We start from the raw sequence: 288,358 nt of genomic DNA, 5'->3' as shown, positions 1-288,358 counted from the left end.
ACCCACTAAACCAACCTTAGCCACTGGGGACAGACACCAAAAACAACGGGAACTACGAACCTGCAGCCTGCAAAAAGGAGACCCCAAACACAGTAACATAAGCAAAATGAGAAGACAGAGAAACACACAGCAGGAGAAGGAGCAAGATAAAAACCCACCAGACCTAACAAATGAAGAGATAATAGGCAGTCTACCTGAAAAAGAATTCAGAATAATGATGGTAAAGATGATCCAAGATTCTATTTCCCAGATCCAAAATCTTGGAAATAGAATAGACAAAATGCAAGAAACAGTTAACAAGGACCTAGAAGAACTAAAGATGAATCAAGCATTGATTAAAAACACAATAAATGAAATGAAAAATACTCTAGATGGAATCAATAGCAGAATAACTGAGGCAGAAGAACGGATAAGTGAGGTGGAAGATAAAATAGTGGAAATAACTGCTGCAGAGCAAAATAAAGAAAAAAGAATGAAAAGAACAGAGGACAGTCTCAGAGACCTCTGGGACAACATTAAACGCACCAACATTCGAATTGTAGGGCTTCCAGAAGAAGAAGAGAAAAAGAAAGGGACTGAGAAAATATTTGAAGAGATTATAGTTGAAAACTTCCCTAATATGGGAAAGGAAATAGTTAATCAAGTCCAGGAGTCACAGAGAGTCCCATACAGAATAAATCCAAGGAGAAATACGCCAAGACACATATTAATCAAACTGTCAAAAATTAAACACAAAGAAATCATATTAAAAGCAGCAAGGCAAAAACAACAAATAACACACAAGGGAATCCCCATCAGGATAACAGCTGATCTCTCAGCAGAAACTCTACAAGCCAGAAGGGAGTGGCAGGACATACTTAAAGTGATGAAAGAGAAAAACCTGCAACCAAGATTACTCTACCCAGCAAGGATCTCATTCAGAATTGATGGAGAAATTAAAAGGTTTACAGACAAACAAAAGCTGAGAGAGTTCAGCACCACCAAACCAGCTTTACAACAAATGCTAAAGGAACTTCTCTAGGCAAGAAACACAACAGAAGGAAAAGACCTACAATAACGAACCCAAAACAATTAAGAAAATGGGAATAGGAACATACATATCGATAATTACCTTAAATGTAAATGGACTAAATGCTCCCACCAAAAGACACAGATTGGCTGAATGGATACAAAAACAAGACCCAGATATATGCTGTCTACAAGAGACCCACTTCAGACCTAGAGACACATACAGACTGAAAGTAAGGGGATGGAAAAAGATATTCCATGCAAATGGAAACCAAAAGAAAGCTGGAGTAGCAATTCTCATATCAGACAAAATAGACTTTAAAATAAAGACTACTAGAAGAGACAAAGAAGGACACTACATAATGATCAAGGGATCGATCCAAGAAGAAGATATAACAATTGTAAATATTTATGCACCAAACATAGGAGCACCTCAATACGTAAGGCAAATACTAACAGCCATAAAAGGAGAAATCGACAGTAACACAATCATAGTAGGGGACTTTAACACCCCACTTTCACCAATGGACAGATCTTCCAAAATGAAAATAAATAAGGAAACACAAGCTTTAAATGATACATTAAACAAGATGGACTTAATTGATATTTATAGGACATTCCATCCAAAAACAACAGAATACACATTTTTCTCAAGTGCTCATGGAACGTTCTCCAGGATAGATCACATCTTGGGTCACAAATCAAGCCTTGGTAAATTTAAGAAAATTGAAATTGTATCAAGTATCTTTTCTGACCACAATGCTATGAGAGTAGATATAAATTACAGGAAAAGAGCTGTAAAAAATACAAACACATGGAGGCTAAACAATACACTACTTAATAACGAAGTGATAACTGAAGAAATCAAAGAGGAAATTAAAAAATACCTAGAAACAAATGACAATGGAGACACGACAACCCAAATCCTATGGGATGCGACAAAAGCAGTTCTAAGAGGGAAGTTTATAGCAATACAATCGCACCTTAAGAAACAGGAAACATCTCGAATAAACAACCTAACCTTGCACCTAAAGCACTTAGAGAAAGAAGAACAAAAACATCCCAAAGTTAGCAGAAGGAAAGAAATCATAAAAATCAGATCAGAAATAAATGAAAAAGAAATGAAGGAAACGATAGCAAAGATCAATAAAACTAAAAGCTGGTTCTTTGAGAAGAAAAACAAAATTGATAAACCATTAGCCAGACTCATCAAGGAAAGAAGGGAGAAGACTCAAATCAATAGAATTAGAAATGAAAAAGGAGAAGTAACAACTGACACTGCAGAAATACAAAAGATCATGAGAGATTACTATAAGCAACTCTATGCCCATAAAATGGACAACCTGGAAGAGATGGACAAATTCTTAGAAATGCACAACCTGCCAAGACTGACTGAGGAAGAAATAGAAAATATGAATAGACCAATCACAAGCACTGAAATTGAAACTGTGATTAAAAATCTTCCAACAAACAAAAGCCCAGGACCAGATGGCTTCACAGGCGAATTTTATCAAACATTTAGAGAAGAGCTAACACCCATCCTTCTCAAACTCTTCCAAACAATATCAGAGGAAGGAACACTCCCAAACTCATTCAACGAGGCCACCATCACCTTGATACCAAAACCAGGCAAGGATGTCACAAAGAAAGAAAACTACAGGCCAATATCACTGATGAACATAGATGCAAAAATCCTCAACAAAATACTAGCAAACAGAATCCAACAGCACATTAAAAGGATCATACACCATGATCAAGTGGGGTGTATTCCAGGAATGCAAGGATTCTTCAATATACGCAAATCAATCAGTGTGATACACCATATTAACAAGTTGAAGGAGAAAAACCATATGATCATCTCAATAGATGCAGAGAAAGCTTTCGACAAAATTCAACACCCATTTATGATAAAAACCCTGCAGAAAGTAGGCATAGAGGGAACTTTCCTCAACATAATAAAGGCCATATATGACAAACCCACAGCCAACATTGTCCTCAATGGTGAAAAACTGAAACCATTTCCACTAAGATCAGGAACAAGACAAGGCTGCCCACTCTCACCACTCTTATTCAACATAGTTTTGGAAGTTTTAGCCACAGCAATCAGAGAAAAAAAGGAAATAAAAGGAATCCAAATTGGAAAAGAAGAAGTAAAGCTGTCACTGTTTGCAGATGACATGATACTATACATAGAGAATCCTAAAGATGCTACCAAAAAACTACTAGAGCTAATCAATGAATTTGGTAAAGTAGCAGGATACAAAATTAATGTACAGTAATCTCTGGCATTCCTGTACACTAATGATGAAAAATCTGAAAATGAAATCAAGAAAACACTCCCATTTACCATTGCAACAAAAAGAATAAAATATCTAGGAATAAACCTACCTAAGGAGACAAAAGACCTGTTTGCAGAAAATTATAAGACACTGATGAAAGAAATTAAAGATGATACAAATAGATGGAGAGATATACCATGCTCCTGGATTGGAAGAATCAATATTGTGAAAATGACTCTACTACCCAAAGCAATCTACAGATTCAATGCAATCCCTATCAAACTACCACTGGCATTTTTCACAGAACTAGAACAAAAAATTTCAAAATTTGTTTGGAAAAACAAAAGACCCCGAATAGCCAAAGCAATCTTGAGAACGAAAAACGGGGCTGGAGGAATCAGGCTCCCTGACTTCAGACTATACTACAAAGCTACAGTAATCAAGACAGCGTGGTACTGGCATAAAAACAGAAAGATAGATCAGTGGATCAGGATAGAAAGCCCAGAGATAAACCCACGCACATATGGCCAACTTATCTTTGATAAAGGAGGCAGGAATGTACAGTGGAGAAAGGACAGCCTCTTCAATAAGTGGTGCTGGGAAAACTGGACAGGGACATGTAAAAGTTTGAGATTAGATCATTCCCTAACACCATACACAAAAATAAGCTCAAAATGGATTAAAGACCTAAATGTAAGGCCAGAAACTATCAAACTCTTAGAGGAAAACATAGGTAGAACACTCTATGACATAAATCACAGCAAGATCCTTTTGGACCCACCTCCTAGAGAAATGGAAATAAAAACAAAGATAAACACATGGGACCTAATGAAACTTCAAAGCTTTTGCACAGCAAAGGAAACCATAAACAAGACCAAAAGACAATCCTCAGAATGGGAGAAAATATTTGCAAATGAAGCAACTGACAAAGGATTAATCTCCAAAATTTATAAACAGCTCATGCAGCTCAATAGCAAAAAAACAAACAACCCAATCCAAAAATGGGCAGAAGACTTAAATAGGCATTTCTCCAAAGAAGATATACAGACTGCCAACAAACACATGAAAGAATGCTCAACATCATTAATCATTAGAGAAATGCAAATCAAAACTACAATGAGATATCATCTCACACCAGTCAGAATGGCCATCATCAAGAAATCTAGAAACAATAAATGCTGGAGAGGGTGTGGAGAAAAGGGAACACTCTTGCACTGCTGGTGGGAATGTGAATTGGTACAGCCACTATGGAGAACAGTATGGAGGTTCCTTAAAAAACTACAAATAGAACTACCATATGACCCAGCAATCCCACTACTAGGCATATACCCTGAGAAAACCATAATTCCAAAAGAGACATGTACCAAAATGTTCATTGCAGCTCTATTCACAATAGCCCGGAGCTGGAAACAACCTAAGTGTCCATCATCGGATGAATGGATAAAGAAGATGTGGCACATATATACAATGGAATATTACTCAGCCATAAAAAGAAACGAAACTGAGCTATTTGTAATGAGGTGGATAGACCTAGAGTCTGTCATACAGAGTGAAGTAAGTCAGAAAGAGAAAGACAAATACCGTATGCTAACACATATATACGGAATTTAAAAAAAAAAAAAGTCATGAAGGACCTAGGGGTAAAACGGGAATAAAGACACAGACCTACTTGAGAATGGACTTGTGGATATGGGGAGGGGGAAGGGTAAGCTGTGACAAAGCGAAAGAGAGGCATGGACATATATACACTACCAAACGTAAGGTAGATAGATAGTGGGAAGCAGCCGCAGAGCAAAGGGAGATCAGCTCGGTGCTTTGTGACCGCCTGGAGGGGTGGGATGGGGAGGGTGGGAGGGAGGGAGATGCATGAGGGAAGGGATGTGGGAACAGATGTATATGTATGACTGATTCACTTTGTTATAAAGCAGAAACTAATAAAAAGAAAAAAAAAAGAACCTAGGGGTAAGACAGGAATAAAGACACAGACCTACTAGAGAATGGACTTGATGATGTGGGGAGGGGGAAGGGTAAGCTGTGACAAAGTGAGAGAGCGACATGGACATATATACACTACGAAACTTAAAATAGATAGTTAGTGGGAAGCAGCCACATAGCACAGGGAGATCAGCTCGGTGATTTGTGACCACATATAGGGGTGTGATATGGAGGGTGGGAGGGAGGGAGATGTAAGAGTGAAGGGATATGGGAACATATGTATATGTATAACTGATTCACTTTGTTATAAAGCAGAAACTAACACACCATTGTAAAGCAATTATACTCCAATAAAGATGTTAAAAAATTGTAGAAAACAGTCTTATGGTTAACAAGGGGGAAAGGGGGGAGGGATAAATGGGAGATTGAGATCAACATATACATACTACTGTATATAAAATATATAACTAATAAGGACCTACTGTAGAGCACAGGGAACTCTACCCAATGCTCTGTAATGACCTATATAGGGAAATAATATAAAAAGGAATGGATATATTTATAGGTATAACTGAGTTACTTTGCTGTTCAGCAGAAAGTAACACAATATTTTAAATCAATTATACTCCAATAAAAATTTAAAAATAATGCTGCTGTAATGTAATATTTGATAAATGTTAAGAGAGTAATTTCTTAGAGTTCTCACAAGAAAATATTTTTTTCTATTTCTTTAATTTTGTACCTATAGGAAATAATGGATGTTCACTAAAATTATTGTGATAATCAAAAAACATTGAATAAAAAATAAAAAATAAAACCTATACAGATTAGCAAAAGCTAAGAGAATTCATGACCAGAAAACCAGCTTTACAACAAATGCTAAAGGAACTGCTCTAGACAGGCAACACAAGAGAAGGAAAAGACCTACAATAACAAAACCAAAACAATTAAGAAAATGGTAATAGGAACAGATAGATTGATGATTACCTTAAATGTAAATGGATTAAATGTTCCAACCAAAAGATATAGACGGGCTGAATGGATACAACAATGAGACCTGTATATATTCTGTCTACAAGAGACCCACTTCAGGCCTAGGGACACATACAGACTGAACATGAGTTGATGGAAAAACATATCCTATGCAAATGGAAATCAAAAGAAAGCTGGAGCAGCAATACTCAAGTCAGATAAAATAGACTTTAAAATAAAGAACGTTACAAGAGACAAGGAAGGACTCTACATAATGATCAAGGGATCAATCAAAGAAGAAGATATAACAATTAGAAATATATATGCACCCAACACAGGAGCACCTCAATACATAAGGTGACAGCTAACAGCTCTAAAACAGGAAATCGACAGTAACACAATAATATTGGGGCACTTATCACCTCACATACACCAAAGGACATATCATCCAAAATGAAAATAAATAAGGAAACAGAAGCTTTAAATGACACAATAGACCAAATAGGTTTAATTGATATTTATAGGACATTCAATCCAAAGACAACAGAATAAATTTTCTTCTCAAGTGCTCATAGTACATTCTCAAGGGTAGATCATATCTTGGGTCACAAATCAAGCCTTGGTAAATTTAAGAAAAATGAAATCATATCAAGTATATTTTCTGATCACAACTCTATGAGACTAGAAATCAATTACAGGAAAATAACTGTAAAAAATAAAAACAGGGTGGGAGGGAGGGTGACGCAAGAGGGAAGAGATATGGGAACATATGCATACATATAACTGATTCACTTTGTCATAAAGCAGAAGCTAACACACCATTGTAAAGCAATTGTACTCCAATAAAGATGTTAAAAAAGGAAACAAGACAAACAAAAAATATAAAAAGACATGGAGGCTAAACAGTACTCTAGTAAATAGACAAGAGATCACTGAAGACATCAAAGAGGTAATCAAAAAATACCTAGAAAAATGCAATGAAAACATGACGACCCAAAATCTATGGGATGCAGCAAAAATCAGTTCTATGAGGGAAGTTTATAGTAATAAAATCTTACCTCAAGAAACAAGAAAAATCTCAAATAAAATAACCTCACCTTACACCTCAACAATGAGAGAAAGGAGAACAAAAAAAACCCCAAATTTAGCAGAAGGAAAGAAGTCATATTGATCAAATCAGAAATAAATGAAAATGAAATGAAGAAAATGATAGCAAAGATCAATAAAACTAAAAGCTGGTTATTTAAGAAGATAAACAAAATTGATAAACCATTAGCCAGACTCTTCAAGAAAAAAAGGGAGAAGATTCAAGTCAATAGAATTATAAATGAGAAAGGAGAAGAAACAACTGTCACTGCAAAAATACAAAGTATCATGAGAGATTACTACAAGCACCCATATGGCAATAAAATTGAAATCCTGTAAGAAATGGACAAATTCTTAGAAAGGCACAATGTTCTGAGTCTGAACCAGGAAGAAGTACAAAATATAAACAGACCAATCATAAGCACTGAAATTGAAACTGTGATTAAAAATCTTCCAAATAACAAAAGCCCTGGATCATATGGCTTCACAGGGGAATTCTATCAAACATTTAGAGAAGAGCTAACTCCTATACTTTTCAAACTCTTCCAACATATAGCAGAGGGAAAACATTACCAAACTCATTCAACAAGGCCACCATCACCCTGACACCAAAACCAGACAAAGATGTCACAAGAAAAGAAACTACAGGCCAATATCCATGTTAAACATAGATGCAAAAATCCTCAACAAAATACTAGCAAGCAGAATCCAACAGCACAGTAAAAGGATCATACAACACAATCAAGTGAGATTTAGCCCAGGAATGCAAGGATTCTTCAATGTATGCAAATCAGTCAGAGTGATACACCATATTAACAAACTGAAGGGTAAAAATACTGTGATAATCTCAATAGATGCCAAAAAACTTTTGACAGAATTCAACACCCAATTGTGGTAAAAATTATCCAGAAAGTAGGCATAGAGGGAACTTACCTCAATATAATAAAGGCCATATATGACAAACTCTCAGCCAGCATCGTTCTCAGTGGTGAAAACCTGAAACCATTTCCACTAAGATCAGGAACAAGACAAGGTTGCTCACTCTCACCACTGATTTTCAACATAGTTTTGGAAATTTTAGCCACAGCAAACAGAGATGAAATAGAAATGAAAGGAATCAAAACTGGAAAAGAAGAAGTAAAACTGTCACTGTTAGGATATGGCATGACACTACACACAGAGAATTCTAAAGATGTTACCAGATAACTACTGGAGCTAATCAGTGAATTGGGTAAAGTAGCAGGATACAAAATAAAGCGCAGAAATCTCTTGTATTCCTATACAATAATGATGAAAAATATGAAACAGAAATCAAGGAACTATTCCCATTTACCATTGCAACAAAAAGAATAAAATACCTAGGAATAAACCTACCTAAGGAGACAAAATAACTGTATGCCTAAAACTATAAGACACTGATGAAAGAAATTAAAGATGACATAAACAGGTGGAGAGATACACCATGTTCTTGGACTGGAAGAATCAACATTGTGAAAATGACTATACTACCCAAAGCAATCTACAGATTCAATGCAATCCCTGTCAATCTACCAGCAGTATTTTTCACAGAACTAGAAGAAAAAATTAAAAACTTTTATGGAACCTCAAATGATCCCGTATAGCCATAGTGATCTTGAGAAAGAAAACGGAGCTGGAGGAAATAGGCTCCCTGACTTTAAAATATACTCTAAAGCTCCAGTAATCAAGACAGTATGATACTGGTACAAAAACAGAAATATAGATCAATAGAACAGGAGAGAAAGCCCAGAGAGAAACTGACGCACCTATAGTCACCTTATCTTTGATTAAGGAGGCAAGAATATAGAATGGAGAAAAGACAGCCTCTTCAATAAGTGGTGCTCGGAAAACTGGACAGTACAGGTAAAAGATTGAAATTAGAACACTCCCTAACACCATACACACACACACACACACACACACACACACACACACACAAAAAAAAACTCAAAATGGATTAAAGACCTAAATGTAAGGCCAGACACTATCAAACTCTTAGAGGAAAACATAGGCAGAACACTCTATGACATAAATCACAGCAAGATCCTTTTTGGCCCACGTCCTAGAGAAATGGAAATAAAAAAAAATAAACAAATGAGACCTAATGAAACTTAAAAGCTTTTGCACAACAAAGGCAACCACAAACAAGACAAAATGACAACCCTCAGAATGGGAGAAAATATTTGCAAACGAGGCAACTGACAAAGGATTAATCTCCAAAATATACCAACAGCTCATGAAGCTCAACATCCAAAAAAACAAAGAAACCAATCCAAAAATGGGCAGAACACTTACTTAAACAGACATTTCTCCAAAGAAGATATACAGATTGCCAACAAACACATGAAAGGGTGCTGAACATCACTAATCATTAGAGAAATGCAAATCAAAACCACAATGAGATATCACCTCACTGCAGTCAGAATGGCCATCATCAAAAAAATCTACCAATAATAAATGCTAGAGAGGGTGTGGGGAAAAGGGAACCCTCTTGCACTGTTGGTGGGAATGTAAATTGATACAGTCACTATAGAGGACAGTATGGATGTTCCTTTGAAATCTAAAAATAGAACTACCATATGACCCAGCAATCCCACTACTGGGCATATACCCTGAGAAAAGCATAATTCAAGAAGAGTCATGTACCACAATATTCATTGCAACACTATTTTAATTAGCCAGGACATGGAAGCAATCGAAGTGTGTATTGACAGATGAATGGATAAAGAAGATGTGGCATATATATGCAATGGAATATTACTCAGCCATAAAAAGGAACAAAACTGAGTTATTTGTAGTGAGGTGGGTGGACATAGAGTCTGCCATACAGAGTGAAGTAAGTCAGAAAGAGAAAATTATATACCTTATGCTAACACATATATATGGAATCTAAGAAAAATAAAAGTTCTGATGAACCTAGGGGCAGGACAGGATAATGATGCAGACCTAGAGAATGGACTTGAGGACATGGCAAGGGGGAAGGGTAAGTTGGGGTGAAGTGAGAGTGTGGCATGGAGATATATACACTACCAAATGTAAAATAGATAGCTAGTGGCAAGTAGCCACATAGCACAGGGAGACCAGCTTGGTGCTCTGTGACCACTTTGAGGGGTGGGATAGGGAGGGTGTGAGAGAGATGTAAGAGGTAGGTGATATAGTGATATATATATACATGTAGCTGATTCAGTTTTTTATACAGTACAAACCTACACAATCATGTGAAGCAATTACACTCAAAGATGTTTAAAAAGTAAAGAAAAAATAGTAAAAAATAATTTAAAAAATCACATCTCAAAAATTGCATGAGAAACATTAGACAAGTTTCAACACCCATTAATGATAAAAACTCTGTAAACTAAAAAAAATAAACTTCTTTAATATGATCAACATCCAGAAAATTCTTTAGATTGATACATTATGTTAAGAATAAATTCTTCTTACTTAAGATCTGGAACAAGCAAAAATGTCTGTTTTTATAATTTTTATTCAACTTCATACTGAACATTCTAGGTAGTTCAATAAGGCAAGTGTTATGGACTAAATATCAGTGTCCCCAAATTCATATGTTGAAGTCCTAGACTCCAGTGTGCCTATATTTGGAGAGGGGACCTATAAGGAAGTAATAAAATGTGGTCATAAAATAATGTTTTTAAGGGCATTTTGGTGGATAGAAATAAGAGTTCTGCAAGCTAGAGAGGGCTCTTTGGAAGCTCTGCCCACCCTGGTTTTGCCTGGTTACTCTAGGATTGAGTGTGTCAATATATTGGCACACCTGTAACTTATTAAGGACATACAAACATGCTAGAACATATCACTTTGAAAATTAAACTATATACCCTTGGAATTTATGCTCATCAATACTTGCTGAGCTCAATTTCCATATAGGAACACCTTGATTGTTAATATGGGTAGGAATTACAGATCGACCTGTCTTTTTTTTCCATATTGGATCATAAATACCATGAATGAAATTCCATGGATGAAATCTCAAGAATGCAGAACTTATCTTAACCCCTAGCCTTTGGCTATCTAATAGGGAAAAAAGGTTACTCTTCTCTCATACTGTGATTACCTAGGATCAGAAGGTCCCTAAGTTCCCCTGATCCAAACTTTTTTTATATCTTGATTTCCTACATCTGTCTCCCACACTACTGCTTAAGGATGGATATCCCTGCTCAAACACTTCGGGAGAGGTGTATCTTCCCTCCTGTGTATTTCTTATCACCATAAATTTCCAGTGTGATTTTCATGTTCCTCCTGATTTCAAGCCTGCTTGTCTCAACTTAGGTTCTCCTGGATCTGGGATGCTCTGCTGAACCTACTGGATCACAGTATTATAGACATATATGGTTAGGTGACTGAAAAAAGTACACAATGTAAAAGTTGATAATTATGTTTTATTTGGCAGACACACTGAGGAGTTAAGCTCAGGAGACAGCCTTTTCAGATAGCTCTGAGTGACTGTTCCAAAGAGGTAAAGGAGGAGCCAGGATGTATAGGAGCTTTTGCAACTAAAAACAGGTAGTCGGAACATCAAAAAATTTCTGTTAATTAAAGAAAAAATAGACATCACAAGTTAATGCACTTAGCACTTTTCTGTGTATGGGAAGATGCAAGAGTCTGGGCTCATTGAAATCATTCCTTTGATATGCATCTTAACTATCTAGGGCCAGTAACCTGTTTCTATCCATCCTGAATCCCCTCAGGATGCACAGTTGGGAATGACTGCAATGGCTGATAGCTTTCTGGCTGAAATATACTTTGTTTACTGACAAGGCAGATGACATTCTTTGTCCACAGGTTTCATTTGAGGCTTTCAGAAGTCTACTTAGATTTTCCCAGTCCTCTTATGGGATTATTTGCTTTGTTTCTCTAGTCCCTTAAATTGTCATAAACTGGAAGGTATTTCTAAAGCTGTGATGGATTCAAAGTAAATACTTTTGTCTGGAATACATCATAGGAAATGTAACTTTATATTACATCACATTAGTAGTAGATTTTCCAGTATGGTTTCTCTTTTAAAAGGTATTTAGATTTTCCAGTCCTCTGTGAAGCTTTTGCTTACCACCCTTAGGCAGCTCTAACCTCTCTGTTCTCTATCTTCTCATAGATCTCATTACCAAGGCATTTAAATGCAGGAACCAAATAGAGGGCACCATTCTTTGTTTACTTACATATCTTTAATTAGTCTATGAATGAACCCATGGAGGAAATGGTTCATCTTTGCAACCTCAGAATCTAACACAGAACCTCACACAGAACAGATGATTAGGAAAGTGTTTGATGAGTTAGTGGAAGAAAGAAAGAAAGAGAGAAAAAGAGAGAGAAAGAAAGAAAATATGAAAGAAAGAAAGAAAAAGAAAGAAAGAAAGAAAGGGAGGGAGAGAGGAAGGAAGAGAGGGAGAGTGGAAGGAAGGAGAGAGAGAAAAAAACAGTTTCAAAGAGGATTGATATTAGGTAGCAAAAGTATAATAAAGAAGTCATTCAACGTATGAGTAAGTGGTTATGGATATCTTCATTGCATGCTGCAACCTATTACTAAAATAAGACACAATCACCAACATCTATTTTTACCCAAAACATCTCCATGAAAACAAAGCATGGACCCTGTGACCTAAAAGACTAACACCACTGACAACTTATCTTTTTGTTTTATGATCCAAAGACAGCTTCTCCTTAATCCTGGTTGCATGTAGACTTCCCTGGGGGAGCTTTAAAATAATGATTCTGGAGCACAGTCTAGAGTAATTAAAACACAGTCTCTGATGGTGGACTTTAAAAAACTAGTGTTTTTTACCAAAGCAGTGAATTGACAATACAGGAAGTTAGAAAGTACAGATATTTTTTTAAACCAAAATAAAATCACATTGAATATTCTACCTTGTAATTCACATTGTTTTCAATTAACAATTTCCTTTCCTTTTTATATCATTTTTTTGTTTTATCTAATATCAAACTCCCCTATTTGTCCTAAAGATATCCTTTGTGATTGGTTTTAAAGTTTGTCCCAGCAGTTTACTCTGATTGCTTTCTTATGCTATCATTTGGTTTATTTCTCTAGCTCCTTAAATTCCCATAAACTAGAAGATATTTCTAAAGGCCTGATCTATTCAAAGTAAGTACTTTTGACAGAAATGCATCACAGGAAATGTAACCTTATTACATCACATTAGTAGACACTTAGATGGATGATGAAATGGACATTGTTTAGAAGTACTTAGGTGTTTCTAATGTGAAGCCAAGATTATGGACCACTGCTTTCATTCTAACTAAGGTGCACAAATGAACACAGTCACATGCCAGTTCAAACAAGTGTAACCCAAACAAAAGATTTACTGTCGTTTTGCATTGAGCTGCACTCATGTTACTACCAGAGAAATGAAAAAGTGGTCTCCTTTAAACATGGTCTTCTTTTTTTTTAAGTTTGTTCTATTTTTATTTCTCCTTAAGACTTTACCTAGAGTGAGTCATCATGTCATTATGGTCTTAATGAGCTATGCACAAAACAAAATATTCTTTATTGCAAAAAGTATAAGTTCTATAAATCTTAGAACTATGAAAGTCTGTGGTTTGGCTCAGATTAACAGCCGTGTCTGGATTCTCTACTTATTCACATATTCTATTTAATAATTTACACACTCCTTCATTCACTCATGTATACATTCAACAGTACTTGAACATTTACATGTGCCTTGGATTATGCTAAATTTGGGACAATCCTAGTCCTCTGGTCTTAGAAAATATATAGTAACTTCCTTCCAGCTTTTCCATCCTCTGAAATTGCTAAATTTCTTGTGAATGGATCATAGACCTAAACATAAAACCCAGAACCATAAAGGTCCTAGAAAATGAAAACAACCCAATAAAATTTCAGATAAATGAGGAACTCAATCAAAGAAGAAAAGGTGAGACAGGGACAAGATCAAAGGAACAAATGAAGAAGAATAGGAAATGAGGGAAAGAAAGAAGGAAAAAGAGGCTAGGAAAGGTCAGAGAATGAGAAAGCTTTCAATTTATCTTGGGTTGTAGTTCTACTGGTTTAGGGCAAAGGTCCTTATCTATCTGGAAAGAAAAACACTGAGTGGTGGACTCATGAAAGTTAAAGGTGTACAAACATGAAGGACATGGATAGTGCAAGGGCAACTGTGAGACCCACTTGATAAATTATGTTACACTAAAAATAACTAACTTCTCTACACCATACTTACATAAGTGGACACTTTTGAGGCACAACACCTTAATAAAGCAACTACAATTGTTGAATCCATACTGTGTATGTGTCTGGCACTATGGTAATGTTTCATATGCATTATCTCAGTTAATTCTCCCCCAAACTCTCTGAAGTAGGTACCATCATCATTCCCATATTACAAATGGTGAAACTGAATTGAGGCTTAGAGAGGTTATGTAAGTTGCCCATGGTCACATAGCTGGTAAGTGGCTAAACAAAAATTATATTTCAGGCCTGTCTCACTCTAAATTTCATGCTTTTTTGTTCTACAAGGACAGACTATACATTATACCCATGACTCAATTATAGAAAGCATAAGTGTCCAAAACAATCTTAATTCCAGATGTAAAAGCAATTTGTAACCTTTAAAACAATTATAATAAATGGCATATGGGAGAAGGGTGGGAGGACTGACATTTATTAATCACATACTGTGTCTATCCCTATGCTAGGGAATTTGCATAAGTCTTCTCATTTAATCTTTACAGCAAATATATAAGATAAAATTATTATATTAATTTAATAGATGACCTAGCTGAGGCTCAGAATTATTAAGTACCTTCCTCAGGATTAAGCAGAATTTTTGCCTGACTCCTAATACCATGTGCTTTGCACTGTACCATACGTGTGCATTCGTTTTTCTATGTTCATATTAAACTATTAAATTATATAGCTTGATAATTTAAATCACTTTTAAGTTTACATATAGTAAAAAAAATACACTTTTGGTGTTCAGTAACATGAATTTGGACAAATACATAATTATAAGTCACAACCAGGATCAAAATAGGGAATATTTCCATCACCCAAAAGAATGCAGTCTTCTGTAATAAAATCCCCACCTGACCACTAACCCCAGGAAACAACTGACCTACCTGTTTTCTTTCCTATAATTTCTCATGTTCCAGAACGGAACTGTATCACTTTTTTGTCTGTCTCCTTTCATTTAACATATTTCACTTGAACTTCATCCATGTTGTTACATGTATCAGTAGTTTTCCCCTTTTTATTGCTGAGTACCATTCCACTATATAGGTATACTACAATTTGTGTAACCATTCATTTATTTATGGACATTGAAGTTGTTTCCAATTTTTTTAATATTACAAATGAAACTGTGTTCATTCTTTTACCAGTCTTTGTATGGACATAGAGTTTCTTTTCTCTTTAGTATTTCTCTAGAAGTGGAATGACTGGATGACATGGTAAGTGTATATTTAACTTTATAAAAAACTGCCAAACTGAATTTAAAGTGGCTACACCATTTTACATTCCCATCAGTAATGTACAATACAATTTCAGTTGCTTCACATAGTCTTTAGCACTAGGTATTGTCAGCTTTGTTTTGCTTTTTAATTTTAGTAATTCTAAAAGGTGTTTATTGGCAATTTATTGTACTTTTAATTTGAATTTACCTAATCAATAATGATATTGAGCATTTTTCTATGGTGCTACATTGCCATATATACTTGCTTTAGTGAAATCTCTGTCCATATCTTTTGTCCACTTTTGTTGATATACTTTTTATTGTTGAGTTTTATAAATTTAAATTTTTATTGAGGTATAGTTGATTTACAATGTTATGTTAATTTCTGCTGTACAGCAAAGTGACTCAATTATACACATATATACATTCTTGTTTATATTCTTTTCCTTTATGGTTGTCCCAGGATATTGAATATAGCTCCCTGTGCTATACATTAGGACCTTCTTGTTTACCCATCGTATATGTAATAGTTTTCATCTACTAACCCCAAACTCCCAGTCCATCCCTCTGCACTTCCCCTCCCCCTTGGCAACCACAAGTCTGTTTTCTATGTCTATGAATCTGTTCCTGTTTCATAGATAGGCTCATTTGCACCATATTTTAGATTCCACATGTAAGTAGTATCATATGGTATTTGTCTTTCTCTTTCTGAGTTACTTCACATAGTACGATAATCTCTAATTTTATCCATGTGGCTGCAAATGGCATTGTTTTGTTCATTTTTATGGCTGAGAAGTATTCCATTGTATATATGTACCATATCTTCTTTATCCATTCATCTGTCAATGGACATTTAAGCTGTTTCCATGTCATGGCTATTGTGTATAGTGTTGCTATGAATATAGGAATGCATTTATCTTTTTGAATTATAGTTTTGTCTGGATATATGCCCAGGAGTGGGATTGCTGGATCAAATGCGAATTCTATTTTTAGTTTTCTGAGGAACCTCTGTACTGTTTTCCATAGTGGTTACACCAAATAACATTCCCACCAACGTTTATGAGGGTTCCCTTTTCTCCACACCCCCTCCATCATTTGTTATTTGTAGACCTTTTAATGATGGCCATTCTGACCAGTGTGAGGTGGTACCTCATTTCAGTTTTGATTTGCGTTTCTCTAATAATTAGCGATGTTGAGCATCTTTTCATGTGCCTCTTTGCCATCTGTGGGTCTTCTCAGGAGAAACGTCTATTTAGGTCTTCTGACCATTTTTCCATTGTGTAGTTTGTTTTTTTGTTGCTGAGTTGTATGAGGTCCTTATATATTTTGGAGATTAATCCTTGTCAGTTGTATCATTTGCAAGTATTTTCTCCCATTCTGTAGGTTATCTTTTCATTTTGTTTATGGTTTCCTTTGCTGTGCAAAAGCTTGTAAGTTTGATTAGGTCCCATTTGTTTATTTCTGTTTTTATTTCTATTGCCTTGGGAGACTGACCTAAGACAACATTGGTATGATTTATGTCAGAGAATGTTTTGCTTATGATCTCTTCTAGGAGTTTTATGGTGTCTTGTCTTAAATTTAAATCTTTAAGCCATTTTGAGTCTATTTTGTTCATGATGTGAGGGTGTGTTCTAATTTTATTGATTTACATGTGGCTGTCCAACTTTCCCAGAACCACTTGCTAAAGAGACTGTCGTTTCCTCATTTTGTATTCTTGCCTCCTTTATCAAAGATTAATTGGCTGTAAATGTGTAGGTTTATTTCTGGGTTCTCTATTCTGTTCCATTGATCCATATGTCTGTTTTTGTGCCAATACCACACTGTTTTGATTACTGTAGCTTTGTAGTATTGTCTGAAGTCTGGGAGAGTTATGCCTACAGCTTTGTACTTTTTCCTCAGGATTGCTTGGACAATTCTGGGTCTTTTATGGTTCCATATAAATTTTAAGATTACTTGTTCCAGTTCTCTGAAAAATATTATGGGTTATTTAATAGGGATCACATTAAATCTGTAAATTGCTTTGGGTAGTATTGCCTTTTTTTTTTTTTTTTTTTTTTTTTTTTTTTTTGCAGTACACGGGTCTCTCACTGCTGTGGCCTCTCCCATTGCAGAGCACAGACTCCGGACACGCTGGCTCAGTGGCCATGGCTCACAAGCCTGGCTGCTCTGTGGCATGTGAGATCCTCCTGGACCAGGACGAGAACCTGTGTCCCCTGCATCAGCAGGCGGACTCTAAACCACTGTGCCACCAGGGAAGCCCAGTATTGCCATATTAACAATATTAATTTTTCCAATCAAAGTGCATGGGATATATTTCTATTTCTTTGAATAATCTTTAATTTCCTTTATTAATGTTTTATAGTTCTCAGTACATAAGTCTTGCAACTTTGGTTAGCTTGAATTTTGAGAGATTAAAAAATAATAATATTCTGGATACAGGTTATTTGTCATTTAATTTGTAAGTATTTTCTCTCATTCTGTGGTTTGTCTTTTTATTGTCCTAATAGTTCCCCCAGCCACTGAACAAAAGCTCTTCATTTTAATGATGTACAGTTTATCAGAGTTTTCTTTTTTTTCTTTCTTTTTTTTTTTTTTTTTGTGGTACACGGACCTCTCACTGTTGTCATCTTTCACGTTGTGGAGCACAGGCTCTGGACGCACAGGCTCAGCAGCCATGGCTCATGGGCCCAGCTGCTCCACGGCATGTGGGATCTTCCCAGATCGGGGCATGAACCCGTGTCCCCTGCATCGGCAGGTGGACTCTCAACCACTGCACCACCAGGTAAGCCCTATCAGAGTTTTCTTCAATGGATCTCACTTGCATTTATTTTAATGAATCTTTGCGTAAATTAAGGTCACAAATATTTTTCTATATTTTTCTAGACATTTTACAGTTTGCTTTTTACAAATAACTTTATGACTGCCTTATCTTTCAATTATTTTTAGATGCAAAACTTGGGTCAAATTTTGTTTGTTTGTTTGTTTTTCCTTACATATGCATATCTAATTGTTCCAACACCATTTGTTGAAAAGGCTACTTTTTCTCCATAGAACTGTCTTTGAACCTTTATCAAAATCAATTTACATATATGCACAAGTTTATTTCTATGCCCTTCAAACTGTTCTATTGATTTATGTATTTATCCTTTCACTAACACCATACAGTCTTGATTGCTGTAATGTGTCTTTCTTATTTCTTTTTATTTTTCAAAAGCATTTGGGTGATTCTAGTTCCTTTGCCTCTCCACTTGAAATTTAGAAAGCCTGTATTAGGTATAAAATTTCTGCTGGACTTTTGAATAGAATAACAGTGATTCTATAGTTTGAGAAGAATTTGCATCTTAACAATTTTGATATCTTGATTGATTTAGGTCTTTGACATTTTTATCACTATTTTGTAGTTTTCAGAATATGGGCATCATATATTCTGTTAGATGTATATATATATATATAATTTATTTTTTTATTTTCATTATTTTGCTGTATGCATTTTCTCCTTTTTTTAAAAAACATCTTTATTGGAGTATAATTGTTTTACAATGGTGTGTTAGTTTCTGCTTTATAACAAAGTGAATCAGTTTCACATATACATATATCCCCATATCTCTTCTCTCTTGTGTCTCCCTCCCTCCCACCCTCCCTATCCCACCCCTCTAGGTGGTCACAAAGCAGCGAGCTGACCTCCCTGTCCTATGCAGCTGCTTCCCACTAGCTATCTCTTTTATATTTGGTAATGTATATATGTCCATGCCACTCTCTCACTTTGTCCCAGCTTACCCTTCCCCCTCCCTGTATCCTCAAGTCTAGACCTATTAGAGAATGGACTTTATATATATTTAAATATTTTATGTTTTAAGTGTTATTAAAAGTGATATTGTTTTAAATTTATTTTTCCAACTTTTCATTGTTAGTATATCAAAATAAAATTGATTTTTGCATATTGACCTTGTATTCTGTGAACTTGCTAAACTAACTTTTTAATTTTAGAAACGTTTTGTAAATTCCTTGAGGGGTATAAGTAGACAATCATGATGTCTACAAATACAGAAAATATATTTCTTTATTTCCTAATTTTTGCTTTTGATTTTTTTCTTGTCTTATGGCACTGGATAGGACCTACAGTGTGATGTTGAAAAGGACTGGTGAGATCAGACATCCTCGCCTTTTCTACCCTAAGGAAAAAATGCATTCAAATTTTACCATTAAGTTTAATATTAGTTATAGCTGTTTTTTGTGATGTCTTTTGCTGGTTTTGGCATCATGGTACTGCTGGTCACATTAAATGAGTTATGAAGTGTTCTTCAATCTTCTGGATGAGATTGTGTAAGCCAGTATTATTTTTTCCTTAATTTTTGGTGGAATTTACTATATAAGACAACTGGACCTGGGTTTAAGGTTTTAATCACAAATTCTTCTTCTTTAATATATTTAGGACTATTTCAGGTTAACTAATTATTGTTGAGTGAGTTTTGGTAGCTTGTGTGTTACAATGAGTTCATCCATTTTGTCTAAATTGTCAACTTAATGTTCCTTTTTCTCTGCCTCCTTGTCAACACTTGTCACTTGTCTTTTGGATCATAGTCATTCTAACAAGTGTGAGGTAATATGTCATTGTGGTTTTGATTTACAGTTCCTTGACAACTAGTGATGTTGAGTATGTTTTCATGTACCTATTGGTCTTTTGTATGTGTTCTTTGGGGAAAAAAATCTATTCATGTCTTTTGCCCATTTAAAATTGGATTATTATTAAAAAAACGTTTTAGTTAGTTTTCTCTATTTCTTTTCTATTTTCCATTTCATTGATTTCTGCTATCTTTACTGTTTGCTTCTTTCTGCTTACCTTGGGTTTAATTTGCTCTCCTTTTCTTAGTTTCTAAAGATGGAAGATTTGAATCATTGATTTGCGACTTTCTTTAGTAATATAACCAATCAGTGCTATAAATTTTCTTCTAAGCAATGTTTTAGATGCATCTCACTTAGGGATGATTTTGAGGACCTAGACAAGGCTGTATTGAGTATTTAGAACCAACATAGATTCACTATTATAGACACAGCAGACTAACCTCATTACATACAAGCACTATTTTCAGCCCCAAGTCCTGGGTTTAGGATAGCATGTCATGGGAGGCTACAGAAGTTTATAATAAGTTGAAGTATAATCAATTCCTAACTGTGGTTTGACCACTTAGTGATTTCTAGATTCTCTCTCACCTCTTCTTCTACAGTGAGTTTATTGGTTCCCAGCCTTCACCACTTACTGGCTAATAGTTTGAGCAACCTTTCCAAGAATGAAAACATATGGTATAATACACATATTAACTGATGTCAATTAATATGGAGCATGTCCACTATAGCCTATCTCTCCCACTGACTACAACTTATAACTCTGGATGAAATACAAAAACTACTACTACCTGGAGTGCAATACTTTGGAGAAGGTACTAATACAGGTATAAGTTTCCCATATTTTACCTTTTTGCTCAGGTGGCTTTTATTGGAGCATGGACTCCAATCATGGAATTTTGCATTAGTGGCAGAGCCACAGCTAAAATTCTGATATAAATTCCATCTTTTTGTCCAGAGAAAAGGGGGCTGGTAAAGAGAGTTCCTGTTCCTAAGAATTCAGGGAAATCAGGAATGGAAAGTACCTAGCACAGTGTCCATAACATAGTAAGTATTCACAACATGTGTATTCTTTCCCACAATTTCCTTCAGTACCCTATAGCCTGCCTCAGACAGCCCATATTTTGAGTGTTTACATATTGTATTATCTAACACAGGCTTTCATCTGTCCCAAGTAGGAAGTCTACATCCTTCATGTCAGTCTTACTTGGAACCACCCTAAAGAGTACTTAACATTTTTGTCAACCTCAGCTCAATACAGAAGTCAGTTTCTGTAGGCTGTTCCAACATCTCTGTATTCCCTCTTACATTCAACCCTGCTTACACACTCCTCTCTTTACAACTTTTGTTCACATCTTTGAAAACCTAGGCTTAGTAAAGAGCTTACAGTGAAGCTTCCTTAATCCCTGGTTCTTTTATGTACCCCCTTTCTTTTCTTTTTGCTCAGAGCCATTTGCAATTATATGGACAGAATTGCTATTTCTGACAGCATCCCAATCCCTTGAAGTCATCTTACTATATTCTAACTTTGATTTTCTCTTTTAACTTTTCTATTACTTAAAATACATAACATTGTTTCCTGAATTTATTTTAAAAGAAGAATATCATTAATCCCACCAGTCTAAGACAATTCTTTTAACAGGAACTATTTCTGATTGTTCCCTATAGCCATAGTCCCTGGTACACTATGTGGCACAAAGAAAGCAGAAAACAAAATGTTTGTGAAATTAAGGAATGAGATATTTACTGAGCATCTACCAGGGACAACTAAGGTCATCCCTAAACTTTACCTTTTATTATTTGCCTTATATGACTCTTCCTACAGAACAGTAATAACACTCTACAGACAATTTTGTTTTCTGCTTTTTCACTTAATTTAACACAAGCTTTTTCTACATTTCTACAAATTTCATAGTCATATTTACTGGCTGCCTAGTATTTCATTGAGTGAAAGTAGCATAATTTATTTAACTATTCTCCAATTGTTGATCATTTAGACTATACCCACATTTTCTCAGTTATTCACAACGGTACAGTGAACATTTTATTGCTCATACCTTTTCATTTTCATTTGATGAATTCATCATGATGAATTCCTAAGAGTAGGATTTCTGAATCAAAGGGTTTCAACATTTTTATGAGTTTTTATATCTATATTTCTTTGTCCATGTTGATATTTTATCTGAATTAAGAAAAAATTCTTATCCAAAGACTCTAGCAGATGTTTGACTACCTAACCATCATCATTCAGGCTATAAGCAGTGGTGTGATGGTAAATGTTTAAGAACCAATTCTCTGGAAAATTTGTAGTATATATCATTTTACACAGTGAAAGTACTCCCACTGAAATTGAAATGGCCAATTTCAAGCTATCAATGTAAAATCATTGAATACAGTGTTAGAAAGAGATGTATACAATTAACAGCTCATGAGTCAGCACAAGTAGCTTCAGCATGCCAGTGTTATAAGGCACTCTTAATAGAATATGTTTCTTTTACTCTCAAGAGAGGTAGCTATTCCACACTAGAAAAATCTTGATATGGCTGTGCAGAGAGCAAGGGGCCAGTTTTCTGGGACCAATATTAATGGAAACATCACCTGGAATTTTCTAGGCCCCTACACCCAGGGGAAAGTAAGACTTGAAGGGTAAAGTCCCATGCTTAGATCAGCTCCAGGACCTCTCCAGTCTGTAAAGTTAAGCTAACTACCCTGACCTCTCCCTCAAAGCTTAAAGTATTTCTGAGTTCCTCTTTAAAATCCTTTACACAAATGACAGCCAGGAGTTAATCTAAACCCGAATTTGTTTTTCTTCTCAGCTTTTGCCATCAGTGAAAGTTTAAAAAGTTTAATAAACCAGAACCTCAGTTAAATATAGTTGAGAGATCAGAAGGGGGAACCACATACCCTACAACCATAGCAGAGCCCAAGAAGAAGAAAATCTCCTTTCCTGACAAGGACTCAGCTAATGAAAAGCCAAGGACTCTTTGTTTACTATAGTCCTCCCAACTTCTTTTTCCTCTCTGTAAAAGTCTTCTACTTTCCTTTCTGTGTGGGGACTTGCATGTGGCTTGCCATGGTTGCAGACACCAAATTGCAATTCTCTGCTGATCCCCAATAAGATCAATTGTGCTGGAGACATATCTGGCAGTCTATTTGTTTCAGATCAACATTTTTAGTGACCCACATAGGGACCAGAGGACACTCCCTCCTGACAACTCCAATGCTGGTGAGCAAACAGGTGTGGTACCCATAATTGAGCTCATTTTCTGGCTGTCACTGCTTTTCTTGCTGACCCTTGAGTTTGAAAGTACATCTTTCTCCTGGCTCCAGTTGGTACCCTCTTTACATTTGAAGCTCTTCAGGCTTTATCTGGGATCTATTTAAAGGTTTTGTCTTTCTCGTTAAAACCTTATTCTGTATGCGAATACTTGTTTAACACATTGATCTGATTTCAAGATCAGACTGCTTCACTGAAACTGGCCAGCCTTCATACTCTTCCCTTTAAAACAGGGACAGCTTTTCCTGAAGTTGGCTAGCTTTTGACCCATTCCTTTGGGAACAGGGACTGTTTCTCTGAAACAGTGCTGGCATTTTCATCCTTTGGCCTACTCCTTTGGAAGGGTTATCTTTTTTAAAAGAAAAACACAGGCTTTCATCTGGCCCAAGTAGGAAGACCTGGCTCCTCTGGGACCAAGCATCCTTCTTAAGATTGGCTGTTATTGGCTTGAAAGATGTTTGTATTGAGCCCTTTGTGCTATAAGCTGTTTAAGCTGTTTGAAAATGTTCTTTAGAGGGAACACCTCTAATGAATGGGATCCCAGTTTTCCAAGTATTTTGAGGGCTTCCCCTAAAGGGATTCCAGCTGATTTTATGTGTTAAAAATTACAGTCTTTTCTCATGCACACTTCTAAGTAAATGGACCTACATGACCAAAGGCAATTTATATAGAATATAAATGGTCATAATGGAGAACTTTTGAAATTTCCAAACTTAATTTCCTTAAAACTAAATTGGATGACAATACCTTGGATAATTCCAGAACTGAGTGGAATGCTTATTTCAATTGGTATTTTGAGGTATCTCAATGTTATGAGGAGTCTAAAATTGGTTCTCTGCCTAATAAGTTCTAAGATTAGTGGAGGCAAACAAATAATTAAAGAAAGATTACATGGCTCCCAAAACCTCAGGCTGTTCTTCCTGGCTTATTTATCTCAGGCTCAGCTTCTGGTGCCATCTTGTCTGTCTCCCTTGGCTCCTCATGGCCAGCCTCCACCTCAAGCCCCATTGTCCTCCTTCACTTCTACATCACCTATGCCTCCCGTATGCCTTCAAAATCTCCATACTAATTATCTCACCAAACTTACCATTTTCTCTGAAACTCTTCCCATTCCCTTTTCCTCTTTAATTGTCAGAAACTGTCCCTTTAAAATGAACGCTTCTGAGGATCCAGATGCTAAACCCTCAATTTCTTATACTCCCTGGACTAAAGCTGAACTGCAAGCCATTGTCAAAGATTTTCCCAAAGTAACCAGAAATCCTCACAGACTTGCTGAAGAATTTAAGGTAGTAATTTAAACTTATCAACCTGATTTCTCTGATTTTTGTCAGCTAGTTCAGTTCATGTGCTTGTCGGTGAAGATCAGACCCAACATTGGATGAAAACCACTAACTGGAAAAACCCATAAAATGTCTCTAGAATTAAAAATGGTAGACCAACTCACTAACTTATTATATGATCAGGCTCGGGCCACTGCTAGACAACTTTATTGAGAAATTCCTAGGGCTTTTCCAAAGCCTGTTGACTAGAACAAAATTCAGGCTTACACACAAAGATACGACAAACCTGCTCATGAATATTACAATCAACTTAATATTGTTTTAAAATAAAATTCTGATCTTCCTTCAGAAGTGAATTTCACCTGAGTAGCTTTTAACTCTATGTTTCTTAATGGGCTGAACTGGGACATTTCCCTTCCAGTAAAAAAGACCAGGATGGAATGGAAAACTATGTCCATTCCAGATTTAGTTAATCTAGCAAACAAGCTCTCTCACACTCTAGATAAGCCACCTCCAAGGAAGACCACCAAGAATCTTAATCTTCAATTCGAGCAAATGAAAGCTCCTAAATGAAATCAAAACACTCGTAGTTTCTGCTATAATTGCAAAGAGCCAGGACACTGGAACAAAGATTGTTACAAGTTGAAGGGCTTCAGAAATCTTCATATTCTAACCACCCTTTCCAAATTTCTCCAATTCTCAGTGACAGGGCTCTGTGGAAGGAACTACAGGGGCTCTTCCCAATACTCCCTCTTAATCAACTTGGAGAAACATTTCTCCAGATTAAGGACTCTTCCAGTCTTAATTGACACCAGAGCTACACTCTTGGTGCTCAACTACTCTTTTACTCTAAAGCAGTCCCTGCCTCAGAGTACTAAAACAGTGCAAATAGTGGAGATCTATAATGAACCTTAAGAGGTTCCTATTTCTGAACTTATCCCATTTTGTTTAGACCCTTTGAGAGATACATATCCTTTTCTCTTCTGCTCCACTACATCCTGTCCATTTATTAGGCTGAGACTTCTTAGAGGAGTATCATTCCAGAATTTATTTCCCCATCAGGGGGAATTAATTCTAGAATTCGACAACAGTCATCACAGTAGCTCACCAGGTGAATTAAAGGACCCTCTGACATCTTTTATTTGTTCCATCTCTGGCAGTACTAGAGCAGATTCTGGAATCACAGCATTTGTCCCTATTGAATTAGCTATCACTTTTCTTAGGGGCAAAATTTCCAACTGATGTTGGCAAAATTCACAGTGCATTTCCTGTTGAAATTCAACTATACCCCTGAAAACCTCTTCCCAGAATTAATTAATACCCTATATGTAAAGAAACCCTTCCAGGCATAAAATCATAGTAGAACATTGCAAGAGTCAATGCATCATTACCCTTTGTACTAGTCCCTGTAACACTTCCATTTTACAGGTGAGAAAACCTAAGGGCTGAGGGTGGAAGTTTGTCCAGGATCTCTGAGCAATAAACAACATTGCTATATCTCAACACTCTGTAGTTCCTAACCCTGATACATATGTCACTAACACCCACTCTCACTGGAAGTAAATTCTGTACTCTAATTGATTTATTCAGTGCATTCTTTAATATTCTAGCCGTGAAGATAGCCAATACATTTTTGATTTTCACTTGGGAAGAAAAACAATTCATCTGTACAGTAATGCCACAGAGTTTTGCTGAGATTCTTATTTCTCACAAATCCTGAAGGGTGATCTGGATGACATAAAGTTCCCTAGTATTTCTACTTTGTTGCAATATGTAAATTATTTCCTTCTATTTTCTATGTCTCTAGTCTCCTCACAGAAAGACATCATCCACTTACTAAAACTTTTAGCTTTAAAAGGTCTCCAAGGAGAAATTGCAGTTTGCCCGAATCCTGGTTTGATATTTAGGGCATCTGATAAGAGAATAAGGGATAATCTAGATCCAGATAGACTTCATGGTGTCCTAAGCTTCACAAAACCCCAAATTAAGAGCCAACTGTGAGTCTTTCTTGGGCTATTTGATTACTGACAAAATCTTATTCTAAATTTCTCTATTATGGTCAAACCTCTGTATGTTTTACTAAATAATAGCAAATCTTACCCCATTTTATGGGAAGAACATGATGAAATAGTCATTTTATTTATTTATTTATTTATTTATTTATTTATTTATTTATTTTCCACACACTCACACACACACACACACACTGTATTTTATTTTTACAAGAGATAAATAAACTGACACCAAGCATTGTAAACGGATGACCACAACAAAAGCAACAATGATTGCAATTACCAAACACAAAACACACTCATAGTATGTCATAATATTGACATTCAGTCCTGTAATCCTCCACTGTAACAGCTCCTTTACTTTGCAGTGAAAATTGATTTGTATATTTTTTGCCTCTGAGTCCTTCTGGGATTTTTTTCTTTTTTAATCAAACAGAAAGTCACAAAAATTATAATCATCCTCATCAGTTCACTCAGTCCCATGTAATTAATTTTTTTATCTTGATCTTTTGTTAGCACTTTTACGAGTTCATCAGTTTTCCACTAGAGTTCTGAAAATGCTTATTCATTCAGTTCAGCAGTATAGTCAGTTAACAGAGACCTGTACTTGTCAGAGTCTTTTCCATGAATTCCTTGAAGATGAAACCCTTTTACAGGCACATTTTTGCAAAAGCACCAGAGTACACCCAGAACTGTCTGTAAATGACAAAAGACTTAAAAATGACCACAGTTAAAGATTTGATGAAAGTTCATAATAATGCAATTGACAAGGGAATTTAGTTATTTCTGAGATATACATTTTAAAGTAATAACTAGAATTATAACTTATAACATTATACCAGAACATATAAAATTTTTAGATATTTCATGTAATGTCTGAAACATTTATATTAACATATTTCCATACAAATAACCCAAAGAAATTTTAGTATTAGTTGTTTGTTTGTTTGTTTGTTTATACTCCAGGTTCTTATTAGTCATCAATTTTATACACATCTGTGTATACATGTCAATCCCAATCGCCCAATTCAGCACACCACCACACCCACACCACCACGGTTTTCCCATCTTGGTGTTCATACGTTTCTTCTCTACATCTGTGTCTCACCTTCTGCCCTGAAAACCTGTTCATCTGTACCATTTTTCTAGATTCCACGTATATGCGTTAATATATGATATATGTTTTTCTCTTTCTGACTTACTTCACTCTGTATGACAGTCTCTAGATCCATCCACATCTCAACAAATGACTCAGTTTCATTCCTTTTTATGGCTGAGTAATATTCCATTGTATATATGTACCACAACTTCTTTATCCATTCATCATTCGATGGGCATTTGGTTGCTTCCATGACCTGGCTATTGTAAACAGTGCTGCAATGAAATTTGGGGTTCATGTGTCTTTTTGAATTATGCTTTTTGGGGGGAGTATATGCCCAGTAGTGGGATTGCTGGATCATATGGTAATTCTATTTTTAGTTTTTTAAGGAACCTCCATACTGTTCTCCATAGTGGCTGTATCAATTTACACTCCCACCAACTGTGCAACAGTGTTTCCTTTTCTCTACACCCTCTCCAGCATTGTTGCTTGTAGATTTTCTGATGATGCCAATTTTAACTGCTGTGAGGTTGCAGTTTTTGTAGTCATTGTAGTTTTTGATTAGCAATTCTCTGATAATTAGTGACGTTGAGCAGCTTTTCATGTGCTCTTTGGCCATCTGTATGTCTTCTTTGGAGAAATGTTTATTTAGGTCTTCTACCCATTTTTGGATTGGGTTGTTTGTTTCCTTAATATTGAGCTGCTTGAGCTGTTTATACATTTTGGAGATTAATCCTTTGTCCATAGATTTGTTTGTAAATATCTTCTCCCATTCAAGGGTTGTCCTTTCATCTTCTTTATGGTTTCCTTTGCTGTGCAAAAGTTTTGAACTTTCATTAGGTCCCATTTGTTTATTTTTGCTTTTATTTCCATTACTCTAGGAGGTGGATCAAAAAAGATCTGGCTGTGATTTATGTCAAACAGTGTTCTTCCTATGTTTTCATCTAAGAGTTTTATAGGATCCAGTCTTACATTTAGGTCTCAAATCCATTTTGAGTTTATTTTTGTGTATGGTGTTAGGGAGTTTTCTAATTTCATTCTTTTACATGTAGCTCTCCAGTTTCCCCAGCACAACTTATTGAACAGATTACCTTTTCTCCATTGTATATATTTGCCTCTTTTGTCATAGATTAGTTGACCATAGGTGCATGGGTTTATCTCTGGGTTTTCTATCTTGTTCCATAGATCTATGTTTCTGTTTTTTTGTGCCATTACCATATTATCTTGATTACTGTAGCTTTGTAGTATACTCTGAAGTCAGGGAGTGTGATTCCTGCAGCTCCGTTTTTTTTTCTCACAGGACTGGTTTGACTATTCTGGGTCTTTTGTTTCTCCATACAAATTTTAAGATGATTTGTTCTATTTCCGTGAAAAATGTCATTGTTAATTGGATAGGGATTGCATTGAATCTGAAGATTGCTTTGGGTAGTATAGTCATTTTCACAATATTGATTCTTCCAAAAAAAAAAAACAACATGGTATATCTCTCCATCTGTTGGTATCATCTTTAATTTTTTTCATCAGTATCTTATAGTTTTCTGCATACAGGTCTTTTGTCTCCTTAGGTATGTTTATTCCTAGGTATTTTATTCTTTATGTTGCAGTGGTAAATGAGAGTGTTTCCATAATTTCTCTTTCAGGTTTTTCATCATTAGTGTACAGGAATGCAAGAGATTTCTGTGCATTAACTTTGTATCCTGAAACTATACCAAATTCATTGATTAGCTCTAGTAATTTTCTGGTGGCATTTTTAGGATTCTCTATGTATAGTATCATGTCATGTGCAAACAGTGACAGTTTTACTTCTTCTTTTCCATCGTGTATTTCTTTTATTTCTTTTTCTTCTCTGATTGTCGTGGCTAGGACTTCCAAAACTATGTTGAATAATAGTGGTGAGAGTGGATATCCTTGTCTCATTCCTGATCTTAGAGGAAATGCTTTCAGTTTTTCACCATTGAGAATGACGTTTGCTGGTGGGTTTGTCATATATGGCCTTTATTATGTTGAGGTAGGTTCCCTCTATGCCCACTTACTGGAGATTTTTTATTATAAATTGGTGTTGAATTTTTTCAAAAGAGTTTTCTGCATCTATTGACATGATCATATGGTTTTTATTCTTCAATTTGTTAATATGGTGTATCACATTGATTCATCAGCATATATTGAAGAATCCTTGCATCCCTGGTATAAATCCCACTTGATCATGGTGTATGATCCTTTTAATGTGTTGTTGGATTCTGTTTGCTAGTATTTTGTTGAGTATTTTTGCATCTGTATTCATCAGTGATACTGGTCTGTAATTTTCTTTTTTTGTAGTATCTTTGTCTGGTTTTGGCATCAGGGTGATGGTGGCCTCAAAGGATGAGTTTGGGACTGTTCCTTACTCTGCAAATTTTTGGCAGATTTTTATAAGGATGGGTGTTAGCTCTTCTCTAAATGTTTGATAGAATTCACCTGTGAAGCCATCTGGTCCTGGACTTTTTTTTGTTGGAAGATTTTTAATCACAGTTTCAATTTCATTACTGCTATTGGTCTGTTCATATTATCTGTATCTTCCTGGTTTAGTCTTGGAAGGTTAGACCTGTCTAAGAATTTGTCCATTGCTTCCAGGTTGTCCATTTTAATGGCATAGAGTTGCTTGTAGTAGTCTCTTATGATGCTTTGTATTTCTGCACGGTCTGTTGTAACGTCTCCTTTTTCCCATCTAATTTTATTGATTTGAGTCCTCTCCTCTTTTTCTTGATGAGTGTGTCTAACGGTTGATCAATTTTGCTTATCTTCTCAAAGAACTAGCTTTCAGTTTTATTGATCATTGCTATTGTTTTCATTGTTTCTATTTCATTTATTTCTGTGCTGATCTTTACGATTTCTTTCCTTCTTCTAACTTTGGGTTTTGTTTGTTCTTCTTTCTCTTGTTCCTTTAGGTGTAAGGTTAGATTATTTACTTGAGATTTTTCTTTTTACTTGAGGTAGGCTTGTATAACTATAAACTTCCCTCTTAGAACTGCTTTTGCTGCATCCCAAACGCTTTGGATCATCGTGTTTTCATTGTCATTTGTCTCTAGGTATTTTTTGATTTCCTCTTTGATTTCTTCAGTGATCCCTTGGTTATTTAGTTACATATTGTTTAGCATCCATGTGTTTGTGTTTTTTACGTTTTTTTTCCCTGTAATTCATTTCTCATCTCATAGCATTGTGGTAAGAAAAGATGCTTGCTATGATTTCAATTTTCTTAAATTTACTGAGGCTTGATTTGTGACCCAAGATGTGATCTATCCTGGAGAATGTTCCATGCCCACTTGAGAAGAAAGTGGAATCTGCTGTTTTTGGATGGAATGTCCTATAAATAGCAATTAAATCTATCTGGTCTATTGTGTCATTTAAAGCTTCTGTTTCCTTATTTATTTTCATTTTGGATGATCTGTCCATTGGTATAAGTGAGGTGTTCAAGTTCCCCACAATTATTGTGTTACAGTCCATTTCCTCTTTTATAGCTGTTAGCAGTTGCCTTATGTATTGAGGTTCTCCTATGTTGGGTGCATATATATTTATAATTGTTATATCTTCTTCTTGGATTGATCCCTTCATCATTATGTAGTGTCCTTCCTTGTATCTTATAGCATTCTTTATTTTAAAGTCTATTTTATCTGATATGTGTATAGCTACTCCAGCTTTCTTTTGATTTCCATTTTCATGGAATATCTTTTTCCATCCCCTCACTTTCAGTCTGTATGTATCCCAGGTCTGAAGTAGGTCTCTTGTAGACAGCATATATATGTGTCTTGTTTTTGTATCCATTCAGCAAGCTTGTGTCTTTTGTTTGGAGCATTTAATCCATTCACGTTTAAGGTAATTATTGATATGTATGTTCCTATGACCATTTTCTTAACTGTTTTGTGTTTGGTTTTTGTAGGTCTTTTCCTTCTCTTGAGTTTCCGACTTAGAGAAGTTCCTTTAGCATTTGTTGTAGAGCTGGTTTGGTCGTGATGAATTCTCTTAGCTTTTGCTTGTCTGTAAAGCTTTTGATGTTTCCATCGAATATGAATGAGATCCTTGCCAGGTAGAGTAATCTTGGTTGTAGGTTCTTCCCTTTCATCACTAAGTATATCATGCCACTACCTTCTGGCTTGTATAGTTTCTGCTGAGAAATCAGCTGTTAACCTTATGGGAGTTCCCTTGTATGTTATTTGTCATTTTTCCCTTGCTGCTTCAATATTTTTTCTTTGTCGTTAATTTTTGCCAATTTCATTACTATGTGTCTCGGCATGTTTCTCCTTGGGTTTATCCTGTATGGGACTCGCTGCACTTCCTGGACTTGGGTGGCTATTTCCTTTCCCATGTTAGGAATGTTTTCAACTATAATTTCTTCAAATATTTTCTCTGGTTCTTTCTCTCTCTCTTCTCCTTCTGTGACCCCTATAATGTGAATGTTGTTGTGTTTAATGTTGTCCCAGTGGTCTTTAAGCTGTGTTCATTTCTTTTCATTATTTTTTTCTTTAGTTTGTTCTGCAGCAGTGAATTCGACCATTCTGTCTTCCAAGTCACTTATCCGTTCTTCTGCCTCAGTTTTTCTGCTATTGATTCCTTCTAGTGTAGTTTTCATTTCAGTTATTGTATTGTTTATCTCTGTTTGTTAAATCGTGTAGGTCTTTGTTGAACATTTCTTGCACTTTCTCGATCTTTGCCTCCATTATTTTTCCGAGGTCCTGGATCATCTTCACTATCATTATTCTGAATTCTTTTTCTGGAAGGTTGCCTATCTCCACCTCATTTAGTTGTTTTCCTGGGGTTTTATCTTATTCCTTCATCTGGTACATAGCCCTCTGCCTTTTCATCTTGTCTGACTTTCTGTGAATGTGGTTTTTGTTCCACAAGCTACAGGATTGTAGTTCTTCATACTTCTGCTGTCTACACTCTGGTGGATGAGGCTATCTAAGTGGCTTAATGGGAGGGACTGGTGGTGGGTAGATCTGACATAGCCTTTAAGTCCTTAAAAGAGAGTTTGATGAATCCACCTGCCCACTGTAATCCTAATGATCAGATTTTCTTTTTTTTTTTTTTGTATATGAAATGGAAGGGAATCCTTGAAGTACTCTCAAAAACATGGGGACCACCATCATTCCATAGTGTATTATAGCCAGCAAATGGACTCTGTGTCACAGGGATACCCCCCTTGCCTTAGAATCATTATAGCCACTCCCTTTTTAGTTAAGGACACTGAGAAAATCATTGTTGTATCCCTTTAACCATTTTTTATACCTCATACAGCAGAAGCGTTCCTGAATTCCCATCACACTCAACATTTCTCAGCCAGCTGCCTAACCTCCCTTGAAGTCCTTTGGTTAACTTCTCGTCATGTAACTCTTTTCATTGTAATAATCTCAACCTAGCTACTCTTCTAGTTTTGTCACCTATGAAGTTCTTCACGGCTGCTTAACACTGATGGACCACATCCTGACTCCATGTAATAATCTATAGTTAATTCCATTTGGTGCTTTGATAAGTCTGTGCTGTTTGGCTTGGTTTTCAACACTTCCACAGTTCTTTCCACACTCAATCTTCTGGTTTAGTCAAATGCACTAATGGCATTATTAAGACTCCATTGGCAACATTTGTAGACGTCTTCAAAATAACTTGGCCAAAAGCATTGCCTTTCGTTCTTCTAAATCTCAGATCCATAACTCATAAAACTCTCACTCTTTGAGATAGTCACAGGATACCCAATACACTTGGTTCCTGCTTATTTTGACTCACAAATGCTGAAAGGGGAGATACTCCAATACTTCAAAGGCTTAATTTCTTCTATTAAAAATAACTATTTTTGATAGAGCAATTTTTATAGTGTGCCATTGGGAGATGAAGGCCCTAGGCAACATACCTTACAACCTGGAGATTTGATCCATTATAAAAGACACCTCCAGAAGAACTATCATAAACCTCACAGAAAAGGGCCCTACCAAGTACTGCTAACCAATCCTTGTGCCACCAAACTCCAAGGAATAGACTTGGGAATTCACATCACACACCTAAATAAAGTGCTGAACTCTGACTAGACCTGCCCATTGTCTGACTACCTGAAAGCAAACATTTCCTGGAATTGAAGCAGACAACATGATGAGGGAGCTTCCCCAAGACATTTGTACCAGGCCTGTTGGAAGTTTGTTGCCAAACCTTTGATGCTGACATAACACTTCAGACGATCTCCAGTATTTATAATCTTAATAACATACGGACTTTAGATAAAAAGTGCCTGAGAGTTCTTCCTCTTATCCTTTTTTATTACTCAAATGTGACCTCAATAGGTTTCCAATCTCTGCACTTTACCTACAATGTGAGGCACAGTACCCAGTAACATTCCTTCCTCACATTAAGATACAAAAACCAACTGAAACTAGTAAACCTTATTCTTGATCAGTGATGATTTCAGAGAAAACCTGTGATCAAAAGGGGGAAATGTAAAAAATAAATTAATAAATAGAAACCTCAATTAAATAGAGTTGGAAGATCAGAATAGGGAGTTCTGACACCCTGTGATGAAAGCAGAGACCAACAGGAAGAAGAAAGTCTTGTCATTTATCTTGGCAAGGACTCAGCCAATAAAAAGCCATGGACTCTTTTTTTGCTATAGCCCTCCAAACTTCCTTTTCCTCTCTATAAAAGCATTCTACTTCCCTTGCCATGCAGAATCCTGCACATGGCTCACCAAGGTTGCACACCCAAAATTGAGATTCTCTGCTTAACCCAAATAAGTCCATCTTTGCTAGATACATTTCTGGCAGTCTATTTGTTTCAGGTCAACAGAGTCATTCTGATTTTTCTCTGTATCTTGTGTTCCGGTCTGGGTGAGGTGAGGCTTTTCACTGATCCACAATCTATGTTTCTTAACCTCTAGGAGCCTCTCTTTAGAGTAACATAATAAAAATAAATAAATAAATCTATGGCTCTACTTCTATGTTATTCATCAGATATAGTTGATCCCCATTCTCTATCTACTCTCACTTTCTTGACCCACACCAATTCAGCCTTCCTCTTTCCTGACAAAGTAGAGCCCATCTCTCCCCTGTTAAAGCAGAATTAGATCCCAGGATCATCTGAGATTTTTTTGTGTGTGCTACTCTGTCTCAACCCTACTAGGCTGCCTAGCTAACATGACAAACAACTCTGGGGTCTGGTTTGGGGAAATTGAGCATTTCTGAATAAGAGCATGAAGCCCATCCCTTCTCAAGAAGGCCCAGATCCATGTTTGTCTTTATGAATTTAGCAGCATATTAGGCTAGGAATCAATCAAGCATTTATTTATTAACCCATTTATTTATTTATTCAGAAGTCATTTCTTGAGCACCTGTGCTCAATTCCTCCCTCCCAAGGGCTCCCACGCTAGTCAAGAAGCTAACCAAGTATGCGAACAGCCAAGTTGCAATACTTCTGGATAAGTGATATAATCAATATATAAGCACAGCATGGAGAACAACTGTCTCTGCCTGGGGAAGGTACAGAAGGTTTCATAGAGTAGAAAATGATCATGTTCAGTTATAAAGAATTAATAGAAAGTTTCCATTATAAAATGGGATCAGGGCTTCCCTGGTGGCACAGAGGTTAAGAATCCACCTGCCAATGCAGGGGACATGGGTTCGAGCCCTGGTCTGGGAAGATCTCACATACCACGGAACAACTAAGGCCAGGCCCCACAAATACTGAGCCTGTTCTCTAGAGGTCATGAGCCACAACTACTGAAGCCCTCATGCCTAGAGCCCATCCTCTGCAACAAGAGAAGCCACTGCATTGAGAAGCCTGCACACCACAACAAAGAGTAGCCCCCGCTCTCCACTACTAGAGAAAGCCCATGCTCAGCAACAAAGATCCAACACAGCCAAAAATAAATAAATAATATAAATAAATAAATTTATAAAAATGAGTATATAAATAAAATAAAATGGGATCAAAGCACAGTCCATGTAAAAGAAAAAGCATGTGCAAAATCAAAGAGGTAAAATAATGGGGTTTGTGTGAGAAATCATGAAATAAAGATGTCAATAGTGGGCTCTGGAAACAGATGGACCTTAATCTGATTTACATATAATTTTCTTGAATAGATCACTTCATTACACTGAGCTCTAGTTCCTCATCTATACAATGAAGGGAATAAATAACATCTTCCTCATAAGTTGTTGGGAGGGTTAAATCACATAATGCAGGCCAAGTGCTTAGAAGAGTACTGAGTGAATAGTGAGCAATCAAAATGCTGGCCTTTATTAAAAGAGTGCATCTGTGGAGCACCAAGAAGGCTTATGGAGTAGAGGACCACAGGCTGTATGGGGACAGGAACAGCAGATGCAGCTGTAGAAGCAGGTTGGGACCACTTGAGAGTACTTCAAGGTCCAGAACTCAGCTTTTCTATATGGAGTTAAATGGAAGTTTACATAATACATTGCTTAATGTCTTTCTACCTCTTGCTCAATGAAAATATATGGCAAAGGAATCCATGATGCCCTAGTCTGATCTCAGAACAGCTGGATGTAGTATGTGGATGCTGTTTTTCCTTTAAATGAAGGAAAATAGATGCATCCCCTCTATATTATTTTGTTTTTCCTCACTCATTGGGCTTCCATCTGTGCCTCTTATACAATGTCACGATGGAAAGCAGGGATGCAAATAACTTTTCATGTTACAAAGAGTCACTCATTATTTTGTCTTCTGAGTTTATATATATATATTAAGTGTCAGGTTTGTCTCCAGGTCTTTTGGACATTTGCTGAGTAATCTTTGGAATAGCTTTCCATCTCCTAGGTGTAGAGGTGTAGATGGGATAAGAAGGTAGTTGTATCACAGTTCCAAGTTTGAGTTTGTAGTTACTACCTGAAGTCCAATACTCAGGGCCTGGCAATATTTTCCTACATTTATGTAGGATGAAAGAAACAGGAAAGGATTGAGTTTCAGACTATTTTCTACCTTATAGTCTATCTTAGTATGATAAAGATCTAAGAAGAAGGTGGGTAAAATAGACAGTCCTGGAAGCTGGAAGTATGGAAGGAAGAAAAAAAAGAGAGGGGGAGAGAATGAATGAAGGAAGGAAAGATATATAAGAAGCCAGCTTAGGACTGAGAAGTGAGCTTGAGGCTTGTGTGGTCAAAGGGCATGCTACCCTATCACCACCACTACCACCACCACCACTATTCTGTTCCCCAGGTTTCATGAACTAAGACAGTCAAATTTTCCCTTTTTTTCTGCCTTTTACAGACCACGAGTCAGTCCCTCCATCTTGTTCAGATTAAACCTAGAGCAGAAAGTTCCTTCATTGCTCAAGTAAGAATCATTAGCATTATCTTTTCTTTACAGCTACACATCCAATCCAGAAGCACGTTTTGTGGATTTTGCTTTCAAAACATATTCTGAATCAATTCCCTTCTCTCCTCCACAGATACCACCATAATCTTTCACCTGAACCACTACAGTAACCAACTTGCTGGAACTTTGTCTCCACCTTTGCTTCCCTAACATCCAATTTCCAAACATAAGTCAGAGTGAGCTCTTAAAAACATAATGCTGACAATCTATCTTCCCTATTCAGAGCATTTTAATGGCTTCTCATTTTACTAAGAATAAAATACAAAGACCTACATAATCTGGACACTGGTTTCTTTTTGAACCTAATCAGTAATCACTCTTTTTCCTTATGCATACTATTGGCTTTTTTTCCTTTTGAGGAAAATTACTAGTGTCTCTTCTCCTCCCTCCCCCCTTCCTCCCTCTCTCTCTTTCTCCTTTGTAATTTGGCCTAAATATCTCCTTAGAGACACTGATACCACACTCATATATATCTCTCTCCCACCCTCCATAATTTTCTATTCCTTTACCCTGCTCTATTTTCCTTTAGAGCACTTATCACAATCCAAAATTATATGACTCATGTATTTATTTTTTTACTGTTTCTCTTCTTTCTTTAGAATATAATCCATGAGGACAATGTCAGAACTCTATTTTGTTCACCATTGTAGCCCTAATGCCAAGTGCATATAATGTTCAATTACTATTTCTTAAATAAATGAATGAATGAATCATTTATTTTACTTTCTAGGCAATAAAATTGTCAGCATGGTAAGGATGTATCTGTTGCACCCTCTACTTTTAGCTAAGACTCCCAGCATATATCTGGATGGCAGAAGAAGCCCTTCATTATTACACTTTGTTTGTGTACCTGTCAGGTTCTCCTACTAGACTCAGAGATCCTTGAGGAGAGGGACTGTCTCTGACTCAGCTCTATATCCCCAGTACCCAGCATAGAGCTAGGCACACAATAAGTGCCCAGAAGACTAAATTCCAACTCATTGGAGAATTCATTATGTCACATTTATTTCTTAAAATATTTTTCTTCTGTAATTAATCTCTTCACTCTGCTATATTTCCATTGAATATAATACATCAAGAAAGCATCACCCACTCCCTCTGTCTAGCCTATAGACTCTCACATACACCCAAATAACCATACGTTGTCACACTCTCCCTCTGTTCTCATCCTTATATTAGCAGATCTCTATGCCAGGCACATGTCTCTGGTGCTGCAGATAATGCCTACCCTTCCACTAAATCTATTTAGAGGCTTACGTACCTACATATCTTTCCTATTCCCTCCTGGCTCTCCCTGCCAGGAGTCTCAGCTTGTCAAGCCTAAGTGTTGTGTCTGAGCTGAGTCTACTTCCTGAATTTTCTAGGTCACTTTTGTGCTCTGGTTGATGGTGATCACACACCTGTGTACGCAGGAATCATTTCTGAGTTTCTTCTTGTTGATATGCTCTTGAAAATTGCTAACCCTCTCATTGATATTCTCTCAGTGTACATTCCTAAGTTTGGTACAGGTGGTTTTGTCCTTTATGTTTTCAATTTAGAATCCTCCTGAATATTTCAGTGAGTCTCCAGTCAACTTTCATCTCCACAGCTCTTTTAGGGATGTGAACTCTCTCTTGCCTGGAGCACATCCTGCTTGTACCCACACTACAGGCTTAAAAACTAACACCTACCCTTTAAAATCTTCCATTAGACCAACTCTTCTTTTCTCAGAGACTGCTTATTTCCACAGTTACCATAAATTAAACAAAAATGAAAATGCTACTTGTTCTCCTAGGTCGTTCAGTTCCCTGCTCAAGACTTCAAGTCCAAAGGGGTGCTCTTGGTGATGTTACTTTTAATTTCCACATGAAGCAGTTAGGTTAGAAAAGCTTCAGCAAAAAGAAACCCACAATACTTTGAATAGGAGATCCAGGAAATCAGGCCACCCACTCATGAACCATATCAGCAATCTTTAGGTATAATGGCTTCATATCCTCATTACCTGATAAACTACCAAGACATATCTAATCTTCCAAAAACCTACAAAATATTTCTTCTCATACCCTAACACTTGTGTTCCATTAGATTTTCCTGCTTAAACTTAATCCATTCCTTCTCACTGCCTTCAGGGAAAATATCATATACCATAACATGAATTTCCAAAACCCTTGAGTGGACACTGAGACCTTACCTCATTTTCCCAAAGGTACCACCTAAAGCTACAGCTAAAGTGGATCATCTGTAGATTTTTTTTTGGGGGGGGGAAATTTTGATGATTTATTATGGGCCAGAATATAGTCCATCTTGATAAATTTCCATAGGCACTTTAAGAAAAGATATAATCTACTATTATTTGGGTAGAATGTTCTGCTAATTGTCCTATTAGGTGCTGAGACTGATTTGGTGAAGTCGCAACTATGATTGTGAGGTTTATTTTTTTTTCTTCTTTCATGCTTGTCAGTTTTTTCTTTTTTCTTTTTGAATTTTATTTTTTATACAGCAGGTTCATATTAGTTATCTATTTTATACATCTTACTGTATTACATCAATCCCAATCTACCAATGCATCCCACCACCATCACCCCCCAACTTTCACACCTTCATTTCCATACGATCATTTTCTACATCTGTGTCTCAATTTCAGCCTTGCAAACGGGTTCATTTGTAACATTTTTCTAGATTCCACATATATGCGTTAATATACAATATTTGTTTTTCCCTTGCTGACTTACTTCACTCTGTAGGACAGTCTCTAGGTCCATCCAGGTCTCTACAAATGACCCAATTTCATTCTTTTTTATGGCTGAGTAATATTCCATTCTATATATGTACCACATCTTCTTTACTTGTTTGTCTATCAATGAGCATTTAGGTTGCTTCCATGACCTGACTACTGTAAACAGTCTTACAATGAATAGCGGGATGCATGTGTCTTTTTTATCTTACCTCTTTATTGGAGTATAATTGCTTTACAATAGTGTGTTATTTTCTGCTTTAAAACAAAGTGAATCAGCTATACATATAAATATATCACCATATCTTCTCGTTCTTGCATGTCCCTCCCACCCTCCCTATCCTACACCTCTAGGTGGTCAAAAAGCACTGAGCTGATCTCCCTGTGCTATTTAGTTGCTTCTCATTATCTATCTATTTTATATTTGGTAGTATATGTAAGTCATGTTAGCCACTCTCTCACTTTATACCAGCTTACCCTTCCCCCCTCCATGTCCTCAGGTCCATTAACTGTCTGTGTCTTTATTCCTGTCCTGCTCTTAGGTTCTTCAGAACCTTTTGTATTTATTTAGATTCCATATATATGTGTTAGCCTACAGTATTTCTTTTTCTCTTTCTGACTTACTTCACTCTGTATGACAGACTCTAAGTCCATCCACCTCACTACAAAGAGTTCAATTTCATCACTTTTTATGGCTGAGTAATATTCCATTGTATATATGTGCCACATCTTCTTTATCCATTCATCAGTCAATGGACACATAGGTTGCTTCCATATCCTGGCTATTGTAAATAGTGCTGAAATCAACATTATGGTACATGACTCTTTTTGAATTATGGTTTCCTCAGGGTATATGCCCAGTAGTCGGATTGTTGGGTCATATGGTAGTCCTATTTGTACATTTTTTAAGCAACCTCCATACTGATATCCATAGTGTCTGTATCAATTTACATTCCCACCAACAGTGCAAGAGGATTTCCTTTTCTCCACACCCTCTCCAGCATTTGCTGTTTGTAGATATTTTGATGATGGCCATTCTGACCAGTGTGAGGTGATACCTCATTGTAGTTTTGATTTGCATTTCTCTAAAGAATAGTGATGTTGAGCATCCTTTCATGTGTTTGTTAGCAATGTATATATCTTCTTTGGAGAAAAGTCTACTTAGGTCTTCTGTCCGTTTTTTTTTGTTTGTTTGTTTTTTGTTGTTTTTTTTTTTTTTGATATGGAGCTGCATGAACTGCTTGTGTATTTTGGAGACATCCTTTTTTTTTGAGTTTCTGCTTTATAACAAAGTGAATCAGTTATACATATACATCTGTTCCCATATCCCTTCCCTCTTGTGTCTCCCTCCCTCCCACCCTCCCTATCCCACCCCTCCAGGCAGTCACAAAGCACCGAGATGATCTCCTGGTGCTATGCAGCTGCTTGAGAGAGAGGCATGGACATATATACACTATCAAAGGTAAGGTAGATAGATAGTGGGAGACTAATCCTTTTTCAGTTGTTTCATTTGCAAATATTTTCTCCCATTCAGAGGGTTGTCTTTCTATCTTGTTTATGGTTTCTCTTGCTGTGCAAAAGCTTTTAAGTTACATTAGATCCCATTTGTTTATTTTTGTTTTTATTTCCATTTCTCTAGGAGGTGGGTCAAAAAGGATCTTGCTGTGGTTTATATCATAGAGTGTTCTGCCTATGTTTTCCTCTAAGAGTTTGATCGTCTCTGGCCTTACAAGTACGTCTTTAATCCATTCTGAGCTTATTTTTGTATATGGTATTAGAGAGTGATCTAATCTCATTGTTTTACATGTACCTGTCCAGTTTGCCCAGCACCACTTATTGAAGAGGCTGTCCTTTCTCCACTGAATATTCCACCCTCCTTTATCAAATATAAGGTGACCATATGGGCATGGGTTTATCTCTGGGCTTTCTATCCTGTTCCATTGGTCTATCTTTCTGTTTTTGTGCCAGTACCATATTGTCTTCATTACTGTAGCTTTGTAGTATAGGCTGAAGTCAGGGAGCCGGATTCCTCCAGCTCCACTTTTCATTCTCAAGACTGCTTTGGCTATTCGCGGTCTTTTCTGTTTCCATACAAATTGTAAAATTTTTTGTTCTACTTCTGTGAAAATTTCCAGTGGTAGTTTGATAGGGATTGCATTGAATCTTTAGATTGCTTTGGGTAGTAGAGTCATTTTCATAATGTTGATTCTTCCAATCCAAGAACATCATATATCTCTCCATCTATTTGTATCATCTTTAATTTCTTTCATCAGTGTCTTATAATTTTCTGCATAGAGGTCTTTCATCTCCTTAGGTAGGTTTATTCCTAGATATTTTATTCTTCTTGTTGCAATGATAATGGGTGTGATTTCTCGATTTCACTTTCAGATTTTTCATCATTAGTGTAGAGGAATGCAATAGATATCTGTTCATTAACTTTGTATCTGGCAATTTTACCAAATTCACTGATTAGCTCTAGTTCTTTTCTGGTAGCATCTTTAGTATTCTCTATCTATAGTACCATGTCATCTGTAAACAGCGACAGCTTTACTTATTGTTTTCCATTCGGATTCATTTTATTTCCTATTCTTCTCTCATTGCTTGGGCTAAAACTTCCAAAACTATGTTGAGTAAGATTGGTGAGAGTGGGCAACCTTGTCTTGTTCCTTACTTTAGTGGAAATGCTTTCAGTTTTTCACCATTGAAGATGATGTTGGCTGTGGGTTTCTCATATATGGCCTTTATTATGTTGAGGAAATTTCCCTCTATGCCTACTTTCTGGGGGGGGTATCATAAAAGGGGGTTGAATTTTGTCAAAAGTTTTCTCTGCATCCATTCAGATGACCATATGGTTTTTCTCCTTCATTTTGTTAATGTTTTGTATCACATTGATTGATTTGCACATATTGAAGAATCCTTACATTCCTGGAATAAACCCCAATTGATCATGGTGTATGATCCTTTTAATGTGCTGCTGGATTCTGTTTGCTAGTGTTTTGTTGAGGATTTTTCCATCTATATTCATCAGTGATATTGGCCTGTAGTTTTCTTTCTTTGTGACATCCTTGTCTGGTTTTGGTATCAGGGTTATGATGGCCTCATAGAATGAGTTTGGGAGTGTTCCTCCCTCTGCTATATTTTCAAAGAGTTTGAGAAGGATAGGTTTTAGCTCTTCTCTAAATGTGTGATAGAATTCACCTGATAAGCCATCTGGTCCTGGGCTTTTGTTTGTTGGAAGATTTTTAATCACAGTTTCAATTTCAGTGCTTGTGATTGATCTGTTCACATTTTATATTTCTTCCTGATTCAGTCTTGGCAGGTTGTGCATTTCTAAGAATTTGCCCATTGCCTCCAGGTTGTCCTTTTTATTGGCATAGAGTTGCTTGTAGTAATCTCTCATGATCTTTTGTATTTCTGCAGTGTCAGTTGTTCCTTCTCCTTTTTCATTTCTAATTCTATTGATTTGAGTCTTCTCCCTTTTATTCTTGATGAGTGTGGCTAATGGTTTATCAGTTTTGTATATCTTCTTAAAGAACCACCTTTAAGACTTATTGATCTTTCCTATCATTTCCTTCATTTCTGTTTCATTTATTTCTGATCAGATCTTTATGTTTTTTTTCCTTCTGCTAACTTTGGGTTTTTGTTGTTCTTCTTTCTCTAATTGCTTTTGGTACAAGGTTACCTTGTTTATTCGAAATGTTTCTATTTTTAAGGTAGGATTGTATTGCTATAAACTTCCCTTTTAGACCTGCTTTTGCTGCACCCTATAGGTTTTGGGTCATCGTGTCTCCATTGTCATTTGTTTCTAGGTATTTTTTTTTTATTTCCTCTTTGAGTTCTTCAGTGATCACTTGGTTATTAAGTAGTGTATTCTTTAGCCTCCATGCGTTTTTATTTTTTACAGATCTTTTCCTGTAATTGATATCTAGTCTCATATCATTGTGGTCAGAAAAGATACTTGATACCATTTCAGTTTTCTTAAATTTACCAAGGCTTGATTTGTTACCCAAGATATGATCTGTCTTGGAATATGTTGCATGAGCACTTGAGAAAAATGTGTAATCTGTTGTTTTTGGATGGAGTGTCCAATAAATATCAATTAAGTCCGTCTTGTTTAATGTATTATTTAAAGCTTGTGTTTCCTTATTTATTTTCATTCTGAATGATATGTCCACTGGTGAAAGTGGGGTTTAAAAGTCCCCTACTATGAATGTGTTACTGTTGATTTCCCCTTTTATGGCTGTTAGTATTTGCCTTACATATTGATGTGCTCCTATGTTGGGTCCATAAATATTTACAATTGTTATATCTTCTTCTTGGATCGATCCCTTTATCATTATGTAGTGTCCTTCTGTGTCTCTTGTAATAGTCTTTATTTTAAAGTCTATTTTGTCGGATATGAGAATTGCTACTCCAGCTTTCTTTTGATTTCCTCTTGCTTGGAATATCTTTTTTGATCCCCTCACTTCCAGTCTGTATGTGTCTCTAGGTCTGAAGTGTGTCTCTTGTAAACAGCATATATATGGGTCTTGTTTTTGTATCCATTCAGCCAGTCTGTGTCTTTTGTTGGGAGCATTTAATCCATTTACATTTAAGGTTATTATTGATATGTATATTCCTATTCCCATTTTCTTAATTGTTTTGAGTTTGTTATTGTAAGTCTCTTCCTCCTCTTGTGTTTCTTGCCTACAGAAGATCCTTTAGCATTTTTTGTAAAGCTGGTTTTGTGCTGCTGAACACTCTCAGGTGTTGCTTGTCTTTAAAGATTTTAATTTCTCCATCACATCTGAATGAATTCCTTGCTGTGTAGCGTAATCTTGGTTGTCGGTTTTTCTTCTTCATCACTTTAAATATGTCCTGCCAGTCCCTTCTGGCTTCCAGGGTTTCTGCTGAAAGATCAGCTGTTAACCATATGGGGATTCCCTTGTTTGTTTTTTGTTGTTTTTCCCTTGCTACTTTTAATATGTTTTCTCTGTATTTAATTTTTGACAGTTCGATTAATATGTATCTTGGTGTGGCTCTCCTTGGATTTGTCCTGTATAGGACTCTCTGCTTCCTGGACTTGATTAACTATTTTATTTCCCATAATAGGGAAATTTTCAGCTATAATCTCTTCAAATATTTTCTAAGTCCCTTTCTTTACTTTTTTTCTTCTGGACCCCATATAATTCGAATTTTGGTGTGTTGCATGTTGTCTCCGAGATCTCTGAGACTGTCCTTATTTCTTTTCTTTCTTTTTTCTTTATTCTGCTCTGCAGCAGTTATTTCCACTATTTTATCTTCCACATCACTTATCCGTTCTTCTGCCTCAGTTTTCCTAATATTGATCCCATCTAGAGTATTTTTCATTTCATTTATTGTGTTTTTAATCGATGCTTGATTCATCTTTAGTTCTTCTAGGTCCTTGTTAACTGTTTCTTGCATTTTGTCTATTCTATTTCCAAAATTTTGGATCTTCTTTACTATCATTATTCTGAATTATTTTTCAGGTAGACTGCCTATTTCCTCTTCATTTGCTAGGTCTGGTGGGTTTTTACCTTGCTCCTTCATCTGCTGTGTGATTTTCTGTCTTCTTATTTTGCTTATCTTACTGTGTTTGCAGTCTCCTTTTTGCAGGTTGCCAGTTCATAATTCCCATTGTTTTTGGTGTCTGTTCCCAGTGGCTAAAGTTGGTTCAGTGGGTTGTGTATGCTTCCTAGTAGAGGGGAATAGTGCCTGTGTTCTGGTGGATGAGGCTGGATCTTGTCTTTCTGGTGGGCATGTCCATGTCTGTTGGTGTGTTTTGATGTGTCTGTGGACATATAATGATTTTAGGCAGGCACTCTGCTAATGGTGGGTTTGTGTTCCTGTCTTGCTAGTTGTTTGGCATAAGGTTGTCCAGCACTGTAGCTTGTTGGTCATTGAGTGAAGCTGGGTGTTTGTGTTGAGATGGAGATCTCTGTGAGATTTTCACCATTTGATATTACATGGAGCTGGGAGGTCTCTTGTGGACCAGTGTCCTGTAGTTGGGTCTCCTACCTCAGAGGCACAGCACCGACTCCTCGCTACAGCACCAAGTGCCATTCATCTACACAGCTCAGAATAAAAGGGAGAAAAAGTAGAGAGAAAGAAAGAGAGAAAGAAAGAAGGAAAGAAAGAAGGAAAGAAAGAAAGAGGATAAAATAAAACAAAATAAGATAAAATAATGTTATTAAAAAATAATTATTAAGAAAAAATTGTTTTTAAGTATAGAAAAAGAAAAAAGAAACAACAAAAAAAGTATGGACCGTCAGAACCCTAGGACAAATGGTGAAACAAAGCTATACAGACAAAATCTCACACAGAAGCATACACATAAACACTCACAAAAAGAGGAAAAGGGGAAAAATAATAAATCTTGCTCTCAAAGTCCACCTCCTCAATTTGGGATGATTCGTTGTCTATTCAGGTATTCCACCGATGCAGGGTACATCAAGTTGATTGTGGAGGTTTAATCCGCTGCTCCTGAGCCTGCTGGAAGAGATTTCCCTTCCTCTTCTTTGTTCACACAGCTCCCAGGGCTCACTTTTGGATCTGGCCCCGCCTCTGCCTGTAGGTCGCCAGAGGACACCTGTTCTTTGCTCAGACTGGATGGGGCCAAAGGAGCCACTGTCTTGGGGGCTCTGGCTCATTCAAGTCAGGGGAGAGAAGGGCACGATGCGGGGCGAGCCTGTGGCGGCAGAGGCTGTCGTAACATTGCACCAGCCTGAGGTTGGCCGTGCATTCTCCCAGGGAAGTTGTCCCTAGATCCTGGGACCCTGGCAGTGGTGTGCTGCACATGCTCCCGGGAGGGAAGGTGTGGACAATGACCCGTGTTCGCACACAGGCTTCTTGGTGGCAGCAGCAGCCTTAGCGTTTCATGCTCGTTTCTGTGGTCCACACTTTTAGCCGTAGCTCGCACCTGTCTCAGGTGCTCCTTCAAGCAGAACTCTTAATCCCCTCCTCTTATTTCTTGAGGTAGGATTTTATTGGTATAAACTTCCCTCTTATAACTGCTTTTGCTTCATCCCATAGTTTTGGGGTCATCGTGTTTTCATTGCCATTTGTTTTTAGGTATTTTGTGATTTCCTCTGATTTCTTCAGTGATCACTTGGTTTTTAAATTAGTGTATTTTTCAGCCTCCATCTGTTTATTTTTCCACTTTTTTTCCCTAAAATTGATATATAGTTTCATGAGGTGTTTATCAGAAAAGATACTCGATAGGATTTCAATTTTCTTAAATTAGCCAAGGCTTGATTGTGACCCAATATATGATCTATCTTGGAGAATGTTCCATGAGCACGTGAGAAGAAAGTGTATTCTGTTGTTTTCGGATGGAATGACCTCTAAATATCAATTAAGTCCATCTTGTTTAATGTATCATTTAAAGCTTGTGTTTCCTTATTTATTTTCATTTTAGATGATCTGTCCATTGGTGAAAGTGAGGTGTTGAAATCCCCTCTATGATTCTGTTATTGTCGATTTCCCCTTCTATGGCTGTTAGCATGTGCCTTATGCATTGAGGTGCTCCTGTGTTTGGGTGTGTCAGTATTTACAATTGTTTTATCTTCTTGGATTGATCCCTTGAACATTATGTAGTGTCTTTCTTCATCTCTTGTAATAGTCTTTATTTTAAAGTATATTTTTTCTGATATGAGTATTCTAATTCCAGCTTACTTTTGATTTTCATTTGCGTGGAATATCTTTATCCATGCTCTCACTTTCAATCTGCATGTGTCCCTTAGTCTGAAATTGTTCTTTTGTACACACGATATATATGGATCTTGTTTTTGTATACATTCATCCAGTCTAAGTCTTTTGGTGGGAGCATTTAATCAATTTACACTTAAGGTAATTATCAATATGTCTGCCTATTACCATTTTCTTAATTGTGTTTGGTTTGTTACTGTAGATCTTTTCCTGCTCTTGTGTTTCCTGCCTAGAAAAGTTCCTTTAACATTTGTTGTAAAGCTGGTTTGGTGGTGCTGAATTTTCTTAGCTTTTGTTTGTCTGTAAAGGTTTTAGTTTCTCTGTTGAATCTGAATAAGCTACTTTCTGGTTAGAGTATTCCTGGTTGTAGGTTTTTCCCTTTCATCACTTTGAATATGTCCTGCCACTCCCACTGGCTTGCAGAGTCTCTGCTGAAAGATCAGCTGTTAACCTTATGGGGATTCCCCTGTATGTTTTTTGTTGTTTTTCCCTTGTTGCTTTTAATATTTTTTCTTTGTTTTTAATTTTTGATACTTTGATTGATATGTGTCTTGGTGTGTTTCCCCTTGGATTTATCCTGTATGGTTCTCTCTGTGCTTCCTGGACTTGACTGACTATTGCCTTGCCCTTATTAGGTAAGTTTTTATCTATAATCTTTTCATATATTTTATCAGACCCTTTCATTTTGTCTTCTTCTTCTGGGACATCTATAATTCGAATGTTTTGCGTTTAATGTTGCCCCAGAAGTCTCCGAGACTGTCCTAAATTCTTTTCATTTCTTCTTTATTCTGCACTGCCATCGTTGTTTCCATTATTTTGTCTTTCAAGTCACCTATCTGTTCTTCTGCCTCTGTTATTTTGCTATTGATTCATTCTACAGAATTTTTAATGTCATTTATTGTGTTGTTCATCATTGTTTGTTTGCTCTTTAGTTCTTTTACATACTTGTTAAATGTTTCTTGTATTTTCTGCATTCTATTTCCAAGGTTTTCAGTCATCCTAACTATCATTACTCTGAATTCTTTGTCAGGTAGACTGTCTATTTCCTATTCATTTGTTAGGTCTGGTGGGTTTTATCCTTGCTGTTTCACCTGCTGTGTTTTTCTCTGTCTTCTCATTTTGCTTCACTTACTGTGTTTGGTGTCTCATTTTTGCAGGCTGCTGTTTCATAGTTCCCATTATTTTTCATCAACTTTCATCAAGTTGTTAAGCTTGGTTTAGTGTGCTTTGTAGGTTTCCTGGTGGTGGGGACTAGTGCCTATGTTCTGGAGGATGAGGCTTGGTCTTGTCTTTCTGGTGGGCAGGACCGCATCCAGTGGTGTGTTTTGGGGTGTCTGTGACCTTATTTTGCTTTTCAGAAGCCTCTCTGCTAATGGATGAAGTTGTGTTCCTGTGTTGCTAGTTGTTTGGCATAGGGTTTCCAGCACTGTATCTTGCTGGTCATTGAGTTGAGCTCCGTCTTAACGTTGAGATGGAGATATCTGGGTAAACTTTCACCGTTTGATATTACATGGGCCCGGGATATGTCTGGTGGTGCAATGTACTGAACTTGACTCTCCATCTCAGAAGCACAGTCCTGACACCCGGTCAGAGCACAAAGGCCCTGTCAACCACATGGCTCAGAAGAAAAGGGAGAAAAAAAGAAAGAAAGAAAAATAAAATAAAATAAAGATAGTAAAATTAAAAAAATGATTATTAAAAGTTAGGTTCCTTAAAAAACTACAAATAGGGCTTCCCTGGTGGCACAGTGGTTGAGAGTCTGCCTGCCAATGCAGGGGACATGGGTTCGTGCCCCAATCCTGGAGGATCCAACATGCCACGGAGTGGCTAGGCCCGTGAGCCATGGCCGCTGAACCTGCGCGTCCGGAGCCTGTGCTCCACAATGGGAGAGGCCACAACAGTGATAGGTCTGCATACCACAAAAACAAACAAACAAACAAACAAAAACTACAAATAGAACTACCATATGACCGAGCAATCCCACTACTGGGCATATACCCTGAGAAAACAATAATGCAAAAATAGTCATGTACCAAAATGTTCATTGCAGCTCTATTTACAAGAGCCCAGAGATGGAAACAACCTAAGTGTCCATCATTGGATGAATGGATAAGGAAGATGTGGCACATATATACAATGCAATATTACTCAGCCATAAAAAGAAACGAAATTGAGCTATTTGTAATGAGCTGGATAGACCTAGACTCTGTCATACAGAGTGAAGTAAGTCAGAAAGAGAAAGACAAATACCGTATGCTAACACATATATATATATGGAATATAAGAAAAAAAATGTCATGAAGAACCTAGGGGTAAGACAGGAATAAAGACACAGACCTACTTGAGAATGGACTTGAGGATACGGGGAGGGGTAAGGGTAAGCTGTGACAAAGTGAGAGAGAGGCCTGGACATATATACACTACCAAACGTAGGGTAGATAGCTAGTGGGAAGCAGCCACATAGCACAGGAAGATCAGCTCGGTGCTTTGTGACCACCTGGAGGGGTGGGATAGGGAGGGTGTGATGGAGGGAGATGCAAGAGGGAAGAGATATGGGAACATATGTATATGTATAACTGATTCAGTTTCTTATAAAGCAGAAACTAAGACACCATTGTAAACCAATTATACTCCAATAAAAATGTAAAAAAATTTAAAAAGTAATAAAAAAGAAAGAAAAAAGAGAGTAATCAAATGAAAAAAACAAATCTACCAATGATAACAAGCATTAAAAACTATACTGGAAAGAGCAAGCAAAAAAAAAAAAAAAAGCGGACTGACAGAACCCTATGTCAAATGGTAAATGCAAAGCTATACAGACAAAGTCACACAAAGAAGCAGACACATACACCTTCACAAAAAGAGAAAAAGAAAAAAATATATATAAATCATTGCTCCCAAAGTCCACCCACTCAATTTTGTTATGACTTCTTGTCGATACAGGTATTCCCCAGATACAGGGTACATCCAGTTGTTTGTGGAGATTTAATTCGCTGCTCTTGAGGTTGCTGTGAGGGATTTCTCTTTCTCTTTGTTTGCACAGGTCCTGGGCTTCAGCTTTGGATTTCACCCCCACCCACAAAGCGTGTAGGTTGCCTGAGGGCATCACTTCTTTGCTCAGACTGGACAATGTTAAAGTAGCAGCTTATTAGGGGGCTCTGGCTCACTCAGGCTGGGGGGCGGGGGAGGGCATGGTACAGAATGTGGGTCGAGCCTGAAGTGGCAGAGGCCGGCATGATGTTTCAACAGCCTGAGATGCACTGGTTTTTCTCCCCAGGAAGTTGTCCCTGGATCATGGGATCCTGGCACTGGTAGGCTGCACAGGCTCCTGGGAGGTGAGGTGTGGATAGTGACCTGTGCTTGCACATAGTTTTCTTGGTAGCTGCAGCAGCAGCCTTAGCATTTCATGCCCATCTCTTTTGTCCACGCTGATAGCTGCGGCTTGTACCCATCTCTGGAGCTCGTTTAGGTGGTGCTCTGAATTCCCTCTCCTCATGCACCCCGAAACAATGGTCTCTTGCCTCTTAGGCAGGTCCAAACATTTTCCTGGATTCCCTCCAAGCTAGCTGTGGCCCACTAGCCCCCTTCAGGCTTTGTTCACACAGCCAACCCTAGTCCCCTCCCTGGGATCTAACCTGCTAAACTCAAGCCTCAGCTCCCAATTCCCCACCCCAATGGGTAAGCACACACACCTCTCAGGCTAGTGAGTGCTGGTCTGCACTGATCCTCTCTGTGGAAATCTATCAACTTTGTCCTCTGCACCTCTGTTGCTGTGGTTTCCTCCATGGTTCCGAAGCTTCACACCCTCCACTCCACATCTCCACCAGTGGAGGGGCTTCCTAGTGTGTTGAAACTATTCCTCCTTCACAGCTCCCTCGCAGTGGTGCAGGTCCCATACCTATACTTTTGTTTCTGATTTTTCTTTTTTTTTTCCTGCCTTACCCAGATACGTAGATAATTTCTTGCTTTTTTGGGAAGTCTGAGGTCTTCTGGCAGCGTTCATTAGGTCTTCTGTGGGAGTTGTTCCACATGTAGATATATTTCTGATGTATTTGTGAGGAGGAAGGTAATCTCCACGTGTTCACACTCCTGCCATCTTGAAGGTCCCCTTGCATGTGTCTTTTTGAATTGCGGTTTTCACTGGGGAAATGACCAGTAGTGTGATTGCTGGGTTATGTGGTAATTCTATTTTTCGTTTTTTAAGGAACCTCCTTACTGTTCTCCATAGTGGCTGTATCTATTCACATTCCCATCAACAGTGCAAGAAGTTTTCCTTTTCTCCACACCCTCTTCAACAATTGTTGTTTGTAGATTTTCTGATGATGCCCATTCTAACCTGTGTGAGGTTGTACCTCATTGTAGTTTTGATTTACATTTCTCTAATGATTAGTGATGTTGATTAGCTTTCATGAGTCTGTTGGCCATCTGTATGTCTTCTTTGGAGAAATGTCTATTTAGGTGTTCTATCCATTTTTTCATTCGGTTGTTTGTTTTTTTTTTTTTTTTAATTTTGGACTGCATGAGCTATTAATGTAATTTCGAGATTAATCCTTTCTCCATTTACTCATTTGCAAATATTTTCTCCCATTCAGAGGGTTGTCTTTTCATCTTGTCTATGGTTTCCTTTGCTGTGCAAAAGCTTTGAAGTTTCATTAGGCCCCATGTATTTATTTTTGTTTTTAATTCCCTTACTCTAGGAGGTGGGTCAGAAAAGACCTTGATGTAATTTATTTCAAAGTGTGTTATTCCTGTTTTCCTCTAAGAGTTTTATAGTGTCCAGTCTTACATTTAGGTCTTTAATTCATTTTGAGTTTATTTTTGTGTATGGTGTCAGGGAGTGTTCTATTTTCATTCTTCTACATGTAGCTGTCCAGTTTTCCCAGCAGCACTTCATAAAGAGACAGTCTTTTCTCCATTGTAGATTTAGATCCTTGCCTACTTTGTCATGGATTAGTTGACCATAGATGAATGGGTTTATCTCTGGGCTTTCTATCCTGTTCCATTGATCTATATTTCTGTTTTTGTGCCAATACCATAGTGCCTTGATTACTGTAGCTTTGTAGTATAGTCTGAAGTCAGGGAGTCGGATTGCTCCTGTTCCATTTTTTACCGTGAGATTATTTTGGCTATTCAGGGTCGTTTGTGTCTCTATACAAATTTTAAGATTTCTTTGTTCTGGTTCTTTAAAAAAATGCCACTGGTAATTTTATAGGGATTGCACTGAATCTGTAGATGGCTTTGGGTAGTTTAGTCATTTTCACAATATGGATTCTTTCAATCCAAGAACACGGTATGCCTCTCTGTCTGTTTGTATCATCTTTGATTTCTTTCATAAGTGTCTTATAGTTTTCTAAGTACAGGTATTTTACCTCCTTAGGTAGGTTTATTCCTGGGTTTTTTATTTTTTATTTTTTTTGCAATGGTGAATGAGATAGTTTCCTTTATTTCAATTTCTGATCTTTTGTTGTTATTGTATAGGAATTCAGGTGAATTCTCTGTATTAATTTTGTATCCTGTAACTTTACCAAATTCATTGACTAGCTTTAGCAGTTTTCTGGTGGCATCTTTATGATTTTCTATGTATAGTATCATGCCATTTGCAAACAGTGACATGTTTACTACTCCTTTCCCAGTTTGTATGCCTTTTATTTGTTTTTATTCTATTATTGCCATGTCTAGGACTTCAAAAACCATGTTGAATAATAGTGGCAAGAGTGGACATCCTTCTTTTGCTCCGGATCTTAGAGGATATTCTCTGTTTTTAACCATTAGGAATGATGTAGGCTGTGGGTTTTTCATATACAGCCTTTATTATTGTGAGGTAGGTTTCCTCTATGCCCACTTTCTGGAGAGTTTTTATCATAAATAGGTGTTGAATTTTATCCAAGGTTTTTCTGCATTTATTGAGATTTTCATATGGTTTTTATTCTTCAATTTGTTAATATTGTGTATCAAATTGATTGATTTGCATATATTGAAGACTCCCTGCATCCCTGGGATAAATCCCAGTTGCTCATGGTGTATGATCCTTTTAATGTATTGGTGGATCCTGTTTGCTAGTAGTTTGTTCAGGATTTTTGCACATGTATTCATCAGTGATAATGGTCTGTAATTTTATTCTTTTGTAGTATCTTTGTCTGATTTCGGTATCAGGGTGATGGTCATCTCATAGAATGAGATTGGGAGTGTTCCTCCAGCTGCAGTTTTTTTGAAGAGTTTGAGAATGATGGGTGTTAACTCCTCTCTAAATGTAAAATTTTGTTAATTTCTTCCAGGTTGTCCATTTTATTGGCATAGTGTTGCTTGTAGTAGTCTCTTACGATGCTTTGTTTTTCTGCATTGTCAGTTGTAATATGTCCTTTTCCATTTCTAATTATATTGATTTGAGTCCTCTCCCTCTTTTTCTTGATGAGTCTGGCTAATGGTTTATCAATTTTGTTTATCTTCTCAAAGAATCAGCTTAGTTTTATTGATGTTTGCTAGTGTTTTCTTTGTTTCTATTTCATTTATTTCTGTTTTGATCTGAGTTCTTTCCTCTACTAACTTTGGGTTTTGTTTATTCTTCTTTCTCTAGTTCCTTTAGGTGTAAGTTTAGATTTTTTTGGGGGGGGATTTTTTCTTGTTTCTTGAGGTAGGATTGTAGTGCTTTAAACTTCCCTCTTAGAACTGCTTTTGCTGCATCCCATAGGTTTTGAGTCATTGTGTTTTTGTTGCCATTTGTCTCTAGGTATTTTTTGATTTCCTCTTTGATTTCTTCAGTGATCTCTTGGTTATTTAGTAATGTATTGTTTAGTCTCCATGTGTTTGTGGAAGCACAGGTCACTATCCACACATACCCCACACCCAGGAGCCTGTGCAGCCCACCACTGCCAGGGTCCTCTGATCCAGGGACAACTTCCCCAGGAGAACTCACGGTGGGCCTCAGGCTGTTGCAACATCACGCCAGCATCTGCCACCACAGGCTCACCCTGAATTCCATTATAAATACTGTAACCCTCCCTCCTCCTGGCATGAGTGAGCCAGAGTGTCCCAAACAACTGCAGCTTTAAACCCGTCCTGTCTGGATGGCAACAGAAGCCTGAGGGTGACCTACATGCAGAGGTGGTGCCAAAAACAAAGCTGAACCACAGGAGCTGTGCGAACAAAGAAGAGAAAGGGAAATTTCTCCGTGCACCCTCAAGAACAGTGAATTAAATTCCCTCAGTCAACTTGAGACACTCTGCATCTATGGAATACCTGAATACACAATGAGTCAACCCAAATTTGAGTCAGTGTACTTTGGGAGCAACTGTAGTCTTGGCATTTGCTGTCTGTGACTGACTTGTTTCTGATTTCTATGTTTATCTTTGTATAGTATTTAGTGCTTGTTTTCACTAGTGGATTTGTTTATTGGTTTGGGTACTCTCTTTTTTAAATTAATTTTTATTAACTCATTTTAATATATTTTTATTCTTTATTTTAATTATTTTATATTATTTTATTTAATTTTCTTAACTTACTTAAATTTTCTTTCTTTTTTACTCACTTTTCTTCTGAGCCATGTGGCTGACAGGGTCTTGGTGCTCCAGCCTGGTGGCAGACTTGAGCCCCTGAGGTGGGAGAGCCGAGTTCAGGACATTGGCTCACCAGAGAACTCCTGGTCCCACATAATATCAATCAGTGGGAGCTCCCCAAGAGATTTCTGTCTCAATGCTAAGACGCAGCTCCATCTAATGGCTGGCAAGTTCCAGTTCTGGATGCCCCATGCCAAACAACTAGCAAGACAGGAACAAAACCACACCCATTAGCTGAGAGGCTGCCTAAAATCATATTAAGTTCACAGACACCCCAAAACACAACACTGGGTGCAGCCCTTCCCACCAAAAGACAAGATCCAGCCCCATCCACGAGAGCACAGGCACCAGTCCCCGCTAGCAGGAAGCCTACAAAACCCACTGAACCAACTTTACCCATGGAGGCCAAACACCAAAAACAATGGGAACTACAAAACTGCAGCCTGTGAAAAGGAGACCCCAAACACAGTAAGTTAAGCAAAATGAGAAGACAGAGAACCACACAGCAATGAAGGAGCAAGGTAAAAACGCACAAGACCAAACCAATGAAGAGGAAATAAGCAGTCTACCTGAAAAAGAATTAAGAGTAATGATAGTAAAGATGATCCAAAACTGTGGTAATAGAATTGAGAAAATAAAAGAAACGTTTAACAAGGGCCTAGAAGAACTAAACAGCAAACAAACAATGATGAACAACACAAATAAATGAAACTAAAAATTATCTAGAAGGAATCAATAGCAGAATAACTGAGGCAGAAGAACGGATAAATGACCTGGAAGATAAAATAGTGGTAATAACTACCACAGAGCAGAATTTAAAAAAAAAAAATGAATGAAAAGAACTGAGGACTGTGTCAGAGACCTCTGGGACAACATTAAAGGCACCAGCATTCGAATTATAGGAGTCCCAGAAGAAGAAGAGAAAAACAAAGGGTCTGAGAAAATATTTGAAAAGAATATAGTTGGAAATTTCCCTAACATGGGAAAGGAAAGAGTAAATCAACTCCAGGAAGCAAAGAGAATCCCACACAGGAAATATCCAAGGAGAAAGAAGTGCAGACACATATTAATCAAAATATCGAAAATTAAATAAGAAGAAAAAATATTAAAAGCAGCAAGGGAAAAGCAACAAATAACATACAAGAGAATCCCCATGAGGTTAACAGCTGATGATTCAGCAGAAACTCTGCAAGCCAGAAGGCAGCAGCAGCACATATTCAAAGTGATGAAAGGGAAAAACCTACAACCAAGATTACTTACCCAGCCCTGATCTCGTTCAGATTTGCCAGAGAAATGTAAACTTTTACAGACAAGGAAAATTTAGGATAAGTTAGCACCACTAAACCAGCTTTACAACAAATGCTAAGGGAACTTCTCTAGGCAGGAAACACAAGAGGAGGAAAAGATCTACAAAAGCAAACCCAAAACAATTAAGAAAATGATAATAGGAACAGACATATTGAGAATTACCTTAAAAGTAAATGGATTAAATGCTCCATCCAAAAGATATTTAGCCATTGCTAAATGGAAACAAAAACAAGATCCGTATATATGCTGTAAAAAAAGAGACCTAGTTTGGACATAGGGACACACAAAGACTGAAAGGGAGGGGATGGAAAAAGATATTCCATGCAAATGGAAATCAAAGAGAGCTGGAGTATCAATTCTCATATCAGAAAATATAGATTTTAAAATAAAGACTATTACAAGAGACAAAGAAGGACACTATATAATGATCAAGGTATCAATCCAAGAAGAAGTTATAACAATTGTAAATATTGATGAACCCAACATAGGAGCACCTCAATACATAAGGGAAATGTCAGCAGCCATGAAAAGGAAAATGGACAGTAACACAATCATAGTAGGGGAATTTAACACCCCACTTTCACCACTGGACAGATCATCCAACATGAAAATAAATAAGGAAACACAAGCTTTAAATGATACATTAAAAAAGATGTACTTAATTGATATTTAAAGGACAGTCCATCCAAAAACAACAGAACACACTTTCTTCTCAAGTGCTCATGGAACATTCTCCAGGATAGATCATATCTTGGGTCACAAATCAAGCCTTGGTAAATTTAAGAAAATTGAAATTGTATGAAGTATCTTTTCTGACGACAATGCTATGAAACTAGATATCAATTACAAGAAAGAATTTGTAAAAAAAAATACAAATACATGGATGCTAAATAATACTCTACTTAATGATGAAGAGAGCACTGAAGAAATCAAAGAGGAAATAAAAAAATACCTATAAAAAATGACAGTGAAAACACAACGGCCCAAAACCTATGGGATGGGGCAAAGGCAGTTCTAAGAGGGAACTTTATAGCAATACAATCCTACCTCAAGAAACAAGAAAAATCTCAAATAAACAAACTAAGCTTACACCTAAAGCAATTAGAGAAAGAAGAACAAAAATCTCCCCCAAAAAAGCAGAAGGAACAAATCATAAAATTCAGATCAAAAATAAATGAAAAAGAAAGAAACAGTAGCTAAAATCAATAAAACAAAGCTCATTATTAGAGAAGATGAACAAAATTGATAAACCATTAGCCACACTCATCAAGAAAAAAAGGGAGAAGACTCAAATCAGTAGAATTAGAAAGGAAAAAGGAGAAGCAACAACTGACACTGCAGAAATACAAAGGATCATGAGAGATTACTACAAGCAACTATATGCCCATAGAATGGACAACCTTGAAGAAATTGACAAATTCTTAGAAAAGCACAACCTTCCGAGACTCAACCAGGAAGAAATAGAAAATATAAACAGACCAATCAGAAGCACTGAAATTGAAACTGTGATTAAAAATCTTCCAACAAAAATAGCTCAGGATCAGATGGTTTCACAGGCGATTTCTAAAATCATTTAGAGAAGAGCTATCACGTATCTTTCTCAAAGTCTTCCAAGCTATAGCAGAGCGAGGAACACTTCCAAACTCATTCTATGAGGCCACCATCACCCTCACACCAAACCAAAGATGTCACAAAAAAAGGAAAACTACAGGCCAACATCACTGATGAACATTGATGCAAAAATCCTCAACAAAATACTAGCAAACAGAATCCAACAGCACATTAAAAGGATCATACACCATGATCAAGTGAGGTTTGTTTCAGGAATGCAAGGATTCTTTAATATATGCAAATCAATCAATGTGATGCACCATATTAACAAATTGAAGGAAATAAACCATATGATCATCTCAATAGATACAGAAAAAGCTTTCAACAAAATTCAACACCCATTTATGACAAAAATTTTACAGAAAGTAGGCAGAGGGAACTTACCTCAACATAATAAAGTCCATATATGACAAATGCGCAGCCAACATCATTTTCAGTGGTGATACACTGGAACCATTTCCTCTAAGACCAGGAACAAGACAAGGTTGCCCACTCTCACCAATATTATTCAACATAGTTTGGGAAGTTTTAGCCACAGCAATCAGACAAGGAAAAGAAATAAAACAAATCCAAATCAGAAAAGAAGAAATAAAGCTGTCACTGTTTGCAGATGACATGATACTATACATAGAGTATCCTAAAGATGCTACCAGAAAACTACTAGAGCTAATCATTGAATTTTGTAAAGTAGCAGGATACAAAATTAATGTACAGAATTCTATTGCATTCCTATACACTAATGATGAAAAATCTGAAAGAGAAATTAAGGAAACACTCCCATTTACCATTGCAACAGAAGAATAAAATACCTAGGAATAAACCTACATAGGGAGACAAAGACCTGTATGCAGAAAACTATAAGACAATGATGAAAGAAATTATATATGATACAAATAGATGAAGAGATATACAGTGTTCTTGGACTGGAAGAATGAACATTGTGAAAATGACTCTACTACCCAAAGCAATCTACAGATTCAATGCAATCCCTGTCAAACTACCAATGGCATTTTTTACAAAAAAATTCACAATTTGCATGGAAACACAAAATACCCCAAATAGCCAAAGCAGTCTTGAGAAAGAAAAATGGAGCTGGAAGAATCAGCTTCCCTGATTTCAGACTATACTACAAAGCTACAGTAATCAAGACAGTATGGTACTGGCACAAAAACAGACATGTAGATTAGTGGAACAGGATAGAAATCCCAGAGGTAAACCCACACACATATGGTTACCTTATTTTTGATAAAGGTGGCAAGAACATACAATGGAGAAAGAGAGCCTGTTCAATAAATGGTGCTGAGAAAACTGGACAGGTACATGCAGAACAGTATGGTGGTTCCTTAAACACTAAAAATAGAACTACCATATGACCCAGCAATGCCACTGCTGGGCGTATACCCTGAGAAAACCATAATTCAAAAAGTGTCATGTACCACAATGTTCAATGCAACACCATTTATCATAACCAAGACATGGAAGCAACCTAAATGTCCATCAACAGATGAATGGAGACTGATGGTGTATATATATACAATGGAATACTTTTCAGCCATAAAAAAGAATTAAATGATACCATTTTACAGCAATGATGGACCCAGAGATTATCATACTAACTGAAGTAAATCAGAAAGAGAAAGACAAATACCTTATGATATCACTTACATGTGATATCTATAATATGATATAAATGAACTTATTTATATACAGAAATAGACACACAGACTTAGAAATTTTTAGTTTCCAAAGGGGGAAGGGGTGGAGGAAGGATAAATTAGGAGTTTGAGATTAGCAAATACAAACTACCCTATATAAAATAGATAAGCAATGTCCTACTGTAGAGTACATGGAATTATATTCAATATCCTGTAATAAACTATAGTGGGTAAGAAAAAAAATAATGGTAAAGAAGTTGAATGGCCATTTCTCCAAAACATATATAGAAATGGCCAATAAAAAGAAAAAAAGATGCTCAACATCACTAATAATTCTAGGAAAATGTAAACAAAATCCACAATGAGATACAACACAGATATTAGGATAGCAACTGTAAAAAAAAAAAGAAGAAAGAAAAGAAAAGAAAAGAAAATAACCTGTTGGCAAGGAGTTTTCTCACATGGAGAGATACGAATCCACATTGAGTACTGAAGGGAATGTGCAATTGTGTAGCCAATATGGAAAGCAGTATAGAAGTTCCTCAAAAATTAAAAATAGAATTATCATATGATTCAGAAATTCCACTTCTAGATATATACCCAGAGGAACTGAAAATAAGCACTTGAACTGATACTTGTATGTCAATGTTAATTTCAGCCTTATACTCAATAGTCAAATTGTGTAAAACACTCAAGCGTCCATCAACATGTGAATGGATAACAAAATGTGGTCTATACTTACAGTGGAATAGTATTCAGTCCTATAAAGGAGGGAAATTCTGACACATGCTACCACATGGATGATCCTTGAGGACATTATGATACGTAAAATAAATTAGTCATAAAATATAAATATATGATTCATTTATATGAGGTACTTAGAGTAGTCCAGTTCATAGAGACAGGGCTGGGGAGAGAGACTAATTGAGAAACCATTACTTAGTGATCATAGCATTTCCATTTTACAAGATAAAAGACATTCTGTAGATGAATGATAAATTCACAACTATGTTAACCTACTTAAAGTCACTAAATGTACACATTTTAGGCTAAGATGGTAAACTTTAAGGAATGTGTATTTTACCACAATTTAAAAGTCTCTTTTTTTAATAAAAAAGAGCTATTGAGAGAACTTGAAGGACAATGATTCCCCAAGTGGTGGAAAGGGCAAATTATCGTGTTGTGCACATTAAATATATACAATTTTATTTTGTCACTTATACCTCAATAACACTGGGGAAAATACTACTCATGTTTTGTTTTGTTTTGTTTTTTTCAAAATAAAAGTGAATTTTATTTATTTATTTATTTTTAAATTTAGTTTTTATTGAGGTAACATTGCTTTATAACATTATATAAGTTTTATGTGTACAACATTATATTTCTCCTTCTATACATCCTCCTCACTACCAAAAATTTAATTTCCATCCATCACCATACAATTCATCCCCTTTACACATTTTGCTCTCCACCCACTTTCTCTCTGCTCTGACAACCACTACTCTGTTCTCTGTATCTAGGTATTTGTTTTGTTTTGTTTTGTTTTTTGCCATATGCGGGCCTCTCACTGCTGTGGCCTCTCCCGTTGTGGAGCACAGGCTCTGGATGCTCAGTCTCAGCGGCCATGGCTCACAGGCCCAGCCTCTCCGCGGCATGTGGGATCTTCCCAGACCGGGGCACGAACCCGTGTCTTCTGCATCGGCAGGCGGACTCTCAACCACTGCGCCACCAGGGAAGCCCTAGGTATTTGTTTTTATTTGGTTTGGTTGGGTTTGGTCATTTATTTGGTTTGTTTGTTTGTTTGTTTACTTATTCGTTTTTAACATCTTTATTGGAGTATAATTGTTTTATGTTTGTTTTTATATTCCACATATGAGTGAAATCATACACTATTTGTCTTTCTCTGCCTAACTTATTTCATTTAGCATAATACTCTCAAGGTCCATCCATGTGTCATAAATGGCAGGAATTCATCTTTTTCTAATGTACTGCCCATTGTTTTGATTACATTAAACACATGATCCTATGTATTATGCCATATTTAAATTCACAACAAATAAGACCACCAAGAGAAACACTGTGACTTTTGCTGGGTTATGCACCTACACTGGACTCAACCCAATTTCCAGTTTTCACAGACTTGAGATCCATGATATTGTCACAAAAAAGAATATCCACTTGGTTTCATATGCTAAACCTGCTATCATGCATATCAGTGTTCCCCTATAAATAATGTCTCATTTATCTCTGACTGCTTTCAAGATTTTGTTTTGTTTTGTTTTTAGTTTTCATAAGTTTAATTCTGTGCTTTGTCATGGATTTCTTTGGGTTTATCCTACTTGGAGTTTACTAAGCTTCTTGAATCTGTAGGTTAATGAATTTCAACAAATTTAGGAAGTTTCTGCTATTATTTCTTCTAATACCTTTTCAGCATTTCTCCTTTCTGCTCTCCTTCCAGGACTCTGATGACACAAATCTTAGTTATTTTTGTTATAGTACCACAGGTCCCTAAGTCTCTCTTTGTGTTTCTCCCTTATTTTCTAACAGGTGTTTAAAATGTGTATTTTTCTTATTCTATTTTTTAGTTCACTGAATTTATCTTCCTTCATCTCCAGTCTGATATTAAGCCCATCCATTGAGGGTTTTATTGTTATTATTATTTGTTATTTTATTTTTCAGTTATTTATTTGCCATGTGGACATTTTTAATAATAATTATTTATTTGCCATATTTTCTATTTTGAAAATTTGATTCAGATATTTTGAAGTGGTTTGTTGAAGCATTTTTGTGATGGCTGCTGTAAAATATGTGTCAGACAATCCCAGTTCTGATTCTCCTCAGTATTAGCATCTGTTGTCTTTTCTCATTCATGTTGTGATTTTCCTGGTTCCTGGTATGATGAGTGATTTTCTGTTGTATCCTGCATATTTTGGATATTGTATTATTACACTTAGAAACCTATTTCAATCGGTTTTTTAGTAATACATCCTTTTTTTGAGGTAGCATGAGATCTGGGTTGGTTTGTATGGTTAGCTTCCTGCTTGACCTTACTGACACCAACCCAGAAAACGTGGGGTGCTGATTTACACTACGTCTTAGCAGATGGGTAGAGTGGATGCTCAGTTACTCCTGTAAATTTGATGACATCTTCTTGCTGAAAGTGGGGCAACAATTAACAATTTCTCATTGCCTCCATGTGGAGGTGTAAGATCAGCTCCTTGTTAGGCAACACTGCCAGCAGGGAAGAGGGAAGTTGAGGACTGATTCATACTGCTTTGTTGCTACAGGACAGATGTGGAAACTCAGCTCCTTACTGGACTCTGATGATATAAGACTAGGCAAGAATGCCTCACCATGCACCTCCAGGTTTAGTCATATAGCTTTCAGCTGGGCTCCATACTCAGCTCCCCACTGGGCCCCACTGACATGGAGATGGGCATGAAGTCTAGTGGTAATTAGCTTTGTCTCATATTACCTCATTAATTCATATTACTGTTGGATGGGGATACAGATCCAGGTTTCTGCTGGATCCAACTGACTCTACCTTGGCAAGGGAAACAGAACATCACCTTATTTTGCTGGGTGAGGGTAGATCAGCTCCCCACTCAGCTTCACTGACACTACCTTGGTTCAAGAATCGGAGCACTGTCTAATTCTGGTGGGCAGGGGATAGAAAATCAATTGCCTGCTCCATCCCCAAAACCATCCAATGAGGGACTCAGTGTACTACTGACTTCTGCAGGTGAGGGGTTGAGAAGATCAATTTCTCACTTGTCTCTACTGAAACGTGGAGGTTGTGGGCATGTAATTTTCCATAGGTGTTTGGCTCAAGTAGGATGAGTATTGCCCAAAACAGTTTCTGTTGTTAGGCCACCTTTTCCCCTGTCCTTTCTAGGAGAAATAATCTCTTCTTGGAGTTTTCTGTCTGTGACTGCTAGCAATTCCAGGTTGGATTTTTCTGCAGAACCATGTCTGGCATATATAAGAGACAACAAGGTAACCCAGGGAACTCACTAACATGTTGTTCTTCAAATCTCAAATTCTCTAGGCAGCCAGTCTTTATCTTTCCACCTCTAAGAGATTTTCTATGCTTGATTTTTGGATTACATCCATGGTATTTTACTTGTAAGGGGTAAACCTGATGGGAATGAGGCTCTTGCATCATGGCAGAACTAGAAATCTCTGTAGTTATTTTTAATTCATGTATTAATTTACTAATTCAAAAACATTTATTATTTACTTTCTACTACACAAACTGTTAGATACTGGGGACTGTTATAGTTTCTGCTTTCATGAGTAAAACATCTTAATGGGGAAGAGAAGAATAAATATATAAACAAGTACATAAAAATAGTATTTCAGATAGTTTTATGTGCTATGAATAAATTAAGAGAAGGTATAGGGATAGTAATTTCATTGGGGATGAGTGAATACATAGGTGGCCTTGCTAGACAATACTTCTCTGAGAATAAAACATTTTAGTTTGAGTTTGAGTAACAGGAAATTATGCCAGCTATGCCAATATCTGGAAAAAGGGTGTTTCAGGCAGAGCAAACATCACCTACAAAGACTTTTAGAAGAAACTAAGCTTACCAAGTGTAAAGAATGGAAAGAAGGTCCGTGGGGTTGTAGGACTGTTGGGAAATAAGTCAATGTGATAGGCAGGAGCCAGTTGATATAGAGTCTTAGAGGACAGTGTAAGAAGCTTCAATTTTATTATAATTATGATAAGGAGTTTTAAGAATGGGAGTGATATTACCCAATCTGTCTATCTATCTATCATCTATCTATCTATCTATCTATCTATCTATCTATCTATCTATCTATCTATATCTATATATATTTTAACATCATTATTGGAGTATAATTGCTTGAAAAATGGTGTGTTAGTTTCTGTTTATAACAAAGTGAATCAGTTATACATATACATATGTCTCCATATCTCTTCCCTCTTGCATCTCCCTCCTTCCCACCCTCCTTTTCCCACCACTCTAGGCGGCCGCAAAGCACCGAGCTGATCACCCTGTGCCGTGCGGCTGCTCCCCGCTAGCTATTTTATGTTTGGTAGTGTATATATGTACATGCCACTCTCTCACTTTGTCCCAGCTTACACTTAGCCTCCCCCGTATCATCAAGTCCATTCTCTAGTAGGTCTGAGTTTTTTTTCCCATCTTGCCCCTAGGCTCTTCATGACGTTTTGTTTTGTTTTGTTTTGTTTGTATTTTTTTGTCGATTCCATATATATGTGTTAGCATACAGTATTTGTTTTTCTCTTTCTGACTTACTTCACTCTGTATGACAGATTCTAGGTCCATCCACCTCATTACAAATAACTCAAATTCATTTCTTTTTTTTAAACATCTTTATTGGAGTATAATTGCTTTACAATGGTGTGTTAGTTTCTGCTTTATAACAAAGTGAATCAGTTATACATATACATATGTTCCCATATCTCTTCCCTCATGTGTCTCCCTCCCTCCCACCCTCCCTATCCCACCCCTCTAGGTGGTCACAAAGCACCAAGCTGATCTCCCAGTGCTACGTGGCTGCTTCCCACTAGCTATCTATTTTCCGTTTGGTAGTGTATATATGTCCATGCCACTCTCTCACTTTGTCACAGCTTACCCTTCCCCCTCCCCATATCCTCAAGTCCATTCTCTAGTAGGTCTGTGTCTTTATTCTCGCCTTGTCCCTTGGTTCTTCATGACGTTTTCTTGTTTTCTGGGGTGGCTTGTTTTGTTTTTTTTCCCTTAGATTCCATACATATGTGTTAGCATACGGTATTTCTTTTTATATTTCTGACTTACCTCACTCTGTATGACACACTCTAGGTCCATCCACCTCACTACAAATAACTCAATTTTATTTATTTTTATGGCTGAGTAATATTCCATTGTATATATGTGCCTCATTTTCTTTATCCATTCATCAGTCAATGGACACTTAGGTTGCTTCCATGTCCTGGCTATTGTAAATAGAGCTGCAATGAACATTGTGATACATGACTGTTTTTGAATTATGCTTTTCTCAGGGTATATGTCCAGTAGTGGGATTGATGGGTGGTATGGTAGTTCTATTTTTAGCTATTTAAGGAAACTACATGCTGTTCTTCATAGTGGCTGTATGAGTTCACATTCCCACCAACAGTGCAAGAGGTTTCCCTTTTCCCCACACCCTCTCCAGCATTTATTTTTTGTAGATTTTTTGATGATGACCATACTGACAGGTGTGAGAAGATATCTCATTGTAGTTTTGATTTGCATTTCTCTAATGATTAATGATGTTAAGGATTCTTTCATGTGTTTGTTGGCAATCTGTATATCTTCTTTGGAGAATGTCTATTTAGATCTTCTGCCAATTTTTGGATTGGGTTGTTTGTTTTTTGTTATTGAGCTGCATGAGCTGATTGTAAATTTAAGAGATTAATCCTTTGTCAGTTGCTTCATTGGCAAATAATTTCTCCCATTCTGAGTGCTGTCTTTTTGTCTTGTTCATGGTTTCCTTTGGTGTGCAAAGGCTTTTATGTTTCATTAGGTCCCATTTGTTTACTTTGTCTTTATTTCCATTTCCCTAGGGGCTGGGTCAAAAAGGATCTTCCTGTGATTTATGTCATAGAGTGTTCTGTCTATGTTTTCCTCTAAGAGTTTGATAGTGTCTTCCCTTACATTTAGGTATATAATACATTTTCAGTTTATTTTTGTGTATGGTGTTAGGGAGTGTTCTAATTGTATGATTTTACATGTAGCTGTCCAGTTTTACCAGCACCACTAATTGAAGAGGCTGTTTTTTCTCTACTGTATATTCATGCCTCCTTTACCAGAGATAACATGACTATATTTGCGTGGGTTATCTCTGGGTTTTCTATTCTGTTCCATTGATCTATATTTCTGTTTTTGTGCCAGTACCATACTGTCTTGATTACTGTAGCTTTGTAGTATTGTCTGAAGTCAGGAACCTGATTCCTCCAGCTCCGTTTTTCTTTATCAACATTGCTTTGACTATTCAGGGTCTTTTGTTTTTCCATACAAATTGTGAAATTTTTTGTTTTAATTCTGTGAAAAATGCCAGTGGTAGTTTGATAGGGATTGCATTGAATCTGTAGATTGCTTTGGGTCGTAGAGTCATTTTCACAATATTGATTCTTCCAATCCTACAACACAGTATATCTCTCCATCTGTTGTTATCATCTTATATTTCTTTCATCAGTGTCTTATCTGCATACAGGTCTTTTGTGTCCCTCAATAGGTTTATTCCTAGGTATTTTATTATTTTTGTTGCAATGGTAAATGAGAGTGTTTATTTAATTTCACTTTCAAATTTTCATCATTAGCGTATAAGAATGCAAGGTATTTCTGTGCATTAATTTTGTATCCTGCTACTTTACCAGATTCATTGATTAGCTCTAGTAGTTTTCTTGTAGCATCTTTAGGACTCTCTATGTATAATGTCATGTCATCTGCAAACAGTGACAGCTTTATTTTTCTTTTCTGATTTGGATTGCTTTTATTTGCTTTTCTTCTCTGGTTGCTGTGCCTAAAACTTTGAAAACTATGCTGAATAATAGTGGTGAGAGTGGGCAATCTTATCTTGTTCCTGATCTTGGTGGAAATGGTTTCAGTTTTTCACCACTGAGGATGATGTTGGTTGTAGATTTGTCATATATGGCCTTTACAATGTTGTGGAAATTTCCCTGTATGCCAATTTTCTGGAGGGTTTTTATCATAAATTGGTGTTGAATTTAGTCAAAAGCTTTCTCTGCATCTGTTGAGATGATCGTATGGTTTTTCTCCTTCAATTTGTTATTATGGGGTATCACATTGATTGATTTGCATATATTGAAGAATCCTTGCATTCCTGGGATAAACCCCACTTGATTATGGTGTGTGATCCTTTTAATGGGCTGTTGGATTCTGTTTGCTAGCATTTTGTGGAGGATTTTTGCATCTATGTTCATCAGTGATACTGGCCTGTAGGTTTCTTTCTTTGTGACATCTTTGTCTGATTTTGGTGTCAGGGTGATGGTGACCTCATTGAATAAGGTTAGGTGTATTTCTCCCTCTGCTATATTTTGGAAAATGTTCAGAAGGATAGGTGTTATCTTTTCTCTAAATGTTTGATAGAATTCACCTGCGAAGCCATCTGGTCCTTGGCTTTTGTTTGTTGGAAAATTTTTAATCACAGTTTCAATTTCAGTGCTTGTGATTGGTCTGTTCATATTTTTTACTTCTTCCTGGTTCAGTCTTGGAAGGTGTGCATTTCTAAGAATTTGTCCATTTCTTCCAGGTTGTCCATTTTATTGGCATAGAGTTGCTTGTAGTAATCTCTCATGATCCTTTGTATTTTTGCAGTGTCAGTTGTTACTTCTCCTTTTTCATTTCTAATTCTATTGATTTGAGTCTTCTCCCTTTTATTCCCTTTTTTTCTTGATAAGTCTTGCTAATGTTTTAACAATTTTTTTTATATCTTCTCAAAGAACCAGCTTTTAGTTTTGTCGATCTTTGCTATTGTTCCTTCATTTCTGATCTGATCTTTATGATTTCTTTCCTTCTCTTAACTTTGGGTTTTTTTTGTTCCTTTTGTGTAACTGCTTTAGGTGTAAGGTTAGTTTGTTTATTTGAGATATTTCTCGCTTCTTATGGTAGGATTGTATTTCTACAAACTTCCCTCTTAGAACGGCTTTTGCTACATTTTATAGGTTTTAGGTCATCGTGTTATTATTGTCATTCATTTCTAGGCATTATTTTTTATTTCCTCTTTGATTTATTCGGTGTTCTCTTGGTTATTAAGTTGTCTCTTGTTTAGTCTCCATTTGTTTGTATTTTTTCAGGTATTTTCCTGTAATTGCTATCTAGTCTCATAGCCTTGTGGTTCAAAAAGATACTTGATACCATTTCAGTTTTCTTAAATTTACCAAGTCTGATTTAAGACGCAAGATATGATCTGTCCTGGAGAATGTTCCATGAGTTCTTAAGAAGAATGTGTATTCTGTTGATTTTGGATGGAATGTCCTATAAGTATCAATTATGTCCATATTTCTTAATGTATCATTTAAAGCTTATGTTTCCTTGTTTATTTTCATTTTGGATGATCTGTCCAGCGGTGTAAGTCGGGTATTAAAGTCCCCTACTATGATTGTTTTACTGTCAATTTCCCGTTTTATGTCTGTTAGTATTTGCCTTATGTATTGAGGTGCTCCTATGTTGGGTGCACAAATACATACAATTGTTATATCTTCTTCTTGGATTGATCCCTTGATCATTATGTAGTGTCCTTCTTTGCCTCTTGTAATTGTTTTTGTTTTAAAGTCTATTTTTTCTGATATGAGAATTGGAACTCCAGCTTTCTTTTGATTTCCACTTACATGGAATATTTTTTTCCATCTCCTCACTTTCAGTCTGTATGTGTCCCTACGTTTGAAGTGGTCTCTTGTATACAGCACATATACTGGTCTCCTTTTTGTATCCATTCACCCAGTTTATGTCTTTTGGTTGGAGCATTTAATCCATTTACATTTAAGGTAATTATTGATATGCATGTTCCTATTACCATTTTCTTAATTGTTCTGTGTTTGTTATTGTAGGTCTTTTCCTTCTCTTGTGTTTCCAGCCTGGAGAAGTTCCTTTGGTTTGGTGGTGCTGAATTCTCTTAGCTTTTGCTTGTCTGTAAAGTCTGTAATTTCTCCATTGAATCTGAATGAAATCCTTGCTGGGTAGAGTAATCTTCGTTGTAGGTTTTTCCCTTTCATCACTTTAAATATGTCCTGCACCTTCCTTCTGGCTTGCCGAGTTTCTGCTGAAAGATCAGCTCTTAAACTTATGGGGATTCCCTTGTATGTTATTTATTGTTTTCCTCTTCTGATTTTAATATTTGTTCTTTATATTTAATTTTTGAGAGTTTGAGTAAAACGTGTCTTGGCATTTTTCTCATTGTATTTATCTTGTATGGGACTGTCTGTGTTTCCTGGACTTTATTACCTATTTCCTTTCCCATATTAGGGAAGTTTTCAACTATAATCTCTTCAAATATTTCTCAGTCCCTTTCTTTTTCTCTTCTTCTTCTGGGACCCTTATAGTTCAAATGTTGGTGCATTTAATGTTGTCCCAGAAGCCTCTGAGACTGTCCTCAATTCTCTTTTTTTTTTTTTTTTTTTTTTGCTGTACGCTGGCCTCTCATTGCTGTGGCCTCTCCTGTTGTGGAACCCAGGCTCCGGACGTGCAGGCTCAGTGGCCATGGCTCATGGGCCCAGCTGCTCTGTGGCATGTGGGATCCCCCAGACCAGGGCACGAACCCGTGTCCCCCGCATCGGCAGGCGGACCCCCAACCACTGCGCCACCAGGGAAGCCCTGTCCTCAATTCTTTTCATTCTTTTTTTCTTTATTGTGCCCTGCAGTAGTTATTTCCACTATTTTATCTTCCACATCACTTTTCTGTTCTTCTGCCTTAGTTATTCTACTATTTACCCTTTCTTTGTAGAGAATTTTTAATTTCATTTATTGTGCTGTTCATCACTGTTTGTTTGCTCTTTATTTCTTCTAGGTCCATGTTAAACGTTTCTTGTATTTTCTCCATTCTATTTCTGAGATTATGGTCATCTTTACTATCATTCTGAATTCCTTTTCAGGTAGACTGCCTACTTCCTCTTCATTTGTTAGGTCTGGAGGGTTTTTAACTTACTCCTTCAACTGCTCTGTGTTTCTCTCTCTTCTCATTTTGCTTAACCTACTGTGTTTGGGGTCTCCTTTTCACAGGCTGCTGGTTCGTAGTTCCCGTTGTTTTTGATGTCTGTTCCCAGTGGCTAATGTTGGTTCAGTGGATTCTGCAAGATCCCTGGTGGAGGGGACTAGTGCCTGTTTTCTGGTGGTTGAGCCTGCATCTTGTCTTTCTTTTGGGCAGGTCCACATCTGCTGGTGTGTTTTGTGGTGTCTGTTGCCTTATTATTATTTTAGGCATTCTCTCTTCTAATGGATGGTGTTGTTTTCCTGTCTTGACAGTTGTTTGGCCTAGGGTGTCCAGCACTGTAGCTTGCTGTTCTTTGAGTTGAACTGAGTCTTGAGATGGAGATCTCTGGGAGATTTTTGCCATTTGAAAATCCGTGCGGCTTGGACGTCTCTTGTGGACCAGTGTCCTGAACTTGGCTCTCCCACCTCAGAGGCACAGTCCTGATGCCTGGTTTGGGCACCAAGAGCCTGTCATCCACACAGCTCAGAATAAATGGGACAAGAAGAAGAAAGAAAGGAAGAAGATGATAAAACAATATGAAATAATGTTATTAAAATAAAAATTAACAATTATATTTTAAGTAATAAAAAAAACAAAGAAAGAAGAGAGCAACAAAACCAAAAAAAAACATATTCAGCGATGATAACAAATGCAATAAACTATACAAAAAAAAAAAAAACCGGAGAGACAGAACCCTATGACAAATGGTAAAATCAAAGCTATACAGACAAATTCACACACAGAAGGATACACATACACACTCACAAAAAGAGAAAAGGGGGAAAAAAAGCAAAAAATATATATATAGTTGCTCTCATAGTCCACCCTCTCAATTTGGGATGATTTGTTGTCTATTCAGGTATTCCACAGATACAGGATACATCAAGTTGATTGTGGAGATTTTATCCGCTGCTCCTGAGGTTGCTGGGAGGGATTTCCCTTTCTCTTCTTTGTTTGCACAGCTCCTGGTGTTCAGCATTGGATTTCACCCCTCCTCTGCATGTAGGTCCCCTGAGGGCATCTTTTCTTCACTCAGACAGGACGGGGTTAACGAATCAGCTGATTCAGGGGCTCTTGCTCACTCAGGCTGGGGGTGAGGGAGTTGCACAGAATGCAGGGCGAGCCTGCGGTGGCAGATGCCCGTGTGACGTTGCACCAGCCTGAGGCATGCCGTGTGTTCTCCCTGGGAATTTGTCCCTAGATAACGGGACCCTGGCTCTGGGGGGCTGTACAGGCTCTTGGGAGCGGAGGTGTGGATAGTGACCTGTGCTTTCACACAGGCTTCTTGGTAGCTGCAGCAGCAGCCTTAGCATCTCGTTCCCGTCTCTGGGGTCCACGCTGATAGCTGTGGCTCACATCCATCCCTGGACCTGCTTTAAGTGGCGCTCTTAATCCCCTCCCTTCATGCACCAGGAAACAAAGATGCAAGAAAAAGTCTCTTGCCTCTTTGGCAGCTCCAGACTTTTGCCTGGACTCCCTCCCAGCTAGCCATGGCACACTAGCCCCCTTCAGGCTGTGTTCAGGCAGCCAACCCCAGTCATCTCCCTGGGATCCAACCTCCAAAGCCCGAGCCTGAGCTCCCAGCCCCCGCCCACCCTGGCGGGTGAGCAAACAAGCCTCTAAGGCTGGTGAGTGCTGTATGCACTGATGCTCTGTGCAGGAATCTCTCCGCTTTGCCCTCCACACCCCTGTTGCTGCACTCTCCTCCATGGCTCTGAAGCTTTCTCCCTCCACCAACCACAGTCTGCGCTCACAAAGGGGCTTCTCATGTGTGGAAACCTTTCCTCTTTCACAGCTCCCTCCCACTGGTGCAGGTCCTTTCCCTATTCCTTTGTCTCTCTTTTTTTTCTTTTTTCTCTTTTGCCCTACCCAGGTACATGGGAGTTTCTTGCCTTTTGGGAGGTCTGAGGTCTTCTGCCAGCGTTCAGTATGTATTCTGTAAGAGTTGTTCCACATGTAGATGTATTTCTGATGTATTTTTGGGGAGGAAGGTGATCTCCACGTCTTACTATTCTGCCGTCTTGAAGCTCCTCTCCCAATCTATGTTTTTTAAAGTTCTCACAATTTGCAGTGGAAAGAATGGGTAGTGGGAAGGCAAGGGTAAAAGTATGAACAGAGAGGAGGTTATTGCTTTTGTTGAGTTGAAAGTTGATAGTGGCCTGGATTTAGCTGGGGTTGTAGAAATGTTAAAAATAGATTGATTTTGGATACATTTTGTATATATTACTGGTAGAAATTATGGTTATATTGGAAGTTAGGGGTGAGGGAAAGGGAGGGCTGAAGGATGACTCTTACATTTCCATCTTGAATAGCTTAAGAGATGGTGATGCCATTTACTGAAATGGGACAGAATGGAGGAGGAGCACATATAGTGGGAAAAAGTAATATTTCTCCATTAGACATTAAAATATGAATTTCCTTTTCTACATCCTAAAGACACAATACAATCTTAAGCTTCCTGCTGTCATATGTGTTGTTAGCCTGGCATAGAATGCTTTTTCACCTATCTACCAAGTTTCTCCTCATCCTTCAAGGTTCAACTGAAGTATACTCTCTTTGCTATTCCTCCTGATCCCTCCCAGTTATCTGGTTCTTCCATCTACTTTCAGAGCGCTTTACTTATAACTGTCTTCTGTACTGGAAAATGAGCTTGAACAGTTTATCCCTGTATCCTTTAGTGTCTAACATAGTGTCTGATTTTTTGTTTAATTGTAACATGAGACTGGATGGAGGTATGGACAAGATGGCTGACTAGGTAGACGCTGAACTCACCTCCTCCCATGGACACAATGAAACTGCAACTATTTAAAGAGCAACTATCCATGAGAGCAACCTGAAGACTAGCAGAAAAGATATGCTACAGCTAAAGATATAAATAAGGAATCACAAGATGAGTAGGAGAGACAGAGCTTCCGTATAGTTGAGACCCATATTCCCTGGTATATAACCACGAAAGGAGAATAATCCCAATTGCACTCATTCTTCCCACATTGGGCTCTCCAACCATGCGGTCCTGCCCCAGTAAGATGAGCCCCCAGAACATTTGACTTTGAAGGCCAGTGGAGCTTTTTGGAGAGACAGAAGACTGTGGGAAACAGAGACTCCACCCTTAAAAGGCACACACAAAATTTCACATTCTCTGAGACTCAGAGCAGAATCAGTAATTTTAAAGAAGCCTGGGTCAGATCTGCTTACTGATTTTGGAGAGGCAAGAGGCAATTGAAACTCACCCTGGTGACACAGACACTGGCAGTAGCCATTTGTGGGAGCTCATCCCACCAAGAGTACACTGGTGTTGGTAAGCACCATTGTTGCTTATTAGTGTTAGAACCTGGCCCCACCCATCAGCCATTTGGCACCAGTTCTGGGATGCTCCATGTCAGGCAGCTAGCAGAGCAGGAATATAGCCATACTCACCAGCAGGCCAGCTTCTGTAGGATCCCCACCCCAAGACCCAAGCCCTCCTGGGATTGGACCCGCCCACCAGAGGGCCCAGGAACCAACCCCACAAACTAGTGGACCGTTACTAACCCTGGAACCCAGCATCACCCACCAGGGCATGGGCAACAGCCCCAGCATCCCCTGAGCCTTGTTCCTACCCACCCTTGTACTGACAACATCTCTGAGACCACCAGGGTCATGCAGCCAGCGATGCTGGGACCAAGCTCCACCCATCAGTGTGCTGTCATTAGCCCTAGGACTTCCTGGGCCCTGGCACCACCCAGAAGTAGGACAACTTCAGCTCCAGAAACTCTGGGTCCCATAGCCAGAGACCCTAGGACCTGGCTTTGCCATCCTGTGAGCTGGCACTAGCCCTGGCACCAGCCCTCACCCACCAGCAGCCTGGCACCAGCCCCAGAATCACCAAGGCCCTGTAGGCAGCTGTGTCAACACACAGTGCAAACACCAGCAGCCTGGCACCAGCCCCAGGATTCCCTTGTCCCTTGCCCTATCCACCTAACTATACCAACTCTAGGGTATCCAGGGTCCTGCAGAGACCCACCAGTGTGTTGGCATTAGCCCTGGGTCATCCTGGGCCCTGGAGCTCGACACCAGTGGGCCAACACCAGCTCTGGGAACCCCTGCCCCACAGCTAGGGACCCCGGGACCTATCTCTGCAAGTCAGTTGACACCCAGGACCGAGCTTCAGCTGCTTGTGTGCGAGCACCAGCCCTTTGACCACGGCAGCCTTGCATCCAGCTGTGGAAAGAACCAGCCCATCCTCTAGCAGGCCAACACTACCGCAGGATGTCCTGGGGCCCCACCCAACAGCAGGTCGACACTTGATCTGAGATCCCTGGCACCAGAGCCAGCCACCATGGGACCTGGCTATACGCACTGGTGGGCCAGCACTAGCCCTGAGATCCTTCTGAGCTCAGTAGCCAGTCAACCTATGACATGGCCACAACCATCTGCGGCTTGACAACAGGATCTGGAGTCCCCTGACTGTGAAAGCAGCCGTACCAGGACATGGCCTTGATCACCTGTGGCTCACAGCCTCTGCAAAAGGCAGTGTCTGGCAACCAACTGGATGGGGGAACAGTCCCACCTACCAGTGTCCCCACAGTAATCAGCCCACCACAACAGAAGTACCCACACAGCCCACATAGAGGGCACCCAGAAAGTATACTGTCTTTTCTCATTCAAGTTGTGATTTTACTGATTCTTGGTATGATGGAACTCTGAATCATATTAAAACGATCTATTTTAGGAGGCAGTAACCCTGTTTATGTTTAGCATAAGTCCTGGCATAATTTTGTGTTCCAATGGCAATGTAACTTTCAGAGACTTTGCTGTGCTTTTCAGTTTTGCTTGGTTTCTCTGGTGTCACTGAGGTTCCTGCTGACCTCTTCCAGAACCATTATTGTCTCTGGGTAGGAAAAGGGATTCTCCAGCTTACAGGCACAAAGAGTGCTTCCTGGGCTGCAGCTTGCTATGTTGGGATTCTCCTTGCAGTTGCTTCCTAATGTCTAACTGGGGGAGGAGAGTCTCTAGTCAGCAGGGATGAAGAGCATCTTCCATGGTTACTTGATGTAAGCAAGGCTCCTCCCCAGTCCCTCGTTCCAGAGACCCAGGCCCACCTGGGGTTGTCACTAGGACTCCTTTTTGACTTTGGGCTGCATTCTTCTAGGTTAGGTGTTAGCAAGATGCTTTGTTGCTATGTTTCTCTTTCTTTTTCAGGCTGCCTTCCTCTTCTCTATCTTTTTGAGCCCTTCTATTGTTGTCTTTTTAAAAAAATTATTTCCAAGGTTTATTTATCTCCAGAGAGAGGTGAACATATGGCAGCTCATCTAAACTGTAAGTCCAATTTATGTTTTTCAAACATCACTTTTCTGCATGGAGAATCAATTGTAGGAGGCTGGAGTGAATGTAAGGATATAAGCAGGAGGCTTCCACACAAATCCTGGTAACAGATGGTTATGTTTTTGTCTGGGGTGGTAGCAATGAAGATAGAAACAGCTGAATAAATTAAAGATATTTTGGAGAAAAAACAAACAAGGCTTACTTTGGGGATTTCTGACTTGAGCAATTGAATGGATGGAAGTGCCAATTAATTGTCAAAAATACCTCCTACATCCCCACAGGGAGAACACCCACTACAAAAATGCATACTTTTCTGTAATACATGGGCTTGAGCTTACATTCCCCAATCAGGAGCAGGGTTACACATTCAGAAGAAACTTATCTCCATCCCACCTACTTCTCCTTGTCTCAGATTCGTGACTGAGACCACCTTCCATTTACATACAAATTACAATAATTGAGTAGAGTCCCCAGAGTGCACTGAGTTTTCAATAACCTTCACGTTAACAATACACCAACAGAGTTCTGCTGTTAAGTGCATTGATTATGCAATGGTTTAAATACTCTCATTTGATTTTATCACTAACAATCCAAATCTTCTCCCTACTCCACGCCCTGATATGTTTCTGAGACTTCCAGTAAAGCTCTCCACAGAGCCATTGACCACAGTAAACCAAGATGAATGATGGGCTCTGGCCTGTGTTTTACCCTCTAACTTTCAACATTATTTAACACCTGAACATCAGCTTTGTGGGTTTCTACAGTTAATCTGCAAAGTGTCGCTAACTAGGCAGACAGTTTGGAAAGACAGGAAAAGGGAAGTTGGATTCAATATGGGTAACAAATGATGGAGATTAGTGGAGTTTCCCTGATATAGAAGGATGAGGCAGGTATTTGGAGTCGAACAGATGAAGGCTTGAATCCCCACTCAATTTTTATCTGAATGGCCTGGGGTAAAATCACTTACTCTCTATAATCATTTGTTTACTAAAAGGTAAAACAAAGTATCACCCTGATAGAACTAAGGGAAGTAAAATGCAATCAGGTATTAGATGCTTTGTAAAGTGTAAAGCACTATGCATTTCAGCTATTATTTTAACTGTCCCTGATGCCTCTTCCATTCTCCACTTGCCATGTAAAATGGTATTATGGATACTATAGTAAGAATGGGCCATCTTATCCCATCCCTACTCTGTGTCTTGTCTGTGCTCTCTGACCAAGGTTTTAGAGAGGATTGAACTTGTAAGTGACAAAGGAATATTGCTTTAAATTACCAGAGGAAGGATTCTACCCTATAAAGAGGCCCCCAAAATTGCAAGTAGACCTCTCATACCCCCAACTACCAAAAGAGCCCATTAGATCTGTGCCCACCTCTCCTTGCCCAGTGTAAAGGTTTGAGCCTAGTTTCAGCCCTCTATTTCCCTCTGGCAACTTTTCTTTGCATTCAGAATACTTTTGGCACTTATGGGTCAAAAGATGGTACCTATCACTCTGATTCTGAGGCTTCCTCTTGGGCAGCTTCTTCACTTCCAAAACACAAACCTGCAGGGTCCACAAAGGATAGGCAGACCCATTCTATGCCCAAAACTAGTCACCCCCACCAGTCTCGCTCAGTGCTTTCTTTTTCAATAACAGTCACAACCTCCCAGAGACCACAGAGACAATCAAATTCACCAAGTTCACTCTTACGGTGTTCTAACAAGCATTTTAATGTGTAGGATTTTATGACTAAAACATGAAGAGGACACTCAACATTCCCTTCAGTGCAACTGTGCCAAGAACTTGGAGTACTGGCTTCCTGAGGAGCTTTTGCCTCCAAAGGCTGTAGTTGCTCATGACAACAATATTCCATCTACCCACTTAACCAAAATAGTCCACTGCCAAGAAGAATCAAAATACAATTTGGATCTTAAAATCCCAACCCACCCATTCCCCATCATGCCTATGTTCTTAGTCCTTAGTTTAGGTTTAGATTATCATCACAGCTCACTTAGCCTCAGTTCAAACTGAACTTGCCTAGGTGCTGGAAAGCAGTAGAAACCTAATCAGTGACCTTTACTCTTGGTATCTACTTTGTGAGAAGAGTCTGTTTTTAGAAATTTCCAGATCTTCCAAGTGTCAGTGGGTGATATAATATAGCTGTTGAAATTTGTGATATTAGATACTAGGGGACTCACTTAGCCCCAGGTGCCCAAGTGGAGTAAAGAAACTAAAGAAAAAGAAAGCATATCATTTCCATGTAAATAAATTAGTGAAGAAATACTCTCTTGATTTTGATTCCCTCCTCTGTCTCTCTAAAACCCATGCCCCTTTGAGAGTGACAGTGAGGTCAGCTGCTAGCCCATGGCCTGCTGGGAGTGTGTCCCAGATGTGCAGTTCCAGGATCCAGCTGTTATTGCTTGAGAGACAGAAGCTTGAAGCTGTCATCCAGGATGGATCTCCTGTTGCGCCGTAGCTTTCTCTGCCGATGCTGGTACCACACCACACCACCAAGAGCCAGAGCAATGAGCAGGAGGGTGACACCCATGGCCATCAAGACAGAAGTCAGTATCTTGATATCCTTTACAGGGATTTGCATGCCCAGCATCCTCACATTGCTTTCTCCAATGTCTCTTGGGATTGCTACTGAAATGGAACAAGAGGCAAGTGGGAATCCTGGGATGGAGAATACTCTAAAATATCTTCTTTTAGAGTCAACTCTGGGAGAGGAGAAATAAGGTCATCCAAATAGGACAGAGGAACTATCCTAATCCCTCAAAAGATCAGCCAGTGATGACAGATTCGGAGGTTACAGAGAACCAGCATAACAAAAGGCCATAGCTTAGAAAATTATTAGGAAGCATTGAGGCACCAATAACCCCATGGAAAGAGCTAACACTAAGAGTGAGAAGGGCCTTGACATATTTCTTTAAATATATAAAAGCCTGTGATGTAGAAAAAAAAAAGAATTGAATTTGGTTTGCGTGGTTCCAGAGGGTAGAACTGGGAACAGTAAGTAGAAACTCCTGAGAAGCAGTTTGACTCAATTATCTAGCTTATCAATACTCACTTTGACCATTGGACCATGACAACAGCCTGCCTCTGTGCTGTCTGGTCTCTCACATCTTTGGGTCATTATAACATTGATGTCACATTGATCTTTCTAGGTGAAATATCTAATTTTCTTAGTTCCTGGCATACAAACTTTTTATGATCTCCAATTAGCCTATGGAATAAAGCTCAGACTCAAGTCAGACATTGCAACTCTCACTATCAGTTTCTAACTTAGCCTACACTTATTTACTATCTTCAGGGATAGCAACTCATTCTTTGTTCTGCAGAATGGGTGAGCCTCTTTCAGATCTCCAAGACTTTCTCATGCTGCTCCCGTTGCCTGAACACCCTTCTTCTTCCTCACCATTCTATCCCTAGCTTAAACATAGGTCTAAGCAAAGCTTTCTTAATTCAGCTGTATAACTAACAATGGTCTTTCTTTTGTGTGCCCAAAGTACCTGTACTGTTTGTACTCCCACAATTTACTTGCTTGGGCCAAGTGACCTAATTCACCCTCACCTCTGGATTTCAGTCTCCTCTTTTATAAAATGGGGAGAATAACCATACTTAATTCAGTGGTTTATTGTGAGACTTGAGTGAGTTGATATTCATAAAATATTTAACATAGCTCCTGGAAGACAGCAAATGCACAATAATTGATCAGTTATTATTATTTTTTCCCCACTTAAAAAAAATAACATATAGTATCCAGCACTGCAATTATTGTCTCTGTGTCTCATTCCACTTTTAGACATGAATCTCTTGGAAAATAGTGATGATGTCTTACTTTTGTGGTGTCTCTGGCAGTTAGTATGTGTTTGATGAATGTATAACTGGATGAATCAATATTCTTACAGAACTGAGAGAAGATGGAATATAATGAGTTCAAATGGGAGCTGGGAAACATTCTGGTTTTGAGTTTACATTCTACCACTTACTTCTCTTGTGACCTTGGAAAAATCACTTTCCATCTCTCAGTTTCTCATGCAGAAAATATTGGGCTTTAGTAGACCACCAGTTTTGAGGGGTTTTCCCCACTGTTGAATTATTTTAACAAACAAGAGCTTATGAGGATGTATGTATGTATGTACACACTGATATGTACAAATTCATATACAAATGTATGCACAAAATATGTATATATAAAAATATATGTGTGTATATATATACAAATACATATACATATATGTATGTCACTGCTCTCTCTGCTTCACCTTACCTCTCCCTAACCCTCCAGGACATAACCTAGTCCCCTGGTTGACTGTTTATAAGATACTTAGATCATTAGGACCTTTCCAAACAGAGCTGAAAAACCTCCAGACTAAACTGAAGATCTCTAACATCCATTCTAGCTTCTCACAACTTTCTGAATCTTTCTCAGTTCAGGTACAAATGAGGTAGAGAGTGAAAGCATTATTTGAACCCAGCCTGGATAGAACAAGAATCTCTATTTTCTGGAAGGACAGAAATGGATGGTTCTAAAGCATCAACTATTTAGTATTCTATAGTATTCTATACCTGGTGCGGACTGAATGGCATTTGTCCTAGTTTCACACTGTCCTTGTGGGGAATTCATGTCTGTTCTATAGCACCTTCATTCACAACTCAGCATGACCTTGCATTTTATTTCCCCTCACACATTAGTAAGAGGATAAGATAGCAGCCTTCAACTGAGCATGAGGTAATTTTCCTCAACTCAGGATGTTGGGCATGGGGGTCAGAGAGAATAAACCTGCTGAGGGAAGCTTAACTGGAAGCTTAACCTTAGATTCCTGACTTCTGAAGTCTTAAATAAATCTCAGGATGTTTTCTGCTAGTATTGATGTCACCTTTCAGCCATGTGAAACCCATCTTCTAGAGGCACTGAACTTTTCCCCAAATGCACAACATATATAACTACCCAATCTGTGTATCATTCTCCCTACCTTTTCCAGTCTCTTCAGAGATGATGGTAGTAGTGCTTAAGTGTTCTGGAGGAAAAAGAGAAAAGAAGTTAATGCTATTCTTGTTTCCTACCTATCCACAGGCTTGTTGTAGGAGGTTAGCATTGGTTGGAGGAAACTCTCTGTGATATAGTAAGCAAAACGGAGGTGACTGAAATTAACTGTCTTGTGATCAAAGTCAGTATTGGTATATGGATTTGATTTTGAGCAGTGACACAAATTATAAGCAAGAGCATAGGCTTAGGAGTCCAAAAGGTAAGTCACCCCTCTGCCAAAATTTACATATTTATTGGCACTTTATCCTCATTATTGCTATTTTTGCCACCTTTCCCCATCCTTCTTTCAGGAAGCCCCTGCTCTTTGTCAAAGCTGCATCCCTACATATTCAACCTTTTTAGAATACTTCTTCCTCTTCTTGCTTTAATGAGGCTGAGCTCTTTTCTGAGAACTATACTTCCTTTTTATCTTCTCAATACTGCTTTGAGATTATTTATTATTCCTCCCCTTTTTGCAAAGATCCATCTCTTTTGAGGCTTATATTATTTGGCTGAAAAATCACAACCACTTATTGTCACTGTTACCTAACAGTTCTCTTCATTCATGGAAGTCTTTGGTACGTGGCTCAGTCTTTCTTGTCTTCAATTCCCATCATGAGTGTTGACCTATCCAACACTTAAGCTGCACAGTTTTTAAACCTCTTAACTCTAACAAATTTCAAATATACTCCAATTCTATCAACCACCCTTATGGTCACATTGGACTAATTATGCAGAATTGCTCCATCTCATAAGTCTAAAATCTAACAACATCCTCCTATTCTCTCCATGTTCTAATGCTATTTATTCTATTTCACCTGTTATTTTCTCCTCTCATGAAGACCTCTAGCTCCTGGACACTTCCATTTTTCTAACCTCACCAGCTTCATCCTGTTTTTTTCTTCCATTCCTGGCCAGGCTGGACTCCATTTTCTATCACTTCAACTACTAACTTACCAGGAAAGTTATAATCATTTGCTGAAACCCCAGTAACTATACTTTCATTGCATTTTTTTCTGGTATGATGAATGCTGGTGGAGAAATGTCACACAATTATAAAGATCAGTATTCTTTGGGTCCAACTTCAACTAAGTCCTCAGTGCTGCTTGGCAATACTTAATTTATTTTCCATCACTCAGAGTAACTTTTTCCCCACCACCCAGAGTGGTTATTTCATAACCACTTTACCCACTCTTCTCAAGCCCCTTACACTATCATCTATCTTTCATTCTCAGTAGATGACTCTGTCTCTCCATCACAGATGGAACACAGACCATCAGACAGAAATATCTACCTTTTTGTCAAGCTGCTCACCCAAACCTACACATTGGTCTTTTTCTGTTTTCTCTCTTCTTTTAGTAGAAAAAGATGACCTTACCCCACTCTAATATTTTTTGTAACTCTGGCTTTCATCCCCTGCTTCTTCACCGGGAAGCCCTTTCCAACAATTAGTCTTTTATTCCCTATCTGTCTTCAACTCTTCCCTCTGGTTGGCCTGTTAGCTTATATGTGACTGGAACAATAACAAATTAGACCATAGTCTGTCAAACAAACAAAAGGTAAATAGGTAAAATTTATGGACTGGCTCATTATTATAGAGAGAGGTAAGCTATTATTATTCATGGAAGTTCCTTGATGATATGTATTGATGCAGTCTCTTATCTATTAGATGGTCCATATTTGACATGACCCGTTACTACACATGGAGACAATCTATTGCTTTGGATCTATAACATCTTGATGATACATCAATTCACCACTTGACTTTGATTCTAAGGACTGACAGGATACAACAAAGAATTAATGTGTGCCTGTCTGGGTGGTAGGGAATAGTACTACAGTAGTAACTGGAAGACACATTCTAGAAGTATGTGTTACCAGAGAACAAAGTTTTCCAAAGATATAAGAAATCATAATGTATAATTATTCGTCTCCCTCCCTGGGGGTAAATAGCAGAGTTGTATTTTCTACCCTGGTTTGCTAGCCCTGTTTAAATGTCTAAAGACATATTCCCACTTTCTATTCCTGCTGACAGAATGTCAATGGCTGGGAATCCCAGAATACCTACCTCAATATAACCAGTTTTCAAAACAGCATGACTTAAAAAAAAAAAAAAAAAAAAAAAGAACAGGAGAAAAAATAACCTCTCTTGATTCATGTGGGTCCCAGGAGTTTCTATTGAACCTCTTGCAAGGGGGACAATGATGAGTACTGGATTCAGGTTAAGAGGCTTAAGAAGTGAGACTCAACCCTTTAATGGCCCAAAGACACAAAATTCAACACAGCCTATTCTTCTATGTTATTGGTGGTGAACAAAGATTTATTGGTAAAGAAAATACCCTGGCTATTACTTCTCCATATAACAAATACAAGGAAAAAGTTTTTTCCATCCTTGTTAGCATCTGTCTGGGATTAGTTGTAATTGAAGGCTAATATCTCTTTCCAGCCTTAGACAATCCCCACAAAACAAACCAATTAAGGGGTGACTGTTAGAATTATATTTTTCCTTTACATAAAAATAACATTAATAAGATTCCTTTGAAATAATTAATACCTCTAATAAACTCTAAAATAATAAATTTACATACAAATTAAATGTATTCAAAGGAAGCAAATCTACACTAAACATCAATGCATACAGCCCAGCCAGGCTGAGTCAATTCATGTGAGCTCAACAAGTATCAAAGAAATTAGGAGGGGGCATGGGCAGGGGAGCAACAGGGAATGAGAAATATTGGTTGGGAGAACATGAGAAGGGGTCTGTTCTGTCTTCTTGGGATCAGAAGATGGATGTAAGTCACTTCTTGGATTATCTGGTTCTTACAGGCTAGATACAGTGCTAGAAGATAGCTTAATTAGGCTTTACCTCTTTGGGACAAAACCATAAAGACAGTCTCCATGCCAGCATGGACATGGTCTGTAACATGACAGTGAAGCAGCCATGTCCCAGGGTTGCTGGTCACCATCTCCACAACCTCAAAAGTCCCTGGGAACAGATCCACCACGTCTGCCCGGTAGCTCTCTCCACTCTGCAAGAGAGATTGTGGGTGAGAGAGAGAAAGTGAAGGGTAGAGATAGTCTCAGAACTTATAGGACTTAAAAGGCTTGGGTATCCACACCAGGGACATAGAACTTTAAGATTCACAGACCAGAGAACAGCTTAAAGATTCCATCTTATCCATCTCCTCTGTGAACCCACCCATACAAACTGACTCAACAGAGGAGACTCTCTCCTCCTAATTTTTCTTAAAGTCTCCCAAAGTAAAGTTCATTTAGTCTTTCATTAGGGGGCTAAAAACTAGTATATCCATAATTTTTAGCAGGCTTAAGCCTTGACCCCTAGGAAGGATCCACATATTTACTTTAGAAATGAAACTCAATTTAGTTTCTCCTCTATGCCACCACCTTTATCAGGACTTCCAAGTCTTTAAGTCCACATTAATGCCTACAACTCTGACCCCTTTTCCTAAGGCAAAATCTTCTTCTTCAAAACCCACATGTAGTCCCATATAGGTCCTAAATTGAAGTTCTGGAATGGATTAAGGACTTTCAGAGATTGTGAGACACTACTCTGAAATTTCTTACTCAGTCTGACTGCTTACTGGACCTCAAGTCCCTGACTGAGACCCAATTACATTTATTCCTTCAATCTCTGTATCCCATAAATGAGCCATTCATTTCCTCTATATCATAGGAGAAAACTAAGGCCTGGAGGGCAATGACTGACCTTGGGATACAAAGCCAAACTAGAATTCCCTGATCAATACTCCACGTACAAGACCTTTCTTCTTTTAACTGATTATTATCATGTTTCTTTTTATTCTCTTCTTTCTTAATGGATATCAAAGCACTATGAGGGACTCAGCCTTCTTTCCAGCTCACCCGATAGAGAAAGCTTTCTGCATGGAAATGGACAGTGTGTAGGTCGATATCTTGTCCCATGGCCAGCATGTACCAAGCCACTCGTTCTCCTTTGTACATGGTAAGACCCCTGAGATTGGCATAGAGCTTTCCATTAATGGCTGTAAGAGAAGAAAAACTATTTTATATTTCTCATTTTGACTTACCACTGCCACTATCCTAGAGCTAATCCCTATCATCTCTGATGATAGCAATACCCTCCTAGATTCTCTCATTTTTATTCCATTTGTCCCTCTCCAGTCTATCTTCCACATTGGTGTTATAAGACTGGTCTTTCTGAATAACTAATATGATCATGCTATTCTGCTGCTTAAAATACTTTAATAGCTCCCTCCTGCCAAAAATATCAAGTCCATGCCTCCTTAGCTCAGCCAACAAGGTCCTTCAAAATAGAGCCCCAAACTACCTTCCAAAACTCATCTACCACTATCTAACATATTTATTTCAATTAAGGTGATTTTTTCACCATCCCCCCATATGGCCCCATATTCATGTTCTCTGTGTTCTTGCTCATGTTTCTGATCTTCCCTCCCAGAAATTTTCCCTCCTTTTATCCATCTTTTCAAAGTCCAGTCATACCTTCACCTCTTCTAATAATACTTCCCTGATCTAGCACCTCTCAGCACCTCTCATTGCCTGCATTACTTTCCACATCTGAACTCCTCTAGTACTGTCTATACTACCCTTTGGAACTCACTAGAAACTGCCTTCTACATTTACCTATCTTTTAATTTGTGGAATTTTATATCCCCAACTAGGTTGCAGGTTTCTATTAGGCAGGGAATAAGTGTATATACTATATTCTTTGTATTCTTCAGAACACCTAGCAGACACCTGAGCCTACAATAAATGTAAAAAAAAAACCTGTCATATTCTTGGAAGTTATAATGACATTAACACATGGGACTCATCACCTGCCTCTTCCCAGGCCACATCCTATGCTTTAAAAACAACAAACCACTCATCACCATGTTAATTCACACTGTCAAGACTATGCCCAGGATACACTCCCCCACTTTTCATGTTATCACAGAGGGAAGATGATTTATACCCTACATCCCAAGAGAGGAAATAATGGAAGGAACATTTATAGCCTATTTACTCTGGCCAAATTTTGTATTTGAGAGAAGGGACTAAATATGCTCAACTCAGTCTGACCATAGAAAGTGGTGCAGATGGATTTGTTATTCCATCATGGAGAAGATTTTGTCCCTGTGAAGGAGGAGGGTATTGTTGTCCCTCTACGTCAATGACAGGATGAAAAATCTATCCATTGTTGGGGGAGTATTAGTAAGCCTATTTTGTTGCAGAACTAAATTCAGTTTGCCAATTAGCTTTCTCAGTAAGTTCACATTTTATCTTAAGCGTCTCTGCCTCTTTCTCAATTGGTTCAGGAATCTGGAAGTGAGGGAAAGGGTATTATTTGTTAGCCCTCAGACACCAACATTATTTTTTTTTTCTCTAGTGCCAGCACTCAGAGAGTTTTCAACAAATGCTTGATAGGTAGATAGATTGATAGCTGAAGAGTTTGGATGAATAAACATAAACAAACAAATGGAAATGAGCATTAGCTAAACCCCTGTACTAGCAAGATCTGTGTCCTCTTTCCATTTTTGTTTTGGGCAATTTATTTCTCTGATTTGAAAGGAGCTAAAAAATTCATTTTGTAAAGTTTATGAATCACTGGATTCCATGTGAATCACTCATATTTCCATCAAGGGGAAATAGCTAGAAACTGTGTGACAATGAGATACTACTTTTGAGTTCCAGTAGAGTCACCATCAAAACTGCAACTTACCCTCAAATCAAAGAAATACTATACTAGAAGAGATAGTGAGAAATCACTTCATACTTAAATTCTCCCTCTTCTTTGAGATTTTCTCTATTTTTTTAAAGATACACAAATCTCTAGAACGAAGGCAGGCTTGAGTGCACAATTTACCTCCAAAATCCATTTGAGCATCAAGAAGCTCTTATTTGTATGTAATATAACCCAGTATACTGCTCTCTGAGGCTCTCTCTCCAATCCTTCCATCTGTAAATTGAACCTTTGTTTTAAAAATAGATTAAAAGATAAGCTGTCCTTCATTTGTCTATATTAGAATATATTGAGAAAACAGATCTCAGATCCAGAGTGGTAAGGAAATAAGATAATATTGAGAAACTAAACTCAGAATTTTTAAGTAGAGAGGCCCTAATCAGCCAGTGCACCAGTTACATTGAGGGTCATAAATGTCCATCTTGCCTTCTCTAATATGTTAAAATGTGCTAGTGTCACCAGAGCAACTTTACAGAGTCAGCTTCCTGCTTTCTGGGCACTTGAACTAACGTAGACCACATTACCTATTTTATGTATGAAATATATAATACTGTAGTAGGAGACATTTCTTCTAATTTGTCCCCATTCCACTTTCCTATCCTTTCAGAAATTATGCTCCCTTGGGTTGTGATGGGCCTATCAGATACCCCCATGCAGCCAGTAGGGACTTCTTTGGAAGAGGGTTAGGTTCTTTTCTACAGACCATGCATTTTATTGCTCTCCAAGAAAGTCTCATCCTGTAGGTTAATATGGCCTGGATCCTGGGGCCCATAAGTTTCCACATTCTCTTCCAGATACCAAGACTGGTTCTCATCAAAAATCAAGAATAACAAGGCAAATTCTCGGTCCATGTCACGTCGTCCTCCATTGGGCTCTAGGATGCCCTTTCGGCAGATGGCCAAGGGTCCCACCAGGCCACTGTACATGTCCTAAGGATAGGAGGAAGAGGGAGAGAGTGAATTATATGGAGTTGTTTCTGGGTGGTAGTGCTCTGCAGAGAGACAGGCTAACATCCAAGCCCACTGTGCCCTCAGCAATTCATCATAATGTCTTGTATTTATAAACACCTCAACTATATTATCTGAATTCATCTTCACTACCATCTTGGGACACAGGTAAGATATGCTATCTCACTAATGATTTATCTCTGCTGGACTATTCGTTGATCTCCAAACTCACCAATCATTTTCACAACACAATGCCTTTTCTCAGGCTGTTTCTTCTTCCTGTAATGCCCACCCCCCCACCATATCCCTATCTTTTATCATAATACTATTCAGCTTTCAAGGCTCAATGTTTATCTACCTACCATTATGTTGCCTTCTCCAGTTTCCCCCTCGTTCATCCTCTCCTCCAAGCAAAAGTAATCATTCTCTCATGGACCCCCACAGCAGTTTCTATTAAATGGTTTTAAAGATCTGCTTATACTATGCTATATTTAAAATTTATTATATATATATATATGTATATGTATATATATAATATATATATTTAATGTTAACATTATGTTTATATTCATCTGTCTCCCACAACTAGATCACACTCTTTGAAAATGGGAACTGTATCTTACATTTGTATCATCCAAAGCACCAGGTAAAATGTAGTAGGCTCTCAATAAATGATAGCTGACATCTGCCTGTGGATGGGTGGCTACATAAATAAGCCCATTTTCCAGGAAACAGAGGCAAAATGACTTGCCTAAAGTCACTTCAAAAGCAAGACAGAACAAAATTTGGGTTAGAAACCCAATCTCTTGACAACCAATCCTAGGTTTCTTAAATGATAACATACTGCCTTATATTATCCAAGAAGAAGAAACAAAGAAGAAAATCCTCAGAACTAACATGTGGTGTTACCTATTCCCTTCATCCCTCCTCCTACCTACTAGAATAAGCCCAGCATTTGAGGAATTTCACCTGAACCCTGGACTTTAGTGCTGGGCTTCTTATTACATCTGTTTAATAACTTATTTTTGCTAGGCAGCCTGCCCACTTCTGAGACAACTCCAGGAAGCCAATATTGTCTTTACCTTAATGGGATCCACTGCAGAATAATAGATCCAGGAAACACAAGTAGAATCATTGGGCCCAGGGCCAGATCTCTCTGGAATGTTCCATTGGTAAGTGAGAACTTCACCTAGAAGTGGTAACAGGAGTCTCCAGTTGGACCAGATTAGAAATTTCTCCCAGTTCCCGGTTATCCCTAAGAGGTTGTGGCAGGTGAGTCCCAGGACCTTTAAGATATTTCTCCATCATTTCCATATCAGTCTTCATTTTATTTTTGTGACTTTATTCTTCTCCCTCCTGGAACACCCTCAACATCTCTTCTACTGTCCCTATCTTTAAATATTCAGGTCCAATACTCTAGTAAGGTAGTTCTGCTACTATTCTCCCTGCTTATAATGACCTTCCTTCTTTGGCTCTGTTTTGGTCTCCTTATCCTGCTGCTGCCTCCTAAATGCAGATGTTTCTTCAAGGCTCTGGCTCTAATCCTCTTCTCCTCTTTTTCCATACTGTCTCCATGGAAGCTTTCAGCCATCTTTCTGACGTCAATTATGATCTGCGTGTATTGATGTCTCAAATACTTAGACAGACTTTCCTTGTCATTAAGCTCCAATCAAAAATGGGCATAGAGAGAACGTACCTCAACATAATAAAGGCTATATATGACAAATCCACAGCAGGCATCATACTCAATGGTGAAAAACTAAAGCATTTCCTCTAAGATCAGGAACAAGACAAAGATGTCCACTCTCACCACTATTATTCATCATAGTTTTGGAAGTCCTAGCCACGGCAATCAGAGAAGAAAAATAAATAAAAGGAATACAAATTGGAAAAGAAGTAAAACTGTCACTGTTTGCCGATCACACGATACTGTACATAGAGAATCCTAAAAATGCCAACAGAAAACTATTAGAGCTAATCAATGCATTTGGTAAAGTTGCAGGATACAAACTTAATGCACAGAAATCTCTTGTATTCCTATACACTAATGATGAAAAATCTGAAAGAGAAATCAAGGAAACACTCCCATTTACCATTGCAACAAAAATAATAAAATACCTAGGAATAAACCTACCTAGGGACACAAAAGACCTGTATTCAGAAAACTATAAGACACTGATGAAAGAAATTTAAGATGATAACAACAGATGGAGAGATATACCATGTTGGTTTTTTTGAAGAATCAATATTGTGAAAATGACTCTACTACACAAAGCAATCTACAAATTCAATGCAATCCCTATCAAATTACCAATGGCATTTTTTACAGAACTAGAACAAACAATCTTAAAATTTGTATTGAGGCACAAAAGACCTCGAATAGCCAAAGCAGTCTTGAGGGAAAAATAAGGAGCTGGAGGAATCAGACTCCCTGTCTTCAGACTATTTATTTATTTATTTGTTTGTTTGTTTGTTTGATGGGATTAACAGAAACAAACTACTATATATAAAATAGATATGCAAAGAGGATACACTGTATAGTACAGGGAATTATAGCAATTATCTTAAAATATCTTATAATGGAGTATAATCTGCAAAAATATTGAATCACGATGTTGTATAACTAAAATTAACGTAATATTGTAAATCAAAGACTGAACATTGGGGACAGAGTCAAGATGGCAGAATAGGAGGATGTGGAGTTTGCATCTCCTCACAAATACATCAAGAATACATTGGAACAATTCTCAGAGAGCACCTACTGAACACTAGTGGAGGACCTCGGACACCTAAGGGGACAAAAAAATCCCTGAGCAAGCAGGTAGGATGAAGGAAAGAAGGAAAGGGGGAAGAAAAGTGGAAACAGGATGGGACCAGTGCCCCTGAGGAGGAGCTAAAGGAGAGCAGAGGTTCCCACACTCAGAAAAGCTCACTTACAACAAGGGGAAGAGTGGTGACAGAGAGGGACTTTCAGGGGATTGGGAGATTGGAGGGGAGTGCAGCAACCAGTCTGTGGAAGGCAGGACAGAGTAATACCTATTCACATAGTCTGTGCCACAGCCCTGCACACCCCAGCCTGAGTTGTGTATAGGAGGGCTGGGTGCTGGAGAGTGAGGTTTGGAGAGTGAACCCAGAGAAGGGGTAGCTGTTGGTTGTGAGGAGACAGCCTGAGGCAGCAGGAGGGAAGGGCTCCACAGCCAGAAAGGTTTGCAGAGGAAGCCCAGGCCACCATGGAGGTGAGATGAAATTGTTGAGTGGTGTGCAAAGGGCAGGGCTGCCATTGGAATGCCCTTTCCCACTCGTTGGGCTGGCCTCCTTGGGTAACGTCAGTTGTGCATGCCTAAGCAGGCTTGCCCACCCTGAAAACCAGGGTTCCCCTCACCTGCTCAGGCCTTGGCAAACCTGCTAGGGCCCCAGGCCTGAGCCACATCCCTGCCAAAGCCTCCTCCGGCCACATGGGTCCAGGTGGACCTGAGCAAAACTCCCCCAAAGCATCCATGGGCTCTGTGGGTCTTGGCAGTCTGCTACCACCCCTGACAAATCTTCTTTTGTCCATGCAGGTCCTGGCAGGCTGAGCACCACCCTTCTCCAAAGCCTCCTCCATCTGTGCCAGCCCCTGAAGCCATGCCCATGGAAGTCTGCACTCCAGCTGGCCTATGCAAGCATGTGTGCTCCAGGCCAGCTTCAGGAGCAGATGCTGGTGAGAGGAACACAAACAGAGATGGGGATGACACAGCTGGTCCAGAGACCTACCAAGAGGTCTTGGAGGAACTCCTGGGTAGGTGGGGGTTGGCTGTAGCTCACCATGGGTGCAGGGACATTGATAGTGGAGGCATCACAGAATTTTCCATTTTTTTAATTTTTTTATATTTTTATCTTTAACTTTATTTTTTAAACTTTTAAAATTATTTTATTTTATCTTTTTGCTGTTGTTCTATTTTGTTTTGTTATTTCATTTTTATTTTTTCTAATATATTTTTTATCTTTCTAATTTTATTTTTCTTTTTATTCTTTGTTATTGTCCTGCTCTTTGTTATTTGTTGTCCTTTTCTTCCTATTGGATTGCTATTTTGATATTTTTGTTTAGTTTTGTTTTGCTTTATTATTTTCTTTTGTTTTTATCCTTTTTTTTCTAGTTTTGATTTTTTGTGTGTGTCATTTTTGTGTGTTTGTCTTTTCTTCACTTAGCTTTTCTTTTAGTTTGTTTTTTGATTTTGTTTTCAGTTTTCTGTTTGGGTTAGTTTTGTTTATATTATTGGTTTTGGTTTTGGGGCTCTCTTGTTCATTTTGGTGTCTTCTTGTTTTTTGCTTTCCTTGGGGTTTTTGTTGTTGTAGTTGTTTGTTTGTTGTTTTGTTTTTTGTTTATTTGAATTTGTTTTATTGTCTTTGGTTTTATTTGTCTGTTTGTTTTCTTTTGTTTGTGCGATTGTTACTTCTTATTTTGTTGGTTCGGTTTTGATTTTATTATTTGCCTTGGAATTTGTTTGTCTGTTTTTTGTTTGTTTGTTTGCTTTTGTCACATCACACAGCTTGCAGGGTCTTGGTTCCCAGGCCAGGGGTTAGGCCTGAGCCCCTGTGGTGGGAGCACCAAATTCAAACAGCTGGACTATCAGAGAACTACAGGTCTCACGAAATATTAATCACTGTGAGGTCTCGAAGAAGTCCTCCTCTCAGCACCAAGATCTGGCTCCACCCAACTGCCTGCAAGCTCCAGTGCTGGACTCCTTAAGCCAAACAACCAGCAAGAGAGGAAAACAGCTCCACACATCAACAAAAATGATATGACAGAGAAATATGTTACAGATGAAGGAGCAAGGTAAAAACCTACAAGACTAAATAAATGAAGAGGAAATAGGCAACCTACCTGAAAAAGAATTCAGAGTAATGATAGTAAAGATGATCCAAAATCTCAGAAATAGAATGGAGGCACAGAACAAGACAAGGATAGCAAATTTTGCTATCTTCCAAATTCTTTTTTTTAAGTGAAAAGAATCTAGAAGTCAAAGGCTAAACTGTATGATTCAATTTTTATGACATTGTACATTGGAAAACCATAGGGATGTAGAACATAAGGAAAGTGGTTGACAAAAGTGGCAGGATTGGGGGAAAGGTTTGACTACAAAGAGGCAGCCTGAAGAAGTTTTTTGGGGGTAATGTAACTGTTCTGTATCTTGGTTATGGTGGTGAATACACAATTACATGCATATTCAAAATCCATGAAATTCTACAGTATGAGTGAATTTTACTAAATATAAAGTTATTTTTAATTTAAAAAATTCTAAAACAGAAGTACTAGTCCTTCCCTCTGTTAGAACCTTGGGTCTTGACTAGGCCATGATCTGTGTGGTCAGGTCTTAAACTCTGCTGGGTAACATATTTTTCTTTGGCTGGGAGCCATGCAAGTCATCAGATGATGAAGTACAACACATGTATGGCTGAACAATTAAAATATCTGGGGCCCCTAAAATATTTATATTTGAAATGATTGTCACTTATACACAGAATTCTGATCCAAGTATGGACAAGATCCTTAGTTATTTAAAAACATGGATCAATGACCCTCATCCACAATCATGATTGCTGAATTCTGAAAGTCAGGATTTTGGTGCATAATGGAAATTTGAAAAATGCCTTGATTTCCATTTTAGACTTTTTAAAAGAGCCTGATTTCAATTTAATTTTACTGTAAAATATATTCATTAATGTATAATATATACTTCCTTGAAAAAGGCTAAAAAAATTCTTATAGCAGGAACACAGATCACTTCAGTCACTGTTGAAGAACCAATTATTTCCCTGAGCTACTGAAGCTTTTTTAATGCTGATGGGAGTGACAGTGAAGGATACAGAAGTAGCCTAAGAGTTGAACATTAGCCAAAAGAAAATGGATTGCCCAAAAAGAATTCTCAACAACCAGATCACTTATATCTGCTGTTGGAAAGCTGCTTGCAAGCATCTGGCTATTAAAGCAGACACAAAAAGCAACCCTCTTTACCAGAGGGTAAAGAAGTCTCATCATCACAGGGTTCTCAGGAGGCAGTCTAAGACACAATGTAGGAATATTGTGAACACACTTCCTTTCAGGAAAACATCAAATCTAAAGCTACTTATGGGAGAATTTCCTCTGAAAACGTCCTGAAAACTAGCTGAGTGGTTCCTTCACATTGGCAAATGAGAAAAAGATCATATCGAGGCAGTAGGAGAGGCTGAGATATGGTCTTACCATAAATGCCACCCCAGTTCAACAATCCAGAATTAGGAGGGAACTCACAAAACCGAAGCTTCTCCCTGAGGAGCAAAGTGTTCATACCTCATATCAGCGCCCTCCCCCTTTAATACCTGAACCTGAAATATGAAGCTGTAAAATACCTGGCTTTTTAAACCAATGGGGCTCATGTTCATGAGATCCAAAGCAACGTAGTGAACTAAGAAATACCTTCTAAATGGCTCACATGCAGACTCACTTGCCCCAGGGCCCAGCATAGAGGTAACCATTTGAAAAGCACTCAGACTTTATGTCAAAGAAATTCATTGCTAATCTTAAAGCACTGACCTAAGGAGCAGGGACATGTTTGGATAATCTCCATGGATGAAGATGCTGGTGGACACCATTTTCACACTCTCCCTCTAAAATGCTAAAGCTGACAAGAGCTATTTTTTCTCAATGGGTGCCATCTTTACCCACCAATTGGTGGGCACCATCTCTGTGCTCTGTCTCTCTCTCGCTCTCTGCCTTGATAAAGCTGGCAGGCACTAAGTCTTTTTTCCCTCAGTAAGTGCCACCTTCACTGTTGCCCTCTGCTACTGTCCAGAATGCCAGTATCTCCCAGAAGGAAGCTTTTATACATGTCTGGTGCCCCAGTTTTTATATCTGGTGCCCTGGTTTATGTGGCTGCAGCCCAGGAGATTCCCCTTAAATGCCTGGCTCTGGTGGCCAGGGGGGCTTGTGTTCCTGGGTAACATGGGATTGTCACAATCAGAGAGACAGGTCCTAGAAGGCTACCATCCCTGGGGTACTGCAGCAGACTGAAACAAACCCCCTGTCTTTCCTTGAAAGAGGCCCGTTTGTCCTGGAGTTTTGGCTTTGTGTGTGGGGGACGAGGGCTGTCTTCAGGTAAGATAAAGAGTTTTCCAGACAAGCAAAAATCTTAAGAAGTTCATCAGTACTAAACAAGAAAACTAGCATGGTGGATAAAAGACAAAAATAGTTAAAATAACTATAAATACAATAATTAGTTAAGGGATATACAAAATAAAAAGATATAAAATGTGACATCAAAAACATACAATTTGGGGGGGAAGAGTAAAAATGTAGAGTTTGAGAATACATTCAAACATAAGTTGTTATCAACTTAAAATAGATGGTTATAAATAGAGGTTGTTATATGTGTCGTAGTAACTACAAAGGAAGACCTATAGTAAATACACAAAAGATAATGAGAAAGGAGTCCAAGCATATCACTAAAGAAAGTCACCAAACCACAAAAGTGAGCATGAGAAGAAACAGAGGAACTACAAAACAGCTAGAAAATAATTAACAAAATGGTAATAAGTACATGATAAACATAGGATTATCATGAACATAGATGCAAAAATCCTCAACAAAATATTAGCAAACCAACATCAACAATACATTAAAAGGATCATACACCATGATAAAGTGAGATTTATTCCAGGGATGCAAGAATGGTTCAGTATCCACAAATCAATCAACATAATTATACACCACATTAACACAATGAAAGATAAAAGACATATAATCATCTCAATAAATGCAGAAAAAGCGTTTGCAAAATTCAACATCCATTCCTGAAAAAAACACTCAACAAACTGAGAAGAGATGGAATGTACATCAACATAATAAAGGCCATATATGACAAGCCCACATATAACATCATATTCAATAATGAAAAGCTGAAAGTTGTTCCTTTATGATCAGGAACAAAACAAGGATGCCCACTCTCACAATTTTTATTCAACATAGCATTGGAAGTCCTACCCAGGGCAATTAGGCAAGAAGAAAAAATAAAAGGTACTCAAATTAGAAAGGAAAAAGTAAAACGGTCACTATTTGAGGATGACATGATCTTATATATAGAATACTCAAAATACTCCACCAAAAAACTTTTAGAACTGATAAACAAACTCAGTAAAGTTGCAGGATACAAAATCAACATACAGAGACACATTGTGTTTCCATACACTAATAAAAAACTGTCAGAAATAAAAATTAATAAAATAATTCCCAGTTATAATTCCATCAATAAGAATAAAATACTTAGGAATAAAATTAACCAAGGAGGTGAACTACCTGAAAAATAACTATAAGACAGTGAGGAAAGAAATTGAAGAATACACAAATAAATGGAAAGCTATTCATGGATTGGGAAGAATTAATATTGTTATAATGTTCATACTACCCAAAGTAATATGCAGATTTAATGCAATTGCTATCAAAATTTCAATGGCATTTTTCACAGAAATAGAACAATTCTAAAATTTGTTCAGAATCACAAAAGAATCTGAATGGCCAAAGCAATTTTAAGAAAGAAAACCAAAGCTGAAGGCATCATGCTCCCTGGTTTCAAATTATATTACACAGCTACAGTAATCAAAGCATTATGGCACTGGCATAAAAACAGATACATAGATCAATGAAATAGCATAGACAGCCCAGGAATTAACCCACACTTATATGGGCAACTGATCTACAACAAAGGAGACAAGAATATACAATGGTGAAAAGACAACCTCTTCAATAAATGGTGTTGGGAGAACTGGACAGCTACATGTAAAATAATCTAACTAAACTACTTTTCACACCATATACAAAAATAAACTCAAAATTGATATAGATTTAAATATAAGACCCGAAACTGTAAAAATCCTAGAATAAAACATAGGCACTACACTCTTTGATGTTGGTCTTAACAACATTTCTTTGGATCCGTTTCGTCAGGCAAAAGCAATAACAAAAAATAAGCAAATGGGACTACATAAAACTAAAAAAGCTTTTGAATAAAAAAAATTTTTTTCAAAGAAACGAAAAGGCCACCTACTGAGTAGGAGAATATATTTGCAAACAGTATATCCAATAAGGGGTTAATATACAACATATACAAAGAACTCATACAATTCAACATTCAGAAAAATAAACAACCTGATTAAAAAATGGGCAGAGGATCTGAATAGACATTTTTCCAAAGAAGACATCAAAATGGCCAACAGGTACATAAAAAGATGTTCAACATCATTAATTATTAGGGAAACGCAAATCAAAAACCATGATAGCAACTCATATCCATTAGAATGGCTATTATCAAAAAGGCAAGAAATAAGTGTTGGCAAGGATGTGGGAAAAAGGGAACCCTTGTGCATTGTTGATGGGAATGTAAATTGGTGCAGCCACTATGGAAAATAGTATGGCAGTTCCTCAAAAAATTAAAAATAGAACTACCATATGATCAAGTAATTCCACTTCTGGGTGTTTATCCAAAGAAAACAAAACCCCTAATTTAAAAAGATATATGCACTCCCACATTTATTTCAGCATTATTTACAATATCCAAGACATGGGAACAACCTGAGTGTCCTTCAGTGAATAAAGTTGATGTGATATATATGTGTGTGTGTGTACACACACACACACATACACACACACACAGTGGAATTCTATTCAACCATAAAAAAATAAAATCCTTCCATTTGTGACAAATGAATGGATCTTTAGTACATTATTATGCTAAGTGAAATAAGTCAGAAAAAGTCCAATACCATATGTTCTCACTTATATCTTAAATTAGAAAAAAATAAACAAACAAAATAAACAACAAAAAACCCAAGGTCATAGATACAGAAAGCAGATTGGTAGTTGCCAGAGGCATGGGTTAGGAGTTGGGCAAAATGGGTAAAGGCAGTCAAAAGGTACAAACTTCCAGTTGTAAAATAAATGTCATGGGGATGCAATGTAAAACATGGTGACTATAGTTTATAATACTGTATTGCATATTTGAAAGTTGTTATGAGAGTAGATGTTCAAAGTTCTCATCACATAAAAAAAAAGTATCTATGCATGGTGACAGATGTTAACTACACTTATTACAGTGATCGTTTCATAATGTATACAATTATTGAATTATTATATTGTACATCTGAAACTAATATAATGTCAAATGGCAATTATACTTCAATAAAAGAGAAACCTCCTCATACAGATCCAAGATTGCTGTTGTCATTACCATAGATGAACAGTGTCTCTGGGAAATCTGTTGTCTGGGGCTTCAAAACAGACTTGAGGTTCTTTAATGCAATGATGGGTACCTTTCAGGAGTCTGGTGAAGCAGACCTGATGGTTGTTTTTTTCTCAAAATCCTAACTTGTGTGCATCTTCAATAAGAAGTCTTTATCATATCCAGATATATCCAGTTGACCAATCTGTTACATAGTTTTACTGAAGACAGTTTTTATGATGTCTTGTGATCAACTGTGTAAAGTGTTCCAGTTTTAACTTGTGATATTTTTGTAATGAATTGTTTATAATATGTTGTAGCTGTACTTAACTTAGCCCATCTTTCACTTAGGGTAATTGTTTACAGACATAATTATGTGAGCACTGTTGATTTGGAGTTGACCACCTGTTAATATGCAGAAGAGATAGATGATAGTTCTTGATTCTTGTGATGAATGTCTCTATATGTTAATGATTTGTTGGTTAGCACTTAAGGTACTAGAATTGATATACACGTAATATAGCATGCTTCTGAAATACAATTTATTATTTAATCTAGATGTTTAACAACACTATTAAAATATAAACTTTTCCAAGGGTGTAATTTTTCCATGTATAATTTACAGTCTCTTTAGAAAAATAAATATGGTGTCTATAGAATGTGCTATGTGCATTTATAACAGCTATTTATATATTATGGTGTCAGTATTTTTAAATTACATGTTTTACATAGATATGTGGGAAAACATTTTTAAGGTGGGTGTACAGTTACGACTCTAACTACATGATACTTTTTTTTTGTTTTTTTTGGTTTTTTGGTTTTTTGGTTTTTTGCGGTATGTGGGCCTCTCACTGTTGTGGCCTCTCCCGTTGTGGAGCACAGCCTCCAGACGCACAGGCTCAGTGGCCGTGGCTCACGGGCCCAGCCTCTCTGTGGCATGTGGGATCTTCCCGGACTGGGGCACAAACCCGTGTCGCGTGCATTGACAGGTGGACTCTCAACAACTGCACCACCAGGGAAGCCCGATACTTGTTTTTATAGTAGTAAAATATTATGCTGCATTATTACTTGCATAATCCTCATTTCACCACAAGTTAACCAACACTCTAACTGATAATACAGACACTAAACTAGGATTTAATAAAGATTTTAGGTTAAAATACAAGTTGCTCATGCCAATATTCTGAATTAGTAAGTACAGTTTTTCAACAGTGGTGTGATTGGCCTCATAATTGGGTTGGGTTTTTCCTCTTTACTAAGAAGAAATTTATTGAATACAGGAAAATTTGTATGCCATATGGGAGTATGTATTATAAAACCTTTAAATTTCTTTGGGGAAGAGGGGGAGGTATACAAATCCCAAGCTTACCAGAACCTATACCATTTAAGATGGTTTGGAGATTAGGGCATGTCTGGTATAACCATCTTGGAAAAATCACTATACAGAGGTAGGCTTCAAAGTAGTTTTAAAATGATCCTTCTATTAAAGGTTTTAGTCATTTACATTGACTAAAATTTAAATAAAGTTATCATCTTCCTTCAAAAAAGATCCATAGCATAGAGTGAGAAAAGTTAGCTGTATCCCCCTTGAGATTAGGAAAAAGCTAAGGGTTACCACCACTATCAATATTAGAGATCCTGGCAAACACATATGTCAAAAAGGAAATAATAAGTAGAAGGATAAAACACTCGTTTTTTGCAGAATCAACAAACTACAGACTTAATAAGGAAATTCAGGAATCCTACCAGATAAAAGATTAAATTATAAAAATCAATAGCATTTAACTATATTAGCAATAATCAATTAGAAATATAATGTAAAATTATCAACAAAAGCAATAAAACATCCACATATTAACTTAATTAGGCATATGTAAAACCTTAATGGGGAAATTTTCATAACACTATGAAAAAAGTGTTATGTGTCTTCACAAAGAAGACTATCTGAAAAATGGAAAGTTATTCCAACAAGTGAATAATATAAAAGTGTCAATTTTCTCTAAAATAATCTATAAATTCAACACAATGCAAATCAAAATCGTAGTTGGATTTTGTTGTTGAACTTGATAAACTTACTCTAAAATTTATATGAAAAAATAACACATACTTCAGTCAATCCTGAACAAAGGAGACGTATCCTCCAAATATTAAGACAAATTTCAAACTTATATTAATAAAAATAGTATAATATTGTTGCAATAACATAATAACATACAAATACAACAGATCTATTTATTTAAAGAAAGTAAACACTGAATGTCCACCAACAGAGGAATGGATAAAGATGTGGTACCTATATACAATGGAATATTACTAAGCCATAGAAAGGAATGAAATTGGGTCATTTGTAAAGATGTGGATGGACCTAGAGAGTGCCATACAGAGTGAAGTAAGTCATAAAGAGGAAAGCAAATATCATATAATAATATGTGATATATGCTTGCATATATGTGGAAAGCAAGTATCATGTAATAATATGTGATATATGCTTGAATATATGTGGAATCTAGAAAAATGGTATAGATGATCTTATTTGCAAAGAAGAAATAGAGACAGAGACATAGAGAACAAATGTATGGATACCGATGGGGAAAGGGGTGGGTTGGGAGGAATTGGGAGACTGGGACTGACACATATACATTATTGATATTATGTATAAAAAAGACAACTGATGGAAACATACAATATAGCACAGGGGACTCTATCTAATGCACTGTAGTAACCTAAATGGGAGGGAAGGCTAAAAGGGAGGGGATATCTGTATGTGTATGGCTGATTCATTTTGTTGTGCAGTGGAGGCTAACACAACGTTGTAAAGCAACCATACTCCAATAAAAATTCATTAAAAAAGAAAGTAAACTATAAATGTGGCAAAAACAAGTAAAATGGGGAAGAGCTGAATTGTTTAAGACATGGTATTGAGAAAACTTGCTCACTATATGGAGAAAAAAATTAAATGGATACCAGCTAATGGAACATAGAAAGGTAGATTCTGGCATTATTAAAGATCTGAATGTGACAAACTTATAAATAGAAGATAACATAGCCCAATATCTTTGTGACCAGAGGTGGAAAGGACTTTATAAACAAAACTTATAAAGCACAAATCATGAGGCCAAAATTTGATTACAAATGATGTTCTGTTCAACAAACAACACCATGAACAAAATGAACAGATGAATGACAAATTGGGAAAGAATACCTGCAATGTATAAAACAGATAAGGGACTAATAACTAAAATATAGAAACTCTTGAAAATCAAAAAGAAAAATCTATCTAGAAAACCCAGTCTATCTAGAAACCCCAGAATCAGAACACTTCTCACTCCTTTCACTGTATTTGGCTGGCCTGAGCTGCCATTATTTCATACCTGGATTAATCTAATTATCTTGGTCACTCTTTATTGTCTAACTCACTCCCTAAGTGATCTCATGCATATTATATCTTTAAATATCATCTACATGATGATGACTCTTAAATTTCTATCGAGTTCACACCTCTTCTCTAATTTGGCTACACGTGTAGCCAAATACCTACTTGATATTTCCACATCTTAAACTTTATTTCAAACTTCTCCATTTCATTAAATGACAACTATTTCCGTTGGTCCAGACCAAAAACCTTGAAATTATCTTTTTCTGCTCTTTCCCCCTCCCATCTCACATCTAGACCATCAAAATATCTCATTGGATCTACCTTAAAAACCCATCCTAAATATGACCACTGCTCATCACTTCCAAGCTACCGTCATCTCATCATCTCTAAACAGAATTACTGCATTGCTTCCTAGATCATCTCCCTAATTCCTTCCTTGCCTACTTATAATCTCTCCTCAACACAGCAATCAGATTGATCGTGTTAAAATATAAGTCAGATCATGTCACTCCTCTGCTTAAAATCTTCCAATGGCCTCCCAATCCACTCAAAGTTCCTATTATGGCCTGTAAAACCCAACATAATCTGCTTCCTGCTCTTCTTCCACTTTTAACTTTCTGACCTTTTCACCTACACTTCTCCCTGTGGCCTACTCAATTCCAGAATACTAGCAGTCTTTCTCTTCTTGATCAGAACGAATACACTCTTGCTTCAGGGTCCTTACCCTTGCTGTTCATTTTTCTTGGAATTTTCTCCCCTTCCTCGAATACACTTCTCATAGTTGTCTCCCTAGCTCCTTATATCCATCAGGTCTCAAATTAAATGTCACTGCCTCAGGAAGATTTATACACCTCTCCCTCCACCCTGTCACACTATCTTCTTCTGCTTCCTTCATAGAGCTTACCTAATTTTGTAAATATGTATGTATCTATTAGTTTCTCACTTATTACCTGCTTTCTCGCCTAGACTGTAAAATTTATGAGGGCAGAGGTCACATTGGTTTTACTAAACAATTTGCACTACAATATTTATTAGTGAACACCCAATTTTTTTTATTAGACATTTGTATTTCTTCCTTCATAAATTTCCTGTCTATATACTCATTTTTCTTTTGCTACTCTTTAAAAAAAATAAGTATCCTATATGTAGTAACAATATCTTACGTGTTAAACATCTTTTTAGGGTCTCAAACTTAGAAAAATCTATCTCCACCCAGAATTCAGATAAATTTTCACCTATATTTTCTTTTAATTCTTTTATTTTTAAGCTATTTTGCCTTTAATATGTTTGTAATTTATTTTAGCATATGGTAATAAACAGAGATCTAATTTTGTTTTTGGCAAGAGACAACTTGTCCTAAAGCCATATATAGTCCTCTCTCGGTATCCATGGGGGATTGGTTCCAGGAACCACCATAGATACAAAAATCCATGCTTAAGTCTCATATAAATGGTACAGTATTTGCATATAACCTACACACATCCTCTCATATACTTTAAATCATCTCTAGATTACTTATAATAGCTAATATAATATAAATACTATGTAAATAGTTGTAAATAAAATGTAAATGCTATGTAAATAGTTCCTGGCCCATGGCAAATTAAAGTTTTAGTATTTGAAGCTTTCTGTAATTTTTTTCTGAATACAGTTGACCCATGAACAACACAGGGTTAAGGATGCCAACCTTCCACACAACTGAAAATCCACATATAAGGACTTCCCTGGTGGTGCAGTGGTTAAGACTCCGTGCTCCCAATGCAGGGGACCGGGGTTTGATCCCTTGTCAAGGAACTAGGTCCCACATGCATGCTGCAACTAATAGTATGCATGCCACACATAAGGAGCCTGCAATCAACAACTAAGGATCCCGCCTGCTGCAGCTAAGACCTGGTGCAACCAAATAAATAAATAAATATGTTTTAAAAATGATATAAAAAATGAAAATCCACATATAACTTTATGGTTGGCTCTCCATATTCGTGTTTCCTCATCTGTGGATTCAACCAATCACGGATTGGGTAGTACTTTAGTACATATTTATTGGAAAAAATCTGCATATAAGAGGACCTGTGCAGTTCAAATCCATGTTGTTCAAGGATCAACTATATTTTCAGTCTGTAGTTGGTTGAATCCATGGATGTAGTTGGTTGAACCAGTGGATATGGAGGGCTGACTGTATTGATCAATTTTTCTTTCCTGCCATTGAAATGCTAGATTTTTCTAATATTAAACTTGTATATACACTCAGCATTAGAGGCAAGAGGAAAGATTTCTATGCTATTGTGATGATATTAATACAGGACCACAAGAATGTCTGACTTTTATTAGTTACTCCTCTCCTTGAGGCTTTTGAAAAACTTTGACTTAAAGTCCTAAACAAAGCTTCCTCATTCTAGCCCCTTGAAACTAAGATAGCTCGATCTGCAGTTCAGGCATAACACAGAAAACCAGTTATATGAGTCTTAACTCATATAACCAGTTTACCCATTTGCAGGCACTGATCAACTTACCACATGGAAATAGGCAGTGAAATAGAGAGTGCTGAGATGAGAGAAACAGTAACACTGCCCACTAGTAAGGCATTGCCCAACAAATATCCTGGGTTCTGACTAATCAGTTTAATAACATTTCCTTAGTGAGGAGACCTAAGGAGGGAGGTAGAAAGAAGAAATGTGGGCTAGTAGTGGAATAGTTGTATTCCCACAGCTGTTGACAAAGATAGAACTTTGAGTCGGTTTCAGGGATTTTATTTTTGTCCTATTAATTATTTTTTAACAGTACCATGCTGCTTTAATTATTGTACCTTTATAATACACTGTAATATTGGGTTGTGTTAGTCTACTCTCATTAATCTTTTTTATTAAAGAGTAGTTGATTTACAATATTATGTTAGTTTCAGGCATACAGCATAATGATTCAGGTTTTTTCTGATTATATTCCATTATAGGTTATCACAAGATATTGAATATAAATCCCTGTGTTATGCAGTACATCTTTGTTGTTTATCTATTTTATGTATAGTAGTTTGTATCTGTTAATTCCATACTCGTAATTTGTCCCTTCCTCCTTTCCTCTCCTCTTTGGTAACCATAAGTTTGTTTTCTATGTCTGTGAGTCTGATTCTGCTTTGTATATAGACTCATTTTATATTATTGTATTATTCTTTAGTTTCCACATATAAGTGTTATCATATAGTATTTGTCTTTCTCTGTCTGACTGACTTCACTATGTATTATATTCTCTAGGTCCATTCATCTCATTCATCTTTTAAAATACTTCTTGGATCTTCTTGTCCAGGCATTCCTTATTCTTCCAAATGAACTTTACATACAATCATTTCATTTAAGTATAAAAATGTCCAATTGTGATTTTGATTAGAACTGCTTCAAATCTATAAATTATTTAAGGTAAATCACCTCCTATTAAATAATGGTATTTTTCAAAGTTCCATTCTCAGCTCAATGTTATTGTCACTTTACACACTATCTCACTAGGTGATCTCACATATGATCATGATTTCAACTATCATTTATTGTAGTTACTGGTGACTGTTAAAGCTCAACATTTTTACAGATATTTCTTCCAAATTACAAACCCATACTCAAATTGAGTACAGCCTCCTATTCTTTTTTTTTTTTTTCAGTACGTGGTCCTCTCACTGTTGTGACCTCTTCCGTTGAGGAGCACAGGCTCTAGACACGCAGGCTCAGCGGTCATGGCTCACGGGCCCAGCCACTCTGCGGCATGTGGGATCTTCCCAGACTGGGGCACGAACCCATGTCCCCTGCATCGGCAGGTGGTCTCTCAACCACTGCACCACCAGGGAAGCCCAACCTCCTATTCTTATCAGTGTTCTCTTTTCCACCTTGATGTCTTACAGGTACCTTATATTCAAGACAATCAAAAATAAACTTAATATCTTCCCCCTCTAAATAAACAAACAAACCAACAAACAAAAACACCCCATATTTCATGCTTTTTTATCTTCTTTTGTGAGTGGTACCACCATCTAGGTGTTTAATCCAAAAAATCAGTTTGTAATCCTTAACTCTCTCTTACCCTCTAACACCTGTACAATCATCATGTCCTATTGATTATCCATTAACATCCCTCAAACCCAACTAATTCTCTCAATCCTCGTTTCCTACCACTTTTGTTAAAGTCATTATCAGCACTTGTATGTACTACTACAACAAACTTCTAAATGTTTTCCCTGCTTCCAATGTATCCCCTTTCTCCTTTTACTCATTTATTGATGATTTTAGTACCTGGATCACCATCTTCCTTTCTAACCCAATCTCTACCACTCTTCTAAGTAATTTTAAAGTCTATATGGATGACTCATCCAACACTCTAGCCTTTCAGTCCCTTGATCTCAATTCCAGTAACTTTCACTTCTACTTTACTTTAGCCCCTGGTCAAACCTCAGACCATCTTGTCACCTGAAATTGCTCTTCTTAAGTCTTAAAATTAAGCCACACTCACTGTTTCCACTCCCAAATCTCACAATTGCTCTTTATTCCATTATAATCTGGCTTCTTTTCCCACCAATTTATGAAAAGCACCAGCCATTCCTATGTTGCTATATCCAATGGGAAATTTTATGTTATCTTATTTAATCTCTCTGTGGAAGCTGAAACTGTTGACCTCTTCATCTTTGAAATGATCCTTTAAACATTTTTGATACAATCTTATCCTGGTTTTTCGTCTAACATCTTGCTCACTTTTTCTCACGCTTACCTTTCAATTAGTATCTCCCTCAAAAGTTGGTTTTCCTCAGGGTATCATTCTGGGATTCCTACTGTCCCATTAAATATACTCTTCCAGGGTGACTGTGTTTATTTCTTTGCCTTCAATTACTACTTAAATGTTGATGTCTTTCACATTTATTCCCTCAGATCCTACCTTTCTTTTGAGCTTTGGACCTTTATGTCTATTAGATATCTCTATTCGGTTGTCTTACACACATCACAAATTCAAGAAATTCAAATGTGAACTCACCATCATCCATTCTTCCCCACCCAAATCAGTTTCTGCCCATGTTCCCTATATTGGTGAATCACATTACCATATATCTGGTTGTCCAGGCCAAAAATGTGGGAATCATTCCAGGATTTTTCTCCAAATATCTGGCTGTCATTCAAGAATCCTTCTCCTTCTCACCTTCCATATCCAATTAATCAAATCTTGTTGATTCTACATACTTGATCTTTTTAGAACCCTTTCCTCAACGTTAAATTTCATCTCTCTTACTACTGAATCTTTACATATTGCATTCCCCACATATGGAACTCTATTTTCCCTACTTTTCTTCCACACTATCATTTACCTGTATACGTACTTCTCATTCTTTAGATTAGTGGTTCATAAGGTGTAGTTCCATATCCAGCAACATCAGAATCACCTAGGAACTTGTTTGAATAAGAAAATTCTTGAACCCTATCCCAGACCTACTGAATCAGAGGCTCTGGGGTTATTCCCAGAAATCTATGATTTAACAAACTTTCCAGGTGACTCTGAAGCATGCTAAAGTTTGAGAACTACTGATTTAGATCTCAGCTATCACCTACTCTGGGAAACAATCCTTGACCATTCAAACTTTAGATTAGGTACCCTATTCTACACTTCCATGGCACATTTTTAAAGCCCCTATTTAACAGTTAAAACATGGGATTATAATTACTGGTTTACTTATCTATCATAATAGCCCAAGTTTTTTTTAGGGTATGAAAAAGTATTATTCCCCACTCTTTCCATAATTTCTAATATTTCTCCTGCACCCAGTAAGCCTCCAGTAAGTGTTTATTCAATGAATGAATGCATGGAAGATAATGTGGTCAAGATTATGGTAACCCTACATTTAGTATTAGAAGTTTAGTATATGACTGGAGTTAGGATTTAGTCTGTACTAAGAGGACAAGAACTTTATCTATGGCTGACTTTACGAAACAGTTTGTGGTCTGGGACAGGCCACTCTCTGGTCATGATTAGGAGCTCAGACAATAACAAAGTTCAACTTCAGATCTAGAGAGGGTTAGAAGCTCAATCTGTATTCAGTGCTAAAGACAATATAAGGCTCCATGTGTGGCAAGTGTTGAGTATGTCTTTGATTAAACAAAAGACCTAAGGTGGTGGAATATTTTGGAAGAGGAAGATGCGGAGATCACCTTCCTCCCCACAGATATATCAGAAATACATCTACACGTGGAACTGCTCCTATAGAACACCCACTGAACACTGGCAAAACACGTCAGACCTCCCTAAAGGCAAGAAACTCCCCACGTACCTGGGTAGAGAAAAAGAAAAAAAAAACAGAGACAAAAGAATAGGGATGGGACCTGCACCAGAGGGAGGGAACTGTGAAGGAGGAAAGGTTTCCACACACTAGGAATCCCCTTCATGGCCAGAGACTTTGGGTGGCAGAGGGTGAAAGCTTCGGATACATGGAGGAGAGTGCAGCAACAGGGTTGCAGAGGGCAAAGTGGAGAGATTCCCGCACAGAGTATCGGTGCCAACCAGCACTTACCAGCCCGAGAGGCTTGTCTGCTCACCCACTGGGGTGAGTGGGGGCTGGGAGCTGAGGCTCGGGCTTTGGTAGCATCATAGGGAGAGGATGGGGGTTGGTGGCATGAACACAGCCTAAAGAAGTTAGTGTGCCACAGCTAGCTGAGAGGGAGTCCAGGAAAAATTCTGGACCTGCCAAAGAGGCAAGAGACATTTTCTTCCCTCTTTGTTTCCCAGTACGTGAGGAGAGGGGATTAAGTGCACTGCTTAAAGGAGCTCCAGAGATGGTTGCGAGCCACGGCTAACAGTGTGGACCCCAGAGACGGGCATGAGACGCTAAGGCTGCTGCTGTCACCACCAAGAAACCTGTGAGCGAGCATAGGTCACTATCCACACTGCCCCTCCCGGGAGCCAGGGCAGCCCGCTACTGCCAGGGTCCTGTGATCCAGGGACAACTTCCACGAGAGAAAACACGGCATGCCTCAGGCTGTGGCAACATCATGCCAGCCTCTGCCATCAAAGGCTCGCCCCGCATCAGTACCCCTCCCTCCCACCAGCCTGAGTGAGCCAGAGCCCCCGAATCAGCTGCTCGTTTAACACTGTCCTGTCTGAGCAAAGAACAGACACTCTCAGGTGACCAACATGCAGAGGCAGGGCCAAATCCAAAGCTGAATCCCGAGAGCTGTGCAAACAAAGAAGAGGAAGGAAAATTTCTCCCAGCAGCTCAGGATGTGGATTAAATCTCCACAATCAACTTGAAGTACCCTGCATCTGTGGAAAACCTGAATAGACAACGAATCATCCCAAATTGAGGAGGTGGACTTTGAGAACAAGATATGTTAATTTTTCCCCTTTTCCTCTTTTTGTAAGGGTGTATGTGTATGCTTCTCTGTGAGATTTTGCCTGTAAAACTTTGCTTTCACCATTTGTCCTAGGGTTCTCTCTGTCCGTTTTATTTTTATCATTTTCTTTGCATTAAAAAAAATCTTACTAATTATTTTTTATTTTAATAACTTTATTTTATTCTATTTTAAACTCTTCCTTCCTTCTTTTCTTTCTTTCTTTCTTTCTTTCTTTCTTTCTTTCTTTCTTTCTTTCTTTCTTTCTTTCTTTCTTATTTTCTCCCTTTTCTTCTGAGCCATGTCGATGAAAGGCTCTTGGTGCTCCAGCCAGGAGTCAGTGCTGTATCTTTGAGGTGGGAGAGCCAACTTCAGGACACTGGTCCACAAGAGACCTTCAAGCTCCACGTAATATTAAAAGGTGAAAATCTCCCAGAGATCTCAGTCTCAACACCAAGATGCAGCTTCACTCAACGACCAGCAAGCTACAGTGCTGGACACCCTATGCCAAACAACTAACAAGACAGGAACACAACACCAGCCATTAGCAGAGAGGCTGCCTAAAATCATAATAAAGCCACAGATACCCCAAAATATACCACCAGATGTGGAACTGCCCACCAGAAAGACAAGATCCAACCTCATACACCAGAACACAGGCACTAGTCCCCTCCACCAGGAAGCCTACAAAACCTATTGAACCAACCTTAGCTACTGGGGACAGACACCAAAAACAACGGGAACTACGAATCTGCAGCCTGAAAAGAGGAGACCCCAAACACAGTAAGATAAGCAAAATGAGAAGACAGAAAAATACACAGCAGTTGAAGGATTAAGTTAAAACCCCACCAGATCTAACAAATGAACAGGAAGTAGGCACTCTACCTGAAAAAGAATTCAGAATAATGATAGTAAAGATGATCCAAAATCTCGGAAACAGAATAGAGAAAATGTAAGAAATATTTAACAAGGCCCTAGAAGAACTAAAGAGGAAACAGGCAGTGATGAACAACAGAGTAAATGAAATTAAAAATACTCTTGATGGGATCAGTAGCAGAATAACTGAGGCAGAAGAATGGTAAGTGACCTGGAAGATAAAATAGTAGAAATAAATACTGCAGAGGAGAATAAAGAAAAATGAATGAAAAGAACTGAGGACAGTCTCAGAGACACCTGGGAAAACATTAAATGCACCAACATTCGAAAAGGGGTCCCAGAAGAAAAAGAGAAAAAAAAAGATTGAGAAAATATTTGAAGAGATTATAGTTGAAACTTCCCTAATATGGGAAAGGAAATATTTAATCAAGTCCAGGAAGCACAGACAGTCCCATAAAGGATAAATTTAAGAAGAAACACACCAAGACACATATTAATCCAACTATCAAAAATTAAATACAAATAAAACATATTAAAAGCAGCAAGGGGAAACAACAAATAACACACAAGGGAATCCCGTAAGTGTAAAAGCTGATGTTACAACAGAAACTCTGCAAGCCAGAAGGGAGTGGCAGGACATATTTAAAGTGATGAAGGAGAAAAACGTGCAACCAACATTACTCTACCCAGCAAGGATCTCATTCTGATTTGACAGAGAAACTAAACCTTTACAGACAAGCAAAAGCTGAGAGAGTTCAGCACCACCAAATCAGCTTTACAACAAATGCTAAAGGAACTTCTCTAGGCAAGAAACACAAGAGAAGGAAAAGACCTACAATAACAAACACAACACAATTAATAAAATGGGAATGGCAACATACATATCAATAATTACCTTAAATGTAAATGGATTAAATGCTCCCACCAAAAATCAAAGACTGGCTGAATGGATACAAAAACAAGACCCATATATATTCTGTCTACAAAACACCCACTTCAGACCTAGGGACACATTCAGACAGAAAGTGAGGGGATAGAAAAAAAGATATTCCATGCAAATGGAAATCAAAGGAAAGCTGGAGTAGCAATTCTCATATCAGACAAAATAGACTTTAAAATAAAGTCTATTGCAAGAGATAAAGAAGGACACTACATAATGATTAACGGATCAATCCAAGAAGAAGATATAACAATTGTAAATATTTATGCCCCCAACATAGGAGCACCTCAATACATAAGGCAAATACTAACAGCTATAAAAAGGGAAATCGACAGTAACACAATCATAGTAGGGGATTTTAACACCCCACTTTCACCAATGGACAGATCATCCAAAATGAAAATAAATAAGGAAACAGAAGCTTTAAATGATACATTAAGAAATATGGACATAATTGATATTTAAAGTACATTCCATCCAAAAACAACAGAATACACATTTCTCGCAAGTGCTCATGAAACATTCTCCAGGATAGATCATATCTTGGGTCACAAATCAAGCCTTGGTAAATTTAAGAAAATTGAAATTGTATCAAGTATCTTTTCTGACCACAACACTACAAGACTAGATATCAATTACAGGAAAAGATCCGTAAAAAATACAAACACATGGAGGCTAAACAATACACTACTTAATAACCAAGTGATCACTGAAGAAATCAAAGAGACAATCAAAAAATACCTAGAAGCAAATTACAATTGAGAGACGATGGGAAGATGGAGGAAGAGTAAGACACGGAGATCACCTTCCTCCCAACAGATGCACCAGAAATGCATCTACATGTGGAACAACTCCTACAGAACACCTACTGAATGGTGGCAGAAGACTTCAGACCTCGCAAAAGGCAAGAAAGGACCCACGTGCTTGGGTAGGGCAAAAGAAAAAAGAATAAACAGAGACAAAAGGATAGGGACAGGACCTGCACCAGTAGGAGGGACTGGTGAAGGAGGAACTGTTTCCACAAACTTGGAAGCCCCTTCGCAGGCGGTGACAGCCAGTGGCGGAGGGGGAAAGCTTCAGGGCCGAGGAGGAGAGCAGAGCAACAGGGGTGCAGAGGGCAAAGTGGAGAGATTCCCCCACAGAAGATCATTGCCAACTGGCACTCACCAGCCCGAGAGGTTTGTCTGTCCACCCGACGGGGTGGGCGGGGCTGGGAGCTGAGGCTCGGCCTTTGGTTGGAGTGAAGGGAGAGGACTTGTGTAGGCAGCGTGGTCACAGCCAGCAGGGGGTTAGTGTACCACGGATATCTGGGAGGGAGTCCGGGGAAATGTCTGGAGCTGCCAAAGAGGCAAGAGACATTTTCTTCCCTCTTTGTTTCCTGGTGCGCAAGGAGAGGGGATTAAGAGTGCTGCTTAAAGGAGCTCCAGAAAGAGGCACCAGCTGCAGCTAAAAGAGTGGACCACAGAGACGGGCATGAGATGCTAAGGATGCTGCTGCAGCCACCAAGAAGCCTGTGTGTGAACACAGGTCACTATCCACAACCCCCTTCAGGGGAGCCTGTGCAGCCCACAACTGCCAGAGTCCCGGGATCCAGGAACAACTTCCTTGGGAGAACACACGGCACAACTCAGGCTGGTGCAACGTCACCCCAGCCTCTGCCAACACAGGCTTGCCCCACACTCCGTACACCTCCCTCCCCCCGGCCTGAGTGAGCCAGAGTCCCAGAAGAGGCTGCTCCTTTAACCCCGTCCTGTCTGAGAGAAGAGTAGAAGCCCTCTGGCGACGTACATGCAGAGGCGGGGCCAAATCCAAAGCTGAGCCCCGGGAGCTGTGAGAACAAAGAAGAGAAAGGGAAATCTCTCCCGGCAGCCTCAGAAGCAGCGGATTTAAGCTCCACAATCAACTTGATGCACCCTGCCCCTGTGGAATACATGAATGGACAAGAATCATGCCAAATTGAGGAGGTGGTCTTTGAGAGCAAGATTTGTTATTTTTCCCCTTTTCCTATTTTTGAGATTGTCTATGTGTATGTTTCTGTGTGAGATTTTGTCTGTATAGCTTTGATTCCACCATTTGTCCTAGGGTTCTATCTGTACCCTTTTTTTTTTTTTTGGTTTGATTTTGTTTTTTTTTTCTTTAAAAAATATTTTTTCTTAATAATTATTTTTTTATTTTAATAACTTTATTCTATCTTATTTTATTTTATTTTATCTTATTTCTTTCATTGCTTCCTTCCCTCCTTTCTTTCTTCTTTCTTTCTTTCTTTCTTTCTTTCCCTCTCTCTCTCTCTTTCTCCTTTCTTTCTTTCTTTCTTTCTTTCTTTCTTTCTTTCTTTCTTTCTTTCTACTTGTTCTCACTTTAATCCTGAGCTGTGTGGATGAAAGGCTCTTGGTGTTCCAGCCAGGAGTCACTGCTGTGCCTCTGAGGTAGGAGAGCCAACTTCAGGACACTGGTGCACAAGAGACCTCCTAGCTCCACATAATATCAAATGGTGAAAATCTCGCAAGATCTCCATCTCAAAAACAGCACCCAGCTTCACTCAACGAGCAGCAAGCTACAGTGCTGGACACCCTATGCCAAACAACTAGCAAGACAGGAGCACAACCCCACCCATTAACAGAGAGGCTGCCTAAAATCATAATAAGTCCACAGACACCCCAAAACACACCACAAGAAGGGGACCTGCCCACCAGAAAGACAAGATCCAGCCTCATCCACCGGAACACAGGCACTAGTCCTCTCCACCAGGAAGCCTGCACAACCACTGAACAAGCTTTAGCCACTGGAGACAGACACCAAAAACAACGGGAACTACGAACTCATAGCCTGCAAAAAGGAGACCCCAAACACAGTAAGATAAGCAAAATGAGAAGACAGAAAAACACATAGCAGATGAAGAAGCGAGATAAAAACCCACCAGACCTAACAAATGAAGAGGAAATAGGCAGTCTACCAGAAAAAGAATTCAGAAAAATAATAGTAAAGATGATTAAAAATTTTGGAAATAGATTAGAAAAAATGCAAGAAACTTTTAACAAAGATCTAGAAGAACTACAGCTGAAATAAGCAACAATGAACAACACAATAAATGAAATTTAAAATACTCTAGATAGGATCAGTAGCAGAATAACTGAGGCAGAAGAACGGATAAGTGACCTGGAAGATAAAATAGTGGAAATAACTACTGCAGAGCAGAATAAAGAAAAAAGAAAGAAAAGAACTGAGGACAGGCTCAGAGACATCTGAGAAAACATTAAACACACCAACATTTGAATTATATGGGTTCCAGAAGAAGAAGAGAAAAAGAAAGGGATTGAGAAAATATTTGAAGAGATTATAGTTGAAAACTTCCCTAATATGGGAAAGGAAATAGTTAACCAAGTCCAGGAAGCACAGAGAGTCCCATACAGGATAAAACCAAGGAGAAATACACCAAGGCACATATTAATCAAACTGTCAAAAATTAAACACCAAGAAAACATATTAAAAGCAGCAAGGGAAAGACAACAAACAACACACAAGGGAATCCCCATAAAGTTATCCGCTGATTTTTAAGCAGAAACTCTGCAAGCCAGAAGGGACTGGCAGGACATATTTAAAGTGATGAAGGAGAAAAACTTGCAGCCAAGATTACTCTAGCCAGCAATGATCTCATTCAGATTTGATGGAGAAATTAAAAACTTTAAACACAAGCAAAAGCTGAGAGAGTTCAACACCACCAAACCAGCTTTTACAACAAATGTTAAAGGAACTTCTCTAGGCAAGAAACACAAGAGAAGGAAAAGACCTACAATAACAAACACAAAACAGTTAAGAAAATGAGAATACGAGCATACATATCAAAAACTACCTTAATTGTAAATGGGTTAAATGCTCCAACCATAAGACACAGATTGGCTGAATGGATACAAAAACAAGACCCATATATATTCTGTCTACAAGAGACGAACTTCAGACCTAGAGACATATACAGTCAGAAAGTGGGGGATGGAAAAAGATATTCCATGCAAATGGAAACCAAAAGAAAGCTGGAGTAGCAATTCTCATATCAGACAAAATAGACTTTAAAATAAAGACTATTAAAAGAGACAAAGAAGGACACTACATAATGATCAAGGGATCAATCCAAGAAGAAGATATAACAATTGTAAATATTTAGGAACCCAACATAGCAGTCCCACAATACATAAGGCAAATAGTAACAACCATAAAAAGGAAAAATGCAGTAACACATTCATAGTAGGGGACTTTAACACACCACTTTACCCAAAGGACAGATCATCCAAAATGAAAATAAATAAGGAAACACAAGCTTTAAATGATACATTAAAAAGATGGAGTTAATTCATATTTATAGGACATTCCATTCAAAAGCAACAGAATACACATTTTTCTCAAGTGCTCATGGAACATTCTCCAGGATAGATCATATCTTGGGTCACAACTAAAGCCTTGGTAAATTTAAGAAAATTGAAATTGTATCAAGTATCATTTGCAACTACAACACTATGAGACTAGGTATCAATTACAGTAAAAGATCTTTAAAAATACAAACACATGGAGGCTAAACAATACACTACGTAATAACCAAGTGATTGATGAAGAAATCAAAGAGGAAATAAAAAAATACCTGGAAACAAGTGACAATGGAAACATGATGACCCAAAACCTATGGGATACAGCAAAAGCAGTTCTAAGAGGGAAGTTTAGGGCAATACAATCGTACCTTAAGAAATAGGAAACATCTCAAATAAACAAACTAACCTTGCACTTAAAGCAATTAGAGAAAGAAGAACAAAACCCCCAAAGTTAGCAGAAGGAAAGAAGTCATAAAAATCAGATCAGAAATAAATGAAAAAGAAATGTAGGAAACGATAGCAAAGATCAAAAAAGCTAAAAGCTAGTTCTTTGAGAAGACAAACAAAATTGATAGACCATTAGCCTGACTCATCAAGAAAAAAAGGGAGAAGACTTAAATCAATAAAATTAGAAATGAAAAAGGAGAAGTAACAACTGACACTGCAGAAATACAAAAGTTCATGAGAGATTACTACAAGCAACTCTATGCCAATACAAAGGACAACATGGAAGAAGTGGACACATTCTTAGAAATGCACAACCTGTCAAGATTGTATCAGGAAAAAATAGAAAATGGAACAGACCAATCACAATCACTGAAGTTGAAACCATGATTAAACATCTTCCAACAAACAAAAGCACAAGACAAGATGACTTCAGAGGCGAATCCTATCAAACATTTAAACAAGAGCTAACACCAAACCTTCCCAAACTGTTCCAAAATATAGCAGCGGAAGGAACCCTCCCAAACTCAATCTACGAGGCCACCACGGCCTTGATACCAAAACCAGACAAGGAAGTCACAAATAAGAAAATTAGAGGCCAATATCACTGATGAATATAGATGCAAAAATCCTCAACAAAATACTAGCAAACAGAATCTAAAAGCACATTAAAAGGATCATACACCATGATCAAGTAGGGTTTATGCCAGGAATGCAAGGATTCTTCAATATATGCAAATCAATCAATGTGATACACCATATTAACAAATTGAAGGAGAAAAACAATAGGATCATCCCAATTGATGCAGAGAAAGATTTTGACAAAATTAAACACACATGTATGATAAAAACCCTGCAGAAAGTAGGCATAGAGGGAACTTTCCTCAACATAAGAGAAGCCATATATGACAAACTCACAGCCAACATCGTCCTCAATGGTGAAAAACTGAAAGCATTTCCACTACTATCAGGAACAAGACAAGGTTGCCCACTCTCACCACTCTTATTCAACATAGATTTGGAAGTTTAACCTCAGCAATCAGAGAAGAAAAGGAAATAAAAGGAATCCAAATTGGAAAAGAAGAAGTAAAGTTGTCACTGTTTGCAGATTACATGATAGTATACATAGAGAATCCTAAAGATGCTATGAGAAAACTACTAGAGCTAATGAATGAATTTGGTAAAGTAGCAGGATACAAAATTTATGAACAGAAATCTCTTGCATTCCTAATGATGAAAAATCTGAAAGTGAAATTAAAAAAGCAATCCCATTTACCATTGCAACAACAAGAATAAAATACCTAGGAATATACCTACCTATGGAGACAAAACACTTGTATGCAGAAAATGATAACACACTGATGAAAGAAATTAAAGATGATAGAAACAGATGGAGAGATATACCATGTGCTCAGATTGGAAGAATCAACATTTTGAAAATGACTCTACTACCCAAAGCAATCTACAGATTCAGTGAAATCCCTATCAAACTACCACTGGCATTTTTCACAGAAGTAGAAGAAAAAATTTCACAATTTGTATGGAAATGCAAAAGACCCTGAATAGCCAAAGCAATCTTGAGAACGAAAAACGGAGCTGGAGGAATCAGGCTCCCTCACTTCAGACTATACTACAAAGCTAGAGTAATCAAGACAGTATTGTACTGGCACAAAAACAGAAAGATAGATCAATGGAACAGGATAGAAAGCACAGAGATAGACCCATGCATATGTTGTCAACTTATCTTTGATAAAGGAGGCAGGAATGTACAGTGGAGAAAGGACAGCTTCTTAAATAAGTGGTGCTGGGGAAACTGGACAGGTACATATAAAACTATGAGGTTAGATCACTCCCTCACACCATAAACAAAAATAAGCTTAAAATGGATTAAATAACTAAGTGTAAGGCCAGAAACTATCAAATGCTTAGAGGAAACCACAGGCAGAATGCTCCATGATATAAATCACAGCAATATCCTTTTTGACACACCTCCTAGAGAAATGGAAATAAAAAGATAAATAAACAAATGAGACCTAATAAAGTTAAAAGCTTTTGCACAGCAATGGAAACCATAAACAAGACCAAAAGACACCCCTCAGAATGGGAGAAAATATTTGCAAGTGAAGCAACTGACAAAGGATTAATCTCCAAAATTTATAAGCAGTTTATACAGCTCAAAAAGAAAAAAACAAACAAAAAAAAACCCCAATCCAAAAATGGACAGAAGACCTAAATAGACATTTCTCCAAAGAAGATATACAGACTGCCAACAAACACAGGAAAGAAGGCTCAACATCATTAATCATTAGAGAAAAGCAAATCAGAATAAACTGAGATATCATCTCACACCAGTCAGAAAGGCCATCATCAAAAAATCTAGAAAAAATAAATACTGGAGAGGGTGTGGAGAAAAGGGAACACTCTTGCACTGCTGTTGGGAATGTGAATTGGTACAGCCACTCTGGAGAACAGTATGTAGGTTCCTTAAAAAACTACAAATATAACTACCTTATGACCCAGCAAACCCAGTACTGGGCATATACCCTGAGAAAACCATAATTCAAATAGAGTCATGTACCAAAATGTTCATTGCAGCTCTATTTAAAATAGCCTGGAGATGGAAACAACCTAAGTGTCCATCATTGGATCAATCGATAAAGAAGATGTGGCACATATATACAATGGAATATTACTCAGCCATAAAAAGAAATGAAATTGAGCTATTTGTAATGAGGTGGATGGACCTAGAGTCTGTCATACAGAGTGTAGTCAGTCAGAAAGAGAAAGAAAAATACCATATGCTAACACATCTATATGGAATTTAGGAAAAAATATGTCATGAAGAACCTAGTGGTAAGACAGGAATAAAGATTCAGACTTACTAGAGAATGGACTTGAGGATATGGGAAGGGGGAGGGGTAAGCTGTGGCAACGCGAGAGAATGGCATAGACATATATACACTACCAAACGTAAAATAGATAGCTAGTGGGAAGCAGCTACATAGCACATGGAGATCAGTTTGGTGCTTTGTGACCACATGGAGGGGTGGGATAGGGAGAGTACGAGGGAGGGAAACACAGGAGGGAACAAATATGGGAACATATGTATAAGTAAAACTGATTCACTTTGTTATAAAGTAGAAACTAACACACAATTGTAAAGCAATTATACTCCAATAAAGATGTAAAAATATATAAATACATAACAGTGGAAACACGATGACCCAAAATCTGTGGGATGCAGCAAAAGCAGTTCTAAGAGTGAAGATTTTAGCAATACAATCCTACCTTAATAAACAGCAAACATCTCAAATAAACAACCTAACCTTGCACCTAAAGCAATTAGAGAAAGAAGAAGAACAACAACAACAACAAAAAAACCCCAAAGTTAGCAGAAGGAAAGAAATCATAAAGATCAGATCAGAAATAAATGAAAAAGAAATGGAGGGAACAATAGCAATGATCAGTAAAACTAAAAGCTGGTTCTTTGAGAAGATTAACAAAAGTGATAAACCATTGGTCAGACTCATCAAGAAAAACAGGGAGAAGACTCAAATCAATAGAATTAGAAATGAAAAAGGAGAAGTAAGAACTGACACTGTAGAAATACAAAGGATCATGAGGGATTACTTCAAGCAACTCTATGCCAATAAAATGGGCAACCTGGAAGAAATGGACAAATTCTTAGAAATGCACAACCTGCCGAGACTGAACCAGGAAGAAATAGAAAATACAGCAGAACAATCACAAGCACTGAAATTGAAACTGTGATTAAAAATCTTCCAACAAACAAAAGCTCAGGACCAGATGGCTTTACAGGCGAATTCTATCAAACATTTAGACAAGAGCTAACACCTATCCTTCTCAAAATCTTCCAAAATATAGCAGAGAGAGCAAACACTCTCAAACTCATTCAACGAAGCCACAATCACCCTGATACCAAAACCAGACAAAGATGTCACAAAGAAAGAAAAGTACAGGCCAATATCACTGATGAACATGGATGCAAAAATCCTCAACAAAATACTAGCCAACAGAATCCAACAGAACTTTCCAAGTATCATACACCATGATCAAGTACGGTTCATTCCAGGAATGCAAGGATTCTTCTATATAGGCAAATCAATCAATGTGATACACCATATTAACTAAAAGAAGTAGAAAAACCATATGATCATCTCAATAGATGCAGAGAAAGCTTTTGACAAAATTCAACACCCATTTATGTTAAAAACCCTGCCGAAAGTAGGCATAGACAGAACTTTCCTCAACATAATAAAGGCCATATATGACAAACCCACAGCCAACTTCATCCTCAATGGTGAAAAATTGAAACTATTTCCACTAAGTTCAGGAAGAAGAGACGTTTGCCCACTCTCACCACTATAATTCAACATAGTTTTGGAAGTTTTAGCCACAGCAATCAGAGAACAAAAAGAAATAAAAAGAATCCAAGTCAGAAAAGAAGAAGTAAAGCTGTCACTGTTTGCAGATAACATGATTCTATACATAGAGAATCCTAAAGATGCTATGAGAAAACTACTAGAGCTAATGAATGAATTTGGTAAAGTAGCAGGATACAAAATTTATGAACAGAAATCTCTTGCATTCCTAATGATGAAAAATCTGAAAGTGAAATTAAAAAAGCAATCCCATTTATCATTGCAACAACAAGAATAAAATACCTAGGAATATACCTACCTATGGAGACAAAACACCTGTATGCAGAAAATGATAACACACTGATGAAAGAAATTAAAGATGATAGAAACAGATGGAGAGATATACCATGTGCTCAGATCGGAAGAATCAACATTTTGAAAATGACTCTACTACCCAAAGCATTCTACAGATTCAATGAAATCCCTATCAAAATACCACTGGCATTTTTCACAAAACTAGAACAATAATTTCACAATTTGTATGGAAACACAAAAGAACCTGAATAGCCAAAGCAATCTTGAGAAAGAAATATAAGCTGGAGCAAGCAGGCTCCCTGACTTCAGACTATACTACAAAGCTACAGTAATAAAGACAGTATGGTACTGGCACCAAAACAGAAATATACATCAATGGAATAGGATAGAAAGCCCTGAGATAAGCCCACACACATTTGGTCACCTTATCTTTGATAAAGGAGGCAAGAATATACAGTGGAGAAAAGACAGCTCCTTCAATAAATGGTGCTGGGAAAACTGGACAGGTACATGTAAAGGTCTGAAGTTAGAACACTCCCTAACACCATACACAAAAATAAACTCAAAATGGATTAAAGACCTAAATGTAAGGCAGACACTATCAAACTCTTAGAGGACAACATAGGCAGAATGCTCTATGACATAAATCACAGGAAGATCCTTTTTGACCCACCTCCTAGAGAAATGGAAAGAAAAACAAATTAAACAAATGGGACCTAATGAAAGTTAAAAGCTTTTGCACAGCAAAGGAAATGATAAGCAAGACCAAAATACAACCTTCAGAATGGGAGACCATATTTGCAAATGAAGCAACTAACAAGGGATTGATCTCCAAAATTTACAAGCAGCTCATACAGCTCAATAACAAAACAACAACAACCCAATCCCAAAAGGGCAGAAGACCTAAATAGACATTACTCCAAAGAAGATATACAGATTGCAACAAACACATGAAAGAATGCTCAACATCATTAATCATTAGAGAAATGCAAAGCAAAACTACAATGAGATATCATCTCACACCAGTCAGATTGGCCATCATCAAAAAATCTAGAAACAATGAATTCTGGAGAGGGTGTGGAGAAAAGGGAATAATTTTGCACTGTTATTGGGAATGTAAATTGATACAGCCACTATGGTGAACAGTATGGAGGTTCCTTAAAAAACTAAAAATAGAATTACCATACGACCCAGCAATCCCACTGCTGGGCATATACCCTGAGAAGACCATAATTCAAAAAGAGTCATGTACCAAAATATTAATTGCAGCTCTATTTACAATAGCCAGGACATGGAATCAACCTAAGTGTCCATCAACAGATGAATGGATAAAGAAGTTTTGGCACATATATACAATGGAATATTACTCAGCCATAAAAAGAAGTGAAATTGAGTTTTTTGTAATGAGGTGGATGGACCTAGAGTCTGTCATACAGAGTGAAGTAACTCAGAAAGAGAAAAACAAATAACATATGCTAACACATATATATGCAATGTAAGGAAAAATAAATAAATAAAAAGGCCATGAAGTACCTAAGGGTAAGACAGGAATAAAAGTACAGACCTACTACAGCACGGACTTGAGGATATGGGAAGGTGGAGGGTAAGTTGTGACAAAGTGAGAGAGTGGCATGGACTTATATACACTACCAAACGTAAAATAGATAGCCAGTGGGAAGCAGCTGCATAGCACAGGGAGATCAGCTCAGTGGTTTGTGACCACCTAGAGTTGTGGGATAGGGAGGGTGGGAGGGAGCGACATGCAAGAAGGTAGAGATATGGAACATATGTATATGTATAACTGATTCACTTTGTTATAAAGCAGAAACTAACACACCATTGTAAAGTAATTATACTCCAATAAAGATGTTAAAAGAAAAAGAATAAAGGGCTTCTGTGGTGGCGCAGTGGTTGAGAGTCCGCCTGCCGATGCAGAGGACGCGGGTTCGTGCCCCAGTCCAGGAAGATCCCACATGCCACGGAGCGGCTAGGCCCGTGAGCCATGGCTCCTGAGCCTGCATGTCCGGAGCCTGTGCTCCGCAACGGGAGAGGCCACAACAGTGAGAGGCCCGCATACCACAAAAAAAAAAAAAAAAAAGAATAAAAAAATAAAATAAAATTTATGTACCTTAAAAAAATTGGGGATATATATATATATATATATATATATATATATATATATATATATAATGTAACATTATTCAGTCTTAAAAAGGAAGGAAACCCTGTCACACATTACAACATGGATGAACCATGAGGACATGATGCCAAGTGAAATAATCTAGTCACAAAAGGTCAAGTACTGTATGAGTTTACTTACATGAGATACCTAGGTCAAATCCATAGAGACAAGAAAGTAGAATGGTGGTTACCAGGGGCTGGGGAAGGGTGAATGGCAAGTTACTATTTAAGGGGTATAGAGTTTTAGCTTTGCAAGATGAAAACAGTTCTATGGCTGGATGACAGTGATGGCTGTACAACAATGTGAATGTACTTAATGCCACTGAACTGTACACTTAAAATGGTTATGATGGCAAATTTTATGTGTGTTTTGCCACAAATTTTTTAAATGGAAAAAGCAGGCATAAAATCAGTGTTATAGTGACACAATGTGAAAAGGATTCAACCCACTGTTGCTGGCTTTGAAGCTGGGGGCATCGGGTGTGAGCCAAGGAATGTAGGTGGCCTCTAGAAGCTGGAAAGGACAAGGAAATTTATTGTCCCCTAGATCCTCTAGAAAAGAACACAGGCCCTGCCAAAACCTTTATTCTAGTCCAGAAAGACCCATGTCAGACCTCTGACCTACAGAACCAGAAGATAATAAATTTGTATTGTTTTAAGCCACACATACACACACACACAAAAAGACCTAAGGTGAGCAGTCTGTTTTGAGATTGAAAAAAATGAGTATTTCATAGGGACAAATTCAGACTGAGGCTTCATTCTGGTTAATATTCCTGTTTATGTTTGCTAAGGGCATATATATATATATATATATATATATATATATATATATATATATATATATATTTAAAGGAACAAGCCATAAGGGTGAAACAGAGATGCTTCACATGTTCCTTCACTAAGTGTTCCCACTCACCAGGCTCAGCAGCCAGTGGCCAGCCGGTGTTAGATTCTAGCACTCCATGGGCATGCATAGAGTAGGGCCGGCTGGCATTGTTCTTGAACACCACAGTTAGAATATCACCAACCTCTCCTCTGATAAGTGGGCCTAGTATACACAAAAGAAGAAAAAGTCTCATTAGTAGAATAGTGGAACAGGGACATTAAAGACATTTAAAAAGGGATATACATAGGAGTTCCCTAGAATTAGGGGTTTGCCGGGAGAAAGGGTCCCAAAACTGAAAGTCATGACTGACTCCATTTTAAAATTCAGAAGTCCTTGAGCTGATACTGCTACCCACAGGATAAAGGTACTTCAACAAGATTATGCCTCCAATTATCCCTACTTTTCCCACCCCAACTCTCTTTGTATAATAGCCCAAGTTTCTAGATATTCAGGGCTCTGTGGAATCATTGTTGGTAAGGAGTGAGAGTTTGACACAGAGTACAGAATTGCTGTGTTCCCTTCAAGGACCAGTGGGTCCCTTCCGTGTGAAGATAAGAATGATGAAACTCATTGGCTCCTATGAAAGTGAAGAAACTACAGCAATAATTGCAAAGGTGTAAGGGTAATATGCTTCTCTGTACCATTTTTCCTACTCTTCAATGTTCCTAAGTTCCCTTGCTTTTAGCATTGAAAAAAAAATCATCACCTTTACAGATCCCTAGATATAGAGGCCTGGAAATAACTGGTTTAGGTTGCAGCAGAATTCATAAATTACCCCCATATGATTGCTTATTTTCATGGTTGATTTATAAAATATGACCATAGCTCCACTATAAGGAAAACTGATAATGAGGGATGGAGAGGCCTTTCTGATATGACATGACCTTCCTAGGAGCATCACAGGTTTCTAGACACTAGGAGGGAAGTGGAATTCCCTTACCTAAGATTCCCAAGTGTTCCTCTGATCCAGTCCTTGGCCGTCGGACCCTGAATGTACCATCAGTGTATTCCCTGAATACAGCTTTCTTGTATCTGGAACCCAGGAGTCCATCTTTGTTGCTCAGGAAGATGTGACCATAACTAGAGGAATCCAAAGAGTGGCATCAGCACCTTGTCCTTAACCCCTCATTTTCAAGTATGGGAAAGCTATGTCAGACCCAACCTCATGTCACAGGTATAAGAAGGTGAGGCCTATTCCTTCTAATATCAGATTACACATTTTGGCTGCATATCTACAGTTAAAGATGGCATATTTCAATATTTATTCATATTTCCTTGTTTTCTATCATCCAGTTAGGAATTTATAGTAAAATTAATCTGGTAAGAATCAGAAGCCGTGAACTCTAGCTCCAGCCTTAATGATGTCTTAGATGGAATTAGTCTGACAAAGAACAAGGTACAGGTGGTAAGAGAATACTAACTGCTTCTGTTGCTGGTGGATAAGGGGTAGGGAGAGGTAGGAAGAAAATTAAATCTTACAGATTTCTCATTATGGGATGTTTTCCTGTTTGCAGAGAGCTTTATTATTCATTTTATCATTTGATCGTCCCAATAGGCTGATGAGGTATGTATGTCCTAGAGGTGGAATCCAGTGATCTAGAGGTGACAGGGCTTAGCTTCATTGATACTATCAGCCAGAAAGGGAGCCAGGGCTTGGATTAAAGGCTGGTCAAGTTCTTTCAACTATACCACATCACTTTAAAGATGAGTAAACCAGAGTCCAGAAAAGGGAATTAATTTTTTCTAGCTTGCAGAACAAGTTAGCAAAAAGGCTTCAACCTTCAAAAACCAACATAAAGATTGGCAAAGGGTAATGAGAACACCAAAAATAAACTATAGTGGAAATTGCTAAACTGTACCATAATTTCCAGTCTCCCCTCCTTCCTTCTTAGTAATAGAATCACCTAGGTTTTAGCTGAGCATATGGCTGCCTAACCAGAGATTACGCTACCTGGACTTTCTTGCAGCTAGGTATGGCCATATGAATAAGTTCAGGATAACGGGGTTTCAGATAAAGTAATGTAATACAACTTCATGTCCTTGCCTCACAGACAATGCTGCTTGCCATGGATTTAGTTCCCATTTCTTGATAGCTGGAATGACTACAACTGGAAGAGATGTCTTAGTTCCAGAGATGAAGGCAAGTGTTATGGGTGACTGGTTAACCTATTGGCCCTGAACTGCTCATATTTGTACTTAAGCAAGAAATAAAATTCTAACATATTTAAGCCACTCTATTTTGGGCTTTTTCTTCTATACAGCTTAGCCTCTATCTTAATGATATTTTGTCAAGGGACATCTGAGCTTGGGGACATTCAGTCCCTTGAGTAAATTCCCTATAAATTTTAAGTCCCAATATCAGTGCTTCTGGCTAACAAGAGGAAAGGATGTCAAGACTGAGAGCATGAGGATGTGGGCAAGGTTTTATTTCAACTCTACAGTATAACAACATAGACAAAGCACTGAGTGCCAGCTTACCTGTGTTCTAGTCCTTCCTCTAGATTTGTTGGTATCTTATTAGTTGACTTTAGATAAGTGCCTCCTCAGCTCAGAATTTCAGTATCCTCCTCCATTTCAGTAAAATGGTCCAGAGCCTTTGAAAGTGTGATCGCTTATTTTCTGAAGCCTTACCTGTCCTTCTCAGACTGGTTGTGCCATTCTAGTTCCCAGCTCCTGTCAGGGCAATAGTCCCACTCCATCTCTTCTGCCATGATGTAGTAGATCCTTGAAGCTTGGTAACGTTGACGAGGGTTAGCTTGGCGGCCAGGACACTGGGAGACATTATAGATTGCCCTCATCCCTGCTTCTCTATGGCTGCCTGCCTGGCAGTAAATTTCAAATGTCCCTGAGGTAAGAACAGAGAGAAAACCTGAATCAAAATACCCCTGTATTGTGCCTGAGGGAGTTCCTACTTCTCTCTAGGCATATTGCAGAGAGTGGGTAGTTTTAGATAAGGTTTTTCTATGCATTAGATAAAAGATTATTACAAGTTTATTGAGAGCAATGAGCACAGAGTTTAAGAGCTCTGGTGCCAAAGCTACATAATCTGGGTTTAAAACTAAACCTGCCACTAGGATGACCAGCTCCTCCCTGTTTACCAAGGGCTTCTCTAGCTTTAGCACTGAAAGTCCCACATCCCTGGAAACCCCTCAGTTCTGAGCAAACCGTGATGGTCAGTCACCCTATCTGACACTTATTATCTATATAACCTTCAGGAAAATTTTAAGCCTCTGTATGTTTCAGTTTCCTCATGGTAAAGTGGGGGGCATTTTACTTAATAGGATTTTTTAGAATTAAACACAATAATATGTAGATATTGCTAGGCACATTATAGAGTAAATGTTCAAGTGAAACTATAAGTAAGTAAATAAAGCTGTAATTATTATTTGAAGGAAGGAATTGACCAATTTTCTCCTTTCCTACCAAGTCTCAAAGAAATAAATGTGGGCTTAATATATATATATATATATATATATATATATATATATATATATATATATATATATATATGAATTTCTTGATCACAAGAATTCTTACATCAGAGAGCTTTGGAATGGCTTTCCCTAGGTTTTTTACAATGAAATGTTTGGATATCAGTCTTAAATATCTGAGTTGTAGAGCTGCCTGGATCTAATCTCAAGATTCAGGTTTCTATGCCAAGGACACATAGGCTCATAGACTACTGATCAGGAGAAACTACCTTTTTTACATTTTCCCCAGTATTCCTTCCTTTACTGCTGACTGCCTATACCACCACTACAAATTCCTCCTAGCTTTTCTGTTTTTGTTTTCTTTCTTTTTTTTTTTGTGGTATGCAGGCCTCTCACTGTTGTGGCCTCTCCCGTTGCAGAGCACAGGCTCCGGATGCGCAGGTTTAGCAGCCATGGCTCACGGGCCTAGCCGCTCCGTGGCATGTGGGATCTTCCCGGACCTGGGCACAAACCCGCGTTCCCTGCATCAGCAGGCTGACTCTCAACCACTGCGCCAACAGGGAAGCCCCCTCCTAGCTTTAAAAAGCCTCTATGAGCTAGCTCCAAACTATTGATGCAATCCCACTTAGCACTCTGTCCCAAACTCAACCAGTGCTTTAACTAAATCTGTCCCTGATTGCCCCTCTCACATGTCTCATTCTTATCTTGGAATTTTCACTCATGTTATTTTTACTTTTCTGGAATAGACCTGCCCATCCCCTTCCCCATAAATATCTATAAGAGTTCACTCATTCTCCAAGACCCAATTCATGCTTCATCTCTTCCAGAAAGTCCTCGCTGACTACTCTGGCCCACATTGGACTCTATGTTCTTGGCCTCTCTACTCTTAAAACACTTTACATCTAAATCACATGGTTAAGGACTAAGTTCTCCTCTCTTTAAAAAACAGTCCTTTCCACTAGTTTATAGACTTCTTGAAAAATATCTAGTATTTTCTTTCCATATCTACTTTCTGACTTTTCTATTTCCCTTATACCCCAAATCTATTCCATCAGTAAATCTTATCATCTCTTCCCTCACAGTCATCCTTCTGTTTCCACTCTCACTTCCTTAGTCAAAGCCACTATCATCTCTCACCTGGAAAACTTCAATGGTCTCACAACTGTCTCCTCTGCTTCTCCCTCCCACCTCAAACATTCTCCAAACAAGATACAGGGTCCTCTTTAACAAATATGATCCAGAGCACATTGCTCCCTTGTTTAAATGCTCCATTCATACTCAGAATACAATTCAAGTTCCTGACTGTGGTCTATAAGGCCCTATATAATATGACTCTTGCCAACCTCTATGATTTCATACGATGTCAGGCTTCTCCTTGCTCACTACACTCCAACCATATTGGCCTTCTTTCTGACCCTTGAACAAACCACGTTTATTCCCACCTTGAGACATTTACACTTGCTTGTCCCTCTGCTCAGAATATTCTGCTCAGAGATCTTCATATAGCTCCTTCCTCCCCATTACTTAGATCTTAAATGTCACAATCTCAGAGTGGTCTTCCCTACATACCTTCTCTAAAGCTCCAATCAGTTTATCACACCATTGTATTTTATTTCCTTCATGACATATATCATGATCTGAAATTATCTTATTATTTTATGTGTGTGTGTTTGTTGTAGATCTCCCCTGGGAGTAAGTATCATGTCTATCTTTTCACCTCTTTATCCCAGTCTTAGCACATGGAAGGTGTGCAATAAATATGTGTTGAGTGAATGAATTCTGTGCAAATGAATGACTGTATACACTGGCCAAACGTCATAGCTTAGGGGTTGGTATGGAGAAGAAAGTCTGATGATCACTGGAGGGAATGGGAAAAAATAGAAGCCTTTTTGAGAGAACCATGTGACCTGGGACTATCACATCATCTTTTATGGACATTGTTGTCCAAGGTGATTCTTTTTAAAAAATAATATATTTATTTATTAATTTGGCTTCACCAGGTCTTAGTTGTAGCACACGGGATCTTTAGTTGTACCATGTGGGTTCTAGTTCCCTGACCAGGGATTGAACCCGGGCCCCTTGTATTGAGAGTGTGGAGTCTTAGTCACTGGACCACCAGGGAAGTCCCCAAGTTTCTTCTTTTTCAACGCTTTTCTGCCTTTGGCATCTGAGTCTCCTCCTACCTCTGTGACCAATCTTTTTCCTTTCTCCTTAACCTAGTTTATCTTCTCCCTTCTACCACTTAAATGTTGATTTTTGCTTTAAGTTTTATTTCCTATAACTTTACATGCTAAAGGACTTCAACTATGAAAATACCCAAATTTCTCTCTCTAGGCTGGACTTTTCCTCCAATGTTTAGATTTCTACCCACAGCTATCTACTGTAAAGTCCACACAACTTGGACTTCACAAGAAATTTAAAATTCAACATGCCCCCAAATGAGTGCTTCTACCCAAACCTTACTATCCTTTCCTTGCTTCTGTGTTTGCTCATTTGGTTAATGACACCACCATCCATCTAGTGCACAAGCCAAACGAAAACCTCAGACATCCTTTCTTCTTGCTCAGCCCCTCAGCAAAGTCCTGTCATTTCTCTCTCAAATATCCCTTAACTCTGCCCCTTCTCTCCATCCCTATTGCTCCCACTCACTGTCAGGCTCTCATCACCTCTTTCAAGGGCCTCCTGCTCTACCTCCTCTTAAACCTTTTTTCTTGGTGTTCCTCAACAAGTCTGGTATTAGCAGTTTGTGTGGGATTATTTTTCATTGTTTAAGACTGTCTTACATATTGCAGAAAGCTTGAGAATCTCTGACTCCCACTCTCTAAATGACAGTATCACACTCCCATATATCCAGTCATTGTGACAACTAAAATTATCTCCACACATTTCCAAACACCTTTTAGCATATTGCCTTATTTGAGAACCATTGAATAAAATCAATCTACGCAACTTTCTCTAAGCATATGCTGCTTTCAAGTCACTGCCCATGTGGTTCCTACTGTCTATAAGACCCTCTTCACCACCTATCCACTTTATTTGCCTGGTGACAGTTTACTCTTCTTTAAACGCTCAGTTTGAATGTCTGCTTTTCTAGGAAAGATTCACTCCACAAGTCAGACAGAATTTGTTATAGCTTCCCATGTGTCACTATAGCCCTTGGCTGATAACATTATCATAACATTGTGAATATTGTTTACATGCATTTCTCCTTTTCACACTAACTGTGAACTGCCTCATTCATCCTCACATCCCTAGCATCTAGACCAAAAAGTGGAAGAAAAGAGATATTTACTATGTCTGGGGAAAATCTAATTGTAAAAGAAAGGTAAAATAAAAAGTGAGGTAGAAAAAAGGAGAAACATGAAGACAAGAAGAGGGAAAAGATACAGATTAAAGGAAAAGGAAAAAGAAGAAAATAAACAAGAAGAAGGGAAAAGGAAAAGAAATAAAGATAAAAGAAAAAGGAGAAAAGAAGATTAAAAACAAAAATACAAAAAAAGAAACAAAAAAGGTAGGAAAAATCAAAGGAAGAAAAATAAAAGAAGTGAAAAAAGAGAGAGAAGGGAAGGAAAAGAAGGAAAGGAAGAAATAGAGATAAAAAGAATACAAGGAGAAAATGAAAAGAAGGGAAGATAAAAGGTAAGATAGGAGAAAAATAGATGAAAAAAGGGAAGAATGAAGGAAGGAAGAGGGAAAAGAGAAGAGAGATATAAAAAGGAGAGAAGCAAAACAAAAAGAAAGGATGAAAGAGGAAGAGGAAAAAATGGGAGAAGGGAGAAAAAGTAATGGGGAAAGAAAAGAGTGGGGAAAGGGGGAAAAATAAATGAATAAAGAATGAGTTTTAATGGTGAAAGAGAGAAAAGAAACTCTGAAGGACCAGAGCAGTAATAAATCTTCTCTTTGCTGCTGAGAAATCTAACATGAAGTTGGTGGAATATAGCACATTACAAGCTCTAGCTTCTTTTTCTGCCACTTTCCCTGGCTATCAAAGCTCTAGTGTCAGTGGTTCTTTTGGAAAAGCTGAGGTGTATTATTCAGGACATTTTTAAGTGCAAAATCATCATTTCTATTAAATATAATTAATATTTGAAATTAAAATATTATTAGAATTTAAAGCAAAGCAAAAACAGTCACCAATAAACCCACAACACTCGCACTCTTAGCATTTTGCTGCATTTTTTCTGGGAATTTATTCTTCTGTTTTGTTAAACATATTGTAAACATCCAGCAAGCAACATGTTGAATCTCCATGGTGATGCTTTAAGTCATCTGCAAAGCTGCTTAATTGCATATTTATATTTACCGATCTTCATTGCTACCCCTTTTTTTTTAGTATTCCAAAGCCAGATTCTGGTTCTGGCTTTTCCATTAACTTGGTAATTTTGTCCTGTCTTTGGGGAGCTACTCACAATGGTCTCTCTCAGTCTTAATCAGAGACTAAACTCTAAAGGTAGAATGAAGGAGACTTCAGATTAAAGAGATTACCTAGGAATAAGAATTGACAGGGGTTGATGGAGAAGGGGCAAGAGGGAAAAAAATAGAGCTGACATTCCTAACATGAGAAAATCATTCCCCCCCCCGAGATCTCTGTCTCTTCCACCCATTAGCAAAATAAGTGAAAGATGATCTCGAAGGGGCTGTACCAGTTCCAACATTCTATGACTCGAGGATTGTTCACAAAGAGGAGAGTTTGAAAGGACTGGAAAATGCAAAGGTAAAGAGTTTGGGCTATTTCTAATAAGAAAACTCAGGAGTCTTGACCAAGATTAACCTTTTAAGCCTCTACTGTTATAAACCCATTCACTGCCTCTCCTCCCATGTCTTTAAGCCTTCTACAGTCACTCTCCTTGGGCCTTAGTGTGGCACAAAAATAATTTCACTCATCCGGAGTAAGAATGAGTCCCACAGACCTGGCTGGGGAGCCTGGCTAATTTCATAGGAAGGATATTAAACCTAGGGTTTGACTTTGGGACCAAGGCTAGAGAGATGGGTCTCTTTTTTCAGAAGTTCCCCACCTTAGCACTCACTACAAGAACTTAATTCTATTGTCCCTTTCAGCCCCATTAATGGTTATTTCTAATTTGCTAACAACAACTCTTCTTGACCAAGAAAATATCCTATGTAGATGGAGAGAAATGAGGACCCAAATGACCTGTTTATGTCAAGTTTTTGTCAAATCCAGTGCCAGGCTGAAATTATTAACTTGTCAAGGAAACTTGCTTTGTTTAAGGATTTTTTTTCTCAAATATGAATGCAATTTACAGAACTAAAATAAAACTTTAGTGGGAACTGCATTTAACTGACAAATTTTTCTTACAAACACTATTGTCACCTACTGCCTGGAGAAAAGAATACACCCTAGGCACTGCAAAGAGATATTAACATATTTCTGTTTTAGTATAGATCAATGGAACAGGATATAAAGCCCAGAGGTAAACCCACACACATATGGTCACCTTATCTTTGATAATGGAGGCAAGAATATACAATGGAGAAAAGAGAACCTCTTCAATAAGTGGTGCTGGGAAAACTGGACAGCTACATGTAAAATAGTGAAATTAGAACACTTCCTAACACCATACACAAAAATAAACTCAAAATGGGTTAAAGACCTAAATGTAAGGCCAGACACTATAAAACTCTTAGAAGAAAACAGGCAGAACACTCTATGACATAAATCACAGCAAGATCCTTTTTGACCCACCTCCTAGAGAAATGGAAATAAAAACAAAACAAAACAAAAAAAATGGGACCTAATGAAACTTCAAAGCTTTTTCAAAGCAAAGGAAACCATAAACAAGATGAAAAGACAACCCTCAGAATGGGAGAAAATATTTGGAAATGAAGCAACTGACAAGGATTAATCTCCAAAATATACAAGCAGCTCAATAGCAAAAGAACAACAACCCAATCCAAAAATGAGCAGAAGACCTAAATAGACATTTCTCCAAAGATATACAGATTGCCAAGAAACACAAGAAAAGATGCTCAACATCACTAATTATTAGAGAAATGCAAATCAAAGCTACAATGAGGTATCACCTCACACTGGTCAGAATGGCCATCATCAAAAAATCTACAAACAGGGCTCCCCTGGTGGCGCAGTGGTTGAGAGTCCACCTGCCGATGCAGGGGACATGGGTTCGTGCCCCAGTCCGGGAGGATCCCACATGCTGCGGAGCGACTGGGCCCGTGAGCCATGGCCGCTGAGCCTGCATGTCCAGAGCCTGTGCTCCTCAACGGGAGAGGCCACAGCAGTGAGAGGCCCATGTAACGCCAAAAAAAAAAAATCTACAAACAATAAATGCTGGAGAGGGTATGCAGTAAAGGGAACACTCCTGCACTGTTGGTGGGAATGTAAATTGATACTACCACTATGGAGAACAGTATGGAGGTTCCTTAAAAAACTAAAAATAGAATTACCATACGACCCAGCAATCCCACTACTGGGTATATACCGTGTGAAAACTGTAATTCAAAAATAATCGTGTACCACAATGTTCACTGCAGCACTACTTACAATAGCCAGGACATGGAAGCAACCTAAGTGTCCATCGACAGGTGAATGGATAAAGAATATGTGGCACATATATACAATGGAATATTACTCAGCCATAAAATGAAACGAATTTGGGTTATTTGTAGTGAGGTGGATGGACCTAGATTTTGTCATACAGAATGAAATAAGTCATAAAGAGAAAGAAAAATACCACATGCTAACGCATATATATGGAATCTAAAAATAAAAAAAAAAGGTTCTGATTATCCTAGGGACAGGACAGGAATAAAGACGTAGACATAGAGAATCGATTGAGGACATGGGGAGGGGGAAGTTTAAGCTGGGACGAAGTGAGAGAGTAGCATTGACATATCTACACTACCGAATGTAAAACAGATAGCTAGTGGGAAGCAGCTGCATAGTACGGGGAGATCAGCTCGGTGTTTTGTGACCACGTAGAGCCGTGGGAGAGAGGATCAAGAGGGAGGGGTTTGGGGGATACATGTATCCATATAGCTGACTCACTTTGTTATACAGAAGAAACTAACAGAATATTGTAACACAATTATACTCCAATAAAGATGCTAAAAACATAATCAAAATACACAAAAAAGAGAAATTACTGCCACATTATGAAATATCAGACACAGATGGAATCTGAAGAAACATTCTAGTCAAATTTCATCATGAAAGAAGGATAGGGAGAGGGAAAGGGAAGAGGAGAGGGAAGGAAGGTGGGACAGAGGAAGAAAGAGAAGAAAGGAAGAGAGGGAGAGAGGGGGAAGAATGAACAAAAAAGAAGGAAGAAATCTAGCCACAGGGAGGGGAAGTAATTAGACAAAAATTGGACAGCAAGTTAATGAAAGAGCTTGGACTAGAAGTTCCTGTGTTCTGATTCCTAGGCTGCAACTGTTACAGCACACTTCGCCCCCCACTCCCACCAGAAGTTTACAAAACTCCTCACAGAATATCAGAGTTGGAAGCACTTATAGGTACATCTCATGGACCTCTTTTCCAATGCAAGGGTTAAATCTATAGAATATCTACATGGCCAAGGGGCTATGCAACCAAGTCTACCCTCTATCTATACAAGAATTGCCCTGATACTGGGCAGCATCTCTACTTCTCTCTTGTTGCTTCAGAAAAGAGCTTCCTCAGCTCTTTATTCTGCCTGCAACTGAGAAGAGAATCCAAATAACCAAAACATGGAGTACACATTGAGGAAGGAGAAGACATAACTGTTTTGAAAAGTTCACAAGTACCCTCAACATGACTTTTCTTTTCTCTTCACCAGCCCCCCACCTCACCCAGCCCAATGCCCAATAAAGTTTCTCAGCCTAGGGCCAGCTGCTAAAGCACTTACCAGGGTTGTCAGGCTGCATGATGGCCATAACAAAGGTGTGAGGAAAGAGCATGGCTGCACTCTTTCTCATGCCCTGAAGCTGCACAGTGTTGCCCTGGAACGTGACCCCATGCACATCAGTCTCTGTGCCCAGGCCAACCAGATGCCAGGCCACTGTGTCACCCTTGCACATGTCCAGCCTGGGCAAGTTAGAGAACAGAAACCCGTTAATGGCTGGAAAACAAAAACACAAGACAAGATAGGGAGGTGAGACCAGACTACTTGGGCACCAGCCAGCAGAATGGCATCAGCTCTGTACTAAGTTTTCCCACAACTTGAAACTTCGGAGTCATTCTCCACTCCTCTGCCTTCTCACCTAAGCCACTTTAGTTCTACTTATGAAGAGCTGCCTCTTTGGGACGAGGGCCTTATTGTCCTTTCTGGCCTTACCTGCTGCCCCTCCTCCACCATACTTCACATCCTGGCAAAACTGAACTACTCTCCACTCCCACAACTCTTTCACACACTCTCTCTCTCTCTCTCTCTCTCACACACACACACACACACACACGAGTATTAATCTTTCCTATTTCCACTTTCTTGAAACTCTTCTCCCTTGGCTTCTGTAGCACCATGTGTCCTTGGTTCTCTTATAACTTTTCTGAATGTTCCTCCTCCATCTTGTACTCATTCTCCACGCCTCTGTAAAGTGTTGGAGAGAACCTTGGAGTTCCCCAAGGTTCCTTCCTCAGCTTTCAATCCGTTTCCTCCTTTTCATCTTCACTCCCACTGCCTTATTTCTGGCTCTCATCATCTCTGGCCTGAACTCCCACACAAAAGCCTCCTCCCTGTTACTCCTACCTATAACCTATCCTCCCACTCTCTTTCACACACACATACACACCATTATCCTGTGAGCTCTATTTGCCTCTGTATCCACAAGGCCTTAAACATGGTAGGCACGTAGAAAATACTTGTTGATTTTTCACATGCTGTTCTCTTTGCCTGGAATAAACTTTCCCTCTGGTTTCTCTCTACAGCAAATTACTACATATCCATAATGCACTAGCTCAAATATCATCTACCCTGTAAAGCAGTTTTTACACTCTTTCTGGCTTCCTTGAATCTTTTCTCCCTACAAAATTCTGAAATGTCACTTACCACAGCTTCCAGTGGTTTACTTACAAATTTATCTCCCACACTAGATTGACCTAGCATGAATCACATCATTTTTTGCAAGCACCTCGCATGTTACCTAGTACTTATCAGTTGTCAAATAAATTCAGACTGGAATAAACTTGGTTTGTAGACTGTATTACTTTTTCCAACTGATGTAACTGACTGGTAATGAGAACCAAGAGATAGAGCCAAAAGACAACACACTCGTTCTTGACTCTCTCCCACCCTGCATACTCCGCTCAAAAATACAGGGACACCTGCTTGAAGCTGATCCCTTTTCAATGTTCCTACATCCACTGGAACCAGCTTTAATGAGTAACTTTATTTGGTCATCCCCTGGGATGCTGATGGAAACATCGCTAACTGCTTGATTCTGCTTCCCCTACCTATAATGTTTGATTGCAAAGTTATTCAGACTTCAAGGCTCAGTCAAGCACTTCCTTCTTCCAGAAATCCTTTAACTGGATTGTTCCTCATTAATGTTCTCTTTTTCTGAACACTATGCCACTTAAAAGCTGTTCCACACAATTTAGCACTTAATTATAATCTGTCTTGGATATTCTATAATTGTTTCATGGGCATTAGTTTCAATTCATTGCAAAATGCTGAGAGTTCCTTACAAACTTGGACCATGACTCCCCATTAATTCACTCACCCACCCACCTATTCATTAATTTAGTAGTTCACTAGTTCAATAACTACTTACTCTATATTAGACCATGTAAAGGATACACAGATAAACAACAAACAATACTCACCTTTAAGGAGACTACACTCTAGCAGAAGTCAAAAGGCACGTAACAAATAACTACAATATTTTGGAGTGTATGGAACTTGCTATTGAAAGAGTCTGATAAAAATACAATAGTAGTTAGTAAGAGGGTGTCATCATCCTGGGACTTGGTAATAAGAAATGAGGAGGAGGTAGCTTTTGAGTAGGGCCTTAGAAAATGAGAAGAATTTCCACTGGCTAAGAGCAAAAATGTAAGGAGTGGTATTTCAAGCGGAGGACAAAGCATTACAAAAGCATGGACTCAGAAGAGTACAGGGCATGTCTATACAGAGAAAATATCCCTCTCTGGCTGGAGTATGGGGTTGGGAAGCAAGGATAGTGGGTGATAAGAAAGAAGGAGATAAGACTGGAAAGGTATCATCCCAGCTTACTCTCCTCATTCTCTAGCGGATTCTTTGTGTGCAATCCTCATTTTACAGTATCTTTTGCCAGTGTCTCCCATACTGTGTAACACAGAACAAAGCACAGGAAGGTGCTGAGTATAAGATATGTTGTTTTATGTTTAATACCTTGATGTAGCTTGTCTCTTGGGAAGAGCTGACTGATAGGATCAATGTTTTCAGGAATGGATCATGATTAAATCTAGGCTAGATTTTACTTATAATCTCTCAGTTGTAGCTTAGGGTAAAAGCACTCCCCATACCATGCATCCGATTAGAGTCTTGAAAACCCTTGACATCCTCTGAGATCAGTCGGGAATCCAACATAGCAGCTGCTTGATTGGCATTGCTGTACCAGCTCTTGTTCTCATCCAACACAGTGAAAAGGAGAAAGAATTCTTTATCCACTCCTTTCTGTAGCCCCAGTGGAAGAAAACAGAGTGGGGAATAACCACAGTTTCAGCAGTTGTGGACTGTGCAGCTTCAGAACCCAATGATCCCTGATTATTTTCCATTTCCTTTTCCAAACACAGATCCAAGCCCGTATCTCCTGCCTAGAGCTGCAGTTGTTGCTGTAAAGTTTTTCCTCAGGTAACTTCAAATTGCAAGTGGGTGAAGGGGGTTAGAATAAAGTGATAAGACTGGAGGGGAGGGATGTATGAAAGAGGGTAGGGAAGAGGCACAAGATTGTGCACAAGACTGATGAAGAGGTACAGAGGGTGATAGAAGAGAGCCTGGAATCAATTAAGGGGAAGAGTGGGGAAAGACGGCTGGGAGATCAGAGAGGGGGTGGTGGAGGATTCTATGGGGAGGGAGAAGCTAGAAAATAAAAGAAAAAATAATTATACTAATTACGAACTTACTATTATTTTATTATTAATTTTAGTAATATTATTATTATTACTGCTAACATTTACTGAGTGTTTACTAGGTATCAGACACTGTGCCAAGCACTTTATATGGATTGTTTCAATTAGTGTTCACAGAAACCCAAGATACATTCTTCCATTGTTAACCCTTTACTGTAGATGAGGAAACTGAGGCAAAGAGAGTTTAAGTAATTTGCTCAAGGTTAAACAGCTAAGATTTATGGGCTGGTTATGAAAGAAGGCAAGAAAATAGTAAGGCAGAGTTAGGAATTAGGAGCAAGTTTTAAGGGCCACTGAGGTTAAAACAATGAGGAGATGTTGGGAGAATATAAAATAGAAAGGAATAGAGACTAAGGAAGATATGTGTTTGTGAACAAAAGAATAGCATGCAAGATAGCATGAAGTCACCAACTATTAATTTCTGATTCAATAACTTGTTTTTTTATTCCTTCACTTCTAGAACCCAGTTCCATGCTTAACTCCTATTCAGCAACCCAACCTCATCCTCTTCCCAGCAAGCTTTCCAGCCAGAAACCATGGCAATACCTGCTTGCCATCTGCACCCAAGGCACCGGCCTTGCACACAAGCAGAGGGCCCACCAGACCAGAATTTGTATCTCTTATGGGATCAGCAGCAGAGAAGTACATCCAGGTGAGACAGGCAGGATCCTGAGCAGTGGGGCCAGCATTGGGAGGGACTATCCAGCGGTATGTTACTTTCTCAAAGGGCTTAGCCACCAAGCCAGGGTGGGATGAGCCTATAGGAAATGACATAGAATTCATTACTCACATTGGCTAGAGTGAGTATCATCATCTCCAAACAGTGAAGTAAAGATCATAATCTACAAAGCATTTTGGAGTAGCAGTAGGAGAAGCAGCAACACAGAATATAGAATATTAAAAAAAGATTCTGAGTAGGAGTCAAGAGACTGGAGTTTGGTTTCTGGTTCTGCCACTACTTGTGATATGAATTGGGGAGATTTAAATCTCCCTAGGTTTCAGTTTTCAAAACTCATAGAACCCAAGGATTGAAAGGACTTTTAAAATTTATTTGGAATATCCCTCACTTAAAAACATACATTCATCTCCTCTTGTAGTCCTACCTCTGCTTAAAAATATCCAGAGATAGAAGATTCACTACCTACCATCATAGCCTGTTTCATCTTTGAATGGCTCTAATTGTTGAACATATTTTCCTCTCTATGTGTATTCATGTATGTGTGGATGTGTATATGTTATGTATGTATGTGTGTGCATGTGTGTGTATATATGATACTAAAGATGTAATTCCTTAAATAGACACAAGTCATGGTCAGGCAATGCACAGAAATTTTATTTTATATGTTCAAACCTATTAGTAATCAAATTAGTACAAGTGAAAACATAAATTTTTTTGCCTGTCAAATTAACAAAATTTTACAAATTATAATAATCAGTTCTGGTGATAAGTGGTTCAAATGGCACTTACTCCTCTCACTCACCTATAAAAAGGGTAAGTGTAAATGAAAATAACCATTTTAGAAAAAATGTTGACCGAATGTATCAAAAACCTTAAAACGTTTATGTCCACAGAAAAAAAGTAAGATACAAAATAAATACTGAAAAGAATGTTCAACATAATGCAAATAGAAGTAACAGTGAGTTTTGATGTTGTTTGCTTACAAGACTGACATTTTGACAATGATTAAAATGGCTGCCCTCTGCTGGTGAGGTTGTAAGAAAATGTGTCCTCCCTCTTGGTAGCTGTTGTTGGAACTCCAAATTGATGTGACTGCAAACTTTTCCAGAGAGCAATTTGGACATAGGTACCAGAAATTTTCATGTGTGTATCCTCTGATATAATTCTACATCTTAAATATATATTCTGATGAAATAATCATAAAAGTAGGCAAAGAAGCATACATAAGGATATTTGTAGTATAACTAATCATATGGTGGTATAATTTAGAATGGTTTTAACTTATTTTTTCTTATTCATTCATTGTTCCTAACTCTTTAAATTTTCAAACATACAAAAAACGTTAAAGGATAGTGCAATAATTACCCTACTACTTGGAGTTGATTGTTAACATTTGGCCACCTTTTTTCTCTTTTTGTACTTTTTAAATTTTATTTATTTATTTATTTATTTATTTATTATTTATTTATTTTTACAGTAGGTCCTTGTTGGTTATCTATTTTATCACAGACTTGGCCATCTTTAATTTATCTAAATCTATGTGTATGCTTACTTTTTCTAAATCATTTGGAAGTGAAATGCAAGCATAATGACAGTTTACTTCTAAATACATCAGTAAGCATCTTCTATAATACCATAATAACATTAGCACACCTAAGAAAATACCCTAATATCATCTAACATCCAGACAAGTTTTGCACGTTGCCCTTGGTGTTGTCTCTAATTCTTTTCCCTATGGTATTGATTTCTTGAAGAGACTAGACCAGTTGCATTGTAGAATGTTCTTTTATTCCAGATTTGTCTGTAAGTTTGCCCTTTATGCTTTCAGTATTTTTTGGTATTTTTGGCTTGAGGTTAGCAGGTGTTAATATTATTCTCGGGGAAAACAAGAAATTAACTACCCAATAATCCCACTTCTAGGATTTTTTCCTAAGGTAGTAGTCCAAACCAAATATATATATTCATTCATTGCAACATGATTTACAAATATTAAAAAAATAATGAAAGCAACCTACATGTCCAAATAATAGAGGATAAGGTAAAATCTATGTGTTAGAGTATTATATAGTCATTAAAATGTTTGTAAGATTATAATGACATAGAAAATGGACACAATATAATGGTAAGTGAAAATAGTATGATACCAAACTATACAAAATATATCATCACAAATCTATAAATATATAAATTTGTATAAACACAGAAAAATGTTAAAATGTATATAAAATATATTGGCAATTTACTTATGAATGAAGTTTATTTATTTTATAATTTTCCATGTTTATCAAAATTCCATAATACATGTGTTATTTTTATAATCAGAATATATTTAAATATATTTAAAAGTAGTTGTCTCTTATTGATCCCAGCTCTGTCTCACTAAAGTATCATACATTCATTCAACAACATCCATCCATGGCAGTTAATTCTGCCTTCTTTTCTCTCTTTCACTCCTTTATTTATTTGTCCTCTAGAGGTACGTGTTATTATCTGCAGCCCACATTACTTGAAACCCTGGCTGCTCACCATCATTGTACACAGTTCCCTCGGAGTCTTTCTCATAAAAGACCCCATGAGGCTGTATGCTGAATGGCTGGGAGGCACGGTTGTAGAAGATCACCTGGATGGTGTCACCCACCTCAGCCCGGATCACTGGCCCTGGAAAATGGGAAGGAGAGAGAATGGTAATGAAAACAGGATGATCAGGTAGGATGGAAGTAGGAGAGGGAAGAAAAGAAAAAAATAAGTGAAAAATATAGAGAACTTTTTCCTCTGCAATAATAAGAATAATCTTTTTCAAGTATATTGCAATTTACAGTTATAAAAAGCACTTTAAAGTCCACCATCTCATTTTGATCTTCAATCACCATTCTAAGGTATAAAAAGCAGACGATATCTTCATTTTTCAGATGCAGCTCAGAGAGTTGGAATTGATCTGCCCAAATTCAAATGACTGATTAGGAAGAGAACCACGTCCTGAAGCCAGGGTTTTCTCCTACTCCACTGTCAGGTCCAATCCCATTTCCCCAGTTCCCACAACTGCATTTCCTGCTAGAACTCAACTAAAAATCTGAGCTTGCCTCAATCCTAAACTGAATTGAAACAGATGAAATTATTATAACTTCTAGTCAGTTCCTGGACTAGGTAATCTAGCCATGACTTCTACACTTACCTTTCTTCCACTACCTACCACATCTAACCTAGCCTGGAACACCTTTGAGATCAAGAAGAAATACCAAGACAATACCTTGAGTACTTGGGTGGCTCTAACCCTAGTTCAGGGTTTCTGGTGTAGTTTTTACTCAATTGCTACTCCTAGTGCTGCACCTCTGTTCAAAGAATAGGAACCAATACCCCACTTACAATAATGGAAAAAAACAACTATACAAAAGATAAACAAAGAAATGAAGACAAACCACACAATAGACCAACTAGATATAATATATACAGAACAATCTACCCAACAAGAACAGAATACACATTCTTCTCAAGTGCACAGAGAACACATTCCAAGATAAACCATAAGTAAGGCCACAGATTAATCTCAATAGACTTAAAAATATATCATACAAAGTACTGTCTCCATCCACAATGGGATAAAGTAAGAAAATAATAACAGAAGGAAAACTGGAAAATTCACAAAATTGTGGAAATTAAGCAACACACTTTTAAACAACCAGTATATCAGAAAAGAGATCATAAGGGAAATTACAAAATATGTAGAGGAAAATGAAAATGAAAATGACCACACAACATACCAAAAGATGAGAGGTAGTAAAAGCAGTGCTAAGGGGGAAACTTATACCTATAAACACACTTAAAAAACAAGAAAGTTCACAAACCAACAGCCCAACTTTACAACTTAAGGAATTAGGAAAATAAAAGGTAACAAAAGCCAAAGCTAGCAGAAGAAAGGAAATTATAAAGATTAGAGCAGAAATAAAATATAGAATAGAAAAACAATTTTAAAAATCAATGAAAATGAATATCAAGAACCTTCAAGATGGTGGAGGAGTAAAACGTGGAGATCACATTCCTTCCCACAAAACATCAAAAATACATCTACATGTGGAACAACTCCTGCAGAACACTTACTGAATGCTGGCAGAAGACCTCAGACTTCCCAAAAGGCAAGATGTGCCTGGGTAGGGCAAAAGAGAAAAGTGAAAAAAAAAAGACAAAAGAATAGGGATGGGACATGCACCTCTGGGAGGGAGCCGTGAAGGAGGAAAAGTTTCCACACATTAGGGAGCCCCTTCACTGGCAGAGACGGTGGGTGGACAGTGGGGAAGATTTCGAGCCATGGAGGAGAGCACAGCAACAGGGACACAGAGGGCAAAGCAGAGAAATTCCCACACAAGGATAAGTGCTGACCAGCACTCACCAGCCAGAGAGGCTTGTCTGCTCACCCACTGGAGCAGGAGGGGGCTGGGATCTGAGGCTCTGGCTTCGGAGATCAGATCCCAGGGAGAGGACTGGGGTTGGCTGCATGAACACAGCCTGAAGGAGGCTAGTGCACCACAGCTAGCCAGAAAGGAGTTGGGAAAATCTCTGGAACTGCCTAAGAGGCAACAGACCATTGATTCGGGGTGTGAGAGGAGAGGAGATTCAGAGCACTGCCTAGATGAGCTCTATAGATGGGCGTGAGCAGGGTGTGAGAGGAGAGGAGATTCAGAGCACTGCCTAGATGAACTCCATAGATGGGCGTGAGCTGCAGCTATCAGCGTGGACAGCAGAAGCAGGCATGAAACACTAAGGTTGCTGCTGCAGCCATCAAGAAGCCTGTGAGCAAGCACAGGTCACTATCCACACACACACACACCTCCGCCACCCCAGGAGCCTGTGCAGCCCGCCACTACCAGGGTCCCGAGATCCAGGGACAACTTCCCTGGGAGAACAAATGGTGTGGCTCAGGCTGTTGCAACATCACGCCAACCTCTGCCACCTCAGGCTCACCCTGCATTCTGGACCCCTCCCTCCCCCTGGCCTGAGTGAGCCAGAGCCCCCTAATCAACCACTCCTTTAACCCCATTCTGTCTGGGTGGGGAACAGACAGCCACAGGAGACCTACATACAGAGGCGAGGCCAAAACGAAAGCTGAACACCAGGAGCTGTGTGAACAAATAAGAGAAAGGATAATCTCTCCCAGCAGCCTCATGAGCAGCGTATTAAATCTCCATAATCACCTTAATGTACCCTGCATCAGTGGAATACCTGAATAGGCAATGAGTCATGCTAAAACTGAGGTGGTGGACTTTGGGAGCAACTGTAGATGTGGGGATTGCTTTCTGCATCTAATTTGTTTCTGGTTTTATGTTTATTTTACTTTAGTATTTAGAGCTTATTATCATTGGTAGATTTGTTTATTGATTTGGTTGCTCTCTTCCTTTTTTATAACATATATATTTTTTCCTTTTTCTCTTTTTGTGAGTGTGTATGTGTACGCTTTTTTGTGTGCGTTTCTGTATAGCTTTGTTTTTACCATTTGTCCTAGGGTTCTTCTCTCTGTCCGTTTTTTTTTTGTTTTTCTTTTTCTTTTTGTATAGTTTTTAGCGGTTGTTATCATTGGTGGATTCGTTTTTGGGTTTGGTTGCTCTCTTCTTTCCCTCTTTTTAAAATTATTTTTTACTTTTTATTTTTAATATTTTTTTCTTTTAAATATTTTATTTTATTTTTCTTTCTTTTATTCCCCCCCCCTTTTTTTGAGCTGAATGACTGAGAGGGTCTTGGAGCTCCAGTATGAGCCTCTGACGTGGAAGAGCTGAGTTCAGGATATGAGTCTACCAGAGACTTCCTGGCCCCACCTAATATCAAAAGGTGAAAGCTCTCACATAGATCTCCATCTCAATGTTAAGACCCAGCTCCACTCAACAAACAGCAAGCTGTAGTGCTGGACACCCTAGACCAAATAATTAACAGGACAGAAACACAACCCCACCCATTAGCAGAGAGGTCACCTAAAATCATAATAAGTTCACAGACACCCCAAAACACACCGCTGGATGTGTTCCTGCCCAGCAAAAAGACAAGATCCTGTCTCATTCACCAGAACATAGGCACCAGTGTCCTCCACCAGAATTCCTACACAACCCACTGAAACAACCTTACCCACTGAAGGCAGACAACTAAAACAATGGGAACTACAAACCTGCAGCCAGTGAAATGGAGACTCCAAACATAGTAAGTTAAGCAAAATGAGAAGACAGAGAAATAAAGAGCACATGAAAGAGCAAGGTAAAAACCCACCAGACCAAACAAATGAAGAGGAAATAGGCACTCTGCCTGAAAACAACTCACAGTAATGATAGTAGATGATCCAAAATCTTGGAAATACAATGGATAAAATACAACAAATGTTTAAAAAGGACCTAGAATACTAAAGAGCAAACAAACAATGATGAACAGCACAATAAATGAAACTAAAAATTCTGTAGAAGTAATAAATAGCAGAATAACTGAGACAGAAGAATAGATAAGTGGCTTGCAAGATAAAATAGTGGAAATAACTACACAGAGAAGAATAAAGAAAAAAGAACAAAAATAATTAAGGACAGTCTCAGAGACCTCTGGGACAACATTAAATGCATCAACATTCAAATTATAGGGGTCCCAGAAGAACAAGAGAAAAAGAAAGGTACTGAGAAAATATTTGAAGAATTATAGTTGAAAACTTCACTAATATGGGAAAGGAAAGAGTCAATAAAGTCCAGGAAGTACAGAGAGCCCATACAGGATAAATCCAAGAAGAAACACGCCAAGACACATATTAATCAAACTATCGAAAATTAAATACACAGAAAAAATATTAAGAGCAGCAAGGGAAAAGCAACAAATAACATACAATAAAATTCCCATAAGGTTAACAACTGATTTTTCAGCAGCACCTCTGCAGGCCTGAAGGGAGTGACAGGATATATTTAAAGTGATGAAAGGGAAAATAACTACAACCAAGATTCCTCTACCCAGCAAGGATCTCATTCAGGTTCGATGGAGAAATTAAAAGCTTTACAGGCAATCAAAAGTTAAGAGAATTCAGCACAACCAACCAGCTTTACAACAAATGCTAAAGAAACTTCTCTATGCTGGAAACACAGGAAAAGGAAAAATAACGTACAAAAACAAACCCAAAACAATTTAGAAAATGGTAATACAGACATACATATCAATAATTACCTTAAATATAGATGGATTAAATGCTCCCACCAAAAGACATAGACTGGCTACATGAATACAAAAACAAGACCCATATACATGCTGTCTACAAGAAACCCACTTCAGACCTAGGGACACATACAGACTAAAAGCGAGGGGATGGAAAAAGTTATTACATGAAAATTGAAATCAAAAGAAAGTTGGAGTAGCGATAGTCATATCAGACAAAATACACTCTAAAATAAAGACTACTACAAGAGACAAGGAAGGATGCTATATAATGATCAAGGGATCAGTCCAAGAAGAAGATATAACAATTGGAAATATTTATACACCCATCATAGGAGCAGCTCAATATATAAGGCAAATGTTAACAACCATAAAAGGGGAAATCGACAGTAACCCAATAAGAGTAGGGGACTTTAAAACCCCACTTTCACCCATGGACAGATCAACCAAAATGAAAATAAATAAGGAATCACAAGCTTTAAATGATACATTTAACAAGATGGACTTCATTGGTATTTATAGGACATTCCATCCAAAAACAACAGAATAAAATTTCTTCTCAACTGTTCATTGAACGTTCTCCAGGATGGATCATATCTTGGGTCACAAATCAAGCTTTGTTAAATTTCAGAAAACTGAACTCATATTAAGTATATTTTATGACCACAACTCTATGAGGCTAGATATAAATTACAGGAAAAAATGGGTAAAAATTACAAACACATGGAGGTTAAACAATACACTACTTAATAACAAAAAGATCACTGAAAAAATCAAAGAGGAAATAAAAAAATACCTAGAAGCAAATGACAATGAAAGCAAACTGACCCAAAACCTATGGTATGCAGCACAAGCATTTCTAAGAGGGAAGTATATAGCAATACAATCCTAACTTAAGAAACAAGAAAAATAAACAACCTAAACTTACACCTAAAGCAATTAGAGAAAGAAGAAGAAACAACAACAACAAAAAAAAAAAACAAATAAAAACCCGCCAAAATTAGCAGAAGGAAAGAAATCATAAAGATCAGATCAGAAATAAATGAAAAAGTAGTGAAGGAAATGAGAGCAAAGATCAATAAAGCTAAAAGCTGGTTCTTTGAGAAGATAAAAAATTGATAAACCATTAGCCAGAATCATCAAGAAAAAAAGAGAGAGGACTCAAATCAATAGAAGTCAAAATGAAAAAGGGCAAGAAACAAATGACACTGCAGAAATACAAAGGATCATGAGAGATTATGACAAGCAACTATATGTCAATAAAATGGACAACCTGGAAGAAATGGAGAAATTCTGAGAAAAGCACAACCTTCCAAGACTGAAACAGAAAGAAATAGAAAATATAAACAAACTAATCACAAGCACTGAAATTGAAACCATGATTAAAAATCTTCCAACAAAGTCCAAGACCAGATAGCTTCAAAGGCGAATTCTATCAAATATTTAGAAAAGAACTAACACCTATCCTTCTCAAATTCTTCCAAAATATAGCAGAGGGAGGAACACTCCCAAACTGATACTATGAGACCACCATCACCCTGATACAAAACCTGACAAAGATGCCACACACACACACACAAACTACAAGCCAATATCGCTGATGAACATAGATGCAAGAATCCTCAACAAAATACTAGCAAACAGAATCAAACAGCACATTAAAGGGATCATACACCATGATCAAGTGGATTTTATCCTGGGAATGCAGGATTCTTCAATATATGCAAATCAATCAATGTGATACACCATATTAACAAACTCCAGGATAAAAATCATATGATCATCTCCATAGATGCAGAAAAATCTTTGACTAAAATCAACGTCCATTTATTATAAAAACCCTCTGGAAAGTAGGCATACAGGGAACTTGCCTCACCAAAATAAAGGCCATATATGACAAACGCGCAGCCAACATCATTCACAATGGTGAAAAACTGAAACCATTTTGACTAAAATCAGGAACGAGACAATGTTGCCCACTCTCACCACTATTATTCAACATAGTTTTCGAAGTTTTAGGCACAGCATTCAGAGAGGAAAAAGAAATAAAAAGAATCCAAATCGGAAAAGAAGAGGTAAACCTGTCACTGTTTGCAGATGACATGATACTGTACATAGAGCATCCTAAAAATGCCACCAGAAAACTACTAGAGCTGATCAATGATTTGGTAAAGTAGCAGGATGTAAAATGGAGAAATATACCATATTCTTGGATTGGAAGAATCAACACTGTGAAAATGACTCTACTACCCAAAGCAATCTACTGGTTCAATACAATACCTTTCAAACTACCAATGGCATTTTTCACAGAACTAGAAAAAAAATTTTTTCACAATTTGTATGGAAACACACAAGACCCTGAATAGCCAAAGCAATAGTGAGAAAGAAAAACCAAGCTGGAGGAATCAGGCTCCCTGACTTCAGACTATATTACAAAGCTACAGTAATCAAGACAGTATGGTACGGGCACAAAAGCAGAAATATAGATCAATGGAAGAGGATAGAAAGCCCAGAGATAAACCCACGGACTATGGTCACCTTATCTTTGACAAAGGAGGCAAGAATACACAATGCAGAAAAGACAGCCTCTTCAATAAGTGGTGCTGGGAAAACTGGACAGCTACATGTAAAAGAATCAAATTAGAAAACTCCTTATCACCATACACAAAAATAAAGTCAAAATGGATTAAAGACCTAAATGTAAGGCCAGACGCTATAAAAGCCTCAGAGGAAAACATAGGCATAATACTCTGTGACATACATCACAGCAGATCCTTTTTGATCCACTTCCTAGAGAAATGGAAATAAAAATAAAAAGAAACAAATGAGACCTAATGAAACTTAAAAGTTTTTGCAAGCAAAGAAAACTATAAACAAGATGAAAAGACAACCTTCAGAATGGGAGAAAATATTTGCAAATGAAGCAACTGACAAAGGATGAATCTCCAAAATATACAAGCAACTCATGCAGCTCAACAGCAAAAAACAAACAACCCAATCTAAAAATGTGTAGAAGACCTAAATAGACATTTCTCCAAAGAAGATATACAGATTGCCAAGAAACACATGAAAGGATGCTCAATATCACTAATCATTAGAGAAATGCAAATCAAAACTACAGTGAGGCATCACCTCACAACAGTCAGAAAGGCCATCATCAAAAATCTACAAACAATAAATGCTGGAGATGGTGTGGAGAAAAGTGAACCCTCTTGCACTGTTGGTGGGAATGTAAATTGATACAGCCACTATGGAGAACAGTATGGAGGTTCCTTAAGGAAACTTAAACTAGAACTATCATATGACCCAGCCATCTCACTACTAAGCATATACCCTGAGAAAAACATAATTCAAAAATTATCATATACCACAATGTTCATTGCAGCACTATTTACAAAAGCCAGAACATGGTATCAACCTAAATATCCTTTGATAGATGAATAGATAAAGACGGTGTGGCACATATACACAATAGAATAATACTCAGCCATACAAATAATCAAAATTGAGATATTTTCAGTGAGGTGGATGGACATAAAGACTGTTATACAGTGTGAAATAAGTCAGAAAGAGAAAAACAAATACCATATGCTAACAAATATATATGTAATTAACAAAAATGGTTCTGAACAACTTAGTGGCAGGAGAGGAATAAAGACACAGACCTAGATAATGGGCTTGAGGACATGGGGAGGTGGATGGGTAAGCTGTGTGAAGTGAGAGTAGCATGGACATATATACACTACCAAATGTAATATATATAGCTAGTGGGAAGCAGCTGCATAGCACAGGAAGATCAGCTCGGTGCTTTGTGTCACCCTAGAGCGGTTCGATCGGGAGGGTGGGAGGGAGATGCGAGAGGGAGTGGATATAAGGATATATGTATACATATAGCTGATTCAATTTGTTATAGAGCAGCAACTAACACAACATTGTAAAGCAATTATACTCCAATAAACATATTAAAAAATCAATGAAACCAAAAGTGGTTCTTCAAAATGGTAAACAAAATTTAAAAATCTTTAGTTAGATGGAGTAAGAAAAAAGTATAGGAGATTCAAATTACTAAAATCAGAAATGAAATTGGGGACATTACTACTGATTCTACAGAAGTAAAGAAAAAACGTTTATAAGATATTATATAAAAAGATTATAAGAAATATTATTAAAAAGATAATTTGTTTGTAAACCAACAAATTGGAAAACCTAGATAAAACAGACAATTCCTAAAACAGAAAACCAACCAAGCCTTAATCATAATGTAATAGAAAATCTGAAAGACCTATTAAGAGATTGAATCTGTCATCAAAAATTTGGGAACTAAGAAAAGCCCTGGACCTGATGGCTTTATTTGTGAATTCTACTAAACATTTAAAGAAGTAATACCAATTCTCAAATTTCCCCAAAAAAATTGTAGAGGAGGGAATACTTCCTAAATTATTCTATGAGGTCAGCATTACACTGATATCAAACCCAGGCAAAGATATTACAAGAAAACCACACATCAATATTACTTATGAACACTGATGCTAAAATCCTCAATGAAATACTAGCAAAACAAACTCAGTTGCATATTAAAAAGATTACACTGTAAAGCAATGATACTCCAATAAAGATGTTAAAAAAATAAATAAAAATACATTCAATTCTTAAAAAAACAAAAAAACAAAAACAAAAACATTACACACCATGACTAAGTCAGTTTTATTCCTGGAATGCAGGACTGTTTCAACATACAAAAATTAATCAGTGTAATATGTTAACAAAATGAAGGGAAATAATGATCATGTTGATTGATGCAGAAAAAATACTGGACAAATTTCAACACCTTTTAATAATTTTAAAAAATCCAGAAACTAGGAATAGGAGTCTACTTCTATATAATAAAAGCCATATATGAAAAACTCACAGCAAACATCATACTCGATGTTGAAAGACTGAAAAGTTTTCCTCTGAGATCAGGAAAGAGCAAGGATTCCTGCTTTTACCACTTATATTCAACATATTACTGGGACTTCTAGCCAGATCAATTAGTCAAGAAAAAGAAATAAAAGATATCCAAATTGGAAATGAAGAAGTAAAATTATCTCTGTTTGCAGATGATAAGATCTTTATCATACTTATTTAGAAAATCCTAAAGTGTCCACAAAAAAACTGTTAGAATCAATTAATTAGGCAAAGTAGTAGGATACAAAATCAACACACAAAAGTCAGTTGCACTAACATTGAAAAATCTGAAAAAGACATTATAAAAGCAATTCCATTTATAATACCATGAAAAAGAATAAAATACTTAGAATTTATTTAACCAACGTTGTGAAAAACTTGTAGAATGAAAACTACAAAACATTGCTGAAATAAAATAGACATAAAAAAATGGAAACACATTGCATGTTCATAGGTCGAAAGACTTAATATTGTTAAAATGTCAATACTACCTATAGATTCAGTGAAATCTCTATCAAAATCTCAATGATGATTTTGAAGAAGTGGGAAAACCCTTTCTAAAATTCATATGTAATCTCAAGGGACTCCAAATAGCAAAATAATCTTGGGGAAAAAAGAACAAACTAGAAGACATCACATTTCCTGATTTTAAAACTTACTACAGAGCTATGGTAATCAAAACAGTGTGATATTGACATAAAGACAGACATATAGACCAATGGAATAGTATAGAGAGCCCAGAAATAAATAAACCCTTGCAGATATGAGGATAGTCTTTTAAACACATGGTGCTGGGAAAACTGGATTTCGATATGCAAAAGAATGAAGTTGAACCCTTACATAACACCATATGCAAAAATTAAATAAAAGTAGATCAAAGATCTAAATGTACCTAAAACCATACAACTCTTGTCAGTAAACATAGGGCAAAATATTCAGGACACTGGATTTGGCAATGATTTCTTGGATATGACACCAAAGACACAGGTAACTAAAAAAAATAAATAAATAAACATATTGTATTTCATGAAAAAAAATTTGTGTGCATCAAAAGACACTACCAGCAGAGTGAAAAGGCAGCCCACAGAATGGAAGAAAATATTTACAAATCATACATCTGACAGGGGATTAATATCCAGAATATATAGCGAACTCCTAAAACTCAACAGCAACAAAATAATCCAACTAAAGATGCACAAAGGACTTGAATAGACATTTTTTTCTGAAGAAGATATACAAACGGCCAATGGGCACATGGAAAGATGCTCAATGTCACTAATCATCAGGGAAATGCAAATCAAAACTACAATAAGCCAACTCCTCCCACCCATGAGGATGGATACTATGAAAAAAATCAGAAAATAAGTGTTGCCAAGGATGTGTAGAAATTGGAACACTTATGCACTGTTGGTGGGATTGTAAAATGGTGCAGTCACTGTGGAAAACAGCATGGTGGTTAGTCAAAAAATTAAAACTACAATTACCATAAGACCCAGCAATTCCACTTCTGTGTATATACCCAAAGTAATTGAAAGCACGTCTCAAAGAGACATTTGTACACCCATATTCATAGCAACATTATTCTAAACAGCTAAAATGTGGAAGAGAACCAAGTGTCCATTGATAGATGAGTGGATAAGCAAAACTACAATGGAAATTCTGCAATATACTACAACATGGATGGACCTTGAGGACATTATTCTAAGTGAAATGTTAGTCACAAAAAGACAAATATTGTAAAATTCCAGTTATATGATGTACTTAAGTTAGTCAAAATCATAGAGACAGAAAGTAGAATGGTGGTTGCCAAGCACTGGGGGGAGGGAAGAATGGGTAGTTATTTTTTAATAGTATAGTGCTTCAGTTTTACAAGATGAAAAGAGTTATGGAGATGGGTGGTGGTGATGGCTGTGCAATGCTATGAATGCATTTAATACCACTGAACAGTGTACTTTAAAATGGTTAAGATGGTAAATTTTATGTTATGCATATTTTACCACAATAAAATATTGAAGAAAAACAAGGACTGGGGACCAATACTGAATACCAGCTAATGATAGCTCCTTACTACTCGCCACCCACCCTCTTTCCCAAACCCAGGTGGGTTTCTGCTCCTTATATCTCCCTATCCAGCTAATGAAACAGCAATTGTCCATGTTCAGGTCTCCTAAAATCAACTGGCACAAACCTATCCCCAGAATATGGTTCATTACATTATTTCATTTTCAAAGTTTTCTCCCATCTGATCTATCTTATTTCCTGCTCTACCAAGTGACTAAGCCACACCCAACCTTCCTATAGTATTTCAGTGCTATACTGTGCTTTAGGCCTTCTAGATACCTTCTCTAAGGTCAGGGCCTAAGCTTTGTTCCACACCCCTCACCATAGCAAGCATGTCTGCATGTCATGCCAATCTGCTCCTGGTCCCGTATTGCCAAGAACATGAACAGTCTTACTGCCTTATATAGCCCTTCAGAAATACACCTAGAGAATAACGTTTAAAAGTGTGATATGTACAACACTGCTATCAGAAGATGTTCAATGAAAAAAAGCTTTCAGTAGTAAAGTAAATATAAGAAATGCTATATATTCTACTTCCATTTTGGAGATTCATGATGAACAAAAATAAATCCAAGGCTCTGGGAAGCCTGCATCAAAGAACACTATTTGACTGTTTAACTTAGTGTTTTGCAGACAAATTCAGACCTATAACACTTTCTCACAAAACACTCATCTCTTGGGACTCGCTTTGGGAAATGTTGGTCTAAAGTGTGTTTCTAAGCTGTCATCAGCCTCCAGTTTCTAAGCCCTTCCCAATTATCTGGCTCTAGTCAATTAAATTCACAAGTTAAGGATTCCTCACCCAGGATTCCAAGATGCTTATCTTCCTCCAGCTGCACCTTTTCCTGGAATGTCTCATCTTGGAAGGCTTCATATCGAACTTTCCAGTAAGTACCTCCGATTCGGTTAGAGCTTTTCTGGAAGAATTTATCTGAGCCACTGGCATATAAGGAGGCAAATTTCAAATGATTTAGCCATGTGTCAAATAGGTTTCCATCTCACCCTTTTTCTCATCAAGTTATGGATCTTTGTGATTAGGAAGGACCTCAGAGATCATCCAGGTTAAATTCCACCCACTGAAGATATCTCCTCTGGTGACAACACAAATTAGCAATACACAGCTTCTGCTTGAACTCATTTTCAGAGAAAGCAATTCCTTTTACTGTCGTATAGAAATAGGCTGAAATCTTCTTGCTTGTAAGTTCTAAACACTGAGATCAGTTTTGTTCTCCAGAGTTAAGTAGTCTTACATCTGTCCTTAATCATCCTCAGATACTCAAGATCCTTTCTTCCCTTAATCAATAATATCTTTTTTCAAAAATGAAAACCCACTAACTTAGCAAGACCAGCTGCAGATTCTTAGAAGCCATGCTGACACCCAACTGCCTACTTTCCTTTGTTTTCTGTAGATTCATTCCATTATGTCCTACTGGAAGAATAAACATGATTGGGTGTCCTAGGATATTTCTCCATAAACTCTCTTAGTCATCTATCAAGTGCCTCTTTTGAAAAACCTTGAATCACTGATAGACCAGTGAGTCAGTATAACTTAAGGCCTAGCAACTGATTAGGGCACTAACCTTCTACTCTATCTTGCCCACATCTGAGTCATGGATGAGGCATGAGAATTTGGAGAAATTCCTCCAAAAGGATGAGCACGGAATGGCCACAGGCAGGTTGCTTCCCCTCTTCCTACACTTCTCAGAGTGCATTTTACACTTCAGCTTAAATGTCTCCTTCAGACTATGGTAAAGAAAGGAAGGAGCAAAGAGGTAAATAATTAGTAAATTAGAGTTGGAGAAATGCCATTTTAAATGATCTGGTCCCACCTGGACCTTCTTTTCTGCTTGGACTCTTTGCTGGGAATATGACATAACCATACAAAAAGCTTTATAGCTCCCCAAGAGCAAGCACTTCTGGGGGCCACAAGAATTTGGCTATCAGTTGTGTGCCATGTAACTTCAGGCAAACAATGTTTGTGATCTCCAAGTGAAGTGAGAGGCTTCTGAGAGGGAGTAATAGGTGTTTGTGGTTGGGCCCAGGAGTAGGGAGAGGGAATACACTACCTCTTACCTGCCTGGCTCCCTCAAATTCTTCCCCGTACTCCCATCATGCCCCATTGGGCCGTAGTCCCATTGAATCTCATGGGCCTCAATGAAGTACTGCCGGACTTTGCCTGTGAGTAGGTTCATGGGAGGTGCCATGGAGCAAGACTTGATCTTGTAGAGTGCTTGCATGCCATCTGCAGGAAGAACATCATGGCTAGCTCCATTCCGCCCAAAAAATCTTCTACCCAGGTGACTCAGCTTTCTCCTTCTCCTAATGTTTCCCCTTTCCACCTTCCACTAGGCTCTTTACCCCTGCCTCCAAATGGGCTACTTTCTCTCACTCCTAAAGAGCCTAACTGGGAGAGAGGGAGCCTGTGTGGGAATTCAAATATCTCCACCTGCTCACCATCACTGACTCATTTACCAGACCCTTGCTCTTGCCTCTGCAAAATGCTTACATTTTAACAACATCACAGAGCTTGAAGTAAAAATACCTGAGTTCATGTCCTAAACTTATCCTTATCTATAAGACCTTAGGCAAGTAACTTCCTAGACCTGAGATTAACCCCTGATTTGTAAATGGGAAGAATAGGGAAATCTACCACACTAGGCCCATGGGAGCATCAAATTTTAAAAAGAGGAGTAAGTTATTTGTAAAGTGGGAAGCTCCCAAAGTAATGGAACATCATCTACACATGAAGATGAAGCTTCACACTTGGGACTGTCAGGAAAATTTAGATTCTAAGTAGCGTTTCCAAATGCGGAAGATGTTACATTGAAGCATAATGGTAATGGATGATACTGTGTTGTATTTGCTTGGCTAATTATAGAGGACATTCAGGCACATTATCTCATTTGAGTCTCACAACATCCCAAGGATATTTGAAATTTGAAATCATAAATCAGAGGCATGAAGAAGGAGGAGGTAAGGATATTTATTTTTTTTGAATGTGTACTATATGCCAGACCCTGTGTCAGGTAATTTACATATGTTATCTCCTTCAGTCCTCATAACTAGCCTGTGAAGCAGACTTTTAATGTCCCCTTTTGAAGATTAAGAAAATTAAGGATCAGAGAGGTTAAGTAAATTGCCCAAGGTTACATAACTAGTCAGAGGTAGAGTTGAGATTTAAGCGCATATATATATATTGTGGTACATGGGCCTCTCACTATTGTGTCCTCTCCCACTGCAGAGCACAGGCTCCGGACGCGCAGGCCCAGCGGCCATGGCTCACGGACCCAGCCGCTCCATGGCATGTGGAATCCTCCCGGACCGGGACACGAACCCGTGTTCCCTGAATCGGCAGGCAGACTCTCAACCACTGCGCCACCAGGGAAGCCCGCACCTAGATTTTAACTGCAAATTTGAGTACTCGTTTTCTTCTCTTGTATCCAGGATCTTGGTCTCATCATTCCCTCGTCTCTAAGGTTCAAAATCTCATTATCTCTCTGAAACCTCATTACAACTTGATATGGTAGGAATCATTATTGCAATCCTCATGAGGAAACAGACTCAAAAAAGTGATACGTCTTATCAAAGGTAACTAACTGGTGGAATCAGGTTTTGAATCCAGGCTTGTCTGGCTCTAAGGCTTATGTTTGTTTCACTATTGCACTGCATCCCTAACCTCCATCCACATTCATACTCTCTTACCCAGGTACATTTGGTACTGAGGGCAGACCCTGGACAATGGAACATGAATACCTGGCTCCTACTGGGTCAAACTTACCATTCCAGAATCAATATCCCACCAGTCTATAATTCCTCACCTACTCAAATCCACTTTCACATACTCATATATCACTTTCATGACACTCACTTGATTTACCATACTTCAAATAATTCTAGAAAGTGAGAGCTGAAGAAGATCTTAGAAACTATTTAAACCCAATCCCCCATTATATATATATATATATATATATATATATATATATATGGCAAATGAAGCATAGAAGTGGGAATGGGTTTTTCCAAAGTCACACAGTGATTTCTTCAGTTTTCCACAGAGCTGAGACAAGTTGAACCTTCTAATCACCTACCTAATGCTCTTTCCATTGTCTCATAGGTTCCTCTGCTCCTCTGATGTTACTCACTGCACAGGGCCATTACCTCAACCATTCTCCTTCTAAAAACCAAACCTTCTAAACCTCTTGCTGTTGGATTCTAACTAGAGTGTCACTACTTGTCCACAATACTACATGATCTCCTGAAGAAGGCTTACTCTTCTTTAACTAATTACTCCTTCACTCGCTGTTCAATTAGCAGCAAATATTATCAGGTCTTAATTCCTTAGAATTCTGAGCAAAAAAAAAAAAAGCAGCTTAAAATTTCACTCATCCATTCCTATACCACCTTATGTTAGAGATGGGGAAGATGAAACTCAGAGAGCAATGCCCCAGGTCACCTTGCAATTTAATGGCTGAGCCAGGAAAGAACCTGGAATCCGAGAATTCTAATCTAATTTTTCATCATTTATATCCAACTATCTCACCTGAAAGACTAATCTTATGTCTCCAGGTCAGAAACCCAGTCTCCTGTTAACCATCACTTCCACCTACGTCCTGTATCTGAAAGATCAGAGATGTTGGATCTCACCTTGCAAGTGACTATTCACCTGACAGCTAATTAACCAGGTGCCAGGTTCCTGGGGTACCATCTCTGCAGTCACAAAAGTGGCTGGAAAGATATGAGCCACATCAGTTCGGTGGCCTCGGATGGTCAGCATCTGTCCATGGAAGAAAGCTGTGTGGACATCTACCTCATTGCCCATGCCAAACAAGTGCCAGGCCACGCGCTTCTGTGCACACATGCTCAGATCTGGTAAGTTTCCAAAGACGAATCCATTGATTGCTGTAAAAGAAAGTATCAGAGTTAGGAAAGGACAGCCCAATGAGAGAGGCTTTACCATCTGACAATAATAATAGATAACAGTTAGATGAGGATTCAAAGAGCACACTGTGCTGACCATATGTATTATCTTATATAAATCTCACAAACATCCCTGGGAAATAGGCAGAATTCACTGTTATTATGGAAAAAAATATGAAAATCAAGGCTCAGAGAGCTAAAGTTACTTCTCTCCCAAGACCACAAATTTATTATGTGGTAGAGTCAGTATTCCAACCCAGAAATCTGAGGGAGCTTTCTAAGAAATGCAGTTTATTTTACAAACTTTCTTTCCATCTAAGCCAATTTCCTTTTGAAATTTCCACAGGACAGTTGTCAAGTTCGCTAACTAATTATCATAGTTATTACAAGCAATTGGTATAAAACTAAGAGAAGTTTGAGCTGTCCAAGACATTCTTTGCATCTTCCCTCTGAGTTTTCACCTCTCCTTGGGACTCTCTCATTTTGAGCCCACCTCTGTCACCAAGTAAATCACTCCCATAAATAAATGAAAGCAAAATCACTTACTTTCATTTCTAAAATCAGTTCTCTGTCCATGCCTCAGGCTTTCATGCCTTTAGTTTGTTTTAAATTTAATTAAGATGTTAACTCCCTTATGGGAAGTCATTTATTTTCTCTACAAAATGTGTAATTTTCACAGTTTGCATCCTTTTTAGAAGAAATGTTAACTAATTATATCAGTAGGCAATCCTCACCAAATTGACTTGAGCATATAGTATATGACTTTGGAGTCCACAGCCTGGGCTATTCCACTTTAGAAAGCAGGGTACCTAATGGCAAGAGCATAGACTACGCAGTCAGATATATCAGGGTTGGAATTTTAGCTGTTCCATTTATTTTCTGTGTAATCCTAGAGCCTCGGTTTCCTCATGAGTAAAACAGGGGAAAATCACCTACTACTCATGGTCCTTGTGAGAATTAAAAGGAACAAGGTATGTGAAAACATCGACCAAATGCTAGGCCCAGTGGAGACCCTCTGTCAATGTTCACTGTCATAGTGTGGCCACATACTCCCAGCTTACCATGCATCCTATTGCTCTCCTGAAAGGTCTCATCTTCTAAGTCCACTGAGGCAGGGTCTGAGCAGTAAGTGGCAATGTTCTCATTGATATGCCAGCTAAGGTTCTCATCTATCACACTAAAGAGCAGGAAGAAATCATTGTCCACGTCCTGCCTCTGAGGAGGGAAGTTCCCATCCAGGGTTCCTAGGGAAAGTAAGAAAAGAGCCTTAAAGAACCTTCTTTCTTGGAAGCAGAGGAAGATGGCAGAAGAGTAAGACACGGAGATCACCTTCCTCCCCACAGATACATCAGAAATACATCTACACGTGGAACTGCTCCTATAGAACACCCACTGAACACTGGCAGAAGACCTCAGACCTACCAAAAGACAAGAGACTCCCCATGTACCTAGGTGGGTAAAAGAAAAAAGAAAAAACAGAGACAAAATAATAGGGATGGAACCTGCACCAGTGGGAGGGAGCTGTGAAGGAGGAAAGGTTTCCACATACTAGGAAGCCCCTTCGTGGGCAGAGACTGTGGGTGGCTGAAGAGTGAAGCTTCAGAACTGCGGAGGAGAGCACAGCAACAGGGGTGCAGAGGGCAAAGCAGAGAGGTTCCTGCACAGAGGAGCGGTGCCCATCAGCACTCACCAGCCCCAGAGGCTTGTCTGCTCACACGCTGGGGTGGGTAGAGGCTGGGAGCTGAGGCTCGGACTTCCATCGGATCACAGGGACAGGACAGTGGTTGGCAGCATGAACACAGCCTGAAGGAGTTAGTGCAAAATGGCTAGCCAGGAGGGAGTCCGGGAAAAAGTCTGGACCTGCCCAAGAGGCAAGAGACTTTCTCTTCCCTCTTTGTTTCCTGGTACACCAGGAGAGGGGATTAAGAGCACTGCTTAAAGGAGCTCCAGAGATGGGCACAAGCTGCGGCTGTCACCATGGATCCCCACAGATGGGCATGAGATGCTAAGGCTGCTGCTGCCGCCACCAAGAAGGCTGTGTGCAAGCACAGGTCACTACCCGCACCTCCCCTCCCAGAAGCCTGTGCAGCCTGCCACTGCCAGGGTCTGGTGATCCAGGGACAAGTTCCCCGGGAGAATGCACGGTGTGCCTCAGGCTGCTGCAATGTCATGCTGGCCTCTGCTGCCTCAGTCTCGCCCCACATCCGTACCCCTCCCTCGCTCCAGCCTGAGTGAGCCAGAGCCCCCATGTCAGCTACTCCTTTAACCCCGTCCTGTCTGAGTGCAGAATAGACGACCTCAGGCGACTTACACGCAGATGCATGGCCAAATCCAAATCTGAACCTCAGGAGCTGTGCAAAAAAAGAAGAAAAAGGGAAATCCCTCCCAGCAGCCTCAGGAGCAGTTGATTAAATCTCCACAATCAACTTGATGTACCCTGCATCTGAGGAACACGTGAATAGACAACGAATCATCCCAAATTGAGTAGGTGGACTTTCAGAGCAAGATATGTTATTTTTTCCCCTTTTCCTCTTTTTGTGAGTGTGTATGTGTATGCTTCAGTGTGAGACTTTGTCTTTATAGTTTTGCTTTCACCCTTTGTCCTAGGATTCTGTCCGTCCATATATTTTTTTTTACTTTAAAAACGTTTTTTTCCCTTAATAATATTTTTTTAATTTAATAAATTTATTTTATTTTATCTTACTTTATTTTATTTTATCCTCCTCCTTTCTTTCTATTTTTTCTCCTTTTATTCTGAGCCATGTGGATGAAAGGTTCTTGGTGCTCCAGCCAGGAGGCAATGCTGTGCCTCTGAGGTGGGAGAGCCAACTTCAGGATGCTGGCCCACAAGAGACCTCCCATCTCCAGGTAATATCAAAAGGCGAAAATCTCCCAGAGATCTCCATCTCAACACCAAGACAAAGTTTCACTCAAGGACCAGCAAACTACAGTGCTGGACACCCTATGCCAAACAACTAGCAAGACAGGAACACTGCCCTATCCATTAGTGGAGAGGCTGCCAAGAATCATAATAAGGCCACAGACATCCTAAACCACACCACCAGACATGGACCTGCCCAACAGAAAGACAAGATCCAGCCTCATCCACCGGAACACAAGCATTAATCCCCTCCACCAGGAAGCCTACACAACCCACTGAACCAACATTAGCCATGGGGCACAGACACCAAAAACAACAGGAACTACGAACCTGCAGCCTGTGAAAAGGAGACCCCAAACACAGTAAGATAAGCAAAATGAGAAGACAGAAAAACACACAGCAGATGAAGGAGCAAGGTAAAAACTCACCAGACCTAACAAATGAAGATGAAATAAGCGGTCTACCTGAAAAAGAATTCAGAATAATGATAGTAAAGTTGATCCAAAATCTTAGAAATAGAATAGAGAAAATGCAAGAAACATTTATCAAGGACCTAGAAGAACTAAAGAGGAGACATGCAATGATGAACAACAAGATAAATGAAATTAAAATACTCTAGAAGGGAGCAATAGCAGAATAACTGAGGCAGAAAAACGGATAAGTGACCTGGATGATAAAATAGTGGAAATAACTACTGCAGAGCAGAATAAAGAAAAAAAGAATGAAAAGAAGTTAGGACAGTCTCAGAGACACCTGGGACAACATTAAATGCACCAACATACGAATTATAGGGGTCCAAGAAGAAGAAGAGAAAAAGAAAGAGACTGAGAAAATATTTGAAGAGCTTATAGTTGAAAATTTCCCTAATATGGGAAAGCAAATAGTTAATCAAGTCCAGGAGGCACATAGAGTCCCATACAGGATAAATCCAAGGAGAAACACACCAAGACACGTATTAATAAAAAGATCAAAAATTAAATACAGAGAAAACATATTAAAAGCAGCAAGGAAAAAACAGCAAATAATACACAAGAGAATCCCCATAAGGTTAAGACCTGATCTTTCAGCAGGAACTCTGAAAGCCACAAGGGAATGGCAGGACATATTTAAAGTGATGAAGGAGAAAAACCTACAACCAAAATTACTCTACCCAGCAAGGATCTCATTCAGATTTGATGGAGAAATTAAAATATTTATAGGCAAACAAAAGCTGAGAGAGTTCAGCACCACCAAATCAGCTTTACAACAAATGCTAAAGGAACTTCTCTAGGCAAGAAACACAAGATAAGGAAAAGAGCTAAAATAACAAACCCCAAACAATTAAGAAAATGGGAAAAGTAACATACATATCGATAATTACCTTAAATGTTAGTGGATTAAATGCTCCACCAAAAGACACAGACTGGCTGGAAACAAAACAAGACCCATATATATGCTGTCTACAAGAGACCCACTTCAGACCTAGGGACACATACAGACTGAAAGTGAGGGGATGGAAAAAGATATTCCATGCAAATGGAAATCAAAGGAAAGCTGGAGTAGCAATTCTCATATCAGACAATATAGACTTTAAAATTAAGACTATTACAAGAGACAAAGAAAGACACTACATAAGGATCAAGGGATCGATCCAAGAAAAAGATATAACAATTGTAAATACTTATGCACCCAACATAGGAGCACCTCAATACATAAGGCAAATACTAACAGCCATAAAAGAGGAAATCGTTAGTTACACAATCATAGTAGGGGACTTCAACACCCCACTTTCACCAATAGACAGATCATGCAAAATGAAAATAAATAGGGAAACACAAGCTTTAAATGATACATTAAAAAGATGGACTTAATCAATATTTATAGGACATTCCATCAAAAACCAACAGAATACACATTTTTCTCAAGTGCTCATGGAACATTCTCCAGGATAGATCATATCTTGGGTCATGAATCAAGCCTTGGTAAATTTAAGAAAATTGAAATAATATTAAGAATTTTTTCCAACCCCAACGCTATGACACTAGATATAAATTACTGGAAAACATTTGTAAAAAATACAAGCACATGGAGGTTAAATGGAACACTACTTAATAACCAAGTGATCAATGAAGAAATCAAAGAGGGAATAAAAAATAATGACAATGGAGACACAAAGACCCAAAACCTATGTGATGCAGCAAAAGGAGTTCTAAGAGGGAAGTTTATAGCAATACAATCCTACCTTAAGAAACAGCAAACATCTCAAATAAACAACCTAACCTTACACCTAAAGCAATTAGAAAAAGAAGACCAAAAATACCCCAAAGTTAGCAGAAGGAAAGAAATCATAAAGATCATATCAGAAATAAATGAAACAGAAATGAAGGAAACGATACCAAAGGTCAATAAAACTGAAACCTGGTTCTTTGAGAAGATAAGCAAAATTGATAAACCATTAGCCAGAGTCATCAAGAAAAAAAGGGAGAAGACTCAGATCAATAGAATCAGAAATGAAAAAGGAGAAGTAACAAATTACACTGCAGAAATACAAAGGATCATGAGAGATTATTACAAGCAACTGTATGCCAATAAAATGGACAACCTGGAAGAAATGGGCAAATTCTTAGAAATCCACAACCTGCTGAGACTGAACCAGGAAGAAATAGAAAATATGAACAGACCAATCACAAGCACTGAAATTGAAATTGTGATTAAAAATTTTCAAACAAACAAAAGCCAAGGACCAGATTGTTTCACAGGCGAATTATATCAAACATTTAGAGAAGAGCTAACACATATCCTTCTCAAACTCTTCCAAAATATAGCAGATGGAGGAATACTCCCAAACTCATTCTACGAGCCACCATCACCCTGATACCAAAACCAGACAAAGATGTCACAAAGAAAGAAACTACAGGCCAATGTCACTGATGAACTTAGATGCAAAAATCCTCAACAAAATACCAGCAAACAGAATCCAACAGCACATTAAAAGGATCATACACCATGATCAAGTGGGGTTTATTCCAGGAATGCAAGGATTCTTCAATATACGCAAATCAATCAATGTGATACAACGTATTAACAAAGTGAAGGAGAAAAAACATATGATCATCTCTAGATGCAGAGAAAGCTTTCGACAAAATTCAACACCCATTTATGATAAAAGCCCTGCAGAAAGTAGGCATAGAGAGAACTTTCCTCAACATAATAAAGGCCATATATGACAAACCCAGAGCCAACATTGTCCTCAGGGTGAAAAACTGAAAATGTATCCACTAAAATCAGGAACAAGACAAGGCTGCCCACTCTCACCACACTTATTTAACATAGATTTGGAAGTTTTAGCCACAGCAATCAAAGAATAAAAAGAAATAAGAGGAATCCAAATCAGAATAAAGAAGTAAAGCTGTCACTGTTTGCAGGTGACATGATACTGTACATAGAGAATCCTAAAGATGCTACCAGAAAACAAGTCATGAAGAACCTAGGGGTAAAACAGGAATAAAGACACAGACCTACTTGAGAATGGACATGAGGATATGGGGAGGGGGAAGGGTAAGCTGTGACAAAATGAGAGAGAGGCATGGACATATATACACTACCAAACGTAAGGTAGATAGCTAGTGGGAAGCAGCCGCATAGCACAGGGAGATCAGCTCGGTGCTTTGTGACCGCCTGGAAGGGTGGGATAGGGAGGGTGGGAGGGAGGGAGATGCAAGAGGGAAGGGATATGGGAACAGATGTATATGTATAACTGATTCACTTTGCTATAAAGCAGAAACTAATAAAAAAAGAAATTCTAACATTAAGACAGATGGGGGTGAGGGGAAGGATTTTAATAAAAAGAGGAAAAATTAAAGTAAAAAAAAAGCTACTAGAGCTAATCAATTAACTTTGTAAAGTAGCAGGCTAAAAAATTAATACACAGAAAACTCTTGCATTCGTATACACTAATGATGAAATATCTGAAATTGAATTTAAGAAAATACTCCTATTTACCATGGCAACAAAAAGAATAAAATATCTAGGAATAAACCTACCTAAAGAGACAAAAGACTTGTATGCAAAAAATTATAACACACTGATTAAATAAATTAAAGATGATAGAAACAGATGGAGAGATGTACCATGTTCTTGATTGGAAGAATCAACATTGTGAAAATGACTCTACTACCCAAAGCAATCTACAGATTCAATGCAATCCCTATCAAACTACCACTGGCATTTTTCACAGAACTAGAACAAAAAATTTCACAATTTGTATGGAAACACAAAAGACCCTGAATAGCCAAAGCAGTCTTGACAACGAGAAATGGAGCTGGAGGAATCAGGCTCCCTCACTTCAGACTATACTACAAAGCTGTAGTAATCAAAACAGCATGGTACTAGCACATAAACAGAAATATAGATAAATGGAACAGGATAGAAAACCCAGAGATAAACCCACGCGCATATGGTCACCTTATCTTTGATAAAGGAGGCAAGAATATACAGTGGAGAAAGACAGCCTCTTCAATAAGTGGTGCTGGGAAAACTGGACAGGTACAAGTAAAAGTATGAAATTAGAACACTACCTAACACCATACATAAAAATAAACTCAAAGTGGATTAAAGACCTAAATGTAAGTGCAGACCCTATCAAACTCTTAGAGGAAAATATAGGCAGAACACTCTATGACATAAATCACAGCAAGATCCTTTTTGACCCACCTCCTAGGGAAATGGAAATAAAAACAAAAAATAAACAAATGGGACCTAATGAAACTTCAAAGCTTTTGCACAGCAAAGGAAACCATAAACAAGAACAAAATACAACCCTCAGAATTGGAGAAAATATTTGCAAATGAAGCAACTGACAAAGGATTAATCTCCAAAATTTACAAGCAGCTCATGCAGCTCAATAACAACAACAACAAAAAAAAAACACAAAAAACCCAATCCAAAAATGAGCAGAAGACCTAAATAGACATTTCCCCAAAGAGGATATATATATTGCCAACAAACACATGAAGGAATGCTCAACATCATTAATCATTAGAGAAATGCAAATCAAAACTACAATGAGAAATCACCTCAGACCAGTCAGAATGGCTATCATCAAAAAATCTAGAAACAATAATTGCTGGAGAGGGTGTGGAGAAAAGGGAACACTCTTGCACTGTTGGTGAGAATGTAAATTGATACAGCCACTATGGAGAACAGTATGGAGGTTCCTTAAAAAACTAAAAATAGAACTACCATATGACACAGCAATACCACTACTGGGCATATACTCAGCGAAAACCATAATTCGATAAGAGTCATGCACCATAATGTTCATTGCAGCTCTATTTACAATAGCCAGGACATGGAAGCAACCTAAGTGTCCATCAACAATAGAATGGATAAAGAAGATGTGGAACATATATACAATGGAATATTACTCAGCCATAAAAATAAACAAAATTGAGTTTTTTTGTAGTGAGGTGGATGGGCCTAGAGTGTGTCATACAGAGTGAAGTAAGTCAGAAAGAGAAAAACATATACCATATACTAACACACATATAAGGAATCTAAGAAAAAAAAAAGAAAATCATGAAGGACTTAGGGGTAAGTTGGGAATAAAGACACAGGCCTACTAAAGAATGGACTTGAGGATATGGGGAGGGGGAAGCATAAGCTGTGACAAAGTAAGAGAATGGCATGGACATATGTACACTACTGCACATAAAATAGATAGTGGGAAGCAGCCGCATAGCTCAGGGAGATCAGCTCGGGGGTTTGTGACCACCTAGAGGGGTAGGATATGGAGGGTGGAAAGGAGGGAGATGCAAGAGGGAAGAGATATGGGGACATATGTATATGTATTACTGATTCACTTTGTTATAAAGCAGAAGCTAACACACCATTGTAAAGCAATTATGCTCCAATAAAGATGTTAAAAAAAAAAGAACCTTCTTTCTTTAGCAACAGTAAGCTGTAAGGGGTACTCATAATTAATGAATATAAAAAAAGGGGCCCTAAGAGTCTATCAGCAACAGAAAAGTAGGTAGAGACTTCTGCTGCTAATTTCTATTTCTAAATTCCCCACATGAAACCACCAATTCAATTGAACCTATGACTTGATGGTGAGGTACATAGGATCTAGAATAATTCCTTCCCATCATCTCTGCCTATATCTTCAACTCACGGCTTTGATCTTACCACACTCCTGTAACACACAGGTCTTCAGGCCTGACTACACCTTAAACATATCATATTTCAAACCAAACCCACAATCCTCCCCAAATTCTGATGACTACACTTCCAATCCTATCCAACAGGCTGTTAAACTTACTCTTATGTAACTTGACTTCCATCATTACTAATTCAAGTTTTTTTAAGTAAAATAAGAAAAAAAAGAAAGTAGCAAAGTGTTTTTTAAGTATTTTGTTTCTGTTTTTTGTTTGTTTTTAGAAAAAACAAGTAGTGAAATAGAAAAAACAGTGAAAAGGGGAGTTTGGCAGGATTTATTCCTATTAATAAACTAGGGTGCTAAATTAACACTCCCCAGGCTGCTGCTTAATATGTAGGTGACTCAGCAATATCACTGCTTCCCCTAGATATCCCAAACTGTATCTCACAGCTCACATTTGGGGCTTATACCTCTTTTACAGGTTATAAGAGGTCCAATGAGGCCAGTAGCAATGTCTCGTGGAGCATCTACATGAGAATGGTAGATCCAGGTGAGGCATGCTGGGTCAGCATCAGTGGGTGCATGGCCTTCTGGAATGGTCCAGTTGTAGATGTGGCTGCCTCCCGGGGGAACAGAGTCATCAGCTTTCAGCCAACCAGAGGAACCATCTGGATATAAGGATCCTAGAAAATGAAATTGCATATGTTTAGTCCCAGGGTGAGTGAGAAGGAGACTGGCAGATGTAGAAGCCGGGAGAGGGACGTATGGAATACCTAGTTCCAGTCTTGGGGAAGGTAGAGTTATAAAGTTCAGCACAGTGTTCCTCACAACCTAAGGAAGGCACAGATTCAGGTAATATCTAGCCAAGAATGCTAGACCTCAAATCAACAGTGGGTAGAATGGTAGCAGCCCTTGGGGAAGGAGCTATGACCATAGAAAGTGCTATACAGCCTAACCTAGTAAGGCTCTAGTGCAAAGCCAATAACCTGGAGGCAAGAGAAAAGAAAAAAGTTACCTTCCTTCAAGCACTCACTTTGAAAAACTGAAAGAAGACAATCACAGAATTTCCATCTAAAGGCAACTTAATGATCAATTGCTCTATTCCCATTTTATGAAAGAGAAAACAGAGGGAAAATAACTTGCCCACAGGGAGTTAATGGTCAAGTCAAGACCTTCTGAGTTTGCTCTCTATTCCCCTCACTCACCGTTGTGTCAGTACTATAGGCCATTGGGCCTGGGATAGTAGGAGATACAGATGAGTAAACCGATCTCCCTCTTAAGAAAAACAATAGGCCTTTTGGAAGACTGTGGCACAAGAATATCGCTCCCTTACATTCACAGAACACTCCTCTCTTTTCAAAACACAGTCAAATATTTTATGGAAAAGCCATTCAAGTAATTCTTTGTGATAAAAGGTAAATTGAATCTCTACATTCTTAATGAAGAATTTGAGGTTCAGAGAGGGACAGTGACTTGCCCAAAGTGACACAGTCTGTGAATAGCAGAACTGATAACAGTACCCAGCCATATTTTCTCTGAGGAGAGTCCTCGCCACCTCAGATCAAAAAGGAACACTATCTTCATTCCCAGCTCCTCTCTCTCAGATGGCAGTAAAGAAAAAGGGATATTTGTTGCAGGTAGGAGAAAAAGGATGGGCTGATTTACCTTCTGAGTCTTTCTCATAGAAAACGCCATGGGGATGGATTGTGTAGGGACGAGTGGCAAAATTCTTCAGGTGGACAAGAATGATATCTCCCACCTCAGCCTTCAACACTGGCCCCAGAAAGCCCAGCCAGGCTGGCTGAACAATTTCATCCGTGTATGAACCATCTCTGTATTCCTTGTAGATGGTCTTCTTGTATCTGCTCCCTATTCGGTTCTTGTCAGACTTCAGGAAGTTGGAAGCTACTCTGGGAAGGAAGGAAAGAAAAAGCCACAATTTTGCCTTTTTTTCCAGAGGTGGCTGACCAAAAAGTGTCCATCTTTTTTTAGGGCAAAACAAGAGGAAATGGGATTGTACTGATCAAAACATGAAAGCTTTACATTAGAATTTAATTGTTAGACAATGAGAAGTATTAAGTTAAACCATATGAATTTGCTGATATTTGAGCAATTTTTTTCCTACAAAATAGACAATTTCTCTCAATAAAGCCTAATATATAATAATGGGGAGGCAACCAACTATGGACAGACTCTTTTTAAGTGATCAACTCCCTATCCAGGTGGCCTAACTTAGTGTTGCCCTGCTGTATATGGGAAGTCTTATAGCATAGTGGTTAAGTTCACAAACTCTGGAGCCAGGAAGTTTCAATTAAATGTCAATATTGCCATTTCCAAATCTGTAGGACTTTGAGCAGGTTACTTAACTTCTCTGTGCATAATTTCCCCATCTGTAAAATGGAGATAGCCATGGTACCACTTATTACTGGTGACTAAAATAATTAAAATACATAAAGAGTTTAGAAAAGTGCCTGGAAAATAGTAAAAATTTAATAAATGTTAACTATTACTTCGAAGTATTGGAGAAGGGGATAACAAAGTTATCCCTCAAAGATACTTTTAATACAGACTCTGTGACTCCAAAACTAGATGAGTAGAAAAATGGTTTGTTAAAAAAGAGAGCTGTTTTTCTTATTCTAATTCGTCCTAGAGAGCTCTGAGATGTTACAGTCAACTTTGGAAAACTCTGAGGCTTTGGAGAGACAAAGCAATTCATGATCACAAAAGATTTTTTAATACATTAATTCGATTTTTTCAATGGGCATTTGTGGAACACCTGCAAAGCTCTAAGATCAAGAAAGGTTAATCCTGTGGGATCTGTGAGAGGCAGAATGGTGAGAAGAGTACCAGCTTTGCATCCACATTACCCAGGTTCAAATCCTAGCTCTCTGTTTATTAGCTGTTGGACTTGGGCAAGTCACTTGATCTCCCTGAGCCTCAGTTTTCTCATCTATAAGATGAGAATATTCATACTCACCTCCTAAAGTTTCTGTCAGAATTAGGTGGGACAAAGTATATAAATTTCTAGTACGGTACCTGTCACAAAGTGTTACATAAGTGATAGCTATTGCTGTTCTTTCCTTGATTCTAAGGCTGATCTTATTTTTTTCACATTTTTACATATCTTAAATCAGTATAGTTCCATTGAACTATGGCAGCATACATATACTACACACATCTTACAAACACTGTATATATATCATGTTTTTTTCTTGTTTAAAAGCTAAATACCTATTATTAAAACAGCATTGTGGATATCACCTTAGAATCAAGGCAATATGGAATGACCTTTAGGACCCTAAAAATACTTAGGCACCTCACTGTGGAAAACTGAACTCCATATGCGATACTGGCTCCTGAGTCAACTAGTCATCTTCTCAGGAAATGTATCACTGGGCTTATGGCCCAGAGAGATCAGGAGCTGGCTGCAACCACACCCTGGGGAAAGGTCTTCAAGAGCTACCTATTGACCTCAAGAGTGCCCCTCCCTAACTCCATCTCTAATTCCACAAGAGATTAAACCTACGTGTCACTGTCCAGAGGCTGGTTCGTGATGACATTCCTTCCCTTAGGAGCATAGTTCCACTGCACGTCCTGGATGCCCAGATAGTAGACTCTAGTGGCCCCATCAGTCAGTCGGGGCCACAAGGGTTGCACGAACAGCAGAGCCCATAGAAGATGGCCTGGCTCCATGGCCCACATTATTCTGGGAAACTGGCAAATGAATAGCTGCTGGTATAGAAGAAAGAGAACAAAGGGGCTTTGCATGTGTCTGGAAAAGTAAAGAGGCAAGAGGCAGACTGAGTGACTGAGAAAACAAAAACCGATTAGCCTAGAATCTCTGTCTTATCTGTTTCCTTTCAACAAATGTTCAAGGATCTCTACACATTGGACTTTGGAGGGCAAAGTTAAAAATCATTTGTACTGACAATTGTGTATCACTTTCCTCAGAAGAGAAATCTGGATCCATTTTCTTCAGCAATGTAGAAAGAAGAATATACTCTGGCCCAAAAATTAGGAAACAGGCATCAGTAGCCCGATTGAGCCACTGACTCACTCGGTACCCAAATCAGGTCACTAATTCTCCCTGTGTCTCTGTTTTCACCATTGCCACTCTCCATCCTCTGTGAACTGTGTTTAAAAACAAATGAGAATTCACCAAAATGCATTTATTAGAATGTTCATAGACCCAAACTGGAAACAGTCAATATGTCCATGAACACTGTAATGGATGAGTAGAGGATATTTTATTCATATAATGAAATTCTATATAGCAATGGTAATGAGCAAAGTAACACTGTACATGAAAATATGGATGCCTCTCACAAATACAATGGTGCAGAAAGAAACCAGACACAAAGGGTACACATCATATGATTTCATTTATATAAAGTACAAAATCAGGCAAAACTAATCTATGCTGTTAGAAGCCAGGATAATGTTTTCTCTTAAGGTAGGGATCAGTGACTAGTAAGGCAGAGGAAGAAGGTTTCTAGGAAATGTTCTGTTTCTTGATTTACTTACTGGTTACATGGGTACGCTCAGTTTGTAAAAATACACTAAGCTGTGAACTTAGCACATTTATCAGAAGAAATGTACTCTGCTGGTTCTCTGCCATGCACAAATCCATTTAATGTGTTCACTCTTGAGTCAGAGTTAGAACTAAGCTTCTAACCTTTCATTCTGATACATCAGCCAGGCAGTTAGACTTTTGGGGGCTGATATGAAGTACTCAGTCATACTATACACAGCTACAGTCAATCCCAGAAACACAGGCTACATAACATAAACACACATATACATACACTTGCATATACATAGACACACGCAGTCTTATCTAAAAGCAGAGATGCAGACACTTACATCCACACTAGAACACAGTGTCACATAGGACCTTAGTCACTTTCAAAATAATAATAATAATAATAATAATAACCTACAATGGAAAAGAATCTGAAAAAGTATATATATATATATATATATATATATATATATATATATATATATATAACTGAATCACTTTACTATACACCAGAAACAAGCACAACATTGTAAATCAACTATGCTTCAATTAAAAAAATAATAAAAATCAATAATTATAGTGTGTGCATGACATGTCAGACATTGTTCTAAGTGCTTTACAGATTAAATCATTCAATTCTCACAGCAACACTATGAAGCAGATGCCATTATTATCCCCATATTATAGAAGGAGAAACCACAGAGCAGCAGTATAAGATAATTTGTCCAAGTTTACCTAGTTAACAATCAGTAGAGTTGGGTTGTGAGCTCAAGGAAGTATGGGTCCAGTGTCTATGTTTTTTTTTTTTTCAATTGAAGTATAGGTGACTTACTATATTATGTTAGTTTCAGGTTTACATGTTCTTAATTACCATGCTATACTACTTTTCACAAAATATACTTGCACACACAGAAAACATTTACAGACATATCTTGTTTTACTGTGCTTCACTTTATTTCACTTCACAGACATTGTGTGTTTTACAAATTGAAGGTTTGTGGCATTTCTGTATTGTCAGATGATGTTTAGCACGTTTTAGCAATAAAATATTTTTAAATTCAGGTATGTACATTTTTAAAGATGTAATACTATTACACACTTAATAGACTACATTATATTATAAAGATAACTTTTACATGCACTAGGAAACCAAAAAATTGTGTGAAGATTTATTACAATATTAACTTTATTGCAGTAGTTTGGAACCAAACCCACAATATCTCCAAGATATGCTTGTATATGCCTATAGCTATACTTATATCTGAGAAAACCCCATACACTCTGAAACATGCAATCATATGTAGTTATGATCATTTCCAGAAACAGACATATATATTCATATGGGCAGAGATCCATCTAATCAATATCATTCATGATGATGATAATAATGATGGTAACTATCATTCATGCAGAAATTACTACACACTAAATGTGATGCTCACTTTTTTTATATATATAAATTATTTCACTAAATCCTCAACCTAAGCACATGATATTAGGGACAATTAATCAAAAATAGAAAATCAAAAATATGCACAGACTCACAAGAGGATAGGAAATCCCCAGATATTTACCCTGATTGATAAACAGAACTATAGATTTCCCAACATATTCTCAGACCCCTCCACACAAAGTAGTGGCCCAAGTGTGTAATATCCAGTCTTCATATGGCATTTGGAAGAAAGCCCTTGATATGTGGGAGGACCTGTTCTTGGATTCCTCTTCCTAAAACCTGGCTTTCTTACTGACCAATTGTGTAGTCTTGGGTGACATTTAGCCACTCTGGACCTGTTTTCTTATCTATAAAGTATATCTAATAATATAAACCTTGGAGAAGTAAATTAGAAAACTTACATGAAAAAGCCCCAGTACAATTAGTGTTTAGAACATAACAGACAGTAAATGTTGGTTTTCTTCCTCTTCCTTCTCCCTCCTGGTGACAGTTTGTTAATTTATCCTTACTGTCTCCCACACATCTTATGTTCTATATTTCAACTCTAAGGGCTAACTTAAATCCTAACTGCTCCAGAAGGCCCCCTCTAGCCTCTCCATATCACTGTCCTCTGAAGAACTATTTACTCTCTATAACACCCAAATACATGAAGTCAAACTTTGTATTATTATTTTCTTTGTCTCATAACCTGCCTCATGAACTGTCTTTATTTACCAGATTGGACTATAAACTCCTTGAGCGTGGATGTCACATCTTAGAGGTCTTTGTGTATCTACTGGCAGATATGGTGATGGGGACCCTGTAGGTGTAATGTAAACGGCTACTGCTAATGTGACATAAAACAACATAGACACACATTTTCCCACCAGCTGACTTTAGTCAAGTTCGCCACTGGTTCAAAGAGTGACCTTAGTGAGCCCCAGTTTTCTCATCCATAATATAATAGAGCTGGACTATAACTTACTTTTGGGGGGTCATGGATCTTCAGGAATATAATGAAATGCAAAAACACAGAACTACAAAAATGTTTTATATAAAGAGCTCTCAAAGAGTCTTTCTAGCTCTCACATTCACTGATGAAATACAGGGGCATTCACACGCACCAACATATAGTACCACATATGGATACACAAATAGCATGTCCTCAGCAAGGAGGGAGTGTCCTTGATTCAATGAGAATCTGAATGCAACATGCACCCCCTTCAAGCTTCCTTATCAAAGAGGTGTCAGCAAGCCTGTTGTGCCTTAAACTCACGTAGAGAGAAAACTGTCCCAGGTAAGAGTTTCACAATTGAAGAAGCACATGGTTAACTTGGAAATATTCCCAGAAGAGACTGGTATAGAACTTCAGCAGTAAATGAAAAAGCATTCAAAGGGTGACTAATGACCAAAAGGACTAGAGAATAGAACCTGGGAAAAATGCAACTTAGCATTTGCCTAGCACTTTCCACTGTACAGTATGTTTTTCATATCTTCCATATTATTTAGTTCTCACATTCTTGTGAGATAAGGATTTTCTTCCTCATTTTGCATTGAGGACACAGGCTTTGAAATCAGACTGCCTAAACAAATCCTGGCTTCGCTTTTCCTAGCTCTGTGACTTGATAAACTGCTTCACTTCTCAAGCCATAGTGTCTTGATCTTTGAAATAGAATTAATATTATTTGCTACATCTCAGAGTAGTTGTGAGGATTAAATAACTTAAGATCTGTAAATGAATAGAACACAAATAAGTACTCAAGTGCACAAGAGATCAAAAAGTACTAGTGGCTATGATTATTACAGACAAGGAAATAGCTTTAGAAATGAAAATTGCCAGAATCACAAAGCTTTAACATTTTATAGATAGCCATAACACATACACACTCATAAGTTCCTATATACAATAACACATTGTAAGCATATAGGCACATGTATATGGCTGAGATTAATTTCTTTGGAAGGAAAATGATATATGAAAAGAACTAGAACTTTTGAGTCACATAAACTTAGGTTTGAGTGCTGTTTTCAGCTGTGATTGAAAGAAATAGAACCAAGGAGTTAGTAGGTATCTGATAAGTATAAGTTTTCATTTCTTCTAGTCACTAACTTCCCTTTTTATTCCCAAAGCTGCATTTGTTGTTGCTACTTTTATTGTTGTTTTTTTTAAACTTGGTTTATCATTATAAAACAGAAGAAAGGGAAAGCCCATAACATTCTTTTAGAATCACTTGGATATTTCATGGTAAAATTGAAAGTCTTTAGACTCTAGAAAAATAGATTCTAGTTCTGAATTCATCATTTATTAGTTGTATGACATGGAACAAGTCACCTAGTTTCTTGAGCCTTGATTTCCTCATCTCTTAAATGGAGATAATCTCTGCTTTGGACTCCCTATTAGTTTGCTATGAAGATAAAATGAGATGAAGGATTTGAAAGCCCTACATAAACTTTTCACTTGGACAGGGCTATTTTTTTCTCAGCTGAGCCCACAGGAGGAGGTCTTATAGAAAGGTCAGACTGAGGAGGAAAAATAAAAGGGAAAGGCAAAAGGAGAAATGAAATAAGGTGAGCAAGAATCCTGGAGGAGAGTAAAAAAAGAGGGCAAAAGGAAGAGGTGCTCAAAGGAGGAGAGAGAGAGAGAGAGAGAGAGAGAGAGAGGGAGAAGGGATTTCTGGGATACTTCTAATTAGACATAGTTTAGTCAGTGTACACTGAGACTAGTCAAAACTTCCTTTCCTGGCATCCCAATGTTACCTGGTCCTGGTCTCCATCATCCATGACAGTTTGCATCACTGTTTCCCCTAGAATTTGCAAGTTGTTCCTTTAATGAGAAAATGCTCTTTTCTCTCTGAGTTTGAATAGACTGGTCTGGACTCTCTCATCCTAGACAAAGAATCACTCAGCTGGACACAGAAATGCTGAGCTATCCTTGAGGTTTCATCTCCAATTTCAGGAGTCTTACTAATAGAACCCTCCATCAAGATTGACCTTTTGGTCCTCCGCTTTCTTAATGCTGTGTGGCTTTTTCTTTACCTTGTGACTCAAAATAGGGGATTTTCTCACCTTCAGTGGGTATGGGACTTTCCTGGAAGGGAAAATGGGGAGAGTGTTTAAAGTCTCAAAAGAGTAGTACAAGTACAATTTATATTATTTTTTAATCATTATCACTGTATCTTAGTATGTCAGAGATGGGAAAATGGAGGCCCACAGAGGAAGAGACTCACCTGAAGTCCTGAGAGCTAGTACTAGAACCTAAGATCCTCTAGCCTGGCAATCATGTCCAGTATATTATCACCATACTGTTCCTGGGACAATATGATTTCACTACATATTTGCATTTGTATTAAGGAGGTTTCTTTATTTCCTCACACCCCAGTTGTGGTATAATAGAAAGTATACTGACTTGAAACTAGAAGACCTGGATTCAAATTATCTTTCTTGCCTGTAATAGCTATGTGACCTTTCAACAGGTCACTTTCACCTATTTGAGCCTCAGTTTTCTCATCTAAAATTGGGGATAATATTTATTTCACAAGATTGTTTTGAGGTTCAAACAAAATAATGGATATATGAGCCCCTAGCAAAGGGCTTAGAATACAGTAGATGCTCAGTAAAAACTTGAATGTATTTGAGATACATACATCCATAAAAACCTTTAGAAACTATATTTTTTCAATCCCTGATGTGACATATAGAAACCTGAGACCAGAGAGATGAAGGGGCTTGCTCAAAGTCAAGCAGCCAGTTACTGGCAAAGCCAGAATTTGAACCCATATTTTCTAAAATATTTCTTCTACTTAGGCACTAAGTGTGAGAAATAATTCAGATTTTACGCTGATAGCTTAGTTCAGCTATAATTTACTGCCTTACTCTGTGTCAATCTGGATCTCAAAGTATGAAACTAAATGATCATTTTTAAGTGCTTGAGCTTCCCATTTATGTAGTCCTCAGATCCATTACTTCAATAAACCCCACAAACTGTGAGACAGAAAATGAGCACACTATTTCAACAGGAATATTAACTACTCTCTACAACTCCAGGATCGTCTCTGAAACAGCTGAGCCAGTGTGGTCCTGGCCATTTTGGTGAGAGGAGCAAAGAGAGTGTATTGTCCATTTTAACTTTCCTGCACACCAAGCCATGCTTCCTCCAACTTCTCAGCCACTGACTTTCTCTTCTAGTGGCCCAGGATTCCCCTAAACCAAGCTGAATAAAGGTTTTCTTCAAAGAAAGGAGGGCAAGGTAGGGTTTGGAAAGAGAGGGGAAAAAAGCTTACCTTTGCTGCAGAAAACACTTCCGTATTCATGTCAGTGGCCTAGTGATGCTAAGCTGCAGACCCCAGCATGAGTCTGCCAGCCCTGCTCAGTCTGTATCCTGGGTTACAGAGCCTTTCTCATAAATAAAGTCCGAGGCTCCAATTTGGCTGGTGTTACTGGGGAGGGGTGAATAGAGGCTGGGGCAATTCTGGGTGCCCTCTTTTCCAGAAACTAAACTGCTGGAATGTCTTGTTCCGGGCCTGGTTTGGTACAAAACCCGGGACGGTTCTTTGACCATATCCGGTATTTTCCAAATCCCGGTTAGGATCTCCAGAGGAATTACAAGAGGGTGGGCTGCACTTCTCTTATCTCAGCTTGCTGGTTGGTATTTGCTGAGAGGGGGAAGGAAATGCACTGTCACTGTAGCCAGTCAAAGCTCACAGGAGGATTCCAACAGCCTCATTTAAGAAATAAGGCCCTCTGCAAGGGTTACAAGATGTGAAAAGAGCCCCCATCCCCATCAACATTTTCCCTTGTTGTTAAGTACAGTTATCAGCCCTCCTAATATTCTGAGACTGTGGTTGCTTGGTAATAGAGAAAAATAAAACTGGTAATAAAACAAAGAGCTTTCTACCTGCCAGTCCCTATATTAACCACTTTTCATGCATTCTCTCATTTAAGTTTCACAATTATTCTGTGAAATGAATACGCTAATTCTCTTTATTTTACAGCTGAAGAAAAGCAGGCTCTGAGAGAGAAAGTAACAGTTCAAAGTCAAACAATTAAGAAGTAAAAGGGGGGGGGGGCGGATTTTACTGGGTCTGTCTAAACTCTTAGCTACCACACTACCACACTGTGCTACTTCAGGGAGAAACACAGAGAGCTCTTTTGCAATGAAGGGAGTGACTTCACAGTTATTGAGTGCCTGCTGTCCACCAGTCACTGCTAGATTTTTTTAAATGTACATTAACTCTGCCTCTGCCATTTTTAGCAGCTCCTAGAGTAAAACCCCAGGGCTGTATTACTCACATTTTCCGTTGAGGAGACCGGATGTAGCTACAAGATAGCCTGGATTAACATACGTCAGCGTACTAAAAACTAAGAAGACCCAGAAGAATTGGAAATATTAAATTAAAAAAAAGGAACTAATAAAAATAGCAAAACGGGGCCAAAAATGTCTGGGTGAAGCTGGAGTCTGGATTTGTTTAAAGCCAGAGGCCATCTTTGTTCCTGTTAGAAAGAGACGGTACTGAAAAATCACTGGTCTGAGTCAAGTAACCTAGGTTCCAACCCCAGCTTGCTCTTGCAGTAATCAGCTATGTGGCATTGGCTCAGGCCCTTCTCTTCTTTGGGCCTCAGTCTTTCCATTTGTACAAAGAGGGCCTTAAACTAGATAAGGACCCTCTCAGCTCTATAAATTTACATATCTAGGATTCCATGAAGAAGGCACATTCTTGATAATAAGAGTAGAAGAAAAAGAGGTTTTAAAGATGCAAAGTGTAAGAAAAGAATGGGTGCAGAGTAATTCGTGGAGAAAAGGAAGAGAACTCCATGCATCTTTAGAAAGGACGGCATCTACCCACCAGAACCAGGTATAGGAAGGAGAAAGGTATGATGGCAGTTCCACCACCTAGTATCCTTACTTTGTGATGGGGTAATCTTGGCTAGGAGCAGATGTTGTTCCCCAGGCAGTCTCAACACATTTTTCTCTCCTGGATTTAAAGTGTCTGGAGCAGGGTCCAGAGAGGAGGAGTCAAAGACTGAGCCAGTGGGGCAAAGTCTGGGTCATAAACCAATGAAGGTGCTTAAAGGTGCCTAGACATTTAGGAGCTGCCCCCACATACTGCACCCCAGGCTAACCCAAGTAGAAGCACCAATAGGGAGAAGGCAGGAAGCACATTTCTTCAGCTCCTTCAGAAATTATCAATGATCAAGGGAAGCTGGATCAGGCCACAGCAGCCCCTGGGACGATCTGTCTCTCCCCCAACTTAGCACAGATGTAGACCTTGAAGCTAGAGTGGGAATGTGGAGACCAAACCCATTAAGCTGGGATCCAAGTCCAGGCTTAAAGGCATTTATGACAGGGAGGGGTAGGGATAAGGCCTGTGTTCTGACTCACAAAAGACAACAATATACAGGTCTTATGGACACACTTGAGTCAACACAGTGAAGAATGCAGGAGACCAGCCAGCTAGGCTAGGTTTCTGAGCCTGTATTATTCATTCAGCATTTCACTGAAAGGGCACACAGTGCCTACTTCTGCAAATCCTGGGCATATTTCTAGTGCCTTTCCTCAAGAATCACCTAAAAAAGGTTTAAGTTGATACCTATAGACTAGGATGGTAAACTATTTCAGTCAAAGGCCAGTTAGTAAATATTTTATGTGCAGAACATAAAGTCTCTGTCTGTCATAACTATTAAAATAGGCCATTGTAGCATGCGGGGTATATCTATATTCCAATAAAAGCCAATTTACAAAAACAAGCAGCAGACCAGATTTGGCCCATGAGTTGTAGTTTGAAAACCCCTATAATATAGACATTTACAATAAAACAAAATTATTAAGAGTGTGGAAACTAGAATCAGACATCCTAGATTGAAATCCCAATTCTGACACTTCCTGATTCTGTGACCTTGGAAAAGTCATCTAATTCTTCTAAACATCAGTTTTACGTCTGGAAAATGAAGATAATAGTACCTATTTTATAGGGCTGTTATAAGGACTGAAATAAAAGTTTACATGTGAACTATTTAACAGAGTGACTGGTACATAGTAAATGCTCAAAATGAGTTATCATTTTAAAATTTTTAATAAAGAAATCTAAATTATTCTGTCCTGATTCTTAGAAAATAAGTTGTATTAATTCAGGGAGAAAAGGAAGAGTGTTTCAAGAATCCTAGTTTTAAGTTTTAGTTATGCTACAAAAGAAAACACAGTGATCTTGGATACGTCACTTTGCCTTTATGGGACTCAGTTCCATCACCTCTAAAATGGAGAAGATAGTCCAGACTTGTCATTTTTCAAAATTATTTTTGGTGGCAAAACTATTTCCCCAAAGAGAATCTTATAGTAAACCCCCACTATCTATGGAAGTCTCATCTTTCCTGTGGAGCACTACAGGCAAGTTAGGGGGAGAAAGGAAATGGGCAGGGATGAGGATACCCAGGGACCTACTCATTTGTATGTCTGCCCATGCAGACAATGTGGTTAACCCTGGAGCACCAGTAAGGACCTTCATTGAAACTAAAAGCATGTTTGAGAAGCACAAGACCAGAATGTGCTTAAGCATTCTTCAAGTCTTAAATTCTGTTACTAACCCATCCCTTCATTTATTCATTTACTCAGTCAAAATGTTATCTGTGTATGGACAATGTTATCTGTGTATGGACAATCACAAGGGCATGGCCCTGGGATGTCTACAAAGATGAGAAGATCACAGGGAACTTCATGCTAGGGAAAGGCTATCCAGTGTGAGAACCATGGGGTTTGGAGTCAGAAAGACCAGGGTTTGTATCCTGGCTGGCTCCTTCTGAGTTGTGTGACATTGGGCAAGTCACTTAACCTTTCTGGCTCTCTGGTACCTCATCTGTAAAACTGGAACAATAACACTTCCATGACTGAAACACTGTGAGGATTAAATAAGCTGGAATTTGCATGAACCCTTGGAACAGTGCTCAATACCTTAGGGACTGTCAATAGATATTCCTTTTCTTCCCATCTTCCCCACAGTGAAATTTAGTGGCAACATCAGTTACCTTGTGAAAATAAAAAGCCCTGAGCAGTGCCCTGGCATAGCCAGTCTACCACTTTATCTCAGGACTCTGATGAGCTTGCCCTTAGCAGTTTTTAAAAAGATGCCTTCTGGGAAAAGACTGAGGGATGCAGGTAGGAAGAGAGGAAGGGGTTGTCCCCTAGATACCACACCTCTGAAGCCACTGTTCTCCATTTTCATTACCCACCACCACTTCTCACCAGCAGGCTCTATCATGCTTTGAAAGGATTGATCTACACTGTTGTGATGTGGTTCCCTGGCTCCCTCAGGGGACACTGCCTGGTTCTTGAGCTCTGGTTCTTGAATTTGACTTGCTTCTTTCTTAAGTCTTCTAAGGCAGTGGGTCTCACACTTGGGCATGCACCAGAATCCCTTGGAGTGTTTGTTAAGACACTGAGTTTCTGATTCAGGAAATCTTGGGTGAGGACCAATAATTTGCATTTCTAACAAGTTCCCAGGTGATTCTGATGCTGTTCATCTGAAGACCACACTTTAAGAACCATTGCTCAGGGCTAAGGGACTCTGGCTCTGAAGCTCAACCCCTGCCAGCTAACTTGCACTTGTAGACTGATTTTGACAGCTCTCAACAGCCTTGGTCTTCAGGTATACAATATTTGGTTCTAGGTCAAAAAGTATATTTCCTTTAGCTTCCTGGTACCTCATTCATTTGGAGTCTCCCTGAGTGTCCTTCCAACACCTATTTGTCCACTCCCTTTGCCTCAGACCCTTCTTGCCTGCCTGAATAAACTTCCCTTTCTCCTCCACGCTCAGTTAACATGTCTTGTTTTCTGGCTGCCATCTTTGAACAGCTCTATAAATGGCATCAGCTTCTCCTTCCATCTTTCCTCTATAGTCTCATGTGGCTTCCTGACTGTGGGCTATGGGCACAGACAGTGAATCTGTGAATCTTCGCTCTGCCTCTCCCTGAAGTATGTGATCTTGGGAAAGATACCTGAGTTCCCCAAGCCTCAGTTTGTCATCTGTAAAATCAGGCTGTGAAAATAAAATGTAAAAATGTCTATAAAAAGTCCTAGTGCAGCACTTGTCACATAGTAAGATATCAGTAAATGTTAGTCTCTTTTTCCTTACTTTCTCTACTTTTCTCATTCCAGCCTACCCCCACCTCTGCTACTAAGGAGCTGGCAACAAGTAAGAAGGATAAAACAATGCAGGAATAAAAAACCTTTAATTAGTATAAAATAACATAGTAAGTGAGAGAAGGGGGGCCTATACAAAGTGTTACAACAATTAAGAGAAGGAAGATGTCTTTTTTTTTTTTTTGTGGTACAAGGGCCTCTCACTGTTGTGGCCTCTCCCGTTGTGGAGAACAGGCTCCGGATGCGCAGGCTCAGCAGCCATGTCTCATGGGCCCAGCCACTCTGCGGCATGTGGTATCTTCCTGGACTGGGGCATGAACCCGTGTCCCCTGCATCGGCAGGCAGACTCTCAACCACTGAGCCACCAGGGAAGCCTAGGAAGAAGTCATTTTCAATAGGTGTGTGTCAGGATAAGCTTCATAAATGACTGAATGATATCATTTTCCCTCCCACTTCCATTTCTCAAGCCAGAAATCTAATGTTATTCAAGATTCCTGCCTTCTCCATCACTATCCACACACATTTCATTGACAAATCTTGACATATTTATATTTTAAATAGCTTTTGAATCCACCCACTTTTCTCCATCTCCACTGCCATAGCTGTGATCTGAGACATGCTCATCTCCTCATTGTTCTTTTTGTCTTCATTCTTGCCTCCCAAAATCTGCTCTTCAAATAACAACCAAAGCTATTTTGTCCAAAACACAAATGTATATTTTCCCCTTACTTAAAATCCTCCAAAGTGCTTGCCTTATTGATTGAAGTTAGAGTAATATGGAGATTAACAGGGCTCTTGGGTAAGGATAACATTCAAACTGGTGAAATGTTCCTCGTGTGTGTGTGTGTGTGTGTGTGTGTATGTGCACATGCACATATGGAAATATCTCCAAGATATATCATTAAGTAAAAGATAAGGTACAGAACAATGAGCATTTTGTGTTTGCTTCATTCACACACACACATACGTCTATGTATATACTTATATAGGATAATAAGGAATTTTTCTTCTGGAAATCATCACAAAAATATTTTTAACAGTGGTTTTCCTTTAGGGAGAGTGACCTAGTTGGGGAGGAGCATGAATTTCATTTTTTTACTTTGAACTCTTTGAATTTTCAAACCTCATACATTAATTGGTTTTATAAAGGTTATCTAGAAAGTGAATATATACTGACTTTTGTTTCTTTCTTTGTATTCCTATGCATAAGAAAATTATAACTCTTATATTGAGAAAATTAATGACTTCTCATTTTCTCTAAGATAAAGGTCAAACTCTTTAGCAATTCTTATATGGCCCTTTGTGATTTAGCTCCTCCTACCTAATCTTTCCAGCTCACTGTTTGCCATTCTTCACCTCATACTCTATGTTCCACCCATACCAGAGTTCTATCAGTTTGTCCATTTTCCAAGGTACTATGTGCTTTCTCTTACCTCCAGACTTTATATGTTGTTCTATCTGGCTCAAACACTCTTTGCTCTATTATTTTTACAACTCATCTTTTGGGTCTCAGTTTAGAATTCCCTTCCTCTAAGTGGTCTTCCCTGACTTCCTGTGTTTCTCAGTTAGGTGGTCCTGCCATGTGCTCCCAAAACACAATGTATATTTAAGCAGAGTTTATTGAAATTGCTTGTTTAACTGCCTGTCTTCACAACTTATAATGGAAACCATCTGAGTTCAGGGATCACATCTTTCTTGCTTCCCATTGTAGCCTCAGAGCCTAGTACAACACTTCATATAGACTTGGTGCTCAATAAACACTTGCTAGATGAATGAATGATGAAAAACGTAATCAATAAGACACTTTTTGGGCATGCTCAGCAAAATCCTAAGAGACAACAGTTGCATTCATAACCTTCATTTGGGAAGATGACTTAGGTAGGACATTTCCAGTTTTAAGGTTGACTTAGTTGTACTTGATAGTTTCACTATTTGACCAACAAGTCTATTACCAAAACGTCCTGTGTGTCTGTCACTGTCAGTCCCTATGCTTTTCTAATTGACCAATTGTAATGAGCCTGCCCCAGTTCCTCGAAGCACCTAACCCCCAAATCCACCTGGGTTACCTCGGGTTAGAAGAATAGTGAGCAAAAAAGACCTCAGAAGGCATGGATGTTGTTTACTTCCAGATTAGGTTGCTTCACAGGGCCCTTAAAGGAGCTGCATTTACGTGTTTTATATTCTGGGTTAAGCAGCCATGTAGACCTTCATTCAAAGAAACAGTTCTTAGCAAAATAAATCAGAAAACTCCCAATACAACAATCTTTCCTTATGACTATACAAACTCTGTTTGGATGCCTCCAATAATTGAGAGCTCACGATCTCCCAAGACAACTCATTCAACTTCCCAGTTATTTTCCTTACATTAAATAGCTAAATATCTGTCTTATTCTACCCTCTGTTTATTGGTTCATTTTTCTACTGAATTTAGGACTCCTGAGCAAAAATTATAGTCAATGCCATCTGACCTCTTTTTAACAGGAAAAAAAAAAACTAGCTGTCTTGTGGAAAATATTTCCTCTCTTGGGCATGTACAGTGCAGTGCTGGCTCCCAGGTCTCATCTTTTCTTTGTTCTCATGCCAATATTTTCTTCATTTCCAGAGAATTGTGGTAGGAAATGCCACATTCAGGAGACCTTCAAGATGGTGCAAGAGTAAGACATGGAGATCATCTTCCTCCTGACAAATATATCAGAAATACATCTACATGTGGAACAACTCCTACAGAACACATACTGAACGCTGGCAGAAAACCTCAGACTTCCCAAAAGGCAAAAAACTCCCCACATACCTGGGTAGGGCAGAAGAAAAAAGGAAAAACACAGACATAAGAATAGGGACAGGACTTGCACCTCAGGGAGGGAGCTGTGAAAGAGGAAAAGTTTCCACACACTAGGAAGCCCCTTCACTGGCAGTGATAGGGGTTGGTGGTGGGGAAGCTTCAGAGCCACAGAGGAGAGCACAACAGCAGGGGTACATAGGGGAAAGCAGAGAGATTCCTGCACAGAGGATCTGTGCCGACCAGCACTCACAAGCCTGAGAGGCTTGCCTGCTCACCCACCAGGGCGGGTGGGGCTGGGAGCTGAGGCTCGGGCTTCAGAGGTCAGATCCCAGGGAGAGGACTGGGGTTGGCTGCATGAACACAGCCTGAAGGGGGCTAGTGTGCCACAGCTAGCCAGGAGGTAGTCCACGAAAATGTCTGGAGCTTCCTAAGCAGCAAGAGACCATTGTTTTGGGGTGTATGAGGAGAGGGGATTAAGAGAACCGCCTAAACGAGCTCCAGAGATGGGTTTGAGCCGTGGCTATCAGTGCAGAACACAGAGACAGACATTAAATTTTAAGGCTGCTACTGCAGCCACCAAGAAGCCTGTGTGCAAGCACAGGTCTCTATCCACACCTCCCCTCCCGGGAGCCTGTGAAGCCCGCCACTGCCATGGTCCCGTGATCCAGGGACAATTTCCCTGGGAGAACACATGGAGCTCTTCAGGCTGTTGCAACATCTTGCTGGACTCTGCCACTGCAAGCTCGCCCAGCTTTCTGTACCCCTCGCTCCCCCCGTCCTGAGTGAGCCAGAGCACCCTAATCAGCTGCTACTTTAACACTGTCCTGTCTGAGCAAAGAACAGATGTTCTCAGGTGACCTACATGCAGAGGCAGGGCCAAATCCAAAGCTGAAACCCAGGAGCTGTGCAAACAAAGAAGAGAAAGGGAAATTTCTCCCAGTAGCCTTAGGAGCACTGGATTAAATCTCCACAATCAACTTGATGTACCCTGCATCTCTGGAATACCTGGAAAGAAAAAGAATCATCCCAAAAGTGAGTCGGTCAACTTTGGGAGCTACTGTAGGCTTGGGGTTCTCATCCTGCCTCTAATTTTTTTCTGGTTCTAGTTTATCTTAGTTTAGTATTTAGAGTTCATTGTCACTGGTAGAGTTGTTTACTGATTTCATTGCTCTCTTCCTTTTTTTTTACATATAGATATGCATATATATTTTTTCCTTTTTCTCTTTTTGTGTGCATGTGTATGCTTCTTTGTGTGAGTTTGTCTGTATAGCATTGCTTTTACCATTTGTCCTAGGGTTCCCTCTGTCCATTCTTTTTGTTTGTTTGGTTGGTTTTAGTATAGGTTTTAGTGTTTTTTATCATTGGTGAATTTGTTTTTTGGTTTGGTTGCTCTCTTCTTTTTTTTTATTTAATTACTTTTAATTTTTTTAAGTTTTAATATTTTTAATTGTTTTATTTTAATAGTTTTATTTTATTTTATTTTATATTTTTCTTTCTTTCTTTCTCCCTTATCTTCTGAGCCATGTGGCTGACAGGGTCTTGGTGCTCCAGCTGTGTGTCAGGCCTGTGCCTCTGAAGACGGAGAGCCAAGTTCAGGAAATTGGTCCAGCAGAGACCTCCCAGCTCCAAGAAATATCAAATGGCAAAAGATCTCACAGTGATCTGCATCTCAATGCTAGGACAAAGCCCCATTCAAAAACCATCAAGCTACACTGCTGGAAACACTATGCCAATAACTAGTAAGACAGGAACACAACCACATCCATTAGCAGAGAGGCTGCCTAAAATCATGATAAGGTCACAGACACCCCAAAACACACCACCAGACATGGTCCTGCCCACCAGAAAGAAAAGATCCAGCCTCATCCTCCAGAACACAGGCACCAGTGCCCACCACCAGGAAGGCTAGACAACCCACAGAACAAACTATAGCCACTGGGAGCAGACACCAAAAATAATCGGACTACGAACCTGCAGACTGAAAAATGGAGACCCCAAACACAGTAACTTAAGCAAAACGAGAATACAGACAAACTCACAGCAGATTAAGGAGAAAGGCTAAAACCAACGAGGCCAAACAAATGAAGAGGAAATAGGCAGTCTACCTGAAAAAGAATTCAGAATAATGATAGTAAAGATGATCCAAACTCTTGGAAATAGAATGGAGAAAATACAAAAAGGTTCAACAAGGACCTAGAAGAAATAAGAGCAAACAAAAAAAGATGAACAATACAATAAATGAAATTAAAAATTCTCTAGAAGGAATCAATAGCAGAATAACTGAGGTGGAAGAATGGATAAGTAACCCAGAAGATAAAATAGTGGAAATAACTACTGCAGAGCAGAATAAAGAAAAAAATAATGAAAAGAATTGATGACAGTATCAGAGACTTCTAGAACAAAATTAAACACACCAACATTCGAAGTATAGAGGTCCCAAAAGAGGAAGAGAAAAGAAAGGGTCTGAGAAAATATTTGAAGATTATAGATGAAAACTTCCTTAATATGGGCAAGACAATAGTCAATCAAGTCCAGGAAGCACAGAGAGTCCCATATAGGATAAATACAAGGAGAAACACACCAAGACACATATTAATCAAACTATCAAACATTAAATACAAAGAAAAAAATTTAAAAGCAGCAAAGGAAAAAGCAAGAAATAGCATACAAGGGAATACCCATAAGGTTAACAGCTGATCTTTCAGCAGAAATTCTGAAAGACAGAAGAGAGTGGCAGGACATATTTAAGGTGATGAAAGGGAAAACCCTACAAGATTACTCTACCCAGCAAGGATCTCATTCAGATTCATCAGAGAAATTAAAACCTATATAGATAAGCAAAAGCTAAGAGAATTCAGCACCACCAAACCAGCATTACAACAAATGCTAAGTAACTTCTCTAGGCAGAAAACAGAAGAGAAGGGAAAGAACTACAATAACAAACCCAAAACAATTAAGAAAATGGTAATAGGAAAATACAAATTTATAATTACCTTAAATGTAAATGGATTAACTGGTACAACTAAAAGACATAGACTGGCTGAATGGATACAACAACTAGACCCGTATATATATGCTGCTTACAAGAGACCCACATCAGACCTAGGGACACATTCAAACTGAAAATCAGGGGATGGAAACAGATATTCCATGCAAATGGATATCAAAACAAAGCTGGAGTAACAATTCTCATACCAGACAAAATAGACTTTAAAATAAAGACTATTAAAAGAGACAGAGAAGGATACTACATAATGATCAAGGGATCAATCTAAGAAGAAGATAGAACAATTGCAAATATTTATGCACCCAACATAGGACCACCACAATACAAAGGCAAATGATAACAGCCATAAAAGGGGAACTCGACAGTAACACAATCATAGTACGGAAATTTAACACCTCACTTTTACCAAAGGGAACATCAGCCAAAATGAAAATAAATAAGGAAACACAAGCTTTAAACGATACATTCAACAAGATAGACAATTGATATTTATAAGACATTCCATCCAAAAAAACAGAATAAAATTTATTCTCAAGTGCTCTTGGAACATTCTCCAGATTAGGCCATATCGTGGATCACAAATCAGGCCTTGGAAAATTTAAGAAAATTGAAATCATATCAAGTATCTTTTCCGACCACAACACTATGAGAGTAGATATCAATTACGGGAAAAAATCTGTAAAAAATAAAAATACATGGAGGCTAAACAATACACTGCTAAATAACCAACAGATCACTGAAGAAATCAAAGAGGAAATCAAATCATTGTGTAAACACAATGACCCAAAACCTATGGCATGAAACAATAGCAGTTCAAAGAAGGAAGTTTATAGCAATACAATCCTACGTCAAGAAACAGGAAACATCTCAAATAAAAAACTTAACCTTGCAACTAAAGTAGTTAGAGAAAGAACAAAACAAAATACACAAAAGTTAACAGAAGGAAAGAAATCATAATGATCAGAGCAAAAATAAATGAAAAGTAAATTAAGGAAGCAATAAGCAATAAAACTAAGCACTGGTTTCTTGAGAAGGTAAACAAAATTGATAAAACATTAGCCAGACTCATCATGAAAAAAGGGGAGAGGACTTAAATCAATAAAATTCAAAATGAAAAAGCAGAAGTAACAACTGACACTGAAGAAATACAAACGATCATGATAGATTACTACAAGCAACTATATGCCAATAAAATGGACAACCTGGAAGAAATGGACAAATTCTTAGAAAAGCACAACCTTCCGAGACTGAAACAGGAAGAAAGAAAAAATATAAACAGACCAATCAAAAGCACTGAAATTGAGACTGTGATTAAAAATCTTCCAACAAACAAAAGCCCAGGACCAGATGGCTTCACAGGTGATCCTATCAAACATTTAGAGAAGAGCTAACACCTATCCTACTCAAACTCCTACAAAGTATAGCACAGGGAGGAACACTCCCAAATATATTCTACAAGGTCACCATCACCCTGATACCAAAACAAGACAAAGAAGTCACAAAAAAAGAAAACTGAAGGCCAGTATCACTAATGAACATAGATATAAAATTCCACAACAAAATACTAGCAAACAAAATCCAACAACACATTAAAAGGATCATACACCATGATCAAGTGGGGTTTATCCCAGGAATGCAAGGATTCTTCAGTATATGCAAATCAATAAATGTGATACACCATATTAATAAACTGAAAGATAAAATCCATATGATCATCTCAATAGACACAGAAAAAGCTTTCAACAAAATTTAACACCCACTTAAGTTAAAAACCATACAGAAAGTAGGCATAGAGGGAACATACCTCATCATAATAAAGGTCATATATGACTAAACCACAGCCAATATTGTTTTCAAAGGTGAAAAACTGAAACCATTTCCACTAAGATCAGGAACAAGACAAGGTTGCCCACTCTCACCACTATTATTCAACATAAGTTTTGGAAGTTTTAGCTACAGCAATCAGAGAAGAAAATGAAATTAAAGGGATCCAAATCCAAAAAGAAGAAGTAAAGCTGTCACTGTTTGCAGATGACATGATACTATACACAGATAATACTAAAGATACTACCAGAAAACTACTAGAGCTAATCAATGAATTTGGTGAAGTAGCAGGATACAAAGTTAATGCACAGAAATCTCTGACATTCCTATACACTAGTGATGAAAAATCTGAAAGAGAATTTAAGGAAACACTCCCATTTACCACTGCATCAAAAAGAATAAAATACCTAGGAATAAACCTACCTAAGAAGACAAAAGATCTGTATGCTGAAAACTATAAGACACTGATGAAAGAAATGAAAGATGATACAAAGAGATGGAGAGATATACCATGTTCTTGGATTGGAAGAATCAACATTGAGAACATAACTATACTCCACAAAGCAATCTACAGATTCAATGCAATCCTTATCAAAGTACCAATGGTGTTTTTCACAGAACTAGAAGAAAATATTTCACAATTTGTATGGAAATGGAAAAGACCCTGAATAGCCAAAGCAATCTTGACAAAGAAAAACGGGGCTGGAGGAATCAGGCTCCCTGACTTCAGACTATACTACAAAGCTACAATAATCAAGACAGTACGGTATTGGCACAAAAGCAGAAATATAAATCAATGGAAGAGGATAGAAAGCCCAGAGATAAACCCCCACACATAAGGTCACCTTATTTTTGAATAAGGAGGTAAAATATACAATGCAGAAAAGACAGACTCTTCAATATGTGGTGCTGGGAAAACTGGACAGCTACTGTAACAGAATGAAATTAGAACACTCCCTTACACCATACACAAAAATAAACTCAAAACTGATTAAAGAACTAAATGTAAGGCCAGACACTATAAAATGCTTGGAGGAAAACATAGGCAGAACACTCTATGACATAAATGACAACAAGATCCTTTTTGACCCACCTCCTAGAGAAATGGAAATAAAAACAAAAGTAAACAAATTGGACCTAATGAAACCTAAAAGCTTTTGCACAGCAAAGGAGATGATAAACAAGGCAAAAAGACAACCCTCAGAATGGGAGAAAATATTTGCTAATGAAAAAACTGACAAAGGATTAATCTCCAAAATTTACAAGTAGCTCATGCAGCTCAATAGCAAAAAACAAACAACCCAATCTAAAAACAGGCAGAAGACCTAAGTAGACGTTTCTCCAAAGAAGATACACAGATTGCCAGGAAACACATGAAAGGATGCTCAACAGCACTAATCATTAGAGAATTGCAAATCAAAACTACAGTGAGGTATCACCTCACATCAGTCAGAATGGCCATCATTAAAATATCTACAAACAATAAACGCTGGAGAGGGTATGGAGAAAATGGATCCCTCTTGTACTGTTGGTGGGAATGTAAATTGATACAGCCTCTATGGAAAACAGTATGGATGTTTCTTTAAAAACTAAAAATAGAACTACTATACGACCCAGCAATCCCACTCCTGGGATATATCTGAGAAAACCATAATTCAAAAAGAGTCATGCACCACAATGTTCATTGCAGCTCTATTTGCAATATCCAGGGCATGGAAGCAACCTAAGTGTCCACTGGCAGATGAATGGATAAAGAAGATGTGGCACGTATATGCAATCTAATATTACTCGGCCATAAAAATGATGAAATTGAATTATTTGTAGTGAGGTTGATGGACCTAGCATCTGTCACACAGATTGAAGTAAGTCAGAAGATAAAAACAAATACCGTATTGTAATACATATATTTCAATCTAAAATAAAAAGGTTTTGAAGAACTTAGGGGCAGGGCAAGAATAAAGACCCAGACTTAGAGATTGGACTTGAGGATATGGGGAGGGGGAGTGATAAGCTGGGACTAAGAGAGAGAGTGGCATCGACATACTATCAAATGTAAAATAGATAGCTAGTCATAAGCAGCTGCAAAGCACAGGGAGATCAGCTCGGTGCTTTTTGACCACCTAGAGGGGTGGGATAAGGAGGGTGGGAGGGAGATGCAAGAGGGAGGAGATATGGGGAGATATATATATATATATATATATATATATATATATATATATATATATATATAGTAGCTTCTGAATGTATTGATTGTAGCAGTATTGTATTAATAATTAATTTCCAATATTTTTTTCTTTTAGCCATTATTATTTATTCAAATTTGAAATACAAAAAAAAAAAAAAAGAGAGAATGCCATATTGGTGGCTGGCTTAACCACTGACTAGAGGAAGTGGTCATCTTCATGATATCATTTAAGGGACTCAAAAGCACCTACACTGCCTCCAAACATGACATCTTTGTTTGGAGTCATTGGACCTAGTAGTGAGAAATATATTCTAGTCCTCTCTATGCCACAATCTCATGTGTTACCTGGGGTGGCCTATTTTCCTTCTTTGGTCTTAGTCTTGTCACTTGTACAAGGAGAGCCTTGTATTAGCTGGTCTTTGAGGTCCCTTCCAGTTCTCACATCCTATATTTCCATGATTCAGTCTTTTGAATTAGAGCCCACCAGCATCCAGAAAGCTTATGCAGAAGTCTGAATATTATTTATACGCCCTCTGTGTTTGCCTGAGTGAATTTATGGGAAGTTCACCATTTGGGGAAATGACTTATGTGCAGTTTCAAACCCTGAATCTCTATTCACATCCATAAAATGCAGACATTCTCACAATCCAGCATCTCTTCCAGGAAATGTGAACACAATCTAATCTCAGGATATAACCCAGGTTATTGTAGATGGGTCCCTTCTCAGCCTTATTTTCCAAACAATTTGATCTATTCCTTTGGCTACCTGTTACTCTTCTGCAGTGTATTAGGGAGTGAGGTAGGCAAAATAATGCCTCTCCCAAAGATGTTCATATCCTAATCCCCAGAACCTATGAATATGTTACATGAACAAGAGGAATTAAGGTTGCAGATGTAATTATGGTTGCTTATCAGCTGACAATCCACCTGGAACTGAATCTTTTAATTCCACTTTAATTCTCTGCCACTTCTTTATTGTGAAATTTAGGCAAGTTTCTTAAACCTCATTGTGCTTCAGTTCTCTCATCTATAACATGGAGATAGTAATATGTCACAAGATTGTTTTGACGATTACATGAATAAATACATGGTAAGTATATAAATAGCTGCTAGCACATACAAGATACTCAATAAATATTAGTATTACTCATGATATCTTCATAAATTTTATTAATAGCTTTGACTGTTATGTTTTAGTCAAAGGAATACATAATTTCTGCTTCTCTGATTCATTTAAATTTTATAAGAAATATAAGGAGACTTTACTTTCTGAGGTGATGTTTAGATATAAAAATGGTGTGAGGCAAAAAATTTATAGATGCCAAAAGGAAATATCAGTTTATAACCAGAGCCTAATTTTGGAGTGTAAACATGTTTCATCTCTCCCTCCACACACACACCTTACTTGAAATGTTCTTGCTTTCACTGATCCAAATCCTTCCTGTCCTTGAAGGATGAGTTTAAATCCTATCTTCTCCAGAAATTCTTCTCTGACTCCAGTCTTCATGAATTGCTTTCACTTCCAAAATTCTAGAGCAGTTTTAGTTGGTACCAAGTAACATTGTTTTTAGTTCAATAATGTCTCATATCACGTTCTAGTACCTCAGTGTTGGAGTTTTGTCTTATAAAGAGGGCAAGATATCTATCATCTCCCTAATCACCAGGACTGATTCACATGACTCACATGGTTACCTTTTCTTCCTTAGTACACTCCTGGTGATGAAAGAAATACAATGGGCATTGCAGACACATAGTAGTCTGACTGCCAAGCCCAATGTGAAGGAAACTGTGTGAGCATTGTTTAAAAGCAGGTTTACTGGGTTCATTATTTGGATCTCTTAGAGTCAGGCATAATGTTCTGCACATAATATCTGTTGGATGGATGCATAAAGGAATACAGTGCTGGCACATATTAACAAAGTACAAAGTAGATTCACCAAAATCTAATGAGCTAATGAATACTTAGATTAAAATTGTTATTCTGGCAAAGTATGGTTTTGGGGAAGGCAAATGCATTCCTTCAATATTTTTAAAAGCAAAAACTTTTTTTAATTGGGGTATAGTTGTTTTACAATGTTGTGTTAGTTTCTACTATACAGCAAAGTGGAATTCCCTGTGCTATACAGCAGGCTCTCATGAGTTATCTATTTTATACAGATTAGTGTATATATGTTAATCCCAATCTCCCAATTCATCTCACCCTGCATATCCCCCCTTGGTGTCCATACGTTTGTTCTCTACATCTGTGTCTCTATTTCTGCCTTGCAAACCAGCTCATCTATACCATTTTTCTAGATTCCACAAATATGCATTAATGTACAATATTTGTTTTTCTCTTTCTGACTTACGTCACTCTGTATGACAGTCTCTAAGTCCATCCAGGTCTCTACAAATGACCCAGTTTTGTTCCTTTATATGGCTGAATAATATTCCATTGTGTAAAGTACCACATCTTTATTCGTCTGTTGATGGACATTTAAGTTCCTTCCATGACCTGGCTATTGTAAATAGTGTGGCAATGAACATTGGAGTGCATGTGTCTTTTTGAATTATGGTTTCTCTGGGTACATGCCCAATAGTGGGATTCCTGGGTCATATGATAGTTCTATTTTTAGTTTTATAAGGAACTTACATACTGTTCTCCATAGTGGCTGTATCAATTTACATTCCCAATAGTGCAAGAAGGTTCCCTTTTCTCAACACCCTCTCCAGAATTTATTATTTGTAGATTTTCTGATGATGCCCATTCTAACTGTGTGAGGTGATACCTCATTGTAGTTGTGATTTGCATTTCTCCAATAATTAGTGACATTGAGAATCTTTTCATGTGCTGCTTGGATATCTGTATGTTTTCTTTGGAGAGATGTCTATTTAGGTCTTCCACCCATTTTTTGCATTGGACTGTTTATTTTTTTGATATTGAGCTGCATGAGAAGTTTGTATATTTTGGAGATTAATGCTTTGTCCATTGATTCACTTGCAAATATTTTCTCCCATTCTGAGGGTTGTCTTTTCCTCTTGTTTATGTTTTCCTTTCCTGGGCAAAAGCTTTTCAGTTTCATTAAGTCCCATTTATTTTGTTTTTATTTCCATTACACTAGTAGGTGCATCAAAAAGTTCTTGTTGTGATTTATGTCCATGAGTCTTCTTCCTTTGTTTTCCTCTAAGAGTTTTAAGTGTCCTCTGGTCTTACATTTAGGTCTTTAATCCATTTTGAGTTTATTTTTGTGTATGGTGTTAGGGAGTGTTCTAATTTTATTCTTTTACATGTAGCTGTCCAATTTTCCCAGAACCACTTACTGAAGAGACTGTCTTTTCTCCCTTGTATATCCTTGCCTAGTTTGTCATAGATTAGTTGACCACAGGTGCTTGGGTTTATCTCTGGGCTTTCTATCCTGTTCCATTGATCAGTATTTCTGTTTTTGTGCCAGTACCATACTGTATTGATTACTGTAGCTTTGTAGTATAGTCTAAAGATAGAGAGCCTGATTCCTCCAGCTCCATTTGTCTTTCTCAAGATTGCTTTAGCTATTGGGGGTCTTTTGTGTTTCCATACAAATTGTGATTTTTTTTTGTTCTAGTTCTGTGAAAAATGCCATTGGCAATTTCATAGGGATTGCATTGATCTGTAGATTGCTTTGGGTAGCACAGTCATTTTCACAATATTGATTCTTCCAATTGAAGAACATGGTATATCTCTACATCTGTTTGTGTCGTCTTTGATTTTTTCATCACTGTCTTATAGTTTTCTTCATACAGGTCTTGTCTCCTTAGATAGGTTTATTCCTAGGTATTTTATTCTTTTTGTTGCAATGGTACATGGGATGGTTTCCTTAATTTCTCTTTCTGATCTTTTGTTGTTAGTGTATAGGAATGCAAGTAATTTCTGTGCATTAATTTTGTATCTTGCAACTTTACCAAATTCACTGATTAACTCTAGTAGTTTTATGGTGGCATCCTTAGAATTTTCTATATATAGTATCATGTCATCTGCAAAGAGTGACAGTTTTAATTCCTCTTTTCCAGTTTGAATTACTTTTATTTCTTTTTCTTCTCTGATTACTGTGGCTAGGACTCCCAAAACTATGATGAATAATAATGGCAAGTTCCTGATCTTACAGGAAATGTTTTCAGTTTTTCACCATTGACAATGATGTTTGCTGTGGGTTTGTCATATATAGCCTTTATTATGTTGAGGAAGGTTCCCTCTATGCCAACTTTCTGGAGTTTTTTTTTTTTATCATAAATGGGTGTTGAATTTTGTCAAAAGATTTTTCTGCATCTATTGAGATTACCATATGGTTTTTATTCTTCAATTTTTTAATATGGTGTATCACACTGATTGATTTGCATATATTAAAGAATCCTTGAATCCCTGGGATAAATCTCAATTGATCATGGTGTACAATCTTTTTAATGTGTTGTTGGATTCTGTTTGCTAGTATTTTGTTGAGGATTTTTGCATCTATATTCATCAGTGATTTTGGTCTGTAATATTCTCTTTTTTTTTGTAATATCTTTGTTTGGTTTTGGTATCAGGGTGATGATGGCCTTCTAGGATGAGTTTGGGAGTGTTCCTTCCTCTACAAATTTTTGGAAGAGTTTGAGGAAGATGGGTGTTATCTCTTCTCTTAATATATAATAAAATTCACTTGTGAAGCCATCTGGTCCTGGACTTTATATGTTGGAAAATATTTAATCACAATTTCAATTTCATTACTTGTGATTTGTCTGTTCATATTTTCTATTTCTTCCTGGTTCAGCCATGGAAGGTTATACCTTTCTAAGAATTTGTCCATTTCTTCGAGGTTGTCCATTTCATTGGCATGGAGTTGCTTGTAGTAGTCTCCTATCATGTTTTGTATTTCTGTAGTGTCCATTGTAACTTTTCCTTTCCCATTTCTAATTTTATTGATTTAAGTCTTCTCCATCATTTTCTCAATGAGTCTGGTTTAAAATTATCAATTTTGTTTATCTTCTCAGAGAACCAGCTTTAGTTTTATTGATCTTTGCTATTGTTTTCTTTGTTTCTATTTCATTTATTTCTTGTCTGATTCTTATGATTTCTTTCATTCTATTAACTTTGGGTTTTCTTTGTTCTTCTTTCTCTTGTTTATTTAGGTGTAAGCTTTGATTGTTCATTTGAGATTTTACTTGTTTCTTGAGGTTGGATATTTTTGCTATAAACTTCTCTCTCAGAATTGCTTTTGCTGCATCCCATAGGTTTTGGGTTCTCGTGTTTTTGTTGCCATTTGTCTCTAGGTACTTTTTGATTTCCTCTTTGATTTCTTCAGTGTTCTTTGGTTATTTAGTAGTGTTTTTTTTAGCCCCTGTGTGTTTGTGTTTTTTAAGTTTTTTTTTCCTGTAATTGATTTGTAATCTCATAGCATTGTACTCGGAAAAGAGGTTTGATATGGTTTCAATTTTCTTAAATTTACTGAGGCTTGAATTGTGACCAAAGGTATGATCTATCCTGCAGAATGTTCTGTTTGCACTTCAGAAGAAAGTGTAATCTGCTGGTTTCGGATGGAATGTCCTATAAATATCGATTAAATCTCTCTAATCTATTGTGTCATTTAAAGCAGCCGTCCCCAACATTTTTGGCACCAGGGACCAGTTTCGTGGAAGACAATTTTTCCACGGATACAGGGGGGAAGGTACATCTGGTAATGCAAGTGATGGGGAGTGATGAGGAATGGTAGAAGAAGCTTTGCTCGCTCTCCCACTGCCCACCTCCTGCTGTGTGGCCTGGTTCCTAACAGGCCAGGGACTGGTACTTGTCCACAGCCTGGGTGTTGGGGACCCCAGATTTAAAGGCTGTGTTTCCTTATTAATTTTCTGTCCATTGGTTTAAGTGAGGTGTTGAAGTCACCCACTATTATTCTGTTACTGTTGATTTCCACTTTTATAGTTGTTAGCAATTGTCTTATGTACTGAGGTGCTCTTATGTTTTTGGTGCATACATATTTATAATTATTATATCTTCTTCTCAGATTTACCACCTGATCATTTTGTAGTGTCCTTCCTTATCTCTTGTAACAAACTTTATTTTAAAGTCTATTTTGTCTGATATGTGTATTTCTACTCCAGCTTTCTTTTGATTTCCATTTGAATGGAATATCTTTTTCCATCCCCTCACTTTCAGTCTGTATATGTCCCTAGGTCTGAAATGGGTCTCTTGTAGACAACATATATACGGATCTTGTTTTTGTATGCATTCAGCCAGTCTGTGTGTTTTAGTTGGCGCATTTAATGCATTCACATTTAAGGTAATTATCAATATGAATATTCTTATTACCATTTTCTTAATTGTTTGGGTTTGTATTTGTAGGTCCTTTACTTCTCCTGTGTTTCCAAGTTAGAGAAGTTCCTTTAGCACTTGTTGTAGAGCTGGTTTGGTGCTGCTGAATTCTCTTAACTTTTGCTTGTCTGTAAGCTTTTGATATTTCTGTTGAATGTGAATTAGATCCTTGCTGGGCAGAATAATCTTGGTTGTAGGTTTTTCCCTTTCATCACTTTAAATATATCCTGCCACTCCCTTCTGGCCTCCAGAATTTCGGCTGAAAAATAATCTGATATCCTTATGGGGATTCCCTTGTGTGTTATTTGTTGCTTTTCCCTTGCTGCTTTTTAATATTTTTCTTTGTGTTTAATTTTTGTTAGTTTGATTAATTGTGTCTCAGCATATTCCTCCTTGGGTTTATCCTGTGTGGGACTCTCTGGGCTTCCTGGACTTGATTAGATATTTCCTTTCCCATTTTAGGGAAGTTTTCAACTATTGTGTCTTCAAATACTTTCTCAGACCCTTTCTCTTTCTCTTCTTCTTCTGGGACCCAATACTTTGAATGTTGGTGCATTAAATGTTGTCCCAGAAATCTCTGAGACTGTCCTCAAATTCTTCCATTCTTGTTTCTTTATTCTGCTCCACAGCATTTATTTCCAGAATTCTATATTCTGGCTCACTTATCAGTTCTGCCTCAGTTATTCTGGTATCTATTCCTTCTAGAGTATTTTTAATTTCACTTATTGTTTTGTTCATCACTGTTTGCTCTTTAATTTTTCTAGGTCCTTGTTAAATGTTTCTTGTATTCTCTCCCCTCTATTTATGAGTTTTTAGATCATTTTTACTATCATTACTCTGAATTATTTTTCAGGTAGACTTCCTATTTTCTCTTCATTTGTTTGGTCTTGTGGGTTTTTACCTTGCTACTTCATCTGCTGCATATTTCCCTGCCTTCTCATTTTGTTGACTTACTGCCTTTGGGTTCTCCTTTCCACAGACTGCGGTATCTTAGTTCTTCTTACTTCTGGTGTCTGTCCCCAGTGGGTGAGGTTGGTACAGTAGCTTGCGTAGACTTCCTGGTGGGTAGACTGCTACCTGTGTTCTGGTGGGTGGAGCTGGATCTTGTCCCTCTGATGGGCAGGGACACATCTGGTGGTGTGTTTTGTGGTTTCTGTGAGATTACTATGACTTTAGGCAGCCTGTCTGCAAATGTGTGGGGTTGTGTTCCTTTCTTGTTAGTTGTTTGACATGAGGCGTCCAGCAGTAGAGCTTGCAGGCCTCTGGGTGGAGTCAGGTCTTAGTGTTGAGATGGAGACTTCTGGGAGAACTCTCACTGATTAATATTCCATGGGACAAAGAGTTCTCTGGTGGGCCAATGTCCTGGATTTAGCTCTCCCACCTCGGAGGCTTAGGCCCAATCTCTGGTTGGAACACCAGGACCCCAGAAGCCACATGGAATGGAAGAAAAGGAAAAAAAAAGAAAACAAATAGACAAACAAATCACTGAGAAAAACGGTAAAAGCAAAACGGAACAGACAAAAACAGGAAAAGAAACGTGCACACACACACACACACACACACAAAAGAAAAAAAAGAGAAAACAAAAGAGAGCAAGCAAACAAATAAACACACCCAAAAATGAAAAGAAACTCTAAAAAGTAAACTGACAAAAACAAAATATCAAAAATGGATCAAACACAGAAAGCAAACTAAAAAAGGGCAAAGAGGGGCTTCCCTGGTGATGCAGTGGTTGGGGGTACGCCTGCCGATGCCGGGGATGCGGGTTCGTGCCCCGGTCCTGGAGGATCCCACATGGTGCAGAGCGGCTGGGCCTGTGAGCCATGGCTGCTGAGCCTGCGTGTCTGGAGCCTGTGCTCTGCAACGGGAGAGGCCACAACAGTGAGAGGCCCGCGTACCGCAAAAAAAATAAATAAAATAAAATAAAATAAAAAAGGGCAAAGAGAGTTGAGGAAGATGGTGGAAGAGTAAGACACGGAGATCAATTCCTCCCAACAACAGATGCCCTCAGGTGACCTACAGGCAGAGGCAGGGTCAAATACAAAGCTGAACTCCGGGAGTTGTGTGAACAAACAAGAGAAAGGGAAAACCCTCCCAGAAGCCTCAGGAGCAGCAGATTAAATCTCCACAAACAACTTGATGTACCCTGCATCTGAGGAATACCTGAGTAGACAAAGAATCACCTGAAATTAAGGAGGTGGACTTTGGGAGCAAGATATATAATTTTTCCGCTTTTCCTCTTTTTGTGAGACTCTATGTATATGCTTCTGTGTGAGATATTGTCTGTATAGCTTTGCTCTCACCACTTGTCCTAGAGTTCTGTCCGTCCGTTTTTTTGTTTGTTTCTTTGTTTATTTTTGAATTTTTTTCTTTTTTTTCTTTTTTTCTTTTTTATTTTTTTATTTGTTTCTGCTTTATAACAAAGTGAATCAGTCATACATATACATCTGTTCCCACATCCCTTCCCTCATGCATCTCCCTCCCTCACACCCTCCCCATCCCACCCCTCCAGGCGGCCACAAAGCACCGAGCTGATCTCCCTGTGCTCTGCGGCTGCTTCCCACTATCTATCTACCTTACGTTTGGTAGTGTATATATGTCCATGCCTCTCTTTCACTTTGTCACAGCTTACCCTTCCCCCTCCCCGTATCCTCAAGTCCATTCTCAAGTAGGTCTGTGTCTTTATTCTCGTTTTACCCCTAGGTTCCTCATGACATTTTTTTTTTAATTCCATATATATGTGTTAGTATACGGTATTTGTCTTGCTCTTTCTGACTTACTTCACTCTGTATGACAAACTCTAGGTATATCCACCTCATTACAAATAGCTCAGTTTCATTTCTTTTTATGGCTGAGTAATATTCCATTGTATATATGTGCCACATCTTCTTTATCCATTCATCTGATGATGGACACTTTGGTTGTTTCCATCTCCGGGCTATTGTGAATAGAGCTGCAATGAACATTTTGGTACATGTCTCTTTTTGAATTATGGTTTTCCCAGGGTATATGCCTAGTAGTGGGATTGCTGGATCATATGGTAGTTCTATTTTTAGTTTTTTAAGGAACCTCCATACTGTTCTCCATAGTGGCTGTACCAATTCACATTCCCACCAGCAGTGCAAGAGTGTTCCCTTTTCTCCACACCCTCTCCAGCATTTATGGTTTCTAGATTTCTTGATGATGGCCATTCTGACTGGTGTGAGATGATATCTCATTGTAGTTTTGATTTGCATTTCTCTAATGATTAATGATGTTGAGCATTCTTTCATGTGTTTGTTGGCAGTCTGTATATCTTCTTTGGAGAAATGTCTATTTAAGTCTTCTGCCCATTTTTGGATTGGGTTGTTTGTTTTTTTCCTATTGAGCTGCATGAGCTGTTGATAAATTTTGGAGGTTAATCCTTTGTCAGTTGATTCATTTGCAAATATTTTCTCCCATTCTGAGGGTTGTCTTTTGGTCTTCTTTATGGTTTCCTTTGCTGTGCAAAAGCTTTGAGGTTTCATTCAGTCCCATTTGTTTATGTTTGTTTTTATTTCCATTTCTCTAGGAGGTGGGTCCAAAAGGATCTTGCTGTGATTTATGTCATAGAGTGTTCTGCCTATGTTTTCCTCTAAGAGTTTGATAGTTTCTGGCCTTACATTTAGGTCTTTAATCCATTTTGAGCTTATTTTTGTGTATGGTGTTAGGGAATGATCTAATCTCATACTTTTACATGTCCCTGTCCAGTTTTCCCAACACCACTTATTGAAGAGGCTGTCCTTTCTCCACTGTACATTCCTGCCTCCTTTATCAAAGATAAGTTGACCATATGAGCATGGGTTTATCTCTGGGCTTTCTATCCTATTCCATTGCTCTATCTTTCTGTTTTTGTGCCAGTACCACACTGTCTTGATTACTGTAGCTTTGTAGTATAGTCTGAAGTCAGGGAGCCTGATTCCTCCAGCTCCGTTTTTCTTTCTCAAGATTGCTTTGGCTATTCGGGGTCTTTTGTTTCTCCAAACAAATTTTGAAATTTTTTGTTCTAGTTCTGTGAAAAATGCCAGTGGTAGTTTAATAGGGATTACATTGAATCTGTAGATTGCTTTGGGTAGTAGAGTCATTTTCACAATATTGATTCTTCCAATCCAGGAGCATGGTATATCTCTCCATCTATTTGTATCATCTTTAATTTCTTTCATCAGTGTCTTATAATTTTCTGCATACAGGTCTTTTGTCTCCTTAGGTAGGTTTATTTGAATTTTTTTTCTTAATAATTATATTTTATTTTAATAACTTTGCTTTATATTATGTTACTTAATTTTATTTTATTTATCCTCTTTCTTTCCTTCTTTCTTTCTTTCTTTCTTTCTATGTTATCTCCATTTTATTCTGAAACGTGCGGATGAAAGGCTCTTGGTGCTCAAGCCAGGAGTCAGTGTTGTGCCTCTGAGGTGGGAGAGCCAACTTCAAGACACTGGTCCACAAGACACCTCCCAGATCCATGTAATATCAAATGGCAAAAATCACCCAGAGATCACCATCTCAACACCAAGACCCAGCTACACTCAATGACTAGCAAGCTACAGTGCTCCACACCCAAGCCAAACAACACGCAAGACAGGGACACTGCCACATTCATTATCAGAGAGGCGGCCTAATATCATAATAAGGCCACAGACACCACAAAACACACACCAGACGTGGACCTGCTCACCAGAAAGACAAGATCCAGCCTCATCCACAAGAACACAGGCACTAATCCCCTCCACCAGGAAGACTACACAACCCACTGAACCAACTTTAGCCAGTGGGGACAGACACCGAAAACAACGGGAACTACGAACCTGCAGTCTGCAAAAAGGAGACCCCAAACACAGTAAGGTAAGCAAAATGAGAAGACAGAGAAACGCACAGCAGATGAAGGGGCAAGATAAAAACCCACCAGACCTAACAAATGAAGAGGAAATAGTCAGTCTACCTGAAAAAGAATTCACAATAATGATAGTAAAGATGAACTAAAATTTTGGAAATAGAATAGAGAAAATGAAAGAAACATTTAACAAGGAACTAGTAGAACTAAAGAGGAATCAAACAATGATGAACAACAGAATAAATGAAATTAAAAATACCCTATAATGCATCAATAGCAGAATAACTGAGGCAGAAGAACGGATAAGTGACCTGGAAGATAAAATAGTTGAAGTAACTGCTGCAGAGCAGAATAAAGAAAAAAGAATGAAAAGAACTGAGAACAGTCTCAGAGACCACTGGGACAACATTAAACGCACCAACATTCGAATTATAGGGGTTCCAGAAGAAGAGAAAAAGAAAGGGACTGAGAAAATATTTGAAGAGATTTTAGTTGAAAATTTCCCTAATATGGGAAAAAATAGTTAATCAAGTCCAGGAAGCACAGAGAGTCCTATACAGGATAAATCCAAGGAGAAACATGCAAAGACACATATTAATCAAACATTAAATAGAAAGAAAACATATTAAAAGCAGCAAGGGAAAAACAACAAATAACACACAAGGGAATCCCCATAATGTTAACAGCTGATCATTCAGCAGAAACTCTGTAAGCCAGAAGGGAGTGGCAGGACATATTTACAGTGAGGAAGGAGCAAAACGTACAACTGAGATTACTCTACCCAGCAAGGATCCTATTCAGTTTTGATAGAGAAATTAAAATCTTCACAGACAAGCAAAAGCTGAGAGAGTTCAGCACCACCAAACCAGCTTTACAACAAATGCTAAAGGAAGTTCTCTAGGCAAGACACACAAGAGAAGGAAAAGACCTCCAATAACAAACCCAAAACAATTAAGAAAATGGGAATAGGAACATACATATTGATAATTACTTTAAATGTAAATGAATTAAATGCTCCCACCAAAAGACACAGACTGGATGAATGGATAGAAAAGCAGGTCCCAAATATATCCTGACTACAAGAGACACACATCTGACTTAGGGACACATACAGACTGAAAGTCAGGGGATGGAAAAAGATATTCCATGCAAATGAAAATCAAAAGAAATCTGGAGTAGCAGTTCTCATATAGGGCAAAATAGACTTTAAAATAAAGACTATTACAAGAGATAAAGAAGGAGACAACATAATGAAATGATGAAATTGTATCAAGTGTCTTTTCTGACCACAATGCAATGAGACTAGATACCAGTTACAGGAAATGATCTGTAGAAAATACAAACATATGCAGGCTAAACAGTACACTACTTAATAACGAAGTGATCACTGAAAATATCAAAGAGGAAATCAAAAAATAACTACAGAAAAATGACAATGGAGACACAACGACCCAAAACCTATGGGATGTAGCAAAAGCAATTTTAAGGGGAAGTTTATAGCAATACAATCCTACCTTAAGAAACAGGAAACATCTGAAATAAACAACCGAACCTCGCACTTAAAGCAATTGGAGAAAGGGGGGGGGGAGAAAAAAAAAGACCCAAAGTTAGCGGAAGGAAAGAAATCGTAAAGAGCAGATCAGAAATAAATGAAAACGAAGTGAAGGAACGATAGCAAAAATCAATAAAACTAAAAGCTGGTTCTTTGAAAAGATAAAGAAAAGAGAGAAACCATTAGCCAGAATGATCAAGAAAAATAGGGAGAAGACTCAAATCAATAGAATTAGAAATGAAAAAGGAAAAGTAACAACTGAGACTGCAGAAATAGAAAGGATCATGAAAGATTACTACAAGCAACTCTATACCAATAAAATGGACAACCTGGAAGAAATGGACAAATTCTTAGAAATGCACAACTTGCCAACACTGAACCAGGAAGAAATAGACAATATGAACAGACCAATCACAAGCACTGAAATTGAAACTGGGATTAAAAATCTTCCAACAAATGAAAGCCCAGGACCAGATGGATTCACAGGAGAATTCTATCAAACATTTAGAGAAGAGCTGACAACTATCCTTCCAAAACTCTGCCAAAATATAGCAGAAGGAAGAACACTCCCAAACTCATTCTATGAGGCCACCATCACCCTGATACCAGAACCAGACAAAGATGTCATAAACAAAGAAAACTACAGGCCAATATCACTGATGAACATTGATGCAAAAATCCTCAACAAAATACTAGCAAAAAGAATGCAACAGCACATTAAAGGGATCATACACCATGATCAAGTGGGGTTTATTCCAGGAATGCAAGGATTCTTCAATATACACAAATCAATCAACGTGATACACCATATTAACAAAGTGAAGGAGATAAAAGACATGATCATCTCAATAGAAGCAGAGAAAGCTTTTGAAAAAAATCAACAACCATTTATGATAAAAACCCTGCAGAAAGTAGGCAGAGAGGGAAATTTCCTCAACATAATAAAGGCCATATATGACAAACCCACAGCCAACATCGTGCTCAATGATGAAAAACTGAAACCATTTCCACTAAGTTCAGGAACACCACAAAGTTGCCACTCTCACCTCTATTATTCAACATAGTTTTGGAAGTTTTAGCCACAGCAATCAGAGAAAAAAAAGAAATATAAGGAATCAAAATTGGGAAGAAGTAAAGCTGTCACTGTTTGCAGATAACATGATACTCTACATAGAGAATCCTAAAGATGCTACCAGAAAACTACTAGAGCTAATCAATGAATTTGGTGAAGTAGCAGGATACAAAATTAATGCACAGAAATCCCTGGCATTCCTATACATTAATGATGAAAAATCTGAAAGTGAAATTAAGAAAACACTCCCATTTACCATTGCAAGAAAATGAATAAAATATCTAGGAATAAACCTACCTAAGGAGACAAAAGACCTGTATGCAGAAAATTATAACACACTACTGAAACAAATTAAGGATGATACAAAGAGATGGAGAGATATACCATGTTCTTGGATTGGAGGAATCAACATTGTGAAAATGACTATACTACCCAAAGCAATCTACAGATTCAATGCAATCCCTATCAAGCTACCACTGGCATTTTTCACAGAACTAGAACAAAAAAATTCACAATTTGTATGGAAAAACAAAAGACCCCAAATAGCCAAAGCAATCTTGAGAACGAAAAACGGAGCTGGAGTAATCAGGCTCCCTGACTTCAGACTATACTACAAAGCTACAGTAATCAAGACAGTATGGTACTGGCACAAAACCAGAAATATAGATCAATGGAACAGGATGGAAAACCCAGAGATAAACCCACACACATATGGTCAACTTATCTTTGATAAAGGAGGCAAGAGTATACAGTGGAGGAAAGACAGCCTTTTCAATAAATGGTGCTGGGAAAATTGGACAGGTACATGTAAAAGTATGAAATTAGAACACTACCTAACAGCATACACAAAAATAAAATCAAAGTTGATTAAAGACCTAAATGTAAGGCCATACACTATCAAATTCTTAGAGGAAAACATAGGCAAAACACTCTATGACATAAATCACAGCAAGATCTTTTTTGACCCACCTCATAGAGCAATGGAAATAAAAATAAAAATGAACAAATGGGACCTAATGAAACTTAAAAGCTTTTTCACAGTAAAGGAAACCATAAACAAGACCAAAAGTCAACGCTCAGAATGGGAGAGCATATTTGCAAATGCAGCAAATGAAAAAAGGTTACTCTCCAAAATATACAAGCAGCTTATGCAGCTCAATAACAAAAAAACAAAGAACCCAATCTGGGCTTCCCTGGTGGCGCAGTGGTTGAGAATCTGCCTGCTAATGCAGGGGACACGGGTTCGAGCCCTGGTCTGGGAGGATCCCACATGCCGCGGAGCAACTAGGCCCATGCGCCACGACTACTGAGCCTGCGCGTCTGGAGCCTGTGCTCCGCAACAAGAGGCCGCGATAGTGAGAGGCCCACGCACCGCGATGAAGAGTGGCCCCCACTTGCCACAACTAGAGAAAGCCCTCACACAGAAATGAAGACGCAACACAGCAAAAATAAATAAATTAATTAATAAAAACTCCTACCCCCAACATCTTCTTTAAAAAAAAAAAAAAAAGAACCCAATCCAAAAATGAGCAGAAGATCTAAATAGACATTTCTCCAAAGAATATATAATGATTGACAAAAACACATGAAAGAATGCTTAACATCACTGATCATTAGAGAAATGCAATGAAAACTACATTGAGGTATCACCTCACACTGGGCAAAATGGTCATCATTAGAAAATCTTCAAACCATAAATGCTGGAGGGGGTGTGCAGAAATGAGAACCCTCTTGCACTGTTGGTGGGAATATCAATTGATCCAGCCACTATGGAGAATAGTATGGAGGTTCCTGAAAAACTAAAAATAGAACTCCCATAGGACCCAGCACCCCCACTACTGGATATATACCCTGAGAAAACCATAATTTAAAAAGATTCATGTACCAAAATATTCATTACAGCTCTATTTACAACAGCCAGGACATGGAAGTAACCGAAGTGTCCATCATTGGATGAATGGATAAAGAAGATGTGGCTCATATATACAATGGAATATTACTCAGCCATAAAACGAAATAAATTTAGTTAATTGTGGTGAGGTGGAGGGACGTAGAGTCTGTCATACAGAGTGAAGTTAGAGAAAAACAAATACCATATGCTAACACATATATGTGGAATCTAAGGGAAAAAAAGATCATGAAGACCCTAGGGGTTAGACAGGAATAAAGACACAGACCTACTAGTGAATGGACTTGAGGTTATGGGGTGTGGAAGGGTAAGCTGTGATAAAGTGAGAGAGTGGCATGGACATATATACACTACCAAACATAAAATAGATCGCTAGTAGGAAGAAGCCCCATAGCTCAGGGTGATCACTTCAGTGCTTTGTGACCGCTTAGAGGGGTGGGATAGAGGGTGTGTGAGGGAGGGAGATGCAAGAGGGAAGAGATATTTGAACATATGTATATGTATAACTGATTCACTTTGTTATAAAGCAGAAACTAACACACCATTGTAACGCAATTATACTCCAATAAAGGTGTAAAAAAAAGTTAGAAAATAGACCATATTATACCATATTATATATATATATATATATAATATTAATATATTATATATATATTATATATACCATATTTTAAAGATGTTAAAAAAGGCAAAGAAAGTATGAAAGAAACACTCAAAATGATCAGAAAATGTAAAAACAAATGAATGATGAAAACACATGGAAAAAATGCAAAAAAAAGAAGTAAAGTAAAAATAGAAAAATAGAAAATGTAGTTAAAAATAAGACTAAAACAAAGAAAAACCAAAAACAAGGAAAAACACAATATAATGAAAAAATACAGTAGAAATAAGAAAAAATAAGATAAAAATGTATTAACAATAAAAGCATAAAAAAGAAAAGAAAAAGCATATAAAATAAAAATTTAAAGAATAATTAGAAAAGGACAACAATTAAACAAAATGTAAAAAAAAGAAAGATATATATTGTAGTAATAATAGTAGTATATTCCTGTGGCCTCTGCTGTCAGTGTCCTTTCCCCCACAGTGAGTCATTGCATTTCCCTGCCTTCCCAGGAAGTCCTCTAATACTTCTAGGTGTGTCTCTGGACCTGCTGTGGGCGCTGTGGGGCCAGCCTAAACTCTGGTCTTGTCTTACTCCCGCATTTACTTGTCCCCAAAGTCCATAGCCTCATTTTTGGAACACTCATCTATTCATATATTTCACAGATGCAGGGTTTACCAATCCAATTGAAGGGGTTTAACCCACAGCCCCTGTGGCTGCATGGAGAGATTTCCCTCCTCCTTCTTTGGTCGCACCACCCCTGGATTTCAACTTTGGTTTTGGCCCTGCCTCTGTCTGTTGACCACCCTCAGGCATCAGGTCCCCACTCAGGTAAGTGGTGGTGAAAGTAGCAGCTGATTAAGGCTCACATGGTCTCTCAGGCTGGGGAGAGAGAGGACTCTAGCAGTCACAATTTGGATGGTAGGGAGTTCCTGCAGTGGCAGGGGCCAGCAGGAATTTGCTACAGCCTGAGGCGCATCATGAGTCCTCCTGGAGATGTTGACCCTCAATTGTGGGAACCTTGGCAGTGGCGGGATGCACAGGCTCCTGGGAAGGTGTGGCAAGTGACTGTGCTTGCACATAGGACCCTTGGTGGCAGCAGCAGAAGCCATCGCCCACCTCTGGTGTCCAAGATAACAGTTGCGGCTCACTCTTGCCTCTGCAGCTGACGTAGGCGTTGCCCTGCATCTGCGACGGAATGGAGCCGGAAGCTCCTATGACAGCCCAGCTCCTCTCCTTGAGCAGCCCACAGCAGTGGTCTCTTGCCTCTCCAGCAGGTCCAGGCATTTTCCCAGACTCCCTCCTGGCTAGCTTTGGCATCCTAGCCTCCTCAGGCTGTCTTCATGCAGCCAACACCAGTCCTCTCCCTGGGGTCTGACCTCTGAAGCCCAAGCATCGGCACCCAGCCCTCACCCACCCCAGTGGGAGAGCCAATCATCTCAGGCTGTGGAGTGCTTGTTGGCACTGATCCTCTATGAGGGATTCTGCCTGCTTTCCCTCCACACCCCTGTTGCTGCCCTCTCCTCTGAGGCTCTGAAGCTCCCTCCCATCCCTGACAGTGAGGGGACTTCCTAGCATGCAGAAAAATTTCCACCTTCACATCTCCTTCCCAGAGTCAGGAGTCCTATCTCGATTCCTTTGTCTCTTTTTTTTTTCTTTTTTCTTTTGCCCTACCCAGTTATGTGGAGAATTTCTTGCTTTTTTGGAATTCTGAGTTCTTCTGCCAGCGTTCAGTAGGTGTAATGTAGGAGTTGTTCCACATGCAAAGGTATTTTTGATGTATTTGTGGGAGAGAAGGTGATCCCCACGTCTTACTCATCTACCATCTTGAAGCTCACTCCAAAAACTTTCTACTGGATAAATCTTTATCAGGAAAGCAAAGTTTTTTTGGTAGAATTAACCTGTGAAGCAATCTGGTCCTGGTCTTTTTTGTTAGAAGATTTTTGACTACTGATTCAATCTCCTCGCTCATTGTTAGTCTGTTCAGATTTTCTATTACTTCAAGATTCAGTCTTGGTAAGTTGTGTTTTTCCAGGAATTTCTTCATTTCACCTAAACTATCAAATTTTTTGGCATATCATTGTTTACAGTCGTCTTTTATGATTCTTTGTATTTCTATGGTATCAGTAGTAATGTCTCCTCTTTCATTTATAATTTTATTAATTTGAGTCCTTTTTTTTCCTTAGTCTAGCTAAAGTTTACCAGTTTTGTTCATCTTGTCATAAAACTAACACTTAGTTTTGTCAGTCTTTTCTATTGTCTTTCTAGTCTCTAATTCATTTATTCCTGCTCTAATCTTTACTATTTCTTTCCTTCTGCTAAGTGAAATAAGCCAGACAGAGAAAGAAAAATATTGTATGGGATTACTTATATGCAGAATATGAAAAAGAAGAAAAGGTAAATTTTATAGAAACAGAGAACTAGAATGGTGGTTGTTACCAGGAACTGAGGGAAGAGGGAAATGAGATTATGTAGGTCAAATATTTTCAGTTAAAAGAATAAGTTCTGATTATCTACTGTACAGCACGTTGACTATAGTTAATAATACAGTATTGTATACTTGAAAGCTGTTGAGAGTAGTTCTTAAGCATTGTTACCAGCAGAGAAAAAAAAAGAGTTAATGATGTTAACTATGTGAGGTGATGAATGGAGTGATAATTATCTCGATCTTGGTAAAGTTGTAATTCTACAATGTATATGTATATCATATCATATACATTGTAAACTTTATACACTTTAAATATATACAATTATATTTGTCAACTATTCATTAATAAAGTTTTAAAACAACGGTCTGTAAAACAAAAAGAGAAAGATTTTTTTTTATCAATAGAGGGAAGTTTCTGGAACTAAGGCTGAGCCCCTGTTATGTGATAGTTTTGAATAACAAAAAAAAATTTATGGAAATAAACACCTGTCCTGTGATCAGAAATAGGAAGAGTTATCAGTGTATAATACAAAATCCAAACTCCCATCAATCACAGAAATGATTTAGTACTAAACAAAACACTATATTCCATTAGGAGACTTAAGAGAAAAACAGTGATGTAGTATTTAAATACATGTAACTATGAATTGCATTTTAAAACCAGTTTCCTTACAAGAACCCTGTAAGTTCACTTTTTATTTTCAGAGTCTCAGCTGGAAAAGAAAAAGGGAAAGGGTTATAAATTCTGGGTACCCTAAGTGAGTCATTTCTATGAGATATGTGTTTGAGGGGCTTTGTAAATTTTAAAGTGATAAAGTGATAAATAAACAAGGGAATTTTGTTAGTATTCCTCCACTGTTCACCATTCCCAGTCACCTATATGCCATGATTATGACTACAATTCAGTGCCTGATTGCACAGCTCTAAGTCTGAAATGCATTTAAAAAAATGAAAATAAAAAAGAGCAAGATGATCTCTCTTCTTATGTCTAATAGATCTCTTACTTTTAAAAATATTTTCCTCCTCCTTCTCCATCTTTCCTGTTTCTTACTTAGTCCTTTTCCCCGTTAGTTCCACTTCCTTGCACCCCTTTCTACCAACATTTTTTCTCACCATCACTTTTTCTTCCTCTTCACTCATTCCTATTTTCTCTCTGTTCTTCAGCATTGTTTGCTGTCTTAATTACTCCTTTCTTTGACATATTTCACAACTCTCTCCTTTTTCTGTCCCTAGCTTCTGTATGTGTCTCTGCCTTTGTTTCTCTATATCTCTGTTGGTCTCTCAGTCTGTGTCTCTCTTTATCTTTTGCTGACTTTTTCTTTAATACACCCCAACTGAGCTCAAATCCCTCAAGTGCTAGATTACTAGTTACTAGGAACTGTAATCTAAAATTTTTAATGTGAACTTTTCATCAGTTGGTAGAGTTTCATGGCAATCTATACCCTCAAAGAGTGACTTGCTGTTATTTATAGTAATTTTAAAGGGTATCTTTGTTAAAATATTAACTAGTTATTTGCAATGTTGATGACACTTCAAATGGATTTGCTCTAGCTGTCACAACAACAAGACAGGAAATAATTGCCCAGGCTAAACCAAGTCATTCAGAAAGACTGTTTCAGAAGATTAGGTAAACACTAAGAATTTAAGATTCTGGGCATGTCTGCTTCACTTTCTTTTTTCTTTCTTTCTTTTTTTTTTTTTTTTTTTTTGTGGTACGTGAGCCTCTCACTGTTGTGGCCTCTCCTGTTGCAGAGCACAGGCTCCGGACGTGCAGGCTCAGCGGCCATGGCTCACGGGCCCAGCCGCTCCGTGGCATGTGGGATATTCCCGCACTGGGGCACGAACCCGTATCCCCTGCATTGGCAGGCGGACTCTCAACCACTGCACCACCAGGGAAGCCCCACTTTCCTTTTATGTGACATCAAACTGCAGTGAAAAGTCAGGTGGCTAAAATTTAGTTCCAGCTTTGACACTAACATTTTTCTTCTCTTTATAACCTCAGAACTTTCACTTAATAGAAATAACCTTACAATCCCTATCTTATATATGAAGAATAAAAGTCCCTCGCCACCAGACTCATATCCAGTCTCTCAAGATCAAGTGAGGTAATGAATATGAAAATATTATGGGAAAGCATAAAGACTTTTATGTAAGAGTTCAAGATTCTTATGATCTCTAAGAAAGGGTCTCGTCTCTGATCTCATCTTAGAAAGGGTCTAGGATCCTCACCTAAAAAAATAAAGCTCACCATCATAAAGACTAAATGAAAGGATTCTGAAATGTGGACAGTAGTGAACTCTGAGCTGAACATACACAAGGCTAGAATGCTGGAATTCTCCCTGATTACTTTGGTTTTGATGAATCACCTGATGATTAGCAAATGGTTTTCTTAAACTGATATTGGAAAGGAAATAAGCCTTTGTACTTCTTTCTTCCTTTCCCCTGAATGTGTCTCTTTCATCATCATCAAAATAGCAATGATTATGCACATTCTTCTTCCTGGTGCCATGTCAAGCCTGATTCAAGTATAAGCGCCCTCTGATCACTTACAACCTAAGACAAACAACACAAATGAGGGGTTTTTATTGACATTCAAGGATAATAAGGAACTTAGATGAGAGTGGCAATGTGGCTTAATGAAAAGGCTTTAGATGCCTAGTTTTTATTGTTTTGGTACAATAGTTCTAGTTTCAATAGTTCTGGTACAATTTCTGATTTTCTGTGTTATTTAGAGCCATTCCTATCAACTTTCTGAGCCTTGGTTTTCACACTGTGAAATGAGGCTAGATTATCTAAGAACCCCTTCAGTCCTGGAGTTCTATGAGTTAACAGTCAGATGAGGCATTTTAGTAAAAAAATATATTTTCCCCCTTTCTGGTCCTGATGCCTACCAATAGTAAAGTTGTAATTAAGTGTTTTTTCCTAGAAAATGGAAAAGATAACTTCCTGTTCCACCAATATGGAGTCATTTCATTCCCCTAGTTTCTCCCACTTACAACAAAAATTCCTGAACATAACAACTATAAGCACAAGAAGAGTCTGGGAAGTGTAAAGAAAGCAGGCTTCCTAAGGACCATGAGACTTGAGGAACACCACCAGACATGATAGTGTGTTCCTTGAGTTTGCTGATTGCCCCCCCCCCATATATCCTACACAAGACTCTCCAGAATTCTTCTACCTAGAACCAGCAACAATAGGAAAAAAAAAAAAGCAACCCTCTATGTAAAGTCTGTTTCTCATAGCCAAAGGACATGGAGATGGGTGGACTAAACTTACTCTAGCTAAACAACAATGGAAAGAAAACACAGCCATATACCCAGCTGATATTCAAACCCACCTCATTCCCTCCACCTCCATCCCAAAAAAGCAAGTGAAACTATCTTGCACTGGGTGAAGTCAGCAGGGCCAAGCAGGGAGCTAATCTTCCATCCTCTAAGCAGAAAGCTAATCTTTCATTTCTCACCAGGCAGAGGTAGAGGGGATGAGATTCTCTCACTTGGTGGTGCCAGTGGGACCCAGCAGGAAACTTAACTTCCACCTCTGCCTGAAGAAATTAAGCAGGCAGTGCTCCGACTCCTCCACAAGGATACTGTCAATGGGTCCATCCAGAAACTGAGTCAGCTAAGTGGAAGCATGCAGACGTGAAGTAAACCTCCACCTCTACCCAGCAGCAATAAGGATTAAAGAGGTCATCATTAGCCTTTACCTTCAACCCCACCCCAGAGGTGGAGAGCTGAGTGTCTGCACCCACTCAATGTCAACAAGGCAGAACAAAGTGTACAAACTAGGGCTAGTAAGCACTCCTTTTTCTTCCTAATCTGATGTCAGTGAAGCCCCATGAAGAGCTGAATCTCCACTGCCACATAGCACCAAGGAGGCAGAATGAGGTGGAGGAAGATTGGGTGGTAATAAACAAGTAGAAAATGAAAATTTAAAATAATTCCATTTATAATATAATCAAAAAGAAAAATACCCAGGAATGAATTTTTTTTAAAAAAAAGCAAAACTTATATTCTGAAACAAAATTTATTGAAAAAAATTAAAAGACTGAAATAAATAGAAAGACACCTCATACTCATTGATCACAATATTTAATATTATAAGATGGCCATACTTGTCCCAAATAGACCTATAGGTTCAACACAATCCCTTTTAAAAGCTGAGCTTGCTTCTCTGCAGTAACTGAAAGCTGATTATAAAACTTATATGGAAATTGAAGGGACCCAGAAAAAAACAAAACAATCTTGAAAGAAAAGAACAACGTTGATAAACTTATACTTTACATTTCAAAATTTACTACAAAACTACAATAATCAAGAGGTACTGGTCTAAGGATAAACATATAGATCAATAAAATAGAATTAAGAGTCCCACATACCTATGGCCAGTTGATTTTCAGCTGGGTGCCAAGAAGATTCAATGGGGAAATAATTATTTTTTATAATAAAAGCAGAAACAAATGGATATTAAAATGCAAAATAATAAACTGGACCCCTACCTTGCACCACATACAAAAATTTACCCAAAATGAATCAAATACCTAAATGTAACAGCTAACATCATTAAACTCTTGGGAGAAAATATGGGCTGAAATCTTGGATTAGTCAATAATTTCTTGCATATGGCACCAAAAGCACAAGAGCCAAAAGAAAAAAGAAAAGATAAATTTGTCTTCATTGAAATAAAAACATCTTGTGTTTTTCAAAGGACATCATCAAGAAAGTGAAAAGATAACCTATAGAATGAAAGAAAATATTTTGCAACTTATATATCTGATAAAGAATTTTTATCTACAATATACAAAGAACTAATATAAGTCAATCATAAAGATACAAAAAGACAATGCAATAAAATATGGGCAAGAAATACAGATAGCCCTTTATCCAAAGAAGATATACAAATGGACAATAAGCACATGAAAAACTCTCAGCATTGTTAATCATCAGGGAAATGAAATCTAATACCTCAGTACATTGAGATACTACTTCACACCTTCTAGAATGACTATAAATTTTAAAAATCACATAAGCATTGTCAAGGAGGTGGAGAAATTTGAATACTAATGGTGTAGCCATTGTGGAAAACAGTTTGGGAGTTACCAAATGTTTAGACTGAGTTACCAATAACCCCGAAATTCCATTCCTAGGTATATATCCAAGAGAAAATAAAACATATGTCCACACAAAAAGTTGTACATAAATGTTTATAGTAGCATTATTATTATTATTATTATTAATAGTAAAAAACAGAAATAACCTAAATATATATCAACTGATGAATGAGTAAAAAACAAATGTGGTATATACACAAAATGAAATATTAGTCAGCTATAATGAAGTACTGGTACATGTTACCACATGGATGAACTTTAAAAGCATTACTCAAAGTGAAAGAAACAAAAGTCAAAATATCACATATTGTATGATTCCATTTATGTGAAATGTTCAGAAAAGGAAATTCATAAAATAGCAAGTAGATTAGTAGTTTCTTAGGCCTTGTGGGTTGGGGATAAGCACAGAGTGACTGTTAATGGGTACAGGGTTTATTTTTATGGTAATGAAAATGTTCTAATATTGATTGTGCTGATATTCACATATTCTATAATATATTAAGAAACATTAAATTGTACACTTTAAATAGGTGAATTATATGGTATTTAAATTATATCTCAATAAAGCTATTATTTAAATTTTAAAAAATGCCTTGAGCAAAATGAAAGTAAAAATCACCATATCAAAACATGTGGAATATAGCTAAGGGAGTGATAGAGATAAATGTATAGCAATAATGCTAACATTAGAAAAGAGGAAAGGTTAGGAGTGTGGTCAAGATGGCAGAGGAGGAAGACCCTGAGCTCACCCCCTCCCATGGGCACACTAAAATTACAACTATTTACAGAGTGACTATTAATGAGAAACACTGGAAAACTAGCAGAAATGTTCTTCTATAATGAAAATATAAAGAGGGAACCACAATGAGATGGGTAGGAGGGGCAAGGACACAGTATAGTCAAGACCCATACGCCCAGATTGGTGACCCACAAATGGGATGATGATTACAATTGCAGAGGTTTTCCCCAAGGATAGAAAGGTCTGAGCCCCACATCAGGCTTCATAGCCCAGGTGTTCTGTACTGGGAAGACAAACCCCCAGAACGTTTTTCTTTGAAGACTTGTGGGGCTTACTTTTGGGAGAGCCAGGGGGCTCTGGGAAATAGACTCCACTCAAAATGCACACACAAAATTTCACATGCTCTGGGACCCAGGGAAGAAACAGTAATTTCAAGGGAGCTTGGGTCAGACCCACCTACTGATCTTGGAGAAACTTCCAGAGAGGCAGGAAGCAAGAGTCCACCCTGGGGACATAGAGCCAGTGGCAGGGAGCATCTTCTACCATGAAGATACTGGTGCTGAGAAGCACCATTTCAGAATCCTCCCTCTAGGTTATCAGTACCAGAACACAGCCCCAAACACCAGTGTGTAGGCACCAGAACTGGGACTCCTCAGGCCATGCCAAGCAACTAGGTGGGTGAGGCCACAGCTTCACCCACCAGCAGACCAGCTTCCTTAAGAACCCTGGGCCCACAGCCTCCCTATGACATGACTGTCCACCAGAGGTCCCAGGATCCAGCCCCACATACCAGTGTGTTAGCAATACCTTGAGGACCCCAAGGGACCTGCAGCCAGAGACCCCAGGATGTGGCTGTGCACAACAATAGGCCAGCCCTGGCTGTGGGACCAGCTTCACTCACCAGTGGGCAGACACCAGACCCAGGACCACCTGTCCCTGGCCCTGCTTAGCAGTAGGCCAACACACAAACTCTTTGACATCCAGGGCCCTGCAGCCAGAGGCCCTGAGATGCAGGTCCACCTACCAGTGAGCCTGCACTAGCACCAGGACTTGGCCTCACCCACCAGTGGGGAGGCACCCAACCCAGGTCCACCACAGCTACTCATCCTGCTGTTTCAACAACCAACTCACCTACTATCATGTCTGCAACAGCCCAGGAAAACACTGGACCCCAGCCCCACCCACTAGCAGAGCAACACCAACTCTGGGACTACATGGGCCCCTCAGTCAGCTGCCCTGGGATTTGGACACACCTACCAGTGAGCCGACATGAGCTTCAGGACACCCCAGACAACAAAGTGAGCTGTGTCAGGATATGGCACCACCCACCAGTAGGTCAACACTAGACTTGGAACCATCAGCCCCACAACCACACATCCCAGAATCAAGTTCCAACCACCACTGGGCCAACAATAGCCCTGGGACTCCTGGGGCTTTGAAGTCAACTGCCTTCTGATGAGGCCTCACCCACCAATGGCCAGCAACCTGTGCACAAGGTAGGGCCTGGCAACCAACCAGTCTAGGGAGCAGCCACACCTACCAGACCACCCATGGTAGTCAACCCACCACAACAGAAAAAAACATGCAGACCATATAAGGTCACCCCTAAAACACATAGCTCTGGTGACCAAATGGGACCACACCCTGAGATTCATAGGACATTTCCGACAAAAAGTCACTTCTCCAAGGTCAAGAAAGATAAACAGGTTACAAAATACATAGAAGTTAAAACAATAAAGTACGCAAAATTAGATGACAGAGAAATATGTTCCAAGAGAAAGAACAAGATAAAACCTCAGAAGAAGAACTAAATAACGAGGAGGTAATCTACCCAATAAAGAGTTCAATGTAATAACTATAAAGATACTCAAAGAATTCAAAGAAGATTGGATGAACAGAGTGAGAAGTTAGAATTTTTTTAATAAAGTTGGAAAATATAAAGGAGAAACAAACAGAGTGGAAGAATACAATAAATGAAATAAAAAAATATACCAGAAGAAGTCAACAGTAGGGTAGATGATACAGGGGAATGAATCAGTGAAATGGAAGATAGAATAGTGAAAGTCACTGAAGTTGAACAGAAAAAATAAATAAATAAATAAGTAAGTAAATAAGTAAATAAATAAAAAGATTTGAGGACAGTTGACAAGATCACTGGGACAGCATCAAGCATACTAACATTCTACATTATGGGGTCCTAGAAGGTGAAGACACATAGAAAGAGGCAGAGAACATTTTGAAGATGTAATAGATGAAAATGTCCTTAACCTGGGAAAGAAAAGAGATATCCAGGTCTTAATAGATATAAATATAACATTCCATCCAAAAGAGGCAGAATACATGTTATTTTCAAGTGCACATGGAACATTCTTCAGTATAGATCACATGCTAGGCCACAAAACAAGTCTGAGAAAATTTATGCAAATTAAAATCATACCAAGCAGCTTTTCCAACCACAAAGCTGTGACACTAGAAATCAATCACAAGAAAATAAAACTGCAAATGCCACAAACACAGGGACGCTAAACAATATAATACTGACCAAACAATGAATCACTGAAGAAATCAAAGAGGGAATCAAAAAAACCTATAGATAAATGAAAACAAAAACATGACAATCCAAAACCTATGGGATGCAGCCAAAGCAGTTCTAAGAGGGAAGTTTATCAAGATATAAGCTCACTGGGCTTCTCTGGTGGCACAGTAGTTAAGAATCTGCCTGCCAATGCAAGGGACAAGGGTTCTAGCCCAGGCCCAGGAAGATCCCACATGCGGTGGAGCAACTAAGCCCATGTGCCACAACTACTGAAGCCTGCGTGCCTAGAGCCCATGCACTGCAACAAGAGAAGCCACAACAATGAGAAACCTGCACACCACAACAAAGAGTAGCTCCCACTCACCACAACTAGAGAAAGCCCGTGCACAGCAACCCAACACAGCCAAAAATAAATAAATAAATTATTTTTTAAAAAAGAGATATAAGCTCACCTCAGGCAACAAGAAAAATCACAAATAAACAAGCTAACCTTACACCTAACGGAATGAGAAGAAGGACAGACAAAACTCAAACTTAGTAGAAAGAATGTAATCATAAACATCAGAGCACCTGCTCTTCCACTGAGCTATACCCACTCATCGTAAATTTGGTAAAGCTGCAGTATACAAAATTAATATACAGAAATCTGCTGCATTTCTATACACTAACAACAAACTATCAGAAAGAGAAATTAATGAAACAATCTCATTTACTATCACATCCAAAAGAATAAAATATCTAGTAATAGATCTACCTAAGAAGCTAAAAGACCTCTACTCAGAAAAATGTAAGACATTGATGAAAGAAACTGAAGGGGACACAAACAGATGGAAAGATATACCATGTTCTTAGATTGGAAGGATTAATATTGTTAAAATGACCATACTACCCAAGGCAATCATATCCTACTGATAAATCTTTAGCTAGACTCCTCAAGAAAAAAAAAAAAAAGAGAGAGAGAGGGGCCAAATAAATAAAATCAAAAATGAAAATGGAGGGCTTCCCTGGTGGCGCAGTGGTTGAGAGTCTGCCTACTGATGCAGGGGACACGGGTTAGTGCTCCGGTCCGTGAAGATCCCACATGCCGCAGAGTGGCTGGGACCTTGAGCCATGGCAGCTGAGCCTTTGCATCCGGAGCCTGTGCTCCGCAACAGGAGAGGCCACAACAGTGAGAGGCCCGTGTACCACAAAAAAAAAAAAAAAAAGAAAACGGAGAATTTGTAACAGAAACCACAGAAATATGATGGGTCAGAAGAGATCCCTACAAATGACTATAAACCAATAAGGTGGATAATGTAGAAGAAATGGACAAATTCCTAGCAAATGTCTAATCTCCCAAAAGTGAACCAGAAGAAATAGAAAACATGAACAGGCCAACTATCAGTAATAAAATTGAATCCATAATAATAAAAAATTATTCCCAACAAGCAAAAGTCCAGGACCATCTGGCTTTAGAGGTGAATTCTACCAAATTTTTAGAGTAAACACCTTTCATTCTCAAACTATTCCAAAAACTTGCCTAGGAAGGAACATTTATGAAGTCATTCTATGAGGCTAACATCACCTTGATACCAAAACCAGACAAAGATATCACACACAAAAAAGAAAATCATTTATAATACCTTTTTAATGGTTTTGTTATGTTAATTAGTGTCGATTTACTTCTATTCAAACAACTCCTTTTAACATTTCTCAAAAAGCAGCTCTAGTGGTAAGAATTCCCTCAGGTTTTCTTCTTTTTTAAATTGAAATATAGCTGACTTATAATATCATATTAGTTTCAGATGTTCAGATGAACAAAATAATGATTCAGTATTTTTACAGATTATACTCCATTAAAAGCTATTACAAGATAATGGCTACAATTCTCTGTTCTATACAATTAATCCTTGTTGCTTATCATTTTATAGATAATACTTTGCATCTCTTAATCCCATACCCCTAATTTGCCCCTCCCCCTTCCCTTTCCTCTCTGGTACCACTATTTTTTTTTTCTATATCTGTCAGTCTCTTTCTGTTTTGCGTATACACTCATTGGTATTATTTTTTTTTTTAGATTCTGCAAGTGATATACGGTATTTGTCTTTGTCTGACTTATTTCACTAAGCATAATATTTTCTAGGTCCACCCACATTGCTGCAAAAAGGAGAATATCATTCTTTTATTTTTTTATTTAAAATTTTTATTTTATTTTTTATTTTTATTTTTTTATGGCTAGATTACCTGGTCAAGCTTACTAAATGGCTGGGACTTGGTACTATATTTAGTAGTAGATGGAGCTGAATTAGATTCTCTGCCTTGGCAGGGCAGCAGGGTGGGACCCAGGCCTTGAAAGACTAATTGTTTGGGGAGCTGAATAAGGTAAGAATGTGCACTGAAATTTCTGGTCACGTGAGGCCACACATTTTACTCTCCAGATGGGAATAGCCAAGCACTGCTCTCTCTGTTCAAGCGTCATTATAGGTTGTGCTGTTGGATGAACTAAGCTGCATCCAGTGTGCTCTGTTTAGGTAACCTAGTCAGGCAAGCTGAAGGTTATATTCAGCAATGAACAGGCTACAGATTAGTTTTCCTGCCTGGGTGCAATGGGAAAAGCAGCTCTAACACCAACTATTTGTTGTCTCAACTCAAGCCAACCTGTGCCCCAAGTTCCCTGGCTAAAGAGATCCACTGGTTTTGCTCTGAAAACTATTAGCTCTCTCTACCCTTCTCTTGCCTCAAGCACCATTTGATGGCACAGCTTCCATGTGTCATCAGCCCTTCTGGTCAGATGGGGTTGGAGCCACAAGTGGGTGGGGGCTATGTTTCAACCCTTTTACATGAGCAGGGAGGGGTGGGACCATTCCAGGTGTCTCTTAATTTTCCAAACTGTCTCTCTGGTTGGGAGGTGCTGGAAAACATCTTCAGCCTTTGGTATGAATTAATCCCTTTGCCTGTCTGTAGCACAGGGACCCACTATGCCTAGTATTGGCTTTGCTCTGGCTGGAGCACTGCTATGACATACAGCTTCTAGGTGTTTTTCCCAAGCACTCCTGATCAGACAGGGGTGGGAAACATAGCCAGTGGGGCTATGTCTCAGCACCCTTTCCTGGGCAGGAATGGAAGAGGCCACTCTAGGGTACCCTCCATTTCCCAAAAAAATCTTCCTGGTTGGGTGGGAGCTAACCTCAGTCTTGACTATAATTTAATTCCCCTGTCTATTTGCAGCAGGAGAACTCTTCACATCTGGCATTGGTTTTGCTCTGGGGGCAATCTGCTGTGCCCACCCAACTCTTGGCTCAAATGTTGCAGGACTACACAACTTCCAGCTATTCTTGCTAGCCTCTCTGGTCAGATGTGGCTGGGAGACACTCTCCACAGTGATTGGCGCTGTGACTCAGCTCCTGCCTGGACATGGGGAAACTAGACTCTAGGGCAGTCAAAACTTCCTCATTTGAGGTTCTGAATCAAGGCAATCTGTACCCTGCTAAGTTATCTGGTCATATTGTACCACAAACTGTGTTCAGCAAATAAGTAAAGCCACTGATTAGGATTACTACTTGGGCACTTCAGGTATGACGCAGTCTGCCAAGATCCATGTTTTTGGTTGTTTCAAGCCTCTATTCCTTTCTCCAACACAGATTTCTCAGATTCCCCTGAAATCCTGATGTGGCAAAATCACTCTCACAAAGTGACCAAAATGCTGGAGGGTGCTCGTTGTTCCACTAGGTTCTCTTTTTCCACTGGAGGAAGAGTAGTCTCAGAGGAGACCTTTTAGTGTGATGCTGCAGTGGTCTGAAGGAGGGACAATGCAGTTAGCGTGTAGTTCTTCCTCTTACCCTTCTAATGTGATCTGTCTCAGTCTCTGTTGTGAAACAGGGATGTTTCAGCTTCATCCCTGTGTTCTAGGATTTTCTCAATAGTTTCTTGCCCATGAATAGTTGTCAGTTGTTCTTCTTGTGAGGGTGCATGAAATAAGGAATTATGTTGTCATCTTGATCACATCACTCTCACAATCAGTCTTTCACTGTTAAATATGATGCTAGCTGTAGCCTTTTTGTAGATACACTTTATCAAGTTGAGAACATGCTCTGAAACTATTCCTAATTTGCTCAGAGGTTTTATCAGAAATGGAGATTCAATTTTCTTGAATGACTTTACAATGTCAATTGAGTTGATCATATAATTTTTATATTTAATCTATTGATATGGTGGATTATACTGATTGATTTTCTAATGTTAAATCAGCTTTGAATACCTGAAATGGATCCCACATGATCATGTTGTAAATTTTTTCTTATATATTGCTGGACTCAATTTGCTAATATTTTGAGTATAAGAACATGAGAAATTGCTCTGTAGTTTTTTTTTTTCCTTCCTTTCTTCCTTCCTTCTTTCCTCCCTCCCTTCCTTCCATTCTTCCATTCTTTCGTTCTCTCTTTCTGTACTGTTTTCTTCTGGCTAAGTATCAAGGTAATACTAGGATCATAAAACGAGTTTGGAAATGTCCCTATTTTCAATTTTCTGGAATAGATTTTGCATCATTTGTGCTAATTATTTTTTAAGTATTTGTAAGAATTCTCCAGTGAAATAATCTGGATGGGGAGCTTTGATTCCAGGAGACTTTTATTAGAAATTCAGCTTTCTTAATGATTACAAGACTATTCAGTGGTTCTATTTCATCTTGAGTTTTAGTAGTTTGTATTTATCAATAAATTCGTCCATTTAATCTAAGTGGTCAAATTTACACATGTAGAGTTGTTTTTAATATTCCCTTATTATCATATTTACGTCTGTAGGATCTGTAGAATATCCCGTTTCATGCTTTATGCTGCTTATTTCTTCTCTTTTTAAATTTTTGTCAGTCTTGCTAAAGGTATAAAATTTCATTAATATTTTGAACAACCAGCTCTTTGCTTAACTGTTTTTCTCTATTATTTTTATTTAAATTGCATTTATTTGGCCCTTACCTTTATGGTTTCCTTCCTTCTACTTCTGTTGGGTTTATTTTGCACTTCTTCTAGTGTTATGAGGTAGGAACTTAGATGATTAACTAGAGACATTTCCTCTTTTCTTTTTTGTTCTTCCAGTTTTATTGAGATATAACTGACATACAGCACTGTATAAGTTTAAGGTATACAGCATAATGATTTGACTTACATACATCATTAAAAGAATATCACAAAAGTTTAATGAACACCAATTATCTCATATACATACAACATCAATGAAATAGAAAAAACTTTCCTTGTGATGAGAACTCTTGGGATTTAATCCTTAACAACTTTCATATATAACATACAGCAGTGTTAATTATATCTATAATGTGGAACATTATATCCAGAGTACTTGTTCATTTTATGGCTGTAAGTTTGTACCTTTTCACTACCTTCATCCAGTTCCACCTCCCACAAACCTCCCCACCTCTGGTAACCACATATCTGATCTCTTTTCTCTAAGTTTGTTTTATAATTTTTGAAGTATAATTGACCTACAACACTGTTAGTTCCTGTGACACAATATATTGATTTAATATTTCTCTAGATTTCAAAATTATCACCACAATAAATATAGTCATTATATGTCACCATACAAAAATGTTACATAGTTATTGACTATATTACACACACTGTACATTTCATCCCCTTAACTCATTTATTTTGTAACTGAAAGTTGTTACCTCTTAATCTCCCTCACCTATTTATTTTCTCTCACACACTCCTCCCCTCTGGCAACCACTTGTTTCTTCTCTATATCTATAAATCTATTTATGTTTGTTATGTTTGTTCATTTGTTTTGTTTTGTTTGACTCCAAATATAAGTGAAATCAAACAGTATTTATCTTTAACTTATTTCACTTAACATAATACACTCTAGGATCATCCATGTTGTTGCAAAAGACAATATTTCATTCTTTTTAGGGCTCAGTAATGTTCCATATATATCACATCTTCTTTATCCATTCATCTGTTGATGGTCACTTAAGTTGATTCCATATATTGGCTATTGAAAATAATGTTGCCATGAACATAGTGAGCATGTATCTTTTCTAATTAGTGTTTTCATGTTCTTTGGATAAACACCCAGATGGAATTGCTGGGTCATATGGTACTCCTATTTTTAATTTTTTGAGGAATCTCCATAGTGTTTTCCATAGTGGCTGCACCAATTTACATTCCCACCAACAGTGCACGAGGGTACATTTTTCTCCACATCTTCACCAACCATTTTTATTTGTTGCCTTTTTTATGATAGCCATTTTGACAGGTGTGAGGTTGACATCACATTATGGTTTATTTTTATTTTTGTATTGAGGTTGATTTACAATATTATATTATATACAGGTGCAAAACTCAGTGATTCAAAATTTTTATAGCTTATAATCCATTTATAATTATTATAAAATACTGGCTATATTACCAATATTTTTATCTTTTCAAGAATGAGCTCTTAGTTTCATTGATCTTTTCTAGTATTACTTTAATCTCTATTTTATGTAGTTGTGCTCAGATCTTTATGATTTCTTTCCTTCTACTAATGTTGGATTTTGATTGTTCTTGCTTTTTGTTCCTTTAGGTGTAAGGATACACTGTTTGAAATTTTTCTTGTATCACTAAACTTCACTCATAGAACTGCTTTTGCTGCATTCCATGAATTTTGGATCATTGTTTTGTTTCATTTGTTTCCAGGTATTTGATTTCCTCTTTGATTCCTTCAGTGATTCATTGGTTATTTAGTAGCATATTGTTTAGCCTCCACGTGTTTGTGGATTTTGCAGTTTTTTCTTCTGGTTGATTGCTAGTCTCATAGCATTGTGATCAGAAGAAAATCCTTGATTTAATTTCAGTTTTCTTAAAGTTACTGAGACTTGTTTGTGGCCTTGTACATGATCTACCCTGGAGAATGTTCCAAGTGCACTTGAAACAAATGCATATTCTGCTGCTTTTTGATGGAATGTTCTATATTCATATATTAAGTTCATTTGGTCTAATATGTCATTTATGGACAGGGTTTCCTTATTGATTTTCATTCTGGATAATCTATCTATTGATGTAAGTGGGGTGTTAAACTCCCCTACTATTATTTTGTTACTGTTAATTTCTCCCTTTATGTCTGTTAGTGTTTACTTTGTGTATTTAGGTTCTCCCATGTTGGTGCCTGTATATTTATAACTTTTAAATCTTTTTGGAATGATCCTTGTCTTTTTGGCACTTGTTACACTCCCGTTTTAAAGTATATTTTGTCTGATATAAGTATTTCAACCCTGGATATCTTTGATTTCCATTCACATGGAATACCATTCTCCATTCTCTCACTTTCAGTCTATGTGTGTCTTTAAATCTGAAGTGTATCTTTTGTAGGCAGCATATATATGGATCTTGTTTTTATATCCTTTTAGCCACTTTGTGTCTTTTAATTGGAATGTTTATTCAATTTTTTAAAGTAATTATAGATAGGTATGTAATTTTGATATTTTAAAAAATTGTTTGGGGGTTGTTTTGCAGTTTCTTTTTGTTCCTTTCTTCTTTTTCTCTCTTTTCCCTTGTGATTTGATGACTATGTTTACTGTTTTGTTTGGATTTCTTTCTGGTTTTGTGTGTGTATCTATTATAGACTTCTTATTGGTGATAAAGATTATATATATATATATATATATATATATATATATATATATATATATGTCTCTCTCTATATAAGTAGTTTATATATACTCAATATATATGTATGATTATTTTAAGTTCCTGATCTCTTAATTTTAAATGCATTTAAGAACCCTGCATTTTTCTCCTCATCCCCCACTGTTATTGTTTTTGACATCATATTTTATATCATTTTGTAAAAGGCCAATATCACCAATGAACATAGATGCAAACATTATTAGCAAAATAGAAATAAACAATTCAGTAAAGTTGATGTATCATGATCAAATCTGATTTATTCCAGGCATGCAATGATAGTTCAATACCCACCAATCAATCAATGTGATACACCAAATTTACAAGATGAAGAATAAAAATCATATAATCTTCTCAATAGATGCATAAAATGCCTTTGACAAAATTCAACACACTTTTATAATAAAAATTATCTGGAAAGTGGGTATAGAGGGAACAAAAGTCAACATAATAAAAGCCATATGTTATAAGCACAAATCTAACGTCATATTCAATTGTGAAAAGCTGAAAGCATTTCCTCTAAGATCAGAAGCAAGACAAGGATGCCTACTCTCTCCACTTTTATTCAACATAGTATTGGAAATCCTAGCCAAACAATCAGACAAGAAAAAAAGAAATAAAAATAATTCAAATTGGAAAGGAAGAATTAAAGCTGTCACTCTTTGCAAATGATAGGATACTATAGAAAGAAAGTCCTAAAGATCCCACCAAAAACCTCCTAGAACTCATCATGAATTTGGTTATATTTCAGGATACAAAATTAATATACATAAATCTGTTGTATTTCTATACACTAACAACAAACTATCAGAATTAAAAATTAAAAAATCAATCCCACTTACAATCACCTCAACAAGAATAAAATACCTAGGAATAAACTAACCTAAGGAGGTAAAACACCTGTACTTGGAAACCATAGGACATGGATGAATGAAGTTGAAGAAGACACAGACAGATGAAAAGATATGCTGTGTTCATTGATTGAAATAATTAATATTGCTAAAATGACTGTACTATCCAATGCAATCTACAGAGCCAATGGAATCCATATCAAAGTACACAGGGCATTTTTCACAGAACCAGAAGAAATAATTTTAAAATATGTATGGAAACACAAATGATCCTGAATAGCCAAAGCAATCTTGAGAAAGAGGAATAGAACTGGAGTTATCACACTCCCTAACTTCAGAATATACTACAAAGCTACAAAAATGAAAACAACATGGTATTGACACAGAAACAGACACATAGAACAATGGAACAGAATAGAGAGCTCAGAAATAAACCCAAGCACTTATGGGCAACTAACCTAAGGCAAAAGAGGCAAGAATATACAAAAGAGAAAAGAGAGTCTCTCCAATAAGTGGTGCTGGGAAAACTGAACATCTACATATAAAAGAATAAAAATAGAACATTTCCTCACACCATATACAAAAATAAACTCAAAATGGATTAAAAACCCAAATTAATATAAGACCCAATATTATAAATCTCCTGGAAGAAAACATAGGAAATGACTTCCTTGACATTGGTCTTGACAATGATATTTTGCATATTACACCTAAAACACAGGCAGAAAAATAAAAAATAAACAAGTGGGACTATACCAAAGTTAAAAGCTTCTGAACAACAAAGGAAACCATGAACAAAATGAAAAGACAACCTATGAAATGAGAGAAAACATTTGCAAACAATCTGTCTGATCAGAGAATAATATCCAAATTATATAAAGAATACATACAACTGAATAGCAAAATCAAGTAATAATCCAATTGAAAAATGGTCCAATGACCTGAGTAGACATCTTTCCAAAAAGATATATAAAAGGCCAACAAGGATATGAAAAGGTACTCAACATCTCTAGTCATTAAGGAAATGCATACTCAAACCATAATGAGATATCACCTGTTAAAATGGTTATAATGAAAAGACAAGAAATAACAAATGCTGACAAGGATTTAGAGGAAAGGGAACCCCTGTACACAGTTTCTGGGATAGCAACTTAATACAGTCACTATGTAAAACAGTATGAACATTCCTCAAAAACTTAAGAATAGAACTATCATGTGATCCAACAATTCTTCTGGGTATACATAAGAAGGAAATGAAAACAGTATGTTGAAGAGATATCTGTATCCCAATGTTTATCCAGCATTATATATAACAGCCAAAATATGGAAATAACCTAAGTGTTCACCAATAGATGAATGGATAATGAAGTTGTGGTATATAGAGACAATGGAACATTATTCAGCCATAAAAATGAGGAAATCTGTCATTTTTAATAACATGGATGGACCTTGGGAACATTATGCTAAATGAAATGTCAGCCAGAGAAAGCGTATACTGTATGATCTCACTTATATGTAGAATTTAAACAACAACAACATTAGTAAAATTCTCATAGAAAAAGAGATCAAATTTTGTGGTTACCAGATGCAGGGTATAGGGGGTTGGCAGTTGGATGAATGTGGTCACAAAGTAAAAACTTCCAGTTATAAGACAAATAAGTTCTGGGGACATAATGACAACATGGTAACTATAGTTAACACTGCTGTATGCTATATTTGAATGTTGTTGAGAGAGTAAACCTCAGGAGTTCTCATCATAAGAAAAAAATATTTTTGTAGCTGTATAACATGATGGATGTTAACTAACATTTTGTGGTAATTATTTTAATATATGTAAGACATTATGTTAGACACCTTAAACTTATACAGTGCTGCATGACAATAATATCTCAATAAAATTTGGAGAGGGAGTTTAACCCAAAAATTATACCGTAACAATGAATATGCAAGGAAGAAGGCAGTAAAGGTAGATGTGACTATACAAGAAAAAACAAAAGGGATCCTTGAGATAATGAAACTTTTTCTTGACTAATCAATGTCAATAACCTGGTTCTGATATTATACTGTAAGTCTGAAAGATGTTACCATTGGGGGAACTGAGTTTAAAAAAAAAGATCTCTCTGTATTATTTCTTATAACTTCATGTGATCCTATGATCTTAGATTAAAAGGTTAATTTTTTTTAAATGGCCCATACGTTTTGGATCACCATGCTTTCATTTTCATTTGTCTCTAGAGATTTTTTGATTTCCTCTTTGATTTCTTCAGTGATCCATTGGTTGTTTAGTAGGGTATCGTTTATCCTCAACTTGTTAGTTCTTTTTTTCTTGTAGTTGATTTCTAATCTCATAGCGCTTTGGTCAGAAAAGATGCTTGGTATGATTTCAGTTTTCTTAAATTTACTGTGGCTCACTTTTTGGCCCAGCATGTGATCAGTCCTGGAGAATGTTCCATGTGCACTTGAAAAGATTGTGTATTCTGCTGCTTTTGGATGGAATGCTATATAAATATCAATTAAGTCCATCTGGTCTAATGTGCCATTTAAACTCTGTGTTTCCTTATTGATCTTCTGTCTGGATGATCTGTCCATTGGTGAAAGTGGGATGTAAAGTCTCCCACTATTATTATGTTACTGTTGATTTCTCCATTTATGCCTGTTAGTATTTGCCTTACAAACTGGAGTGCTCTCGTGTTTGGTGTGTATATATTTATAATTGTTATATCTTCTTCTTGCATTGATCCCTTGATCATTATGTAGTGTCCTTCTTTGTCTCTTGTAACAGTCTTTATCTTAAAGTCAATTTTGTCTGATATGAATATCGATACTGCAGCTTTCTTTTGATTTCCATTTGCATGGAATACTTTTTCCATTCCCTACACTTTCAGTCTGTATGTGTCCCTACATCTGAATTGGGTCTCTAGTAGGAGCATGTATATGGGTCTTGTTTTTGTATCCATTCAGTCAATGTCGCTTGATTGGATCCTATATTCCATTTGCGTTTAAGGTAATTATCGATATATGTTCCTATTGCCATGTTCTTAATTGTTTTGGGTTTGTTTGTATAGGCCTTTTTTCTTCCCTTCCTATTTTGTTCTCTTCTTTTGTGATTTGATGATTAACTTTAGTGTTCTGTTTGGATTCCTTTTTCTTTTTTGTGTGTGTATCTATTGTACATCATCAGTTTGTGGTTACCATGAGGTTTCAATGTAGCAGTCTATATATAAATGAGATTGTTTTAAGTTGCTGTTCTTTTCATTTCAAATGTGTTTCCAATATCCTGTATTTGTGCTCTCCTCTTCTCATAATTGCTGGTTTTGATATCATATTTGTGTGCAGATGATTTCCTACATTTACTGTATGTTTGTCTTTAATGGTGAGTTTTTCCATTAGCAATTTTTTTGTTTCTAGTTGTGGACTTTTCTTTTCCACTTACTGAAATTCCTTTAACATTTGTTGCAAAGCTGATCTGCTGGTACTTAATTCTCATAGTTTTTGCTTGTCTGTAAATCTTTTGATTCTCCATTGAATATGAAAGAGAGTAGAGTATTCTTGGCTGTAGGTTCTTCCCTTTCATCGCTTTAAATATATCATGCCACCCCCTTCTGGCTTGCAGAGTTTCTGCTGAGAAATCAGCTGATAACATTATGGGCATTCCCTTGTACATTATACTTCTTTTCCCTTGTTGCTTTTAATATTTCTTCTTTGTCTTTAATGTTGTCAATTTGATTACTATGTGTCTCGGCGAGTTCCTTCTTGGGTTTGTCCTGCTTGTGACTCTCTGCCCTTCCTGGACTTGAGTGAGAGATTCCTTTCCCATGTTAGGGAAGTTTTCAGCTATTATCACTTCAAATATTTTCTCAGGTCCCTTCTCTCCCTTTTCTCCTTCTGGGACCCCATAATGCAAATGTTGGTGTGTTTAATGTTGTCCCAGAGGTCTCTGAGACTGTGCTCATTTCTTTTCATTCTTGTTTCTTTATTCTGTTTCACAGCAATGATTTCCACCACTCTGTTTTCCAGCTCACTTATTCATTCTTCTGTCTCAGTTGCTGTGCTATTGATTCCTTCTAGTGTTTTTTTTTTTATTTCAGTTATTGTATTGTTCAGCTCAGTTTGGTTTTTCTTTAATTCTTCTAGGTCTTTGTTAAGCATTTCTGCATCTTCTTGATCTGTGCCTCCATTATTTTTTTCTGAGATCTTGGACCATCTTCACTATCATTACTCTGAATTCTTTTTTCCTGTATATTGCCTATCTCCACTTCACTAAGTTGTTCCTCTGGGATTTTATCTTGTTCCTTCAACTAGGATATATTATTCTGCTGTCTCATTTTTTCTAACTTTCTGTGATTGTGCTTTCTGTTTCACAGGCTACAGGACTGTAGCTCTTCTTGCTTCTGCTGTCTGCTCTCTAGTGGATGAGGCTGTCTAAGAGGCTTGTGCAGGCTTCCCAGTGGGAGGGTCTGGCTTCTGCCCACTGGTGGGTGGAGCTGAGTCCTGTCCCTCTGGTGGGCAGGGCCATGCACATGAAGATTTTAAGCAACTTTCTGCTAATGGGTGGGGCTGTGTTCCTGCCTTGTTGGTTGTTTGGCCTGAGATATCCCAGCACTGGAGCCTACAGGCTGTTGGGTGGCGCTAGGTCTTGGGTAGAAAATGGCAGCCTCCAGAGTAACTCATGCAAATTATTACTCACCAGAAATGCCACTGCCTGTGTTTGTCCCCACAGTGAGCCACAGCCACCCTCTGCCTCTGCAGGAGACCCTCCAATATTAGCAGGCGGGTCTGGCCCAGTCTTTTATGAGGTCACTGCTATTTTCACTGGGTCCTGGTGAACACAGATCTTGTGTGCACCCTCCAAGAGTGGAGTTTTTGTTTCGTCCAGTCCTGTGGTATTCCTGTGTTCATACCTCACTGGCCTTCAAAGCCAGAATCTCTGGGAGCTCTTCCTCCATTTTCCAGACCCCCAGGGTGGGAAACCTGATGTGGGGCTCAGGACTTTCATTCCTATGGGAGAATTTCTGTGGTATAATTATCTTCCATTTTATGGGTTGCCCATCTAGTGGGTATAGGATTTGATTTTATTGTGATTGTGCTCCTCCAACCATCTCACTGTGGCTTCTTCTTTGTCTTTGGATGTAGGGTACCATTTTTGGTAATTTCCAAGTTTTTGTAGATGGTTGTTCGGTAGTTGGTTGTGATTCTGGCGTTTTTCTGAAACGGAATGAGCTCACATTTTTCTACTCTGCCGTCTTGCTGTCCCTCTGTCTCTTTCTCTGTCTGATTTATTTTACTAAATATAATACCCTCTAGACATATATATATATATATATATATATATATATATATATATATATACAGGACTTCTGACCAATTTTTAATTGAGTTGTTTGTATTTTTGTTATTGAGCTGTTTATATATATTTGACATTAACCCTTATTGGTCATATTACTTGCAAATATTTTCCCCCATTTAGTAGTCTTTTTGTTTCCCCTATGGTTTCCTTTGCTGTGCAAAAGCTTTTAAGTTTAATTAGGTCCCATTTGCTTCTTTTTCTTTTTTTCAAAAATTTTTACTCTCACTTTTAATAAGGAGTGGAAATTGGATTGTCAAAACCACAAATCAGGGAGCCTGGTATCACATCTTTACAAAATACTAGACTAGAATCTTGAAGAGCATGAGCTTTCAGAAGCCACTGTGATGGTTATTAGTAGCCACTGTGGGCTCTCACAGAGCAAATCATGTCATTTCCCCTTGCATGTGTGTGCATGTGGTGCAGACATGGTATATCTAGATTTCAGGAAGGTGTTTGACAGAGATTCTTATGATCGTTTTGTTATTTGTTTAAAAAACCATTTTTTTGGCCACACTGCATGGCTTGTGGGATCCTACTTCCCCAACCAAAGATTGAACCTGGGCTCTTGGCAGTGAAAGCACAGATTCCTAACAAGTGGAATGCCATGGATACCTTATTGTGGTTTTGATTTGCATTTCTCTAATAATTAGTGATGTTGTGCATCTTTTCATTTGCTTTTTGGTCATCTGTATGTCTTCTCTGGAGAAATGTCTATTTGGTTTTGACTGGGTTTTTTGTGGTTTTGATATTGAGCTACATGTGCTGTTTGTATAGTTTGGAGATTAATCCCTTGTCAGTTGTTTCATTAGCAAATATTTTCTCCCATTCTGAGGATTGTCTTTTTGTTTTGTCCATGGTTTCCTTTACTGTGCAAAAACTTTTAAGTTTAATCAGGTTGCATTTGTTTATTTTTGTTTTTATTTTCATTATTCTCAGAGGTGTATCAAAAAAGATCTTCCTGCAATTGATGTCAGAGAGTGTTCTCCTTATGTTTTTCTCTGAGAGTTTTATAGTATCTGGCCTTACATTTAGGTCTTTAATACATTTTTAGTTTATTTTTTTGTATATGGTGTTACGGAGTGTTCTAATTTCATTCTTCTACATGTACCTACCCAGTTTTCCTGGCATCACTTATTGAAGAGACTTTCTTTTCCCCATAGTATATCCTTGCCACCTTTGTCATAGATTACGCAACTGGATTTGCATGGGTTTATCTCTGGACTTTCTATCTGTTCCATTGAGCTATATTTCTGATTCTGTGCCAGTACCATGCTGTTTTGATCACTGTAGCTTTGTACTATAGTTTGAAGTCAGGGAGCCTGATTCCTCCTGAAATTGGGCATAGAGAGAACCTACCTCAACATAATAAAGGCCATATATGACAAGCCTACAGCAAACATTATTCTCAATGGTAAAAAACTGAAGGCATTTCCTCTATGATCAGGAACAAGGCAAGGATATCCACTCTCACAACTTTTATTCAACATAGCTTTGGAAGTCCAAGCCATGGCAATCAGAGAAGAAAAAGAAATAAAATAAACCAAATTGGTAAACAAGTAGTAAAACCAACACTGTTTGCAGATGCCATGATACTATACACAGAAAATCCTAAAGGTGCTACCAGACAACTACTAGAGCTCCTCAATGAATTTCGTAAAAATTCAGGATACAAAATTAATACACAGAAATCTCTTACATTCTTATACACTAACAACAAAATATCAGAAAGCTAAATTAAGGAAACTATCCTCTTTGCCATCACATCAAAAATAATTATATATCTAGGAATAAATCTACTTAAGGAGTCAAAAGACATGTACTCAGAAAACAATAAGGTACTGATGAAAGAAATCATAAATGACAGAAACAGCTGGAGAGATATACTATGTTTTTGGATTGGAAGAATCAATATTGTTAAAATGACTATATTACACAAAGCAATCTACAGATTCAATGCAATCCCTATCAAATTACCAATGGCATTTTTCACAGAATTAGAACAAAAACAATTATAATTTGTATGGAAACACCAATGACCCCGAATAGCCAAAGCAATCTTGAGAATGGTTATCTCTTTTAAGTATAGCAGTGTGTACATGTCAATCCCAAACTCCCAATCTATCCCTCACCCCCACCCTTCCTCCCTGGTAACCATGAGTTCATTCTCTATGTCTGTGAGTCTATTTCTAAAACAGAAATATACATCAGTTGAACAGGATAAAAAGCCCAGAAATAAACCCATGCACCTATGTCCATTATTCCATAAGAAAGGAATCAAGATTATACAATGGAAGAAATGCAGTCTTTTCAATGAATAGTGCTGGGAAAACTGGACAGCAACATGAAAAAGAATGAAATTATAACATTATCTAACACCATACACAAAAATAAACTCAAAATGGAATAACAATCTAAATGTAAGACAGGCTACTCTAATACTCTTGGAGAAAAAACACAGGCAGAATACTCTTTGACATAAATCACAGAAATATCTTTTTTGATCCATCTCCTAGAGTAATGGAAATTTTAAAAAAATAAATAAATAAACTAATGGAACCTAACAAAACTCAAAAGATTTTGCACAGCAAAGGAAGCCATAAATGAAACAAAAAGACAACCAACAGAATGGGAGGAAATATTTGCAAATAATGCTACCAATAAAGGGTTAATCTCCAAAATTTACAAACAACACATGCAGCTCAATCTCAAAAATGCAAACAACTCAATCAAAAAATGGGCAGATGACCTAAATAGACATTTCTCCAAAGAAGACATACAGGTAACCAAGAGGCATATGAAAAGATGCTCAACATTGTTAATTATTAGAGGAATGCAAACCAAAACTATTTTGAGATATTAACTCACACCTGTCAGAATGGCTGACATCAAAAATCTACAAACAATAAATGCTGGAGAGGCTGGGGAATAAAGGGAACCATCCTACAATGTTGATGGGAATGTAAATTGGTACAGCCACGATGGACAACAATATGGATGTTCCTTAAGAAACTTAAAAAAAAAGAGCTACCATATGATCCAGCAATCCCACTCCTGAGCGTATATCTGGAAAATACATGGTTTGAAGGGGTACATGCACCTCAGTGCTCATTGCAGCACTGTATACAGTAACGAAGACATGGAAGTAACCTAAATGTCCATCAACAAATAATGGATAAAGAAGATGTGGTACATATATATACAGTGGAATATTTCTCAGTCATTAAAAAGAATGAAATAATGCCATTTGCAGCAACATGGATGGACCTAAAGATTATCATAGTAAGTGAAGTTAGTCAGACAAAGAAAGATAACTATTATATGATATATCTTTTATGTGGAATCTTAAAAAATCATACAAAGGAACTTATTTACAAAACAGGTCCTGTTTGTTTCTTTTTGCTTTTGTTTCCTTTGCTTTGGGAGACAGATCCAAAAAAAATAGTGCTATGATTATGTCAAGGAGTATTCTGCCTATGTTTTCTTCAATGAGTTTTATGGTTTCTGGTCTTACATTTAGGTATTTGATTAATTTTGAGTTTCTTTTTGTATATGAGTGTGAGAAAATGTTCTAATTTCATTCTTTTACATGTAGATGTCCAGTTTTCCCAGTTATTGAAGAGGCTGTCTATTCTCCACTGTATAGTCTTGCCTCTTTTGTCTTAGATTAATTGACTATAAGTACATTTGTTTACTTCTGGGCTCTCTATTCTGTTCCGTATGTTTCTGTTTTGTGCCAGTACCATGGTGTTTTGAATACTGTAGCTTTGTAGTATAGTCTGAAGCCAGGGAGTCAGATACCTCTAACTTTGTTTATTTTTCTCAAGACTGCTTTTGTAATTCAGGGTCTTTGGTGCTTGCATATACATTTAGGATTATTTGTTCTAATTCTGGGGAAAATGCCCTGGGTATTTTGGTAAAGATTGCATTAAATCTGTAGATTGCTTTGAGAAGTATGGATATTTTAACAATATTAATTCTTCCTATACAAGAATGTGGGGTATATTTCCATTTTTTTGTATCATCTTCAGTTTCCTCCATCAGTGATTTATAATTTTCAGAGTATAGGTCTTTCACCTCCTTGGTTAAGTTTATTCCTAGATATTTTATTCTTTTTGATATGATTTTAAACTGGATTTTTTTAGCTTTCTCTTTCTGATAATTTATTATTAATGTATAGACAAGCAAGAGATTTCTGTATATTAATCTTGTATTCTACAACTTTACTGAATTATTAGTTCTAAGAGTTTATTTTGATACTTTAGTGTTTTCTATATAAAATATGTCATCTGCAAATAGTGATAGTTTTATTGTTCACTTCAAATTTGGATGCCTTTTATTTCTTTTTATTGTCTGATTGCTGTGGCTAACCTCACTTGGTTCTTTTTCTTTTCATATTCACTATGTAGTCTTAACCCTAGCCAATTCCAGCTTTTTGTATACTCTATGCCTTTCCCTACACTGCTGAATGTGACTGAATTAAAATATACAGTCATGGGAACTGATTTCACTTCAAAATTATGATGACTTACATCAACACGTGGGCTGTTAATTCTGCTTGGCAATCATAATACATTTTCCATTAGTTCATTTGCTAAATTTCATAAACTGTGCTTGCATAGCTTCTCTTTCTGTAGTCTCCAGCACCTTCACCCCCAGCCTTTAGTCTTATCTGATTTCTTTGGCTGCTATTTTACTGAGAAAATAAATGCACAAAGAGAACTTTTATAATCTCCCACATTTTATCTACCCATTTATTATCAGTACCCATTTACTAGGCCTTACCTCCTATTACTATTGATGACTTGCTATTCTCTAGATAAGCGCAACCCATCCACATGTACACTCAATCTCACTGTTTCTCCTTCTCAAGGACACATTTCCAGAAAGTTTTCTCTCTTCTCTTATATCATTAATTTTTCCTTCTCTATTATATATTCCCCCATCAATATACTAACATGCTGTTATTTCTCACCTTAATTTTTTCTGTTGACTACTCCTTTCCCTTCATCTACCAACACATTTTCCTTCTCTTTAGAGTAAAAGTCCTCAAAACTAATCCTGATCTTTCCCCCAAACTTGCTTATCCCACAGTCATCTTCAATTTAGTTAAGATTATGTAAGATTAACTCCATATTTCCAATACCTTAGACCCAATCCTTGGAGTTACTCTTTCTTTTTTTTTTTTTTAACAACCTGCCTCCATTCTCAGGAAGTTCAGGAAACTCTGTTCAGTTATATTTTCAAAATATATGAACTAAGCCAAAATAATCTCTCATATGAATCACTGCAATAACCTCTTATCTCTTCTCTGGGCTTCTGTTCATGTTCCATCACAGTCTATTACAGCTAATATCCAAAGTGATCCTGTTAAAATATTAACCAGTTCATGTCACCCTTTTGCCCCAAAGTTCCAGGGCTTTTCATATCAATAAGAGTAAAAGGTTAGGGATTTCCCTGGCTGTCCAGTGGTTAGGACTCCATGCTTCCACTTCCGGGGCACGGGTTTGGTCCCTGGTCAGGGAAGTAGGATACCGCATTCCATGCATATGTGGACAAAAAAATAACTAAATAAAATTAAATATATGCATATATGAACAAGAGAAAACCTTAAAAAAGTAAAAGCTTAAATACTTAAAATCCATGTCTTACAATCTTATAAGCTATGTAATCTTTCCCCTCCAACACACACACACACACACACACACACACACACACACAATTGCCTCTATAATATCACTTTTAATCATTGTCCCCTTGCATCTTTCACTTCAGCTACGTTGACCATATTGATATCCCTTGAAAATATCAGGCATGTTTCTGCCTGATCACTTTTGTGCTTGCAGTTTTCTTTGCCAGTTCTTTCTCCAGTAAATCTTCCTGTCTCTTGTGGTGGTTACTTTCTACTGGAGGGATATGGAGAGAGAAAAATAAATAAGTAAAACATATACTATGTCAGATTTGAAGTGTTATTATCTCTTTAGTTAACTCTTCTTCATTCTGTCTATTATTGCCTCTTGGAAGTATGGTTATGTGTATTAAACCCTTCCTGTCTTCCATATCTCTTGACCTATCTCTTCAATTTTCCATCACTTCGTTTCTGCACTTCATTCTGAATAATTTCTTCAGATTTATTTTAAGTTCATATATTCTTTCTTCAGCTATGTCTAATCTTATGTTTTATGCATTCAGTCTAATTACTAGAATTAATGTTAAGTTTTCAATTCTAGATGCTCTAATTTTGTTATTTTTCAACATGCATGGATGTTTTAAGAGTTTTATTTCTGGTTCATGATTTGAGGATTTTCTTTAATGTCTTTAAACATTTTAACAAATTTCATTTATATCCCTTGATGATTCTAATATTTGAAGTCTTTGTTTTCTGCTTCTGATGTTTCTTTGTAAGTTTTGTGATTTTTAAAATTATTTTGAAGTGCTCATTTTCCTGAGAACTATTTGAGAAAAGGTTTACATTGTGTTTTGTCAAAGAGGAATATTCTATATGAAACAGAAGCCATTAAAGGGTGTCAACTAAAGATGTTTTATGTTTCTAAAAGATCACTCTGAATGATTTGTAGAGAAAGGTGAGGGACAGACATGAGTGGAAGCAAATAACTTTAATTAGTAAGCTGTTGCCATAGTCTTGGAACATATGAAAGTGGCTTAGATTAAAGTGATAGCATGTTATCATTTCTTTGTGAGTCCTTCCAGAAATATTTTATACACACACACACACACACACACACACACACACACACGGTGAGAGGGAGATGATAGAAACTAGAGTATGCATGTGTGATGATGATAATGATCCAGGGGAGAGAGACAGAGACAGAAAGAGATGTATTGGAAGGAAAAAATAAATACATTGCAAGGGGGAAGTTATTGAGAAGAAAATGAATGAAGTCCTGATAATAAGTGGAAAGTTTGGTTTTAAATAGGAGCTGGAGTAACCATATTTTTAGTAAAGAGGTAAGAAAAAGTATGAGTACAGATGCAAGTAAGTTGGCAAAATTGGTGGTGGAAAAAGGAAAGAATTCCAATCTAATACATAGTTTCCATTCTTGAAATCCTGTTGTGTAAAAGCTGGTTTTAAAACCAAATGATAAGTTCTATATTTCATTAAAAGGAATCCAATGGGAATTTGTCTAGGTTACAAATGTCAGACCCATGAATTTGATAGGCCCCAGTATAGCGATCATATACAGGATTTTAAACAAACACTAGTTGCTTCACTTCCTGACTAATGCTATAAATAGTTATCATTTATTGGGCATTTGCTTTGTACCAGACATTGCTCTCAGCATATATATATATATATATATATATATATATATATATATATATATATATAGAGAGAGAGAGAGAGAGAGAGAGAGAGAGAGAGTAGAAGCAGATTATGTACTTCCTTGACATCATCTTGTATCATTTTTTGATTGTTGCCCATTTTCCTTTATCAGACTTGTAAGCTCCTTGAGAAGCAAACACTTGAATTTCATCCACATGTTTATGCATGTAACTTCTTATGTATTTCTTTTTTATTTTTTTTAAATGAGAACTGGGTCCTAGTTGCCCTGATCACCTTTGATGACATTGCTTAGCTTAATTCTATTGGGATTCAACTATATAAATGAATCTCTTTCCTTTAGTCTTATTTTGATCATCAACATTGTAGCAGAGAGAACATTGAATCAGGAGTAGAAGACCTAGTTCTTACACTGAGTTATGTGACCTTGGGCAAGTCACTGCCCTCATCTGAACCTCAGTTTTCCCATATGTAAAAAAGGTCTTTGATTTGATTATCTCTTTGACTACCAGTTGTAACATTTTTTTTGTAACATTTCTCTTGTTTTTATCTACTTGAAATTTCTCACCCTAACACTCAAAGTCTTCTGCATTATTGTGTCATCTTATTTTCTTCACTTTCCTACATGTGTTTTATATTCTAGACAAGTCAGATTACTTTCTGTTCTCTGAATATATCTATACTTTCCTTGTTGAAATATTAACCAACTTCTAAACTTCCTCAAAGCCCACCACCTCAGTAGGGAAAGTGTGATTTCCCAAATTATATAATAGATTTCTTCTTTCCTTAATAAATTCATTTTTTTTCTGTACCTCACTAATTTTATCCACCCATGTACTGTGAATTGTTCTTACATCTCCTATAACACTAAAAGATGTTGGAAGGAATAAATTAACTTTTGAACCCACTTTACTCCATCACACACATACCCTTAGCTTGGGACTTCAATTTTTTTTTTTTTTTAGTTTATCTATAAGGTAAACCCAGACAAGTTTTATTGTGCCTCTAAATCAAGCTATTAGGTGAGTTTACTAGATTTTTTCCTTACATATTACTTCATGCTTTTAGTTCTTTTTTTTTTCTTTTTTGGACTTGGATATCCCATGGGTGAGGAGGGACTATTGATTTCTGGCATAATGCTTGTGGATGTCATAATACTCTCTATTTTTATTACCATTCAAGATCCTTTGAACCTAGTCCTAGCCCCATGAAAAACTAAAATCTATTGTTATTCCAGTGTGTTATAAGCAGTCTCTGCATCTGAATAATTGAATTTGGATATATATGGTTAGTTCTCTTGCTACACTTGAAGTGGAAACATTTTTAGAAGGTGGTGTTGGTAGTGTGGGATGAGAAAGTACCATTTATTGCATTTCTCAGATACTAACTATTGCTTTTGAATCTGGGTTTTCCTAGTAAGCAAGTTATTATGATAGTTTAAAACTGTTACTCTTCGGGTGTGTTCACAAAACCCATATCACCTTAAAACTTATTTATTTTTCAGATACCATGAATGAGAGTACTGAAGTTTGAACAACTACACGTGTCTGTATTCACAAATTTGGAAAATAAAAATACAGAAAGAGAAATAAATAACACCTTTAATAATACTGTTCAAAGATAACCCAAATTTTGTATAATTTCCTCCATGTTGATCTATGTATTTATACATACACATATTTATCTATACATATATTTATATTTTGTCTGTGCATTATGGATATATGGGTACAATTATATATTTATGAATATATATTTATTTAGTAAATTGAGATCACACTATGAAATATTGTGACTTATTTCATGAGTACTGTAAGCATTTCCCCATGGTATTAAAAGTTCAAATATATTACTTTAATGGCCTTATAACAATCCATTTGGATATACCATAATTTACTTAACCAGTCTATTTTAAGGATTTAGATGATTTTATATTTTCTGCTATTAATAATAATTCCATGATAGCATGATGGATCCATTTGTATAGAAATATGTATTATAGTTTCTTCTTCTATGTAATAAATTCCTAAAATGTGATTTACTAAGTCAAAGGATTTAAGCATTTTAAAAACAATTATTATTACAAACTTACTTTCCAGAAAAATTTTACTGATTTACATAATGACCAGTAGTGATATAGAATTGGCACTCTTTTACTAAAAAAACGAGTTTCTCTTAGGACAATATATCTGCCTACCCTGCTAAAATGCATTCTTCCCAAGCTAAGTTAGGACCAATTAGAAGCCAACTTTCTGTTTGCGACACTGTCAGCAGTATTTTGACTATTAACTGGGGCTGAAATGGGAAGATGTAGTTTACAAAAAGTAATGTAGGGGACCTTCAAGATGACAGAGGAGTAAGGCATGGAGATCACCTTCCTTCCCAAAAATACATCAAAAATACATCTACATGTGGAACTATTCCTACAGAACACCTACTGAAGGCTGTCAGAAGACCTCAGATTTCCCAAAAGGCAAGAAACTCCCCCACATACCTGGGTATGGCAAAAGGAAAACAAGACACTAAAGAATAGGATGGGACCCTCACCTCTGGGAGGGAGTTGTGAAGAAGGAAAAGTTTCCACACAATAGGAAGCCTCTTTACTGGTGGAGATGGGGGTGGTAGTGGGAAGCTGCGGAGACAAGGAGGAGAGCACAATAACAGGGGTGCAGAGGGCAAAGCAGAGAGATTCCCACACAGAGGATCAGTGCTGACCAGTACTCACTAGCCTGAGAGGCTTGTCTGTTCACCCACTGGGGTGGGTGGGGGATGAGAGCTGAGGCTCTGGCTTTGGAGGTCAGATCCCAGGGAGTGGACTGGGGTGGGCTTCGTGAACACAGCCTGAAGGGGGCTAGTGTGCCACAGCTAGCCTGGAGGGATTCCAGGAAAATGTATGGACCGGCCAAAGAGGCAAGAGACCATTGTTTTGGGGTGCATGGGGAGAGGGGATTCAGAGCACCGCCTAAAGGAGCTCCAGAGATGGGTGTGAGCCATGGCTATCAGCACGGACATGAGAGACAGGCATGAAACGCTAATGCTGCTGCTGGAGTCACCAAGAACTCTGTGTGAAAACACAGGTCACTGTCCACACCTGCCCTCCTGGGAGCCTCTGCAGCCTGCCATTGCCAGGGTCCCATGATCAAGGGACAGCTTCTGCAGGTGAACACATGGCATGCCTCAGGCTGCTGCAATGCCAAATTGACTTCTGCTGCCACAGGCTCATGCCGCATTCCATACCCCTCCCTCGCCAGAACCTGAGTAAGCCAGAGCTCCCTAATCAGCTGCTTCATTAACCCCACCCAGTCTGGGCAGGGAAGAGATGCCCTCAGGTGACCTACACACAGAGGCGAGGCCAAATCCAAAGCAGAACAAAGAAGAGAAAGGGAAATTACTCCCAGCAGCCTCAGGAGAAGCAGATTAAACCTCCACAATCAAGTTGATTAACCCTGCCTCTGTGGAATACCTGAATAGACAATGAATCATCCCAAAATGTAGGTGGTGGACTTTGGGAGCAACTGTAGACTTGGGGTTGCTTTTCTGCATCTTTTTTTTTTTTTTTTTGGTTTTAGATTTACCTTAGCTTAGTATTTAGAACTTATTATCATTGGTAGATTTGTTTACTGATTTGGTTGTGCTCTTCCATTTTTAATTTGTTTTTCCTTTTTCTCGTTTTGTTAGTGTCTACCTGTATGCTTTTTCATGTGAATTTGCCTGTATAGCTTTGCTTTTACCATTTATCCTAGGATACAGTTTGTCTAGATTTTTTGGTTTCTTTGTATAGACTTTAACATTTGTTATCATTGGTGGATTTGTTTTCTGCATTGCTCTCAACTTCCTTTCTCTCTCTTTTAAATTATTTTTTAATTTTTATTAATTTTTTAAATTTAATAACTTTGTTTATAATATTTTATTTCAGTTTGTTTCTTCTTTCCTTCCTTCCTTTCTTTCTTTCTTTTATACCTTTCCTTCTGAGCCGTGTGGCTGACAGGGTATTGGTGCTCAGGCCTGGTATCAGGCCTGAGATTCTGAGGTGGGAGAGCCGAGTTCAGGACATTGGTCCACCAGGGACCTCCCAGCCCCATGTAATATCAAACAAACAGTGAAAGCTATCCCAGAGATCTCCATCTCAATGCTAAGACCCAGCTCCACTCAATGACCAGCAAGCTACAGTGCTGGACACCCTATGCCAACAACTAGCAAGATAGGAACACAAACCCACCCATTAGTATAGAGGCTGTCTAAAATCATAATAAATTCAATGACACCCCAAAACACACCACCAGAGGTGGTCCTGCCGACCAGAAAGGCAAGATCCAGCCTCATCCACCAGAACACAGACACCACTCCCCTTCACCAGGAAGCCTACAAAGCTCATTAAACCAAGTTTACCCACTGGGAGCAGACACCAAAAACAACGGGAACTACAAACATGAAGGCTTCAAAAAGGAGACCCTAAACACAGTAACTTAAGGAAAATGAGAAGACAAAGAAACACACAGCAGATGAAGGCGCAAGGTAAAAACCAGCCAGACCAAACAAATGAAGAGTAAATAGGCACTCTACCTGAAAAAGAATTCAGAGTAATGATAGTAAAGATGATCCAAAATCTTGGAAATAAAATTGAGAAAATACAAGAAATGTTTAACAAGGATGTAGAAGAAGTAAAGAGCTAACAAACAATGATGAACAACACAATAAATGAAATTTAAAATGCTCTAGAAGGAATCAACAGCAGAATAAACGAGATAGAAGAAAGGATAAGTGACCTGGGAGATAAAATAGTGGAAATAACTACCACAGGGCAGAATAGAGGAAAAATAAATAAAAGAATGGAGGACAGTCTCAGGGACCTCTGGGACAACATTAAAAACACCAACATTTGAATTATAGGGATCTCAGAAGAAGAAGAGAAAAAGAAAAGGACTGAGAAAATATTTGAAGAGATTATAGTTGAAAACTTCCCTAATATGGGAAATAGTCAATCAAATCCAAGAAACACAGAGAGTCCCATACAGGATAACTTGAAGGAGAAACACACCAAGACACATATTAATGGAACTAACAAAAATTAAGTACAAAGAAAAAATATTAAAAGCAGCTAAGGAAAAAGAACATATTACATACAAGGGAATCACCATAATGTTAACAACTGATCTTTCAGCAGAAACTCTGCAAGCCAGAAGGGAGTGGCAGGACACATTTAAAGTGATGAAAGGGAGAAACCTACAACCAAGATTATTCTACCCTGCAAGGATCTCATTCAGATTCGACAGAGAAGTTAAAACTGTTACAGACAAGCAAAAGCTAAGAGAATTCAGCACCAAAAAACCAGATTTACAACAAAGGCTAAAGGAATTTCTCTAAGCAAAAAACACAAGAGAAAGAAAAGACCTACAATAACAAACTAAAAACAATTAAGAAAATGGTAATAAGAACATACTTATCGATAATTACCTTAAAGGTAAATGTATTAAATGCTCCAACTTAAGACATAGACTGGTTTAATGGATAACACAACAACACCCATATATATGCTGTCTAAAAGAGACCCACTTCAGACCTAGGGACACATACAGACTGAAAGTGAGGGGATGGAAAAAGATACTCCATGCAAATGGAAGTCAAAAGAAAGCTGGAGTATCAGATCTCATATCACACAATATAGACTTTAAAACAAACACTGTTACAAGTAACCAATAAGGACACTACATAATGATCAAGAGATAAATCCAAGAAGAAAATGTAACTACTGTAAATATTTATGCACCCAAAATAGGAGCACATCAATATATAACGCAAATGCTAACAGCAATAAAAGGGGAAATCAACAGTAACCTAATAATGGTAGGGAACTTTAACACCCCACTTTCACCAGTGGACAGATCATCCAAAATGAAAATAAATAAGGAAACACAACCTTTAAATGATACATTAAACAATATGGACTTACTTGATATTTATAGGACATTCCATGCAAAAACAACAGAATACACATTCTTCTCAAGCACTCATGGAACATTCTCCAGGATAGATCATATCTTGGGTCACAAATCAAGCCTCAGTAAATTTAAGAAAATCAAAATCATATTAAGTATGTTTTCTGACCACAATGCTATGAGACTTGTTATCAAATACAGGAAAAAATCTGTAAAAAATACAAACATGTAAAAAATACATGGAGTCCAAACAATACACTACTAAATAACCAAGAGACAACTGAAGAAATCAAAGAGGAAATTTAAAAATTCCTAGAAAAAAAGGACAATGAAAACACGATGACCCAAAACCTATGGGATGCAGTAAAAGCAGTTTTAAGACGTAAGTTTATAGCAATACAATCCTACCTCAAGAAACAACAAACATCTCAAATGAACAACCTAAGCTTACATCTAAAGCAATTAGAGAAAGAAGAACAAACTGCCCCCCAAAGTTAGCAGAAGGAAAGAAATCATAAAGATCCAATCAGAAATAAATGAAAAAGAAGGAAACAGTAGCTAAGATCAATAAAACTAAAAGCTGGATCCTTGAGAAGATAAACAAACTTGATAAACCATTAGCCAGACTCATCAAGAAAAAAAGGCAGAAGAAAATAAAATAGAATTAGAAATGAAAAATAAGGAGTAACAACTGACACTGCAGAAATACAAAGGATCATGAGAGATCACTGCAAGCAAATATATGCCGATAAACTGGACAACCTGGAAGAAACAGACAAATTCTTAGAAAATCACAACCTTGTCAAACTGAACCAGAAAGAAATAGAAAATATAAACAGACCAATCACAGCACTGAAATTGAGAGTGTGATTAAAAATCTTGCAACAAAGAAAAGCCCAGGACCAGATGGCTTCCCAGGCGAATTCTATCAAACACTTAGAGAAGAGGTAAAACCTATCCTTCTCAAACACTTCCAAAATACAGCAGAGGGAGGAATACTCCTAAACACATTCTATGCTGCCAACATCACCCTGATACCAAAACAAGACAAAGATGTCACAAAAAAAGAAAACCATAGGCCAATATCACTGATAAACATAGATGCAAAAATCCTCAACAAAATACTAACAAAGAGAATCTATAGCACATTAAAGGGATCATACACCATGATCAAGTGGGGTTTATCACAGGAATGCAAGGATTCTTCAATGTAGACGAATCAATCAATGTGATACACCATATTAACAAACTGAAGGATAAAAACCATATGATAATCACAATTGATGCAGAAAAAGCTTTTGACAAAATTCAACACCCATTTATGATAAAAACCCTCCAGAAAGTAGGCATAGAGGGAAATTTCCTCAACATAATAAAGGCCATATATAACAAACACACAACCAATATCATTCTCAATGGTGAAAAACAGAAACAATTTCCACTAATATCAGGAACAAGACAAGCTTACCCACTCTCACCACTATTTTTGAACATAGTTTTGGAAGTTTTAGCCATAGCAATCAGAGACGAAAAAGAAATAAAAGGAACCCAAATCCGAAAAGAAGTAAAACTGTCACTGTTTGTAGAATACATGATGCTATACAAAGAGAATCCTCATGAGGCTACCAGAAATCTACTATAGCTAATCAATGAATTTGGTAAAGTAGCAGGATACACAATTAATACACAGAAATCTCTTGCATTACTATACACCAAAGACAAAACATATGAAATAAAAGTAAGGAAACACTCTCATTTACTATTCCAACAAAAAGAAAAAAAAATGCCTAGGAATAAACCTACCTTAGATGGCAAAAGACCTGTATGCACAAAACTGTAAGACACTGATGAAAGAAATGAAAGATTATACAAACAGATGGAGAGATATACCATGTTCTTGGACTCAAAGAATCAACATTGTGAAAGTGACTATACTACCCAAAGCAATCTACAGATTCAATGCAATACCTATCAAACTACGACTGGCATTTTTCACAGAACTAGAGCAAAAAATTTCACAATTTGTATGGAAACACAAAAGGCCCTGAATAGCCAAAGCAATAATGCAAGAGAAAAACTGAGCTGGGGGAATCAGGCTCCTGGATTTCAGAGTATACTACAAATCTACAGTAATCAAGACAGTATGGTACTGGCACAAAAACAGAAATATACAGCAATGGAACAAGATAGAAAGCCCAGAGATAAACCCACACACATATGGTCATCTTATTTTTGATAAAGCTGGTAAGAATACACAATGGAGAAAAATAGCCTCTTCAATAAGTGGTGCTAGGAAAACTGGACAGCTACATGTTAAGGAATGAAATTAGAACACTTCCTAACACCATACACAAAAATAAGCTCAAAATGGATTAAAGACCTAAATGTAAGGCCAGACACTATAAAACTCTTAGAGGAAATCATAGGCAGAACAGTCTATGACATAAATCACAGCAAGATCCTTTTTGACTCACCTCATGGAGAAATGGAAATAAAAACAAAAATAAATAAATGGGACCTAATGAAACTTAAAAGCTTTTGCACAGCAAAGGAGACCATAAACAAGATGAAAAAACAACCCTCAGAATGGGAGAAAATATTTTCAAATGAAGCAACTGACAAAGGATTAATGTCCAAAATTTACAAGGAGCTCATGCAGCTCAAGAGCAAAAAAACAACCCAATCCAAAAATAGGCAGAACACCTAAGTAGACATTTCTCCAAGGGTATGCTGATAGACAACAAACACATGAAAGAATGCTCAACATCACTAATCATTAGAGAAATGGAAATCAAAACTACAATGAGGTATCACCTCACACCAGTCAGCATGACCGTCATCAAAAAATCTACAAACAATAAATGCTGGAGAGGCTGTGGAGAAAAGAGAACCCTCTTGAACTGTTGGTGGGAATATAAATTGATGCAGCCACTATGGAGAACAGTTTGGATGTTCCTTAAAAAACTAAAAATAGAAGTATCATACATCCCAGTAATCCCACTACTGGGCATATTCCCTCATACAACCATAATTCAAAAATACCATGTACCATAATGTTCATTGTGACTATATTTACAATAGCCAGGACATGGAAGCAACCTAAGTGTCCATTGACAGATGAATGGATAAAGAAGATGTGGCACATATATACAACGGAATATTACTCAGGTGTAAAAGGAAATGAAATTGTTATTTGTAGTGAGGGGTATGGATCTAGAGTCTGTCATTCTGAGTGAAATAAATCAAAAAGAAGAAAACAAATACCATATGCTAACACATATATATGGAATCTAAAAAAATGTTTCTGAAGAACATATGGGCAGGACAGGAGTAAAGACACAGATGTAGAGAATGGATTTGAGGACACAGGGAGGGGGAAGTGTAAGCTGCGAGAAAGTGAGAGAGTGGCAGGGACCTATATACACTATCAAATGCAAAATAGGTAGCTAGTGAGATGCAACCACAAAGCACAGGGAGATCAGCTCGGTGCTTTGTGTCCCCCTAGGTGGGTGGGATAAGGAGGGTGGGAGGCAGATGCAAGAGGGAGAAGATATGGGGATATATGTATATAGAGAGCTGATTTGCTTTGTTATACAGCAGTAACTAACACAACATTGTAAAACAATTATACTCCAATAAAAATGTTAAAAAGAAATAACGTAAGGTAATAAGGCCTTTTTTAAGTTTTTTTTTTTTTTTTTTTTTTTTTGCTGGAAACAGATATAATCATACAGGTAACAATTTTTTTGCTGTCGTTGAGTTTCTGAAAAGGAGCATGTGTGTGTGTGTGTGTGTGTGTGTGTGTGTTTGTGTGTGTGTAACATTAAGAAACATTTTTAAATGTTTTAAAATTCTAAATGTATGCTTATTATTGAAATTTATAAAGTTCAAACTTTAAGTAAATATACAAAATGTTAATGGTTATTCTGGGAGATGGCATTGCAGGTGATACTTTTGTTCTTTTTATACTTTTCATACTTTTGCATAGAAATAAGACTTGCAGAACAATATAATTAGCTTGATCTTATTTAAGTAAAATATTTTTTCTGTTTGTTTTTACTTATATATTTCAGTATATGTATTTTTATATTATTTAATTAGTGTACACTGAAAATGTGTCATTTTTCCAATCATAATAAATCCAATTTTCTTTTAGAGAAGAAAACACTTAAGGCATTATATAATGCAAAATTTTGTATCTTTTGAGACAGTATTGTTTTGTAAGCATTTTCCCATGACATTATTTTTTAAAGGCATTTTTAATGTTTATATAATATTCTATTATGTGGATAGAACATAGGTGACAATCTTTGAACATCTGGGTTTTGTCAAATAATGTTTTAAACAAATGAAGAAAAATGTACTCTTTTTTTTTTTTTTTTTTTTTTTTCTTTTTGCGGTATGTGGGCCTCTCACTGTTGTGGCCTCTCCCGCTGCGGAGCACAGGCTCCGGACGCGCAGGCCCAGCGGCCATGGCTCACGGGCCCAGCCGCTCCACGGCATATGGGATCCTCCCAGACCGGGGCACGAACCCGTATCCCCTGCATCGGCAGGCGGACTCTCAACCACTGCGCCACCAGGGAGGCCCGAAAAATGTACTCTTAAAGTTACACTATGCTGTCATGCTTTTTGTAATATGTATAATCACTTTATTTCTAATTCGTGTGTTTGATTAATTTCTTTTTCAATATGCACTGTTTAATTTTACAAAATGAAGGATGACCAAAATAGACAAAGTGATTAAGCTGGAACTGTATATTGTCATATTTTTCTTTTACTTTTTTATACATTATTTCAAACCATTAATTAATCAGATACCATGAATCCAGTTAACAGATAATTGTCTCTAGGGCCTTTCTCACTTCCTGATTACTTTTAATTAAGTCATAATTTGTATCTTCATGGAAGGTTACTCATGGGAAATGATAGATTAATCTGACATTATGCATATTTTTCCTGGTATTCTTTATTATTTATGAAAGCTAGTCAATTTTTGAAAAAGCATGAACTGAGCTGGATTCTGGGGATTCAGGTCCCACAATAATTTAATTTGTTTCATAAATAGTCCCAAGGGCTCTTGAAAGGCAAAGTCAATTAAAGGCAACTCCTCCTCCAAGCGCGTGCACACACACACACACACACACACATACACACAGTACTTCATTAATAGTGTTAGGTATTCTGAGAAAATTACTGATAGCAGTTTTTTTTTCTAAATTTTAATCCAAGTGGATGATGAAATTTAAGAAAAATAGTACTGACTTTATTTTGTTATAATTTCAATAAAACTATTAAATTTATAATTTAAGAAAAAAGCAATATATATATGTATGTATATATATATTATCACCTTTTTAAAAAGCTTTAAAAAATCCAAGTAATATATATTTGTAGAAATTTTAGAAGATAAAAAATAAGCACAAAAAATTAAAACTCATACCACCAACCAGTGTTAACTACTGATAAAATTTACAGTATATTACTTTGTGTATGTGGGTATACTTTTTATAAAATAATGTATTTTATTTTATACTGTTCAGAAATTTGCTTTTTTCACTTAGATAAATATCATGGATCTTTCAATTTAATTAAATATTCTTCTACAGCTTCATTTTTGATGAATGTAAAACATTCATTTGCACTCATGTGCATTTATGTTGTTTCCAATTTTTGAATATTATGTTCAACTATTTAAGTAATAGATTGTAACTAAATCTTTACACATATCCATAATTATTTTCTGTACATCCTATAAACGAAATTTCTAAGTCAAAGACTGAATATTTTAGGTCTTTATATACATATCATTAGAAATGTTAAGACAATTTTAATTTCCACTAATGATATATGGTTGCCTGTTTAATTGAACTCTTGCCAACTTGTCAATACTAGATATTAACATTTTTAAATAAATCTGTGCCAATTTCACAGTCAAAGCATTGTATTTCATTGCTATTTTAATTTGCATTTTGTACTGTTTTTTCAAACATTAATTTTCTAATTTTAAAAATTACCTATTCAAATCTTTGTCCAATTTTTTTCTAATGGAGTTCTTATCTTTCAATAATTTATGAGAGCTCAATACATGCTAATAAGAGTAGTTTCTAGTTCTATAATCTGAAACTATATATTTTCCCCATTTTGTATTTGCCTTTTAATTTTATTTATTTTTTTAAACTTTAAATTATGGAATTTTATGTATATGTTTTCATTTTTATTGGTCAAATCCATTATATTTTTCTTTATGCTTTCTCTCTTTAGTGTTATATGGTTTTTGATGGATAATATTTTGGTAATAACTTTTGGCTTTATATTTTCTCAAGTCTTTTAAGTTTTTGATTCTTGATGCATTGTTGAATTGTTGCTTTGATGAAACTTCATTTCTTGGTGAATGTCTTTTTTTTGGTTTTCCCTTATTTCTAGAAATAGTCAGAGATTTATTTTGCACTGTGAATGAGCAAACATTTTCTAAAGAACTACTTCTCAAATACTACAAACATAACAATATATCGAGCTTCATACGACAGCTTAATGTGTATAAGTATGATTGTTTCATTTCTTCAAGCATTGTTAGAATTGGGATATCACAGAAAAGTTAACTCTTTTATTTAAAACATATGAATACCACTCTGTGTTGGGTGAGGACGTTTAACACAGTCTATCAGTAAGACTTTACTAGTTTATTTTACTGATTGTGGTTTCAAACATAACAATTTCCTTTCTGGAAAGTCCTGCTTTAATCTTTTTGAGTTATAGACTCTTAGAAGTGAACATTGCATAAAAATTTATCAAGTTCAAACCTATTACATTATAGCTAAGGAATGGAACTTAAAGAGATTAAGTAGATTTGCCTCATGTCATACAGCTAGTCAACTCAGGTCTGGACACTGTTACTTTGATTAAAAATAGATATTTTTACTCTCTCTAATCTTTAGAAATCAATGTCTGACATAGCAGAGATGTGAGCCATACTGCTGCCTTAAAGCCTCTTTTTTCTACAGAAATGTTTGTGTAACCATTATGAAAAAGTTGAGAAATACATAAAAGTATTATATATATATATATATATATATATATATATATAAACACACTCTTTTTGTAAAATGTGTTTGTTGCATATTTTAACCTAGCGTTGTGTCATAAATGTTTCCTCACACTTAACATAATATTTTTTTATGTTATGTAATACCATGATCATTATTAAGACCACTCTTATTTTTACATGCTTTTAAAAATGTGCTTCTGTTCTGTTTTTCCCCATTTTAGCTAAATGTTCGTAATGAACATATATTTTTGTAGTAAAAAGGAAACATTATTTCTACAAAATATCTTTGAAATAATACTTTCAGGGCCTCAAAGTGGTGGTGAGAGTGTACAACGAACTGCTTTAAATCATTCAGGTTTAGAAGCACAGAAGATTTTAAAATTTATTAACAACATAACATAGTTTAATTTTAATTATCTGAGATATACCAACCAAAGTCATACGTATTCCTTCATGTTTAGTTAAATGATTTATTCATGAACCCTTAAGTTTAGTTAGTTTTTCCCATTCTTCCTCTTTTAATCTTCCACTTTATCCCTTTACTATTGAATCTATCTCTTGATCATGTATAGAGACATGATCTGTTTACCTAATTACTTTAAAGAATAGAAAGCTATCTGTCCACTTTCCCATACCTTCCCAATGTTGGCTTTTTAGCACTTTAGGTTTTTTTTAGATTTAATTAAACATTCTACAATGTGATTGGCATATGTCTAATTAATAGGAATTTCCAATAGACAAAGTTCATTGAATTATTGTTTTTCAATAATATTTCATATTTCTAAACTGAGTTTTAAGTTTAGTGTTTATTATTGTGGGTTATAGGCAGGAAAAGAATATTCTTTACTATTGTAAGAATGAGAAATTACAGTAAATTATTCTGGGTCCATGGTAGGAAAGCAGTCAAGCAAGACAAAATAATTATAGTTTAGCCATAAAACCTGGGCAAAAAAATAAAGAACTCTAATAAATACACTGATGCTCTCATAAAAGTTTACCAAATGTTTGTCTCCCTATCAAAATGGAAAGAAAATTCTCTAATAAAGATGTCACAGAGTATAACTACTCATAACATGTATCACTGCTTATTTTAAGTCTACTGCTAAAAGTACATGTACAAATTTTGTGTGGCAATATGGTATAATTGATAAAATGTGTAGCTTATATGTTTCTCCATCAGCATATCTCTGTCCTTATTTGTTATGTCTGATTAATAAGTAGGCAAATATATATAAATACAAGAAGAAGCCTATCACCAAGGGACATGGAGGACCCAGGACAGGAAGCAACCACCCTGGCATGAAGGGACAAATATTTTGAACCTCAATGCTTTGTATCAAAAGATAGAAAGGGAAAAATGATGGAGGAAATTTTCACATATTGAGATATGACAAGTCATTCTGGCTTATACATGATTTAACTTACACCAGAACAGCAAATTTCATGGCCTATTAAACATATATTATACACCTGCTTTAACCTTAAAGAAAAGAATACATTAAAAAATCAAAATGGAGTAACTGTGGCTCAGGCACACAAAATAAACTAGGTAGCCATTGTGGACATGATATTAGACATGTTCCTTTATTACTGAGAACTTGAATTTTCTGAACTGTATCAAAATTAAGGACACCACCAGAGCTGTTCTCAAAACAATATCTACTAACAGCTGCCAACTACAATCTTATGGTCTCAAGGTCTCCTCTCATAACTATGAAACCTTTATCTTAGTTTAGGAATAGTAGTCAGAAATGAGACAACTCAAGCAGTAGCCTCCCAGCAGAAGGCACTAGATTCTTTAGCCAGAATAATTCTAGACAATAAAATGGCTTTAAATTATATTTTAGCTGAAAAAAATGGAGACATATGCAAAGTGGTCAATAGCTCCTGTTATGTATGTTAACACCCCTGGAAAAGTTGAAACCCAAATAAATAGAATAATTCAAAAGGTGATTTGATTACAGAATGTACATAAAGAGGACCCACTCCAAAACTTATTTTTCTGGGTGCCATTTGGAATAGGAGAACTCTTTCAGGGAATACTACAAGGGTACATTTTAATCATTATCCTCATTGTAATTTGTCTACTAATTTTCAAATGTTTGTCCAGGTGCTATGATGAAGCAATCAAAGTGAGAGGTAATGTTTTCATAATTGAAAATACTGATGGTAAGCTTGGGACTCAGAATTTTTTAAAATGAAAGTCAATGACTTTCTCTTTTCTAATCCTCATGCATTGTTGGTGCAAATGTAAATTGGTGCAACCACTAATGAAAACAGTATGGAGATTCCTCAGAAAGTTAAAAATAGAAGTACCATATGATCCAGAAATTTCACTCCTGGGTATTTATATGAAGAAAATGAAAACAATAATTAGAAAAGATACATGCACCCCTGTGTTCATTACAGAATTATTTACAATAGCCAAGATATATATGGAAGCAACCTAAGTATCCATCAACAGATGAATTGTAAAAAAAAAAAAAAACCCACAGTTACAAACACACATCCTGTACGATATTAATTTAAAAAAATATTCTATGAGAAACTGTATGTTTTTAAAGGTCATTAAATGTATTCAGAAGTTTCTGAATCAGAAAATGCTGGTATGACAAACAGTGCATACTATGATAATGATTATTTATAAAAACATTACATTTCCTAATGGTTGAATAATTTTCTGTTTTATAGTCAATTTATAAACAAATTATTCAGCTGATGTTATAAACAAGTTTCAGAAATCTCTACTTTAGAAATGCATTTGGTGAACAGCATTTATTTCTCACAGTTTTGTTTCCTGATAATTCACAGTTTTCAAGGAAAACTGCATCTGCTAATGATCAGCTACTCTCAACTGGCTTAGCTTTTTCTTTAGATATTCGTTTTCATTTTCTGTGTTCAACGTGTCAATAGGGTTTTTAAAAATAAGGCAATATATATTGTATTTATCAAATGTCCTAAAGTAGGTTTTCTTCTTCCGGAATTCTATGGGAGTATTTTTATCCCCGTGGCAGTTTAGTTTTCTAGAAAGACAAGTCTGGGTTTCCTTGTTTTGTGTTTTTCTTTTTTTCTAAAGACCCTTGATATAATCCCACCCACCCTGAGAATAAGTCATTGTTCCCTCCTACATGCTCCCAAGTACTTGTCCTTGCCATTATTCTGGTATTCAGCCTTTTTGTATTTGTTATGAATTTATTTGCCCTCCATGCTAAATTGTTAGCTTCCTACAGACAGAAATTTCATCTTATTGGCTTGTATCTTCTTCATCAATCTTAGCCAACTACCTGAGATGGAGTGAGTGTCTAATAAATGTTGGTTAAATAGATGAATAATAGGAAAAGTCAAAAATTTAAAGTGGAGTGGCCTTTGCGGTATGTGAGCTTGTTTGATTCTGAATATATTCTAAGTAAGAAGTAAATACATCTTTCTTTTAAAAATATGAGTTCTCAACCTACAAATGGCCAACAGGTACATGAAAAGATGTTCAAGGTCACTCATCTGCAGCAAAATGCAAATCAAAACCACAGTGAGAAATTGTCTCACACCTGTTAGAATGGCCATTATCAGAAAGACAAGAGATGTCAAGTGTTGGTGAGGATATGGAGAAAAGGGATTCCTTTGTACAGTGTTGATGGAAATGTAAATTAGAGCAACCAATTTGGAAAACAGCATGGTGGTTCCTCAAAAAATTAAAAATAGAAATACCACATAATCCAGCAATCCTAGTTCTGGGTATATACCCAAAGAAAATGAAAAGAGTATCGCAAAGAGATATCTGAACTCCTATTTGTACATAGGAGTGCAGCATTATTCACAATAGCCAAAATATGGAAGAAAAACCCATGTCCCTCAATGATGAATGAATAAAAAGGATGTTATATATATATATATATTATATATATATTATATATATATATATAATATATAATATATATATATATATATATATGTCATGAGAAAGAAAGACATCCTGAACAACATGGACAGACTTTGAAGGCATTATGCTAAGTGAAATAAGTCAGATATAGAAAGACAATTAGTTGCATATCACTTACAAGAGAAATCTAAAAAAGCCAAACTCATAGAAACAAAGATTAGAATGGAGGTTACCAGGGGCTGGGGGATAAGGGAAAAGGGAAGATGTTGATCAAAGAGTACAAACTTTCAGTTATAAGATGAATAGTTCTGGGGATCTAATGTATAGCATAGTGATTATAGTTAATAATACTGTATTATACACTTGAATGTTGCTAAAAGAGTAAATCTTAAAAGTTCTCAACACAAAAAAATAGTAATTATGTGAATTGATGGGAGTATTAGCTAACATTATGGTGGTAATCATTTTGCAATATGTGTTTCAAATCAACACGATGTACACATTAAACTTACACAATGTTATATGTCAATTATATCACAATAGAGTTGGAAAACATAAAAATAAAATAAAAATATGTGTTCTCAATGTGAAAAATAAGAACCCCAAGTTATTAATGTTTATGCTATCCATTCTAGTAGAGGGTGCTATAATTGGAAATGAAATGTTAAATTTCTCATCACATGATGGATAACTTACCTCAGAAAGTAATTCCTGAAATATATATATTTCTCTTTAAAATACATTCTGACAATGCTGCCCTATTAATTGGATATAGACTTGCAGCTGTCCATATTTAACCCCGTTCAGTTTACCTTAATTATATTTTTTGCTTTGGATATATATGCCAACAAAACCTTAGGGATGGTTCTCACTTCAAAGAGAATGGTGATTTTCCTATACCAGAAAATTATCATGAAATTTATTATTTGTCTTAGTAAACACCAGCAGGGTCCCTGGACTATACATACATGCCTTGCATGGAGTACAGATACCATCTAGAAAATGCCCTTTGGGTATTAGTCAGGAAAATATACTTAGGTGGGCTATGCATATAATCATAAAAGGAAAAGTGTAAGATCTACTCAAGAGGGTCCTGACTACCTTTTAGAAGGATAGGATGCAAAAGAAAGGAGACTATAATATGTCTTTTATTCCATGGCAAAATATTTTCTTTTTGGAGGGTGTGGAGAATTCAAGATTTTAAAAGCTTTGATGAGTGCTGAGAAGATAGTGGGGTCCAAGGTTAAGGGTAAAAAGAGGGAAACCACCAAAAAGTGGGGAAAATACAGTGCTCAGCACCTAAAAAATGATAAAGGAAAATATTCTGTTTTCTTCCCATGTCCAATTAAGTCAGTAAAGGGATTTGAAGATGGTATAATATGCTCTATTTTCTATTTTTTTCACATCGTTATTGGAGTATAGTTGCTTTACAGTGAGTGGTGTGTTAGTTTCTGCTTTATAACAAATTAAATCAGTTATAAATATATATATATATGTTCCCATATCTCTTCCCTCTTCCATCTGCCTCCCTCCCACCCTCCATATCCCACCGCTCTAGGTGGTCACAAAGCACCGAGCTGATCACCCTGTGCTATGTGGCTGCTTCCCACTAGCTATCTATTTTACGTTTGGTAGTGTATATATGTCCATGCCACTCTCTCACTTTGTCCCAGCTTACCATTCCCCCTCCCCATATCCTCAAGTCCATTCTCTAGTAGGGCTGCGTCTTTATTCCTGTCATACCCCTAGGTTCTTCATGACATTTTTTTCCTTAAATTCCATATATATGTGTTAGCATACAGTGTTTGTATTTCTCTTTCTGACTTACTTCACTCTGTATGACAGACTCTAGGTCCACCCACCTCATTACAAATAGCTTCAATTTCGATTCTTTTATGGCTGAGTAATATTCCATTGTATATATGCTACATCTTCTTTATCCATTCATCTGATGATGGACACTTAGGTTGTTTCCATCTCCGGGCTATTTTAAATAGAGCTGCAATGAACATTTTGGTATATGACTCTTTTTGAATTATGGTTTTCTCAGGGTATATGCCGAGTAGTGGGATTGCTGGCTCATATGGTAGTTCTATTTGTAGTTTTTTTTAAGGAACCTCCATACTGTTCACCATAGTGGCTGTACCAATTCACATTCCCACCAGCAGTGCAAGAGTGTTCCCTTTTCTCCACACCCTCTCCAGCATTTATTGTTTCTAGATTTCTTGATGATGGCCAATCTGACTGGTGTGAGATGATACGTCATTGTAGTTTTGATTTGCATTTCTCTAATGATTAGTGATGTTGAGCATTCTTTCATGTGTTTGTTCGCACTCTGTATATCTTCTTTGGAGAAATGTCTATTTAGGTCTTGTGCCCATTTTTGGATTGGGTTGTTTTTTTTTTTCTTGGTTATTGAGCTGCATGAGCTACTTGTAAATTTTGGAGATTAATCCTTTGTCAGTTGCTTCATTTGCAAATATTTTCTCCCATTCTGAGGGTTCTCTTTTGGTCTTGTTTATGGCTTCCTTTGCTGAGCAAAAGCTTTGAAGTTTCATTAGATCCCATTTGTTTATTTTTGTTTTTATTTCCATTTCTCTAGGAGGTGAGTCAAAAAGGATCTTGCTGTGATTTATGTCATAGAGTGCTCTGCCTATGTATTCCTCTAAGAGTTTGATACTGTCTGGCCTTACATATGGGCCTTTAATCCATTTTGAGACTATTTTTGTGTATGGTGCTAGGGAGTGATCTAATCTCATACTTTTACATGTACCTATCCAGTTTTCCCAGCACGACCTATTGAAGAGACTGCCCTTTCTCCACTGTACATTCCTGCCTCCTTTATCAAAGATAAGGTGACCGTATGTGTGTGGGTTTATCTCTGGCCTTTATATCCGGTTCCATTGACCTATATTTCTGTTTTTGTGCCAGTACCATACCGTATTGATTACTGTAGCTTTGTAGTATAGTCTGAAGTCAGGGAGCCTGATTCCTCCACCTCCGTTTTTTGTTCTCAAGATTGCCTTGGCTATTCGGGGTCTTTTGTGTTTCCATACAAATTGTGAAATTTTTTGTCCTAGTTCTGTGAAAAATGCCAGTGGTAGTTGGATAGGGATTGCATTGAATCTGTAGATTGCTTTGGCTAGTAGAGTCATTTTCACAATGTTGATTCTTCCAATCCAAGAACATGGTATATCTCTCCATCTATATGTATCATTTTTAATTTATTTTATCAGTGTTATATAATTTTCTGCATACAGGTCTTTTGTCTCCTTAGGTAGGTTTATTCCTAGATATTTTATTCTTTTTGTTGCAATGGTAAATGGGAGTGTTTTCTTGATTTCATTTTCAGATTTTTCATCATTAATGTATAGGAATGCCAGAGATTTCTGTGCATTAATTATATATCTTGCTACTTTACCAAATTCATTGATTAGCTCTAGTAGTTTCCTGGTAGCATCTTTAGGATTCTCTATGTATTGTATCATGTCATCTGAAAACAGTGACAGGTTTACTTCTTCTTTTCCAATTTGTACTCCTTTTATTTCTTTTTCTTCTCTGATTGCCATGGCTAGGACTTCCAAAACTATGTTGAGTAATAGTGGCGAGAGTGCATATTGTTATCTTGTTCCTGATCTTAGAGGAAATGCTTTCAGTTTTTCACCATTGAGAAGGGTGTTGGCTGTGGCTTTGTTGTACATGGCCTTTATTATATTGAGGTAGGTTCCCTCTATGGCCACTTTCTGGAGAGTTTTTATCATAAATTGGTGTTGAATTTTGTCAAAAGCTTTTTTCTGCATCTATTGTGATGATCATATGGTTTTTATTTTTCAATTTGTTAATATGGTGTATCAAATTGATTCATTTGCATATATTGAAGAATCCTTGCACCCCTTGCATAAATCCCACTTGATCATGGTGTATGATCCTTTTAATGTGTTGTTGTATTTTGGTAGCTAGTATTTTGTTGAGGATTTTCACTTATATATTCATCAGTGATATTGGTCTGTAATTTTCTTTTCTTGTAATATCTTTTTCTGGTTTTGGTAGCAGGGTGATGATGGCCTCATGGTATGTGTTTGGGAGTGTTCCTTCCTCCACAATTTTTTGGAAGATGTTAAGAAGAATGGGTGTTAGCTCTTCTTTAAATGTTTAGTAGAATTCAGCTGTGAAGCCATCTGGTCCCGGAGTTTTGTTTTTTGGAAAATTTTTAATCATAGTTTCAATTTCATTACTTGTGATTCATCTGTTTATATTTTCTATTTCTTCCTGGGTCAGCCTTGGAAGGTTATACCTTTCTAAGGATTGGTCCATTACTCACAGTTTGTCCATTTTATTGGCATAGAGTTGCTTGTAGTAGTCTTTTAGGCTGTTTTGTATTTCTGCCGTGCCTGTTGTAACTTCTCCGTTTTCACTTTTAATTATATGGATTTGAGTCCTCTCCCTCTTTTTCTTGATGAGTCTGGCTAACGTTTTATCAATTTTGTTTATCTTCTCAAAAAAAAACAGGTTTTAGTTTTATTGATCTTTGCTATTGCTTTCTTTGTTTCTATTTCATTTATTTCTGCTCTGATATTTATGATTTCTTTCCTCCTGCTAACTCTGGATTTTGTTTGTTCTTCTTTCTCTAGTTCCTTTAGGTGTAAGGTTACATTGTTTATTTGAGATTTTTCTTGTTTCTTGAGTTAGGTTTGTATAGCTATAAACTTCCCTCATAGAATTGCTTTTGCTGCATCCCAAAGGTTTTGGATCATCGTGTTTTCATTGTCATTTGTCTCTAAGTATTTTTTGATTTCCTCTTTGATTTCTTGAGTGATCTCTTGCTTATTTAGTAACGTATTTTTTGGCCTCCATGTGTTTCGGTTTTTTACAATTTTTTCCCTGTAATTAATTTGTAGTCCCATAGTGTTGTGGTCAGAAAAGACGCTTGATATGATTTCAATTTTCTTAAATTTACTGAGGCTTGATTTGTGACCCAAGATTTGATCTATCCTGGAGAATGTTCCATGTGCACTTGAGAAGAAAGTGTAATCTACTGTTTTTGGATGGAATATCCTATAAATAATAATTACATCTATCTGGTCTTTTGTGTCATTTAAAGCTTCTATTTCCTTATTTACTTTCATTTTGGATGACCTTTCCATTGGTGAAAGTGGGGTGTTAAAGTCCCCCACTATTATTTTGTTACTGTCGATTTCCTCTTTCATAGCTGTTAACAGTTGCCTTATGTATTGAGGTGCTCCTATGTTGGGTGCATATATATTTATAATTACTATAACTTCTTCTTGGACTGATCCCTTGAACATTATGTAGTGTCCTTCTTTGTTTCTTTTAGGGTCTTTGTTTTAAAATCTATTATGTCTTATATGAGTATTGCTACTCCAGCTTTATTTTGATTTCCATTTTCATGGAATACCTTTTTCCATCCCCTAACTTTCAGTCTGTATGTTTCCATAGGTCTGAAGTTGGCCTCTTGTTGACAGCATATATATGGGTCTTGTTTTTGTACCCATTTCACAAGCCTGTGTCTTTTGGTTGGAGCATTTAATCCATACAGGTTTAAGGTAATTATTGATATGCATATTCCATAACCATTTTCTTAATTGCTTTGTGTTTGTTATTGTAGGTCTTCTTCTTCTCTTTTGTTTTCTACTTTTCCTTTAGCATTTGTTGTAGAGCTGGTTTGGTGGTGCTGCATTCTCCTAACTTTTGTTTGTCTGTAACGCTTTTGATTTCTTCATTGAATACGAATGAGATCCTTGCCAAGTAGAGTAATCTTGGTTGTAGGTTCTTCCCTTTCATCACTTTAAGTGTATCATGCCACTCCCTTCTGGCTTGTAGAGTTTCTGCTGAGAAATAAGCTCTTAACCTTATGGGAGTTCCCTTGTATGTTATTTGTTGTTTTTCCCTTTCTGCTTTCAATAATTTTTGTTTGTCTTTCATTTTTGGCAATTTGATTATTATATGTCTTGGCATGTATCTCCTTGGGTGTATCTTGTATTGGATTCTCTGTGTTTCCTGGACTTGAGTGGCTATTTCCTTTCCCATGTTAAGGATGTTTTTGACTATAATCCCTTCAAATATTATCTTGGGTCCTTTCTCTCTCTCTTCTCCTTCTGGGACCCGTATAATGCTAATGTTGTTGCATTTAATATTGTCCCAGACGTGTCTTAGGCTCTCTTCATTTCTTTGCATTCATTTTCTTTACTCTGTTCCACAGCAGTGAATTCCAACATTCCATCTTCCAGGTCACTTATCCATTCTTCTGCCTCAGTTATTCTGCTATTGACTCCCTTTAATGTAGTTTTCATTTCAGTTATTTTATTGTTCATCTCTTTTTGTTTGTTCTTTAATTCTTCTAGGTCTTTGTTAAACAGTTCTTGCATCTTCTCGATCTTTGCCTCCATTACTTTTCTGAGGTCCTGGGTCATCTTCACTATCATTATTCTGAATTCTTTTTCTGGAATGTTACCTATCTCCACTTCATTTAGTTGTTTATCTGGGGTTTTATCTACTTCCTTTGTCTGGTATGTAACCCTCTTTCTTTTCATCCTGTCTATCTTTCTGTGAATGTGGTTTTTGTTCTACAGGCTGCAGGACTGTACTTCTTCTTGCTTCTTCTGTCTGCCCTCTGGTGGATGAGGCTATCTAAGAGTCTTGTGTAAGTTTCCTGATGGGAGGGACTGTTGGTGGATAGAGCCAGGTGTTGCTCTGCAGAGCCGAGCTCAGTAAAAGTTTACTCTGCTTGATTGCCGATGAGTGGCCCTTGGTTCCCTTTCTGTTGGTTGTTTGGCATTAGGAAACCCAACACTGGAGTGTACCCAGGCTCTTTGATGGGGCTATTGGCAGACTCTGGTAGGGTTCACACCAAGGAGTACTTCCCAGAGCTTCTCCTGTCAGGGTCCTTGTCCTCATGGTGAGACACAGCCACCCTGTGCCTCTGCAGAAGACCCTCCCACACTAGCAGGTAAGTCTGGTTCAGTCAGCCTTGAGGTCGCTGCTCCTTCCCCTGGGACCGATGTGCATGCTACTATGTGCCTGCCAAGTTTGGAGTCTCTGTTTCCCCAAGTCTTGTCAGAGTCCTGCAATCAAATCCCAGTAACCTTCAAAGTCTGATTCTCTAGGAATTCTTCCTTCCATTGCCAGACTCCCAGGTTCAGAAGCCTGACGGGGGGCTCAGAACCTTTACTCCAGTGGGTGGACTTCTGTGGTATGAGTGTTCTCCAGTTTGTGAGTCACCCACCCAGCAGTTATGGGATTTGATTTTATTGTGATTGCTCCCCTCCTACCATCTCATTGTGGCTTCTCCTTTGTCTTTGGATGTGGGTTGTCTTTTTTGGTGAGTTCCAGTGTCTTCCTGTTGATGATTGTTCAGCAGTTAGTTGTGATTGTGGTGTTCTCACAAGAGTGAGTGAGAGCATGTCCTTCTACTCCGCCATCCTGGTTCAGTCTCCACAAGCATCATTTTCAATTGTGAAAAACTTAAAGCATTTCCTCTAGCTTCAGGAACAAGACAAGGATATCCACTCTCACCACTTTTATTCAAAATAGTTTTGGAAGTCTTAGCCATGGCAATCAGATAAGAAAAAGAAATAAAAGGAATTCAAATTGGAAAAGAAGAGGTAAAACGGTGACCCTTTGCAGATGACATGATATTATACACAGAAAATTCTAAAGATTCTACCAGAAAACTACTAGCGCTCATCAATGAATTTAGTAAAGTTGCAGGATACAAAATTAATACATATAAATCTCTTGCATTCCTATACACTAACAAAAAATATCAGAAAGAGAAATTAAGGAAACAATCCCATTTACTATTGCATCAAAAAGAATAAAATACTAAAAATAAACCTACCTAAGGAGGCATAAGCCTTATACTCAGAAAAATGTAAGATACTGATGAAAGAAATCAAAAAAAAAAAAAACGCACAAAGAGATGGAGAGATATACCATGTTTTTGGATTGGAAGTATCAATATTGTCAACATAACTACTACACAAAGCAATCTACAGATTCAATGCAATCCGTATCCAAGTAACAATGGAATTTTTCACAGGATTAGAACAAAAAATTACAATTTGTATGATAACACGGTTATCCCGAATAACCAAAGCAATCTTGAGAAAGAAAAACCGAGTTGGAGGAGTCAGGCTCTCTGGCTTTAGACTATACTACAAAGCTACAGTAATCAAGAGAGTATGGTACTGGCAGAAAAACAGAAATATTGATCAATGGAACAGAATAGAAAGCCCAGAGATAAACACCTGCACTTATTGTTACCAAATCTATGACAAAAGAGGCAAGAATATGTAATGGAGAAAAGATAGTTTCTTCAATAAGTGGTGCTGGGACAACTGGGCAGCTACATGTAAAAGAATAAAATTAGAATACTCCAAACACCATACACAAAAATAAACTCAAAATGAATTCAAAACTTAAATGTAAGGCCAGACACTATAAAACTCTTAGAAGGAAATATAGGCAGAACTCTCTCTGACATAAATGGCAGCAATGCCTTTTTTGATCCACCTCCTAGAGCAATGGCAGTAAAAACAAAAGTAAACAAATGGGACCTAATTAAACTTAAAAGCTTCAGCATAACAAAGGAAACCACAAATAAAATGAAAGGACATCCCACAGAATGGGGGAAATATTTGAAAACGAAGAGACTGACATGTGATTAATCTCTAAAATATACAAACAGCTCATGAAGCTCAATATGAAAAAAAACCCAAACAACCCAATCAAAAAATGAATGGAAGATTTAAATAGACATTTCTCCAAAGAAATCATAAATAAATAAATAAATAAACAATTTATTTTCAAGGGAACGCCCATAAGGCTATAAACCGACTTCTCTGCAGATACTCTCCAAGCCAGAAAGGAGTGGCATGGTATATTTAAAGTAACAAAAGTAAAAAAAATCCTACAAACAGGAATACTCTATGCAACAAAGCTTTTACTCAGATTTGATGGAGAGGTCAAAGTTTTACAAACAAGCAAAAGCTAAAAGAGTTCAGCACTACCAAACCAGCTTTACAAGAAATGCTAAATGGACTTCTCTTATCAGAAAAGAAAAGGCCACAACTAGAAATATGAAAATTACAAAAAGAAAAATCTCATTCACAAGGACAAATATACAGTAAAGTTACTAAATCAACCATGCATAAAAGTAGTATGCAAGTTAAAAGACAAAAGGAATAAAATCATCTACATCCAAAATAAGGGGTTAAGCTATGCAAAAGACAAAAAAAATGCACAATTTGTTTCAAAAACATTAAACATGGATGGCAGCAGTAAAAATGCAAGTTTATTAAATTCATTTCAAATTAAGAAATCAACAACTTAACTCCATTATATATATATATATATATATATATATATATATATATATATATAAATGAAGCTATAGATAGATGATAGATAAATTGATGGATGATAGATAGATAGATAGATGGATAGATAGGATACATAGTTTGCTATATAAAAGACTCATTGTAACTGCAGACAAAAATATAGAGTAGATACATATGCAAAAAAAGGAAAAGGAATTCAAACATAACACTAAAGAGCCATCAAACCACAAGGGAAGAGAGCAAAAGAAAACAAAGGAACCAAAGAGAACTACAAAAGCAACAGAAAAATGAATGGTACCAAGTACATAGCTATTAATAATTACTTAAAATGTAAATACAATACATTCTCCAATCAAAGATACAGAGTGTGTAAATGGATATAAAAACAAGACACATAAATATACTACCTACAAGAGACTCCATTCACACAGATTGAAATTAAGAGATGAAAAAAGGTACTCCATGCACATGAAAAGGAAAATAAAGGGTAGAAATTCTTATATCAGAAAAAAAATATATTTTAAAACAAAGGCTGTAACAAGAAACAAAGAAGGACATTTCATAATGACCAAGGCATCAATCCAAGAAGAAGACATAACAACAGTAAATATATATGCACCCAATATAGGAGTACCTAAATAAATAAACCAAATATTAAGAAATATAAATGTATATATTGACAGTGACACAGTAATAGTAGGGGACTTTAACAGCTCACTTACTTCAATGGACAGACCATCCAGACAGAAAATCAATAAGGAAACCCTGGAATTAAACGTCACATTAGAGCAAATGTACTTGAGAGCTATAAATAGAACATTCCATCCAAAGCAGCAGAATACATATTTCTTCCATGTGCAAAGAGAAGATTCTTCAGTATATATCACATGCTAGGCAACAAAACTAGTCTCAAAAAAATTTATGAAAATTGGAATTATATCAAGCATCTTTACCGACCACAAAGCTATGAGACTAAAATCAACTACAAGAAAAAACTGTAAAAAACACAAACATGGGAGAGACCTTCAAGATGGCAAAGAAGTAAGATGTGGAGATTATCTTCTTCCTCACAAATATGTCAAAAATACATCTACATGTAGAACAACTTCTACAGAACAACTACTGAAGTCTGGAAGAAGACCTCAGACTTCCCAAAAGGCAAGAAACTCCGCACATACCTGTGTAGGGCAAAAGAAAAAAAAAAAGAATAGGGAGGACTTGCACCTTGGAGAGGGAGTTGTTAAGAAGAAAATGTTTCCACACACTAGCAGGGGGGAAGCTCCGGAACCATGAAGAAGAGAGCAGTAGCATGGGTACAGAGGGCAAAATGCAGAGATTCCCACACAAAGGATCATAGTCGACCAGCACTCACCAACCTGAGACGCTTGTCTGCTCATCCACCAGCGTGGATGTGGGCTGGGAGCTGAGGCTCAGGCTTCAGAGGTCAGACCCCAGTGAGAGGACTGGGGATGGCTGTGTGAAGACAGCCTGAAGGGGGCTAGGGCACCACAGCTATCCAGGAGGGAGTCTGAGAAAATGTCTGTACCTGCCAGAGAGGCAAGAGACCATTGTTTCAGGGTATGCAAGGAGAAGGGATTCCTGTTATGTGTGCTACAAAAGGCAGAGCACCACCTAAGTGAGCTCCAGAGATGGGCATGAGCCATGGCTATTGGCTTGGGCCCCAGGGACGGACATGAACCATTAACACTGCCACCAGGGATCCTGTCTGCAAGCGTGGGTCACTACACACACACACCTAGGAGCCTGTGCAACACACCACTGCCAGGGTCCAGTGATCCGGGAACAACTTCCCCAGGAGAACACATGGTGGGCCTCAGGCTGTTGCAATATCATGCTGGCCGCTGCCACCACAGGATCACCCTGCATTCCAATTATGACTACAGAACCACTCCCTTTCCCCAGCCTCAGTGAGCAAGAGGGCCTTAATCAGCCACTGCTTTAACTCCCTCCTGTGTGAGCAGTGAACAGACACCTGAGGGGGGCCTACATGCAGAGGCAGTGCTAAAACCAAAGCTGAGCCCCAGGAACAGTGCAAACAAAGGAAAGGGAAATTTCTCTGTGAAGCAGCAGATTAAATCCCCACAATCAACTTGATGTGCCCTGCATCAGTGGAATTCCTGAATACACAATGAATGTTCCAAAAATTGAGGAAGTGGACTTTGGGAGCAATAGTAGACCTGGGATATTCTTTCTGCATCTGATATATTTCTGCTTTTAAGTTTATCTTAGTTTAGATTTTAGTGCTTGTTATCATTGTTGGATTTGTTTATTGGTTTGGTTGCCCACATCCTTTTAATTTTTTTTTTTTTAGTTTTAAAATTTTTATATTTTTATTATTTTCCTTTTTTCTCTTTTTATGAGTGTGTATGTTTATGTTACTTTGTGTGATTTTGTCTGTTTTGGTTTGCTTTTACTATTTGTCCTCTGGTTCTGTCTGTTCATTTTGTTTGTTTGTTTTCTTTGTTTTTCTTTTTATGAGTGTGTGTGTTTCTTTGTGTGATTTTGTCTGTTTAGTTTTGCTTTTACCATTTGGTTTGGGGTTATATCTGTTCTTTTTCTTCTTCTTCTTCTTCTTCTTCTTCTTCTTGTTTTTTTTTTCCCTTCGTTTCTTCTGAACCATGTGGCTGGCAGGGTTGTTGTGCTCCAGCCAGGTGTTGGACCTGAGCATCCGAGGTAGAAGATCAGAGTCCAAAACACTGGACCACCAGACACCTCCCAGTCCTACATAATATCACTTGGTGAGAGGTATCCCAGAGATCTTCATCTCAACACTAAGACCCAACTCCACCTAACGACCAGGAAGATCCAGTGCTGGACGCCCAATGCCAAACAACTAGCAAGACAGGAATAAAACCCTACCTATTAGCAGAGACTCTGCCTACAATCATACTACATTCACAGACACCCCAAAACACATGAGTGGACATGGCCCTGCCAACCAGAAGTACAAGATCCATCCCCCGACCACAGAACAGGCATCAGTCCCCTCTACAAGGAAGCCTAAACAACCAATGAAACAACCTCACTCACTAGGGACAGACATAAAAATAATGGGAGCTACAAATTGGCAGCCTGCAAAAAGGAAACCCCAAACAGTAAGTTAAACAAAATGAGAAGACAGAGATATATGCAGCAGATGAAGAAGCAAGGTAAAAACCTACTAGACCAAAAATTTGAAGAGGAAATACATAAATTACCCAAAAAAGAATTCAGAGTAATGATAGTAAAGATGATATAAAATCTCGGAAATAAAATGGAGAAACTATAACAAACGTTTAACAAAAACCTAGAGGAATTAAATAGAAAAAAATAAAAAAGTGTAGAACACAATAAATGAAATTAAAAGTACTCTAGAAGGAATCAAGAGCAGAATAACTAAGGAAGAAAAACAGATAAGTGACCTGGAAGATAAAAGAGTGGAAACAACTACCACAGAGCAGAATAAAGAAAAAAGAATGAAAAGAATTGAGGACAGTTTCAGAAACTGGGACAACATTAAATGCAAAACATTTCTAAGTATAGGTGTCCCAGAAGAAGAAGAGAAAAAGGAAGGGTCTGAGAAAATATTTGAAGAGATTATAGTTGAAAAATTCCTTATCATGGTAAAGGGAATAGTCAATCAAGTCAAGGAAGCACAGAGAGTCCCATATAAGATAAATACAAGGACAAACAAGCCAACATATATTAATCAAGCTATCAAAAATTAAAAACAAAGAAAAAATATTAAAACAAGCAAGAGAAAACAACAAGCAATATACAAGTGAATACCCATAAGGTTTACAGCTGATCTTTCAGCAGAAACTCTGCAAGCCAGAAGGCAGTAGCTGGAAATATTTAAAGTGTTGAAAGGGAAAAAACTACAACCAAGATTACTATACCCAGCAAGGATCTCATTCAGATTCGACAGAGAAATTAAAACCCTTACAGACAAGCAAAGGATAAGAGAATTCAGCACCACAAAACGAGCTTTATAACAAATGCTAAAGGAACTTCTCTAGGCAGGAAACACAACAGAAGGAAAAGACCTACCATAACAAACCCAAAACAATTAAGACAATGGTAATAGGAACATACATATTGATAATTACCTTAAATAAAAATGGAATAAATACTCTGACCAAAAGACACAGACTGGCTGAATGGGTACAAAAAAAAAAAAAAAGATGCATTTGTATGCTGTCTACAAGAGACCCACGTCAGACCTACGGACACATACAGGCTGAAAGTGAGGGGATGGAAAAAAGATATTCCAAGCAAATGGAAATCAAAAGAAAGCTCATGTAGCAACACTCATACCAGACAAAATAGACTTTAAAATAAAGAGTATTACAAGAGACAAAGAAGGAAACGACATAATGATCAAGGGATCAATCCAAGAAGAAGACATAACAATTATAAATATTTATGCATACAACATAGGAGCACCACAATACATAAGGCAAATGCTAACAGATATAAAGTGGAAATCAACAGTAACACAATAATAGTAGGGGACTTTAACACCCCACTTTCACCAATGGACAGATCATCCAAAATTAAAATAAATAACGAAACACAAGCTTTAAAAGACACATTAGGCCAGATCGACTTAATTGATATATATATAAGACATTCCATCCAAAAACAACAGACTACACTTTCTACTCAAGTGTTCATGGAACATTCTCCAGGACAGATCATATCTTGGATCAAAAAATTAAGCCTCGGTAAAATTAAGAAAAGGGAAATCATAACAAGTATCATTTCCGACAACAACGCTATGAGACTAAGTATGAATCATGGGAAAAAATGTAAAATATACAAACATATGGAGGCTAAACAATACACGACAAAATAACCAAGAGATAACTGAATAAATCAAAGAGGAAACCAAAAAATACCTAGAAACAAATGACAATGAAAAAACCTATGGGATTCAGCAAAAGCAGTTCTAAGAGGGAATTTTACAGAAATACAATCCTACCTCAAGGAACCAGAAAAATCTCAAATAAACAACATACCCTTACACCTAAAGAAATTACAGCAAGAAGAACAGAAAAACCACCAAAGTTAGCAGAAGGAAAGAAGTCATAAATATCATATCAGAAATAAATGAAAAAGAAGGAAACAGTAGCTAAGATCAATAAAAACAGGGCTTTCCTGGTGGCACTATGGTTAAGAATCTGCCTGCCAATGCAGGGGACACGGTTTTGAGCTCTGGTCTGGGAAGATCCCACATGCCACAGAGCAACTAAGCCCATGTACCACAAGTACTGAGCCTGCACTCTAGAGACTGTGAGCCACAACTACTGAGCCCATGTGCCACAACTACTGACTCCCATGCACCTAGAGCCTGTGCTCCACAACAAGAGAAGCCACTGCAATGAGAAGCCAGTGCACCACAATGAAGAGTAGCCCACCGCTCGCTACAACTAGAGAAAGCCTGCATGCATAAATGAAGACCCAACACAGGAAAAAATAAATAAATTTAAATAAATAAATAAATAAATAAATAAATAAATAAAATAAAAGCTGGTTCTTTGAGAAGATAAACAAAATTGATAAACCATTAGCCAGACTCATCAATAAAAAAAGAAAAAAATGGGAGAAGACTCAAATCAACAGAATTAGAAATGTAAAATGAGAAGTAACAACTGACACTGCAGGAATACAAATGATAATGAGAGACTAATATAAGCAACTATATGTCAATAAAATGGACAACCTGGAAGAAATGAACAAATCCTTAGAAAAGTACAATCTTCCAAGACTGAACCAGGAAGAAATAGAAAATATGGTCAGACCAATGACAAGCACTGAAATTGAAACTGTGATTAAAAATCTTCCAAGAAACAAAAGCTCAGGGACAGAGGGCTACACAGGGGAATTCTATCAAACATTGAGAGAAGAGGTAAGACCCATTCTTCTCAAACTCTTCCAAAATAAATAGAGGGAGAAACACTACCACACCCATTTGATGAGGCCAGCATCACCCTGATATCAAAACCAGACAAAGATGTAACAAAAGAAGAAAATTACAGGCCAGTATCACAGATGAATATAGAAGCAAACATTCTCAACAAAATACTAACAAACAGAATCCAACAGCACCTTAAAAGGATCATACACCATGATCTAGTGGGGTTTATCCCAGGAATGCGAGGATTATTCAATATACGCAAATCAATCTATGTGATACACCATATGAACGAACTGAAGGATAAAACACATGGTAATCTCAATATATGAAGAAAAACATTTGACAAAATTCAAAACCCATTTATGATGAAAACTCTCAAAAAAGTGAGCATAGAGGGAATCTACCTCAACATAATAAAGGTCCTATATGACTAATCCACAGCGAACATTGTTCTCAATGGTGAAAACATGGAATCATTTACACTAAGATCAGGAACAAGACAAGGTTGCCCACTCTCACTACTATTAACAAACATAGATTTGGAAGTTTTAGCCACTTCAATCAGAGAAGAAAAAGAAATAAAATGAATCCAAATTAGAAGAGAAGAAGTAAAATTATCACTGTTTGTAGATGACATGATTCTATACATAGAATATCCTAAAGATGCCACCAGAAAACCACAAGAGCTAATCAATTAATTTAGTAAAGTAGCAGGATACAAAATTAATGTGCAGAAATCTCTTGTATTTCTATACATTAATGATGAAAAATATGAAAGAGGAATTAAGGAAGCACTCCCACTTACCATAGCAACAAAAGGAATAAAATACCTAGGAATAAACCTTCCTAAGGAGACAAAAGACCTGTATGCAGAAAACTATAAGACACTGATGAAAGAAAATAAAGATGATACAAAAAGATGTAGAGATATACCATTTTCTAGGATTGGAAGAATGAACATTGTGAAAATGACTATACTAATAAAAGGTATCCACAGATTGAATACAATCACTATCAAACTACCACTGGCAGTTTTCACAGAACTAGAACAAAAAATTTCACAATTTATATGGAAACACAAAAGACCCTGAATAGCCAAAGCAATCTTGAGAAAGAAAAACGGAGCTGGAGGAATCAGGCTCCCTGACTTCAGGTTATACTACAAAGCTACAGTAATCAAGACAGTATGGTACGGGTAAAATAAACAGAATTATAGATCAATGGAACAGGATAGAAAGCCCAGAGATAAACCCATGCACGTATGGTCACCTTATCTTTGACAAAGGAGGCAAGAATATACAATGGAGAAAGGACAACCTCTTCAATAAGTGGTGCTGGGAAAACTGGACACCTATGTGTTAAAGAATGAAATTAGAACAGTCCCTAACACCATACCCAAAAATAAACTCAAAATGGATTAAAGACCTAAATGTAAGGCCAGACACTATAAATCTCTTATAGGAAAATATAGGTGGAACACTCTATGATATAAATCAGAGCAAGATCCTTTTTGACCCACCTTCTAGAGAAATGGAAATAAAACAAATATAAACAAAAGGGACCGCATGAAACTTAAAGGATTTTACACTGCAAAGGAAACCATAAACAAGACAAAAATACAACCCTCAGAAAGGGAGACAATATTTGCAAATGAAGCAACTGACAGAGGATTAATCCCCAAAATATACAAGCAGCTCATGCAGCTCAATATTACAATAACAACAACCTATTCAAAAATGGGTGGAAGGGGCTTCCCTGGTGGTGCAGTGGTTGATAGTCTGCCTGCCAATGCAGGGTGCGTGGGTTCATGCCCCGGTCCAGGAGGATCCCATGTGCCAAGGAATGCCTGGGCCCGTGAGCCATGGCCACTGAGCCTGCGTGTCCGGAGCCTGTTTTCTGCAGTGGGAGAGGCCACAGCGGTGAGAGGCCTGCATACCACAAAAAAGAAAAAAAAATGGGTGGAAGACCTAAATAGACATTTCTCCAAAGAAGATATACAGACAGCCATCAAACACATGAAAGGATACTAAACATCACTAATTATTAGAGAAATGCAAATCAAAACCATAATGAGGTAGTACATCACACTGTTCAGAATGGCCATCATCAAAAAATCTACAAACAGTAAATGCTGGAGAGGATGTGGAGCAAATGGGACCCTGTTGGTGGGAATGTAAATTGATACAGCCACTATAGAGAACCATACATAGCTTCCTTAAAAAACTAAAAAGAACTACCACATGATGCAGCAATCCCTCTACTGGGCATATACCCTGAGAAAACCATAATTCAAAAATAGACATGTACCACAATATTCACTGCAGCACTATTTACAGTTATCAGGCCATGGAAGCAATGTAAGTATCCATCGACACATGAATGGAAAAAGAAAGATGTGGCACATATATACAATGGAATATTACTCGGCCATAAAATGAAATGAAATAGAGTTATTTGTAGTGAGGTGAATGGACCTAGAGTCTCTCAGAGAGAGTGAAGTGAGCCAGAAAGAGAAAAACAAATACTATATGCTAAATCATTTATATGAAATCTAAGGGAAAAAAGGTTCTGAAGAACTTGGTGGCAGGACAGGAATAGAGACGAAGACATAGAGCATGGACTTGAGGAAAAGGGGATGGTGTAGTGTAAGCTGGGATGAACTGAGAGAGTAGCATTGACATATATACACTACCAAATGTAAAATAATAGCTAGTGGGAAGCAGCCACATAGCACAGGGAGATCAGCTCAGTGCTTTGTGACCACCTAGAGGGGTGGGATAGGGAGGGTGGAAGGGAGGTGCAAGAGGGAGTGTATATGGGGATATATGTATACATATAGCTGATTCACTTTGTTATAAGGCAGAAACTAACACAACACTGCAAAGCAATTATACTCCCATGAAGGTGTTTTTAAAAAGCCACAAACATGTTGAGGCTAAGCAATATGCTGTAATCAACCAATGGATGACTGAAGAAATCAAAAAGGAAATTTAAAAATACCTCAACACAAATGAAAATGAAAACTCAGTGTTCCAAAGTCTACAGTACACAGCAAAGCAATTCTAAGAGGGAAAATTATATTAGTACACACCTACCTCGGGAAACAAACAAAAAATTCTCAAATTTACAAAGTAAACTTACACCTTAAGGAACTAGAAAAAGAAGAACAAATAAAACGGAAAGTTAATGGAAGGCAGCTAATCACAAAGATCAGAGCAAAATATAAATGAAATAGGAACTAGAAAATTAAAAAAAATAAAAATATAGGAAACACCAATGAAATTAAACCTGGTTCTTTGAAAAGATAAAGTAGATAGACCATTAGCCAGATTCACCAAGAAAATAACAGAGAGAGGCAAAACTAATATAATCAGAAATGAAAAATCAGATCTTCCAACAGATACCATAGAAATAAAAGGATTAGAAGAGACTATTATGAACAGCTATATGACAATAAAGACTACCTCGAAGAAATAGAGAAGTTCATAGAAATAAACAATCTCCCAAGACTAAATTAGGAAGAAGTAGAAAATATCAATAGATCAATTACCAGTGTTGAAATTGAAACAGTAATTTTAAAATCTCACAACAACAACAGTCCAGGACCAGATGAATTCAAAATGAATTCTACCCAACGTTTAGAGAAGAATTAACATGTACACTTCTTAAACAATTCCAAAATATTGCTGAGGAAGGAGCATTCAGAACTGATTCCATGTTGCCATTATCACCCTGAAACCAAAAACAGACAAAGATATAATAAAAAAAGAAAATAACAGGCCAATATCACTGATGAACATAGATGCAAAAATTCTCAACAAAATAACAGCAAACTGAATTGAATCATACATTAAAAGTATCATACACCGTGATCGAATGATGTATCCCAGGAATTCAAAAATAGTTCAATACCTGCAAATCAATCAACTTGATATACCACATTAACAAATTGAATAATAAAAATCATATAATAATCTCAATCGATGCAGAAAAATCTTCTGGCAAAATTCAACATCTATTTATGATAAAAACTCTCCACAAAGGGAATATAAAGGAAATACACCTATATACCCTTATATGTTTAGGGAATACACCTCAGCATAATAAAGGCAATATATGGCAAGCCCACAACAAACATCATACACAAAGATAAAAAGCTGAATGTATTTCTTCTAAGATCAGTAAAAAGACAAGTATACCCTCTCTCACCATATTTATTCAACATAGGATTGGAACTCCTAACCACACCAACCAGATTAAAAGAAAGAAATAAAAGATCAAATAGAATCCTAAAGTCACCACCAAAAAATTACTAAAGCTCATGAATGAATTTCGTGATGTTGCAGTATACAAAATTAATATACAGAAATATGTTGCATTTCTTTCTTTTTAACATCTTTATTGGAATATAATTGTTTTACAATGGTGTAATAGTTTCTGCTTTTTAACAAACTGAATCAGCTATACATACACATATACCCACATATCTCCTCCCTCTTGCATCTCCCTCCCACCCTCCCTATCCCACCCCTCTAGGTGGTCACAAAGCACCAAGCTGACCTCCCTGTGCTATGCAGTTGATTCCCACTAGCTATCTATTTTACATTTGGTACTGTATATATGTCTATGCCACTCTCTCACTTCATCCCAACTTACCCTTCCCACTCCCTGTGTCCTCAAGTCCATTCTCTATGTCGACATCTTTATTCCTGTCCTGTCCCTAAGTTCTTCAGAACCATTTTTTTCTTTTTCTTTTTTCAACTACATATATATGTGTTAGCATACAGTATTTGTTTTTCTCTTCCTGACTTACTTCAATCTGTATGAGAGACTCTAGGTCCATGCGCCTCACTACAAATAACTCAATTCCATTTCTATTTATGGCTGAGTAATATTCCATTGTATATAAGTGCCACATGTTTTTATCCATTCATCTGTCTATGGACACTTAGGTTGATTCCATGTTCTGGCTATTGTAAATACAGCTGCAATGAACATTTTGGTACATGACACTTTTTGAATTATGGTTTTCTCAGGGTATATGACCAGTAGTGGGATTGCTGGCTCGTATGGTAGTTCTATTTTTAGTTTTCTAAGGAACCTCCATTCTGTTCTCCGTAGTGGCTGTATCAATTTATAGTCCCACCAACAGTGCAAGAGTGTTCCCTATTCTCCACACCCTCTTCATCATTTATGGTTTGTAGATTTTTTGATGATGGCCATTCTGACTGCTGTGAGGTAATACCTCATTGTAGTTTTGATTTGCATTTCTCTAATGATTAGTGATGTTGAGCATCCTTTCATGTGTTTGTTGGCAATCTGTATATCTTCTTTGCAGAAATGTCTATTTATGTCTTCTGACCATTTTTGGATTGGGTTGTTTGTTCTTTTACTATTTAGCTGCATGAGCTGCTTGTAAATTTTGGAGATTAATCCTTTGTCAGTTGCTTCATTTGCACATATTTGTCCCATTCTGAGGGTTGTCTTTTCACCTTGTTTATGGTTTCCTTGGCTGTGCAAAAGCTTTTAAGTTTCATTAGGTTCCATTTTTTAATTTTTTTAAATTTCCATTTCTCTAGGAGGTGGGTCAAAAAGGATCTTGCTGTGATTTATGTCATAGAGTGTACTGCCTATGTTTTCCTCTAAGAGTTTGATAGTGTCTGGCCTTACATTTAGGTCTTTTTTAAAAATTAGTTTCTGCATTATAACAAAGTGAATCAGACATACATATACATCAGTTCCCACATCCCTTCCATCTTGCGTCTCCTTCCCTCCCACCCTCCCTATCCCAAGCATCCAGGCAGGCACAAAGCACCGAGCTGATCTCCCTGTGCTATGCAGCTGCTTCTCACTATCTATCTACATTACGTTTGGTACTGTATATATATCCATGCCTCTCTTTCGCTTTCTCACAGCTTACCCTTCCCCCTCCCCATATCCTCAGGTCCAATCTCAAGTAGGTCTGTGTCTTTATTCCCGTTTTACCCCCAGGTTCTTCATGACATTTTTTAATTCCATATATATGTGTTAGCATACGGTATTTGTCTTTCTCTTTCTGACTTACTTCACTCTGTATGACAGACTCTAGGTCTATCCACCTCATTACAAATAGCTCAGTTTCATTTCTTTTTATGGCTGAGTAATATTCCATTGTGTATATGTGCCACATCTTCTTTATCCATTCATCCAATGATGGACACTTAGGTTGATTCCATCTCTGGGCTATTGTGAATAGAGCTGCAATGAATATTTTGGTACATGTCTCTTTTTGAATTATGGTTTTCTCAGGGTATATGCCTAGTAGTGGGATTGCTGGGTCATATGGTAGTTCTATTTTTAGTTTTTTAAGGAACCTCCATACTGTTCTCCATAGTGGCTGTACCAATTCACATTCCCACCAGCAGTGCAAGAGTGTTCCCTTTTCTCCACACCCTCTCCAGCATTTATTGTTCTAGATTTCTTGATGATGGCCATTCTGACTGCTGTGAGATGATATCTCATTGTAGTTTTTTTGTTGTTGTTGTTTTTTTATTTTTTTTAATTTTATTTTATTTTATTTTTTTGCTTTATAACAAATTTAATCAGTTATACATATACATATGTTTCCATATCCCCTCCCTTTTGCGTCTCCCTCCCACCCTCCCTATCCCACCCCTCCAGGCGGTCACAAAGTACCGAGCTGATCTCCCTGTGCTATGCGGCTGCTTCCCACTAGCTATCTACCTCACGTTTGGTAGTGTATATATGTCCATGCCGCTCTTTCACTTTGTCACAGCTTACCCTTCCCCGTCCCCATATCCTCAAGTCCATTCTCTAGTAGGTCTGTGTCTTTATTCCTGTCTTACCCCTATGTTCTTCATGACATTTTTTTTTTAATTTTAAAAATTAACTTTTATTAAATAAAACAAAAATGTCTTCTTCTAGTAATTGTAGTATTTTAACATATTTAAATACTGCATCCCTATGAAATTCATTTTGTTAATAAATATGAAAAGAGAATCCACCTTTATTTTTCACAGGTGACCAGGGACTTGTTCAAACACCAACATTTAACTGTATTACACAAAACATTATGCCACTGGTTTTTATGTGTTGTCATTATAATTAACAGCTTTATACAACCGTTGTCTTGTGCTGTTTGTTGTTCAATGTCTAAAAGTATTGTTTAATATATATATATATTTTTTACTTTTAGCAGTTTAAGCCAGGAGAGTAAATTCAGTTCCTATTACTCCATCCTGTCCAGAAGCACAGGTCTTAAGTGAAATTTAATACCAAAGAAACAGTTCCAAATTTTACAACGGATCTATCACTGGTTGTTATCATATCTTCCCACACCCAAGACACCAAGATACCTTCTACTCACTGTTAAAGCTTTATGATGAGCAAAACTTCCACCACTGTGCTTCCTTAGCATGTGAGTATATTTTTAATTTACTGGTTATATATATTCTCTAATTATCCATTATTTTGTCCTTCTTTGTGATTAGATACTGATATCCACATTTTTTTTCTAATACCTCACAGAAATTTCTCTCATTAACAACACCAATAGAAATAACAATAAAAATCGCCTAGGGGGACCAAATTTATATCACATTATCAAGTTTTTATTTTGCTCCCATAAAACTTCTGCAAAATACAACCACTGTCTATCATCAGTATCATTAGAACAAAACCAAGTCATTCTAATCTCAAAAGCACAATATTTTATTTAACTTAATAAATTTCACATTATAAAAGTTTTCTCATAGCATCATCCTTAATTCCTCAGTATTCACTAATATTGGGGGATTTTTCTTTCAGTTATTTGAGACTAAGGATGATTTTATTCATCTCTACAACCTGGTATATATATGTACAATGTTTGTCAAAAGTGGATATTCAAAAAATTTCTTGACTAAATTACGATAATTCATGTGATCAGTTCTGCAGTTCTTAAAACTTTAAATTACTTGTTAATTCTAAGAGAAAGTCAGATACTTTTTAGAAGGATTTCCAAACCATGCTAAAGTGTCAGCCTTCATTTCCTTGTCTGAGGGAAACAGGAGAGAAATAGATGGTTTTAAAGTTTTCCAAGCTTCTGTGTCCTTTATACATCCACAATTTTAATCCTTATCATTTTCAAGATTTGCTAAATTATTTGAGGTGATCCATTCTCTTATTAAAGTTACATATTTTATGTCACATACTGAGCATATTAACAAATAACTTACTGATAAATGACAATGCCCATAACATCAGGTTAATCTGATTTCCAAGAAATGAGCTATAACTTCAAGAATATTAATTCATCTAATAAGGGTTATGATTTACATAATGTTGCCTAAAATATTTCTCTTGATTATTTTTTTTACAAATTTAATCAGTTATACATATACATATGTTTCCATATCCCCTCCCTTTTGCGTCTCCCTCCCACCCTCCCTATCCCACCCCTCCAGGCGGTCACAAAGCACCGAGCTGATCTCCCTGTGCTATGCGGCTGCTTCCCACTAGCTATCTACCTTACGTTTGGTAGTGTATATATGTCCATGCCGCTCTTTCACTTTGTCACAGCTTACCCTTCCCCCTCCCCATATCCTCAAGTCCATTCTCTAGTAGGTCTGTGTCTTTATTCCTGTCTTACCCCTATGTTCTTCATGACATTTTTTTTTCTTAAATTCCATATATATGTGTTAGCATACAGTATTTGTCTTTCTCTTTCTGACCTACTTCACTCTGTATGAGAGACTCTAGGTCTATCCACCTCATTACAAATAGCTCAATTTCATTTCTTTTTATGGCTGAGTAATATTCCATTGTATATATGTGCCACATCTTCTTTATCCATTCATCCGATGATGGACACTTAGGTTGTTTCCATCTCCGGGCTATTGTAAATAGGGCTGCTATGAACATTTTGGTACATGTCTCTTTTTGAATTATGGTTTTCTCAGGGTATATGCCCAGTAGTGGGATTGCTGGGTCATATGGTAGTTCTATTTGTAGTTTTTTAAGGAACCTCCATACCGTTCTCCATAGTGGCTGTACCAATTCACATTCCCACCAGCAGTGCAAGAGTGTTCCCTTTTTTCCACACCCTCTCCAGCATTTATTGTTTCTAGATTTATTGATGATGGCCATTCTGACTGGTGTGAGATGATATCTCATTGTAGTTTTGATTTGCATTTCTCTAATGAGTAAAGATGTTGAGCATCCTTTCATGTGTTTGTTGGCAGTCTGTATATCTTCTGTGGAGAAATGTCTATTTAGGTCTTCTGCCCATTTTTGGATTGCATAGTTTGTTTTTTTGCTATTGAGCTGCATGAGCTGCTTATAAATTTTGGAGATTAATCCTTTGTCAGTTGCTTCATTTGCAAATATTTTCTCCCATTCTGAGGGTTGTCTTTTGGTCTTGTTTATGGTTTCCTTTGCTGTGCAAAAGCTTTGAAGTTTCATTAGGTCCCATGTGTTTATTTTTGTCTTTATTTCCATTTCTCTAGGAGGTGGGTCCAAAAGGATCTTGCTGTGATTTATGTCATAGAGTGTTCTGCCTATGTTTTCCTCTAAGAGTTTGATAGTGTCTGGCCTTACATTTAGGTCTTTAATCCATTTTGAGCTTATTTTTGTGTATGGTGTTAGGGAGTAATCTAATCTCATACTTTTACATGTCCCTGTCCAGTTTTCCCAGCACCACTTATTGAAGAGGCTGTCCTTTCTCCACTGTACATTCCTGCCTCCTTTATCAAAGATAAGGTGACCATATGTCCCTGGGTTTAACTCTGGGCTTTCTATCCTGTTCCATTGATCTATCTTTCTGTTTTTGTGCCAGTACCATACTGTCTTGATTACTGTAGCTTTGTAGTATAGTCTGAAGTCAGGGAGCCTGATTCCTCCAGCTCCATTTTTCGTTCACAAGATTGCTTTGGCTATTCGGGGTCTTTTGTGTTTCCATACAAATTGTGAAATTTTTTGTTCTAGTTCTGTAAAAAATGCCAGTGGTAATTTGATAGGGATTGCATTGAATCAGTAGATTGCTTTGGGTAGTAGAGTCATTTTCACAATGTTGATTCTTCCAATCCAAGAACATGGTACATCTCTCCATCTATTTGTATCATCTTTAATTTCTTTCATCAGTGTCTTATAATTTTCTGCATACAGGTCTTTTGTCTCCTTAGGTAGGTTTATTCCTAGATATTTTATTCTTTTTGCTGCAATGGTAAATGGGAGTGTTTCCTTGATTTCACTTTCAGATTTTTCATCATTAGTATATAGGAATGCCAGAGATTTCTGTGCATTAATTTTGTATCCTGCAACTTGACCAAATTCATTGATTAACTCTAGTAGTTTTCTGGTAGCATCTTTAGGATTCTCTATGTATAGTATCATGTCATCTGCAAACAGTGACAGCTTTACTTCTTCTTTTCCGATTTGGATTCCTTTTATTTCCTTTTCTTCTCTGATTGCTGTGGCTAAAACTTCCAAAACTATGTTGAATAAGAGTGGTGAGAGTGGGCAACCTTGTCTTGTTCCTGATCTTAGTGGAAATGGTTTCAGTTTTTCACCATTGAGGATGATGCTGGCTGTGGGTTTGTCATATATGGCCTTTATTATGTTGAGGAAAGTTCCCTCTATGCCTACTTTCTGCAGGGTTTTTATCATAAATGGGTGTTGAATTTTGTCGAAAGCTTTCTCTGCATCTATTGTGATGATCATATGGTTTTTCTCCTTCAATTTGTTAATATGGTGTATCATGTTGATTGATTTGCGTATATTAAAGAATGCTTGCATTCCTGGAATAAACCCCACTTGATCATGGTGTATGATCCTTTTAATGTGCTGTTGGATTCTGTTTGCTAGTATTTTGTTGAGGATTTTTGCATCTATGTTCATCAGTGATATTGGCCTGTAGTTTTCTTTCTTTGTGACATCCTTGCCTGGTTTTGGTATCAAGGTGATGGTGGCCTCATAGAATGAGTTTGGGAGCGTTCCTCCCTCTGAAATTGTTTGGAAGAGTTTGAGAAGGATGGGTGTTAGCTCTTCTCTAAATGTTTGATAGAATTCGCCTGTGAAGCCATCTGGTCCTGGGCTTTTGTTTGTTGGAAGATTTTTTATCACAGTTTCAATTTTAGTGCTTGTGATTGGTCTGTTCATATTTTCTATTTCTTCCTGATTCAGTCTTGGCAGGTTGTGCATTTCTAAGAATTTGTCCATTTCTTCCAGGTTGTCCATTTTATTGGCATAGAGTTGCTTATAGTAATCTCTCATGATCTTTTGTATTTCTGCAGTGTCAGTTGTTACTTCTCCTTTTTCATTTCTAATTCTATTGATTTGAGTCTTCTCCCTTTTTTTCTTGATGAGTCTGGCTAATGGTTTATCAATTTTGTTTATCTTCTCAAAGAACCAGCTTTTAGTTTTATTGATCTTTGCTATCATTTCCTTCATTTCTTTTTCATTTATTTCTGATCTGATTTTTATGATTTCTTTCCTTCTGCTGACTTTGGGATGTTTTTGTTCTTCTTTCTCTAATTGCTTTAGGTGCAAGGTTAGGTTGTTTATTCGAGATGTTTCCTGTTTCTTAAGGTGGGATTGTGTTGCTATAAACTTCCCTCTTAGAACTGCTTTTGCTGCATCCCATATGTTTTGGATCGTCGTGTCTCCATTGTCATTTGTTTCTAGGTATTTTTTAATTTCCTCTTTGATTTCTTCAGTGATCACTTCGTTATTAAGTAGTGTATTGTTTAGCCTCCATGTGTTTGTATTTTTTACAGCTCTTTTCCTGTAATTGATATCTAGTCTCATAGCATTGTGGTCGGAAAAGATACTTGATACAATTTCAATTTTCTTAAATTTACCAAGGCTTGATTTGTGACCCAAGATATGATCTATCCTGGAGAATGTTCCATGAGCACTTGAGAAAAATGTGTATTCTGTTGTTTTTGGATGGAATGTCCTATAAATATCAATTAAGTCCATCTTGTTTAATGTATCATTTAAAGCTTGTGTTTCCTTATTTATTTTCATTTTGGATGATCTGTCCATTGGTGAAAGTGGGGTGTTAAAGTCCCCTACTATGAGTGTGTTACTGTCGATTTCTCCTTTTATGGCTGTTAGTATTTGCCTTATGTATTGAGGTGCTCCTATGTTGGGTGCATAAATATTTACAATAGTTATATCTTCTTCTTGGATCGATCCCTTGATCATTATGTAGTGTCCTTCTTTGTCTCTTCTAGTAGTCTTTACTTTAAAGTCTATTTTGTCTGATATGAGAATTGCTACTCCAGCTTTCTTTTGGTTTCCATTTGCATGGAATATCTTTTTCCATCCCCTTACTTTCAGTCTGTATGTGTCTCTAGGTCTGAAGTGGGTCTCTTGTAGACAGCATATATATGGGTCTTGTTTTTGTATCCATTCAGCCAATCTGTGTCTTTTGGTGGGAGCATTTAGTCCATTTACATTTAAGGTAATTATTGATATGTATGTTCCTGTTCCCATTTTCTTAATTGTTTTGGGTTCGTTATCGTAGGTCTTTTACTTCTGTTGTGTTTCTTGCCTAAAGAAGTTCCTTTAGCATTTGTTGTAAAGCTGGTTTGGTGGTGCTGAACTCTCTCAGCTTTTGCTTGTCTGTAAACGTTTTAATTTCTCCATCAAATCTGAATGAGATCCTTGGTGGGTAGAGCAATCTTGGTTGCAGGTTTTTCTCCTTCATCACTTTAATTATGTCCTGCCACTCCCTTCTGGCTTGTAGAGTTTCTGCTGAGAGATCAGCTGTTATCCTGATGGGGATTCCCTTGTGTGTTATTTGTTGTTTTTGCCTTGCTGCTTTTAATATGATTTCTTTGTGTTTAATTTTTGACAGTTTGATTAATATGTGTCTTGGCGTATTTCTCCTTGGATTTATTCTGTATGGGACTCTCTGTGCCTCCTGCACTTGATTAACTATTTCCTTTCCCATATTAGGGAAGTTTTCATCTATAATCTCTTCAAATATTTTCTCAGTCCCTTTCTTTTTCTCTTCTTCTTCTGGAACCCCTATAATTCGAATGTTGGTGCGTTTAATGTTGTCCCAGAGGTCTCTGAGACTGTCCTCTGTTCTTTTCATTCTTTTTTCTTTATTTTGCTCTGCAGCAGTTATTTCCACTATTTTATCTTCCACCTCACTTATCCGTTCTTCTGCCTCAGTTATTCTGCTATTGATCCCATCTAGAGTATTTTTTATTTCATGTATTGTGTTTTTAATCGATGCTTGATTCATCTTTAGTTCTTCTAGGTCCTTGTTAACTGTTTCTTGCATTTTGTCTATTCTATTTCCAAGATTTTGGATCTGGGAAATAGAATCTTGGATCATCTTTACCATCATTATTCTGAATTCTTTTTCAGGTAGACTGCCTATTACCTCTTCATTTGTTAGATCTGGTGGGTTTTTATCTTGCTCCTTCTCCTGCTGTGTGTTTCTCTGTCTTCTCATTTTGCTTATGTTACTGTGTTTGGGGTCTCCTTTTTGCAGGCTGCAGATTCGTAGTTCCCGTTGTTTTTGGTGTCTGTCCCCAGTGGCTAAGGTTGGTTTAGTGGGTTGTGTAGGCTTCCTGGTGGAGGGGACTAGTGCCTGTGTTCTGGTGGATGAGGCTGGATCTTGTCTTTCTGGTGGGCAGGTCCACGTCTGGTGGTGTGCTTTGGGGTGTCTGCAGACTTTTTATGAGTTTAGGCCACCTCTCTGCTAATGGGTGGCATTGTGTTCCTGTCTTGTTAGTTGTTTGGCATAGGGTGTCCAGCACTGTAGCTTGCTGGTCGTTGAGTGAAGCTGGGTGCTGGTGTTGAGATGGAGATCTCTGGGAGATTTTTGCCGTTTGATATTATGTGGAGCTGGGAGGTCTCTTGTGGACCAGTGTCCTGAAGTTGGCTCTCCCACCTCAGAGGCACAGCACTGACTCCGGGCTCCTCAATTTGGGATGATGTGTTGTCTATTCATGTATTCCACAGATGCAGGGTACATCAAGTTGATTGTGGAGCATTAATCTGCTGCTTCTGAGGCTGCTGGGAGAGGTTTCCCTTTCTCTTCTTTTTTCTCACAGCTCCTGGGTCTCAGCTTTGGATTTGGCCCCGCCTCTGCATGTAGGTCGCCGGAGGGCATCTGTTCTTCGCTCAGACAGGACAGGGTTAAAGGAGCAGCCTCTTCGGGGACTCTAGTTCACTCAGGCCGGGCGGGAGGGAGGGGCACGGAGTGCGGGGCGAGCCTGCAGCGGCAGAGTTCGGCGTGACATTGCACCAGCCCGAGGCCCGCCGTGCGTTCTCCCAGGGAAGCCGCCCCTGGATCCCGGGACCCCGGCAGTGGCGGGCTGCACAGGCTCCCGGAAGGGCGGTGTGGGCAGTGACCTGCGCTCGCACACAGGCTTCTTGGCGGCGGCAGCAGCAGCCCCAGCGTCCCACGCCCGTCTCTGGGCTCTGTGCTTTCAGTCGCGACTCGCGCCCATCTGTGGAGCCCCTTTAAGCAGCGCTCTTAATCCCCTCTCCTCGCGCACCAGGAAACCAAGAGGGAAGAAAAAGTCTCTTGCCTCTTCGGCAGCTCCAGAGTTTTCCCGCACTCCCTCACGGCTAGCTGTGGCACATTAGCCCCCTTCAGGCTGAGTTCTCGCCGCCAGCCCCAGTCCTCTCCCTGCGCTCTGACCGAAGCCCAAGCCTCAGCTTCCAGCGCTGCGCGCCCCGGCGGCCGATCAGAGAAGCCTCTCGGGCTGGTGAGTGCCGCTCGGCACTGATTCTCTGTGTGGGGATCTCTCCGCTTTGCCCTACCCAGGTATGTGGGGAGTTTCTTGCCTTTTGGGAGGTCTGGGGTCTTCTGCCAGCGTTCAGTAGGTGTTCTGTAGGAGTTGTTCCACGTGTAGCTGTATTTCTGGTGTATCCGTGGGGAGGAAGGTGATCTCCGCGTCTTACTCTTCTGCCATCTTACCCGGAAGTCTCTCTTGATTATTTAAGAGAGTTTTCCTAGGGGAAAATAGCTGGGAAGTCTTGAACAAAGTAGCTTCAGGTGCTTCCACTTTTGAAGCTGGATAAATATCAGACAGGAACGAAGTTCACTTTAGTTTGGTCCAGGAAGAAAAAAGATTCACAGCTCTTTTAGGACCTGCACCTGAGAGACGAGCCCCCAAAAGCCCTAACATTGAAAACCAACAGGGCTCACATCTTCAGACGCCCATGACATTTTTTTTGATTAATGATGTTGAGCATTCTTTCATGTGTTTGTTGGCAGTCTGTATATCTTCTTTGGAGAAATGCCTATTTAAGGCTTCTGCCCATTTTTGGATTGGGTTGTTTGTTTTTTTGCCATTGAGCTGCATGAGCTGCTTATAAATTTTGGAGATTAATCCTTTGTCCGTTGCTTCATTTGCAAATATTTTCTCCCTATCTGAGGGTTGTCTTTTGGTTTTGATTATGGTTTTCTTTGCTGTGCAAAAGCTTTGAAGTTTCATTAGGTCCCATTTGTTTATCTTTATTTTTATTTCCATTTCTTTAGGAGGTGGGTCCAAAAGGATCTTGCTGTGATTTATGTCATAGAGTGTTCTGCCTATGTTTTCCTCTAAGAGTTTGATAGTTTCTGGCCTTACATTTAGGTCTTTAATCCATTTTGAGCTTATTTTTGTGTATGGTGTTAGGGAATGATCTAATCTCATACTTTTACATGTCCCTGTCCAGTTTTCACAGCACCAATTATTGAAGAGGCTGTCCTTTCTCCACTGTACATTCCTGCCTCCTTTATCAAAGATAAGTTGACCATATGTGCGTGGGTTTATCTCTGGGCTTTCTATCCTGTTCCATTGATCTATCTTTCTGTTTTTGTGCCAGTACCACACTGTCTTGATTACTGTAGCTTTGTAGTATAGTCTGAAGTCAGGAGCCTAATTCCTCCAGCTCCGTTTTTCGTTCTCAAGATTGCTTTGGCTATTCGGGGTCTTTTGTTTTTCCAAACAAATTTTGAAATTTTTTGTTCTAGTTCTGTGAAAAATGCCAGTGGTAGTTTGATAGGGATTGCATTGAATCTGTAGACTGCTTTAGCTAGTAGAGTCATTTTCACAATGTTGATTCTTCCAATCCAGAAGCATGGTATATCTCTCCATCTATTTGTATCATCTTTAATTTCTTTCATCACTGTCTTATACTTTTCTGCATACAGGTCTTTTGTCTCCTTAGGTAGGTTTATCCCTAGATATTTTATTCTTTTTGTTGCAATGGTAAATGGGAGTGTTTTCTTGATTTGACTTTCAGATTTTTCCTCATTAGTGTACAGGAATGCCAGAGATTTCTGTGCATTAATTTTGTATTCTGCTACTTTACCAAATTCATTGATTAGCTCTAGTAGTTTTCTGGTAGCATCTTTAGGATTATCTATGTATAGTATCATGTCATCTGCAAACAGTGACAGCTTTACTTCTCCTTTTCCAATTTGATTCCTTTTATTTCCTTTTCTCTTCTGATTGCTGTGGCTAAAACTGCCAAGACCAAGTTGAATAAGGGTGGTGAGAGTGGGCAGCCTTGTCTTGTTCCTGATCTTAGTGGAAATGGTTTCAGTTTTTCACCATTGAGGACGACGTTGGCTGTGGTTTAGTCATATATGGCCTTTATTATGTTGAGGAAAGTTCCCTCTATGCCTACTTTCTGCAGGGTTTTTATCATAAATGGGTGTTGAATTTTGTCGAAAGCTTTCTCTGCATCTATTGAGATGATCATATAGTTTTTCTTCTTCAATTTGTTAATATGGTGTATCACTTTGATTGATTTGTGTATATTGAAGAATCCTTGCATTCCTGGAATAAACCCCACTTGATCATGGTGTATGATCCTTTTAATGTTCTGTTAGA

General features: G+C 37.5%; 1 protein-coding gene across 3 annotated transcripts; it reads right to left on the bottom strand.

Annotated features, from left to right (window-relative positions):
- Positions 1–77,890: 77,890 nt before the first annotated feature.
- Positions 77,891–176,692, bottom strand: HEPH (hephaestin). 3 transcript variants are annotated; one of them, XM_082610793.1, is made up of 22 exons: positions 176,486–176,692; positions 172,941–173,025; positions 169,778–169,980; positions 167,917–168,161; positions 166,722–166,934; positions 158,296–158,478; positions 156,962–157,216; positions 154,391–154,559; positions 153,120–153,256; positions 140,675–140,806; positions 138,016–138,227; positions 136,864–137,014; positions 134,270–134,482; positions 125,608–125,821; positions 123,917–124,056; positions 123,007–123,138; positions 88,723–88,829; positions 87,397–87,622; positions 84,836–84,975; positions 83,820–83,982; positions 80,901–80,945; positions 77,891–78,567 (listed from the first exon to the last, which is right to left on the bottom strand). In XM_082610793.1, exons 3-22 carry the CDS (start codon positions 169,951–169,953, stop codon positions 78,335–78,337), a joined length of 3,486 nt encoding a protein of 1,161 aa, XP_082466919.1. In that variant the 5' UTR covers positions 169,954–169,980; positions 172,941–173,025; positions 176,486–176,692; the 3' UTR covers positions 77,891–78,334. The 3 variants fall into 3 exon arrangements, with proteins under 3 accessions (XP_082466919.1, XP_082466918.1, XP_082466917.1); XM_082610792.1 differs by lacking the exon at positions 172,941–173,025; XM_082610791.1 differs by lacking the exons at positions 172,941–173,025; positions 176,486–176,692 and having other exon boundaries at positions 169,778–170,089.
- Positions 176,693–288,358: the final 111,666 nt, after the last annotated feature.

The sequence above is a fragment of the Mesoplodon mirus genome, assembly GCF_964341445.2.
Source record: "Mesoplodon mirus genome assembly, chromosome: X".
Taxonomy (NCBI): domain Eukaryota; kingdom Metazoa; phylum Chordata; class Mammalia; order Artiodactyla; family Ziphiidae; genus Mesoplodon; species Mesoplodon mirus.
The sequence above is the reverse complement of the archived record's forward strand: the minus strand, read 5'-3'. Positions and strand labels throughout refer to the sequence as shown.

What these genes read in the sequence shown, in the direction of transcription:
- HEPH (XM_082610791.1), bottom strand. Translation starts at nt 170,019, where the DNA reads ATGCAAAGCCCCTTTGTTCTCTTTCTTCTATACCAGCAGCTATTCATT. An exon ending in CAGCCTCTGGACAGTGACAC is followed by an intron (nt 168,162 to 169,777) that starts GTAGGTTTAATC and finishes CTTCCTTCCCAG; the next exon opens with AGTAGCTTCCAACTTCCTGA. An exon ending in TATGGTTTTGTCCCAAAGAG is followed by an intron (nt 80,946 to 83,819) that starts GTAAAGCCTAAT and finishes TTTTTCCTCCAG; the next exon opens with AACACTTAAGCACTACTACC.